Source organism: Saccostrea echinata, unplaced genomic scaffold (assembly GCF_033153115.1).
Source record: "Saccostrea echinata isolate AGI-Se365-2 ecotype Australia unplaced genomic scaffold, CSIRO_AGI_Sech_v1 ptg000054l, whole genome shotgun sequence".
NCBI classification, from domain to species: Eukaryota; Metazoa; Mollusca; class Bivalvia; order Ostreida; family Ostreidae; genus Saccostrea; species Saccostrea echinata.
This window is the reverse complement of record NW_026889803.1, coordinates 59,914,695-60,203,052: the sequence shown is the minus strand read 5'-3', so window position 1 is coordinate 60,203,052 and position 288,358 is coordinate 59,914,695. Positions and strand designations below refer to the sequence as shown.

Sequence of the window (288,358 nt, the reverse complement as noted above, 5' to 3'; positions counted from 1 at the left end):
AGCGAGCGCTCTACCGGCTGAGCTACCGTGAACGGTCTGAAGAATATAGAATAATGCTGTGTGGGAAGGTAAATTTCATTGTTGGGAATCAAATTTCAATTTAAAATGATTTTTCCCAGAATTTTTTTAAAATTGATATTTTTGATTTAAACAATGGGAGATTATTCCTGAAGGACAGGTCAAGGTGCAAAATTAGGACACATTCTATTCTTACATAATAATACATGCTGATAGTAATAAAAAGTGAGGTGTGAATGAAATTCAAAAAAGAAAAGTAACAAAAAGGTACTTAGTCCACAAATGCCTACGTAAGTCAGTTTGGCCCTCTTTTCTACATCATCAAATTTATTCCATATAAACTTTCATCTTAGGATCTGGGGCCATGACTTGAATTTTACACTACCTGAGAATGATATTGATACTACTCATCATGACTTTGCTGTTCTTGAGAAAAAGATTTTTCCTATTCACTTTGGTCCCCTTTCTCTTCATTATCCGATTGTTTTGGATATATAATCTGATTTTAAAACTCTGATCACCTTTTGTGGCCCAAACCTACCCTTGGGGCCATGACGTGAAAAAACTTGAATTTTCCACTACATGAGGATGCTTCCACATTAATACAACCAATCATTGCGTTGATGTTCTTTAGATTTGTTTCTATTAACTCATATGCCACCCACAATTGTGACATCCCCAACCCCACCTGGGAACATGCTTTGAAAAAATTTGAATCCACACTACCTGCAGATCCATATATATAATTATGACTATAAAGGTTGTGTAGTTTTAGGAAGAACATCTCTTGAAGATATCCCCCATACCTAATTTAAAATTATTTTGATCTCTTATTGTTCCTTCCCCACCCCACCCCCTTTTCCATCTCTTGGGCAATGATTCAGTCAAACTTGAATCTACAGTACCTGAGATTCTTCTGCAGTAATATGACTCATCATACATGTTTTGCAGTTTAACAGAAGATTTTAAAAAGTTATTAATATATATTGGCCGCCCATTGTAGTCCAACCCTCCGTCGGTCATGATTTGAACAAATTTGAATCAGCACATTGTCTGGAAGATTTTACTTATGACCAAGTGATTCTTGAAAAAAATTTAAGACACCCACCTTAATTTTTCCTTTTCTTGGTTATCTCCCCTTTTTAAAAGACACGGTCATTTCTTTTAATTTAATTAATTCAATACCCTAAATCCAAAAATGGTTTATGGTGAGTTTTATTAAAATTTGTCCAGCGGCTCTTAAATTAAGTCAAAATGTTCAAAATTAACAGATGGACAGATGCGAACAGGCAACAAGTGATCACTAAGGTTCAGGTGAGCTAAAGACCTGACTTACTCTTCAAGCATTTCTTCAAATTTCTCTTCTTGGGAGGCGCACTGTCCCTCACTTTAACATAATTAGATGCCCATCACATAGGGTGTTATTTGGTAAATTTGGCTGAAAATATATGTGTTTCCTGAGAAGCCAAAACAAGAGAAATTATCATGGATGAATTGCCTTTGCCATCACATGAGACTGGTCAAATTTTGACTTTAACTAAAGCTGTTAACTTTATGGCTCAGGTGAGCTAGCATTTCCATCCTGTTCAAAGCCAAGACAATTACCTTCATTTGTATTATTATCTTCTTAACATCTGAGCACACACAAAAACAGAAACTAACTGCCCAAGTTCCACAACTCTCACCTGAATCACCTTGACCTTTCTGTTCTATATCAAATTTTTGACAGATCAAAACAGTGAAACATGGGTACAGCATCAAGATCTCAATAAATTCTCCCTTACATTGTAGAAATTATCATTCTGTCAACTTAAAATGTTTTGCATGTTTGTTCATCCCTGGCACATAGCTGTAACTCTTTTACTAAAACAAGGATCCCCTCATGGCCCCATTCTACCTCCAGAGGCCATGATTTGAACATACTTGAATCTATACTCATCAGTCAGGGGCATGATGGAAACAAGTTATTTTTTAAATAATCTGTTTGTGTTATTAAATGTCATATTTTGGGTTATCTTTCCCTGATTTTGTTTTTCTTGGTAACTCTAGATCCGCGCATGTAAATATTTCTGATAAAGAGAGAATTTTTGAAAGATTTGTGTAAAAAAAAAAGGGTGGTTAATTTTCTACCCATAATTGGAACTTGTTGAATTTATTGTCAAAACAACAAATATTATTATTTTAGTGCATAGCTTTTAAGATGAACTTAAAAAAAATAGATGCCAACTTGTGCAAATTTTTATCAGTATTTGGGTAGGACTCGGAGAACCCCTTTTCAAATCTTGACCCAATCAACTTTGTCAAAAATCAACCCCGCCCACTATTCACCCGTTTTCCTGTCATATTTAGAATAGATAACACAAACTTATGAAAAAAAGTATGTAATTATAATATAAATTTTACAAATGTACACCTTTTTGGAAAATTTCTAGACTCGTTAGTGAAATTACGTCACACTGCGAGCACTACTTTTACCGTTATCATTATTGTTTTGCACATGGTGTATGTACATCATTATTACCACTGGGAATATTAATATTTAGTGTGTGTTTTAAATGGCTTTGTTATTCTATCAAGTTAACAGTACCTATAACAGGCGGTAAGTATATTATGAATATATTATTTTGAACGTTTAGTATAGAACAGGGTTTGTTGTTTAACGTCCTTCTCGAGAATTTTTCACTCATATGGAGATGCCACCACTTGCCGGTGGAGGGCTGCAAATTTTAACCTATTGTCGACACTTAGGGCCATTAAGCAGTGAGGGATCTTTTTTCGTGCCAACAACTACTGCCACACGGGACCTCGGTTTATACAGTCTCATCCAAAGAACTGGTTTCCATGTCCCGCAGTGGATTCGAACCCGCGACTTAAGGATCAACTCCTTACTCCATGACTCTAGAGCAGACGTTCTAACCACTGCGCCACACGGGCGACTAGAACGGGGTAAAATAATTGGAAATAAAAATGGTTAGGGGCCTATAATTGGAAAAGGGTCAAAGATCATTGGAATGCCACAATTATACAAATTATACAATGAGGCAAGTCCCTGGGGTCATTCCACTCGATCTTTGGAACCGGAAACAATAAAATAGCTTTCATTAAAGCAAAAGCCCCTAAGTCATCTTTGTATTATAACACACTAAATAGGATATACTGGGTCATGACCCCCCAGAGGTTACTCCAAACCCCTAAAACTTCAAATGATCATATACATTGTATCTTGAAAATGGTTGAAAACTCTCCCCTTAACCATATATAATATTGTCCCTCGAGTCATTATGCATTAAATGGTATAAAGGTTATGACCCCTTGAAGTCAATTCCTCATCCTGAAACTGGAAATGATCACAATATGACCTGCGTCAAAAGTGTGTTAGTGATAATCTGCTTGACATTTTATTCAGGACCCCCTAGGGTCAGTCCACCCTCCTAGAGTTAGAAAATGAAAATCATTCAGAGACCCGCCATTATACTTTGTGTACATGTACATTTTTGTATTATTCACAATTTATTTTATACCAAAACAAGTTATAAATAATTTGTATAAATAAATGAGCCTGGGGCTGGGAAGGGGGTCTGCATGGTCTTAAATGTTGAAAACTCCTAAAATTTGTGGTTATTAACCCGGCCGTTTCCCACTTGTCGTCATTATTTACTGATCTTCTCACAACATACATGTGTCTTTATTAAATCAATAGATCATGGACTTTTTTGGTCATATGCTTAGCTCTCCCTTGAATCAGGAATGGGGATATAAATATTTTAAGAATGATTAAGAATTAAAACAGGTCTTGCACAATCTCTTAAAATTGATTAAGCTCTGTAGTTGAATTAGCTATACTGGTATAGCTTGGTTTTGCTATTCAAAACACTTTGATTTAGCTATTTAATCATACTTTTTTTAAATGTACATTTTTATTAATGTAGATAAAAGTTGCACTATGTTGACATGGGTATAAATTTCAAATTTTCAGCTTTGAGTTTTCTGAAAACAATGCATGGAGGAAAATTGTCTCCTGAGAATTTGCTATCACAGATATATATATATTTTGCATGGGGCTATATACCTGGAGTAATCTCTCTCTCTCTCTCTCTAGCATCTACTTGAGTCAAAATTAAAGTGGAATTATAAGACAATTTTTTTTTATTCATGACTTTTTAGAATGTTACACTAATTCATACTGCAGCAAGAATGTTATCCCTCCCATAAAAAAAGTTTGCTCACTATCTTGTCTTTGATCTATATCTATAATTACAAAAGAACACAGTCAGAAGTCTTTTAACATGGTTTGTTACAAATTTCACTTGGAAATCCTATTAATTTGCTCAAGATCAGTATTTTCAGTAGGCAGAAATGAACTTCGTCATGACAATTATGCTTGAAAAGTACTCACTGTGAACAATCACCGGACTTGTTGAAGACAGGTGAACATACCCCTCAGGGTAATTATCATACAAAGGCCTGTACAAAATTGAAGTAATAATTAAATCATCATTATCTTAGTTAAGATAAGAAGAAACACACTAGAGGTGTGATGAAATATTTAGAAACACAAAGAGGTTTATTTCTCAAGGAAAATATTCTTTCTTGTGTAAAACATAACAATTGTTCAAATGAAGGGCCAAACCTTCTTTTAAGGGGAGATGAGAATGAGTGAAAATTTAATATTATTTCAAAAATATGAAGAAGAACCACTGGGCCAGAAAAGTTTAAAATTATGTGAAACTTCAATACTTGTGTAGATTCAACTTTGTCCAAATCATGACCTTCAGGGGTAGAGTGCGGCCACAACAGGGGATCAAGGTTTTGTAAACATGGGAATGTACAGTAAAACGCGCTCATAACAAAGTGCCTGAGATGGATGATTTTGCTTTAAGTGTATAAGTGTAATTGCTTATATCCATAAAGTTTACAATATATTTTAAAGTCATGGGGAATGAAAATTGCTTTGCTGTAAGTGTCAATTCATTATAGACTTGTTTCGCTATAAGTATGCTTTACTGTATAAGAAAAAAATTCCTTCTTAAGAACCACTAGGCAAGAAAAGTTGAATCTTATGTGAAAGTTTCATTATATAATGTAGAAACAAATTTGTTCTTTCAAAACTACTCCTCCTACAGGTTTGATGCAACAAGTAGACTATACTAGTCTACATATTGTTTTTGTCAGTTTTCTTCTTCAATCAAATTTTGTCCGAGCCTTAACTTGACAACCCTTTGACATTAAGACTTAAAACTTGAAACATGGAGAGGCGGTATGGAATTGGGGTTGAGGCCACCAAACTCTTTTTACCTTGACCTTTCGATAAGGTCAAGGTCAATCTTTACATAAAAATATAGTCCAGGCTATAACCTGAGAACCCTTTGACATTAGGATTTCAAATTTGTAACATAGAAAAAAGACATTTACAAAAGATGCACTGCACTAAAATGTTGACTTTGACTCCTTTCTTCATTCAAGGACAAATTGAGAAAAACACCTCCAAACCATAACTTAAGAACCTTTTGACATTAAAACTTCAATCTTGGAACATGGAGAGGTGGTATGGAGAAAGGGTGCATGCAAACAAAATTTTTTACCTTGTTTTTATATATGAATATGCCTGGTGCATATAGCGTTTGTCATGTCCGTCTTCCGTCCTTTCATCCTTCCTTCCTTCTGTCTGTCCTTCTGTCACGCTTTGGGTTTAGCTCTATTCAAAGCTCAGTTTAAAAGAAACTATCGAAGATATTTTTATCAAACTTCATATGCTGATAGATATTGATGAGAGCTATGTAATCATCAACATTTTTTGACCTTGACCTTTCCTTTGACCTTGACCTCACTTCTTAAATTAGTGTTAAGCTCAGTTTTAAAGATACCATTCAAGAAAGTGTAATTAAACTTCTTACGTTGATACATACTGATGTAAGCTATTCAACTGCATCAACATTTTTTGACCTTGACCTTTCCATTGACCTTGACCTCACTTTTCTTAAATTAGTGTTTAGCTCAGTTTTAATGAAATCATTCAAGATATTTTTATCAAACTTCATATGTTGATACATACTGATGAGAAACTATTCAACTGCATCAATATTTTTTTTTACCTTGACCTTTCCTCTGACCTTGACCCCACTTTTCTTAAATTTGTGTCAAACTTCATATGCTGATACATACTAATGTAAGCTATTCAACTGCATCAATATTTTTTGCCCTTGAACTTTCCTTTGACCTTTACTTCATTTATTTTGAATTAGTGTTTAGCTCAGTTTTAAATAAACCATTCAAAATATTTTTATCAAACTAAATATGCTGATACATATTTGTGAGAACTATTTAACTGCATCAAAAATGTTTGACTTTTAACTTTCCTGTGACCTTAACCTCACTTTTCTTAAATTTGCATTATGCTTAATTTTAAAGAAACCATTTTAGATTTATTTAGATATATTTATAAGCTTATGCACTTATACATAGTTTGGTGAGAGTTTATCATATTTTTTTAGATTTTAATTTCAATTTTAAAGAAACTGTTCAAGATATTCTCATCAAATTTCATACACTAATACAAATTTTCATGTTGCATTACTAATAAACCCTCAGCGGGGCATTCATGTCCTATGGACATATTTCTATTGCATAAAAAATGTCATTTTTGACCCCCCCAAGACCCCCAGGGTGAAAATGAAAATTCCGAAACCTTACTGCACATCTACAGGACACCACCAACCATCTCCCAAAAGGTGATTAGGCTACTGAGTAAAATGTAAGAGGAGTTCAGGGAACCAGGGGCTTTTTGCATTAAAAAATGTCATTTTTCGACCCCCATTTGACCTCTAGGGTGAAAATGAAAATTCTTAAACCTTACTGCACATCTACAGGACACGACCAACCATCTCCCAAAAGACGATTAGGCTACTGGGTAAAATGTAAGAGGAGTTCAAGGAACCAGGGGCTTTATGCATAAAAAACGTCATTTTTCGGCCCCCATTTGACCCCAGGGTGAAAATGAAAATTCCGAAACCTTACTGCACATCTGCATGACACCACCAACCATCTCCCAAAAGATGATTAGGCTACTGTGTAAAATGTAAGAGGACCCCATTTGAACCCCAGGGTAAAAATGAAAATTCCGAAACTTTATTGCACATCTACATGACACCACCAAACATCTCCCAAAAGATGATTAGGCTACTGTGTAAAATGTAAGAGGAGTTTGAGAAAGAAGAGTGTGACAGACGGACGGACGGATAGACCTAATCATGTCAATCAAGTTCAACCGAACGTACGACACTCTGGGATGCCAATCTCGATGATTCTTGCCTGTAAAATACATAAAACATTGAGCACTATTTATACAATTTAATTTAAAAAAAACAAAAAACAAAAGGGTCAAAATGAGCTGATTCTCTGATAAAAAAAAAAAAAAGGAAATAAATGAAGTCCATATGCCAATCTCTACATTTCGAATGTAAATGTGCTGAATACAGCATTTTCGGAATTTTTCTGATAAATATACAATAATGCAGTATTGTATGAATATCTAATAATTTCATAGCGTCACCATTCTTCAATTAAAATACAGATTACATTTATTTCAGGTATTTACGACTATATGTGGGTCTGATTATGCGAGCGCCGAATTGTCAGGCTACCGCTAGGTAATTCTATTTTTAGAGCGGCTCTGCATTATCAGCACTGGCGAGTTTTCACTGGTACACCGACCGCCTGTGGTAACAAAACTACAGAAGCGTATTAGGGCCGCAGAAGTATCTTTTATTAATTTGTTTTAACAAATTACTAATTTGTTATAACAAATTATTAATTTGTTATAACAAATTATTAATTTGTTATAACAAATTATCAATTTGGTAAAACAGATTACTAATTTGATATAACAAATTATTAATTTGATATAACAAATTAGTAATTTGATCTAACAAATTACTAATTTGTTATAACAAATTACTAATTTGTTATAACAAATTACTAATTTGTTATAACAAATTACTAATTTGTTATAACAGATTACTAATTTGCTATAACAAATTAATAATTTGATATAACAAATTATCAATTTGATATAACAAATTAGTAATTTGTTTTAACAAATTAGTAATTTGTTATAACAAATTATTAATTTGTTATAACAAATTACTAACAAATTACTAATTTGTTAAAACAGATTACTAATTTGATATAACAAATTAATAATTTGATATAACAAATTAATAATTTGATATAACAAATTAGTAATTTGATATAACAAATTACTATTTTTGACAAAATATGAAGGTGTATACAGATCTACGGAAGCCAGATCAGTTAATATGGATTTAAATCAATTAGCAAGTTAGATTAAAGCACTTTATATTGGTTTAATTGTTACCGAAATTGCAGGGTTTTTTTTTTTTGGTTTTTATGTTTTTTTGTTTTTTTTTTAATTTTTGTTATGTTTTGTTGTTGTTGTTGTTTCTTTTTTGAGTCGGTTTCTTGGAATAAATGTCTCTGTTAGACAATTAAAAGAATAGCTGCATCCCAGGGATTATGTAGAAGAAATATAGAATGTTGGATCCTTCATATTGAGAGAAATTCGAAGATCCGGACAATTTAATATGATTTCAATGTCGTCCATTCAAATTAACATTGGAATGGAATTTCTTTTTTCATAGTCAACACAGGGGTCAACAGGGGAGAAGATCTAATTTTTCCTTCTTTACACATGTGTAATATTTTGTGTGAATTGTTATAACAAAATTATATTGCTTACCGATTTCTTGTAAAATGTATGAGTAGTCCCATATGAGGCAACCAGGATACAAATTACAAATGAATTTGAAGAAACAACTCTCCAAGCTTTCAGCCAATAATAAGTTATGAAGGCTTTAGTGGGACTTTGAGGGCTTTTCCAAAAGGCGCTTATTTTGATTGTAAAAATTACATACATACATGAAAAGATAACACAAGGTATCTAAATCCAAATTTTACCAAGTACTACCCACTCAAGAATATTGTGTATTTTCGTTTTCAGAGAAGGTTGTTACAGAGTGTTTATCATTTTTTCTGTGATAATTTATCTACAAATTCATTTTTGTCAATGTTGCCTTTATTGCCCCCAGCGTAAATTGGGGCCAAGGAGGTTCACCAGAGGAGCAGATTCATGTTTTTGTATTAGGAACGGCGGTTTAGTTTAAAATATATTTTATTCATTATACATACACTGGATTGAACAGTAGGCATAAATGCCTATAATCACTCTCTCCATTTGTCTCGGTACACACATGCATAAAATTAATGGTACATTTAAAAATTGAAAAGCAGTATGAAAAGTAGATCATCATTTCGTATATAATGGGATGCTATGACCTGGTAGATGGGAGTCAAGGACGGAGCCTTGGAAGGGGGGGGGGGCAAGAAAGGACAAAATTCAATTGAAGGTCCTAAGAATAAGCAGTTATAGGAACCAAAGAATTTGATGCATTGTATCTTTATAACAATAATGTTTGACTGTGAAAAACTAAGTGCTAAAAGATGTAAATCCAGATTAACATATCAACATAACTGGTCAAAAGCTGTAGCTGCAGAACCTATATATTAATTGTTTTCACAAATCCAACTTTTGATAAGATTTCTGATCCGATCTGGCTTCCGTAGATCTGAATACACCTTCACTTTATTAAAAATAGTAATTTGTTATAACAAATTAGTAATCCGTTATAACAAATTAGTAATCCGTTATATCAAATTATTAATTTGTTATAACAAATTGATAATTTGTTATATCAAATTATTAATTTGTTATATCAAATTAATAATTTGTTATATCAAATTAATAATTTGATATATCAAATTAATAATTTGTTATATCAAATTATTAATTTGTTATAACAAATTAGTAATCTGTTATAACAAATTAGTAATCTGTTTTAACAAATTGATAATCTGTTATAACAAATTGATAATTTGTTATAACAAATTAATAATTTGTTATGACAAATTAGTAATTTGTTATAACAAATTAGTAATTTGTTAAAACAAATTAGTTATTTGTTAAAATAAATTAATAAAAGATACTGCTGCGGCCCTAATACGCTTCCGTACAAAACAAACATCTGTGATTAGCGTTTTAAATCCATTGTGGACAAACTGCGATTAATTGAAAATTATGTTTTAATTTATATCGAACCTTCCAGATAACTTCTTCTCTTCTCATCTTCAATTTAATTTTTATTCCTAGCCCTAATACGTAAACGTATTTATTTCTCGATCTCGTGTTATTGAGTTCTATTTCAATTGTAATTGAAAAGATGTGACGGCAAATAATTATTCCAATTAGTGTTGGAACTCTTAATACTTGTGTAAAAAAAAAATACATGTATACTTTTTATTATCACTTTCATGTTTATTTATCGAGATATTATTTTCCCAGTGATCTATTTACGTAAACAAATAGGGGTAAAGGGGAGGTGGCATTCGAGGTGACATACGTCAGCCTCTTTAGCTGCTGACCAGCTTCAATGGCGCCCCCCTCTGATCACTACGATTTGTAGTTTCCTATTTATCTTCACTCTTCGGGACAATTCACCACTCTTTATGTTAACACGTGATCCCTTAGAAAGCAAGGATCAAATCAGAGATAAGTTGCTAATATGTAAACAATAGCACATGCAAGATTGATTGGAAATATTAAAACGTTAATTTTTATCAGTTCACTAAGAAATATAGTCCTCTGTTTATACATGCATTGAAATCAGAATTTCGGTTACAAAACAAATTCGAAAATGTATTTAATGTGATTTCCAAGCAATAAGTAGGGTTTTGTTGGATTTACAAATACTAAATACAAATTTCTGATTTGGAATAAGATATGAAGTATCCCTACGCTCCGAGCGATTTTAGCGAGGGTAAAATGTAAACAAGTGCTATGACAGAGATCATCACCTACATGTATGTGTATTGAACGTCGATCGCAGGCAAGGGAAAGAACAAAATCGTGGAACAAACCCAGCTGAAAGAGGCGTTCTGCTTACTTTCAAATAAGCAGTTAAATGAATATGAGATCAACACAGGGGCGACTGAGGCGCAATAGTCACTATTGAGCTCAAAACTTTACCGTAAATTATCACAAAAGCGAAGTTTAACATTTTCACGCCCTCAGTTTTGTAAATCATTTTTAAGAAATCTGTTAAGAATACATGGTAATATTGTCACTATTTTATAAATCTGTTATCACTTTTGAAATACATGTAGGTGAATAACAGCAGGGCGCTTGCACCTATTTCGCTGCTAATGACCACTTCATCGAATACTCGATCGGAACTCCTCTAGAATTTACGCTTCTGTATATTAAAAAGTTCATTTTTACAAGTTATACACAACAAGACTCAGAACAGCTGGACCTCTATCGATGTCATGCCAAAGATGTTGGAGATGAAATTCGACTATTTTCATTGCCAAAAGATTAATTCGTGCTGTGAATACATATTTGTCGTATTTTAGAGCTACATGTATTAAATGTTGGCGATCATATGTGAAAACAAGGCTGACTGCATGATAAAGTCGCTCAGTCGGCATACAGTAGTAGTTTTCATAATATAGTAATTTATTCATTATTCTTTGTTTTCATATATTAATAAATACACATTCACAAAAAAGAAATAATAATGAGGAATTTGAAAATGAACTTTGAAGAGAAGCAAACAAATTTGCTACTTTGATAAGGCTCTGAAAATATGGAGAGATGAGAAGAAAAAATGTTTTAATCTTAAGTGTAAATATTATGTAAATAAACTATGCAAGAAATGAAATAACTTTGATAAACCTAAGTCTAGCAGTTAAAACTTTAGATCGACAATGTTCGTATAATTTTGTTTTCCGGGTGGACATTTATATGCCTTGCAATTGGAAATTTCAAATAATTATTATTATTATTTTTTTTTTTGAAACATACTTTTTTGTCTCTTTAAGCATTCTTAGGATATAAATTTATTTAAGGGATATATATTAACATGTATTTCATTTTTAAAAGTTTAAATAATGATCAATGTGCACTAAAAAGTCTCCGTAAAATTTTTCTCCCTAAATTTCTTCGAGGGCGAAGTGATGTCGTCCTAAATTTTGGGTCTAGGCAAGTAGGATGGTCCCTGAGTTCACATTTTTTTTCCCTGTATTTACCAGTTTAAGGAACTTGTTAATCATTTTTTAAAAATTTTTTTTTTAATACATGTATATTAATCTTCGGTCGCGGATGGGCTTGTGGCGGAATTTCTTTCCATTTCTTTCTTTATTTCCATAAAGGTGTTAAAAGTGAAATCTTCCTAAAAAGAGGATTAACACAATTTAAACAGAATGCTGCGTTTCAAATTTAGTCATCGGTATTTCCATAGTTTTTAAAATTGTTATTACATGTATATCATTTTTTGTCCCCTCGTTACATTTATGCAAAGTATTTTGATAGTTGTATCCATAATTTCCTTCGATCTTGAAACCTTACAGCTACATGTATAAATTTTGAATTGCTGTACTAAATTCATCATTAAAATCATGGATCCCCACTTTCTATTTGATAAGTTAGATTTTAGAATGCGGTACAATTGCCTTTCTTTAAACATGGTATTTTCCTTCACAGCTGCTTCGGACAGGTGTTAACTGACGGACTCATAAAGTGATGATTGAAGTGGTTATGAAGTACATGGATTCAGAGTAATTTAAGTGAAAGAATTAAAATCAGTTTGGAAATTCAATATTTGCTTTAAAAAAAAACTATTATGAATGAAAACAATGGTTTGAATTCTATTTTTGCACTTCATTGGTATTGCACATTTTCACAAGCACAATTAATGTATTTGGAGAAAATGACATTGGAAATAGTTTCAAGCAAATGCACAAAAGGGCTATTTACAATTATCGTGGGATTAATTTGGTTTTGAAAGCATGTACATGTAGTAAAGCGATATTTTAGGAAAAAGGTCTAGTTACATTTTGATATGACTGTCTTGAAATACGGAGAATTACTTCTAAATTTTGTACATTTTTGAGCTCAGAAAGAAATGCATGGACATTCAGTTATCTGACACCATTTTCGTCTAGTGTGCTACAGAACTGAAGGTATTTTGAGTGTACACTGCTTCATATGATTAAATAAAATTAATTATACCAATTTAGTTGAAAAAAAAATTCAAAATGAGCTTGCTTTTGGCCAAAAAAAAATCTAAGTGAGGTTTTTTTTTTATTGTATTAAATGCTAGCTGTATCAGTGACTAATGTGGCTCCGGGACCATTACACTTAGAAGAGCTCATTCTTATCCCAGTCTTACTTTTTACAAAAGGAATTTTTAGTGGAAAAGCGAGACTGTGGTCAAGAGTGGGCTCATCTAAGTCTTATGGCCCCGGGGCTTGGAATTTCACAGACACACGATACATGGTCTCCCCTTTTTTACACATTCATATGACAAAGATTCTTTTGTTAGTTTTTCGCATTTGTTTTAAAGTAACTAGTTCGGTTTTTTATTGATCAAATAAGTTACAAAATGCATTTGTTGTATTGCTCACTTTTTGCCTACCAATGGTTTTCATTGGGGGTTCTCTTGATGTAAGGTTTTGTATATGCCAGTTAACTTTGGGATAGATTTCACATTTTACTGGAAGACGTCCCCTCGATTCAGTACTTTGATTTACTAAACATGTTGAATGCGGACAGAATATATTTATTTATGTTCAAATATTCCTGTCATTTCGTCTATAAATCAGAATACCCTTAAGGTTTTACCATTTGTTTATGGGTTCACGCAAGCAAGTACATGTAGTTTTTTAAAGTACGACATACATGCCAAATGTGCCCCAAATATACACAAACACAAAGCGTTCAGAATACAGATAAATACCAAATTTCCAGTCCTTGTTTAGGTTATCTTAGAAAAAAAAATATCAGTTAAATTGATATCGCTTTTATTGATTCAAAATAAGAATTATGCAATTAATCCTGTCTACTTTCGGTAAACGAGTCTAAGAGGGAAACGATGTAAAATACCTTGAAGGCTTGCTCATATCACATAACTAAATTTCATAAAATGCTCTTTGTTTGAATAAGATTTTAAAAACAAATAGTGTTTTTCCCGATCAGTTTCGTTGAGTGTCGATAGTTTCCCCTATTCATGACCTGTCCAGTCCTTGACTTGTCCATTCTATGACTTGTCCTTTCTATAAGTCGTCGCATCGATGAACTTTTTCGATGAAGTGTCATAGACCCATTTCAATCAATGAGTTGAAACTAATTACAACTTTACAGGATAAGATGTTTTGACTTGATATATGGTCAGAATGGACATGGGTGAACTTGTCCGACAGGAAATCCACAGGAGGGAATTGCTCTTAACTAGTGTTGACACAAGGTCATTTGGACAAGTTCAAGGTCACCGGCAGGGAAACTGTAAAATACGTTAACAGTCTCTAGATCTACTGGTACCCGTGAAACATTGGAAGTTGATACCTCATACAAAGATCAATTGCTTATGACCTAAGAATGTGTCATGACCTTGTCTCAAAGTCACTATTTCCTGTCCGCAGCTCCAATGGAAGACCTATTCGTTGCTCCAGCAACAAGCTTTGCTCTAGTTTAGACCAATTATTATTTGTCGGTCAAATTTTTGAAGTGTGATTTGTACGTTTCCGTCTTATTTAAGTCAAAATTCAGAGATCAATCTATGCACGAGAATAGGTGGAATAAATATTTAAACACAGATGATAAATCATTATGGAAAAATGTATACATGTCCAAAATTCTAAATATGTATGAGAAAGAGATACATTGCAGAATATTAATTCAATTGCACATTTCTTAACGGCTTGTTAAAAAACTATGCAAGTGTTGGCAAATTGAACAAAGATGTGTAACAAATAAATGATTGATGAATTATTGTATAACGCACAGTCGCCAGTATTTCAGCCATATATCTGCGCTTCAATATAGTTCAAATGGCCTCTTGTTGAAAGTTTGTAGCGTTTCTAGCGGCCCTATGTGAGCGTCAGAGAAACGTAACAAAGGCGACTGTAAAGTAAATGGGTTCGATAATTGAAGCATTGATTTTCTCAAAACTTAATGATCATAAGTTAATTAAGCTGCACAAGATGCATTATTAAACACAAAGTACAAAATTCTTTACAACATTGTGAAATATCTTATGTCTATCAGGAAGCATTATCTAACTACAATACCTCAACTTATCTCTTGCCTTGGACCTTGTAGTTAACAGAATTCTTTCCATGTGTCAATGTGGTAATTGTGTGTGACAATCTTTGAAATGTGTCCAGAATTTCATTTACGGTTATTTTGATCATCAGCTTTCGCAAGTTTGAGATCTAACGTTTAATACTCAACATATAGCAAGAATAAAACTTTTTAAAACTAAATCAGTACATTTGAGCGTTTACTTTTTATACTCAAATGAATGGGCTTGTTTTGCTTCTCACTACAACATTTTTAGTAATTTTGAGACTGTTTAGAGGTTCTTTACATACCTCATCCATTACTTTTGGAAGAGGATATCCTGAAAGAAACTAACAGAGTTGACCCGTGGTCACCTACCTCTTCTGTGGGAATTTTGAGATTGAAAGGCGGAAGAGCAATTCATATATTCCATGTCCAAAACACCGTTTACGATAAATTGTATCTCACTGCAACTTTCCTTGACATTTGATATAAAAGTTATCAGACCGAGTGACATTTCACTGGATTTGACAAACGGTCCGATGAATTTTGTTGGGACAGTTGTAAAATTCTGTAGGTATTATAAACAAGATGTTTGAAAAAACTCAAAACTCCAGAGAGTTTTTTTTAAATGATAAACAGTCAGAAATAAAATGTTTTGATGGGGTTTTTAACAAAATTGCTACAAATAAATGCTAAAATGGATAGGCCTACTGTATACTAGGTTGAACAGTTTCCCGTTTACTTATGTTAAACATGCCTTGTATTAAAGATATACATGCTTTATAAACGCCGTTTTTTTTTTTTGGGAAACAAAATGGTTAAATTATTTGAGAAACATGATGTAATGAAAAAATAATACTTTCTACAAAGTTTTACTAAATAAGTCGTTGTAATTACAAAACAATTAAGCAAGATCTGCAATTAAGAATTCATGAATATTGATGAAGGAAGTGCGTAAACAGTATATAGACACGCATGTCCGCGGGATATCATACAGGACGAAGTACGATGGATTTTGACTACGACTATGAATAAAAGGTTAATATCTGTCAATACAGAATAGATAATTAATACTGGTTGCTTTATAAGATAAGTATCTTTAAGTGTTAGACGTTTGCCATCCATGTCAAAAGTTATTTACCAAACGGCCTACCTCGTTTTTTTGTTGACGCCATTTTTGTTTATCAATTTAAAGGTAGCGACGGTGCCACGTGATGCATTAATTAAAATAGAGGCATTACTTTCGTGACAGGAAAATAAATAATTATAATTTGACGTCTCTATAATGCGTTCATTTTCATTTGTGTAATTTACACTATTTTCAAACTTTAATTGGTAAACAAAATAAATAAATACATTTCCAACTTTATTTTTAACTGACGCAAGTTATATCGTGTATATCTTGAAACGTAAATGTACATGTATGTGTTACAAGCTATCGAAAAGATTTTCTACAACCTACAATGCATCGTGACGTCACGTTATTTGTTTTTTTGTTTTTTTAGTGACACGGAGTACACGAAGCAAAACAGGGACTGGGAAAGTCGGGTGTACGGAAATTTACACACGACTTTGTAATTAATCAAAGCTCGTGTTACAAGCAATCAAAACTCGTGTTACAAGCTACATAGGAAATAATGCCTTTGATACTGTAACGTATTTACGTAAAACACTGGGATCGTACCTGTCAATTCTAGGGTTTGGGGGTGTTCAACATTAAATGATCTGAAATAATTGGTTTGATTCTAGTGGACTGCCGAAATACACAAATACGTCCTAGTCTTATCTAAGTAAATGATAATCGAATAATAAATTACCAGAATAATCTGAGGCAAGCAACAATCCTGGTAGTTCTAACAACAGGCCTTTGGATCGCTTAAATCAGACTTTAAAAAATTGGGGTGTATAAAAAAAATAAAGATATGGAACCCCTTAAATAGGGTACCCACTTTCGCTAATAAAATACTTTTAAATCGAATGCTCTAAAGTTTCAATTTCTATTTATATCTATTGATATATATAATCAATTTACATTACTACCAAAGTTTATTCCGAAATTCCATGTACTTCCCGAGATATGTTTAAATCAGTTCCAAAATTGACCTACTTTTTTTTTACTCGACATTAGCTTGGGCCCTGGTTATTCACATGTATACTGACGGTGTTTGAACTGCAGCGAACAGCTGCATAGTATTTATACAATCTTTCAACATTTGAAAGTTGATTTTTTTACTCCAGATCGGAAGGGTCAGTAATAATTCCTTTCGCGAAAAAAAAAATTAGAAAACGTTTGCTTCAACAACTTCACAGCCATGTTGTTTATTAAAGTAAAAAGAACTATTTCAGCATATCTCGGCAAGTATACGGAATTTCGGAAAGAACTTTGAGAGTAACGTAGATTGTTCATATGTGAATAGTTATGAGTAGAAAGTAAAGTTTTAGATCATTTGATTTAAAAGTATTTTATTGGCGAATGTGGGTACCCTATGTAAGGAGTTCCATACCTTTATTTTTTTAACACCTTAATCTTTTAAGGTCCTGTGTTCTAACCTAACACAGAGTCCAGTCGCCCTCGGATTACCGCATATACTGTAGGATACTTTACTCAGGACGGACAGTATATGGACGGACAGTATATGTGGTAGCCCTTCAACCCCTATACTCACTGTAGGACTTAATCAGGACGGACACTGTAGGCCTTATTCAGGACGGACAGCGAGTATAGCAGCCTGGACGGACTGGTCAGCCAATACAGAAGAGAACTTACTATGGCTAGCCTCCATACTGGAGATCAACCTCGTTTCTGACAGGCCTTAACTGGTTTGGCCTTCCAAATTCTCTCTTTAACTGTAAAACTTGCGAGGAATATTAAACGTGAATACTTAATTCACTACACTCGTCTTTTAACCGTTGCTGCATCCGAAGAACAACTACAGACGATTGCGGAGTCTCAGTATTTATCGGTATATACAACTGATGTCACGTGATGTAAACAGTGACTACTTGAAAATTCTGCATAGTCGTACCCTAAAATTCCGGAATCATTACAAAACGTCTATCAGTCAATTCGGTCCTTTCAACGCAACCCCTCTGAAACGGCTGAACATAATTTCTTTAAACTTCTTAGTGAATAAGAACATACATTTAATGTGTAGAAGTGCATATCTGCAGGACATTGTTAATATTAATTTTTTTCTGGGAGTTATGCCCTATAGCAACCGCTAATGATAAAACGCCACTTAATGATAGAAATATCATTCAGCGTTACAATGCAACGCTTAATGTCATAAATTATTCTTTCATTAAGCGGCGATTTAGCATTAGCGATTGAGAATATCAACTGTTAATGCTTCATGTACATGGCCTTAAGCGTTGCAATGCCCCTTTTGAACTTATTAGTTTGTCAAAATTAAATATTTTTTACTCATCTTGGGAAAAAAAGTTTGTCAGCACAACTTCTCTTAAGAGATAGCCAGAAGCACTGAGCTACTGATAAGTTGTCAGTTTGACATCTTGTTCGACTTGCAAGTATCAAAAATCGAGTTAAGTTTGGGGCGGCAGAATTTCCACAGTTCATAATACCGCCTGTTTTTGCGTTTTCCTGGCATGTCAAATATCTTTTTATTTGTTTGTTGTCCCTCTCGAGAATTTTTTCACCAATATGGAGACGCCACCACTTGCCGGTGGAGGGCTGCAAATTTATACCTATACTCGGCACTCAAGGCCATTGCACAGTGAGAGATCGTTTTCGTGCCAACACCTACTGCGACATGGCACCTCGGTTGATATGGTTTCATCCGAAGGATCGGTCTCCACGTCCCGCAGTGGATTCGGCCTGTCAAATATTAAAATCGTGAAAAACGCCTGCATGGAAAACGTCAGATATTTTGAACTTGGTAAGATGTGTCTATATTCATACAAAATTTGAATATCAATTAATAATTTAGTACCTTTAAGCCTTTCAAAACTCACTAAGCAAATCATAACGGTTGGAAGGATCTTATGAATGATAGATACTTTGAGGACAGACGCTGATATTATACAGTTTATATTTAAATATCAATACTGAAAAATACTCATTGATTTTAAGTTATTTTATTTATGTATTTGATATAAGTTAATGGGAAAATGTTTAAGCTATAGTTATGGAGTTATTGAACTTATTTTGGTGAATAATGGCACTAGTTGGCGGTACAAATACACTTGCAAGTTCGTGCATTTGCACAGCCAACTCGTGCCAATGTTCACAAAAATAAGTTCAATAACCCTATTATATGAGTAAATTTTCTTATTCACAAAAATGGATAAAGGTTTAAAATTTAATGAAGAAAAAAATTAACCTCTCAAAAAAAGGAGAATGACAACACATAAAGTAAAACAATATACTCTGATCTTCGATATGGGGCATAAAACGACAAGGATATAAAAATTACTCTATCTGCAAGTTCTATCGAAAATAGAAATTCATAAACGTTCAAAATGTTATTTTCCAAAAAATGTTTAACATTTTCGTTCTATTCTTTTCTCTCAAAATTTTTAGACGCTGAAGATATGACTTCAAATCTAACTGACAAATTAAAATCTATTAGAAAATGAAGTTTTCCTTGATCCTGAGATTATTGATTGTGGTTAAACATCCCTTGCAAAATTATTTCACTTTTATGGAAAGTTATCAGATGCCAGTAAAGGGCAATTTAGACCATTACAAGGCATTCAGGGCTACTGAGCAGTCAAGGTTTGTCGCAGCCGGGCGCGAAGCCAACGATTTTCCGATCACGAGCGTGTACTCTACTGATCCAGCTACCATCGTGTGAATTCATTGAAACATATTAAGAGTTAACATACATTTTATAAGTGTATATTTAATATGATGTGCATGATTTTTAAGAGACAGCTATAATTTACTTTTTATGCTTCCGTAATCGAAGATTCGGGGGCATATATTTTTTGCTGTCCGTCCGTCTGTCTGTTGTCTGCAAAAACTTTAACCTTGCCCTTAACTTTTGATTGGTAGAAACTTTGGAGTTCATATGTGTATTCCTTGTAACAAGAATTATTTTTGGGACCAAAATTTTGACCTTGGAGTTTGACCCACTTTTGCAATATTTTACCAAACCTCAACCTTGGCCATAAATTTTGAACGATTGATGCTAGGGCTTTCTTATAATTGACATGTGTATTCCATGTGATAAGACCTTTCCTTGGGTACAGATATTTTTGACCTTGACTATTGACCCATTTTAAAAAATATTAACTCTGGTCATAAGTTTTGAATGGTTGATTCAAGGGCTTTTATATTTATACATGTGTGTTTCATGTGACAAGACCTTCTTAGGGTACCAACAATATTGACCTTAACCTTGGAGTTTGACCTACTTTTGAAAAACTTTAATAACATTGGCCATAACTTTTGAAAGGTTAATGCAACATGTAAGGCTCGCATATTTCACAGGTCTGTTCCTTGTGACAAGACCCTCCTTAGGGTACCAATGAATTTGCTTATGGCCCTGGAGTTTGACCTACTTTTGAAAAAATTTAACCTTGGCTTCAACGTTTTGAACGGTTAGTGTTAAGGCTTTCATATTTCACATGTACGTTATTTCACAAGACCTTCCATTGGATACCAACAATCTAGCCCCAAAAAGTTTGACTTATTTTTGAAAAAAAATAGCCTTGACCATAAATTTTGAACGGTAAGAGCTTAGGTTTTGATATGTTAAAGGTTTATTCTTTGTGAGAGACCTTCCCTTGGGTACCACAATTTTGATCTGTTGACCTTGACCTTTGACCTACTTGTGAACTCTTTAACCTTGGTCATAAATTTTGAAGGTTGGTGCTAGGGCTTTCATATTTCACAGGTGTTTTCCTTTTGACAAGGCCTTCTTTGGTTACCAACATTTTCGATCTCTTCACCTTGGAATTTGACTTGAATTTGAAAAATTTTTACACTCGCCATGAGCTTCTATAAGGGGGCATAGGGCATAAGTGTTTCACAAACACATTTTATTTACGTTATTATTAAAGATATGTATCGTTCCTGTACATGTACAAGATTGTTTAAGTCTCTGAAAGTGATTGAGCGACGTTCTCCATAATTCACCTATATAGTACACAGTCCTCAGTTCCCTTCGATCTCCAAAATTTAATAAAGATATAATACCTTAGTTTCGAAGATTTTTTCCCTTTTGAAATTTCTTCTGCTGAAATTTTTTTGTTAAAAATATCAATGCTAGAGTTCATCGTTCCCAGTTGTGTATGATATAAGCACGGTGGAAATAAAATTTATCATATATCTCATTAATCACACATGTATTCCTCAAGAACATGCACAAAGAAATAAATTCCTATTTAAAAAGATAGTTGATTTGTCATATAACATACTCTATAAATGATTGGCTTATGATACAGGTATCTAGCCTTCAGTATAATTATTTCTGGAAAGAAAACATAAGCAGTTATTTGGCCCAGAGTGACACAACACGACTTGTTAGATGGTCACTACCTTGGGAACTATAGAGGCGTTCCAATTGTTATCTTCTCTGAATCAATAAAAGCCTAATATAGATTTTTCAAACTATAATGAATCAGCCACTTGACGGAAATAACAGGTATATCAGAAACAAATGTTTTCCTATACATCAAATAAAACTAAGATAAAAACTCTTATGGTTTATGTTTATTATTTACGAGAAATTATTTGAATGTTCCTTTGTTATCTTCGTTGATCAAAGACACCGTCTCTTTACCTTCAGTTCCTGAGTGTTTGGCGCCCATACGTAATGCATATATAATCGTTCAGAAGAGCTAATGTGATCACCACTTCACATCAGAAGAGACAATGATTTAATGAAATCCGGGAGTTTGTAGACAGAATATGGCGAAACTAATTCCATCTGCATTTCATTAACTTCAACTGAGTGTTTCATACACACAATTTAATTAGTCCCCTACCAGTGAAACCGGAGGGGACTATAGGTTTCCTCTGAGTCTGTCCGTCCGTCTATCTGTCAGTCTGTCCCACTTGGTTTTCCGCACTTTTTTTTCTAAACGCTTGCGGATATTGAGCTGATTTTTGGTATGTGAGTGTATCTTGATGACTTTGCATTTCGTTCCGCTTCATTGATTTTTGACGGAATTATGGCATTTTCAATTTTTAACGGCAACCTGCCGGTAGGGGACTAGTATTGCTAATGCAATACTCTCAGAATGCTTGTTGTATGTTGTTTTACATCACGTTCGAGAATTTTTCACTCATATAGAGACGTCACCATATACCAGTGAAAGGCTTCAAATTAGACCTTAACTCGGCACTCAGGGTCATTGAGCATTGAGGGTTCTTTATCGTGCCAACGTCAACCGTGACACGAGGCCTCGGTTTTTAAGGTCTTCATCCGAAAGACCCGCAACTTTCACATCACATCGCTTGGCGAAGGAACAGTTGCTACCTATTTTTTATCGACGTGGGTTAGTCGCGGCCATGATTCGAACACACGACCTTTCGATCCATACAATTTAAAACGTACTTAATAGACATCGACTTTGTGAAAGTATCAGTTTTCATATCACTATATAAGAAATCAAAACTTGATATTATTCCTTACGCAAAGTTTAATGTGTGTGTGTTGGGGGGGGGGGGGGGCTGAGCTGGAATGCGTGATATTTAACATTCTCTGGCGAATCGTAGTCCAAGGGGAGTAAAGAGAGTGTTACAAAACTGCGTCCCTGAAAATATTTCTACAACCAATATAATATACAGAAATAGTTGTCCTTTCTTTACTTACATGTACCTGTAGTAGAAAACAAAATAAATTGTATGGATGCTCTTATAACACCGTAATTCATGTTTAGATCTACTGGTTGAGGAACAGAATAGTTTGGTCGATTGTCCGCCATGGTCCAATTTCAACATGTGTCACTTAGACATAATGTTTTAGCTGTTCTTTTATATTGATGAACGATGTTGCCACTTTTCCCTCAGTACCTTTAATATTTCAATAAAACTTGGTAAACAAGTAGACTATATATAGATCCATTTTATCCGATTTAATTTTTTCTGAGATATTATTTAGAACTGGTACAAAAGTAAACTATACTAAGATACATTTTTTTAAAATTCTAATAAAATGTTATGTTATGTTTGCTGCAGACAAAACTGTTCGCAGGAAGAAAACCTTCTTGTTCGCAGATGATTGCCTCTACATGTAGCTGCGATCCTGCGGCAAACATTGCAGTAATTAATGCAAGCTTGCAGCAACATACGGCAGGAAACATACATATTTTAAAATTTGTTGTATGCAGGCGCAGCAAATTCGCAAGAAACATTTAACAAATTGAATGTCTGCAGCAAGTTCGCAAGAACAGTAAATAGTCAAATCAGTCAATGAAACGCAGATTGTACTGATTAAGTCAACACAGAACTCACCATTTTGAAATGTTTGAATGAAGTTGTAGATATTTCACTATTTTATTAAGAATATATATCTATTTCACAAAATTCTGGAAGTTGGTGTACTTTACTCTTTTTTTTTTTTTTAATATATTTTAATACCGCATTTGTATGATTCGTTAATGTGTTAAGGTTCGAAATTATTTATAATAAATGTTTGTATGCTTTCCACATAATAAATACTTTACTTAATCAGGATATTCAATGTTTTGTAGATGAATATGGAATTTATTTCACGAGTGGGACAGGATTTTTTTTATATTTTCATGAGTGCGAAGCACAAGTGAAAATATCAGAAAATCCTGTCTCACGTATAACTATTAGTCTCTGTCAGGATGGTTCATTAACTCTGTCTTATAACAGGCCAGGAATTTTTTTTAAAAACACTCTTCATAAAGGGAAGGAATATCGTAAGTTTTGCCGCACTTCTGATATTCTCACACTGTGGAGTTTGATATCCTTTCTCACTGTGTCAGAATATCACTTTTATTCAGTAAATAAATTACAGTATTTCACTGTTGAACATGTAATATATATATATATATATATATATATATATATATATATATATATATATATATATATATATATATATATATATATATATATATTCAGGCATAACATATATACTTAACATATTCAACGAAGGAGAAAATTATAAGTCAAAAACAAACTCTTTCAAAAAATATTGTCTCAGGTAAAAACTGGAACACCCGACTTCCGGACAGCCATTAGGGGAAGATGTAGGCTTCCGAGCTCAGAGAGAATTAGTGGGCATGTATTGAAGATACCTGTGTGTGTGTAGTTTTTGGTAAGTATTTCATCGTCTAATATTCAGTAGACTTTGTAAAAGTAGTTTTGAAGTGTTAGCAATTAAAAACAAATTTAATAGTGATTATTGTCCGGTCCGGTCCAGTGAGCTCTATTCACAATTTACAAACTAATGTCGAATCCTAACTCTGCCAAAAACACCAAACGTAAAAGGTCTTCTGAGTTAAGTTTTACGGAGCACTCATCATCTCGAAGACGTATTACGTCTTCCTCATCCTTGCCAGATATTTTTAAACTGTCAGCTGAAATGGCCACTAATTCTGATCTCAGTCAACCACAAAACCCATCATCCTCACCTTTGACCCCATCATCTAAAGTCTTAAGTTCAGCTTCTCCTGACCCAGAAAATTCTGGTTCTTCTGTATCTATAGTTGATTCCAATGGAGAGATACAAACATCTACCATAAATGAACTTATTGTCAAGGCTATTAATAGCCAGGCATTCATTGAGGCATTTCCTCTTATGATTGCATCTGCTATCACTCCTCACATTCAACTAATAGTCCAAAGTTGTCTTCAACCTATACTAAGTTCTATAAAAGAACAACAAATGGACATTGAGGACCAAAATGAAGAAATTAAATGCCTAAAACAGAGTAACACTGAATTAAAACAAAGAATAGAGGATTTAAAATATGGGTTAGACAACCTGGAACAGTATGGTCGCAGACCATCACTGCGCTTCCATAATGTACCTCTACCAGACCCAGATGAGGATGAGGCAACAGATACAGACTCCACTGTTATCAAAATCTGCGAAGGTATGGGTGTTACCATCACATCTGATGACATAGACAGATCTCACCCCATTGGTCGTCCAAAACAAAATAAAATTCAGATCATTTGGATTTAAAAATTGGAAGATCAAAAACAAAGCTAAACACGCTAAAAACAATTGAAAACAATGCTAATAAAATTTTTGTGACAGAAGATTTGACCAAGTTTAGACAATCCATTGTATCTAAAATTATACAAGCAAAAAACGCAAAAATCATCCACAGTTTCTGGACTTAAGATGGGAGAATCTTCCTGAAGTTTGAACAAAATGTATGAACAAAACTTCATATAATTCACAATACGAGTAAAAAAATAAATTGTTAGAAGAAAATAATACATGTCAGAATAGCATGTTATTGGTATTTTGATATCAAAACACAGTTTTAGACCAAGAATGAGCTTCACTTTAGCATCTTAGAAGGACGAATTTCAAGTGGGCAGTGGGGAAACGGACTATCCATTAAACATCTCTACGAGGGGTTAAACTTAACAGCTGTTCGTTGCTGGAGTACGACTGAGTCAACCAATTTTTGTCACAAGTCATCTACATATTGACGTCATTTTCACATTGTGACGTCACAAACATTACAAACATGTGCTATTTATAGAAAATATGTATGACTATATGTTTGCCAAATTTCATTCTGATCTGAATTGTGGTTTTGTAAATATAGAGATACCGGTAGTTCGCGAACTTTTTGATCACTCCTCGTATTTTGGACAATCAACTATAATTTTATTATTAAATTTTGGTCAATTTTTTAATTATTATTATTATTATCATTTTATTTTTTTTTTTGGGGGGGGGGGGGGTCTAGATCAGTTCAGATTACTTTGAGTATTTATGACATGCCTTACTTCAAAATCAGTTTTCTAATGTACTGTATACTTTCAGTGCCAAGTGAAATTCTGGTTCAACTAATTACATTATTAGTGTTCAAACTGTAATGAATAAAACAACGGGAGCTGTAAATCAAGGCATGATTTTTTTTTTGGGGGGGGGGGGGTTACGGACTTTATTGCTTCATATTTTTTTCTTTTATTTGATTTTAATGTAATACATGTACCTTCATATAGTTATTCAAATGATGGATAATTTATCATGGCGTAATTCACAAAAAAGTTACAAAACATGATTGTAAAGTATCATCACCATTTGAAGTAAAAAAACAATGGTAAAATATTTGTCCATAAAGAATCAATGTAATATGTTTTTTTTAAATTAACAATTCAGTTACAAGTAGATTAATTGGGTGGCACTGTTATAAGAGTGAAGGTCTCGCTTTGCACAAGAGATGTTGCAAAGTAAGGAGTTGATCCTTGTGTTTTGGTATCTAATCCCACTATGGGATGTTAAGACTGGATTGAGAACTAATAAACCAAATCCCCATTTTGCAGCAGATGCAGACAGGAAAAAAACCCCTCAAACTTAACAGAAGAAACACAGTTATATGGTCAGTAAATTTGCCTTTATGTGTAGATTCTTTAGCCCTTTTGTTAGTAGGATTTGTGTGGCCAAATCTTCTTTTGAAAATGTCCCAACCCTAATTATTTTAATGGATTGATAGTATGTATCACAAGAAGGAAAATTTTATCATGTATTTAAGAATATTACGAGACTACAAACATTACAGGACGGAATACAGATTGAAGCAAGCCTTTAGTTGAAAAATATTAAATTTCAGACATTTTATCTTTAATTATAGTGGTATTTGTATTTAAAAACATTGCATTTGTTCAAATAAACGTATTATTGTATTGTAGTTATTGTATCAATAATGTATATGACTTTTTTCTGGAAGTTACTGGGCTACGGACTATACAGGGCTACGGACAACAATCATTCATCTTTAACTTCTTTAGGTGCTAGCACAAGAGCTATTCAAAACTTGTTTACTTAACTGGTAACAAAATATTGGACCAGTATGGGAAAAAAATTACAAAATGTGCACACAGTTTACAATATACATGTATCCACTGTATTTTTCTCTTAGTACCTTTTTCCTTAAGTAACATAAAAAAAATTTAACATATTTTCTCTTTTTTTTTGTTAGAAATTATGCATTTATTCCAACATTGATAAATTTTAAATTATATAGGTTAAGGTACCTCCGCACATATTTATTCGAAAATTCCACAATTTTTATCCTTTTTTCTGTAAAAAATAAACTTAACCTGAATGATTTTTCTATAATAATGTATATTTATATTGGAATTTTTCATTCAAAATGATTTTAACATTTTATTTGAAACGCTTCAAAAAATCATGAATCTTTGACCTTTATTCTGTCGCTTGTTTAGGTCACCTGAGTCAGTCAGGTGACCTACATTTGAATTGCAGTCTGTTTTCGTCCGTCGGCGTACGTCGTCCGTTGCTCGTCGGTCGGTCGTAAACTTTAGAAATTTTCAGCTTCTTCATTGGAACCGCTGAACCAATTTGAACAAATTTTGGTATAGAGCATCTTTGGGCAAAGGGTGACAAAAAATGTTAATTTCATGGTCCCTGTCCTCTTGGGGACTGAGGGGTGGGGCCAAAACCATAAAAATTAATGCAATTTTCAAAAATATTCTCTACTCCTAGACATCAAGCAGTGAAACATGAATTTCATTACCCTTGGTCATGAGTTCTGGTGTTAGCGTAGGGCTGTTTTGAATCTATAGTAAAAATGCATTATATCTTTGAAAATCTTCTCTGCTCCTGGGCATATCGGAGGCAAACAGAGTAAAAGTGTTAATAAGCAAGAGTATTTTTACCAGATTTTTGAACATATCTACCAATTTGTCAAGAGTTCTGGTCCTTTCCACGGCTCTGTTAATTTGTATTCTACTGAGAGAAATTATTCCCCTTTACCACTCACTTTTGATAATTAATTTGTAAGTAATATATTTGAAAGGTTAATAGAATAAAAGAAATATGCAAGAATTTTTATTGTATAATACGAAAAGTACCTCCATAGTTTTAATGATCAGGTAAACTTGTTAAAAATAGATAAATAAAAATAAGACAAAAATAACTTATTTTATTAAATGTTTTTCAAAGACCGAGAGGGTTTTAATATGGGGTTAAAAATAGTACAGAAGCACTAATAGTTTGTTGATAGTCTGCAAGGTGATATAGTGATCAATGGGGACAGATTAGAACTTATTTTAAGAGTTGTTACTGAATACTAGACTAATTATTTTATTGATCCTGATCATCCTATTTCTTTTGCATTTGGACAACAAAGCTTCATCTAACAGTTAATATTATATGGATCCTCTAAATTGTTGTATTATACTCAAGAGACGGTAAAGGCCCTTGCGCCTCTTGTTTAAAGATGCAGATACTATATATATATGATATTGTACACCAGTGGAAAGCTTTTCATTCTAATCTTCGCAATGCAACAAAAGACATTCAGATTATATGTAAGTGTAAAGATTTACTTCTAGATAACATTCAGCTGGAAATGGGCACCTGATCTTGGCCAAGTCGAATAGTTGGAAAAAAATATGTTCCAAAAAAATAATGTACTTTCAATTACATTTACCCAGTTTTGTCCCACCCTGCAGGCCTATTCACTACATTCAAATGTAAATAGTCAGGTTTATAGCTCAGAACATTCTTCCAAGTGGTTTGCCTGCTATGCCAAGGAATATGACCCCATCATAAGGCTGAACCTATCGTCCAGGTGTTACAGATTGTTAGATTTGCTACGGACTGCTGATTAAATTACAAATAGTTCGTTTGCCGGGAGCTCAGAAATGAGACAGATTTACCATCATCTCGCCATTTATGCACGCCCGAAGGTCTTAGGGGAAGTTGGGATGTTAATGAATTTCACAATTTTAAAGAGGAGCTTCTTGTTCTTTGTATTCATTTAGAAGCAAGACCTCGATAAATTGAGAAGAATATTTTCAAAGATAAAATGCATCTCTATTGCACGTACCTTGTAATAAATCTCACAATTTTGCTAGAAGGCTGTTTGCAGTTTGACCATGTACAACCTTGCATTTTTAAAAAAGAATTTGAAAAAAAATACACAGATACTTCTTCTGTTCTATTTGTGCAAGGCTTTGTCCCCTCACTATTGAAAGTTGGTGCTCGATACGAAAGTTTGCAGGTGACATCTACTGTCAGGCATCTAATACAGTGTCATTTAAAGGAGACCATCTACAAATGCCCCTGTTGCATTCTTTCTCTAGCCAGGTCACTTCGCTGAATAATTTATTGCTTGATATGTAAGATTTTTGAGAAGAAATATTTGACTGGATTCTGATACAAGGCCACGATTAATTTAAAAAGTTTATCATTTTATTTCTTTTCGAATTTGCACAATTGACCATTTGCTAACGATATAATACTTGAGTTCCAAATGACATACCTGTTTAATATATATGGGGTGCTTTAGACTACATTGTTAGATTTTTGTTTTGTTTTGTTTTGGTTTTTTTTTTTTTTTTTTTTTTTTTTTTTTTTTTTTTTTTTTTGCCAATTTCTAAGAAGTATTTCTCCTGGTCAATTAATTTTATGACAATCAATATCTTATCAATAGAAATTATACTTTGGCCAATGGACATGTTTATATGCCATGAATGTCATTTAATGTTAACTTGTTTATACATTATTTCTCCACCACGAAGATGGTTTCCATGTGACAAACAATATGATCGAACTAATCGTAAATGTCCCACCTAAGCATTATTTACGGTCGGACATTGCATATTTAAGCTGAGACTTTTTCAAAATCTCCGACATTTGCTTTGGAGCTTTCGTTGTGTGAAAGGCCTGCAAAGGAACCACCACCATGAACAAACTAATCACTCTATTAGGACTGGTAGTACTTATTCAGATATGCATAGCCGGTGAGTTCATATATGTTTAAGTTTTCTTCCTAAAGAGACATTACAGCTATTGTCAATGAGTTCTGCCATAATAGTAAAAATATTTAATGTGTTGGACACAGGTGTACAAGTACAGGTTAAACTAAATTGCAATCATTTCTTTTAAGATGAGGCCACTCAATGATATGTGACGCATATCATGTACCTAAAAATGTTATCTGAATTTTGAAGAATATATTTTTCTCTCATTGATCTCTTTTTAACCTTATAATTATTTATCTCTGCTGTATCGTATGTTATACACCTTTTATGTAACCAATACCAAACAATATTAATATAATTTCCATAATTAATACTGTCATATACAAATTAAAACTGAAAAATTACTCAATTTTTGTAGAGAACACATGTATGTACATCAAGGTATATAAAATATATACATAATAGCAAAGGTTGAACGTGCAATCAGTTTTGTTTTGCTTTTCATTTCATTCTTTTTTGTTTGTTTGTCAGGGTTTCTTTTTTTTCGGGGGGGGGGGGGTTATTTTGGTTTTTAGCTCTACTGGTCAGAGACCAGAAAAGCTCATGCGGTAGTAAGGTGTTCGTCGTCCGTTCGTCTGTCTGTTTGTCCCTCTGTAATCATTTTTTTTTCAAAATGCTACCCCTCCTATAGTTTTTGTCTACTCTAAGATACATAATTCGGTTTACCTGTGTTTGATTTCAATGAACGAAGTTGCCATGTTTACTTAAAATAGAAATTTCTGTGAAATACTTTCGAAACACTATTCCTACGACAGTTTTGGTCTGATTTCAATATTACTTGGCACAGAAGTAGACTACACTAAGATATATAATTCTCTTTATCCCTTTTTGATTTCGATGATCGGTTTTGCCATGGTTACTAGAAATTAAAAAAAATCCATGAAATACTTTCAAAACACTACTTTTCCTTCAGTTTCTTCTTGGCATGCAGGTAGACTACAATGAGATACATAATTGTCTTTATCGGTAATTTTGATGAATTGTGTAGCCATGGTTATTAAAAATGAAAAATTTCTGTAAAATTCTTTCAAAAAGGCTACTCCTCCTGTAGTTTTAGTCTGATTGCAATAAATTTTGCCACAAAAGAGACTAAGCCAAGGATACTATTCTATTTATTGCTGTTGCAAAGTTTTAAGTCCAAGTGCTACTTTTCTCTTCCTTTGTTACAAGTACAAACCAGTAAAGCTAAGTCTCTTGAGAGACTTCTGGTTTCCTATTGATCGTCAAAAATTAAAAAGAAAATAAATTATAACAAATAAAAAAAAACCAGTTGTTATTCTTAAACTTAAATGTACGTAAATAATCCAAAAAGTCCCTACAACAACAACAACAACAAAAAACAAAACAAACAAAAAACAAAACAAAACAAACAAAAAACAACAACAAAATCGTGGGCCTAACAAAGGAAGAGATCTGTTGAACATTGTATAGAGTCCATTTTGACATAGTCAACTCAAGTTAAATAAATAACATTAGGTCTGAATAAAATATAGTAAAAAAGTCATGAAAAATTTTTATTAATGTAAATTTATTTAAATAAATGAACATTAAAAAAGCATCTTCTGGGTCTGAAATTCATTTTTTTTTTAAACAAAAAGAGGTAGAATACTTTCAGAGAACATATGCTTTCATTTGCTAACTGACAAATTATGTGCTATAATGATCATATTTATGTATGTGGGAGAAGCATTTGTGTCAGTTACGGGCACCAGTTAATGAATATAACTGAATTGTCCTTATAAATTTCGATTGTCAGTTAATATACTTTTGATACTAAAAAAGTAGACGACGCTAATCCCCTTTATTGGGAGACGTGCTGACCCGTAATGGACACGCTGTCACACAATTTGTCTGGACAACAATAAAACACTTGTAGCGAAGAAGAATCTGTCTCATTTGTCAATCAATCTGATATGTGGGATATTTCTATTAACTCCGCGATGCAAGGAGAATGGTTTATATTTATTATAATTTCTTAGAAACCTGTGTGAATAAGTCTTTATTTTAATTTTAAAACCTTTCGCTGAAAAGACAATTTATTAATGTATTTGATATATTTTCTAAAGGTGTTAGTATTTATAAAAACTAAACCATTGCAACTTGTCTTGGGGAAAAAAAACATAAACAGACAATTTACAGAAAGTTTTCGCTTTACAGAAACCGACGTAGTCCTTGAAGTTTTTCGTTACAAATGTGACAGGACACATATTCTAGGTGTTTTGCACGATCCGCTTTGTGCTAATTGATTATTTCTAAATTTTAGTACTAAAAGCGTAATTTTTGACTGTTTAATAATCCCTAATCTTCGATTTGCCTAAAAAATTTGCCGTGAATTGCCTAAAATAAGAACACGCAAGTAATAAAAAGAAATTAGATATATAAGCAGAAGGAGTATTTTAACAGAATAATTTTGAAAAATTTTGCTCTACATACAAAAAAAAAATGCACTGCAAATTGTTGTTTTTGAAGCATGTGTCCCCTTAATTTTCAGAAAATCCGCGGTATGACCCTAGATACAAGCGGGAAGCTACTCCAGAAAGATACGCAGAAAATCCTCGTTATGAGCCAAGATACAAGCGGGAGGCTACCCCAGAAAGATACGCAGAAAATCCTCGTTATGACCCCCGATACAAGCGAGAGGCTACCCCAGAAAGATACGCAGAAAATCCTCGTTATGAGCCAAGATACAAGCGGGAGGCTACTCCTGATAGATATGCTGCAGAAACTCCATCAAAGAGATACAAGCGAAGTGCCATTCGACGAGGGCGGTTTGGTGCTGGACGTCGAGGTGTTAGAGTAAATGATAATGGGCGTGTCATTAGAAAGGGAAGGCGTGTTCAAACCCGTAAGTGTCGATAAGATTTATGTTTATCTTGTAGCTGCTTGCTACGTTCCTTCGTTTCTGAATAAAATATGAAGGAGAAAATCTTATATAGGATTAACATAGGTATACTAAATTGCCTTTGATACTACCTCAGAAAAGTATATACGTCTATACACCCAAATGATAAACTAATTTGAAAAAAATACTATCATGTTCTAATTTAAGAACCCCAAGAGCAGGAGGTGAACTTCCATTATCAGTACCTGTATGAGCCCTCCTACTATTTTGACACACCTATATATGGACCAGGACCCAGTGAACTGGACTGTTCCTGTAAAAACACAGATTGTGGACATGACGAGTTTGAGAGTGGTGACTGTCCCAATGACGAGAAGCGATGCTGCAAGTTTGACTAAAGTTTGTGTTTTAATTGTTAAATTCCGAGAAAATAAAACTTCTTGATTTTCGAGTTGTTTCGTTTAAATGTTTACTTTTCAGGTGTGCACTACGCTTTCGAATACAGTAATTTAAACATTAAATATACACATCTTTTCTGTGTGTGTGTGTTTTTTTTAATCAAGTGGTAACTGCTTTTATTTAAAATCTGGATTGAAAACTTCCGGTTTATTCCTAACAACAAAAAATTCAATAGTAAGCTGAGTAAGTCGACGTTATTACTGTTTCAGTTATCACTAAAGTGTCATAGTGATCACTTTAGTATCAAATTGATAACTTTAGTGTCAGAATGATCACTATACTCGTACATGTAGTAAATCAACGTGACAAAGTTATTACTTTGGTAAATCAAAGTTTTCAAAGTGATAATTATAGTAATTCAATTTGTTTTGTTTGTTTGTTTGTTTGATGTTTAACGTCATTCTATAGTAATTCAAAGTGTCAGAGTTTTCACTGTAGTAAATCAAATTGTCAACGTTATCATTATAGTAAATCAAAGCTATCAAAGCTATAACTATAGTAACTCGAAAGTTTCAAAAATATCCCTAAAGTTAATTAATTTTCTCTAATAGACGTCTCATATGTATGTAAATCATATACGATACCAATTTTGATGCATCAGATGCGCATTTCGACAAATTATGTCTTTTCAGTTATGCCGAAACGTTGGAAATTCGAAATATTTAAATTTAAAAAAAATTGAAGAGCTGAAAAAAAAAAACCATCTTTAAAATTGGGTAGGTAGGTAAGTTTTTTTTTAATTCACAAATACTTACGAACATGAAGTTAAAACATTTATAGGTATCAAAGTTATTAGTATAGTAAATAAAAGTCTCGAAGTCATCACTATAGTTACGATAGTTTCCATGTCAAAGTTAGCACTATAGTTAACTATAGTTATATTAATTGTTAGGATGTTGTCCTATGTATTGTTCATGATTTAATTAAGAAATGATAAAAGCTTCCATAATATGATACATTTTTTTTACCTGCATGGATGTTGGATTTCTCTCTCATGGATGGGAGTTTGTAAACGAAACAAAACAAAACTACTGGAATAAAAACCTATCAATTCACTTCATCACTTCATTTTATATTAAATCATGGTTAGAGACACAGTGTGAAGCTTATGGCAGGTGAACGTGCGAAAAGAGAAGTAACCTCATCTAGGTAGAGAGAAATTCGCGCAGTTATAAATTAAAAGTGCAAGTGAATGATGAATTTGAGATGTTTGTGCAAAAACAACATTTTTTTTGTCAGATTTTGTGTAATGTTATGTGAAGCCTTTTCCTTGAAAATTTTTCGAAAATGGGATACTTTTCCCTGCAAAATATTCAATATAATTTTAATTAGAAAAAAAAAATATAACCGTCTGACACTTGGAAAGTGATTGCATGTTTCAAATGTACATTTTGTATCTGGAGAGAAAAAATTCTATAATTTACAAATTAAAGTACTTTTCGAGATTTAAATTTTACAAGAAGTTATTGAGATTAGTTGAAAATTGCATATTTTATCAAACTGAACGTAAAGATGAATTCTAATTTAAACTTGTATATGATTTTTCTCAAAACTAATCTTGCAAAAGAATTATTTACACACAGAAAAATATACCAGAAATTGAGGGTGTGAGTGTTGTCGAGTTTTGATATAAAATTATAAATACTTAAATGGGTATAGACGAAATTCCTACTGTTGACGCTTTGATATTTTAAAGTCTTCAAATCTTTTTGCTGCTGCTTTTATTCAGTTATTTTGAAATTTTACCTTTCTTAGGAGGAAATTCTTCCTTTTAATTTTTGTTGTTGAATGAATTACAATTGTTAGAGTTTTTTTCTTTGATTTTTGTTCATTATTATTCAACAAAAATAATATCTTGGTCGTTTCCTGAATAAGAATGCTAACTTTCCTTTTCTAATTTTTTTCCTTCATTTTGTGAAGTTGTTTCTAGTGAAGCAAGCGCTATAGATGGCAGTTATATACCGCAACTAGACGTGAGACTACACTTCATGTAAAGTAGGAAATTAACCAGAAATTAATGGTAATGTAAAGAGAAAAGAACAAACATTATTTAAAGGGAAACAAGCAGAACAATCACTGACTGCAAAGTTTAAAAAATAATTAGTAAATAAAAAAACACTGAGCGAAGGTTGATCTTATTTTCGTGCACATTGTGATCGCTTTTTGCTTTATAACTTATAAGTATCTTGGCCTTCAAACTACTGCTCTACTAAATGTTTAGATTCGATCAGTAGATTTTTTTATCCAAACTTCCTGCTTGTACAGCTAGTATTCTGACAAGGCAGTAAATCTAAAATCTACACATAGCGGAATGGCCATCACTTTGGTAAAGAATTCATCATTATTCGGGGTTTTATTTGCTGACCATCAATAGTTTATTAAGCGTTTTTGGGCAAAACAGCCCATCAGTTTATAATAATAACATATAACTATAACATATTTTACAGCAATTAAGTCTCTCAAGGAGTTTAAAAAGGAGGGAGAGACCAATGATTAAGTGTTCATCGGTCCCGGAGTTCCACTCGTATACAATACTAATAGTATAATATAAAGTAGTTCAATACATAATTTAAAATAATATATTATTTGTTTTAAATATGTAACAATGTTGTTTTATAATATATAAACATCTGAAAATTAACCTTGTACAAATAGACATTGAGTCAACCTGACAGATCATGAGCATGATTGCTAAATTTTCTCAGGCCAACCAGGGTAGAAATGCAATGTAAACCCATTTACTGAAATAATTTTAAAGTACTTGGGGATTTATAATAAATATTCATTTATATATTTTTCTTTAAATTCAGATATCTATGGCATTGAAGAATGAAATGTAATTCGTCTTCGATTTGATCACTATCACAACCATCGCATAATCTTTTGCCTTGGATTTACAAAATTTACGGTAATTTGCAATGTGTATTTTTGATAATTGATGTCACTCGCACATTTCCATATAACGTATTATGAAAAACATTGCCGTTACCAATACATTAAAATAGTTAGAACCGGTGTTTTAAAACCATCAGTTTGAAATTTCTTAATATCTTTTAACGCGCAGATCAATAATACAATATTTTAAATAAGAATAAAGATATTAATATATATATAAATGTCTCTCTGTTTTCTGAATAACAGATAACAGTCGCAACCGCTTTAAGTAAACTATATGTTCACGCGTGTTTGTTTTTTTTCTTCTCTGCAATGTTGCAACCGTTGTCTTGTACTAACAACTAAACGTATTTTATTGTTTAATTGAATTCCATTGAGTCTACTGTCGTGTCAGTATACTAATTGAACTCTAGAATAGCTGAACTCGAGGGTTCCTTTAAACGCAGAATTTTTTTTTGAAAGGGGGGGGGGTGCTAGTGATGAGACTTGGTTTTAAAACCAAGGTATATTAAGAGGCAAAGAGCATTATATTCAATGAAATTTTTCAATGAAAATGTCTGAATTGCACATATTTTGCCAACAAATACAGTTTGCCTTGCGTTTAGCTTTGTTAAAGGAGGCCTTAATATCACACAAATTAGATTCGTCGCAAGACTTTACTCATGCAGGAGTCTTTTGAATTATCTGTTATAGAATTAGAATAAAACAACGGCAAAAAAGTCCACAAATATCACCTTTTGTTTATTTGAATGGGACGAGGAAATTTAAGGGTTAACAATAAAAATACAAATGATTTTTACTAACACAAAATTTGTTAACATCACATAATGGAAAGCATGCAAATAAGAGGCCCATGGGCCACAATGCTCACCTGAGTAACTTTGGGCCTGCTGTTCTTCACCAGATTTCCCCCCTTGTAATACCTATTGTGGTCCCATCTAACCACCGGGGGTCATGATTTGAACAATTTAGAATATACACTACATTTGTACCTCAGAAAGCTTCCACATAAGTTTCAGCTTTTCTGGCCCAGTGGTTCTTGAGAAAAAGATTTTTTTGTCTTTATATTTCAATGTAAAACTTGGATTCCTTAATGTGGCCCCACCATACCCACGGAGGTCATAATTTGAACAATTTAGAATTTACAGTATCCCAGGTAGCTGCAGAACTGTAGCGTTATGGTTTTATATTTTAGTCTTTGTTATGGTCAAAGAACTAAAATATAAAACCATGACGCTACAGTTCTGCAGCAATATTCCAGGATGCTTCCACCTAAGTTTCAGTTTTTCTGGCCCAATGGTTCTTGAGAAAAAGATTTTTTTTTCTGTATATTTCAATGTAAAACTTTGATTCCCTATTGTGAACCCACCCTACCCCCGGAGTCATGATTTGAACAATTTAGAATCTACACCACCCCTGGATGCTTTCATATAAGTTTCAGCTTTTCTGGCCAAGTGGTTCTTGAAAAGATTTTTTAATGACCCCACCCTAGTTTTGTCTTTACTTTATTACATGCATCTCCCCTTGTTAGAGGGCTGGGCCCTTCATTTTAACAATTTAAACTCCCCTCCATCCAAGGATGCTTTGTACCAACTTTGGTTAAAACTGACTCCGTGGTTCTTGAGAAGTTGAAAATGTGAAAATTTTAAAGACGGACGATGGACAACGGGTGATCAGAAAAGCTTACTTGAGCTTTCAGCTCAGGTGAACTAAAAACTATGTTTCGCCATCAACTTACAAGACGGGAATAAGACGTTACCCTGTGCGAATTGTCTATTTCACATTTGTATTTACAAGAGACAAGGATGCATTAAAACATAAAGGACTAGGAAGGCGAAGGAAATATAAATAGATAATGGGAATGTGATAAGATGCTATTCTTTTCTCATTTTCCAGGAAATTGCAAAATACTTAAACATAAATAACAATGGAGTCGGTCAAAGAGGAACTATTTAGACATTTTTCCCCTTAGCTTCTTATTTTAATATTAAAATGTGTGTTATTTATAGGAACAGGCTTAGGACAAGGGATTCTATCAATGTTGTAGTGACACTATATTTTTAATTGTATTATAAAAGATACTAAAACACTGCCAAGAACTTTCCGTCATGTAATTTTACTTTCACCACGAAAATAGTATAGGCGCTATGTTTCCATACTACTTTCTTATAACGCCTCTGCTACTATCGTAGACCTCATTATTCTCCACAACCACTGGTAAATCAATGAACCAAAATTTCAAATTAGGACAGCAGTTAATATGTTCAATGATTACTTTTTTGTAATGAATGCGAACTCGTTGAATTGGTCTCTTTTTCGTGACGAACGTTTTCACGGGTACTCTTTCTGTTTTGTAAATCGGCGCTTTCTTAATCATTGTTTTCTTGACAACTCCCATCACGGGGGGCTGCTTGACCACTTTCGTTACTTTCTTTACAACTGGTTCTGGAATAACCTCTTGTGGAATTGGCACTCCAACTATTGGCGGTAAATCTACATTTGGTGGAATGGGTTCTCCAATTACTGGTTGTGGTTCAGGGAGGATTGGCACTTTCGGGTTGTCGTATGTAGTTTCTGCGATGGTGAGAGGTGGTCGTAGCATTACCTCTTCGTATTTCTGCACAGGAACGTCAACTACCGCCTTTTTGTGTATCTCATTCCAAATTATTCTTTCCTCCCTGACAATTTCGTAATCGGTGTATGTTTCTGGAACCTCTATGACTCGTGTTTCCCCGGGACAGACGTTACGGGGTTGACGAAACCAAAATTTTGGACAGCCGATCTCCCTTCGAAAACATTTGCAATCCCCAAATATCCCTTCCGGGCCTACAGGTCTGTCAGTCAGTGATTGTTTTGCTATCACTAAAATAGAAAACGATAATAGAGTGTAGTTATAATCAAAACATACAAGTCATTAATACTAAACTCCAGAAAAAAGTATGACTTCAGAATGTTATATTTTCATCTAAAAGGGAAAAAAGACCTTCACATCTGTTTGTTCTGTGTCCCTTCTTCAAAGGAATCAATGCTTTTATGTGGATTTTGCACAGAAACTTAAGTGAAACGTAGTAATAGAACATATTTTTTAAATTTATTATGTTTATGATAAGTTTTCATTTATTTTAGAGCTCATGTGAGATCAGTATTGTTTCATTAATCCATATTCGATTTAGAGATTGTGAATTTGTTGGATGATGACAATAAAAAAAACTATGTGAGAACATCGATTGCAGTAACTGATTTATGCTCTCCCTGAAGTAGATGATTTATTAGGCTCCGTGATCAGGAGTCAGAGCAAGGCTTGTCATCACCAGGAAATACCTCTATCTGACAGATGACGGAGAATAGATAAAACAACTCAGATTCCAGTAGGAACTCTACGCAATCGTCCGTATAGATGCTGCATACCTACTGCTGATAATTCATAGTTACAACAAAACTACTTGTATATTTCATATTTTAACTATTCCGTTCAAATTAAATTTAATCTAAAAAAAGACTTTTAAGTAAATAAATAAATAAATAAATAAACGGGATGATTAGACTTTTGTTAATATTTAAGAAGAATTTACGGTACTTGTTATTGATAAAAAAACTCTTCACGTGATATCATTGTAAAAAGTGTCAATGAAATCCGAACAAGTATACTAAAAAAAAGAGTTGTCTTTCTTTTGCTTGTTTGGATTGCGAATTTATTTACAGCGATATAAAATATGTTGTTGATGTAAATGTATAATTTAGAAATAAGTGTTACTTGAAAATATATCATTTTGGAATACATGTTATTATTTGAAATAAGAGTATAATGAAAGTAAATAGTTTTGTTTTATTATTTGCGGTTTAAAACTGTCCCAATTAGTGTGTAGATTACACTTGTGTCCCACTCGGCAGCTCGCGGAGATATAAGGCACTTAAGGACCCTCTCTACACTGCACCCTATTTTCAGGGTACTTTTGTGTAATTAGACTGACCCACCATTTGACATATGGATAGAATAAATTGTAATCTGAACTGTATTGCATAATTTGAAATAAATCCAAGTATTCTAAACATTTTATTAGACCAAAATAGCGCATTTGAAAACTTTATTTACATGTATTTTATCCATTTGAGTAAGCAAAGGAAATTTTTCTTCATTATTACTTCATTGTCTTTGAAGTTTTTTTGTGAATAAAAAAGGCACGCTCCCTATATTAAAAATGGGTTAATTAATTTCAAAATAACCTCCTTTACGCTATATAATTTTCTCGAAGTCCAAAAAACATTTTTCATCGGTGTATAGAGGGTCCTTAAGTACCTTCATCAACTGTCATAGTCCCGGTAATGATGTATATATCAAAGACTGCCATGTCAAGTCAGCTCGTCTTTATGTTGTAGTTACTGATCTATTTCATTACAATCGTGCTATAAGATGTATGTTTTAGGCATAAATCAAAACGTTACGGAAGATCCTCATCTGGAATATCATAACTTTTATACATGAATTCAATTCTATAACTCCACAAAAAATATTACTTGACTTCACCTTACACACCAAAAAATAAGATGCCCAGGGGCCTTAACGGTCAACACTATATAAACACTGTAAAGGATCCATAGAGTGTATATTTTACGTCCCATTCGAGAATTTTTCACTCATGTAGACGTCACCATATACCGGTGAAGGGCTTCAAATTTTGACCTATACTCGGCAATTAGGGCCAATGAACAGTGAGTTTTTTTTTATCGTGCCAACGCCTATCGTGACAAGGGACCTCAGTTTTTAAGGTCTCATCCGAAAAACCCGTGACTTTCACTTCAAATACCGGGTGCTTGGCGAAGGAACAGTCACTGTCTTTGTTTACATATTAGGTCTTGACGCGGCGGGGCGAACGAGAATCGAACCCGGGCCTCCCTATCACGAAGCGAACGCCCTACCACTAGGCTACCGTGACCTGTAAGGATCCATAGAAGTATAAAATAAAAGAAAATGATAATTGAAGCTATGTTGCCCAAAAGCAAGACATGTAGGATGATCAGGGATCAACAAAATAATTAGTCTAGTGCTCACTAACAAATCTGAAAGTAGATTTAGTTTCTTGCCTGTACTTTCCGCCATTTCTCACTATACCATATAAACTAAACACAACGGTGCTTAAGCACTATTAGTAAACCCAACTCATTCTCTCTTACATTGCGTCTCTTAGTCTTAATGTACAACGATAAACTATTTTTGTTATTTACAATCTACCTGAGCATTAAAAACAGAGTGCTTTTTGTATTATATATCATCAAAATCTTTGTATAATTCTCTTATTCAATTGACTTTCAATTACATTACTTACAGTGATTAATTATCATAAGCGAATAGCAAAGGAAAAATTAAGCAACTTCTCTCAGAAGAATACAAATTAATTGAGCCCGTTCCAGCATCAGAGGTCAAGAATGTCCAAAATCTGGTAAAATGCCTTTGCTTATTACATTGTACCTTGCTTGTCCCCTAGATGCCCAGGTCATCAATAAAATATTTTTGTTTGATGTATTCCGACCCACGTTTTTCAAGGTGGGTATGTATATTTTTTAAGGGGGGGGGGGGCAGTATCTAACAAACTGATAATTGTCATAAAAATCACAAACTTTAAATTTTTCTGATGTTAAAATATTACACTGGACAGCAGGCGCATATAAATCTATTGTTTTCAATCGATATCAATGACAAATCCAGCTTAATTACAAAAATGCTGAAAAAATTAATTCGTAACGTGATTTCAATTACTATAGAAACATTAACTAGTTATAAGGTATAAGACTTTTGAGATATTTTCGTTTTTTATTCCAAACATCTAGAATCTGTAGCTCTGATTACGGCAATGTTTCGTGATCGGAAAATTATTTTTCAAGACCGCCATCCTTTACAAAACATATGAAGGCATACTTGCATAAATTAAATATTATGTTAAAAACGAAGAATAACAAAGTTATATAATATTAAATTTGTGAATCAAATAAGTTAATACATGTGATAAGATGACAAATCAAATTGTATTGTGATGGCGTGTTTCTTCGTCTTCGCCGCGTCTCCCTCGCTATCGTCCCTGCTATTTTTACAATGTTAACAGATTTTTCAGATGATATCTTGCTGACAATTCCAAAATATAAGGTTTGATATTAAATTTTATACCGATAAAATCAGTGATTTGGTCGTTCATAACGCAAAAAATTCAGGTTGTATCGCGTATATTTTAGTAAGATTAATGTGAAGAGCTGATCAGCCATTGTCGCTTTGACGTCACAGGGTCACGTGATCGCTATCTAATTAACTTTGATTTTTATTTCAGGGGTTTTCATTGGAGTCAGTAATTGGTTAATTACGGCAATTTATCCGCAGTAAAAACACAGAGTTTATAAACTGTGGTCATAAGGAACTTTTACACTTTTAATTTCAAATAATTTAGAAGCATGCGATAAGTCCTTTAACTCTTTAACTTTAAAAACGAGACGGTCTGCATTGCCCTTCATAACCCCCCCCCCCCCCACCAAAAAAAAAAAAAAATCAAAAAACAGAAGTTTCCTACCTGGGACAAATTTAAAAAAAAAGTCTTAGCAGAGGCCTAGGATAAAGTAGAAGTAATGTTGACTTGCATTTCCTTTTTCTGTTGGGGTTAAAGTACAAATTTAAAAAGGCATAAAAGATGTTTAATTCTTACGTCAAAGATGCAATAGGTATGTGTGCGTATAAGAAATAAACTTGATATTGTATACGACTCTGTTACACTAGAGACACGTGTTTTGATTGATTACGCCTAATTTTAAGATATGACACAGAACACTTATTTGTAAACGCAATAGTTTTTCTTCCTTTCAATACAACTAGGATCAACTATATTCATTGCAATATAAGAGTTATCATTTAATTTACACAAAACTTTTCGAGAGAACTTGAAATATAGAGATATGTACCATTGATTGCCAATGATCAACATTCATTTTTAAGAATACATAAATCTTTCTCGTGATTTAGGTTTACTATATATATATATATATATATATATATATTTTAGGAATGACTCTAATTCTTGGCCAAATTATTCGAGTATAACCTGGTTTGGGTCAGTTAACGCTTTATAATCCGCGAAGCGGATTATAAAACAGCGTAAACTGACCCAAACCAGGTTATACTCGAATAATTTGGCCAAGGATTAGAGTCATTCCTTATAATTTAATTTTAAAATCATTTAATAACTATGGGTGTAAAATTTCGTTACTTTTTATTAGTTCAAATTTGCCGCTCAATAATACAACCGTAGTAACGGAAGTAACGGAAGTGATGGGAATCGAGGGGAGGTAAAAACTGATACATAGGCCTAGCAGCCATGTTGTTTGGTTACATGTGGTAAGATCGAATTATTGTTTGAAATTAAAGGTACATTTATTAAATCTGGAATTTTCCATGAATCCCGAGGACTGGAAATGAGAGGATTGTATGGAAACAGACGATTCAGCTGGTTGTCAAGGGGGTGTGTCCCCATACCAAACCAGGTTATACAGAAATAATTTGTGTTCCTTTTTGGATATTAACCAATCAGAGGCTAGAATACAAACAAAATTAAATTATATATATATATATATAAGCCATCTGCATGAAACACAGATTTTCTACATGTTAAAAATGAAAATTACATTGCATGAAGACTGGTCTAGAATCTGTGTAGATTGTACTTAATGTTCTACGATTCGTAACAATGGTCTAACAAGTAGTACTAAACTAAAAGAAGAAGCGACTGTATAAGAGAAAAAATCCACACAAAGTAAACTTAATTGCAGCCCGGAGGACCGGGCTGATCTATACATATAAGTTTAAGTGTTTGTATATGGGGATTGAGGTGGGAGAAGTTATTCAGAATTAAAGGTTTTCTAAACATTAAAAAGATTGTTAATCAGAATGTTCTTTCCCTTTATAAATTACGAGATACACAATATATTTACTTCCATAAAGTGAATCTGTAAAAATATATATGTTTTTCATATTTAATATATAAAGTTGCTTATTATTTACTATCGAAAAAACGACAGGTCCCTTTTTTTTTAGAACATCGAATTTTACTTATCGCATAAAAACGTAAAAATGTACTTTACACAGTTCGTGTTTTATATTCTTAAAGTGAAAGACATTTTTGAAAATATGTGATGCATGTGTCTGGTTTCAAATTATATTTTATGCAGCCAACATTTACTTGAGGAATTGATAAAGTTTAAAAGGGTATCGTTTTTGTTCGATTTTCATCCGACTATAAGTTTTCAAAATATTCTCGACTATCGTCTCCATCATTTAGACGCATGCCTTTTTCACACATATCGAAGCGGTTTGATGATCAAGACTCATTTCCATTGTTTACTTTATTTATTTCCCGGGCGACAATTGATGATTACATCAATGTTTTCTTGTTTATATTGAATATATTTTAAAATAATACTCACTGCACATCCGCATTTCTGAAAGTAGAAAAAAAATATAAGTGTAATAGCTAGACTATTAAAATCCTCATTTATCATTATTTTCTATATCAATCAAGAGATGTTTATGTAACACTGATGCCCCCGCATGGCAGCTCATGGCGAACAAAGTTTCTCAAATGCAATTGCAAGTCATACTCTAAGTTTAAGAGATAAAAAATTTGGTAACCAAAGAAAGATCTTGTCACAAAGAATACGCCCGTGAAATGTGAAAGTCCTAGCACAAACTATTCAAAAGTTATGGTCAAGGTCAAAGTATTTCAAAAGTAAGCCAAATTCCAAGATTAAGGTCAAATTTGTTTGTCCCAAGGAAGATCATGTCACAAGGAATACACATTTCAAATATGAAAGCTATATATGAAAATATTAAAACTTGTGGCCAAGGTTAAAGTTGTTCAAAAATAGGTCAAACTCCAAAGTCAAAATTGTCTGTACCCAAAGAAAGTTCTTGTTACAAGGAAAACACATCTGAGATACAAAAGCCCCAGCACTAGCCATTAAAACGCAATAGCCAAGGCTATAGGTTTTCAAAAGTTTGTCAAACTCCAAGGTCAAAGTTGTTAGTACCTAATAAGGAAAGGTATTGTCACGAATATACTTGTGAAATATGAAAGTCAGCCGCAACCATTCAAAGCATATGGTTACTTTAAAGTTTTTCAAAAAAAGGGTCAAACTCCAAGAGCAAGGTAAAGAATATTAGACCCCAAGAAATGGTCTTATCACAAGGAGTACACAATTTGAAGTATGAAACCCCTAGCAGTTACGGTTCAAACGTTATGATTTTGTAAATTTTGCAAATGACGGTCAAACTCAAAGTGAAGATCAAGAGGTCAAATATGCTGTACCCCAAAAAAGATCTTGTCACAAGGAATATACATGTAAAGTACGAAAACCCTGACTCCAACCGATGAAAATTTATTTTCAAGGTTAAAGTTTTTGCGGACAAACAGATAGGTAGAGTAAAAACTGCCTCTATATTCGATTATGTAGGCATGCAAATGCATTGCTACATGTAAAAGATTAGATTGTTATTCATTATAAATACTTGTATGCTACAATGGCTGATACAGTGTTTCTTATAGAGTTTCAGTATAGATTTAAAACTTTGTTATAATTGAAGATGAGCAAGTAGTCGTGTAAGAAATTAGAAACTGTGATGTCTGATTATTCCAATGCTTAACCGAATATTTACTGAGGCTGATCGAGTTCAAATTTAACACCTATTTGTTCAAGAGAAGAGGAATTTGTACCAGTTAATGAATCGTGAAGGTTTTCGGAACTACCGTGCTGTTGTCTTTTATCACATGCTCAGTGACCCATTCATTATGAAGTGGTAGAAACTTAATTGAACCTATTTAACGTTTGTTTTTATTTAGAGATTTTCCGGGAAGATTCAATTACTTAGCAATCAATACCTAAATTCTTTACTCACTCTAAATAAAGGTATAAATACACCTGCACAAAAAAATATATCAATCGAGTTATTCAAGCGATACAAATAAAAAGTTAAATTAAAATTTCCAATGAATTCCCAACCCCCCAATAAAATAAAATAAAATAAAAATATTATAGACAACTATAATTTTCTACACTAAACTATTGTTAACTTTAGAAAATCAAATTATTAAAGTTTTTTTTACGATCGATAATCAAAGTTCCGTAGAATTCAGTACAGTTATTCCCAGCATCAAATTTTTACTCCGTAAGTCAAGTCCCATAATACTCCCATAGTACTTACGATAGTTAAACTAAGTTTGAACTTTAAAACTTAACTAAACAATAGATTCCCAACGTAAAATTAAATTCCACTATCATCAAATGTGGTTAATACAAAAAAAGAATCCATAGTAATTGTGCAGATAAATTAATATCTGTGTTCCATAGTATTCACTGTTGTACATCAACGTTTGTACACCGAGTTTGACACTGTATTATACAAATGTAGCTTTTTGATGATATATAGACCTTAGAAAAAGCATATCGATCGAGCAGGAAATGCAGGTCGATGTGCTTTTCTCTGAGATCAATATATCTAGGATTGTACCGAATCAAAAGGCTTCATGTACATTTGTTTTATTATTTTCCTATCAATTAATGAATGTCAACTTAAGAATCCATGTTTCTTATATACAGTAGTTTCTCATACAGGGCATTGTTATCATACTCCTATGACGTCACAGTTAGAAAAAGGAGCTGAAGTATCTTTGTTTAAAACAAGTTTATATTGACTATTGCGACCTCACCACTATTGTTGCTTCACAGAAAAATTGTTTCCAAATTTAGAAACATCAGATCTGTAACTTTTTAGAAGCTCAATGTGTAAAAAAAAAAATAGGAAAACGAACAGTGATCGATCTCATAAATCCAGTAAATAAAACGAATCGTGAACAGGACAAAAACACGGACCCACACACAGGTGGGATCAGCTGCCAAGGACGAGTAAACATCTCCGCTGTGAGCCCTATGTAATGATCAGGTAAACGGAGTATTCCGTAGTCAAATTAAATACAAAGGCAATGACCTAACAAATTAAACATGAAAGAAGTTAAACATGACTTCTTTCGATCCAACGATAAATTGGATTTACAAATAAGGTCATTAGAACGACCGTACAGTTTATGAAAAGCTGACTTTAAACGGGGTTGTTGAAATCTTGTAACATCAAATTATTTTTCAGTAGCTTACCTTGGTTTAAAAATTGAAAATTAAATTAAATTGAATTCAAACATTATAATATAATTATATATATATATATATATATAAAACATTCAGTCTGCTTGATGTAATCTAGTCTAAGTCAATCAGACAGCCAGGAACAATCGAAATAAAGTTAATTTTAGTTTGCTAATATAGTACTGTATTTCTTAATTAGAGTTTTCCCCCTCAAAATACAGCTGTACATTTGACTAATATACAGATAAAACAAAGGCATTTAATTATTCATGATTTTTTGTTGTTGTTGTTATTGCACTTAAACTCAGAACAACTGTATACTTGTTGATTTATTTACCATTTGCATAAAGACTTAAGACTTATTGTTAAAATTATTTTCATATGTAGAAGGATGGAATAATGATGCAAAAAAGATTAAAATCCAGGTGTTCGTTTTGGGCACAGTTGTGACGTCTGAAATATTTCATTGTCGTTTAGGTGCTGATTTTTATATTGATTGGACGTTAATGTGGGACGGGCTCAAGGGGATGAAGATTGACTGATTCCGGGAAATCCATCACCCACATCAGTCCCCCAAAATTTAAACATTATAAATTAGGAAGCTGCAGCGTGTCCCTCCTAGCTAATATTTTATTTAATTCTGTAGATTAGTTTAAACTGTGGACAATTTTGAAAGTATGTTACTCTAAACAGCATGGCAATGTACAATATCTTTACAATATTTCTAAAATTTTCATCTTTGTATATAACAGTATTCTAATGACTTATGGCATGTACATTTTAATAAAAATAGATAATAATATAAACATTTCAGTCTGCAGTGAAGCATTGTGAGTATTGACTGTAAATAGACCACAATTTTCTTTTTCACCTTTAAACTAGTCTTATTTCCCATTAAGATCTGTGCGACTGTTTATAGATATGATCTGTGGCAGATATAAAATATGTAGGCATAAGAATAAAGAGGATTTTTTTTATGTGAAAGAAACCTGACTTTAAAATCATTTATGAGATTTGCGGCATATGTAAAAAGTAGTATTATAAATCAACCAAGCACCAAACAATAACTGCCACTACTCTTTAAATTTAGCTGTCTCATTTTAATAAAGAGAGTTAATTATCTACAAATGAAGAACAAAAATAATTATTATTTCTTCGTTCTAATATCCAACCTAAAACAAATTCAAAAGAAATTTCTTTAAATAGATATGTTAAAAAATACTAGGGAATTTTTTCTTTTTATTTCTTAGTAAATTACGTAATAAAAAACTCTGAAACATCAAAGGTGCATTATGCAACTTTTATGCAGCGACCTGGAATTAATGTCTGGCTGCATAGAACTACGTTAAAACATTAGTTGAAAGACTAATGACCAATTAAATCAATATTTGTAAGCCGGTTCTAAGGTTCTTTAATTTTCAGAAACCTTCAAGCCTTGCACTGTAAACCAAACACGTACAAAGGTGAGTGCAGATTAAAAGTATTCTATATACAAATAAAACTAAGACAATGATGAATATTTGCGCAGGTGTTTTCTCAATTGATTAAGACAATAACTAAAGGTTGACGACAATAACAATACACTTTCAAATCAAGATGGTCTATTTTCAATTCCTAAAGACAGAAAACTAAAATTGGAAACTGGACTAACATATCATAAAACACTTTGTACATGTGTGTTAAGAATCAAAATTGCTATTCCGTAGAAATAAACAACAAAGAGAGGGACCGTTAAAAGATAGATGTCCCTTGTGTGGTCATGTAAGACAGCGAGGAACATCATGTTTGAAGGAGAACCTTCTCAACACTTCCGTCTCCCTGATATAAATAATATCACTACTAAGTTTTTACTGGTAATATTGGACACGATTGTGAATTTATGGTGATAATATATATATATATATATATATATATATATATATATATATATATATATATATATATATATATATATATATTTCAAAAAAGTAACTTCAATCTCTTTTTAACGTAAACTTATCTAAATTATATCTATCTATCTATCTAATTTAGATAAGTTTACGATAAAAAATTTGAAATTGCACACTCCCTTTTAAATATTTCATGATAAAAATGTGTATCCAAAAGGAAGGGTCAAAGTGGATACATGAAATGTTGTATACAGATGGGCATTTTAATCTCCATTTGCAATTATGATGAAAGGGCATCGTGATGTCACGCAGTCATAAGAAAATCACCATTAATCTTTAAAAGTTTGAATATAATGCAATGAAGGATTGAACACAACACTAATAATGGAACGTCAACAATATTGATAACTGAATAAATAATTGATTGGATCATTTCTGATTCCCAAAATATGTATTTAATATTTCATGTTATACTTTAATCATTGTAAAACCAAGATTCATCAAGATCAAATATTAAAGAAGAGTGGAAAAGCATGTCTAATCTTCTGTCATAAGCTTTAGTATAAAAAACTGAAATGAAAATCCAGGCACTAATGTGGACTTAATTACCTTTGATAATTAAGAAAAAAGAATAATTACATAATTTTATGAACATTGTAAAACGAGGAAATGTTTCGATCACGATGCTTACCGTACTGCATTGTCACAGCCTTGACGTAACAAATTAAAGTTACAAATCCATAAAAAAATAGAATGGTATTGACGACAAACATGTTTTCTCTCGGGCTGTCTGTGATTGCCTGTCGAGTCTCTTCATTAAGTTAACTTATATATAATCGTTGTCCTTACTACAAACTGTCATGACAGATTTAATGAGGCTTACACACAGGGTCCACATTGACAGACAATTGAATACTCTGCAACTTCCGTATTGTCAATTTATACAAAAATCTCGCGCGCAATTTCGTGATGCATGACGGGAGGTGTCGGCTGCTGCTTATACAGGCTCCTCAAGTTCTCTTTGTGGTTACCCGTATGACAATGATAAAACCTTTAAGACAGCGGTAGACAAATTAAATGGTCATTTCTTTGTTTATCTTTCGTTTTATGGAGATATCTTATTAATATCACATCTGATGAGAACTGATGTTTACATGTTGATATGGAACTTTTTCCCTCACTGACAAGATTACTCATGATCACACTCTCTGTAGGACACTAGGAAATGACACGGCCAAACTAACAGTCAGACATAACAAACCATGATTACCAGTAGATCATTAATTACACAGAAGGGATATAGTCGTACGTGTGTTTATAAACAGAATTAAAAATCCTAAACATTTACAGACGGATTTATATTTTTTTTCAATATGAAAGCAGGAATGATTTTTTTTCTTCAGTATTTTAAATTTATATAAACATTTAAATAACGTAAAACTTTAAAATATACAGGTGATCCCTAAAACATAGAAATATTGAACTCATTCAAAATATATAGTAAAAATCACCTTTACAAAACCAAAGACATCTGAGTACAAATTAATTCGCTTAAAATATATAGAGAAAATTACCTTTACCAAAACAAAGAAATCTTAGTATAAATTAGCAAAAATTTTTAGATTCCAAATGTTTGTTTGAGGGAAGAGATTGTACTTTTTATCCCATGTATAGTTTGTTATAGTTAAATTGCTTTACAAAATATCATTTAAACATATTGTTTAAACGTTATTCCTAAAAAGATTTTTCGAACATATTCCTGTGCAAAACTTTTGTTTTGCATGAACCTGTCGATGGTTAAATATTAAATTGGTGAATTAAAATTTTGTTTTACCTTAAAAAGTTTTTAGAATGTCATATCCTTTTATTTAAAAATTCTTGGGTGGTTTTTTTTTTTTTTTGCTCCCTTGCTAAGCGGCACAGATTTTCTGTAATTGCGAGTCCTTTCTTTGTATATGTTAGCAAATTAAGCTAAGCCTTGTTGTTGTTGTTCTTTTGAGATTTTGGTGCTTAAGGGGAAAGGCTTTTAGTGACTTTTGAACTTTCACTTAAATTAGTATTTCTCCTTATGAAAAGAAACAAAATACATGTATAATTTTATTCTTATCCTCTCTACTCCCAAATATACAATGTGCTATATTTAATATAAGTTGAAAAAGCATATCATTTATTTTATATAATTAAAAAAATAAATATATTTGACATGGACCCTGGACATGCAAACATTTCATGTTTTTCGTTCGCCTGTCGTATTGGCCAAGTCTTGGTGGTTTGGGTATTGTTTATAAATTATATTTTCATCGTATCTTTTCATAACGTTAACTGTTTGGATTGTATATAAAATGATCCCAGCTGAAAAACATTAATACGTATTTAAGACAGCAACACCCTTTTTATTATTTCTAAATAAATAAAAACCGCGATTACTGTACAGACACTTCCTTGATATTACGTTCTGTCAAAAGGGATCCACCAAAATAAACAATTTCCTTAACCCAAAATGAAAAATGTTGTCTGTATACATAATTTTAACGTATTTAAAACTTTTTCCGTCAATGTGACCACGTCAAATGTCAAATATGACATTTCTAAAGAAACAAAGTCTCTAAAAAAAATTTCCACATATTTCTACATATTTTCTTTACGTTTATTTTGCAATCGCAATATCAAAAACAAAAAGTTTTTGTGATGGAAATATTGAACAAAAATGCAATACATATAAAAGGTAAGGTAAACGAGGAGGGGGTCTTCTTTTTACTTCTGAGCATATAGTCCCTAGAAGCACGTGAAAGCAACGAAAAGATTTCTTCTGTTCTTAGTACTCACAACCCAAGAAATCACAGCATATTTAAACTTCCAATTTTTCCCTATTCTTCAACAATCAGAAACATTAAGGACCTTATTAAACCCAAGGATATGCTGCATAGCAGACGTCAACCACCTAATTTGAAAAAAAAATCTTACTACAGCCAAATTTACATCAAATCTTCAAAAACCGAAAGTTTTAAAGTGCGAGGATCCACGATGCGGAACATATCAAGTAATACAAACCGGCCAAATCCATGAGTTTTAAAAACGGAATGAAGTTCAAAGTAAAATCCTCTATGATGTATAAATCTAAAGCACGCTGTTGACAAACAAGTTGATGAAACAATAATCAACAATATCCTTTGAAGTCATCATTTCGCAAGTTTTATGGTCGATACAATGGCCTTGTCAGCACATACTGCCTATCATTGAGTCAAATGCTGAATGGCGTTTTTCAGACTAATTGTTAGGCCATTATTTATACACTGAACTGGTTTCGGATTTTTCCGTTTTTTCTCTGATCATGACAAGGAGCACAAGGCGGTGTGATCCCACCTCTAAATTTTGAGGTCCGTGTTTGCTCTGCTCGAATTTGTGTTGTTTCATTGGACTTTCGAGATTAAATACTGTTCGTTATCTTCATATTTCATACAGTACAAACAGAAACCAAATTAGCCGACCGTGTTTGCGTGCGTAAGCAAAGGATTAAGGACCCAACCATAGGAAAAACGCCATGTAGTGAAAACTTCGATTCCTGCGGCAAAGGCAATTTTTATATATTCCCTTTTTACAAAGTAAGAGAGGAAAATGAAAAAATCGGATAGCCAAAGAGCACGATCAAAAATCTGCTAAAAAATACCCTTGTTTATGAACATTTTTACTCTGTTTGCCTCCGACATGCCTAAGACCAAAGAAGATTTTTCAAAGGAATAATGAATTTACACTACAGATTCAACACAGCCCAACCCTGACACCAGAACCCATGACCCAGGGTAATGAAATTCATAAACGTGGAAAAGTTACCCTCATCATCATAACTATGCGCTTAGTTGAACATTTTCAAAGAGTTAACAAATTTTCACTATATTATCAAAGACCCCCCTTTCAGAAAAAAAACAAGAACCCCTGACCCCAGGACCACAAGATTTAAAAATTTTGTAAGAAGCACCCCTTTTCATCACAAGTATATATGCATTTTTTATCTGCTCAACACTAAGCAGAAGCCAGAATTATTCAATAGAATTAATGCACGTACACTATTCAATCAATAGAGCCAGGCCCAAATACCAGAATCCCTGACGCAGGGGTCATGAAATTCACAATTTCGGAAGAGGCACTCTTGCTCATCATACCTATACACTTAGTTCTTTGCTTGATAACCAGGAGCAGAAGAGAATATTTTCAAAGAAATACTTTTTCACTGTATAATCAATAGAGCCCCCCCCCCCATTTCAACAGATCTCCCAACCCTAGGGCCATAAATTTCATAATTTTGGAGGACAGACTTTCGTTTCATTACCATGCACTTAGTTTGTTTAAATAATACCCAGGAGCAGAGAAGATTTTCAAAGATTAATTACTGCATTTTCACTATATAATCCATAGATCTAGAGCCCTGCCCTAACACCATAACCCCGGACTTGGGGGCCATAAAATTCACAATTTCGGATAAGGCACCCTTGCTCATTATAACTATGTATTTAGTTAGTTGGTTTAATATCCAGGAGAAGAGAAGATTTTAAAAGAAATAATGCACTTTCACTATAAGATTTTCAAAGATTAATTACTGCATTTTCACTATATAATCCATAGATCTAGAGCCCTGCCCTAACACCATAACCCCGGACTCGGGGGCCATGAAATTCACAATTTTAGATGAGGCACCCTTGCTCATTATAACTATGTATTTAGTTAGTTGGTTTAATATCCAGGAGAAGAGAAGATTTTAAATGAAATAATGCACTTTCACTATATGATCTATATAGCCCCACCCCAAGCATCAGACCCCTGACCCGTTGGCCATGAATTTCACAATTTTAGGGCTCAATGCTTATCATAATCATGCCAACAGTCTTACTGCTTGGTGTGCAGGAGTAAAGATTGCATTAATTTTGGTGGTTTTAGTCCCACCTCTCAGGCCCCAGGTGGGCAAAGATCATGCAATTCACAATTTTTGTTTCTCTTTAACCATAGATGCTATAGGCCAAAATTGGTTCATCGGTTCCAGGGAAGTAGTTGATTGATTGTATGCTGTTTTATGTCCCGTTCGAGAATTTTCTCTCTTATACAGTTGTCACCATAAACCGATGAAGGGCTTCAAATTTAGACCTTTACTCGGCACTCGGGACCAATGAAGGTTCTTTATCGTGCCACACCTACCGGGCCTCGGTTTAAGGTCTTATCCGAAAGACCCGCATCTTTCACTTTAAAGTGCTGTGCTTGGCGAAGGAACAGCTGCTATTTATTTTTCATCGACTTAGGTTAGTCGCGGCGGTGATTCGAAATCACAACCTTCCACCCACGCTCTACCGACTGAGTTGCCGTGACGGTGAGAAGAAGTTGAAAATATTCAAATGTTAACGGACGACAGATAAAAAACTGTTAGCAGTAGGTCACCTGAGTGACTTGGGTGACCTAAAAAAACCAATTAACTTTCCAGATCCTGGAATTCGCCAGTTCCCGACCTTACAGCAACAAAAAGTTGAAGGGGGGGGGGACCAAGGTCTAAAGTAAAATTTACTATAGTAAAATATTACATTCATATATATATATATCTATATATATATATATATATATATATATATATATATATATATATATATATATATATATATATATATATATATAATTTAATTTTGTTTGTATTCTAGCCTCTGATTGGTTAATATCCAGAAAGGAACACAAATTATTTCTGTATAACCTGGTTTGGTATGGGGACACACCCCCCTGACAACCAGCTGAATCGTCAGTATCCATGCAATCCTCTCATTTCCAGTCCTCGGGATTCATGGAAAATTTTAACTTTAAACAGTAACTTGGATCTTACCACATGTAAACAAACAACATGGCTGCTAGGACTATGTATCAGTTTTTACCTCCCCTCGCTTCCCATCACTTCCGTTACTAGGGTTGTGTTATTGAGCGGCAAATTTGAACTAATAAAAAGCAACGAAATTTTACACCCACACTTGTTTAATGATTTTAGAATTAAATTATAAGGAATGACTCTAATATTCTTGGCCAAATTATTCGAGTATAACCTGGTTTGGGTCAGTTTACGCTGTTTTATAATCCGCTTCGCGGATTATAAAGCGTAAACTGACCCAAACCAGGTTATACTCGAATAATTTGGCCAAGAATTAGAGTCATTCCTAAAATATTAGAATTGAAGAGGTCCTTGGTATAGGTAGTAATACAGAAAAAATAATAAATATTTCGTAGAAGATGGCAGTTTAATCCATAGCGCTTTCGCCTCTGGGCCCTTCAGTTCAGTGGATTTTGAATATTGACAATAACAATAGCAACATGACATAATAACGTCGTTATTATGACGTCATAGTTAGTACAGCGTTAAAAGTTGGAACAAAAATGTCCGACGAAAGCGTCAAAATAAATAGACTTGACACTATAAATAATACATTATTACACAATAATAATCAATTATTAAAATATGAAAACAATATCAAAAGTCATAGATGCAGTCAGGATATTTATCTGTTAAGTTTAGGCTTAAATTTATCAATGAAATATTGTTCTTTGGCCCGCCGTAACTGTTCATTTTCCTCTGTAACTTTGTAGAATGGAAAGATACTAAAAAGCCCCTTGCCGCATTGGTCAAAGTGCTCGCTGCACGGAGTATTCCGAACGGATGGGTCCCTTATATGATGCTTATGTACTCTTACACGGTCAGATATTTTATTTCCTGTTTGACCAATGTAATGTTCTCCGCAACCACGGCAGGTCATGCAATATATGACGTTCTTTGATTTACAGTTCATGTTGTGTTGAACTTTAAAATCCATTCCATTTTTGAATGTGAATGATTTTTCGATTTGTAGGAAATCGCAAGTTCCACAGCGCGGATTCACATTTGGAAACCATAAATGTTTCTTTTGAAGAAGTGAATTTGGCTTTCGTGAGGATTTTCTTCAAATTTGGTGGCTGCCTTCTGCTGTAAATTAAATCCTTCTCCTTAATAAGGTCGTTCAGATTTTTTGATTTTTGAAGTTATGGGCAAACACTGTTTCGTTGTGTTGAAGATGTTGTGATTTTAGGGATTATGTTTGTTTGTATGTTGTTTAAGTCCCTCTCGAGAATTTTTCACTCATATGGAGACGCTTGGGATTATGAGTGATAACGAATGGGATTATGAGTGATAACAAATTGAATTTCGGTTTGTATATTTCTGGATTTATTCTTTCTGTTTACTTTCCGAAGTTCTGTGATTGGGATTGATTTGGCCTTCTTTATCGTTTCGGCTACAAGGTTGTGAGGATATTTTTGGCGGCGTAAGAAAATACTCAATTCTAATCGTTTCGTCCTACATACATCTTTTACCTTCTTTGGGCTCAAGTATACATACCATGCAGATATGTGTAGGTGAATTTGGTTCTTCTGAAGTGTATATATATATATATATATATATATATATATATATATATATATATTATATATATATATATACATATATATATATATATATATATATATATATATATATATATATATATATATATATATGGGATCAGGTGCCATGAAAGAGTGAGCATTCTCTGCCGACCGGTCACACCCGCCGTGTGCTCCTTGTCATGATCGGGGGAAAAAAACAGAAAAATCCGTAGACAGTTCAGTGTATATATAATGGCCTAACAATTAGTATGAAAAACGTCAGTCAGCATTTGACTCAATGATAGGTTGTATGTGCTGACAAGGTCATCGTTTCGACCATAAAACTTGCGAAATGGTGACTTCAAACGTGACTGTTGATATTCTTGTTTCATCAACTTGTTTGTCAATAGATTGCCTCGTTTTAGAAATTGTTCATACGTAGAGCATGCTCTTGCGTATCGAATCAACTGAGAGACATAAACCCCATATGTAGGTGATAAGGATATACTGCTACATAAGTAAGGGAAGTAAACGATCGAAAAGTTGAAGTCATCACGTTTATCATAAAGCTTTGTTGTTAAGTTACCATTAACGTCTTTTTGTAGTAAAATATCTAAATATGAAACAGATGTGGCAGACTCTGTGGTATCTTTAATTTCAAGCTCACTGGGATATATCGAGTCGACATATGAATGGAAGTAACTATTGTTAATTGATAATACGTCGTCGATTGAAGGCCACAACAAGTGTTTTCTTCTTCTCATGTAGAAGTTTTTAAATAATTTCTGCTTCATATGAATACAAAAATAGGTCTGCTAATAACGGAGCGCAATTGGTACCCATGGGAATTCCAACAGATTGTTGGAAGACCTGATCTCCAAAAACTACATAGATATTGTCAATCAGAAACTTAAGCATCTTTTTAATATCAACTTCAGAGTACTTGTTTATACGATCAGAATGCTTTTTAACAAAACAATTTTGCAAATGGCCAGTGACAAGGTAAGTATATTTACGAGTTCCATTTTTATTGAAAAAGCAGCGGTTTATAATATCAAAAAGTCTGGATTTAAATTTATCGTGGGGAATGGTTGTATAAAGTGTTGAAAAGTCGTACGTTTTGATGTTATTGATTTTAGTAAAATTTTGTGATTTTAAATTCTCTAAAAGTTCCTTGGAGTTTTTAAGAATCCACATCTGATTTAGATGTCTTCTCGAATATACTGTTGTACAGTACTCCTGAAGTTTCTCCTTCATTACAGTAAATATTTAAGTGGGGAGTAAAGAAAGAGGCTTGGTAAACATTAACTGGAGCCCTCTATGTATCTTTGTTTGTAAGGATTTTTATGAAGTTTAGGAATCCAGTAAAGGTATGGTAATTCAAATTCATTTTGATTGTTGGGAATATTAAAAATATCTAAAACGGACATATGATTTTGCAGAATTTCCTCCTTAGAAAGGGAGCTATGGGTTAAGTTGGATTTCCACCCGCAGAATTAAATCCTAGTTCCTCTAAAACACAATTCAAATAATGAGCCTTACAAACAAAGACTATGTTGTTACCAGCTTTGTCAGCTGGGACATGTACATACTGATCGTGTAATCTATCTAATTCCTTTTTCACTTCTGAATTATTAAGGACAAAATGATAAATAATTTCATACAGCCCCTCAATCGCTTAATGCGAGATTTCAACATCATTGCTCTTAATCCATTTTGACAAAGTGTCAAGGTATATGATGACTTCTATAAATGATTGAAAAATTCTAGAATGGGACTAAAAAACATACAATCAACCAATCTCCTAAATTATAAAAAATTAAAATCAGAGTAATATGCACATCTACATCTATGATAGACTGGTATGTACATTGGATCTGCAAAATAAAAAAAGTTCCTGAATTCAAAGCTTTAGGTGAATTTTCCAGACAAAGTATGTACACTTTTGGCAGTTTTCACCATTTCAAATTTTCTTATGAAAAATCGAACCGGTCACGGTAGCCTAATGGTAAGGCATTCGCTTCCTAATCGGGAGGCCTGGGTTCGATTCTCGTTCGCCGCGCTGTGTCAAAACCTAAGACGTAAACATAAGTAGTGACTGTTCCTTCGCCAAGCGCTCGGCATTAGAAGTGAAAGTCATGGGTCTTTCGAATGAGACCTTAAAAACCCAGGCCCCGTGTCACGGTAGGCGATGGTACGAGAAAGAACCCTCACTGCTCAATGGCCCCGAGTATAGGTTCAAATTTGAAGCCCTTCACCGGTATATAGTGATGTCTCTATATGAGTGAAAAATTCTCGATTGGGACTTAAAACATCATACAATCAATCATTTCTTTGTACTAGTATCGCCATATTCAGAGAATTTGAAACAAATACCAGTATGAAATAGAGAATGGTCATATTTTTGTACCTTTTTATGCTCATCTTAGCTGAAAGCTCAATTAGGTGAACTTTTCCGATCACATTTTTTCCGGTGTCCGTTTGTTGATCAGTCTTTAAACTAATTTAAAAAGTGAAAAATTATTGAATGCGATGTAAAACAATATACAATCAGTCAATCTTATGAAAAATCGAATGGAAAAAAGTCTTTGACGAGACTGAAACTCTACTGGTTTGCACTTGTTTATATAACTATAGTGTACTTATGCGCAAGTCATATTGAAATTGGACATAAACTGAAGGAGGAGTAGCAATTTAAAAGAATTTCAAATGAGAATACAGTATGTGCAAAAAATAATCGTACAAAATGGCGGCGTGTTTATTCAAACGTGAAACTGATTGATTGTATTTTGTTTTACGTCGTGTTCGAGAATTTTTCATTCCTATAGAAACGTCACCATATATCGGAGAAGAGCAACAAATTTAGAAGGCTCTCAGGGCCATTGAACAGTGAGGGATCTTTATCGTGACAACGCCCATCGTGAAACGGGACCTTTGATTTTAAGTTTTTTGAGAATTTAGACCTATACTCGGTACTCAGAGCCCTTGAGCAGTGAGGGTTCTTTATCGTGCCAACGCCAACCGTGACACAGGACCTCGGTTTTTAAGGTCTCATTCGAAAGACCCGTGACTTTCACTTCTAGTGCAGGGGGCTTGAAAAAGGAACAGTCACTACCTACGTCCTAGGTTTGACGCGGCGCACCGAACGAGAATCAAACCCGGGCCTCCCGATCACGAAGCGAACACCCTACCACTAGGCTACCGTGACCGGTTATAGATATGTGTCGTAATGTTGTCTACTCGTGTACGAAGTCTTATTAAATTAAGCCTAAAATTGTAGGAGGACAAGCATTTTAGCTACAAAAAAAGGCTAAAAAACTGTTTTCAGACAGACGGACGACGGACACCTTACTTTCGCATAAGCTGGTCTGGTCCTTGACCAGTGGAACTAAAAATCGGCATTTATTTTTGATAACAAAAAACTCAAAACTAAGCTTTTTGATAACATAAAAAACTGCTTCTTAACTGATAATTTTAAAATTTGTGATTTGATATTATAACAATCACTTTATTAAAAAAAACAGTCACTCTAATTCTACACACAATTACTCTGAGGTTGATATTAAAAGGATGCTCGAGTTTATTTTTGACAACATCTATGTAGTCATTAGAGACCAAATCTTTCACAAATCTTGTAGAGTTGCGTTGGCCAACGCAATTAGTTGACCACTTATTGTGCTCCTTTATTAACCGACCTGTTCTTATAAGGAGAATTGCGTTGGCCTTCAACGCGAATCCAGGTAAATCGACGAATACCTAATCTAATTCATATGTATCCAAGTGAACTCAAAAGACAGGCAATACAACCTATCATTTGATGGTATTTTGACTGACATATTTCATACCATTTGTTACATGTAGGTCTTTGTTTTTATACTACATTTGACTACAGAATATCCCGTCAACTAAGCAATACACGGCGAGTCCTAGGTACCTAATTCCACCTCCGAAGTTTCCAGGATTCTGTATTTAATGTTTTTAAGAATTTGACGATCGATAACTGTTAGTTATCTACACCTTTTTCATTTGGTGTTATGGGGCTTAAACAAATCTGTCCACTTGCATGCATAATAAGAATGAAAGATGTTCATTAGGAAGATTGTCCATAACTAAGAAATTTCTGATCTTGTGATTTTAAAATATATTTACACAGTAAAAGTGTTACTTTGAGGGCTACAAAATTTGACCTACACTCGGCATTCAGGGTCATTGAGCAGTGAGGGATCTTTCTCGTGCCAACACCTACTGCGACACGGGACCTCGGTTGATACGGTCTCATCCGAAGGACCGGTCTCCACGCCCTGCACTGGGATTCGAACCCGCGACGTAAGGATCAACTCCTTACTCTGCGACTCTAAAGCAGACGCTCTGACCACTGCGCCACGCGGGCGACATGTACCTTTTAGAAGAATTAAGGGGAGTGGGTTAAAGATATTATTTACCATGGCCTTATGTTGTGCACTGTCTAAAATTAAGGGGGGGGGGAATCTGGATATACAGACTTTATTTCAGAGAATCACATCTATACGTGCAGGTCCCTTTACCTTTTTTCCTTATAAACATGTGAGCTATACATTTTAGACCATTTTTTTTGGAAATCTTGAACTACGGATCCGTTGACCCTAAATACAGATAAATAAGAAAAAATAAATAAAATGCATTTTTATATTCCGCCGAGACATACAAAAATTTAAAAGATTGATTGACTGTATGTTGTTTAACGTCCCGTTCGAGAATAAATTGAAAAGAAAATACAATCTAAATATTACGAATGTAATTTTGTAAAACTTTGTATACAGTTGTCGGTAACTTTGCCACTGTACACCAATGTAACATGTTCTATTTTTTTTTTCTTTTGAAATGTTGCTGAAACACTGACAAAAAACGTACATTATACAGTGTCGTAGTACCGTATGTACATCTACCTACCATGAAGGGAAATTGGTTGAACTGTTTAAAAACAGGACAATACTGATTAACCTGTGTTCAAAGGGGCAGTTTTTACCAGTGTGAGTTATTTGTAGTTGTCTCTTTCATGTGGTATTTATTCATTGTTTGTTAAATTTGTCATCATTCAGCTGAAAGTGGGTTAATGGAAGCAAGATTTCGATTAAAATAATGTCACAAAACAAACGCAAAGTATTTAACTAAGGCGTGGAAAGGTCATTTGGTTAATTTAGATATTATTAAGATATAAATGAAAGAAATAACGAAACATCTTGATTTTTTTTAGATTTGCGTTACGAAGAGTGGTATTTGTTGTATATTGCATATTTAAAAAGTTTCAATAAAATTTAGCAAAGAATGGTTTGATTATCTTCAATGGTCATAATATTCCATAAAAATACCTTGTTTTGTAACTTGAAGCGTACACAAGCTCGGCAAGACAGATGAACATCTAGCAGACAATGAAACATAACGTGAAAGAATAACATTGCAAACATGAATCCGGTGGTGTTGTTCGTACAGGATATGCTTGCTGGATTGCGCGGAACAAGTGATTTTTTTCAGTGAAATATATTGCTTTATGTGGCAATGAAATAAATACAAATGTTTCACAACCAGTTCGACACCAATGTTTTCGGATGAAGCATGTTAATTGAATTTGTTAACATTCTCTGCGTCATCTTTAACACAATGAGTTGGAACACTATATAATTACATACTTAATTCTAATTACAGTTAAGGAGTATTTCTTTCATGCATTGATAACAGTTTCCTTTATATTTTCTAACATACCCTACACAAAACCAATAAAACGAGAATAGTTCAAGACTACAGACAAATACATGTTTGAAATTTATAATTATCCCTTTCTATAATGTACAAAGTTAACAAATCCAAGGGTAAAGGCGAGACAAGAGGAATAAATGTTTTATTTCTGTTTCTTTTTCAAAACAGCTTTTGATAAGAGTACAGGAGATTATGTCCAGAGTGAAGCATACCTCTTAAAATCCTTATGTACCCATGATGCTGTCCTGAAAAGCATTTATTCAATGATTTACTACCATCATTAGGTTTCCATGTGGAGTAAATTATCATCCGCGTACATTTTCTAGGCTAAGAAATCTGTAAGTTAGAAAAAAATAATGTAAATATCGGTGTTGGCGATGAAGTTCTGAATAAAGAAAAGTGAAAAATAGGGGTTTTTTTTATCCATTGTCACATCTGTATGTTGCAATTAAGGCTGTGTCTTATGTATCTTTCGTAAACAGACAAACTGATTATCATTTCAAGTATATGAGGCCGAAATCTCATCATATGAAAATAAATTATGACTTCAAAGTCTGGGCAAAAAAAGTCTCAAATAAGTAAAGGCGTAGGATTTTAATTATCATTAATATATCATTTTTTAAAAGTATATTTCAAATAGGGCGTAGGATTTCGATTATCAACAGAAGGAAATTTATCACTAATTTCTCGTTCTTTCTCCTAGTTAAATGAAATTAAAAACCACAATTTTCCACATAATGCTAATTTTGTCGTCACTGTATATAAATCAAATTAACTCGGTTACTCGCATCAAAGGAACAATTTTCGTCTTGTCAAATTGTCTCTTTAAATTTTATACGTGTTGAAAAGAATCCAATTCACTGTTACTTTCTTTCGAAATTAGCTTTAAAGAGGTCTCAATTGGGTGATGAACGCTTTAAACATTTCCATACTCGGTTTAAAAAAAAAGTCTGAAAAAGGTAAAGATAACAGAACAGTGATCGATTTCAAAAAATCTACAAGCAATATAGATCTATCTATTAACACGGCATTAAACACGGACCCCCGGAAATTCCAGAGGTGAGATCACGTGCAGAAGAGGAGTAAGCCCTGTCAACCGTTCACACCCGCTGTAAACCCATTAATTGATCAGGTAGACGAACGAAGGCCTAACAAGACACATAAGTTATATTTGCTAACAATGTCGGCCACGGAATTTGCGAAATTATAACTTTTATACGAGGTTTTTGATATTCCTTGTATGATCACCTTACAAAATGAATCTGTCAGTAGTCTACCTCGGCTTAAGAATTCATATTACTCATAACATGCTCTTGAGTATCCAATTAGTTGGGAGACTTTAAGCACCCTAACCAGGTGATAGCGGAATATTACAACTTACTACTCTAAAAATGATGAGTTGAAGGCCATAGCTAGTGTTTTCTTCTTTTCAAGCAGAAATTTATGAATAAATTCTGCTTCATAAAAAAAAACCCAGGTCGGCTAATAAAGGAGCACAACGAGTGCCCATTGGATTTCCAACAGATTGTTGGAAGACGTGGCCCCAAGACCATAAACTGAGAAAAGACCTAAGTCAAAATTTTGATTTTTAATATCTTAAGTTTTATTAACTGTATTTGCTTGAAAATTTGCAATTTTATATAACATTTAAATTCAATATATTTTGAAAATTTTGTTTCATAATCAAAATTATTTCAAAAGTTATATTGGTTTGAAATTTTGACTTAAGTCTATTCTCAGTTTATGGTCTTGGGGCCTGGTATCCAAAGACTACATAGCAGTCAACGAGAAACTCCAGCATCCTTTTAATACCAAATTCAGGGTACTTGTGTAAAGACCAGGGTGAGTTTGAACAAAGTAATTTTGATGATGACCAACACAAGATATGAAAATTTCCAGGTTCATTTTTATTGAAAATGCAGTAGCCTAGATATACCCCCGCTCCGAAGGAGAGGGGGGTATGCTGTTTTACCCTTGTGTGTGTGTCCGTGTGTCTGTCCGTAGCAAATTTTTGTCGCAGTTTTCACAGCAACTACTCATCACAGATGCTGGAAATTTTAGCACAATCTTTGTTTAGGCATGCCATGTGGTGGGATTCATTTTTGTTCGAATCCGATGTCAACTTCCTGTTTATCCGTGCGTCTGTCCATAACAAAATTTCGTCGCAGTTTTCTCAGCAACTACTCATCACAGATGCTGGAAATTTTAGCACAATCTTTGTTTAGGCATGCCATATGGTAAAAATTCATTTTTGTTCGAATCCGATGTCAACTTCCTGTTTATCCGTGCGTCTGTCCGTACCAAATTGCCGTCACAGTTTTCTCAGCGCAGATGCTTGAATTTTAGCACAATCTTTGTTTAAGCATGCCATATGGAGGGATTCATTTTTCAATGAATTCGATGTCAACATGAGAGTTTATTTTCACATCAGAGCGGGGGTATTACTAGTGAGCATTCGCTCACAGACTTCTTGTTTTTAATGTATTGCGAGGATAAATCTTTTGACATAATTATAGAGATATGGTTTAAATTTTGTTAATTTGCATATCCGCAATTCAATATGGCAGATTTCTGTTCAATGTATTTTTTGAGGAAAAATCGAGATTAAAAAATATTCGGAAAAATTTCTTCCTCATATACTTCCATCTTTTATTGTATTCTGGATCGAAATGCACCGTTTTGATTATAAAATAGCGAAAATCAAAAGTTGATGGTTCCTGTTGAGTTTGAAAATCTGAAGCGAAGCTTCATTACATACACAGATAGATAAAATTGTGGTAAAAGAGTTGGGAACGCTTTTATCAGCTAAATTTTCAAATATTTGCCATTTTCTGACCGAGTTATTCCTCATCCGACTTGAATGCATTTGTCTTACTTTCAGTTAAAAAAAATAAATCATTAGTTTAAAAAAGATAAGATGGATGAGAACTTGAAATTCACCTTACGACTAGAATTTAGACAAAGTCTCCGAGTGGGAAAATACGGTTCTTTATGGGCTGGGAAAATATTACATTTGACTGTTGACATAACATGATGAGAATATGATCAAGTTTACATAATTATTTTTAATTTGAAAAAAGAACATCGGTTATTAAATTTAAATTATTAAACTTTAAAGATTTTAGAAATATCACAATAATATTGAATTTTAATTAGTAACGGCCACATGATCTAAAAGATCTTTGGAGTTTTTGAGAATTCACATTGATTTACACCACTTCAATAATATGCTGGAGAATAGTATGTCTGAAGTTTCTCCTTTTCATAGGTCAAGATACATGTTGCAAGAAAAACCTTCGAGCAGCAACCGGGGTTAATAAAATCGTGGCATACATTTTCTCTCCGGGCCTCCATAATAAAAATACTTATCTTTTGTAATATGTGTATCAGCATGATGTGTTTTTTGTCAATATTACGTCTGAGAGTGTTTTCTTCCTTTCCGATTCTGGATTTTATTTCATAATGTCGCTTTAATAATTCAAAACACACAGTGCATATATTAAGTTCGTTGTGTACGGCAATAGGACATTTTCGTTTGTGTGAACTCGACTATAGATTAAAGTCTGGAAACCATGATGTGCAAAATTGAAATAAATAATACAAATAAAATTGATCTGAACTAATGTACATGTGAACAGAAGAAATTTGTAAAACGTTATCTTGATCTTCTGTAGGAATGCTGTATTAACGTTGAAAATCACCCTTGAAACGGGGTATCCTTTTAATTTATAAGATTTTGTTTCTTACTTTCAGTATTTTTATATGTTATATGCTGAAAGGAAAAAGAATCGCAAGGTAAACTTTTGAAGTGATTTAATGTTATAGTTTCGAACGTATTTCTTACATTTAAACTCAGCAACAAGTAACCAAACTTTCCTTTGATTTTGACCGGTAATTGATGATTTATTGTAACTCAAATGAGGGTACCCTACCGTCCAGTTTGTCCGACAGATGTTCGACTGGAGAAAAAAGATGGACTGCACGGACATCAGTCGAGTGGATTAATGTGAATGTTTGTGAGAAAGTCTTGACAAACTCTGGTACATTGGGTCAGGGTTTAACATGCTGAAAAATTAGGCATAATCACGGCTAGGAACACGTTAAGTTCCTTTACAGTACCGTTGTCAGAGACCTTTAAAGTTAAGCACTAAAATTGGTTCGTTGTCATGACCTCACAGGTGACCTCACAGGTGAGGTTAAGATGAAATCCGTCCGGTGTCATAACTTCAGAGAACCAATAATTAGTTTAATTTCATTTTCCAAGGGAGTTAATTGATTACAATCCCTCAAATTGCAATGGGGAACAGAACGGACAATATATTTGTTTGTGCATCAATAACGTCAGATATTAACAGGTTATATTACAGTAGTTTGCGTTGGCGATACACCGCCCTGCTTAAAACATATTTTGATTTGTTTAAATTTTCTTTGAAATGAACATATTTTCATGCCCCCGTATCAAAGATTCGGGGGTATAAAAAACTTTAACTTTGGCCATAACTTTTGAACAATTGGTGCTAGGGCTTTCATACTTCACATATGCAATCCTTGTGACAAGACCTTTCTTTAGATACCAACAACTTTGACCCTTTGACCTCGGTGTTTGACCTAATTTGTAAAACTTTAACCTTGGTCATAACTTTTGAATGATTGGTGCTTCGGCTTTCATATTTCACCTGTGTATTTCTTGGGACAAGGCCTTTCCTTGGGCACCATTTATTTTGACCTTGACCTTGATGTTAGACATACTTTTGAAAAAACTTTAACCTTTTCCATATCTATTCAATGGTTCCTGCTAGGGCTTCCATATTTCACAGGTTTAATCCTCGAGACAAGACCTTACTTGGGTACCAACATATTGGGTGTTGCTAAAACGCGGAACGGAAAACGGAACGGAAAGCGGAACGGACCGGAAAACGGAATGTATGATTCCAGGTTAAATCCCTTAAAATATAAAAATAATACCAGAAACAGTATATATCATATAATTTTTTTCATACTTTATCCTTAATTATCAAAATACGAGTTGATTTAGTCATGTTCATCATCTTATTTATGAAGATGTCTGAACATAGACAAAGCACAGGGTACGGAAAACGGAACAGAAAATATCTAATGCCGTACATATATACATGTAACATGTTTTGAGCGAACATTTGCATAATTTTCAATGCATATGTACCCATGCACCTTAGGTGTGAATAACGTACATCTCTGTAACCCCCCCCCCCCCACTAAAATATAAATAACAACTCTATATTTTCTCGAAAATATGTCATTTCCCCAAAAATATGTCATTTCCCCATCAATTTCATCTTGACGTTATTCTGTGGAATATTTTAGTTTGTGCTGTTTTGCACAATTTGGTCATATACATACATGTATGCTATCTTTCTTCAATCCCCGTTTCATGTCCCTGTGGATTGAATCAACACTCCTGTAGTTGTAATAAACTGTATTTTGTTTAATTGTTTCCATAATGTCAGTGATCGTTGCCTCTAACACAAATTTATATGTACTCTGTTTTTCACTTTCTTTCCGTCTGTTTCAAAACAACATTGCCCTTTTTATAATCAATAATGATGATTTTGTCTTTCACGAATAAGCCATTTTTTAAATTCAGATTTGGGTGAGTGATAAGTGCAGGCACGGATCCAGGAATTTTTTCCGGGGGGGGGGGGGTTCCACCCCAGTCAAAAAAAATTCCAACCTAGAAAACTCTTGACAAGCAAAAAAAAAAAAAAACAACAACAAAAAAACAAACAAACAAAAAACCCCGTAAAGTCCTTTCCCAAACGTGAAAAACCTATTTCGGGGGGGGGGGGGGTAGTCGTTGACTTCTAAAGCTCAATACTTATGACTTTTCGTACCGACTTTATACAGATCCGCGTTTTCGAGGGGAATCCGCGTTTTCGAGGGGGGGGGGTGTGGTCCAAGTTCACTTTTAGTTGGTTTCGTATATACATTTAATAACTCTGTGCAAATTTCGGAAGGGGGGGGGGGGTCCGCCCCCTCTAGATCCGCGCATGAAGTGAGACATTCTGATAGATAATGGGATGTGAGTCTAATTAATGTGTATTTTATTGACCATTGCATGTATATATGCCACGTGTTTTGAGGGAAAAAAATCATCAATAAATCACATTGTTACTATAACCTTTAATTAGATATGATTTACATGTATTAGATAAAGAATATTGCTTCCTAAGTCTGAATTATACCTGTGCTTAGTGAAAACTTGACATCAAATTTTCCGTTTTCCGTTCCGTTCCGCTTTCCGTTCCGTTTTCCGTTCCGCGTTTTAGCAACACCCCAACATATTTGATTTGCATATGAGAAAGTTTAACCTTTGCTATAAGTTGCCATACGGGGGCATCAGTGTTTCACAAGCACATCTTGTTTCTTTTATACAATAAACAATACCCAACACTAGGTAAGGTAATATTATGAGGTATTGTTAGCCCCTGAAATAAAATTCAAAGCAAAGTAAATCTGAAAATTTTTGCTATAATTCAAATCATGTCCGTTGTCATGACAAGTTACGAAAATTCAGTCCGTTGTCATCGGTCTGTTGTCAGAATTGTACAGTATACAACATTGGTAAACTACTGTTTAATGCATTTTATTTATCAATTATTATAATTGATAAATACCTGAAAATAGAGGGAAAAGATGTTGGAAAGGAAAACCGGTCATACATGTATCGCCGAACGAATATGTAATTTGTCCGTACAAATTTTTAATATGTCCGAACAAATATATAATTTGTCCGAATGAATATCTAATTTGTCCGAACAAATATCTTATTCGTCTGAACAAATAATTTTTTTTTATCTGACCCTCCAACGGCGCCGTAGGTTTCGAACAAGTGCTATTAATAGAGAATTTAAAAGCATGTTTCATCGATAATTCTATAATTGTTTCTCTGAGAAAACCTTAATAATTTAAATTAAATTCAAAGGACCAATCTCATTATAAAACAAAAATAATTGAATATATCAATGGGTGGACGATTTAATGACAAAGGAATTTAAGATATACTGAGCTTCAAAGTTAGACTTTTAAGGGTGAGCACCTTAGCAGCGCATGCAGTGGTTAGAGCATTTCACTCTAGTATGGAGGAGCAAGAGAATTGATTCTTACGTCGCTGGTTCGAATTTCAACGCGGACGTCGAGACCGGTGTAAGTCCCGTATCATAGCCAGATGTCGATACGAAATAAATCTTTTTTTTCTGTTCTATGTTCACAAGTGCCGAGTACAGATCTAAAGCATCCCTCAATAGGCAGTCAGTAGTGTTCAAGGGACATGAAGCAAGCAAGCAGCCAACCAACAGACTTTGGCATCGTGTATAGCTAAGAATATTTCACTTTATAACTCATAAAATTATCTTTACTTTTTACGAATAGTAAAATAAAAGGCATACTATTCAGTTCGTCTATTATGATTTTTTTTGGTACTGCTGATTTGCACACCAAAATACACGCATGTACCTAGTAGAATTGAAATTACTTTATTGCATTTTTCTTATTTCAAATTGTTGAACTTTGAGCTGCTTTTAGACAACCAAGTTTAAATTATTACTACAATCATCATGATATTTGCACAAATCTGTTATCTCTTCATGCATATAGCATCGCTTTTGAAAGATGGGAGAGGGGGTAGGACAGTAATTGGTAATTTACCTGAAATTTCTGTGACAAACTACATAGAGAGAAGAAAATCTTATTTAGTAGCTGGCTTAATTTCCAATTTCTTGGACGAGAGAATTCACTCTACTGAAACAAAAAGCGGGGGGAGGGGGTTGGGGCAATCGACCTTTCAAAGAATACTTTCATACTAATTAAATAAACGGTACAAGTTTAAGTTTGGGACCACCCCCTCTCCCGATATTATGTGCCTTAAGAATATAAAATAAATCTGATCATTTCCGCACCATTTCATAGACAGACTTACATGTTAAGACAAGTGACACCGGACCATATCAACTTAACATGTACTGACAACGGACAATTTGCTTATAAATGTCAAGTTCTCATGTATTATGTGTTCTGCAAAAGGCTGTAATATGTCCAATGAAATGAAAATAGAGTTACTTTTTCAAACTACGAAATTAAAGTGCTTTTAAATAAACTGACGACGAAAAATATATATATTTTCACCGCACATCCATGCTTTTACGGCATGGTATGTATTCGCCAATCAAAACTACTCGGAATATATATAGGATAATCGAGACAAGACTTTTTGTTATGAATACTGAATGCTGTATCTGTTTCTCAATACTTATGTGTATTCCTGGAATTGAACAAAAACATGATTTTTTTATGCCTTCAGTAAAAATTCTTGTATATTTTGAATGACACCGGACGGACATTATCTTAACCTCACCTGTGATGTCATGACAACGCACCAATTTTAGTGCTTAACTTTAAAGGTCTCTGACAACGGTACTGTAAAGGATCTAAACGTGTTCCTGGCCGTGATAAATGCGCACACGCGCGCGAGTGAGAGGAACACTGACGTACAGTTGACGAGCTCACAAACCAAAATTGCGCAATGGGTTTCTTTCAATTTTCGGGTGTTGAATGCCTACTGTATTTATAGTGGTTTCAGTAGTCGTAAGTGGAGATTACACAGATGGCAGGACGAAAAGCCCAATCTTAAAGGAACTTTATGTAAAGCTGACAAAAAGAACAAGGCCGGATGGTTAGGTATGTGGATTGGAAACATGGCCGTGAGGTGTTCGATTGGGAACAAGAGAGGAAGATGATCCCAAGAAAAAACTGGACAAGTTTGAAGTGTATGTAAGACCAAGAAAAAACAAGAGGACCGCGAGATTCATTGATTGTATGTTGTTTTTGTCCCATTCGAGAATTTTTCACTCATATAGAGATGTCACCATATACCGGTGAAGGGCTTCAAATTTAGACCTATACTCGGCACTCAGGGCCATTGAGCAGCGAGAGTTCTTTATTGTGCCAACGCCTGCTGTGACACGGACCTCGGTTTTTAAGGTCTCATCCGAAAGACCCGAGACTTTCCAGGCGCTTGGCGAAAAACAGACAGACACTACCTACATTTACGTCTTAGGTTTGACGCGGCAAACGAGAATCGAACCCCGGCCCCCCGATCACGAAGCCGCCAGATTCAGTCGAACAGTGCAAACAGCAAGAAGGCGAATCCTTTCATAATTTTGTCAAAAATCTATGTTTAATCCAGATAGACTGTGAGTATGCTGACACAGTGACATTTTAATTGATGCAATTATTGCAGGAATGGCATATCAGACAAGAGGCCCAAGGGCCTTAACGGTCGCCTGAGTACAATACAACAATTTAGAGGATCTATAAACTGATAAATGAAGATTTGTTGCCCAAAAGCAAGAAAAATAGTATGATTAGCATCAACAAAATAATTGGTCTAGTATCTGTCTGTCCCCTATTTATCACTATTACCATGCAGACTATTAACCAAATGTCTATTTTTAACCCCATATTATTACTTCTCACATTGGCCTCTCTTGGCTTTTGAAGTACATTTAAAAAGATAAGTTATTTTTGTCTTGTTTTTATTCATCTATTATTTCCAATTCTACCTGATCATTAAAACTATGAAAGTACTTTTTGTATTATACAAGAAATATTCTTGCATAATTCTCTTATTCTATTAACCTTTCAAATACATTGCTTACAGTGATTAATTATCAAAGGTGAATGGCAAAGGGGAATAACTTTGCTCAGCAGAATACAAGTTAATAGAGCCCTGGCCAGGACCAGAACACTTGACAAAATGGTCCAGGTGTTCAAAATTCTGGTAAAAATACCTTTGCATATTAAAACGTTTACTCTGTTTGCCTCGAATATGCCCAGAAGCATAGAAGATTTCCAAAAAAATAATGCATTTTCACTATATTATTAAATAAATAAGGCCCCACCCTTACACCAGAACATCTGACCCAGGGTCCATAAACTCATGATTCTGGAAGAAGCACCCTTGCTCACCATAACTATACACTTGTTTCTTTGCTTAATAACCAGTAGTAGAAAAAATATTTTGAAAGAAATTATGAATTTTCACTATATAATCAATATAGTCCCCCCCCCCCCTCTTCACCAGAACCCCTGACTCAGTGGCCATGAATTTCACAATTTTGGAAGAGGCATTCTTCCTTATCATTACAATGCACTTCCTTTGTTTGAATAATACCCAGGAGCAGAGAAGAAGATTTTGAAAGAATTTATTCATTTTCCCTATATAATCAATAGAGCCCTGCCCTAACACCAGGCCCCGGGGCCACAAACGTCTTGAGTCAAACTCAAGGGCTGTATTTTACTCAAATCTGAGATTTTTTCTCAAATCGCTGAGTTTAACTCAATAAAGTGTGCCACGAAACTTAAGTCTTACTCAATTAGAGTTTTTTCTTGAGTTTTTCTCTAAAATATCTGAGATTGCTAGGTAGCTGTCTCAGAAGTCAACTCAACACAAAAATGGCTGCCAGACGCATTATAATGCAAAACATTATTAGGCAAGAGAGGATACCACGTCGACTTCAGGATAGATCAAATCCACTAGAATCGTTAACAGAGGAAGAAATTTTTATGAGATACAGGTTTAGATCCGCCACTATTTTCTTCATATGTAGTCTCATTGAAAACCAACTAGAACATCTGACGAAGAGGAGTTCGGCTCTGCCACCATTGTTTCAGGTGTTACTAGCACTTCGTTTCTTTGCTACGGGTGCGTTTTACCAACTTATTGGGGACTCGCTGGCTATTTCCAAGTCGACTACAGGACGAGCTGTACGAGAAGTTACCTCCCTCCTCTGTTCGCTAGCCAGACAGTTCATTCGCTTCCCATCAATTCCTGAAACTGCAGAGATACGCACTAAATTCTACAGTTTAGCAGGTATACATATCCAAGATTTGATTATCTGTATTGACATGACAAGTCTAAAACAACTGCGTTCTTGGCAGTTACTTACCTCACGATGTACAGTGCCCGAACGCTAGGCCTAATGTTACGTCATAAAACATCCAATAAACACACTTTCAATGACTTTTAATAGTCTGTTCCGCAAAGCAGCCTCCACATTCTTTATATCATAAGAAAAAAGTATAATAAAAAAACCAAAACTATCTGAAATGTCGCACACAATTTTCATACTCCATGAACTTATTCCATTTTATAAGGGAGATAACTCAGAATCAGCTGCACAGAAGTATGATTCGCGAAATTACCCAGATTTCTATATTTTCGGAAGTTAATCCAAGCTGTGTTTCATGACATATTTCAATTTTAGCAATTAATTGTTATGGGAATGAATAGATTATTATATTACACTTCCTAAAATGAAAAAAAAATATAGCCTTATGAAAACAAAGATCTGCAATATATATACATTGGGGGAGGGGGGGGGGGGTTAAATATAAATATTTACATTTGCAAATGTTTTCCCTTATATAACACTATTGAAAGCAACGCGTATCTATATCCGTATAAACACGGGTTCCTCGAGTCATAAACGTTCGACGTAATTTCTCAGTGACGTCATAAAGGGTCGACGCGCAAACAATGGATCAAATACGTGCCGTTGAGTTTGAAAAATAAAACATTTCACGCGTTAAAGATTATAATCAGGAAAATATAAAATATGAATAAGTCATAAATGTAAATATAAGTAATAATGTATCATTTTTAAACATCTATCGGATATAAATACGGGTTGGTACGAGATCAAATTTACCATAAAGCCCTTCGGGCTTTATGGAATTTGATCTCGTGACCAAACCGTATTTATATCCCGATAGATGTTTAAAAATGATACATTGTTTCTTAAATATTATTTAAGTCAGGTGCTATATATCTTGTTTACTTGTGTTCATGTAGCTGACTCGTGATTTTTGCATGAATTATTGATAATTTCTTTCTTTCTAATGTCTTTTCCAATAATTTATGTAATTTTTCATTCTGGCCAAATATGGAATAAATATTTTAATTAATGATTAAAAGAAAAGACAAAAGGTCATTATCACCCCCCCCCCCCCAAAAAATCGAATTTAAAATATTTTGAAATATACTGATGATTAGTAAATATGTGAACACTGATACGTTTATTATTGGTTTTCTCGTTTTATTTAATTTTATAAAAGGTTTTCCTAATGTGGTATGCTGTGTCGACGGCACATTAATTCGAATTCGATGTCCTGCCCAGAACGAGGCCGAATATGTATGCAGAAAGGGTTATTATGCATTAAATGTGCAGGTGAATATAATCTATTGTAATTATATGTACATGTTTTTTTTCCCTAACTAATTCATTTTTCAATTGCTTTATATGTGCAGGTGAAAATAAAGTATCGTAATTAAGTCGTATTATATCGTTTTCATTGGTTGCCAAATTTCTCTTTTCCACTATTTTTATATGAAAACGACTCGTGTGATATCGCACATTAAGAGGTTTTGCAATACAATTACAAGTTTAAATATAATATTTTAACCATAGAACGTTTTTTGTTTGTTTGTTTGGCCACCAATACCTATAATAAATGATTTTTTGTTATGCTCATCTGTTTTTCTACTCAAGATGATATTCAAAGTCTTTAAGGATATTTGTTCAAGATCACATTTTCATAGAATATATACAATTGTTTCTTCTGATGATAGTCACGTGGTTTTAGTCTATGGCAAGATTGAGAGATAAGGATAAGGATCAATTTAAAGAATGACATGCTTTTCTCAGATTGTATGCATTTACATTGTCGCAAATTTGATGGTCAGACTGATTTTGAAAATATAACATATTATATGTAATAATCGAGGGAATATACTACATGTATAATTTTTTTTGTTTGTAAGATTTAGCAGAAACCTAACTTGTTTTTGTACTTGCAACCCAACCCAACCCCCCAACCCCCCAAAAAAAAAGAATAGTAAATTTACTTTCTTTCAGATGGCCTGTAATGCCTCGTTTAGATTTGTGAACTGCGTTGCAAAATGGCCGGGTAGTGTACATGATTCCCGTGTGTTTAGAGAATCGTCTCTTGCTAGACTCTTCGAAACTGGTAAGGCATAAATAAGAAAACGGAAATAGGTGATTTTTCTATGACATATAAATTATTATAATAATGATTAAAAAAATTATTAGCTTCAAAAGGGAGGAGAATATTCAGTCATACATTAACATATAAATTTTTGCGAGTAAACGGTATTTAAAAGGGCATTCTAAAGTGCTTTACTTTTGGAGTTAACTGCTGATATTTTTTTTGTTTTAATTTCCATTCAGAACATAGAATTTTTATGCTTACAGGAGCGCGAAATGGTATTATTTTGGGTGATTCAGGATATGCTCTCAAGAGGTACCTCATGGTTCCATATTTGACTCCCAGTAAAAGAGCACAGGAGAGGTTTAATACATCCTTATGTCGCACGAGAGTAGTAATAGAACAGGCGTTTGGTATCCTAAAAAGGAAGTTTCCTTGTCTACAGACAGGTTTACGGGTGGAGCCCGACAAAGCTTGCGCTATCATTGTGGCCTGCACAGTTCTCCACAATCTTGGGATTGAGAGACATGACATTGTAGATCCGATACCAACTGTTCAAGGTCAACTGATCGACGAGGTGGCTCTGCCTGCGGTAGGAGGGCAACACAAAGGAAAGCATGTTAGAGATCACATCGCCAATGTGTTTTTTGGGCATTGAATACGTAAATAGAATCGATATTTAAATAGATATATATACTAAAAAATAAAATTTCATTGATGATTTATTTGCATTTATAAAACTACGTTTTATTTAATTCTTTTTCAACTTCAATAACAATATCTCTTCTTTTAGCTTCTCTTTTTCTAGACTTAAAACTTCAACTTCTTCTAACATCTTCTTTTTCTTCAAATGCATCAGCTCCATTTCTAACTCTAACTTTCTCTTTTCTGTCTTGAGAAGATCTTTCTGTAGAATCAATAAACTCTGTTCCTTTTTGTTTTCTTTATTAGAGCGAGGTGGCACTGAGGTGTACGTGTCTGAAGATGAATCTTGACCCTCGCTGCATGTTGAGATGGATGCCACCTGACCCCTTTCCTTCTCTAATTCTGTTAAAACAGAATGATGTAACTATTCAATGATACATAAAATAAAAATATGAGTAACTTTGAGCAACCCGTAACACTTTTGTTTGTTTTGAACATATTTTTTGACAATCAAAAGGATCAGAAACAAGTTTTTATCAACTTACTAGTTCCTCTCCTTAATATAACACAACAATTATCATGCAAAATAATATATATATATATATATATATATATATATATATATATATATATATATATATACGATTTAACACTTTTATTTTGTGCTTTCGCGCAAGGATTTTGACCCCTCCCCCCCCCCCCAAAAAAAAATCAATTAATTAAAAAAAAAACGCACGATTTTAGCGCTTTTAAAGTGAAAAATCTGTTGAGGATTTTAATACATGTACGTATTCTTTGCGTATGTCTAGGAAATAAACATACATGCTTTTTTAGTCCCCTACCGGTGAAACCGGAGGGGACTATAGGTTTCCTCTGAGTCTGTCCGTCCGTCTGTCCGTCCGTCCGTCTGTCTGTCTGTCCCTCTGTCTGTCTGTCAGTCTGTCCCACTTGGTTTTCCGCACTTTTTTCCTAAACGCTTGCAGATATTGAGCTGATTTTTGGTATGTGAGTGTATCTTGATGAGTTACAGATCAAGTTTGCATTTCGTTCCGCTTCATTGATTCTTGACGGAATTACGGCCTTTTCAATTTTTTCGGGTTTTCCACAATTTTCTTCTAAACGCTTGTAGATATTGAGCTGATTTTAGGTATGTGGCTTTACCTTGATTAGTTACAGATCAAGTTTGCATTTCGTCCCGCTTCATTAATTTTTGACGGAATTATGGCATTTTCATTTCTTAACGGGAACGGAACCAGATTACACTTGCCGGTAGGGGACTAGTATTGCTAATGCAATACTCTCAGAATGCTTGTTTTCACTTGATTTACTAGGTAATTCGAACTGCGTATATCCAATATAGTAATATAAAATCTCACGAAATAGTATTAAGGTTATTACTAAAGGTGGTTACATGTATTTCATTTACATCAAGAAAGTATTCTTACCACCAGAATCAAAACCTGAGTCTAATCCCTGCAAGGACGGCCTTCCCTCCAAAGTATCCAACATGGCTTGCTCAACAGGGGTTGGTGATGGGGGCTTTGGACCTCCACCTGTGTTGGGTCTTATAATTTGGGACAGTTTGTACTTTGCTACGTTAAGAACAATAATGATAATAAAACTTATTTTAGCTTGTCAAACTCATTATTTCTTTTAGAGACTCCGTTGTAAATAAAAGAGTGTTACCCATGCGCGGATCTAGAGGGGGGTTGGGGGTTCCAGAATTTGCAAAGTTATTAAAAGTATACACTGAAGCAAGTAAAAACGAATTTGGACCCCCTCTAGAAAACGTGGACCCCACTACCACCACAATTTTTTTTTCACGTTGGGGAAATGGATTTTTAGATTGCTTTTGTTTTGTTTTGTTTGTTTGTTTGTTTTTGTTTGTTTTTTTTTGTTTTGTTTTTGCTTTGTTTTGTTTTGTTTTTGTTTTGTTTTTTGTTTCTTTTTTTGTTTTTTTTTGCTTGTCGAGACATTTCTAGGTTGGAAATTTTTTGATTGCGGATTGACCCACCCTGGAAAAAATTCCTGGATCCGCGTGTTACCGATACATGTACATATATATTACGAAACGATGCTATGAAGATAAAAGACAAGGTTTGATTTTTTAACTGAAATGTGCTTTGTATTCAGAATATAGCCAGAATAACAAAAAGTAAATGATTTTTAGATGTGTACCTCTGGCTTTCAAATTGGCATACTGCTTTGATGCCTCCTTCCCTGTCCGAAAGTAAATACCTAATCTGTAACAGAAATAAACCGGAAATAAGTTGTGAAAAGAAATATAGCTCAATACTTGCAACTCTTCAGTATGGAATGAATATGATAAGTTTTATGAAGACTTCCTAGATGGAAGGGGGAGGGGGGGGGTTGCATGTGCGCCCATCAAATCCACCTCCATGACACACATAAGTAATTTGCAAGTTTTTTCACACTTAAAAAATATCAATATGAAAAGTAAATTAAATTAACTGAAAAAATTCTTTGCACTTTAATCTTTGTTTCAGTGAAAATCTTTAAAAAGGGGAAGGGTAGCCCGGGTTACAAATAGTACGATCTTTTATGCTAAACTATTTGCTGTATGATATATTATCACCATGCTAAGTTTATATGGAAAATGGACCTGACATTTATTTTCTTCTTTTCTTTTCTGAGCACTTTCTATTTGTATATATAGTCTGTTCAAAGTCTTCCCAGATGACGTGTTATTAACTCAGTAAAAAGCTCATAAATTAAATAAATCTATAATTTAACTTTACAAGATACAAGCAAGAATAATTTAAAACTTTATAGAATTTTTTTTTATAGAATTTTTAAAATGTATTAAATAAATTATCAAGGTAAGAAAATAATAAATAATTCTTTGAAATAAACATACTCGTTTACAGCTCTTGCTACATCCTCCCAGGCAGCTTCTCTCTCTACTTTTCCCCTCCCCGGTCCTTTAAACTTTCCAAAAAGTTTCTGCTCATTTTTTGAAACAAATTCAATTAAAACACTCTGTTCTAAGTCGCTCCAGGAAGGTTTCCTTTTTGGAGTGGATGCTGCGAGGGGAGTTTCGACAGCCTCGAATATTGTTTCGTTAATTTTGGAAGGATTTTCAACTATGATATCATACAGTACATTCATTTCTCGCATAATCACCGGTGTGAGATTGACTTGTCCGGTGTGAGACAGCAGTGTGAGATTTTTCTGTCTTACACTGTGTATTACTACGCCGCGAACGATAACGTAAACATTCCGTCTTTATATAAAGAAATTGTAACAATGTTAAAAAATATTACATATACTTAAAATGTTGTCATTTGACTTATTAAGATAAACTTATTTTCATTCAAAATATTGTCGTATTTTCACTTTAATATGGCACTATTTTTAGATCGCGGAAGGGTCTTCTTGAATGAATGTGTACGCTTTCGGATAGATAAGTTTTTTTATTCCCAGTTTTTATCTATCTAATTAATTTACATGGACTGAAATTCATTTTATCAGTTTACACTGCGTGTAAACCATTTTCAGGTACGCTCTCTCTGATGGTGTATTTAGATTTTTAATTAGATGGAAAATTAAAAGAATATATTTTTAGCCCTATCATAGCGACGTCATTGACAGGCCGTTATTTTGGATAAAATAATGCGAGAAAAATAATCATTCATTACATACTCGTGTGGGAATAGTGAAATTCCACCTCGGGGCCAAGATTCACGGTCTAGGACTCGGCAAAGCCTCGTCCTAGACCGTGAATCTTGTCCCCTTGGTGGAATTTCACTATCCCACACTCGTTGTAATGAATGATTCTATTATTCTTCCATATTGGTGAGACAGCCGTTCCGTAGTATGCAACGTCATCAAAACCAAAAATATTACGTCACAATTATGTGAATTGGCATTATAGAGGTAGATTCAAAAGGAAAACAAAGAGATTACGTTTTTCATTATTTATTTTTCTTTTATTTACATTGCCAAGGCCACTTACATCATAAAAAATAATTTGCGTTTTGTTACTCAGCGGAGTTGAGTTGCTTTAACTTTCGTGGCACACTTTTTTGAGTCGTAACTCAGGTGAGTAAAAAACTTAAACTCAGATTTGAGTTGAGTAAAATAAAACGTTCGTGGCCCCGGGGCCAGAACCCCTGACCCTGGGGCCATGAAATTAACAATTCTGGAAGAGGCAACCATGCTCATCATAACTATGAACTTAGTTTTTTTAATACCCAGGAGCAGAAAAGAAGATTTTCAAAGAATTAATGCAATTTTACTATATAGTCAATAGAGTCCCGCCCTAACACCTGAAACCCTGACCCAGGGGCCACAAAATTCACAATTTCTCAAAAGGCAGTCATACTCATCGTAACTATGTTCTAAGTTAGTTTATTTAATACCCAGGAGCAGAGAAGAAGATTTTTAAAGAATTGATGCATTTTCACTATAGGGTGAATTCACCATGCATCGGACACCCTTGCACTTCAACAAGTTCTAGTGATATCGCTACCGACCGAATATTATCAAAATGGAACTTAACATGTAGTATGTGGTTAAAATATAAATTTTTGACACAATCGTGCCCTATTTATTGAGAAAATATCATTAAAAACCGATTTTTTCGAAATAAGTCAGAATTTACCAAGGATCGGACAATATTCACCATGCATCGGACATACGATATTTGAACCAGAAAAATATCATACCTTGATCTTGGTGCTTCAAAATTAGTGATATCGAAAGATTTTTATCTTTTATTTAAAAATTAACCTTCTAATTAAATTTGAATGACTATTTCGATCCTCAAATATGAAGAGTTTTTAGTTGCATCAAATCGCCTTAGAAAGGCTTTACAATGCTAGTATAATATGACAACTCGCGCCTTTGTCTCGTGGGTTATAATCATCTAGTTTAAACAAATAAATTGAGTCCACTTCTAGTCATCATATATCGATAATTTGTATTTTCACTGAAAATTTAGAGTTTCTATTTCCGTAAAAAACAGCTGTCATTTGGGTTTTACATGAAAATGGAAGTGATTACCCATGCATCGGAAAGTGTCCGATGCATGGTTAATTTGTGTCCGATGTACGGTGAAATAAACATACTAGTTAAAAACAACTCTAAAATATATAATACAAACATTGAAGTAAAATTTTTGAAAAATTTCTGTAATATTATCAATCATTGGCAAATTTTACCAAGGTCCGACCCATTCCGTTGACGTCTATTTAAAAGAACGACAACTCTAAAAATTGCAAAATCGTAAAATTCTGGTTACTCCCCTTTGATGATGCAAAATATGACGTAATTTCAAGGCCATTCTTGTGGTATTTTTATCACAACATGAAAATAAAAATCGACATCATTAGAAAGTTTAATTCTTCATCTTTAAGACAGAAACAAGTAAAAACATGGGGAGACTCAGGTTCAATGAAAGTTTATTGCTTGAAGTTGTCCGAAGCAAGGTATGTGTCCGATGCATGGTTAACTCACCCTATAGTCAATAGAGCCCCATCCTAACACCAGAATCCCCTACCCAGAGGCCATGAAATTTATAATTTTGGAAGAGGCACTCTTGCTCATCATAACTATGTACTTAGTTACTTTATCTAATACCCAGGGGCAGAGAAGATTTTCAATGAATTAATGCATTTTCACTATATAATCAATAGAGCCCCGCTCTAACACCAGAACCCCTGACCCTGGGGCCATGAAATTCACAATTTTGGAAGAGGCACTCTTGCTCATCATAACTATTTACTAAGTTACTTTAATACCCAGGAGCAGAGAAGATTTTCAAAGGAATAATGCGCTTTCACTGTATGATCTATATAGCCCCACCCTAGCACCAGAACCTCTGACCCTGGGGCCATGAATTTCACAATTTATTAGAGGGCTCAATGCTTTACAATCATGCTAACAGTTTGACTGCTTGATGTCCAGGAGTAAAGAAGATTTTTAAAGATTGCATTAATTTTGGTGGTTTTAGCTCCACTCCTCTGGCCTCTGAGGGGGGGGGGCATGAAATTCACAATTTTGTTCCCCCTTTACTCATAGATGCTATATGCCAAATTTGGTTGAAATTGGTTAAGCGGTTGCAGAGAAGAAGCTAAAATGTTCAAATGTTAATGCACGACGACGGACGAAAACGCATAGCAATAGGTCACCTGAGTGACTCAGGTGACCTAAAAATACAAGCACGGTTACTTGATCAAGGTCAAGGTCTGAATCTTGCCAAAACTCTTGAAATAGGGCGCCAGTATGAAAAGTCCCAGTCACAACTTAAATTAATCCGGGGATCTGAGGAAATATATATTTCCAAACCTTGAGTGAAGCAGAAAAAGTCTGAAACAGGAAAACAGGTCAGTACGATAAAGCAGAAGACTGAAAAAGTATATAAAAACCCCACTTGTACATGTTGTGGATTGAATGCCAACCATACCAAATGTCCAGTAGTCGGTACCACTTGCAATTATTGTAAGAAAGTAGACCATTGGCGATAAGCCTGTCTGAATCTGAAAGTGACTGTGACGAGGATGAAGATACCATGATAGACATTCTTTCTACCAGTGATAATAAATCAAACACTCGTAAGTCAGATAAATGGCTTACCATAATATGGGGTCAACCCCTTCTTTTTTTCCCACAAGGTACCTAATTCAATTTCAGGCACCCCCGCTTCAAGCTCGTAATTTGGTAATATATCAATCATTAACCTGCTTTAAAATGACATTTAAGCCACAAACCATTGGAAAGCTGAGAGAAATGGAGTCGGATGGTTATATTATTTCCGTTGAAGAACCCACCGAATGGGTAAGCTCAATGATTGTAAGCCTACGGAACTAAATTTGGAATCTGTATAGACCCTAAAGATCTTAATGAGGTCATTAAGAGAGAACACCACCCCATGAAGACTGCAGAGAAAGTGTCATCCTCTTTTCCTTGTGCAAAATTATTTTCAGTTCTTGATGCCAAATCTGGTTACACGCAGATTAAACTTGACAATGAATCATCATACATAACCACTTTTTTAACATCCCGATTGGTCGTTTCCGCTGGCTTAGACTCCCATTTGGCATAATGCCAGCCCCAGAGAATGGATCAAATGTTAAAAAGAATGGAGGGAGCATTTGTAATCATGGATGACATTTTGATCGTGGATCGTGATCGCGAGCACCACGACCATTTCCTTCAAGCTGTAATTAAGAGAGCAACCGACTACGTAGGACACATCATTAATGCTCAAGGCATCAGACCCGACCCGGAAAAGATTCGTACTGTTTGCAACTTGCCAGCACCAACCAATAAGGAAATAAGGAAGCTGTGCGGAGATTATTAGGATTAGTGCAGTACCTTTGTAAATTTATTCGGAACATGAGCAAAATGGATGCGCCTCTCAGACAATTCTTAAAGCTGACATTCCATTTCAATGGGATAAAACACACCAAAGAGTTTTAACAAACTCAGAACCGCTTGTACAACCGCTCAGTCCTTGGGCTCTTTCATATAAGCAAGCCAACAGAAATACAATATGATGCCTCAAAAGATTGTCTAGGGGCAAGCCTCATGCAAGAAGGCCGTGTCATTTCGTACTCATCTCGAGCTCTTACAGACAAGCAATACGCAAACATTGAAAAAGAGATGCTTTAAATTGTACATGGAGTATCCAAGTTTCATTGCTACATCTTCGATAAGCCAGTCACTGTCTTCATTGACCACAAACCACTAGAGTAGATTTTTAAAAAAACCAGTTCTATCCGTGCCTTTGAGACTTCAGAAGATGCTACTTAAGCTACAGTGGTATGATCTTACGTTTAGATTGATTGATTGATTGTATGTTGTTTAACGTCCCATTCGAGAATTTTTCACTCATATAGAGATGTCACCATATACTGGTGAAGGGCTTCAAATTTTGACCTTTACTCGGCAGTCAGGGCCATTGAGCAGTGAGGGATCTTTATCGTGCCAACGTCTGCCGCGACACGGGGCCTCAGTTTCTAAGGTCTCATCCGAAGGACCCGCAACTTTCACTTCAAAGTGCCGAGCGCATGGCGAAGGAACAGTTGCTACCCATTTTTCATCGACATAGGTCAGTCGCGGCCTCCCGACCTTCCGATCACGGAGCGAACGCTCTACCGACTGAGCTACCGTGAACTGTCTCTTACGTTTAGATATCGAAAAGGCAAGGATATGGCAGTAACTAAGGCATTGTCCCGAGCTTACTTACCGACCCTTGATGTGGCTGAAATGAAAGCTTTTGACTTATCTGTCAGCAGGGAGAGGCAAGAAGACAGGGAGCGCACCTTTACTGAACTAAGAGGACTATACACTGTAATCATTAATGGTTTGCTTGACACAAAGAATGAAACTCCAGTCAGTATACGGGATTACTGGACATCCCATGGTGAACTATCAGTAATGAATGGTGTTATATTTAAGGTATGCGCATTGTGATTCCACCTACTCTTCGATTACACATGCTCAGTATCATACATCAATCTCACCTTGGAATTGTAAAATGTCAGCAGCGTGCCCATGAGGTGATGTACTGGCCTGGAATGAACTCACAGCTTGTTAAAGTAGCTTAATTGCTTGTTAAAGACTGTGAGAAGTGTGCCGTATTCCAAAACAAACAACCACCAGAATCTTTAAAGCCAACAACAGTTCCAGACTTACCATATTCTGCGGTGGGGTGTGAAAAATTTATCTTTGAGTCGAAGAAATATCTTGTGGTAGTAGACTACTTTTCTGAGTGTATTGATTGTGTGGAGCTACAGTCCAAGTCATCAATCGCTACCATGGAAGCTTTGAAATGTATATTTGGAACTCATGGAATTTAGTTCGTGTGAATTCCGTAATTTCTGCAATGAATTGGACTTTAAACATATTGCTTCTAGTCCATACTTGCAGAGCTCATTTTATGCAGCGGAGCGTGCAGTCCAAACCTTTAAGCGTGTATGGAGAAAGACAGTAGATAAACAACTTGCTCTTCTCAATTATAGAACTACACCAGCAGAAAAAGTGAATTTATCTTATGGGAATGAGACCACGCGATACATTCTCTGCAGCATCCGATATTTTTCAACCAAAGGGTCAAAATCTTGATCATATAAAGCAGAGTCTACAGTCAGTCAAGGACAAGTAGAAAGCTAGTTTCGACAACAAATAAAGAAGCAATTTACCGCTATATCCCACAGACCAGTACGAATCATGCCGCAGCAGGGAGAGAAAAGTGGATCTCAGGAATGATCATACTATAATATTGTACAAGTCGGAAATCGCAAGTTGTATCGAATTCATTAACACCTGAGATCCTGGACTCGCAAGGCCAATGAAATGCTTGATGACCAACGAATGATGGAAAGATTTACGACGAAAGTTCACACGAAGGAAGTTCAGAAGAACCCACCAGTTTAACCCCGAATACCACTAACGAAACTGAAAATTCTCATGCCACTTAACAAGCCTCTACTTGTATTATTCCAACGGCAAAAACCACTAGATCCGGGAGACTTGTTATTCCACCTAAAAAGTTGGATTTGTGAAGTGAAGTGAATGAGCAGGGTCAATTTAAGTGAAAATCAGTGCCATTTTAATTTGTGATATCACATAAGTATCTGCCGTTGTTCTTTGTACCACTGTCATTTCATATGATTATGTTTTTTGCATACAGGTCAGCAGCCTTACTTTATGCATACAATTCTAATTTCAAAGGATATTGATAAGTTTAACTGTTTGGACAATACTTAGGTTCAGTTATATTAGTAGGGGTAACTGATACTTTTGTTCGATGTAATATGTTTACATACATAAACATTGTTTTGTTTTATAAGAGGGGGAAGAGGTATATATGTACATATTGAGATCGGTCTCGGTATACTGAAACAGGTGTGTATCAATAAAGTAGCCATCTTAGAACTGTCTTGCCATGTTCTGTGGACCAATATACACGATGTTTTTCAACATTTAAGGACAATTTGATTTTTTTGTGATCATGGTATGGCTGACAGAAGTTCCATGGGGTACGACTATTGCATTGCCTAAGTAAAGTAAAAGGCATGAACAGGTTGCTGTGCAGTTTGTTGTGAATTTTTACACCATGGAACTGTTATGTATTGGTCCACAAAACATGGCAAGACACTTCTAAGATGTGAGAATTTTCAGTTTCGTTAGTGGTATTTGGGGTTACTGGTGGGTTCTGGTGGGGGCAACCTCTAAAACTGAAAAAAGGAAAATTATATCAGATATTGTAATATAGGTATGAAAGTCTAAGAGTTCATACATGGCCGTAGGAACCGGGGGGCACGGGGGGGGGCCGTGCCCCCCCCCCCCAATAATTTTGCCGATATATAGATTACTATAGTAAACATAGATACTATAAGCATGTTCCCCCTCAATAAAGCCGACTGATGACCTTTTTTTTTTTTGCTTGTCAAGGAATATTTAGTAGTTGAAGACCTTTTTTTCTTTTCTTTTTTTTTTTTTTTTGCTTGTCAGAAAATTTTTGGTAGTGCCCCCTCAACTGTCAACTGAAAAATGTTTGGCTGTGCCCCCCCAAACTGAAATTGCTTCCTACGGGCCTGTCATATATATTTGATGTTATTAAGAATTCAGAAGTGTGCGGGGGGGATGTACCATACATTCGTCAGGTGCCTGTGGTCCTCTTCTGCACTGACGCTTAACAACGTTCATAAACTATGGAACTTGTTTTACAATGGAGGCAAATGCAACAAATTTGTCTTAATTAACATCTGTAATGGATACTATGGATTGAATTATTTTAAAATATATAAACTCAGAACAGAGTGCCAAGAACTGCTATTGTTATCTCCAAATATTTTATGTTTTGTAATTTTACAGAATATTGTTCAAAGATGTCTATCGTTTTCGCTAGAATTTTTCTCTGAATTCCTTTAATTCGGGTACATTAAATCATATTATTTTTTTTTATCTCCAGATACATACAAAACTGCAACTGCTCACCTCTCATAATGTCGGTATTTGATTGGGTCAGGATCGAAATTCACGCCCAGCAGTCAAGGAAAAAATGAAAAATTGTCAATGGGAATTTAAAGGGGGGGGGGGGCACCGCCTGTTCCTAAATTGTCAAATCCATGATTAATCATATGTTTCATTTCTTAAAAGAAATGAATTTTTAGATGAGGGGGTATAAATAAAAGCTTTATTTTTGTAAACTGACAAGGCACAGCTTCTTGGGCTGATTCTTAATGCTTTTTCCCATAGACCTTAGCCTATTAGTAGTCTTATTAGTTCTTATGATGAATGCAAAAACGTCATTTTAGAAGACTTCACTTTTTGCTCTACTTAACCTCTAGAATGTTGTCAAAATCTATGCAATAATTTTTACTAATGTTGTCCATAGGCAACGGAAGCAAATTGAAGGGGGGAGTAAACCAACAAAAACGTTTTGGGGGGCTAAGCCCCAGCTTTCAATGCCTATATCATGTCTACCTTAGCAAAAAAAAAGCGGGGGTTTAAGCCCCCGGTTTCGAAAGTGGAGGGGTATGCCCATCCCGGTTCCGACGCCTATTTTGTCAAATCGGACGATTTTCTAGTAGGCGGTTAAGGGCTTAATTTTTCGTTCGATTATCCGATTACTCGGTTGGTTTTTCATAATACCTCTTAACATCCTTGCTTGCGATAGATATTCAATTAATCAATACTCAATTCACTTTACTGATTTAAAAATCCAAGCCTTTGTTGTCTGGGATAGCATCTTGTTAAATCAGGTTATTAACAAGGTAATAATATATATTTAGGTTTTAAAACTTGTATATCCCTTGTCCATCGAAACAATTACTAGGTAATTAGATAAACCGCGAAAACAAATCAAAACAAATTGATTGTATTTGTGACAGTCTAGACAGAGACTAATGGTAATTGATAATATGTAAGTAAACATTTAAAAACAAAACTTTTTTCTACTTATTTAATCAGCAAAACTGTCTATATACACGAGTAACCTGGTAGCAGCTTTACTAACTGATACTCGCATCGTTTGACGGTAAACCGATTATAACTGGTTTTTCGTTGTAGCAATGTCACATGAAATTTTTTACCTTTACTGAAACATTTTTCTGTATGTTTTTTTTTTTTCATTGGTTGGTCAAATAAAACATATTACAGTTTATTTGAGATTAATAACTTCAAAAATGACAAAGTTATGGGTATGTGAACATTCGAAATATTTGTAACCAATTTTAGGCCTGATAAAGAAAAGGTAACTAAGGTATAAAACTTTTTTTATTTATCAATGTTTCCTCTTCAAATTTCAGGATTTGTACATTAGGTTTTGAATTCAAAGAAAAAAATGCTAAAATATGAATTTACAGTCAATAAATGACATAATTAAGATAATCATCTGATCCTTCTTCACGAAAACTACCACTTATATATTTTGTTTTCCCTAAACAAGTGACTGGGACCTGGATGTTCTCTCTACAATATTAATGAAACTTAATGTTAAACCCTTGGATCGGATTGGTTTTCTGCTGAATTTTTCAAGATGTTTTGGAAATATATTGGTTATTTTGTAGTTGGATCTATTAATTACGGATATAAGAATAACAGTCTGTCTATTACACAAAGACATGGTGTCATTACTTTGTTACCAAAAGGTGACAAGCCAAGACAATACTTAAAGAATTGGCGACCTATTACTTTGTTAAATACCGTCTATAAAATTGCATCTGGGTCTATTACTAACAGATTAAAATGTTATTTAGATAAAATAATTAATCAAGATCAAACAGGCTTCATTTCCAATAGATATATAGGAGAAAACACAAGGCTAATTTACGACAAAATGCAATACACTGAGGAAGAAAATATACCTGGACTATTACTACTTATTGACTTTGAAAAAGCCTTTGATACTTTATCATGGAGCTTTATACAAGGCGCACTTAACTTTTTTAACTTTGGTCCCTCAATTAAGAAGTGGGTATCGCTTTTTAATACAGACATTACATCAGCAATAAACCAAGGTGGTAATCTCTCTGATAGAATTAACATTCAGAGGGGTTGCAGACAGGGCGATCCTTTGTCACCATATATATTTATTATATGTGCTGAAATTTTAGCAATCCAAATTAGATTAAACAAAAATATTAAAGGTATTACTGTAAACAATATTGAAAAAAAGATTTCTCAGCTGATGATACATCAATCATTCTTGATGGTAGTAAAGAGTCCCTCACACAAACATTGGAAACATTAAAGGATTTTTCAGAAATGTCTGGATTACATATTAACTATGCCAAAACTCACATAGTGTGGATAGGTTCTAAAAAGTTTAGTGATGAAATTTTATTGCCAAATTACAAACTTAACTGGGGAACTACCAGATTTACTCTTCTAGGAATACATTTTGATGTAGAATTGGATAAGGTACAACAATTTAATTATGAACCAAAATTAGTACATATTAAATCAATACTTAAACAATGGGAGAAAAGGTATTTAACTCCCATAGGGAAAATTACAGTCATTAAAACATTAGTTTTACCTTTATTAAATCATATTTTAATGTCAATTCCAAATCCTTCTGAACTGTATTGTAAGGAATTGGAAAAAATCTTCTTCTCATTTATATGGAATAACTCAACTCATAGAGTAAAAAAAGAAGTAATTGTAGAAAAATATGAAGATGGAGGCTTGAAAATGTTAAATCTGATGTCTTTTATAGCTTCCATGAAATTATTTTGGATAAGGCATCTCATCTTTACAAATAGGGGGATTGAACACCTCATTCCAAAATTCAATTTGAACAAATTTTTAAGTTGTGGAATTGAATACACTACAACCTTCTTAAAAACACTGAAGAATAAATTTTGGACAGATGTTTTTAAGTCATGGATAATGTTACAAACCCTTGAAAAAAAGTTTGATGTTGCTGATGACTCACCATTATTTTACAATCCACATTTACATATCGGTGGAAAACCATTTTATAATAAACAAATGTTTGACAGTAACATTAGACAACTTAATGATATCATAAATGAGGATGGTTCACTCTTTACTTATGAGTGTTTCTGTAACACCTATCCTAATATAAAGATTAATTTTTAGAATACAATAGTATTATTCATGCTATAAAGGCTTGGATGAAAAATTCTGGTAAGGAAAAAACAATAAAAAAGCTCACTAACCCATTAATTATGTCAAATATCTACACAGTAATGAAATGTAAAAAATCTAAATGCTAGTATGAAATCCTTAATCAAAATTCTTCTGTTGCAGCAGGTAAAACACATTGGAGTGAGCTTCTAGAAATTGAAATTAAGGAATTGAAAAAAAATCACATAATACCCTTCAGAGTAACAAAAGACAGTAAACTCCAATGGTTCCAGTATAGGATTATAAACAAAATCTTAGCAACAAATTCATTCTTATTCAAAATAAAGAAAAAATGACTGTAAGTTCTGCAGTTTTTGCCACACCGAGGAGGAAACAATAGAACACCTTTTGTGGGAATGCAATAGTACACAAATTTTTCTAGAAGAATTTGTTCATTTACTTGAAGATAAGACTGGTCTAAAGATTAGAGTTACTAAGAAATAAAATAAAAACGCACTTCTGCTTCTGAAACTTGATGTATGTATATCATGTTATGTATGTTGTGTGAATAAAAAATAAATAAATAAAAAAAAACAAACAAAAACTTAATGTTAAACATTTTCCTTTCAATATACAACCTCAATTCATATAATTAAAAGTGCAACTCTAATTAATTTTCTGTAATTCTCAAAACAATTATAATAACAAACAAATACAAAATGATAATTAACAAATTTGAATTTAATAAGCTAAAAAAAATTTTTTTTTAATTTACTTACCAAGTCAAGGTAATTATGAAGAAAACCAGAATTTGTCTTCAATGGTGGAAAAATTATGGTACCTGCAAATAAAAAAAAATATTGTTATTACTTAAAACATTTTAGTTTAGAAGGAAATTTATATGGATCAAGATTCATTATATATGCAGTCAAAATATATTTGTTATTTTCCATATAGAATTTTAATTTTAAAGAAATTTGATATCTCATTATTGACATTACAACATATATTAGAATTTTAATTTAAAGACAGAATGTATAAAAATCTTATTATTGACATTATAATATATTAGCCATATAAAAGAGAAGAGGGAACATGAGACACTCTTGTGTTTGATGTAAATTTTCACAGTCCCTCCAGCAAATGCTCAGGAATCATTCGAGTTAACAATTCTTTTATAGCCCCGAAGAGAGTCTGTGAAAGTGGAAGACAATTGGGTCAAGCTTGTCATCTGCTTTTATATGTTTACTTAAAATTTTGTTGTTTTCATCCATAGGAGTTGGGAAAGGCATTGAGTTTCCATGGAGAAAGTCATTTGCAACATCTTCCCCTGTCGAAGCTGAATCCAGGTATTTAACAAGGGTCTAATAGTGGCCATTCATGTCCAAAATATGTCGTGGACTCTCTATCAGTCGCCATAATGGAGCGTTCATAAATTTTGACATCGAACCAAGTATTCTAGCAGCAAGGTACAGGGGTTTTTCGGAATCATACTTGACTGCTCTTAGTAAAATCATTCGCCGTACCATGTACATTACACAACAAGGTGGACATCTTCATAGTGGTAACGACGCGGATTGTCCAATCATTAAAACCATGTTGAATCGGTTATGTTTAAACCTTTGTAAGTTTTCTTTTCTTCTTTGGAATTTTAGTAACTATGTTTTCCATGGAAGAAAACACCATTTCTTTCATCTCCCCCCCCCCCCCCCCATACAGTAAAAGCTTTGCTGCTTGTTCTTAAGAGAAAAAGAGTGCCACTTTCTGCCTTGTGGTACCGTTGCAATTCTGGTTTTCCTGCAGACCCCATCAGATTTCCATCTAAATATTCTATTTCAAATTTCTTAGGACAGCTTCACATACATCAGCTATGCCCATAAGCAGTTGCAATCCACAGAAAAAATGTTAATTTGACTACACTATTGTTCATTGTCAGTGAGACTGTTGAAATTTAGCTGGGTTTCTGGGAAAATTTCATTATTGTATTGCAGCAACAATTTGTTAATTTTTTCTCTGTACTGACTCTCTGTAATGGCTCTATCTGACATTGTGTTGCTGGTGTTTGCTAACAGCTCCATTCCAACAGCAGATCTTACTTGTTCCTTTTGCTCCTCTTGCATTTTACAATAAGACTCTGTATCTCCCAATATATCTTTTAATGTGCCTAAAGTGCACTGACCACTCTTACTGACCATTTCCCTAAGACCTAGTAAATAAGAATTTCTGCCCATGTCAGTAATTAGATATGTTTGATAAGTATATATGCCCCTACTTGTGAGTTTCATCTGTATAAAGAGTAGTGGTGAATCTCGAGGCAGCCACTGCTCCCTAGTGCTTCTGGGATATTGCAAGTTTTCTATCATTAAAGTTATCTACAGCTGAACGTGAAGGTAGTTTATGAGGTATTTTCCCACATAAACCTGCAACTTCTCTGATGACTGGTCCAACATTTCTAGATGCAACTTTTAGTTTAGTAAAATTCATTGCACACTCAACCAGTTCTGGAGTATATAAGTTCTGTTCAGGATCAAAATGATACAAGTCTGCATCATTCTCTAAAAGTCCTTGTAAATAGTCAATTGATACCTCTAAATGATTGTTTTCGGCTATTGCAATCTCATATTTCTATTCTAAGTTGTTTACTGTGCTTTGCAGTTTCTCAACAGTACATTTCGTTGATTCTAGTTTCTTAGTAATGAATCTAACTTTTCTATTGGAATCTACCAGTGAAGTTAAATGTTTGTTTCTAATCTTTGCTTTCTCAGTTAATTTATTTTTTGAAACAAGTTGCTTCTCCATTTTGAAAACAGTTTTTTTTTACCTTGATCTTCCGTTGCTATCTTTGCTTTACTGACTTTCATTTGCTTCTATTTCCTTTTTAGTTTTTTTTTATCTGCTTGCTTTTTTCTGTTAATTCTATAACCATTGTGCATCTTTCTTTTAGTTTTTCTGTGCGGGAACTTAATTTAAAAGCCTCAGCCTTTTGTTAGCTTTCTTTAGATTGTTCATACTTTTCTGCAGACATCCTTATTGCATTGTCCATCCCCGATGTATACTGCTATGACAAATTCTTTTCTATACTGTTCTCGTAAATGACTCCTTTTCTTTCTTATCTACACTGACCACTCTTTGTATTTTGGATAGACAGGCTTTAAATTTACATTCTTTATTCCAGTCATGTTAACAAGGGTGCGCACAATTTTCATAGTCCATTTGTTTTGATTTTCCAAAATTAAATATTTCTATAACAGCTGCTTTGGTAATTTTATGAGGAAATTGGACACTAGGTTCCTAAAATATAGAAGAAAAGTCAAGTCCTAAATCAAGGAAATTCGCCTATATGTTCAGAATACATAATTAATTTTTGTTATGCTTTGTGTTTCTACAATAAAATTCTATAACATATCATACTTGTCTTTTCCTTGGCTTTGTCACAGGCTCTCTTTGGGAAGTTGTGGAGATTGAGTCTTGACTATAATCTGGTATTTTTTGAGTGGTTGGACACCGTGTGGCATCTAAATCAAGTGACCCCTGCAGAAAGCCAACACATTACTTAGAAATGTGACACTTGAAATAATTACACACATATCCTCATTATTCAATAAATCAAACTACGTCATGCTTTATTTTGTAGTATTAATAAATTATATATATATATATATATATTTGCCGATGTCTTTCCTTCTATCACAATACTAATTAAATTGAAATTCAATTTTCAATGACATGCAGTTGATCACATGATCAGACTTTCTTGCATATGGAAAGCAAACTGCACGAGCCATTTGGAAAGTTCAGATTCTGACGTCAAATGACGTCATAGATACGTTATGTTGCATTTTCATAACAAAGTCTAAATAGTGTCTATTTTTCCTTGTAACACAAATAAAAAAGGAAAATATAAATATAAGAAATAAAATATCATTTTTAGAGTTTCATTGGGATATGACATGAAGTCGGTACGTGATCAAATCTACTATAACGCCCTTCGGGCGTTGTAGAATTTGAACACGTGACCGACTTCATGTCATATCCCAATGAAACTCTAAAAATGATATCTTAATTCTTAAATGTATATATATATATATATATATATATATATATATATATATATATATATATATATATATATATATATATATATATATATATATCAGTATCAGACAATTAGACCGGAGTTTAATATCCTGAAGGAAATCAACAGATAGAACAGATATATCATTTTATTAATCTACCTGTTATTCAGTGTCACTATCTGGATCAGAAAATAGGAGTTGTGAATATTCGTTATAAGTAAGTTATTGACCAACAAGTTGATGAAACAAGAATATCAACAGTCTCGTTTAAAGTCATCATTTCGTAAGTTCTATGGTCGATACAATGGCCTTGTCAGCAAATACAATCTATCATTAAATCAAATGCTGACTGATTTTTTTCATACTATTTGTTAGGCCATTATTTACACACTGAATTGTCGACAGATTTTTTCGTTATTTCCCAATCATGACAAGGAGCACACGACGGGTGTGACCGGTTGGCAGGGGATGCTCACTCCTCCATGGCACCTGATCCCACCTCTGATATCTTAGAGGTCCGTGTTTGCAATGCTCCTATTTTGTAATGTTTAATGGACTTTTGAGCGGCTTTTTCTACCTGGCATCTACCGCTTCCTTAGAAGATCGGTAGTCGCTACATTTTGAATTGTTCACCAAACCGATGTCCAATATCCAGCAGTTTTTTTACCTCTTAGATCATTTTGCTAATTGTTTTGCATTAGCTGATATTACTTACATTCCCTTATTTTCCTAAATAACACCGGACTGGCAAACTGTGATGACACTGGAATGGCAAGGGACACTGTATCGTTGACTGAGGTACTTTATTCTGCATCCTTGAGAATATTTAGGACAACAGGTTTGAATAGTGCTTAACGCCGAGTTGGCAATATTTCAGCCACTGGAAGAACGTTATAGGGTCAAGTGATCGGAAGGCGGACGCGATCTGAAGTCGGACATTTTTCTGTCCGTTTTATTCCTTATTCCCAATTTATTTTCCTTTTAACCTTTATTTTAAATCATAAAAAAGTTTTCATTTGTCTAGAGTTATCGCTCTAAACTATTTGGTTTTCGGTCCTCACATGACCTACAGAATGTTACACTGTGGAAACATTTGAAGAATTATTTGGCTTGCAATTAAGTAACTTAAAAAAATCATTCAAGTAGAAAATCATTGAAGACAGTGATGTAAAAGGTGAGGATAACAAACAGTGATCAATCTCATTAATCCAGTAAAAAAAATTGGAAAAAGTGAAGATTAAAAACAGTGAACGATATCAAAAGCCTACAAACGATACAAATAAAGCACGAACCCTGGAAATTCCAGATCAGGTCGACAGGTGCTTTGGAGGAGTAAGCACACTCGCCGTGAGCCCTTTGCAGAAGGAATTGTTAATAGGTCTAAAACATGGACCCCTGGAAACACCAGAGGTGAGATGAGATGCTACGGAGGAGTAAGCATCCCCTGTTGACCAGTCACACCCGCCGTGAGCCCTTTGTATTGATCAGGTAGACGAAGTACTTCGTAGTGAAATTAGTATAAAAGCTATAACCTAATAATGGTAACAAACAACATGTCAGAAAAAATACGCCTAACGTTAGGTTTTATTTGTTTGTATGTTGTTTAACGTCCTTCTCGAGAATTTTTCACTCATATGGAGACGCCACTTGCCGGTGGAGAGCTGCAAATTTTGTCCTATACTCGGCACTTACGGCCATTGAGCAGTGAGGATCTTTTTCGTGCCAGAACCTACTGCGACACGGGACCTCGGTTTATACGGTCTCATCCGAAGGACCGGCTAACGCTAGGTTCGTTTACAAACGAGATTATTATAACGACCAAAGAATTTGCGAAAAGCTTACTTTAAACGGGGTTATTGAAATACTTGTAACATCAACTTGTTTGTCAGAAGCTTGCATCGGTTTAAAAATTGATTGTACTCAAACCATGCTCCTGCATATTAAATCAGTTGGGAGACATAAGCACCATATGCAGGTGATGTTGGAATATTACTACATAAATAAGGGATATTGACGATGCAAAAGTTATTGTTTGGCCATTATCATCTATAGTTAGTAAGACAACAAATATGATACAGATGTGCGAGTCTCTGTGGTATTTTTTTTCCGGGTTCAAATAAAACAGAGTACAAATACGTACGGCCAATGTTCCAAGACATTAAATAAAAGAAATTTATAGATTTTGAGAATTTTCTTCTAAACATTCCTCCACCACAAGAAATAGTCCCCATTAAATTTTATTCCCTGTCGAATTTTTGAGCAGTTCTTAATTAAATTGAATATTATCGAATTCAATCATTTATAAAAATTAAATTGTTATGTATAATTTTGATATGAGAGGTTCTTGATAAACTTTTTTTCAAAAGCTGACGAGTGACACACCATAATATATTTACCTTGTGACAGACTGACAGTTAATGTTGGGTAGTTATATTATTAAAAACCTTAAGTTTATATACACTTTTTAATTAATGCACATCGGACGGTGAAAGGTTAGTCTTAAATGTGGCATCGCATTGTTAGTCACATTTCAACTCAAACAAAGAAAACAAAGAAAAAATTAACATAAGGCTTTTATATGTTGTTTTAAAATATGCAGGTTTAAATCTTAGTCGCCTATTTGGTTTGTCCGCCATTATTATATTAATGAATTCGAGGAACTTTCACACAACAATATGCTTGACCAATGTGCATGCTCATGATTTCAGTTACAAATGCTTCAGATCTAGTACGTTAGTTGCGCTCACTTTCACTACTTTAATTGTTTGCATGATTATTATAAACAGATAGTCCTATGCAAGAATTTATATCCCCTGGGTCAAGATCGTGGGTTGGGCTAAGCAATCATTAGTGAATCTGTTATAAAATGTTCTCTTTCTTCTTCACCCCTAAGTTTCTAAGAGTCAAAATGCATAATTGATAATGATAACTGGGTCATCGTAATTAAAAATGTTGTCACTTGAGAGACAAACGTTCCATGCAGGTGTGGATTGAGTATCGGAATCTTGAGTACTCATTTAAAAAAAAACACAAGTGCGTTAGAGTAGAACCATTAAATTGGGGATGGGGGCAGATTTTGGAAATTAATAATCTGTCCTACACTCGGTAGAAATGATAATCTGACCCCTCTCCAGGGTTAGAGTTTTCGGGTTTGCACAGATTTTTCCTTTATCCTTTCTTCTTCTTTTTTTTTTTTTTTACTTTTCATCTTTTCTCGGGAAGGAAATAAATAACCTGTCTCTGTCATTCATGAAATAAGAATCTTCTGGTCGGCCTCTTACGAGTCTTGTTTTTATGCTTCTCTCTGTCCATATCATTGCTATTATTTGGTTTGTTAAAGTATATCTGAGTGTATTGATAATTCATTTGACATTAGTGCTTCGTAGCGTACATTTCAGAATAAACTTAGTCTGCGATCAAAGGAAAGAAACAATGATAGGCATTGAGGTTGATCTGTAACCTTTCTTAACTGTAATATTCATGTGGTGAATTAAAAACTTTAAATGACGATTGAGCTGAGAGGACATTGACATATATGTCGCTTCAGATTGTTAACATGATTAATTTATTACTCATTAACATGTTTTTTTTAAATTACCTTCAATTAATTCTTGGTGCAGTGCAAAAATGCAATTCAGTTGTTTTGTGTTTGACATAGCATGGGTGCTCTTGTTGATACAGTGAAAACAAATATGTAATTATACTTAAATCATTTTTTTATGGCGCGAGATCAAAGATCGAGGATATACAGTTACGTCCTGTCTGACAAACCTGTCATTCTATTCACAAACTAATTAACTTCCCTTATAACTTTTTAACAAAAAATTTTACATTTTATTTTTGGTATTATTGTAGAAATATATCACAAATTATATATTTTTACATCAATGTCTTAAGTTTAACTCTTTATGTGAACAAAAAACGTTACTCACATTTAAATGGATCATGTTCGATCAAGCACATATTTCGGAAGAACATTCTATAAATACTTAAGGGCAATTCAATGATAGAAATAGTAAATAATTTGAAATTACTTTCATGGTTTTAACCTTTATAATATTCCTGCTTTAAAAGTTGGGGGTATATATACATGAATCATCTTGTCCGCCTGTTCATGCAATGAATCGTGTCCGGGCTATAATTGTGTAGTAAGGAGATTCGAACCTGAGCTTTTGAACAGATTTTTATCTGGAACTCTATTTTTAAGGAAGAGCAGGACCTTGATTGATATGAATTTCAAAACTTTGAAATATTTTCATATAAGATGATAAAGCACAAGAAATTGTTCAAAAAGTATACAACTACTGGTGATTTTAATAATGTTTAAGCATCTTTATTAATAGGGATTATGACGTGGTCAATTGTGTCATGTGTCCTGTATCCCCTTTGAATTCTTCATCATATTTATTTCTTACAACAGAGTTAGTGTCTTCAATATTTCAATTAAACTACTTGCATTTTCTTTTTGAAGTATAATCGATACTGTTATACTGGATTCCTATTCCATACAGGGCTATTTTCTGCATTTTATTTTTGCTGGTCCCGGATTATGTTTTAAATAAATCATTATGAATTCTATGTTCACATTGTGACAAATAGCAAATATATTGTGAAAATCAAGAAAACCGTAGCGCCAATTGTAGCTTCAAATTAACACTTTTTTGGTAATTTCTACAAATTTACATCATAGACTCCCATATTTAAGTTTCTTTTCTGAATATATCAGATAGCTTAGACCATTCTGCTTAAATCTGTTAAATCTTGAGATTTTTGAAAAATATATATATATTGCTTGATAAATGAAATGACATTTTGAGAGTGCAGAAAAGTCAATTGATTGATTATGCAAAGTATTTTGAAATTTTTTATCTTTGTCACAATTTTATTGTGTCTATTATAAAGAGAATAACTGTATTTGGGTCCAGGATTTACTTCGATAAAAAAAAATGGAGGAAACACTTCGAAAAAAATTGATGTATAATAGCAATTGCAGTGTAAAAGGGCTATATCAAATGTATCGTAGCGCCTAAAGAAGACTTTTTGATATCATAGATAGCAGCTTCGATGAAAATGGAAATCGGAAATATTCCTATCTTGTGATTGGTCATCTACAAAATTACTTTGTTAAAAATTAATCTTATCCTACACACAAGTACTCTAAAGTTGATATAAAAAGGACACTAGAGTTCCTCATTGACAACATTTATGAAGTCTTCGGAGACCAGGTCTTCCAACAAACTTTTGGAATTGCGATGGGCACTAATTGCGCCGCAGGTAGGTTAAAGCTTCCCGTAGAATATCACAATGCACTCTGTGCCTTCACATCTCTGAACTACCAAAATATGACGTCATAATGGAAAATGACGTCAAGTCACTGCAAACTTGAGGTGTTTTGACGGGGAGAGTGTCATGAACTTTACACTTTATTTCAAAATGCATGTAAAATGCTAGTTAGCTATTGCAAAATTCACGGGTCGTTAAAGTTTTTTTCAGTCTTATATGTCCGAATATTTTAAAAATACACCGCTTACCTACCCTTTATTGAAATTCAGCATGTTCAAAATGTTTATGAAAAATATACTTTTGAAATGTACTCTGTTTTATACCCGTGGCTGGAGGTAGAATTTGTTTTGTGTGTATAAAAGAGTCTGGCGCAGGTGATTAATGAGGATTAATCTGAGAATTTTTGTGGAAATCTGTAAGAAGAGGTTGTTTTCTAACTGAATCTTGCTTGGGAAAAATGTGTGTTGGCTTTGTTTTAATACAGATTACGATATTGTGTGGAAAATATCCTCAAATTTTTAGGTAAGTTGAATTATTTTGTAACTAAGTAATACTATGACTTTTCCCAAGCACATTTCGGATACACAAGGATACGATGAGTTTATTTATATAACAAAATGTTAATAATTATTGTGTTAATCAGCTGCGCCGAAGAGATTTATATGACAAACTTCAAAAAATTATAAATGACCGTCACGTGATCAACAAAGTAATGTGATATCATAACAAATATGTTAATATATAGCAAGGAAACCCTCTATATAAAGTTGAATTACTAAAGTTCAGTGCTTATAAATTAAAACCAAAACCGACCTCGCAATGACATATTATGTTTTGAGCGCATTTTAAAGCTTTGGGAAGCCTTAACATAGCTGCGGCTCTTTTGTTAGCCGACATGGTTTTATATTCCTGTACAGAATTTATTCAAAAATCTTCTACATGAGAAGAAGAAAACACATGCTGTGGCCTTCAACTCCATTAAACAATAGTCAATGTTTTGTAGATGAATATGGAATTTATTTAACGAGTGGGACAGGATTTTTTGATATTTTCACGAGTGCGAAGCACGGGTGAAAATATCAATGTTATAATTAGTTCTATTCATATGGCAATTCGATATATCCCAGTGAACGTAAAATAAAAGACACCACAGAGTCTGTCAAATCTGTTTCATATTTGGTTGTTTTACTGACTAAAGACGACAAAGGTCAACAAACAACTAAATTAAATGACAAATGAGATGGCTTCAACTTTTCCATCGTCAACGTACCTTTTGAGTAGTAATATCCACTTATCGTCTGAGTATGGTGTTTACACCTCCCAACTTATTCGGTACTCAAAGTACTCCGAGTACGATCGATTTTTAAACCGAGGCAGGCTACTGACAGATAAGTTCATGTTACAGGGATTTCAACAGCCTCGTTTAAAGTCAGTATTTCGTAAATTTTATTGTCGGTATAATGACTTTGTTATCAAATATAACCTATCATTGGGTCCTTTTTTGACTGACTTGTTTCATATCAATTGTTAGGCCTTTGTTTTTATACTGAATTTGACTACGGAATGTTTAAACAAGCTCAAACATGACGTATTTTCTACCCGAGTGTAACTGAGAAAAATTCTTTTGATATGAGCATTTGTCACCAAATAATCACCTTAACTCACGTGGTATGACAAAATTGTTACGTAAAATTTGCATTAATACCTTATTCTGTGTCTTCTATAAAATCTTATCGTAAATTGTATTGAATGTCCAAACCTTCCTTGAGAAAAGGGGTTAAAAATGACGCCAAAAGGGGGGTTTGTCTTTTTTCAACATTCTATCAAGTTTCACCCCCTGGTGAAATGGGCATAGACCTAGAAAATGTTTAAATATGTTGAAGAGAAACAAAACTTATCCAGAGTATCTGTTATTTAATGCCAAAACAGATTCAGAGAGAGGAGAGACGCACATTTAATTAATGTCGATTTGTAGTCCATATAAGAAATGTCAGTCACATCAAAAAGTGACGTTGACCATGTGCATGTGGTAGACATTGAACTCCGAAAAGCAAGTTATGCTTGCATAATCAAGTGAAGATTTTTACTATGTATAGATCCATTTACAATAGTATATGCACTGAAATCAGCTGTTCATGACATTGTAAAGTCATATAAACAATACGGGTTTAAGTCTTCACTTAACTCTAGGGAATCTCATCAATATTAGTTTATTGAGGCAGAGGGAGCGGACATTGAGAAACAATGACGTTGTCGGACGACATGAAACAACTTTTCATACAAAGTTGTTTCCACACATTATTTCCACACTGAATTGTCTGCAGATTTTTCTATTTACCCGATCATGACAAGGTGCATACGGCGATTGTGACCGGTCCATAGCTGCAGAACTGTATCGTTATGGTTTCATATTTTAGTCTGTGACAAAGACTAATATAAAAACCATAACGCTACAATTCTGAGGCTAGGTCGACAGGGGATGCTTACTCTTCTATGGTACCTCATCCTACTCCTGGTGCTTTTAAAGATCCCTGTTTGCTCTGCTCCAAACATGTATTGCAAGCTTGATTTCTGTTCATTATCTTACTTGATGTTATGAAACATGACAGACAAATTACGACCCCATGATAGGTTGTATTTACAAACAAGGTCATTATAACAACCGTATAATTTTGCAAATACCCTACACTGAACGGGGTTGTTGGAATTCATTGTTACATCAACTTGTTTGTCAGAAGCTTGGTATGTTTAAATATTGAATGTATTCAGAGCATGGTCTTGAGTATCGAATAGGGAGGCTTAAACACCATATGCAGGTGGTGTTGAAAGATTGCTTTTTAAATAAGGAAAATTTGTCATACAGTTTAGTTATAATTTAGTCATCATGGTCTCTAGTTAGTAAAACATCCAAAATGAAACAGATGTGGCAGACTCTGTGGTGTCTTTTATTTCAAGTTCACTTGGAATAAATCGAGTCGCCATTAAATGAAATAACTATTGTTGATTGATAAAACTTCGTCGATGTACATAAATGTCGCGTCGAAGGCAACAAGTTTCCTTGTCATGAAAAAGTTTTTGAATAAATTCTGCTTCAAAGGAATATAAAAACAGGTCGGCTAATAAAGAGAATAATGAATGTCCATCAAAATTTCAACAGACCTGGTCTCCAAAGACTACATAGATATTGTCGATGATGAACTCCAGCATCTTTACTAAATAATGTTGTAGTTGACCGATCAAAAGATATGAAAATTTACGAGTTCCAGTCTTATAGAGGAAGCAGTTGCCTATGATATAAAAAAACCCTGCTCTTTATATTATCGTGAGGAAAGGTTGTATAAAGGATACAAAATTTATATGATTTGATGCTTATTTTAATCCGTATAAAATTGATGACAAGTTTTGAGATTTTAGATGTTCCAAAAGAGATTTTTAAAATCAATATTTGATTTACACCACTTCTTGAATGTTTTATATAACAATATGTCTGAGCTTTATCCTTCACATTAGTTAATATTTTTTTGCTTGATTGAACATTTATTTGACCCTGCAGTATATCTTTGTTTGTAAGGATTTTTTATGAAGTTAAGAAATTAAGAATAGATACATTATATCAAACTCACTTTCATTAACTGTAATGTTAATTGAATTTATATAAAACTAAAAGATATAATAATATTATCTAAAACATCACGTAAAATCAAGGCAATTCGGTCAGCCAATTTCCTTATAAATTAAATGATTTATCCAGTTTGTCTATAGTTTTGATCTGATTTCAGTTGTCTAAAAAGACTTGATACATAAATAGACTAAACTTAACTACATATTTTTATGTATCTTTTTTTTATTTTGATGAATTGTGTTGTCTTCGTTACTTAAAATAAAAATTTCTTTGAAATTCTTTCAAAACGCGAATTCTACTACAGTTTTCCCCTGATTTCTATCAGAGATACATAATGCTAATGACAGTAATGACCAGTTTCTGATAACGTCAACAATTTGCAAATTCTATGGTCGATACAATGACCTAGTCAGCAATTGCAATCTATCATTAAGTCGAATACTGAATGACTTTTTTCATACAAATTATTAGGTCATTATTTACACACTGAATTGTCTACGGATTTTTCCGTTTTTCCGATCATGACAAGAAGCACACGGCGGGTGTAGCCGGTCGACAGGTTATGTTTAATCCCCCATGACACCTGATCCCACCTCTGATAACTTAAGAGGTCAATGTTTGCGCTGCTCACAATTTGTATTGTTTCAGTGACTTTTGAGCTTGGTTTGTTTGTTTGTTTATTGTTTAACGTCCCTCTCGAGAATTTTTCAATCCTGGAGACGCCACCACTTGCCGGTGGAGAGCTACAAATTTTGACCTATACTCGGCACTCAGGGCCATTGAGCAGTGAGGGATCTTTTTTGTGCCAGCATCTACTGCGACACGGGACCTCAGTTTATACAGCCTCATCCGAAGGACCGGTCTCAACGTCCCACAGTGGGATTCCAATCCGTGACGTAAGGATCAACTCCTTACTCCGCGACTCTAGAGCGAACGCTCTAACCACTGCTGTTCGTTACCTCTATATTACATCAATGAATATTTGACACAATTATTTAAAATAATGAATAAAAATCATTTCAATTGTCGCTTTAATACAAAGACAAATTGAATGTAACTTCAAATCCTTTATATTTTTAAAATCATTTGTCAAACTTCCAATCGTACCATTCTCCAGCCATTTTGGCTTCTTTAGTACACCTTTCAACACACACCCCCTACTTATAGCAGCCAAGTGTACTCTGAATGCTGTACAGTAAAAATTTATCCTGATTAAGAAAGCCATACACGATGTAACCATTGTAAGTCAAACCCGCACTAAGATTCATCTTCGTTGAATTTGTTGATAGGGTTTTGATTCAGATATACAATTTTGCGATGTTCTCAAAATCATGATAGTATTTTTTCACAACGCTACTCCTCCTATATTTTAGACTGAATTCAGTCAAACCTGGTACACAAGTGAACTGAACCAAGAATCATTATTCTGAAAGTATCGGTATTGCCGATATTGGTATAGCTACTAGTAAGTTTCAAGTTCAGGTGCTGTATTTTAGCTCTACCGGTCAGAGATCAGAAGAGCTTATGCGATAGTAAGGTGTCTGTCTGTCATGTAAACAATTTTTCAAAATGCTACTCTTCATACAGTATTGGTCTGATTTCAATATAACTTGGCACACAAGTAGACTACACTAAGATACATAATTCTATATATCGGTTTTGATTTCGATGAACGGTGTTGCCATGGTTATTAAAAAATAAAAATTTCTGTGAAATACTTTCAAAACGCTACTCCTCCTACAGTTTTGGTTTGATTGCAATATAACTTGGCACACAAGTAGATTACACTGAGATACATAATTCTGTGTATCCATTTTTGATTTCGGTGAAGTGTTGCCATGGTTACAAAAAAATGAAATTTTTTTGATATAATTTCAAAACATTACTTCGCCTACAGTTTGGTCTGATTTTAATATAACGTGGCATGCAAGTAGACTACACTGAGTTACATAATTGTCTTTATTGTTTTTTGATTTTGATGAATGATGTTGCCATGGTAACTAAAATCGAAATTTCTCTAAAATTCTTTTAAAAGGCTACTCCTTCTACAGTTTTAGTCTGATTGCAATTCATCTTGCCACAAAGAGAGAGTAAAACAACGATTATTAGTCATTTATTGCTGTTGCAAAGTTTCAAGTCAAAGTGCTTCTTTTGTCTTCCTTTGTTATAAGTATAAACCAGTAGAGCTACAGTCTCGATAGAGACTTCTGGTTTCTTTCTTTATCAGTACTCACCATAGAGTTATTATAGTCTTGTGAGAGACGTCTGGTTTTCTCTTAACACTGTAAATATTTTTTAGCTCTTTAGATGCAACATGTGTTTTATCGGCCATTGAGTTTTTCATTTACGTAGTAACATTATAATTATATAAGAAGTGTACATGATTATCACACACAAGGGAAACATTATAAGGTTTTTCTAGTCCACTTCAAAATCATATTTCTCTAGGATGAACAGTGAAAAATAAAGCAGTTTTCAAAATCCTTTGAAATTGTTCACAGTTTTTAAATTCCTATGCCTGTCGGTGTTTGACATCTTAATGCACATTTTTACACCTTATTCTGATCAAAATGCATTGATGCATCCTTTTTTTGGCCAATAAAACGTCGATAATTATCAGAAACACCTGTTGATAAATACGCAGCATGCATTATTGCGTTTGTTACTCATAGACGCCATTCATCTTTGTTCAATCTTCTGAAATGCCCGAGGACATATATTCATATTAAATTATACATGTAACTTACAAATTAATGAAGATGTACACTTTTTATATATGTAACTTCCTTCATTAGCGATTGACAGCTGTGGAGGACATGACGGTATTCTATTCGATTTTTAATAACAAATGATCTTTCAATGCCTGCAAGGAAAGAATCTTAATATAAAATTATTCATAAATTTACAAGGGAAAACAAAGACGAAATCAGTACTTTTGATTAGTGGATGTAAAATTATATTAGATCTATGCTCTAACGTCAAAAAGCGCGTTTGATACATGCATAAAATAACTGATATGTGAATCAACAATTTATATAAAACCATATGTCAATTTTAAATATTTTGAATATTTCCAAAAACCAAAATGAATTAAAATTATCATACCTACACTGGATTCCTAAACTTCTTAAAATCGTTACAAACAAAGATACATAGCGGGTTCCGGTAAATGTTCTACCAAGCCTCTTACTTTATTCCTCACTAAAATATTTACAGCAATGAAGGAGACACTTCGGGAGTCCTGTACAACAATATATATCGAGAAGTGGTCTAAATCAGATGTGGATACTTAAAATCTCCAAGGAACTTTTAGAAAATTTGAAATCACAAAATCTTACCAAAAACAATAACTCTATATGCATCCATTTCCCACATTAATTAAAGTCCAGGCTTTTTGACAACATAACCAACTGCTTTTTCAATAAAAATGGAACTCGTAAATTTACTTGTCATTGGTCATTTGCAAAATAATCTTGTTAAAAACATTCTTATTTTACACACAGGTACTCTTGAGTAGATATTAAAAAGAATGCAGATTGACATTACTGTATGTATAAAATTTGTTGCATATTTATTATTTTATTTGAATGTATATGAAAAAATAGCCAATAAATATAGAAGATATTAAAAAGATGATTGAGTTTCTGACTGACAACATCGACGGATACCCATAGGTGATCTCGACTTTAACTTGTCACCCATGGGCAAACTCGCCAATATATCGTATGTAATTAATAGATTTGCTGCTGCGCAGAATCGCGATGGCATATCAACAAATCAAAGTTTACATTACGTATGTTCGGCAATAACAACGCTTTTCCGTAGTTAAATGTAAATAGCATAAAATAGGATTCAGATAGCCATATTAATCCCCCTTCAAAAGTTGAATTTTGCCAGAAATCTTGTGAAACACGCCTTTTCTCTAATTATATTGTACAGCTTATGAAAGCCGTTGAGGCACGTCAGCTAAATAAAACTACATCTGACACGTTTTTATCACGTTAATTATGTTGTAGAAAGTCATTAAACTTTTACTGTGTTTACTGCGCAAGACGCTAGTACATCGACATCTTGTATGGATAAAGTGTCATGATAAGTATTTGCTTAGCACTACACCTTTACTACATTTATCTTAGAGAACAAAGGACTGCTAATGAGGTTAGAGAAAAGTCTTGTTGGAAGCTTAACAATCTTAAACAAGAGGCCCAAAGGCCACCTGAGCACTGTGGCTAGGAAAAAAGCAAAAATCATTTCAGTATTGAACAGCTTAAATGCATATAAGGGGTCCCGACCTAACCCTAAAATTAAAATTGGGGGGGGGGGGGTCATGATTTGAACAAAATAGAATCTACACAAACTAAGGATGCTTACATATTTCTTTGATTAACTGTGATTTTTTCCTACAAATTTAAACTTTCATTGTGGCCCCAACCTACCCCCGGGTTCATGATTTGAAAAAACCTGAATCTACACTACCTGAGGATGCTTCCATATAAATAAGAGCAATCATGGCTTTTTTGTTCTTAAGAAGGAGATTTTTCCTATATATTCCTATGTAAAACTTTGATCGTCCATTGTGGCCCCCACCCTACCCCCGGGGGTCATGAATTGAACAAACTCGAATGTACACCACCTGATGATGCTTCCTTATAAATATGACCAATCATGGCGTTGCTGTTCTTGAAAAGAAGATTTTTCCTATATATTCCTATGTAAAACTTTGATCGTCCATTGTGGCCCCACGCTACCCCCGGGGGTCATGATTTTATCAAACTTGAAGCTACACCACCTGAGATTGCTTCCATATAAATAGGACCAATCATAGCTTTGTTGTTCTTGAGAAGAAGATTTTTAAAGATTTTTCCTATCTATTACTATTTACAATTTGATCGTTCATCGTGGCCCCACCCTACCCCTGGGGGTCATGATTTGAACAAACTTGAATGTACACCACATGAGGATGCTTCCATATAAATAGGACCAATCATAGCTTTGTTGTTCTTGAGAAGAAGATTTTTAAAGATTTTTCCTATCTATTACTATTTACAATTTGATCGTTCATCGTGGCCCCACCCTACCCCTGGGGGTCATGATTTGAACAAACTTGAATGTACACCACATGAGGATGCTTCCATATAAATATGACCAATCATGGCTTTGCTGTTCTTGAGAAGATTTTTAGAGATTTTTCCTATATAACTTTGATCGTCCATTGTGGCCCCACCCTACCCCAGGGGGTCATGATTTGAACAAACTTGAATGTACACTACCTGACGATGATTCCACATGAGTTTCATCTTTCCTGGCCCATCGGTTCTTGAGAAGAAGAATTTTAAAAGATGCCATTAATTTTTAACTATTTTGTAATTATCTCCCCTTGGAAGAGAGCATGGCCCTTCTTTTGTACAAACTTGAATCCCCTTCACCCAAGGATACTCTGTGCCAAGTTTGGATGAAATTGGCCCGGCGGTTCTGGAGAAGAAGATGAAATTGTGAAAAGTTAACGACAACGACGACAGAAAACGGACAAATTTTGATCAAAAAAGTTCACTTGAGCCTTCGGCACAGGTGAGTTACAAAGGAGCGCCGGGCAGAATTGGACCACTATGTGGATCTAAAGAAAACGCTTTACAATCATAAGTAAAACATGACAGTTAAAAAAAACGATAATATGAATATGCCATGCAAAACTCCCCAGTTAGATTTTTAATACGGTACATTTTAAGTGCTTCAACTCAAATTTTTTTCTCCGAATTTTGCTCTTCTTGGCTTCTTTTTTGACAACACACTCAAATTGATATAAAATTGATATAAACTGTGAATCATAATCTTTTTTCAGTTACACAATAATAATCACGATATGAACTAGACCTTTGAGTTATGACATTGAATCATAACTTGAAAAACCATTTGGTCATCAATAACGTACTTAATGTGGAATTGTTCTCGTGATATTGCCCAAAAATTACTTGAAAAGGTGAAAATAACGAGCAGCGACCAATTTTATAAGTCCGACACGAAAAAGAAAATAAAAACAAATAAAAACAAAACAAAGAAACACACACACACACACACACACACACACAGAGAGAGAGAGAGAGAGAGAGAGAAACCGTGAATAGGACGAGAAAAACGGACAACTTTAAGATGTATTCTGCCGAGATAATTTGCATTTAACTTTTCAATTTCCGTTCAATTCGACGTCTTCGATGAAACAAAGAAAGAGAAAAATATGAGTCAGTAAGCACGTTTTTGAGATATAAGGCATTAAAAATGTGGCGGAAAACAAGACGTTTTGGGTTTTTTTTCATTAAGGTCAGACGATACGTTCCTCAAAAATTTGTTTTGTATCTCTTTGTAATGTTAAAAAAAATATTCAAAATCATAATTACCTTGTGATTTCTAAACTGGTTTTTGATTGTTTTATAAACAACAAAACGCTAAAATTTTGATATTGGTAATTTTAGTTACATGTATTTCCAAAAGGATTATACAGGAAACACCGTCCTTTGGGATCTTGCACAAATGCCTGGTTAAGATACCTAAATTTTTTTTGTAAGGAAACATGTTAGAGTAACAAAACTCCAATGAAAAAATCCTGGGAAAAATTATATCGTGTGCCCTTAACAATGAATCAAAAATTTCTTTCTCTGAACACTTGTGGTCTGAAATTAAACTTTTCTTTATGTTTTTGAGAAGACATTCAGATCAACGAAGAATCTAAATGTTAATAGATAATAAGGGGTTAGTGGGTAAATATATAATTATTTTGATGTATAAAACAAGAGGGTTTCCGTAAAATGACGGATACCTAAGCATAATCAGCAAAATAAATCCTTAAAATACCAGATTTCGGATCATGTGCCTAGGAGCATCCCCTGTCGACCGGTCACGAAATTCCACCCAAAAGATTTATAACGTTTGTAAAGTTATAACAACTACAAAATGCGACTTAAGACGAGATTTGAAACCCCTGTAATATTAACACATTTTTGTAGCCTTCAACTTGTAATTTAGATATATCGACTATCAATTATCAATAGTTACTTTCATTCATATGACGACTCAACAAGTAAACTCGATGTTTTACTGACTATACAATCTAATGGCCAACTAATAACTAACCTTTATGACAAACGGAATAACTTCAGCCTTTCCATCGCCAACTTCCCTTATTTATGAAGGAGCATTCCAACAATACCTGTAAATGGTTTTTATGTCTTCCAACTAATTCAATGCGCAAGATCATGCTCTGAGAAAGACCAAGTTTTAAACCGAGGAAGGTTTGCTGACAAATAAGTTCATATTACAGGGATTTCATCAACCGTTGAAAATCAGCATTTCGTAAACTCTTTGGTTGTTTTAAGGAATGTTTTTAAGTTTTGTGTGAGTTATTGGTGTGTAAATCACACAGACTTGTCACGTAGGCATATTTCGTGAAGCGCGCTAGCGCTTCATGAAAAATATGCCTATGTGTAAGTCTGTGTGATTTACACACCAATAATTCACACTAAACTTAAAAACATTCCTTATATTTACATTTTACATGTTCAAAACACCAAAAATATACTCAATGTTTAAATTATTAGCTGCCCTATATCGTGACATTTTTATTTACGTCTCTGTAGCACATTGTGACGTCACTTTAGCGCGAGTTTCTCCGTGCATATTTCTACGCGTGAGTATACACGAAAATGACTTTCAAATCAATTTCACATTTAGCTTAGTAGAAAAACACAGCAAATGTAAATATATTATGATATTGCTTGCAAATACAACCTTTTATATTGTCCGAAATGTTTCATACAAATTATTAGGTTAATGTTTAATGCGTAATGTGACTACGGAGTACTTAGTCTATCTGATACATAGGGCTCATGGAGGGTTTGACCGGACGCCAGGGGATGTCTACTCATGCAAGGCACCGGACCCCATCTCTGTTGTTCTGATGGTACAAGGATTTCAACAACCGCGTATAAAGTCAGTTTTTCTTAATTTGTACGGTCGTTATAATGACTATATTTGTAAATTAATCCTATCGTTGGGTCGTAATTTGTCTTATATGGTTCATTTGTCAGGTTATAGCATTTATACTAAATTTGACTAAGGAATACTCTGTCTGCTGATCAATACATAGTGCTCAAGGCGGGTGTGCTTAGTCGACAGGGGATGCTTTCTCCTCCTAGGCACCTGAACACCTCTTGTGTTTCCAGGGTCCGTGTTTTATCCTGTTCATGATTTACGAGATTGATCACTGTTGATTATATTCCCCTTTTATTATGTCCAAGATACAATTTTATAACAGACATCCATTCCTAAATCAAATGTCTCTTCACTTCGTGGGAAATAGAATTTTAATCTTCTGCGTGATTTGATTCTTTCATTATCATTCATCATGTCAGTATTGTTTTTAAAATCAAGACTTGGAATTGATACTCTCGATTAATATCAATAATGTAATAGCTTAAACGCAGGAATGTGTATAACGCATGTTTAAACAGCTCTTTACTGTAGTGCAAGAGTATTAAACAAATAATTGCAGCAAATAAAAACTAAACCCTGACCACAAAATTGATACTGGGGTCTCAGGTCTGTAAGCAAGATCGCCTAAATATGTCATGTATTTTAAATTTGATATAACTTTTCTGAATTCTATATTTTGTGCGGTTAATATTTGCGGTTTAAGCAGAACACTATTATAGTTAATGTCACCATAAATAAGAAAGATCTATCTTCAAAACTGAGTTCTATTAATTTCTGTTTTCATTCTACAGATTTAAATGATGGATTGCATTTGTTTCTTCGAGAACGATGCTCATGTAGTCCGTTAAATCTGTCTTGTATAAAAATGAATATTTGACGTAAATATTATCTAAATGCCAATCAAACGGTAAGATACTCAGTTATATACTGTTGATTCTCCTATCTACGTACATGTACTTTGACAACACATCATCCTGGCATAAAAATATATTCATCTACAAAACTGCAAGCTGACTCTGAGAGATATTTTTGGTTATAGATAAGGATACCTTAGAGGCAGGAGATCACTTTTATATGCACATAAGCATCGACAGTTGACCGTTACGATAATAAATCAATGCAACTGTTAATTTTGCATAAACCACAGTGTGACTTATTTCATCCCGGAATTACTTTAATTCCGTGCTTTTGTAATATTGCTAAATAAAAATCTTAAGAAAAGCCAATTTTGCCCCCGAGACAAATCCAAAACAGCTTTAAGATTCACACAGATTCATTTCGTGAAATGAATATATTTTATTATAAATATTTTTTTTCAACTTTTCATATCTGTGAGACGGCAAATAATGCTGAATGGCAAGATGTTGCTTTTTTTAAAATAAGTCTCTGCTAAGACCATACATGTAGCTCTGATTGAATTGCACTTAACATTATAGAGTTCCACATTTAAAGAATTTACAGATATTTAGTTGTCTCAATGTTCAGAGTATGTTTACCAAAAATTATCTGATTATCTAATTCATACCAAAATTGCATAGGAGAAGACGATATTACAGATTACTTAGTTTTATTTACCGGCAGTACCAAGTGTATTCTATCAAAATTTTACAGACTATTATATTTTAATAATCATGACAATGTGGGTCATCGAAATAAAATTAGAATTAGGTATCGTAGGTCAATCTACATGTTCACCAGATTTCATTACAATTGTATCAAAACTGAAGAAATTCCACACATTTTTTTAAGAATTAGAAACCATTGCAATAGAGTTTCCCAAAATCAAAAAACGATACACATACAGCTGTAATAATAAATATGGAATATCTTACTTTTGTGTACCGGAAATTTTCTATACTAATTATGTGGATTATATAGTATATGGCCATTCGAATACAAATTAAGTTTAAGTTCTCATCTCTTCTGTGATGAGATGCTCTTATGTCGATACGATATATCCTGGTGAGCTTGAGATAAAAGATACCACAGAGTCTGACACATCTGTTTCATATTTGGATATTTTACTTGAAAAAGACGTTAATGGTAATCTAACAACCAAGCTTTATGATAAACGTGATGACTTTAACTTTTCAATCGCCAACTTCCCTTACTTGTGCAGCAATATACCTTCATCACCTACATACGGAGTATATATCTCTCAGTTGATTCCATACGCAAGAGCATGCTCTACGTATTACAATTTCTAAAACGAGGTAAATTATTGACAAACAAGAATATCAGCTGTCTCGTTTAAAGTCATCATTTCGTAAGTTCTATGGTCGATACAACGACCTTGTCAGCAAATACAATTTATCATTGAGTCAAATGCTGACTGACGTTTTTCATATAAATTGTTAGGCCATTATTTACACACTGAATTGTCGACGGATTTTTCCGTTATTTCCCGATCATTTGTTCTGTTTTATTTTTATTTGTGATGTTCATATCTTACACACTCCTATTTTGGGGAGTACCTATTGTACACCTTTTAAATAAAATCATGAATTAATATTAATTAAAATGGTGATAAATGAAAATAAAATTGAAACATAGGAATAACAGTCAAGACTTAGTTTATGGAAAGTTTTTAAAATATTTAACTCATAATTCCTGTTAATGTTATCATTAAGGAATTATTCTATCAAAGTACTACATAGTCTAATTTTCCCAAGTGTTCTCTCCAACACAATGCTTTTGTGATCGGTATCAGGTTGGGTTACTATTTATATCCTTAGCCTAAGAGCTCCTGTGATAGAAACACACGTAACATACTAATTACTGACCGTGAAATGACCTTGCTTGTTCGTTAATTTCAGTAAAAGTGTTTTCATAATCTTTAAAATATTGTAAGTAAAGAAAGAAATGGTGAAGTGAAGTAATTGTATCATGGTATTAAATGTTCAAGTTCTGTCGATTTTTATAAAAGTTTTTTTTTTTATGTTTTATAAATTCGAACAGTAAAAAACTTAACGGTGAAAAAAAAACCCCTAAAACATGCCTATAATACATTTTTCATTTTTTTAAACTCTCTTATTATATGATGACTAAATTTGTGAAGGTCTAGATTTGATACAATGATTCTTGACAACATGAGCATTTAATTTTTTGGAATAGTTGTAGCAAACAAACAAAAAATTGTATAGGTGTCGGATTGGACAGTTTTCACTGTAATAATATGTTAAGAACGTTAACATATATAAAAATAGCTCCACTGACAAATTACATTCCTTGTTTTTGCACTTAAGAAATTAAATAGATTTTGTATAGGTGATTTTGGCTTATAGATACATCACCATAACCTAAACAAACACAAAAAGTCAACGACCATCCTAAGTTGACGAAAAACAAGTTTTGACGTCTTTTATTTAAATTGGTGATTTGATGCCTTACACTGGACGATTTATTTCGATATTCGTTACCAATGGCATTCCCATTTCAATAACTGTAAGAAAGTATAATAACTGAAGTCTGTGTTGAGACTTTAGCTTGATTGGTTTATAATTATGATTTCGTCTTTGAATTATGCATGTTTGACTAGTCTTTCCGTCTACAAATTCTTGAAATCGGACCAAAAACTGTAGAAGGAGTAGGATTTGAAAATTGTTTGCAGACAAACAGATAGACGGACAACGTTAACTTTGCAAGGCATAGGCTCTGCTGGACTTTGACTATAAACAGTCAAACTCTTAGAGGCAATATCATAAGCACTATAAAATTATTCAGTATTTTCTAAAGACTACGATGAATAGATGAATAAATCTTGCTTTATACGTATTCTAAAAGAACTGTTTGTTTGTAATGGGAATTTATTTTTTTAAGTATTAATATCTGTAGAAAATTGATCTATAAATATGCTGACATACGAAAGCTGACGTCAAAAGAAAAAAAACCATTTAATTCTTGAACGCAAGAAACAGAATATGTCCTACTTTTCCAAGATTAATTTTTATAAAAATAATTTTAAAGGGTCCAATGAAATTTATCATACTCTGAAAGTAAAAAGGAGACAGCCTATTACTGCATAAAAATTGTCTATATGTAAGTCAAGTAAAGATATGAAAAAATCAGTTACACTTTCCAAGAATTACTTCACATCAAAGAAAATACAGTCAATCAAAATTGAAAAATTACGAAATATTTATCTACATTAAATAACATTTAGAATATTAATGTTTGATTATTGATTATTAATGTTTGATTTAGGAAAAATTACGCGTTTTATGAACATTTGTTTAATTGAAGTTTATTAATAATTTGTTTAATTGATGTTATGACCGACGTATTCTATATTATTAAGTATGATTGACGTTTTCATAGGTTTTCCCAGTACATCTCGTTATAAATCATAATATTATTAAAACCTGGCTGTGATATAAATAACAATGTCTAAATTAATCTAATGTTGAATGTTAACCATAATCAACATCTAATTTATAGTCAAAAGAAATTAACATTACAATATTAGTAATGAATTCCTTTAGGAAATCCTTAATATAAAATTCAAATACAAGTAGTTTTAATCCTTTAAATGTACAATGGGCTTGAATACTGTTCGTTATCTCCATATTTCGTTACAAGATTCTATGAAAGCTACATCTTTACCTTACAAGTATTTCGGACAATTGTTTTTGGTTTTTATCAAGGGGAATTTAAATTCATATAAAAACTAGATGTTAGCAAAAATCGTTTTCTTTTTTTCCCTTCGTTTTTAAAGTTTAAAAAAACTTATTCTTTTTTCTCCTTTTTTAAAGTTGGGTACAATTGCAAAATGGAAAAGATGAATGTTTTTTTTTTATTGTCAAGTAAATATTACACATTAAAAAGGTTTTTACATGTTGTCAAAATATTCATTGCTGATTGGATCACAGAATTTAATTAATAAGCAATTTTGTGAATTTATTATGCATTTCACTTTTTTTCATATTTTCCCTAAATATTCAAAACAAAATATTCTAACTAATAATATTTAAGTACCGATGGGATGAAAAAAAATTAGGTTTTTGACGCCAATCTCTGTCTATTCTACCAAATCTTTTTGTAAGTCGTCAGAATTATGAATAATAATAATGATATTTACAAATCGCATGAAGTCCTTTTGGTACAGTTAGGAGTTTTGACAAACTTGACGATCCTTATCAGCTTTGTGGTTAAAAAGGCATATTAATTAAACACAAACACTTTTAACATGATATAATGATGCACTTTTTTGTAAGATTTACTCGATCTGTAATTCGACATTATAATAGTACATGCAAATTTATTTGAAAAAAATTCTTGCTTAACTTTAAGTTCATTTATAAAAATTTATTCAATTATTTGTTTTTAATCAAATTCATTTTTCTTGAAGCACTGCGACCCCCCCCCCCCCTTAAAATACGAAGATACAAAGGGAGAACGAATGACTTCTAAAAGTGAGGGAAGTGGCTTATTTTCTTATGGGTTAAGAAAGTAAATAGAATTGTAAAACTTGGCAGAAAAAAAAATTGAAATTGGTTTGTTTCATGTTTAAAGAGCAATTATTTTATTGCAAAACATTCCAATATTTTGGATTGTTTGATTAGTTTTAAGATATAAACACAGACAAAGAAGCTTTACTCTTGTTCAATCCAGAATATTCTATAAAATCAACATACACGTCACTAGATGTGATGTCTATGCCGCACAAACAAGAATACACTGACGACTTTATACCTTTGGCTTGTCCCTGAACACAGAAATGATTGACAAAAAGTTTATCATTAGCAGTTATTATGTGGGTAATTAGTGTTTATGATGTCACAAAAATATGATTTTCTGCGTTTTCAGAAATTGAACATGATTAAATATTAGGCAGTTTTATTTGATACAAACATTGGTAGGAGGGAAAGTGTGAGTATTTGTCGAGGAACAGACATGAAATAAAAGAAGACAGCATTCATTTCCTCAAGGACAGGGAGGTATTATTATATCAATATTAATGAATAATATGCACAGTTAGTTAATTCCAATCACATAAAAATACATACAAATGATATCTGTATTCATACTACATGTACTTAAACTTAATATGATATTTGTAACTACAAACAGATAAATATTGGCACTTAGATTGTATTCCTTTTATGGGAGAGAATTTATGTCCTTAGTCATTTCTGTTAAGTCAGCAGAGGCAAAATCCCTCTCTAGGAATTGTATAAGTACGTATAAATATATATGTATTTGTAATTTAATATCTTTTCAATATTGTTTATTTCTTTTATCAGATTTATATAGATTTTCATCATTGGCGGATCCAGACATTTCAGAACGGGGTGGTACAGTTCAAGGATGGATCAAAACCAAATTTTTGACACCCCCTAACAAAAAATTGTTTGTGAAACACTGGTGCCCCCGTATGGTAGCTTTTAGTCAAGGCTAAAGGTTTAAAGTGTAGGTCAAACTCCAAAGTCAAAAGTTAAATATGTTGGTACCCCAAAAACGTTTTGTCACAAGGAATAATACACATGTGAAATATGGTACAGTAGCTTTATTGTCAACCATTCAGAAAATGGCCGGGATTACAGTTTTCAAAAGTATGTCATACTGCAAAGCTAATGTCATGAGGTAAAAAAAAAAATAATGGTACCAAAGGAAATGGATTGTCACAGGGAATATAAAAGTGAAATACAAAAACCTTAGGACTAAGCTTTCAAAAGTTATAGGCAAGATTAATTTTATTTCAAATGTAGGTCAAACTCAATGGTCAATGTCATGATATAAAAAAATGTTGATACCTAAAGATCTTGTCACAAGGAATGCATATGTGAAGAAAGTCCTCGCACCCAAAGTTCAAAAGGTATGGTCAAGGTTTAAGTTTTTTTCAAAACTAGGTCTGATTCAAAGATCAAGTTCAAAAAGTCGAAAATGTTGGTACCCAAAGAAAGGTCTGGGCAATGGAGTACAATATACAGTGTAAAATATAAAAGCCCTAGCTCCTATCTAATTTAAAAGTTATAACCAAGGTTAATATTTGGTAAATTGTTGCAAATGTAGGTCAGGATCCAAGGCCAAGAGGCAAATATATTGGTACCTAAAGAAAGAATGAATTTCTGTCCCAACAAATAGTGTCTAAATTGAGTGATGAAGTTTATCAAAGCAAGCAGATATTTTCTTGTGCTATAGAATGTATTATGTACATCTAATTTTTGTTGGAGGCATAGCTATAGGCCCTATCTGACGTGAAATATAGAGATAACGAACAGTAATCAAGCTCAAAAGCCAATTGAAACAATACAAATCTGGGGCAGAATAAACATGTACATCTAAAAACATCAGAGGTGAGATCGCTTCATGAATTTAGAGATTGATACTATTAGAGATTAAATTTTTATTCTATTACAAATAATAGACCTCTGTTATGTATTCAGTCTTTGAGACACGTTTTTCTTAGCTAAATCATAAAAAGATAATTCGATACCATATAACATACATGGGTATATCATATGAAATATAGGTCGTCTATAAAACGACACACAAAATCAATTTAATCTAATATAAAGTAATTTATCTAAACAAATGATAATTGGTGATAAATTTAAGTCATACTATGTGCATTTTCTAAAGATTTACATTTGAAATATGGAAAATGTGAATGCAACACAATTTACATCAATATTTTTTAAATTTCAACCTTAATTTGTATGGGTATTTTTCGCATTTCTTATTTTAATATATATATATATATATATATATATATATATATATATATATATATATATATATATATATATATATATATATAGTACCACATTTTAACCCATTGCATCCTGAAAAAAAATATAGAAACATATAAATCACGTGACTAGCCTAATCGATGTTGAAAAATAAGAACCAAAATCATATTACAGGGGAATTCAAATTAAATATTTACATTTGCTTTGTTTTTCTACTAAGCCAACTGTGAAATTGATTTGAAAACCATTTTTGTGTATACTCACGCGTAGAAATATACACGGAGAAACTCGCGCTAAAGTGACGTCACAATGAGGCTACAGAGACATTAATAAAAATATGACGATATAGGGCAGCGAGAAATTCAAACATTAAGTATATTTTTGGTGGATTTAAACATGTAAAATGTAAATATAAGGAATGTTTTAAAGTTTAGTGTGAATTATTGGTGTGTAAATCTTACAGACTTGCACGTAGGCATATTTTTCATGAAGCGCTTGCGCGCTTCATGAAATATGCCTACGTGACAAGTCTGTGTGATTTACACACCAATAACTCACATAAAACTTAAAAACATTCCTTAAATAAAAGCCTGTAGACCTGTTCACAAAAATTCTTACGATTTATTGTAAGATTTTGAGTTACGATTCTCTTAAGATAAATCTTACGTCAGTTTCACAAACGCACTCGTAAGTAAAAAAAAATATTCGTACGACAATTCTTTCGATTTTAGTCTACGTGCGAACTTACGATTTCACTTAGGACAAAAAGCTTCCCTGACAACCTACTTTCCTTTCTTTTGCACATGCGCGGTACATATTTCCGTGTTTACATCGGTGTCGTCTGTACCCCCCCCCCCCCCCAAATGGATAAATTGGCAAAGAGAAAACCGAACTGGACAAATGCAGAGATAGAGGTGCTGGTACAAGCTGTCACAGATAATATTAAGTTGGTAAAAGGAAAATTCACACCATCTATAACCAATGAAGTAAAAAATCGTTGCTGGGCCGAGATAACGTCACAGTGAGTACACAATAATACTAACTTATAAAACGGGTTGAATCACGTTGTTTTATAAAAAAAAAAAATATGATCATATACAAGAAAAAGGGCTAAAAATATCCAGTGCTACCGCCGAAGCGAATGTAAAAATTCCCTCCAATGCATATAAGTCCCGATAACGAGATTGTTTTCATACCATTTGGATACGAGTTAGGCTATATATATTCTCTTTAGAGAAATGAACAGGCTTTCGCCTACATCCACTTCTCTTCGCAAGCCTTCATGTTTTGATTCTAGAAAACGTGTAAATCTCGAACCGGTGACGGTCTACATTTCAACTGACATTTCGTCTAAAATACGTCTGAATGTACGTAATAGACGTGTTATATTAACAATTTTAACATAAATACACACAATTGTCACAAGAAAACTGACCTTTAAGTACTGTTAATCCATTTTCACAAGTTCTCCATCCCATGTTTACAATTTTACTTAATTGTAGATTGTTGGAACAATTTCAAAGTCCTCGCTGGAAGGGGTGCCAGGAGGGGTGGACACCTCAGCTCCATCACAAAGTCTGATTATGGAGAAGGGTAATGCATGAATTGATTACAAAATATCCTGCTTAAAGAAATTTTTCTATAGATATTGTTTATATAATTGCTATATATTTTTCCACAATTTTCGGTTTATAGAGGAAATTAATATAGAAGAAAATAATTTTTTGTTGTCTATGTATTCATAGTGTTACAGGTGGTGAAAATTTCAAATTTTAACCGGGACTCGAACCCAGGGGGCCGTTTTATAAAAAGAACTTACGACTAAGACCAAAAACTTAAGTTGATTGTAAAATTATGCAAAATTAATGGTTTTGTTTAAAATTGCTAGCCTAAAAAATATCTTTCTACATACCGGGTACTTTTTTAAAAGATTAAAACCATTTTCTAGTTAATATAATAATAAGAAAGTTAATAGCAGAATTAAATTTTGGTCTTCGTCGTAAGTTTTTTGTAAAAAAGGGCCCCAGGGTCTCTGGCGTACCAGTGCCAGTGTTCTAATCACTGAGTTATTGAGACCCGATATATTGACTGACTTTCATGCACCTGCTAACCCGGTGATATAGGAATAGTAATTTCCTTTTATATAATGTTTTAACAAACTTTTTGTAGAAACGTCATATGTGTATGAAGCATCCCCTGCCTCCATCACGCAAATGAAACACTCTATTCCAGGTAAACTTTTGCAACTGGGCTAATTTCAACAAAACTTGCCACAAATCATCTTGTGGATGAATGAATTTAAAAAAAATTGATAATGAAAATCAGCATGGACAAAGTGACTTAGGTGAATGTTGTTTTCTATGGATCTCTATTATTTCTATTCAGATCACCTGAGCCGAAGGCTCAAGTGAGCTTTTCTAATCCAAATTTGTCTGTTGTCTGTCGTTGTTGTCATAAACTTGTCACAATTTCATCTTCTTCTCCAGAACTACTGGGCCAATTTCAACCAAACTATGTAAAACTTTGATTGTCCATTGTGGCCCCGACCTACCCTGATTAATTACAGACATTTACATCACAAATATTTAAGTATAACAGATCGAAGCTTCTGTAGGAAAACAACGTCGCATCTTTACAACTCTTTCTCATTCAGTAAATTATCCCTGCATACTAGTAGATATAATTATATAACAGTGTTATTATTTGGATGTACTATGCCGAAATAGTAGTCAGGGTTTGACACATGGTGCACGAGCCGGAGGCGAGTGCACTATGTGTCAAACCCTGACTACTATTTCGGCATAGTACATCCAAATAATAACACTATTATAATTATTATGCTGACTGTTGTTTGTATACGACAATTTAATTAAATTCTCAATCCTAAACCTGTTTGCAGACGTTAAATCTAAATGAAAATTTTCTTGAACATTCTTTGATCAAGCGTTATATCAAAAAGCGTTTTATTGACTCCGAAGAACCAGTTCATGTTACGTTGCAATTTTGGTTACTGAAAAATTGGATTATTTGTTAGAGAATTTTTCTTTAAGATCCTTATCAATAATATCAGTCTTATAGAAATTATATTCATTTATTTCTTGTTTTGTGACAAATGTATAAAAACTACGTTTATATACTTGAAAATACATTCCCTAAAGTAGCGGTGTTTGTGGCGTAATCGTTAACGCGTTGGACTGACGTTCTCGAGATCGTGAGTTCGATCCCCAGCGTGGGTGCTAAATACATTTTCTCTAGAAAAGACAGCCGTGCACTATTTCGGCATAGTATGCTTACGCTATATAAATCCTTAGAACACTATGCGAAAATAGTTGGGTATTGATTATATAGAGACAAACTGACAGGAAGCATAATAATGAACAATAACTGTGACATGTACAACATGTATAATCCTTACTATTTCAGATTAGGGTCATCATACGTGTCATATGAAGAACACTCTATATGCTCCTCATTTCACTCTTAGCTGTACAGTGCACACTGTATAAGAACTCTCTTGATGCTAGCCTCTTATATATATGTACGTGAGGCTATACATCATTTTTCATAAGATACATACAGTCATAACATTTAAAATGTTTAAAAATATTTTATGTTCGTTGGTTTGTCAGTATGCTTTGACAGAAAATACTCGAAATATATTTTATCACAGGCCTCATAGTCAAAAGGAAAGAATATTTTAGAACTATTTTGAGTTAAGTCAAGGAGCAATAAATTCTATTTCATTCTTTTTTTTGAGGGGGCAGGGGGTCTTGCTTTCCAAACAAATTTATCAAAATGATTTTAGCTTTTACTTTCTTTTTTATTCTCTGTTCCTTGAATTCTCACAGTTAACTAAGCCTCACTTGACTATTCTTGATACTTTATCAACGTAACGTACCAACAATTTCAGAAAATTATCATTAAAGATTTAGGAAGCAATACGGTGATGAAAGTTTTTTTTCAGTGAAAATACTATGAAACCGGAATTTCGGAAGCTTTACTCGCCACAATAAAAATTAAGTAGTTCACAAGTTACATACATATAATAAATACTTCGGATTGCAAATAGAGCACTCTACTCGTGAAAACAGACTTAACTGCGATTCAGATTAAACTGATATCACTTTTCAACTAGTGATATTTTCACGTCTATAAGAATGCTCTGGTTATTCTTCGGCGTCCTCCTAACACTAATTTTTACTAAGGCACAACCTTTATATTCAAATTCAATGGATATCTATCACAGAGGATCATCAGCTGATGTGAACGAAATTGTTCACAATCTATTTTCTAAAGGATTTGTCGAACTTACAAAAACAATGAACTCTGAAATATACGATTTGAAATCGTGTTGGAATAAGGATTTCAAAAAAGTCAAATCGACGGTGGATGCCTTTGATGAACATCAAAAAATGCTGGCTGAAGCAGTTTCTGAAATCAAGACAAACATTACGATTACTTCAAAGGCAACACAATCTTTATTATACTTTGATAAAATGGCGTTCAAACGTCAGTTAGAAAATTTGTCCAGCTCTTATGGAGAGGAAAAAGAAAGAACTGACAAAGCTATAGAACAGCTTTCCCTGTTAGAGGAAAGAATGGTTAACCAGAGTGATCTTATCAGTAATGTAATGAGGGATCTTCTGGATCAGGTCAGAAATCAAGAAGACTTGTTCGACAATGTAACGACGATTTTTGTTAAAATTAAGGAAATGGGCACAATTCATTCAAACATGGAAACACAATTTACAAGGACGTTGAATCGATCTATCAATGAATTGAAAGATATGTCTGAGGAAATGATTAAAAACAAAACAAAGCAGATATTTAGAAGAATAAGTGATTTAACTTTCAATCTAACGTCCGCCCTGGCAAACACTTCAGAAGAAATGGAAACAACAAAAACATTAGTTCAGACCACAGAAGGTAAGATATATTCCCGTCAATTTATAATTAAATTTAGACGATGCACTTAATTTCCAACAAATTTTTGCTTAAATGTAAAATGTCGAAGTTTGTAAAACTTTCTCGTATTAGCCATTTTTATGAAAAAATTTATATAAGAGTTCTCGGGACTTTTCAAATGCCCCTCGTATTTGAACACGATAAATCGACAAAAGTGAATGCTTTAATCAGAACTACTAGTACTTTGATATATATATATATATATATATATATATATATATATATATATATATATATATATATATATATATATATATATACACACATATATATATATATATATATATATATAAAGCACACAGAAACTAACTTATATAGGATACCCACTTCCGCCCCAACCCGGGATTGAACTCTCGACCTACGGAATCTGTCTCCTCGCAGTACAGCTAGACCGCTCGGCCATCTAGGCAAGTCTAAACCCGATGGAATTCTCGCGGCGCCGCCCTACACTACACGATCATTGAGAATGGAAGTGAGATACAGTTATTTGGACATTAGGTTTAGTAGAGGATCGTTACCGATACGCATTGTAATGAAATTTTATTTTATATTTAAAGCACATTAATTTACAACAACTTATAAATTAATATAACTGCCCTAAAGGAAGAAATATAAATATAAAGCACAGAGAAATTCACTTTTATTAGGATACCCACCTTTACTGCTAGGAGACAGATTCCGTAGGTCGAGAGTTCAACCCCGGGTTGGGGGCGGAAGTGGGTATCCTAATAAAAGAGAATTTCTGTGTTTTATATATATATATATATATATATATATATATATATATATATATATATATATATATATATATATATATATATATATATAAAAGAAATAAGGTATCATTTTTAAACATCTATCGGGCTATAAATACGGGTTGGTTACGAGATCAAATTCCATAAAGCCCGAAGGTCACTGAGAAATTACGTCGAACGTTTATGACGCGAGGAACCCGTGTTTATACGGATATAGATACGCATTGCTTTCAATAGTGTTATATAAAAGAAAACATTTGCAAATGTATATATATATATATATATATATATATATATATATATATATATATATATATATATATATATATATATATATATATATATATATATATATGACGCGCCAAGAAAAAACCTCCCTTAACTCTATTACGACGTAACGTCAAAAGACGCGTCTAAAGTCAACAAGGTAAAAGCGCCTCCTCAAGAGAATTGAGTAATTCTGCAGAACAAGATTATGTTTTATTTATGCTCAGGAAGATTCTTTGGTGGGGGTTGATATAGTGCATTCTTTAAGAGGTTAGTACTAGTCTCCATCAAGTGTCTGCGTGATATTTCCTTTTCACAATAAAGTGTATATTTTTTAAGAAGTCTAATGGTGGTTAAATATTACCTGCAAGGCCATTTTTAAAACAATGTTTGTTTGCCCTCTCCTTATTCGGGTTTTAAAATTGCGTTAGGTAGGTCGAAATTTTTTTGTCAGAAATGATCAACATCAATGTTCAATTTTCAAAATCTATTAAAATTGAAGGCATTTCTGAAATTAAAATAGTTGTTGATGGGATGAGAAAATTCCGGAGTGAAAAAAAATGCCTTGGAGGTTTTAAAAAGATTTGACCTGAATTTTCCTGAATTGAAACAAAACATAATACAGTAAAACTCGGTTACAACGAAGTCACTGGGACCTGTGAAATTACTTCGCTATATCCGTAATTCGCTTTATCCGTATAAGAAATTCGTTAAATTTATATAGCTGAGGATCCAAATAAATTCGCAATATCCGTGAATTCGCTATATCCGTGTTCGTACTAAACGAGTTTTACTGTAAATCAAATGTTGCCTTTTAAATTAGTAAATTCCCTAAATTACTCAGTCAGAATAGGGAAAACACAATTATATTAAACAGTTAATTTATTTTGATATCTAGTCTCTATGTGTTAAAAAAGACGAGAGAGACCACTACACTTGTGGCTTGGTCAAATTATTTTTAAACTTTGTTTTGTCAATCTCTGTAAAAAATAATATAAGTATGAAACTTTGGGAAAAAAGTTCTATTACTTTACCCGCGTGGCAAAAAAAAAACAAACAAAAAACAAACAAACAAACAACCCCCCCCCCCCACAAACAACTACAAACAGTTATCTTTAAGCTGAACTTATACTAAAATATTTCACATAGGTCATTCTTTTCTTACTTATTTTGGCTGCAGACTACATGTACTCCGTTTATCTGATGCAGAGGTGTCAAGGCGGGTGTGACCGGTCGATAGAGGATGTCTACTACTCCAAGACACCTGACTTCACCTTGGGTGTTTCCAGGGGTCCATGTTTTTGCCCTGTTCTCAATCTATTTTTGTAGGATTTATGCGATTGATCATTGTTCGTTCTTCAATAATATTTTCATTCATACTTGTATTTGAATTGTATGTCGTATTAAACAAAATACTATTTTTCACCTCAATTAACAATAGAGATGGGAAAAGCTGTGTTTTAATGTCTTACATTGAGGTGTCATTTTAGGAATGACTCTAATTCTTGGCCAAATTATTCGAGTATAACCTGGTTTGGGTCAGTTTACGCTGTATAATCCGCAAACCAGGTTATACTCGAATAATTTGGCCAAGAATTAGAGTCATTCCTTATAATTTAATTTTAAAATCATTAAATAACTATGGGTGTAAAATTTCGTTGCTTTTTATTAGTTCAAATTTGCCGCTCAATAATACAACCGTAGTAACGGAAGTACCGGAAGTGATGGGAAGCAAGGGGAGGTAAACTGATACATAGGCCTAGCAGCCTTGTTGTTTGTTTACATGTGGTAAGATCGAATTATTGTTTGGTACATTTATTAAATCTGGAATTTTCCATGAATCCCGAGGACTGGAAATGAGAGGATTGTATGGATACAGATGATTCAGCTGGTTGTCAGGGGGGTGTGTCCCCATACCAAACCAGGTTATACAGAAATAATTTGTGTTCCTTTTTGGATATTAACCAATCAGAGGCTAGAATACGAACTAAAGTAAATTATTACAAAATATTTCGTATAGAAGTGTTCAATTGAAGTTTACTGCCAAATGACTATATAGTTATGAACAAATAATTTTTAGAAAGGTATATTGTAAAGGAAAACCATAAAAAATGTAATGATAATGAAACTATCATTTATATTTACATCATCACCGTAACATAATTATTGGAGAAAATGATTGTGGACTATAGAGATAATTCAATGAAACAATTCGGTAGGTCAATGGAGTAACATTTTATTCTTTTTTTTCATCTTTTTTGTCTATTTCGAACATACTTTAGGAATGACTCTAATTCTTGGCCAAACTATTCGAGTATAACCTGGTTTGGGTCAGTTTACGCTTTATAATCCGCGAAGCGGATTATAAAACAGCGTAAACTGACCCAAACCAGGTTATACTCGAATAATTTGGCCAAGAATTAGAGTCATTCCTTATAATTTAATTCTAAAATCATTAAACAACTGTGGGTGTAAAATTTCGTTGCTTTTTATTAGTTCAAATTTGCCGCTCAATAATACAACCCTAGTAACGGAAGTGATGGGAAGCAAGGGGAGGTAAAAACTGATACATAGTCCTAGCAGCCATGTTTTTTGTTTACATGTAGTAAGATCCGAGTTACTGTTTGAAGCTAAAGGTACATTTATTAAATCTGGAATTTTCCATGAATCCCGAGGACTGGAAATGAGAGGATTGCATGGATACAGACGATTCAGCTGGTTGTCAGGGGGGTGTGTCCCCATACCAAACCAGGTTATACAGAAATAATATGTGTTCCTTTTTGGATATTAACCAATCAGAGGCTAGAATACAAACAAAATTAAATTATTATTAAATATAGGAATATCTTATTCACAGCTTTTTGCATTATTTTTCTAGAGCAAGACAAAAAGCTTCTTGAATTAGTGGAAGGGATGCAAAATGAACTCGCAAAACTCAAGAACAGTATCAGTAATTTAACCAAAGGTAAAAGAAATTTCAGCTTCATTCCCTGGTTTTTAAACATAGATGGAATAATTGTGGGCAAATTTAGCATCAACATCCAAATCTTTCGGTAAAGATTTCATTGTCATAAATTATTTACATTGTATAACAAATGAAAATTGAACTTAAAATCAAAGGTCGGTTTTGACATTTCACAGAAATAAATACTAGTATCATGTTATCTATCCTCATAACAACACATAAAAGAACCTCTGTATGCAGATATACCTTCAAAATCGTGTCCATCAGATTGGTCGTCGTTTGGATCATCTTGTTATATGATCATTAAACAGAAAAAGTCGTGGGATGATGCAGCTGTAAGCATGTTTCTTTTCTTCTTTTGTGTGATGACTGATAACATTTAAGTACTCGGTAAAGTGTAAATTCTCCAAAAAAAAAAAAAAAGGCTATAAAGTTAACGTTCAATTTGCAGGTTAAATGCTTACGATATGGAGCTAAATTAGTCGAGATAGAGACAAAGGAAGAAAACGATTTTCTTAAGCAAACACTCATCAACACAAATGGTATATATAGAAATCTGATTTTCTTTAATTCAGAACAAAGTTTTTACCATTCGAATTACTGTAAATAAAACTATTTTCATGATTAGATATCTACTGGACCGGGGGAATAGATGAAGTTACTGAGGGAAGGTTTGTTTGGGCATCGACCGGAAATCCCCTGACTTTCAAGGACTGGAATGACGGGGAACCAAATGATTATAACAAGAGAGAAGACTGTCTTGACTTCTCCAAAGGATTTAACAGAAGAAAACTATGGAATGACAACAGATGCGAATCAAAGTTTTATTTCGTTTGTGAAAAAACTGTTTTATTCATCTAAATGTGAAACATTTCATTTGCATGAATTTTATTTTCTCTTTGTCATTAAATTAAGATTTTTGCTGATGTTTGTTAACTAAAACAAAAACTTAAAAGAAAAACCCGTTTCCTTTCAAGTATTAAGGGTGAAATTGATGTTCTCACAGCTTAAGAGACAAGTACATATGTAAATCACTTAATAATGTTGGGCGTTCTCAAGTGGTATATCCTTAATCACTGAAGGATTTCAACCTCAACATACATTTCGAGGTCAAGAAAAATATCAAGTTCAATATTTAAGATACATTACGTGCACAAATGCAATTCAGCTTCAACGGGAACACTGTCCCTTGTAAAAAAAACATTATGTCAAAGGATAACAATTTGTAAATAAAAGAAGTATATTAATTTCTTTCCTTAAATAGACAGATACAGTCGTATACTTTGGATTTCCAACGTTTCGGCAGGAGCATCACTGAAGAGACATAATTTGTCTAAATGCGCATCTGGTGCATCAAAATAGGTACCGTACAGGATTTACACACAGTTGTATTGTATAAAACTTATCCATTAAGCAAAAAAAAAAATCTTAAAGATTTAAGAAGGTATGCCGCCACACCAAAATTTTATTTACTGGCATTATAAACCGTCTTTTGAAATATGAATTCAGCATTGAAACACCACTAGAAGCTCTTAGGTATTTCGTATGCATTTTGTTCCCCACTGTCTGTCTGTCTGATCGTCTGTCTGTATTACTGTCTCTGTGATTGATTGTTGTTTTATGTCCCGTTCGAGAATTTTTCAATCATATAGGGACGTCTGTGTGTAACAATTTCGTTTCCAGATGATATCTCAAGAAGCCTTGGGCTTTTGCAATGAAATTTCATACCACAACTCCCTATAGCCTAAAGAAGATCCATTTTGGTTTTTAGGTCAAAAGATCAAGGTCATAAATTCATTAATTCTATTTGTGCGTAACACTTTCGTTTCCTGCCAATATATATCCTTAAAAGTCTTTGAGCTTTTGCAATGAAATTGTATATCACATATCATAACCCCTTATGGCCTAAAAAAGATCTTTTTATTTTTTAGGTTAAAGGTCAAGGTAAAAAAAATCTTACATTACAAAAAACATTTTACAGATGGTAACTTTAGTTTTCTTCGGGCTTTAGTCAATAAAATTTATTATCACAACTTCCTTTGACTTAAAAAAAAGCCCCCTATCGATTTTGAGGTCAGAGGGAAAGGTCATAAATCAAACATTCTGTCTGTGTAACACTTTTTTCAAATTAGATCTTAAAAATACTGTAAGATTTTGCAATTAATTTTTTTTTTCACAACTCCCCATGGCCTTACAAAACCAAAAGTCCAAAGGTCAATTTATATATATATATATATATATATATATATATATATATATATATATATATATATATATATATATATATATATATCGCATATATAGTTTTCCGATAGTAATTTTACTTTTTCTGTAAGTTTTCGCAATGAAACGTTTGGTCATGAATTTCTTCAACTTTAAAAAAAATTTCATTGACTACAAGACTAAAAGCTGAAAGGTTTCAAAAGACCTATTTTCTCTCCTCATCTGTATTTTTTTTCCCCAGATCTTCCGCTTTCTTTTTTCCTTAAGCGGGGGACAAAATTCTCTGAATTAGCTTGTTTTGCTTCGAAATTTAAAACTTGTTTTTGATTATTAAATACTTTCAAGATGACAATTTGTTGATAATAAATGCATAATAGAAATATTTAATAAAACATATCAAGAAGAATTAGATAGGCATTTTAATTTTTTGATTCATGAAAATACAGAACAGAACTGAATTTAATAATTTTTTTTTAAATTTATGAATAAAATTTTCAAGAAACAGTTTATGCATGGACAAGAAACATTAAACAATCATATTTAACGAAAAGTTGAAATGAAATTGTGAAATTAAGAAATAGGGCTAATTTTCAGATTTGAACCAATCCCGTAGTTTTTTATTTTGAAAGAAATCGCTGAAGATAAAAAAAACCCCTCTTAGTAACTACTTTATATGCCTGCGATTTTGCGCAATACCTGACGACCTATGACAGGTCACAAAAAAATTAATAGCTTTTTTTCTTTCTTGTTGTTTTTTAAGTACTTTTATGTTTATCAAAAGAAAAGTTTTAGTAAATCTTCTTGTCGGTCGCAATTCGTGACTTTAAATGACCCGCTTTCAAATTTTATAATGTGTATTTTAAAATATTGTCTAACGTAACATAACAAATAATTATTAATATTCTGATCAACAAAAAAGTTAAAAGAAGTGGTAGTCTTTACAGAAAAAAATAAAGGTTTTAAGTGTTCTGAGAAGTTATATCAAGTGAATAAAGTGATCATTGAAAGGAGTTGCTTCACCGCTTGAACCTCAACTTAACTTAAATATTCATATATTTTGCTTCTCCTTGAAGCAAAGGATTTCATCGGGTTTTGGCATTATATCCATGTAGAGGTTAACATTTTTTTTAACATGCGTGTATATTAACACCTAGAACACCAAAACAAAATAAACAGAAAGAAATCTTTAGACAGAGATAGTCCATGTCCACAAGGGGTGGTTGTGATGATAAGTCACGTGAATTTTAGGACGCCTATGTAGTAGTCTTTGTTTAATATGTACTATAAAATTCATACGAATATTCAAATATACACCGAGGATTACATTAAAATATCTGCATTAGATGAAAAGTGAGCCAATCCAGCGCCGTTTTCATTTGAGAGCGGAATCCTTGGTATATGTTAAAAAGCCATATTCTCAATCAAAGCGACGTTACATGAATGGTAAAAAGTAATAGGATTTTACATATGAATATATAGTTAAAATAGACGAATTTCACATTTACGAAAGTTATTTCCCTTTGCGGGGTCAATCTGGGGTCAACCGGCGTAAGACTCATTTGTCAAACCGGCGTACGCCGAATGCGCCGCTTGACCTTTGGTAACCCGGCTTGTTGCCTCATTTGACCGGGAAAGGTTCAACACCGGCGCAATTCGGCGTACGCCGATCTGTGACAAATGAAGTCGGCCCTACATTCCCTCTACATTACCAACTCTCAGGGGCAATGTCTTGCAAATTAAATCCGTTTGAATATATATGTTCACTATGTTTTTTATGTTGCCCCATTCTAAGACAATTCATGCAGGAACGGGTCAAAATTGCCCAATTCCGTTTGAAGATTGAAAATATTTAAAGGTAAGTTACAAAGGATATATGGTGACAAAAATGAGTGTTACGCCGACAACGGGAGATAAGTAAACTCTATAGAAAGTGAAAGAACCACGCACGCTAACTCTCGATTCCCGCCAACATTTTAAACCCATTTAATTCAATACTAATGGCAATTTGGCCGTAAAATCTTTGTTGAATGAAAAGAACAGTTCAATGGTAATTGACTTATAATTTTAATACCAGTGTTAAATAGTTAATTACCCCTAATTCCAGCTCTTTAAATAAGGGGGGTAGACATATTTTCCATTGAAATCGGGCTTTAAAGCATCACCACATTTTAAAATATTCTTGGATATGAATAAATGTTCCTTAAATCTTTTCTTATGTTCTACGCATATAAAATTAAGTATATATTATCAATAAAATACAATGTTTTAATTGTAAACCCCTTTGAAATTGGTGAAAAAATAAGCATTTATGTAGTTGTTAGTCTGTAGACATATGTCCCCCCCCCCCCCCCCCCCGTGAAACACAAAAAGCTTTGGTATGAATTTGTGAAATGACAGTCCATATAACCTGTAAAAAGGAATTTTTGTTTCGGGGGGGGGGGGGGGGAGAGGATGTTTTAAAAATATTTTCCGTTTTCCGTTGATTTCTATAGTGAAAAACACAAGTATTACCAAAATTATAGAGTTATCTCTCTTTGTTTTCCCCAAGAAGTAATGTTTTATGAAAATTCATATAAATATCTATATAATTATGAAAAATCATTCAAATGTGTTAACTATTGAAAATTGAGTTGGAGGTAGGCGGGAGAACAATACTATCGTTCGCAGTTCTTCGTCTATTCTCGCTGGTCTAAAAAAAAATTGGGATGGTCGTCCATCTGAATTTTTTCAGACAGCGAGCTACAGATCTGCAGCTACGACGGACACGGGATTTTCCAGTTACTCGTCCATGGTTTTTTTTGTCTGTCTTATTTTTAATGTCTGTGATAGGGATATAACGGATAGCATGCAACGTAGTTTACAAATACATTGCAGTACTTAATTGTTTTACATACAATGTAGTGTATGTCCGATAGTCAAAATAAATGATAGCTGCTCACACGAAGCTAGCCTGGCTTACAGCATATGTGTTAAATTATTTGAGATGTAGTCAGTCAAATATTGAGTTGAGATTATACTGGAAATTTTCATTCGTTTAGAGCTCTTCGGGTCATGACAGGTTGTAAATAAAGAAGGAAAAGATGTTATTTTTTCCTCTCTTTTTTCTTTTGTTGGGGCGATTACTCTAAGATGCTTGATTTATTTATGATGTTTAATCCACTGAAATCTCACCAATAAATACACTGATTGATCTGTCCCTGTCTAAAGATATAGTCAAATTAATGACTGAATATTATGTTTCTCCGTCTAAAGATATAGCCAAATTAATGATTGAATATTATGTTTCTCCGCCTAGCGATATAGCCAAGTTAATGATTGAATATTATTACAAAACAAAACAAAATATTACAATAAAAAAAACAAAACAAAACAAAAAACAAACAAACAAACAAAAACAAACAACAACAAAAACAACAACAAAAAACAAAAAATAGAACAAGGCCTTTTAAAAGGAAACAGATTAGTTGTAATGAGTGCAAATGATGGCTTTTGAATTTCCTTCCATCATATCCAGTCCCAACAAGAAGTAGTTTAATACCGGAAGTCCCACTCAATAAAAGTAATGAGCTTCTAGTTACCAGTATTTGTATTTTTTTACCGTAAAACATTCAAGATATTCATCTTGTCCTGTAATTTTTGAACGGCCTTTGTTGACCAGGAACCTGATTAAAACGAGAATGGAAATACCCCCCCCCCCCCCCAACTGTCACAGAGCTTTTCATTGTTGTTATTGATTTATTAAATCACAATATACAAAGTCATCAATAATTAAGTTTAAAAAAAAAGGCTATTCATTAAAATTCAATTCTCAACCTGTATGTCATTCAATGTATATTACTTTGAGAAGTTGAAAGTCTACAGTCTTAGTTTGTGATCTAAAAATCAGTGTAAAAAGCCATTTCATGCCAGTAATTAAACAAATCCAGTAAAACATTTTGTTAAACCAAACTGAAGACTCTTTTACTTTCCAGTTTGAAGCTATAACATCTCGGTTTCCCGGAAATACAATTTCCGTGGTCATTTCCTGATTACACCACCTCCTCTGAGATGTCACCCGGTGACAGAATTCCAGTCTTTGTTTATTGAAACTATCTTTTGTTTTTTGGTCTCCAAACAATACCAAATGGTTAATATTTACTCTCACCAAACCTTCTGGAGGCAAATCTACACCATTATATCCTTTGGATTGGTCAACACAGCGTTTGAAAATAAATGTTTCGGACTCCTCGTAATCGACAACTTTTATTACGTCTGGATCTATCTCCGGATCCTCAAGATGGACAGCGGGAAAGATAGTGTTTTTATACTCGTAATGCCAACAACTGATTGTAAATTTGATGACAGGTTCCTTGTATGTTAGGGTGGTTAGTGTTTCCAATACTGTTGGTTCGTTCGAAAACTTTTCCACAAAGTGTCTATCGTCGGACACAAAGTGTTCCAAGACCAAATGAAAAACCGAGTAAATTATTCCTGATATCGAAAACATCAGATTCAATATTCCAATTCCATAATAAATTCCATAGTCAGTAATTAACGTTGAAGAGGACGGGTTCGCTTGAGACACTAAATTTACTCCAGTTACGAAAACGTAAATCCAAATGAACAAAAATACGGTGCTATTGATGGATGTTATGGTAAATAACAGTCTTTTTGTCTCCCTTATCTCAGTAGCTGCCTTATTGTTTTCTAGTTCTTCACTTAAACCATTTGTTGACAGAGTATCGCGGTTTTCCTCGTCACTTTTTGTCTTCTTTATTTCATGCCTCTTCAATAAAAATTTGACAAAAGCATACGGAACTATAACTTGGATGCTAATAGCCATAGCTAGTCCAAAAAGTATAGAAATAAATGTCCCAACATTCATTTTAATTGATTTTTGAAAAAAGAATATAACGAACACCTCAAGTTATCAGAAAGCCTCTTGTACACGCAATGCCTGTGAGTGATATGGCGGTACTATTCAGTCATAAAGAAAAGGAGACGGACTGACATTCTGACGATAAAGAGACCTGTTAAATCTTCATTGAAATTTAAACATCTGTACATTTCTGATACAGGACCGTTCTGAATATGCGTCATACAGTCTTCTAGCTTTCTAACTTTATATATATATATATATATGCGTCTTTATTCGGGCAGGCATATTGATATACCACTGAAATACTGTACACCTCTTTTCTTTCGTCACATTTCAATTCATATTCAAATTACATCGTGACGGATTGAAAATACTATTTTAACTTATCATGATATGTAATTTTCATTTATAAAATTAAGTTTTGAAATTTCTCTCTTAAAAGAGACTTCACTGTGCTTTCGTAAACGTTTATCGTGATAAACAGTCTGTAGTGTGTAGAAGTTACGTCTTTTGATCGAGAAATGATTGTTTTGTAGACGCCCTTTCTCTTTTTATTATTCATTTTACTTCGCCATCAGATACAGGACTTTTAAACACCCTTCTGATCAAAACCTTAAAGATATGAACAAAAAACAAAGAATACAGAGAACCAGACAATAGTCGTTACTGCGGAGGGGTTGTGCAAGATTACAGGAAAGATAGCATTACTTTGTTTGCAATGCATAAAGACAAAACAATTAAACAACTAGCTGAAACCTAATTTAAAGGTTAATTTTTTTTCAATATTTAATGAAATAATTATAGTATACTCCAATCTAAGATTAAGAAAGCCGCTAAATACAATTAAATGTGGAAATGAAATGTACAGAATATAAACATGATCATTAACCTTTTACAAAATAGTATTGCTACAATGTTTCCTGAAGTCTGTTAAATGACATTTCACTTGCTAAGAATGTGTCTCCCTGCATTATCGGTCCATGCCAAGGATTCCACCAGGACACGTTCCCATACAATCCATTTAGGAACGCGAAGTCACACGCGGCAAACCACCAACCGCCGTGTAGCCGCGCGGTGCAGTTGTAATTGTCATTATACGGTGGATCCGGTGTGTAGAATATCTTACCACCGAGGTTAGCCTGTGGTAGACCTGTGTCCATCATCATATCGCCTATTTTAATTAGGAAAACAACAACATGATTCTAGTAACTGGAATGATAGTATTTTTGATCGTTCAAGCCCATACAAGCAAATATATGTGCACTTCATAAAGCAATACAAGATATCAGCTTCAGTCCAAGAATTTCCCGAGTACTCACTGACAGTATATAGTAGACACTAAATTAATGTGGTTCCTAATTTTTATAAATATTACATCTCTCAAGGAGAAAATGTCTGGAATAAGAGACAAAATCTGAATCAAACTGCTGGATAAATATTCAGGGACATCTTTAGGTTCAATTCCCATACCTGCAGTTCCATTAGCTTGACCACCTAGTGTAAGTCTATACCGAGTTGACTTGTCATCCACGGCAAATATATCGTAATCTTCATACCAGGAACGTCCATCCGTGGAGTTTATAATGATGTGGAGTCTAGTGTTGTTCCTCTCGGTCAAGGTATGTAAAATTTCGTTGCCTACAGTAAATCGATGATGATAAAATCTGTCAAATAATTTTAATTTGCTAGAAAGACATTCCTCTGCCCTTTCAGAAATGAGTGTATAAGAGTGAATAGAAAGTTTATCAAATTAAAGACTTTACAGGAGTGTCCAGCATACCTAGCCAGTATTCTGACCGTGCACTACCAAAACCGTTTTGATATTCCACCCATGTTCTGTTAAAAGACTCTGAGCCATCAAAACGTTTCTGAAACACCTGTGTATTAAAGTAATGAAAAATGTAGATGTCAACTGTGTATGTACAGGTTACATCATAAAATAAATTAAAAAATATATAAAGCATGCAAAATTAAAAACTCTCACAGTCCATCCCCCAGGAGGAATCTCCATGTTACAGAACACCTCCACAGGACGTGACATGTCTCTCCAGGGGAAGATAATGTACACACCCGAACTTGTCCAACCATTTTGGTAGACATCCCAACAATCAAACGGGACGGTTCCTGGAATGTGTCATGTTCAAGAACATATAGTAGTAAAAGATACTTTATAAATCAGGCATGCTGTAATTTGATGCTTACCTGTCGTGGAAGGAGGGGAGGTGATCGGAATGCCGTTTCCACCTGTTGATAACAAAGCCATTTTTTTTTACTTACTTTAAGAGATGGAGATTAAAATTAAATTTGACTTCTTTCGGTTGATTGTTACAAACTTCCTTTTGAAATTAATTGAGAAAAGGTCAACAAGTTAAAGAATCTAAATTCCCAAATTTAAATCATTTGAATACTTTTGTTTTAAACACATTGAATTAACAGCATTTTACGTCATGTGAACAATTCATGTTTTAAAGACATACAATTATTGTTACAGAGATCAGTTGAGCAGCAATGGCTACACACGCTTTTCTCGGCTCTCTTTCCAAAGATTGAACCACTTCCAATGCTACATTCCTTATAAAAATAAAACATATATTTAAAATGTTACCAGTGGTTAATAAACTCTATACATGGCCATGGAAATCGTTTGTAGATTAATTAAATGTTCATGATGCTTCATCTAGAAAAAGGGTACATGCTTTTATTAACTCTACATGTATATAGAAATAACAGATCATTATGATCACTTTAAAACAGTGTATGTTACTTACATGTTTATTTATACAGCTTGTTGTATAAAAAGTATCACCAAACTCGTTATTTTCTTGAATATGACAAACCTGTCAAAAAATGTTTCTTCGTCATGCAAAATTAATGTGTATCAATCATTTTTTCGATCAAAACAAGTCTAACCAGAACAATAAATGTTCTCTGTGGAACATATAGCATATGTTAAATCTTGAATCTACACTACCTGACGATGTTTCCATATGACTAATTATGGCCCTGTCAATCTTGTCTGAGAAGAAGACTTCAAAAAAAAAAATCTATGCATATTCATATGTATACCCCCAAGATGATTCTTTGAACAAACTTGAATCTACACTACCTGAGATAGATCCCATATGAATATGATATATCATGGCCCAGCTGTTATTTGGTTTTCATGTAAAACTATTGAGTCCCCAGACTATCCTTCGAGGATTTGATTGAACAAACTTGAATTTATACAACCTGAAAATGTTTCCATATCGATATGACTTATCATGGCCCTGCTGATCTTAAGAGTAAGAGTTTTTAAGATTTTCCTTTTTATTCCCATATAGAATTTTGATCCCCCTTCTGAGGTCCCACCCCAAACCAAAGGGCCATGGTTTGAACAAATTTGAATTTACAATATGTAAAGAAACCTTCATAAAAGTTTTATCTTTTTTGGCCCAGTGGTTTTTAAGAGGATTTTTCAAAGTTGCCAACAAATTTTGACAAATTCTGAATTTTCTCCCCTTGACATGAAAGAGGGCGGGGCTCTTATTTTGAACAAAAGTTAATTCCCTTCAACCAAGGCCAGTTTGGTTATAATTGACCTAGTGGTTCTGGAGAAGAAGTAAAAAATGTAAAAAGTTTACAGATGACACCCGACACCTTTCGATCAGAAAAGGTCACTTAATATTTTGGATCAGGTAAGCTAAAAACTTAATCTTTTGATGGAAAATCAGAAAAAAATCTAACTTGATCAGGAGCGCACACAGCTGCTCTGTGACACAGAGTAGGGTCGGCAATCTGTCCACAGTTAAAGCATAGGGGACCTCGCGTGGCTGGGTATTCTGGTGATATAGATTAACAAATACAATTATAAATCTTTATTAGGAATAAGATTATGAATACGTTTGAATTACATAAAATAAACAGCGACACCAAACCTTGTGATCCGCAACCATGGCTATTGCATGCATCCGTCTGGCAGCATTCAACACAATCTGAATTGTCTGTGACTGACAGAGGGTCACCGGCTGGTGTCGTGGTTATATTGCCTGGACACATCTACAGAGTGCACGCTTTAATGTCATTGTTTTTCTTTGAATATGGTCTAAATGAAAATTAATTGTTGTTTGTAAGATAAGTTATCAGAGAAGTATCTCTCTTGATCCCATACGTCAATCTGGATAAAATCAGAGACCACTTTAAAAGAACGAGATTTGATTGTATATTTAAGTATTGTGTAGGATCCATAGAGTTCAAATGACCAAATAGACTGCTTCTTTGTGCATTAATTTCTTATGTTTGGAATATTGATTCATGTGAAGAAATAAGACAGCTTAACTCCTTCACAAATATGAATTTTGATGGATGAATATGGATGGATCTAATCTACTCTTATTTTAAAATTATCTTTCCATTTTTAAACTTCACCTGGAGCCTGTTTTACAAAACAACTTACGACTAGGACAAATTTTTTTTACTTGATTGTAAAATTTTGCAAAGTTAATGATTCCACTTGATATTCTTAGCAAAAAAAAATCTTTCTGAATTCTGTTTAAAAAGGATTTAAATCATTTTCAAATTAATGTAAAAGAAAAAGTAATAAGCAGAATAAAATTTTGGTCTTAGTCGTAAGTTCTTTTGTTAAACGGGTCCCAGACTACTCACCGACAGATGGGTGCAACTGCTATCGTAAACAGTCACTCCGTTTATTGTGGTGTACTTTCGGGTGAAACATGTCTAAAACACAATTTCAAACAGCTGTATATTCGTCATAGAGAATATGAAAATCCTAACATTAATATAATGGAAATCTCACTTCTCCAACATCACACTTCTGAATCTGGTGACAATGTCTGGGAGATACGCTCTCCGTACAGGAAAGACAGTATAAGCTATCTAAAACGAAAATAAAATAGACAGAATAGTAATGCATCTTGTATAGATGTTCTCTGTTTTACTAAAGGCATCTAAGTCTATTTCAATCTAATATGGAGCACTTTAACTTCCTGTTTCACTCACCTACACCAGAAATAAGAAGAGTCCAGTATATAAAACCCACTATGCACAAATCTGAAACAAAGAGCATGCCATTTTCTTAAGTGCAGATATTTTACTTTTTGTACCTTTACTTGCGATTTTTACCCTACCTATAAACATGTCGATCTTCCGGCCTTATTAACCAAGATAAGACTCTTCTTGGATAATTCTGATATTACATTGTGACCTCTGATATTGTCATATCATTCACTTGAAATTCATTCGAAAATCGATTATGTATTGTCCTTACACGATGATAAAATAAGGTCGACTTCCAAACATCTAAGAAAACAAGCGTATCCCTCTTCAATTCTCCTTGAAATAAAAGATGCTGCAGTACAAATTGCACACAGATCAATCATCATCCGCAGTTCGATCAAGATTAAAAATTATAGCATTGGTGAAAATATCTGACAAAATAAAAGGGGCGTTATCGCCAAATTAGTGGGGGAAAATATACTTGAAAACAATATCTCAATATATTTCTGGTAACATTCGCAAGTTTAAAACGTTCTGTTGTCTGGAAAAGGAGAATGCGTGCTAGATATTAAAGCGTTGTAATCAAGATCGAAATATCAGTCCATTTCTCTTCAGCTATAAAGTTACGACTCCATTTGGTTCTCAGCAGTCATGTGACCTGATGGGTACATAAGCTGAGACAGTGGGGTTGATCAGTTATTAGTCCCCTACCGGTGAAACCGGAGGGACTATAGGTTTCCTGTGAGGCTGTCCGTCCGTCTGTCCCTCTGTCTGTCAGTCTGTCCCACTTGGTTTTCCGCACTTTTTTCCTAAACTCTTGCAGATATTGAGCTGATTTTTGGTATGTGAGTGTATCTTGATGAGTTACAGATCAAGTTTGCATTTTGTTCCGCTTCATTGATTTTTGACGGAATTACGACCTTTTCAATTTTACAGGGTTTTCCGCATTTTTTTTTCTAAACGCTTGCAGATATTGAGCTGATTTTTGGTATGTGACTTTACCTTGATTAGTTATAGATCAAGTTTGCATTTCAATCCGCTTCATTGATTTTTGACGGAATTATGGCATTTTCAATTCTTAACGGGAACCAGATTATACTTGCCGGTAGGGGACTAGTATTACTAATGCAATACTCTCAGAATGTTTGTTTAATTTGTTGTTGACAGCAGATGTGTGTACACTGAATAAAACAGAGATTTAAGGGCACCTGAAGGCTAACGTGCCTGAAGTAGGCTTTCCGGGCCTGGGTAGCACGGTGGAATTCAAAAAATGATCAAAGAAATAGATTCCTGGTTTATTTAAAAAAAAATTATTTATTATTGCTTCGTAAATTAGGAGCGGGATGGAAGAAATGTTCAATGGGGAGATCTCCTTTTTCGAAAAGAGCTGTACCTTGAAATAGAAAAGCGATCAACACTAAACCCATGCGCGATTCCGGCTTTGCAAGTACCAGTCTGGAGAAGAGATAGTGTAATTATCAAATGCAAAGCAAACCTAAACCCTCAGAAGGAAAATAGTGACACGCATGGTGTTACAGTAAAACGAAAAAAGGAGCAACGAAATTCTGCGTCTGGGCCGAATGTACCACTCTAAACTGCATGTTATACTGCGAGTCGTAACAGTATCAAGCGACTGCTCCATCGCCGTGCATTTTGTCAAAAGTGCATTCGCATTCAGCCGGACTAGTGCTTCATCACTTTTACTAGTCCGCACGCGATTTTATTAGACTAAGTGCGTCAAAAAAAAGAAAGAAACATCATTGTTTTTTAACATTAACTTAACGTGACAATTAATATATGTACATGTATTATTTTTTGAAATAAAGTATTTACGTGAAATATATTATTCCACGGATTCATTGAAATCTCGCAATCAGCAAGTACGATCGTATTCCCGATCTCGTTTTTTTCCTAGTGTTTCAGAATCGGACGGAAAACACTATCGATTATCGAATCGAATCGGAAACACCATTTCGATTCATAATCGAAAATAATCGGACATTTCAGATTTCTTATGTTTCTTTTTATTTACATAATTAAAAGTCCTGTATTATGTTTTATAGTTATAGGCACTAGTGTCTAAATATAACTGATAAGTAAAGATGTAGGCCTGTATTTAAGTTTTAATGAATCTGCTGATATTTTACTATATTTATTAAAGGAAAGAATTACACTTACTTAAATTTCAGTCCAATAAAAAGGAATTTTAGTTTTATATTATTATTTAACTGATAACTATGTAAACAAAGTGCTTCATTTGTTATGACATTAATCATGTTTATACTAAATTACTGATAAGATGATAAATTAATTTGTTTAAAAATTTTGATTTTTCAAAAGATAAATTTTCTTCTTTTTTTTTTTTAATTTATTCCTGTTTATATAAAGAACAGTTCAACAAATTGTCTACCTTCTTAATGTTAATCATATTTGAATCTATCAGTTTATTCAGAGAAATAATTTTTGTATACACAGCCAGGGACCTATATACTAGTATATAGGTCCCTGACACAGCATATGGGTATGCACAATAAAAATACCAATACTTCTTGTGCATTCGTTTTATAGAATAAAAAAAAACACTAGTTTTGTGTTTCACTTCTGACTGACCTATAATTGTTTAAACTGTAAAAAAAAAAAATAATACACAGAATGTGAGTGGAAAGTTGTAAATATCGTTTCAAGTGTGAGAGCAGAGGAAATTCAGGTTAAAAGACGATGTTTTTGAGTGTGGTGCTCTTGATAGCTTTATTTCGTCGTCAGTTCTTTCGTTGCATAAAATAATTATGATTTGCATTAATGGAAGGGAATTTTATTTAGATTTAGTCATTATTATATTTTTCAAAGCATTTTTACGAATCATTCACTGACTCAGTTTAATGCATTGTTTAATACAGGCGAACGGACACATTGTATGTGTGCACATGGAAGATACATAAAAATAATCAGTGTGACTTTTTTGTACAAAAGAAAAAAAAGGAAACACTACCTAAAAAGATAATATATATTAAGATTTAGCATTATGCTTAAAGTAGCTATATATATAGCGACTATCGATTTTGGTGCTATGCTATCGATTGTCGGCATCGCCAAGCTTTCAACGACGATTTTTCGATCGTCGGCGACTATCGCTGAATCACTATTTTTTTCCCCTTTACATTATATCCAAAACGTCCAACATCTTTCTTGAAAGTGTCATACTAAATCATGATCGCTAAAACCTTATACTTCATACCGATCAGTCGAAAAATTAAGCGCTGAATTGACCCGGTATTGTGTAACTACCCGCCAAAAGCTAGAAATCTAAAAATGCACGCGGGGTTTTCCAGTAAAAGTTGTCGAGAATTGGACATCGGTAACTTATTCAAATTGTTTTACAGAAATTTTTATTGGTCCGTTCGGACTAATTAGCCACATATTTTATTAGTCCGAATGAAAATGTATTAGTCTGAGACTATCGGACTAACGTTAGTGTCGAACCCTGCAGTGAGTATGTGAAATTCCTGTGATTGCTCCTCTCCAGTGTCCATTGGTATGCAATCCCAACTAACATCACAAACGCAATCTCAAATTCGACCTAATGAAAATGGTGAAGATGACGAATAGTAATTGATCTCCAAAAAAATCATCTACTAACAGGACATAAAACACGGACCCCCAGAAATTCCAGAGGACCAGATGCCTAAGAGGAATAACTGAGCATCCCCAGTCGACCGGCCATGTCCGTTGTGAGTCCTATGTATTGATCAGGTAGACATAATATCCCGTGGTCAAACTGAGCATGCTGAGTACAAAAACAAAGGGCTTACTGTTTGTATGAAATATGTCAATGAAAATACGACCCAGTGATAGATTATAATTGCTAACTTCGTAATTATAACGACCATAGAATTCACGACGTTAAACAAGGTTGTTGAAATCCCTATAACATCAACTTATCTGTCAGTATCTTGCCTTGGTTTAAAAAATTGATCGTTCTCAGAGCATGCTCTTGAGTATCAAATAAGTTGAGAGTTATAAAAACCATATGCAGGTGAAAACGGAACATTACTGCATCAATAAAGGAAGTTGATGATGCAAAAGCTGAAGTCATTTCGTTTGTCATACCATTTAGTTATTAGTCAGTCCTTATCGTCTAAAATCAGTATAGAACATCCAAATGTGAAACAGATGTGGTAGACTCTGTGGTGTCTTTTATTTCGAGTTCACTGAGATATATCGAGTCGACATATGAATGGAAGTAACTACTGTTATTGGGGAATCATTTGCTGAGGGTCAGGCACGCAATAAAAAAGTGTCCCTTTGAGAGATATAGACAGTCGTTCTTCGATGCAACGGCAAAGACTAGAGCCGAAAATGCGACATGTGTAACATACAGAGTGCAACATTTGACGGTAGTAATTAGAAGTCTTATATTAATGCTTGCGAATCAATTAATGGTCTAAAAGAGAAAGGCCTCTATTTAAGATGTGCTTATTACGAGGTGTTGTTCATGGAGTCTTAAGATTGTTCTTCAGAGAATGGTCAGCAGTACGATTTGTGGTTAAAGCACTTGAGAACTTCGCACCGCCTTATCAGAGATTTACCGTGCCCAATAACGTTAGATAGCATCAGAAACCTTGTCAGGATCAGGACATTATAAGAAGACTCACTTTTGTGGTTTATCCGTCAGTATCAGATGAGATAAGAGAAGTGCTTGGAAAAGCGTCTTTCATGAAGACCAAGTAGATTCAGACATGCGATCGAGTTCGCATATAGCAAAGAAGAGCTCAATATTGAAACGAAACCAATCGTTTAGCAATTGAGTTGGATGCATATTACAAAACTGAAAAGAGATGTGATAGTCACAGTGTGAATTTCATAAAACCTACAAATGTAGACAGATCGCATCCAAAAAATTTGAATTGATTCAAACACTTCAGATAAAGGTAGAATCATCAGAAAAGAGCGTTCAAGAAAAAAAAACAAACTAGTAAAAATGTTTATGATGAAAGACGAAGGTTTACCAATGGACGGAATAGTGAGAAGGGAAAGTGTTACCACTGCTCCGAGGAAGAAAACTTCCATAGATATTGTCCCAAATTGAAGAAAAGAAGCGATAATGCTAATAAGCACAAAGATCAATCCACAATGCGCGTCGAATTCGCAGTGGTTGGTACCGGCAGGTTGGCATGGAGACCGACAAGGATGATTTTATTTGTTACACGCAATGTGTTTTATCAGAATAAGGTTATGCCCTTTAGATTGTGTCGGGTACTTGCTACCTATGAGCGTCTCATGGAGACAGTACTTGCAGGTCTTCAATGGGACAAGTGCTTGGTAAATTTTGAAGATATAATTGTCGTTGGAAATTCGTTTAAAGACATGCCAGAAACCCTCAAAGAAGTGTTCAAGGACCAGGCAGATTTCGAGCTAAAGGCTAAAAAGCGCAACTTTTTTGTTAAAAATATTTCATACCTTGGGCACATAATATCAAAGGAGGGGTTTTTACTTACCCTGAAAAGTAAGTATAGTTGCTGAATGGCTTGTTCCCAGTAGAATCTCAGATGTTTATTCTTTCTCGGGACATTAATTTGCAGCTATACTACAGGCATTTTATCAGAGATTTTGCCTCGGTAAGCTTAACTCCTGCATACACTCACTGAAAAGGACAGAAAGTTACAATGGTTCAAAGAAATACAAGAAGCTTTAATTTGGGGATATTGGGCAAAAGTTTGATCAGTGCCCCAATACAAGCATTACCTGATGTAACGAAGCAGTTAAAACTTGACACTGATGCCAGTTGAACATCAGTAGCCCCTGTGCGATCACGGAAAAAAGTAATAGCCAGCAGAACTTTGTCTAAAACAGAAAAGCGATTTTGTACATGTATTACAAAGAAAGAGTTGTTGGCTATTATTCATTTCATGAAATACTGCCATCACCATCTCTATGGTAACTGTTTTCACGTCAGAACAGACCATAGATCAATGAAGTGGCTTTTACGATTTAAGAATCCAGAAGGTCCGATGGCTAGGTATAGTTAGAAGTGATCAGTAATAAAAATATTTCATACAGAATTCTGTGTGAACGTCTAGAAGTTTCTCACAAAATCGGTAGAAAGCATGTCGCTCCAGAAGGAATATTATGATGTGAAAGTTGCATGGTCTACTTTTGAACCCGGAGAAGGAGTCTGTGTGTATTTGCAGAGCAGAAAAGGTGGCTGTTCTCCAAAATTGACATTATTTTGGAGCGTTCCTTGCTTGGTTGAAAAAAAAAATTGTCCAATTTCCTTTACAAAGTTACATGGATTTCGAGGCAAGAGCAGCGTTATTCATTGTGGTCGAATTCGAAATTGTACATCTCAGATATTGAGAGGAGAAGAAAATGAGTTACCTCAGAGGATGAAAACGAAATAAAAGATGAAATGACATTTAACCTGTAGATGATGGTGATGAGTACCTGGCTTAAAATGATATAAAGAATTAATGCAAGCGGGTATTCAAATTGGCCCAACATGATGAGACGCTTACCTCCTTGGCATGACAATTTTGTGGTTAATGTACATAATGTAAACAGTTTATATTCTGCCTGATTCAGAGAGATTTTTTGTTTATAACAAATGATATAAACACGAAGCCCACAATCAGAAAAGAGACTCTTGAGTGCTGTAAGCAAAGTGACTGTGACTGATTGAATGTGGTTGAAAACGCCATCAGAAAAGGTTTGAGTGAAATCAGTGTGATTACGCTATAAACAAAAAAGAGTTTCGATGTGCAGAACCATGAGAGAACACTACATGAAGGAAGTTCTGGACTCGTAACAGAATACGATTCTGATCGTTAGTGGGGAACATTGGAGCTGGGGACTCTGTCTGATGTAGTAGCTGAACCTGACATCACGTTACAGGCCCGTAGGAAGCAACTTCAGAGGGGGGGGGGCACAGCCATACATTTTCAGTTGAGGGGGCACTATCAACAACTACCAAAAATTTCTTGACAAGCAAAAAAAAAAAAAAAAGTTTTTATTGAGGGGGCACAAGCATATAGTATCTATGTTTTCTATAGAATACTCTATAATATATCGGCAAAATTATGTGTCCCCCCCCCCCCCCGGTTCCTACGGCTATGAGTTAGACAGCTTCCAGTGTATACTACATGAACGAAGGGGAGGGTTATAGAGGATTCTGATACTGTAATCCCCCGTATTCCTAGGCACATTTGTCACTCTGATGATAACTCCACGTGAGCGAGTAGCTAAACATCCATCAACCATGCAATGCACACACATACATGTATCAAGTTGGCGGACAGTCGAAGTTCATGAGGTTGAGAAGTGATATTTAGATACCATATCAAGTGCAAAGACATTGCACCTTTTGTAGATATTAACATACACAACTGTGGTTTGTTTTCATTGGCAACTGCGCCTATTCCATGAATTTTGTTTTCTCAACCTGTGTCTATTTCATGAAGTTTGTTGTTAGTGATGTCAGAGGAATGTCATACGCTTGGGTAATGAAGCGATGAATTACCCCTCTGTTTCTCTGTAGATTCATTATGACTTCCTCTCTCTCTCTCTATACTCCTATGATCACAATCAGGAGTCTCTGACGAGACTGTAGCCTTACTGGTTTGTACTTATAACAAAGGAAGAGAAAAGTAACAACAGCTTTTAATCTCATCTGGTAAGCAACATTAAACATATGTACCCAACAACATACTGGTCTTGCGTTACGTATATTTAATTCCTAGCTAAAACTTCTTTTCGAATAAAAATTAAAATGTCAAAACTCTTACGAGTCTAATTGCAAGAAAATTGCAATTATATTTACAACAAAATCATATCCATAACAGACCAAAACTTCATTTCCTTCATTGAATATTAAATAATTCAAAGTTTCGCTGAAGCTGAAAATACAGAAGTGATTAAAATTGTTGTTAAGGTCTAATGTCCCTCTGATAAGAGAGATAACTGCAGAAGTAAATAAATCCAAAAAATTGTTCTATCAGGTGTTATTTACCCACTTACTAGATTAAATGCTGTTAATATTATCGTGTATTTTCTTTTGCTATTAAATTTGATTGTTATTTATAGTTTTTTAAATTAAAGATTTTGCACCTGGTTTATTTTCCTGTTATAAATTAAAATACATGCATTTCTATCGGGAGCATAGAAACGCGGACCTTCAAAACCATCAGAGGTGAGATCAGGTGCTCTGGAGGAGTGAGTATCCTCTAGATAAACAACCTGCTAAATATATACCTCATATATTTTTTAATGTTGTGGTATTAAATTAGTGCTCTTTCTATTTACTGTGTCAAATTTTCTTCATAATATGGTTAGACATAAATTTAATTTTCGAAAAAAGTAAGTATAGTCGCTTCACACCTCAAACCTTGATCCATTTGAATCTGATGCTTTTATTGTTGATGAAAATCAAAGTTGGGAATTTTTAATTTTTTATGAAATTTAGAACAGAGGGACATTAGGTCTTAACACTCAAGTTCTATTGGAATATTAAGGACTTGCTTATCAGTCCTAGCCTTCCTCTAAATCAATATTTTCAGTGATATTTTTCCATTTTACTTTTATGCTAAGAAAGAAGCAAATTCAGAAAATTGTGGTCCCCAATGCACTTGAACATCCTATCTTCTCTCATTCAAAAGTTACAATCTTTGTTAATTTTTTTTAAAAAGCTGATTAAACTTCAAGGTCATCTGGTCAAAAATCACAGTACATCTGGAAAAGTTTTTTTTTTTCTGGTAATGCAAATGTGAAATATGAAAGCCTCATCTTTTCTTACTCAGAAGTTATGACCAAGGATTAAGTTTTTGTGACAAAAATACTGATAGAGGAACAGACAGTCGGACAGACAAATGAGATTTAATGTCCCCACACTTTGTGCAAGAGGAGCAAATTCTCAGTTTCATGTAATTGTTTTAATCTGTTTTTCTATTATTTCAATTTACTGCTCTTTCACAAAAAGTACTATGGAATCTTTTTTTTATTTGTGGGGTCAATGTTCATGGGCAAGGAAAATTTTATTGGTTCATTGGGACATACTCTCATACAAAAGATTCAATGAACAAATATTTTGACAAAATAATTGTTTGTGGGGATGTTAATTTGTGGGCAAAGTTGACCCATGAAATCCAGGAACATTGGTCCACCATGAACAATGATGATTCCACAGTAGTTGAAAATACATGTTCTATAGTACATGTATATTGCAATAAGAGAATTTTTTTATTACAACATACATACGAGTCATCACTCAGCATTTAAATCTATATTCATAGGAAACAGAAAGTCATGCATGGCATATTTCCATGTCCATAACCTAGCCACTCTGTTGAATTGTTCTCTGTCTGTCTGGTAAACCTTTCCAATCACGGGCTCCATACACACAAAACAGTACGGATCTGTCAATAGTGACTGGATGCTTATCAGAACCTTAGATATTGTCAGAGCTAAGCTCCAGTTATGATGTATTGAGTCTAATCCCACATCCCCATGTCTACTTATATTGGGGTGAAATATTTTGGTGATGAATCTCACTTTTGGAGGCCTCATAGGATAACTGAAAATAAAATTTAAAAAATTGAAAAGTGGGAATTTAACAAAATATAATAGGATGAAATATTAATGTGTGCCTGAAAATAAAAAACTATGCTATCCAAAACACTTCACTCACTTGAGCTTCTGGTTCAGATCGTAAATAAAAATATCAATCAAATATCTTTTCATTTTTGGGGTCAAACATGGACTGAAAGATCAAATTTCTTAAGACACATTATACTTAGTCTAGTATACTATGCATTTAAGCATTGTAAGCATTTTTGTTTACCTTTGTGGTATTTGTAAATAAAGAAGAAATAACCCCCCTTCATAAGGACTGCCCTGAGGGCCGGTGATAGAGGCTTGCCAGTGACAACAGTGTCTATCCAGGGGTGTGGCCTTAATACCCTCTGGAGGGTCAGACTTCAGGGTCTTTAGTTCACTTCGTAATCTTCTGTGTCTCCATGAATTTTCCTCAATGGGTGGGGTGCTCTGTAAAAACATACAAGTTTTCAAGTTATTTACAATGTTCTTTATCTTGTCATTTATACAGGTAGATGGGGGAGGAGTGTTAAGAAATAATGTGTATAACAGGAAAATACTGTTATTTTTGAAATTCATTAACTTTGAAATTTAGTGGTCATGCTTTTATTTATGGTTTATTCTGTTTATTTTTATTTTGCACATGGGGAGATCTAGAAATTTTTCATATGTTCAGGGTCCAAGGTCAAAGTCTGAAATTCATTTCCCATGTAATGTGTAACTGGAGAGGGAGAGAAATGTGATGGAATATACCAGGATTCAGACCTAGAACCCCTGAATCGCTAGTCAGGTGCTCTAACAACTGAGCTAACTGGCCACTAGGGATCAAAACTTGTCTGATTACCACATCCCTCCCTCTGTAAAGGTCTTTGCCCACAAAGACACCAATCCAGGCTCTTCTCTGGCAGTTTTTTCACCTGACACTTCCAGGGCATAACACAAAATGTAATAAGAATGGGAGAAAATGTGATGGACCTGACCAGGATTCAAACCCGGAACCCCTGAATCATTATTCACCACCAAGTGGCCACTAGTGATTGAAACTGTCTGATTTCCAAAAGTGAAAAAGATGTTTGTAGTTAAGTATGTGATACAATGGCACCGACATTGTTAAGGTCACCTTACCAAAAAGATGGTGTGGAAGCTAGAATGACAACCCCTTAAAAATTTTGTCTTGCAACTATCAATTGAATCTGAAAACTACTTCATCCATGATTTTTATGTTTTGCATAACTGTATGTCAAACCTACAGTACTCATAGCTTCATGGCTAAGCTTTGTAATATTGCAACCAAAAATAGTCAAAAAAGAATATGTTGTTTAATAACAGAACAAGTGACCTATTGTCAGATATTCATGATTTCGTCACTTCCAAACAATGTAATTGTAAAAGCTGAAATAAGTTTTGTACATTTGTATTTTTGACAAAAAGCTAAAACGGTTGAAAATACATCAGAACCCTGCCATTCAGAAACACCCTCCAGAAATGACTGAAGATAAAAGTTCTTTACTTGACAGTCCTTAAGTCTGCATGTGGGTCCCTAAGAAGGTCCAAATAAGGGTCAGGGCGGGTAAGACATCTCATTTAGGTGGAAAAATAACAATATAACATTTTGTTAAACTTAACATTTTTTAAGTACCAATGCCCCCATCTCTCTCTCTCTCTCAAAAAAAAAAAAGGCCGACGTCTGTAGAAGAGTTTCTAAAACTCTGCATCTGCTACTGGTGTAAGAGCCTAGGATGTCTGTTAATGCAATTGAAAAAAATTAGATTACCTGTAGCATCATGCTTTCTAGACAGTACTTGCAAGGAGAACTTTCTAACCTGTAAAGGAAATTGTGCAACTGAACATGGATATACATGTATGTAGTAATGAAAATACAATAGCATATATTTTTCACAGTTTAAATATGAAATGATACCGAAACAATTAATACAATAAAATATAAAGACTCTTCACAGTTTAAAAATGAAATGATTTAGAACATTTGTTTTGGAACTTGTTACATAAAAAATACCAAAAGCAAATTTTGTGTAATTGAAGAAAATTTCTTTATTACCAGTACATACAATTTTGTATAAATTATTTTCCACTTTTTAACTCTGTACTGGGGATAAAACAAAGGCCATCTCAGTTTACAGAATTCCTTCCACTGTGCATCTGTTGTTTCCCCATCCAAGATTTGCCTCCATCTTGTACAGACTCTGCCTGCTGTCCATAGAGATATATCATCCAGGTATTTAAACACGACTAGTAAAACTACAACAAACAGAGATACAATACATCAATGAGAAAGAGGGAACAAAATAACATAACAAAAGGCACATGTATTAAACATGTAATAATGAAATGATATTTTATTTACACATAAAAATTTAAATGCTGAAATAAGCTTCCAATCAGAATGAATACAATATATCCATTCACAACATTTTAAGGTGTCAACTAATGTTTACCATGTACACATTTCAAGGAAATAACTATAAAATATGTCTCAATTAATCTGACTTATGTATTCTAAATTACTGTTAGGATGCTAAAAACAGTAATTAAAAGATCAGTTTCTGATACCCTCTGGAGGTATGGAGTCCACTAATCCCTCTGGAACATGATCTTGTTTAGTGCTAACTGTCAGGAGAGAAATTCTCTCTGCCAATTTGTCTTGTTTGTGGGGTATAGGCTTTACTCTTAGGGTTGGACGTTTGGCTTCAGGTGTGTAGAAATCACTTTCAACCCCGGGTTCTTCATTACCAGAGTCAGCATCTGAATCATCCTTCTGAAAAATGAGTGTGATTTTAAGGTCTCCATATTTAGATGTTAATAATGCTTCTTCATTTTAAAAAAAAAAAAAGTATATGGTAGAAATATATCACAGAAATATTCAGGACATATTATGCATATGGAATATAATTGATAGTTTCTTTGCCTTGACATTATATAAGCACATATATGCATTTATACTACATTCTTACAACCTTTTTTCACTTATATTATATTCACCACAGAAAATTGATAATTTTTCAGCTGTACTAATTGGAAAGATTGTAAATGAATGCTACTCACCACCTCAGCATACACCTCCTGTTGCCCATCCTCAATGTCAATGTCTGATGAGAATAGAAAAAGATGACATGTGCTACAGACAGGTTGTCCAAAATTGTGACTGTAGTACCCCTCACAAACCATACAACAGGAAAACTGCAAGAATGTGTACATGCTTAAACAAAACTGTGTCATAATTGCATCATATTTGTTTATTAGCAACATACCAACTTACTTTCATGGAAAATTAAACAATGGAATACTAGGGAATACCCCACATTAAACTAATTTTAGAGGAATAAGGATAAAGATGCGGGCAGATTTAAAAAAAAATCTCCTTTTTACTCATTTTCTTTATCTCCGTTGTTTGCAAACTGAGAAATAAAATCTACATAATCTATTATTTCTTGAAATGCTTTTACTTCCAAGTCCTACATATGAACAAAGGAATTAACCAATGCTTTTTTTTAAAATACGTGGTCTCTGACGCAACAATTAAGACGGATGTTAAGAACACTGACAGGAATATATTAAAATCAACATTTACAAATTACATTTGTGCTTCGAGTGCAAAGGGAGTTTACAAACGCGCTGTTCTTCTTCTTTCTATGCAGTGCAGGGTCTTGTGGGCATCTTCGCACTTGTTCACAATTTGAATTGAATTTGTCACAGATAAATAATCATAATAAACGAAGACTTTATACATACTACAAATAAGTGTAATACAACTACCAATTTGCTTACTTCTGTGTTCAGAAACTCCTTTAAGCCCTCAACAGTGCCAGAATTTTTATCAGTTTTGGATATAGCTTGATTGTTTTCACCCTGAACGGCCATATTTGTTTATACAAACTTCGAACCCGATTGGAAAACAACAGTATTATTCTACACCATGGACACAGACAAGGCAAGACTAAGTGAAGTTGACCATAATATATATTATGCTTCCGAGGTCCTTACTCGCAGACCTTTGCTGAAAGAAAATGGGAAGAAAAAAACTTCACAAAAAAGAACAACGGGACGGGATATGAGTTGGGGTGGGTGGTGGTTAAAATTTTAAACAGTTAAAATGCGTTGAAAATACCTTAATTATTTTTTCAAATTATAGCTTGGATTGCATTGAACATTTTGAAATCAAATTCAGTTGCATTTGAAATATATTTTTAAATTTTGTGTTTATCATGTATTAGCAAATGAATTCATTGGATAGTGCTGAATATTTAGTATTTTAATTTCTATCAGAAAAATCCTTTGGCAAAAATTATTTTTATTCGGTAAACAAAAAAAGGAGAGAGAGAGAGAGAGAGAGAGAGAGAGAGAGAGAGAGAGAGAGAGAGAGAGAGAGAGAGAGAATGGAGATATGCAAATGGTGTTTCTGAGGATTTAAATCTTCATATTTAACTTTGTCGGTAAATAAAAAAAAAAAATGAAAGATTTACAGGTACACAATACATGAACTTCAATACAGATATCACAGCCAGTGTCCATTGGTGTTGAATGAAAGGTTAATGATAGGTCAAAGAAAGATTCTTTTTGCTATGGTTAAGACTTCATTTTGCACTTTCTTAAATTCGTCCCACTATGGCCATTTTGTTTTTCAGCTTACCCCCTTTCCTTCTTTGTGGTTAAAATCAAAGACCACAATCATAATTAACACTTAAAAAAATAAAAGGTTATCCTCTTTCCATTGCATACTTAGGCTTAATTGACCCCCCACCCCCAACCCGAGAAAAAAATAAATCAAAAATAAATTTATTAATTAAATCAAATAATTAAAAGAAATACTAATAATTACAGTGTATTCATTTATAATATTTTTTTGTTTTATTCTTTGAAACTTTGAAACTTTTATTTTCACTAAAGCCCATTCGCTTTTTATACGAGGATATTTTTCCCATTTATATCATTGTCTACCCTTGAACTCTTACCTGTCCGCTAGGTGGCAATTCAGTTTCCGGCAAAACACTGGACATACAGGTGTGGTATTACTAAATAACACAGGTAAGAGATCTCCTTAGTATCTGTCCCCCATGTACATAAATAACTATCAAGGTTCCCATTTCTATATAAACTAGCTTATCAGAGGAGTCCATTATTGGTCGGAATAAAGAGAATCCCTGTCAACCTCAACATTATATACACAGTGTTAAAAATAGTGATCAAAATACAACAGCGTGATCCAGTCGGTTTATTTTTCAGATCAGGTTTATTTTTTTCTCTCTTATATTTACGAAACTCGGGCAATATTGTTTTCCTTCCAATTTTTATCTCGAGATTAATAAATGCATTTTAATCTTTCTGCAGCAAGCTTATTAATAAATGAATAATTTTTATTTGTAAATTGAACAACACTGAAGAAACAATCTGGTGAATATTTTTTTTATTTCATGCAGGGATAAAAATTTTAAACAAGAGGAAGAAAGGGCAATAACGCTCACCCGATTCACCTTAAATTTGCCCTGTTCTTCAGAAACAAATTAGATTTTAAACAACATTTTCCCACTTTATTCCCACGAAAAATTGTTACCCCATATTGTGGCCCACCCTAAACCCAAAGAGTTATGGAAGCCACACATGCTTCAGTATCATTATGTTAACACTGCCTTGCTGTTTTGGAGAAGATAAAAATACTTTATTTTTTTAATTTGATCCCCGATTTTTGCCCAACTCAACCCCAGAGTCCATACTTTAAATAAAAAAAACTTAAATCCACAGCTTAAGAATGTTGTTTAGTATAGTCGTACTACTCTTGAAAAGCTCATATAATCCCAAGTAAAACTCTATAGGTGTGGTCCCACAGCTAATAATACGAACAGCAACACTGAAACAACCTGAGGGTGTTTGCATATGAACTAATAATCAATGCCTTTCACTTTTCAGGCACGTAATATCTTTGTCAACTTACATGAAAAAAAAACTTTGATAAGCCAAAATTAAAAAAAGAAAAAGTTAAATTGCGCAAGCTCCCAAATCCTATATCGTGTGTGCGGGGGGGGGGGGGGGGGGGGGTTAGGTTCCATTTTTTTTTTCACAACCAAATTTTATTTATACATTATCACATTACCATTTCTAAACTGTACTGCAACAAAAAGTGGGGGAGGGGGCAGCCATGCATCCTTTCAATGAACATTTTTAACAGTAAAAATTTTGTTTAGAGAAAAGGTGCCCCCCCCCCCCCCGAATACAACGTGCCTTCTTTCCCTTCATTAAAAACATTTTTTAAAGATGGATTCCGGTGTAAATCTCTCATTCCCTATACTGTGACTCAGCACTATCCATGAGGGAACCAGGATTTAACGTTTCACAAAAGTTTATTTTTTTTTGGTTTAGTGGTTTTTGAGAAGACTGTTTTTATAGACAACCACTCTGTTTTGGCCTTTTCTTATATCTGCCCTTTCAAGAGGACGTGGATTTCATTTGTACAATATTGAATCCCCTTTACCCAAGAATACTTTGTAGCAAGTTTGGTTGATATCGGCCCGATTATTATGGAGAAAAAGTCGAAAATGTGTCTAGTTAACAGATGAACAGACACACACGTACATGTACGTGCTGCATGTTATCTAGTCTTCTTTCACTTTTATTCTTTTTTCTCCTTTTCAAATCTTTTCTACTGATTTGTACACGTTTGTATTACTTAACTAGGCATTAAATTAATATTTTTTCAAGTTAATTAATAAATGATTCAATTTTCCAACTCGTTAACCATAACAATATTTTCAATTTGTACATTTCGAAAATAAGATTCTTTCACAAATCATCCATTTAAAGCTAAGAATTAGTGCTCATATACTACATATTGAAATGGGGAGGTACTCAAGGCCACCTATTCCTAGAGAAAAACGTGTATGTCATTCTTGTAAACTTTTTTATTATTGAAAATGAAAAACATTTTGTACTTTATTGTCCTAGTTATGATCAATATAGATTACAATATTGTGATATACATGTATTTAATGCTCAATGTTATATGAAGGAAAACCCTATTATTGACATTATCAACCCTCCAAGTATTAAAATTGCTAGAAGAGTATGTAACTTTCTGAAAAAGCGCTTTGATATTAGAAATTTAAATAAAAACTTCAACATAACTGATATGTTTAATGGAATAATTTTTTTTTATTGATTTTATGTATGTTATTGTTTGTTGTATTCATGAATATATGCCAATGTATGATGGTGCTGTCAATAAATGAATTGAATTGAAATAGAAAAAGAGCTAATATCCAATTTATATGTGTTGTAAAACAACATAATATTATTACTTTGGGCCCAAGTAACAAAACTGACTAGACATTGAAATTAATTTACCAATCTCTTATAAAATGCTTTCATAGGCGTCGGAAACAAATTGAAAGTGGGGTGGCTAATTGAAAGTGGGGGGGGGGGGGCTAAACCAACGAAAAAAGGCAAGCCCCAATTTTCAATGCCTATATTATGTCTATCTTTGCAAAAAAAGTGGGGGGGGGGATAAGCCCCACCTAGCCCCCCCCCCCGGTTCCGACGCCTATGGCTTTTAACTCTTCCAAGAAACATTTGACTAATTTGTCATTCGCACGTTACATTCATCATCTTCATTTTATAAACTTTTTATTCAGAAAAGATGTCACACCAAACATTTTTTGCTTGTCAAGGATTTTTTGGTAGTTGATAGTGCCCACCCCCAACTGATATTCAAAGTGATATTGCTTCCTATGGGCCTGTCATCCTATGCTAGCATCAATTGGGGGTATTATTCTCGGACGAGAATTTCAAATATCATTGAGAGTTTATAGCGCGGACGGGGAAAACTACATGCAGGGAAGGTCTTTCGCGCTACTATTTGTATATATATATATACATATAATCATACAACTTTAATATATACATTATTCATGCCCGTAGGAAGCATACATGTATTTCAGTTGGGGGAAACATTTTCAGTTGGGGGGTACCAAGAAAAAAATCCTCGACAAGCCAAAACTGCATCAAATGTTATCATTAACGGGACACAAGAATAAATTAGCTGTTTTCTATAGTATACTTTATATCGACAATCCTGTTCTCCCGTAATTCACAGGGCCTTGTCATTTCAACTCTTAGATATACAACTTCATTGACTTAATTATAAACATACTATATATATGTGTGATCTATATTTGTCCCTAATTAATTTAAGATATCCGGTAAAACGTATTTTTTCCGATATGGTACGTACAGTTTATAAAAACATGACTGATTTTTTTTCCTAATAATTTTTTACCGTTTTCTTTTGTAATTAGAATTTGGAAAATTCGGGGGGGGGGGGGGGTGCTTGTAAAATTTCACATCTATTTCTAAAAATACCCTTTAAATTTACGCATCGATTAACTCTTCTCTCTCTTTAATAACACAAACATATGCATAAATGTTTTGCCTTTTATATTCTAGATTGCATATTATAAAAGTTGAAGAGATGAAATGGGACTACCACCAAATCTAACGAGGGACATGCAGAATATTACCAACCATTAGACATGCGAATTGAAAACACTTTAAAACTTCGGGTAAATATTTCTTCAGTGATATGGCAAATGACAATTCAGCAAATGATCCCAGCTCAACAACGACAGACACCCCTACAACTACCCTCAGTTCAAACGGGGGATACCCCCACCCTAAGGGTGACGAGGAGCGTTCCCCCACAAACACAGTGGCGGCAGTGACCGTGGCCATTCTTGCCGTGATTATAGTGATAACATTTGTAATGGTTGCTCGTGCAATTCGTAAAAGACGACTTGCAAGACGAGGAACGAGAATGGATCAGCCGATTCCCGCCATCTCTACAGGAGTGATGGGAACACGTACGTATTCGACACACTTTCCTTGTACATATGTATTTACAATTATGCATTATGTGACATGTATTAAGTAAGTGTTTTGTTATTTTCAGCTGCTGCAGCATACAGCAATATACACATCAGTCAGCCAACCATTTCCTCTTCCTCCTTCGTGAGCTGGGAACCAATAGAAACTCATCAGCATCAGGAACATACGTCACGTGATTCATTTCCCGCGGAAAATAACGAAACTCAAAATCCCTCCAGCAACGTCTCATCTACTCCATCACAAACATGAACCAGTGCACATTGTTACTGTGATACAATGTATTTTACAGTGTGAAATCTACAAATGTCAACCATATTGTACTTACCATACAATTTTTATTCAATAAGGGTATTGGAATAATGTGGTTCAGTCTGAATCTCTTTTGTCATTCAAGTTTTGTTTGCTTTTTTGTTTTATTTTGATGTGTAAAAAGAATATGTTAGTGTCCTTGAAGTGTTATTGATGTGTTGTGAGTCTCAGTATACATCTCCTGTATGAGGGGATTATAAATGCATGTTTCAACTGTGATATATACATATATGTACAAGAAGCTAAACTAACAACTTTAACAAATATTTGAGTTTCAACAGTGCACCATTTGAAACATCTAGCCATTTATTCATTAATAATTCTACCATTCAAACTTACAAATTTTATTATACTATTGTTAAATGCAAGTTACCAATGTTATCAATAAAAGATACGTTAAAAACAACATGTTTTTAGTTTCTGTTGAATTTTGGATGGTTACCACGTAAGAATCTGTCATATGTACCAATAAAATTACGCAGGTAATCGGAAAAGCCATAGAAAAAAACATTTACTATAATTATCCATTGTATGGACGTCATTGAATCTTAGGCTAAAAGAAGCACTCCACTACATCATCACGTGACATCTATAAATAGAAAAATTGCGAAAAAGTAAAAAGTTCAACACTTCTCTGGGGATAATTCATTTCTTTTTGTGAAAATTATTATGTAAAAACATCAGTGGGCCATGAAAAGTGCTGCTAGAATCCTACTCTACCAACACAGAAAAAATTATTCCAAAGTTTCCCATGAAACCTTACCAAAATTTTCACATTTTGTACATACGATCAAGGAATTGTCATAACTTCATGTTAACCACACAATTCTAGCAGCACTTTCCAAGCACTATAGAATACTAGATATCATTGCGATGGTGGCCATCTCAAAGGGTCCGGCTTTCGGCAATGAACATGGAAATGTAAGGTTGCTGAAAAGGGTGTATTTTGAAGAGGAACATTTGTGTACTATTAAGGGACGTGTTGTTTGAGTCCAAAGGGCTTCTATGTTATCCTCATTATAATAAAAAATGGCACGAAAATCAAGAGTGCTCAACACCTTCCATCAAAAAATGGCACAAAAATCACGAATGCTGCATATCCTCTATGAAAATTGTTGCATATCCTCTATCAGAAATATGGAAGGAAAATCTCAAATGATCCGTACCCTAGGTCAATTGGTAAGGTTTGAGGCTGACTGGATTTAAGGGAAAGAAATTATGCACCGAACAAAGATTTTAAACAGAGAGGCTATTTTTGAAATTGACCCTTGACCTAGAAACTTCGTTCAAAGTCACTGCACATCCACTGACAAGTGGCACTCTGTGAGTTAAGTATGAGCCACATTGGACCAAGGGGAGAGAAGTTATGCTCTGGACAAGGACTTTTCTTATAATTCTGCTATGACCTTAACCTTAGACCTAGAAACATGGTTCAAGGTCACTGCACACCCTTTACCCAAAGACACTCTGTGGGTGAAGTATGAGCCAGATTGGGTCAAGGAGAGAGAAAATATGCTTTGGACAAAAATTTAAACAGAGGGGCTTTTTTTGACCTTGACCCTTGATCTAAAAACTTTGTTCAAGGTCACTGCACATCCATTACCAGTGGCATTCTGTGAGTGAAGTATGAGCCACACTGGATCAAGAGGAGAGAAGATATGTTCCGCACAAATATTTTTCATATGATTCTGCTATGACCTTGACCTTAGACCTAGAAACATGGTTCAAGGTCACTGCACACCCTTTACCCAAAGACACTCTGTGGGTGAAGTATGAGCCAGCTTGGGCCAAGGAGAGAGAAGAAATGCTCCGGACAAAAGATCTCGGATGGGCAGACAGACGGACGTATGGACAGATGGACGGACAGACTGATCACTATAGGGCACCCGCAAAGCGAGGCCCTAACAAGCTTTTGATACAATCAAAAATTATGTTTCAAAGTATGCAGCGTAGTGTTGAACTTTTGCATCTTTGTTATTAGAGCGAAAGAAGAAAGGCTGATCGGGATTTCAAAACACTGCCTGTGTTCATAATAGGATTTCAAAACATGACAAGAATAAATCAGCGTACCTGATTCTTAATCTTTAATTCCTTATGAATCAAATAACATTCACGGTATGTGTTTAAAAACTCTCATTTCATATATTTGTTTACATGAATTCTCGTCACGTTTACTTTTCACTCAAAATTTGATCAATAGTTATGACGTCATGGGTTTGGTATTTAAACCCGTGATAAATCATTATGGTTTTTAGTATTTTCATCCAAATTTTTCATGGTCTAATCTTCGTAAGAGATACTATAACAACAAGATGTGTTTGTGAAACACTGATGCCCCCGTATGGCAGCTTATAGCGAAGGTTAAAGTTTCTTCAAATGCAAGTCAAAATCCAGGCCAAAAGATAAAAAATGTTGATACCCAAAGAAAGGTCTTGTCTCAAGGAATACACCTGTGAAATTTGAAAGACCTAGATACAACTGTTCAAAAGTTATGGCGAAGGTTAAAGTTTTTTAAATAAAAGTCAAACGTCAAGGTCAAAGTGGTTGGTATCCAAAGGAAGATCTTGTCACAAGGATTACATATGTGAAGTATGAAAGCCCTAGCACCAACCATTCAAAAGTTACGGCCAAGGTTAAAGTTTTTCAAAAGTAGGTCAAACTCCTAGGTCAAGGTCAAAGGGTCAAAGTGGTTGGTATCCAAAGGAAGGTCTTGTCACAAGGATTACATATGTGAATTATGAAAGTCCTAGCATCAACCATTCAAAAGTTATGGCCAAGGTTAAAGTTTTTCAAAAGTAGGTCAAACTCCTAGGTCAAGGTCAAAAGGTCAAAGTGGTGGTTGGAATCCAAAGGAAGGTCTTGTCACAAGGATTACATATGTGAAGTATGAAAGCCCTAGCTCCAACCATTCAAAAGTTATGGCCAAGGTTAAAGTTTTTCAAAAGTAGGTCAAGGTCAAAAGGTCAAAGTGGTTAATATCCAGAGGAAGGTCTTGACACAAAGAATACACATGTGAAGTTTGAAACCCTAAGCACCAACTGTTCAAAAGTTATGGCCAAGGTTAAAGTTTTTCAAAGGTAGGTCAACCTCCTAGGTCAAGGTCAAAGGGTCAAAGTGGTTGGTATCCAAAGGAAGGTCTTGTCACAAGGATTACATATGTGAATTATGAAAGCCCTAGCATCAACCATTCAAAAGTTATGGCCAAGGTTAAAGTTTTTCAAAAGTAGGTCAAACTCCTAGGTCAAGGTCAAAAGGTCAAAGTGGTGGTTGGTATCCAAAGGAAGGTCTTATCGCAAGGATTACATATGTGAAGTATGAAAGCCCTAGCTCCAACCATTCAAAAGTTGTGGCCAAGGTTAAAGTTTTTCAAAAGTAGGTCAAACTCCTATGTCAAGGTCAAAGGGTCAAAGTGGTTGATATCCAGAGGAAGGTCTTGTCACGAGGAATACACATGTGAAGTTTGAAACCCTAAGCACCAACTGTTCAAAAGTTATGGCCAAGGTTAAAATTTTTCAAAAGTAGGTCAAAGTCCAAGGTCAAAATGTAAAAGTTGTTGGTATGCAAAGGAAGGCCTTGTCACAAAGAATACACATGTGAAGCTTGAAACCCCAAGCACCAACTGTTCAGAAGTTATGGCCAAGGTTAAAGTCTCATAAAATTTTGCAAAAGTGGGTCAAACTACAAGGTCAAGGTCATAAGGTCAAATATGATGGTACCCAAAGAAAGGTCTTGTCACAAGGAATACACATGTGAAATATGAAAGTCATAGCTCCAACCAATCAAAAGTTATGGGCAAGGTTAAAGTTGACAACAGACAGAAAGACAAACAGACAAACAAACAGACAAACAGACAGACAGGACAAAAACAATATACCCCCGGGATCTTTCGATCCGGGGGCATAAAAATTGTATTTAATTGCTGAACACAAAGGGTATGCTCAGAATTCCACAGCCACTGTGATCTTTGAGGGAAATAAAAAGTCAACAAAACTTGTACATATAGCCAGATTTAATTTCCTGCAGACTGAAATATTGCAATACAGAGAGATACCTCACACCAAGGAATGGGTGCTGAGCTTTGAACACCTGACGTGCAATGATACCTATAATACATGGAATTACAAGAAACCATAAAACTTGTAAATTAAATCTTTACAGTCCATGTAATGAATAAATTTTGAACTGATTTGAAAAAGCTGGTACTAGTTTCTATAGAATTAAAATTCAGTTAAATGGCTGTGTGCAGTAATCTGTTCCTGATACACATAAAAGTAAGACAGTAAAGTTCTGTGTAAAATTACAAAAAAATATATAGGTAACTGAGACCACCAATAACCAAGAGAGAGAGAACACACACAACTAAGTACAACTTAGTCTTAAAGAGTCAACAGATGTACAAATGACTCAAATCTTTGGAAAACTTTGCACATTGTTTTCAATACACCAAAATGCATTGCACACATATAAGAATCCTTTTTAATAGTATTTATGTCAATCCCAAAGTACATGTACATACATGTAACAGTGCATCTGAAACAAACTGTTGCACCTGCCTCAACAATTCTTTCCTTCAATATTGGTGAACGATCAATGACTTTCTCTCAAGGAATATCCTGAATATTGCTTATTGAAAGTTTTCTCTCCACAACACAATGTATATCGCTTGGTGAGGGCAGCACTACAGATACTGCTTGGCGAGGGCTCGGAGGAACTTCCTCTTGCGCATCTGTACGGCTCTCTGAATGATGTCTTCTGGGTTACTACTATTCAGATCCAGTTGAGTTAGTGCTTTTAACTGAAGACAAAATAAGCAGATGTCTTATTGTTTTTAAACATTTTTTTTTTCAAATCTCTTATATTAAGTAATCATTTACCTATAAAGATCATATATCAATATGCTACTTCTCATAAATAAAAGTACAAAAATAAAACTTAAAAAATTGCATACATGTAGTTTATGTATTAATATCTCATTCTACTGAACTATTGATGCACAAAAGTTAGCAGATTTTTTTCCTATATTGAATCCTTGTACGTGTTTACTTACTGCTGCCTGTTTTTTCTCCATTTCTCCTCGTTTAGAATGTAAGTCTGATAAACAGCAGTTAAAGGAAACTTTCACAGTAATTTTTTTTTCATGATCAAAACATGATTGACAGTATATCAGATATCAATATACATTAGATAATTACAAATAAAATGGTGTATTTAGAAAATTTTTAACATTTCTTTTATAACATGACACATTATATGCTTAGATGAAGGATACGGACTAAATACTCTAGAATACTGATGTCCCATATACAGGAATAGTAAGTGTCCATGGCATCATAACAGTTCCGCTCCTGTAGGGCTTTAAAGCATGTAGCATAGTCAATCTCATCCGTAAACTGACATAAAACTGCCACCTAAAATTGATAAAGGCATTTAGTACCTTACTTTGAAGCATGAGCAGCATTAATCTTTCTTTTGTAAACCTATAGAAGCATTACTTTACCTGGTTCTCACCTGGCTCTACAATAACTTACCTGCGTATGACACTGTAGGTAGGAACAGCATTTGATCATTCTTTTGTAAACCTACACAAGTATTAAAAGGCAATTAACTTTATAGAAATGAAAACAAAATTGTCTTTTTTTTTAAACTGATACACATATAGAAGAGATCTAATTCTGAATTCAGTGCTTTATTATTATTACCTGGTCATCATATATACTCTTTGGGACAGCACTGGAGAAGAAATCAGATGCTACTACCCCTGCCTCCATGTAGAACTTAAGGGCGGGGGAATACTGGCCATTAGCTGTCAAACAGAATGACAGATAAGGTTCATGTATTTGTTAGAATTACATGTAAAAGGCAAAATCACAAATGATGTGAAGCAAATGTGTATCTATACATATACACATACAATTTCACAAAATAGACATTTTTTTTAAAAACAATGTATTATTGAACAACACTGACAACACAACTGAATAGCAGTCCAGTAAAACTTCCTTATAAAGAAGTCCTCAGACTCAAGTTTTTAATTTCTTATACATGTTATAACTGCAGTTCTATATATCTATATAAGAAAGTGTTATATGAGTTATGGGGAAAAGATATAACTTCCTCAAAACCATGATTTCCATACATCCGAGTTCCTTATTAGTGAATTTTACTGTAAATGCATATACTGGTACATTGATACATGTATCAGTCTTAAGAAAAATATCTTCTGTATTTGAATAGTGTATAATATCCTGAATGATACTCATTTTAAGTGCAAGAAAATGAAAATGTGCTGTGTTTGTACCAAAGTGGATGTCGGCCTGTGTCCTGAGCCACGAGGGCTGGGAGGGATTGACCTGTAGAACATGCTGCATCAGAAGTACCACTGCTTCCTCAATACCAGGTTTGTTCATGGCCTTAATACTGAAAATATACAACAGCCGATTTACTCTCTTAAGACATGACTTGTTTACATTTAGATGTACATGTATATTTTGATGTGAATTCTATTCTTTGTGTACATTTAGATGTTTATTTCCATATGAATTCTTTTTAGACTTAGTGTACATCTAGATGTATATTTTTCTGAATTCTATTTCGACAACTTGTGAATTCTATTTTGACTTCTTGTATATTTAAATGTATTTTTTGACTTGAATTCTATTTGATTTGTGTACATTTAGATATATATATTTTGATATGAATTCTATTTTGACTTTGGACAAGCAGCTTACTTGCTGACTGTTGTTGGCCACAATGGAAGGTAATCACTTGAAATTTCACAGCTAATTTCATCCTACAGTACAAAAATGACATATCTCAGAGGATATACATGTCCAGTTCAAATAAAATAAAATCAAACGTTCATAACAATCATAATTACACAGTTACCCTGATTATGTTGTAAAACTTGGACAGACAAGACACCAACACAGAGAGGACCATGGGCTCCTGAAATAACAAGCTTAGAATAAAACACTACAAGCTGAAAAACAGCAAGCTTAGAATAAACTACTACAAGCTAAGAATAAACCACAATAAGCTTAGAATAAACTACTACAAGCTAAGAATAAACCACAATAAGCTTAGAATAAAAGACTACAAGGTCAGAATAAAAACAAGAGGCCCATGGGCCACATCGCTCACCTGAGTAACTTTTGCCATGCTGTTCTTTACCAGATTTCTCCCCTTGTAATACCTATTGTGGCCCCGCCCTACCCCCGGGGATCATGATTTGAACAATTTAGAATCTACACTACCTCAGGATGCTTCCAAAAACTTTAAGCTTTATTGGTCCAGTGGTTCTTGAAAAGAAGATTTTTAAAGATTTTTCTTATAAAATTCAATGTAAAACTTGGATTCCCTATTGTGTCCCGCCCTACCCCCGGGGGTCATGATTTGAACAATGGATGCTTCCACTTAAGTTTCAGCTTTTCTGGCCCAGTGGTTCTTGAGAAGAAGATTTTTCAAGATTTTTCTTATATATTTCAATGTAAAACTTGGATTCCCTATTGTGACCCCACCCTACCCCCGGGGGTCATGATTTGAACAATTTAGAATCTACACTACCCCAGGATGCTTCCATATAAGTTTCAGCTTTTCTGGCCCAGTGGTTCTTGAGAAGAAGATTTTTCAAGATTTTTCTTATATATTTCAATGTAAAACTTGGATTCCCTATTGTAGCCCCGCCTGACCCCCGGGGGTCATGATTTGAACAATTTAGAATCTACACTACCCCAGGATGCTTCCACATAAGTTTCAGCTTTTCTGGCCAAGTGGTTCTTGAGAAGAAGATTTTTCAAGATTTTTCTTATATATTTCAATGTAAAACTTGGATTCCCTATTGTGGCCCCGCCCTACCCCGGGGGTCATGATTTGAACAATTTAGAATCTACACTACCCCAGGATGCTTCCATATAAGTTTCAGCTTTTCTGGCCCAGTGGTTCTTGAGAAGAAGATTTTTCAAGATTTTTCTTATATATTTCAATGTTAAACTTGGATTCCCAATTGTGGCCCCGCCCTACCCCCGGGGGTCATGATTTTAACAATTTAGAATCTACACTACCCCAGGATGCTTCAGCTTTTCTAGCCCAGTGGTTCTTGAGAAGAAGATTTGTATAGATTTTTCTTATATATTTCAATGTAAAACTTGGATTCCCTATTGTGGCCCCGCCCTACCCCCGGGGTCATGATTTGAACAATTTAGATTCTACACTACCCCAGGATGCTTCCATATAAGTTTCAGCTTTTCTGGCCCAGTGGTTCTTGAGAAGAAGATTTGTATACACTACACCAGGATGCTTCCATATAAGTTTCAGCTTTTCTGGCCAAGTGGTTCATAAGAAGAAGATTTGTAAATATTTTTCTTATATATTTCAATGTAAAACTTGGATTCCCTTTTGTAGCCCCGCCCTACCCCCGGGGGTCATGATTTGAACAATTTATAATCTACACTACCCCAGAATGCTTCCACATAAGTTTCAGCTTTTCTGGTCCAGTGGTTCTTGAGAAGAAGATTTTTCAAGATTTTTCTTATATATTTCAATGTAAAACTTGGATTCCCTATTGTGGCCTCGCCCTACCCCCGGGGGTCATGATTTTAACAATTTAGAATCTACACTATCCCAGGATGCTTCCACATAAGTTTCAGCTTTTCTACCCCAGTGGTTCTTGAGAAGAAGATTTTTTAATGACCCCACCCTATTTTTGTCTTTTCTTGATTATCTCCCCTTGTAAGGTGACATGGCCCTTTATTTTTATAATTTACACTCCCCTTCACCCAAGGATACTTTGTACCAAGTTTGGTTAAAATTGGCCCAGTGGTTCTTGAGAAGAAGTTGAAAATGTGAAAAGTTTACAGACGGACGGACAGACGGACGGAAGACGGACAACGGGTGATCAGAAAAGCTCACTTGAGCTTTCAGCTCAGGTGAGCTAAAAACTACAAGCTTAGAATAAACCACTGCAGTCAACACAAAACAAAATTTAAAAAAAATCATTAAATTCCTGTCTAGCTTTATTTTGGCATATAATCCTTGTAAAATTCAAAACTCTAAAACTCAACAAGATGTCCAGTGTAAGAAATACCTTATGCCAGACATACCTTGATTTTGGGCAGGAAGTCTATGAAGAGTTCTTTAGCCAGAATAGCCAGTGTGGAGTCTCGGACATGGGCACTGTCCATTCGTCCACTCATGCTCCTCTTGTGACTGGGGTTTATGGTGAAGATATTTTTAACTGAAACATGTAAAATTAGAAATTATAAATACATCTAACCCACCCATTATCTAGAAACATCACATGTATGGATGTACATGTATATTGACTTCTACTTGAAAATTATAAACTAGTAAATTGGCTGGTTTACTTCAACAGTTCTATTGTAATAACATATATCTACATGTACAAGAATATAAAAAAACCTCATTTCAAAATATTTGTGTGATCACATGTAAACTGTAGCGATACAGAAGGAGCTGAGTCATACCTGCCTCCCATAATGCCCTGGCTGGGATTCTGGCAGCTTTAATGGTGGGTAGCTCCTTACACATACAAGCTAAAAGTCTGCAGAGCTGTAAACAGATAAAGGTACAGTATACTATCATTGTCCCTGTTAGGGACTTATGGACCCTCTATACACTGATGAAAAATGTTTTTTTGGACTTTGAGAAAATTATGTAGTGCAAAGGAGGATATTTTGGAGCATGTTTTTTTTACCAAGGGAAAATCTTCAAAGACAATGAAGTAATGATAAAGAAAAAATCACTTTTGATTACTCAAATGGAGAAATTACATGCAAATAAATTTTTCAAGTACTCTATCTTTGACTAATATAATGTTTAGAATACTTGGGTTTATTTTAAATTATGACATGCAGTGCAGATTACAATTTCTTCCATTTTATGTCAAATGGTGGGTAAATCTAACTACACAAAAGTACCCAGAAATTAGGGTGTAATGTAGAGAGGGTCCTTAACCTCTATAGATGAAATGACAAACCTCTATGTGACCACTGCCACCATTCTAACCTCTATAAATGATATGAAAAACCTCTACACTGTATATGACCATTGCCACTATTCTAACCTCTACAGACCAGATGACAAACCTCTATATGACCATTGCCACTATTCTAACCTCTATAGATGAGGTGACAAACCTCTATATGACCTCTGCCACTATTCTATCCTCTATAGATGAGGTGACAAACCTCTATATGACATTGCCACTATTCTAACCTCTACAAATGATATGACAAACCTCTATATGACCACTGCCACTATTCTATCCTCTATAGATAACAAACCTCTATATGACCACTGCCACTATTCTAACCTCTACAGAGAAGATGACAAACCTCTATATGATCACTACCACTAATCTAACCTCTATAGATGAGGTGACAAACCTCTATATGACCACTGCCACTATTCTGACCTCTACCGACGAGATGACAAACCTCTATATGGCCACTGCCACTATTCTCCATGTTAGTTAGATACTGCCAATCTCTGATGTTCAGAAGAAAGGCAGCACAGTGCTCCAATATCACCATGGTTGGCTGAATATCTGTTAAATAAAAATATTTCAAATTTAGTCCAAAATTGTCCATTAGAAGTAATTGAAATTAGAATAAAACAGTTGTATAATATTTTTTTCTAGAATGTCTAATGGCTTTATCATATGTACACGTGTGAAAAGTTACTTGACTTTCTACAGTCTGTTTGTACCTTGATCCAGTCTGACTGAGGTAATACAAGTCTTGGTTTTCTTTATCAGGTCCTGTAGAGTCGTGTTCATTCCAAAGGATTTAGTTGTATAGAACTGGAGGAGATCAGCCAACAGGATGTACCATCGGACATGTTTGGACAGGATGTAAGATATCTCATAAACGTTTCTGTCAGCTACTAATAAGAGCTGGCGAGCTCGCTCAAAAATCTGTAATCCATTATTAGTGACAAAATATAAAAGTAATACTGGCTTTAAATATATTCTGTATCAAATCTGATGGTTTGTAATAAAATAAGAAAATATTTGCCCTTCTAAATGAGGACAAAATAACAAGGAAATTAAAGGGTGTCCTATTCTGCTTCATCAAGACTGTATTAGACTGTTCATTGACCTACATGTACATATATAACAGATTACAAAGAACTTAGTCTGCCTGATCTGATTACAGGTTAAGGTAAAGACTGAGTTATCTACCCTGATATTTATATAGTTGCATGCTCCACCAATCAGTATGTACACATAAGCCAGCTCTACATTCTGTATATACAAACATGTACCTACCTTAACAATAGTCAGAATAAAAACCAATGAATGATAGCTCTATGCCTTGCTTAAATGCTGTTACCTACCCTTATATCAACAGTCACCAATGTAACCTTTCAGGTAAACAGATTTACCAGCTATACAAGACAGAGTTATCTACCCTGACAACAATACAGTAAAAGACTTTACTTATCAGTAGGTGAAGATTTTCATATTAACAGAGTTACTTACCCTAACATCAATACAGTGACAGGCTTTCCCAATAAGAAGGTACACATAAGCTTGCTCTACACTGGGGGCCAGATTGTAAATGATCTGATGCATCTCCTTAGGAACTTTCCACTACAAAAAATAAACAAAATTTAGTAAAATAAAATACAATTCTGGGGCTGCTACTGCAAATCAAATTTCTTATCATTTGCTCAGTAGACTGATGTATTTCCCAGTCTCTCTGATCCAAAGCAGACAGTGGAACCTTTAGACTCATCATTTCAGAGTAAATATCTCAGAACGGACAGAAAAGTCATCATTGCAGAGATCTGTCTTGTTAAGAAGATACTGTCTGCTCAGAGAATGACATGACTCTTGATCACTGAACTTACTCCTCCAAGGAATCTAAAAACTCAACAGCTGTTAGCATAAGTCAGAGAGAACTCATCACAGCAAACATTGTGTTATTATTGACAAGTGGAACTCTACGTACATGTTAATACAGTGATAAATTTAGTAATACACATATTTATAACAATGTCTATGGACAGCTTAAGGTCATACACATTGACATGTGTATGTACTTTACAATGAATGTTTCCCACTGATAATTTTCCAAGATATTCTTAATTTAAAATCATAGTACCATCAGATGTTCTTAGTCCAAAAATCAACATACATTACCGGGAGTTTTAAACAGATATCAAATGATGAAAATCCTTGTGTTTTCAAAGAAAAATTAACAAAACTATAGTTGTAGCTGGTATTTCCCGAAAATTTGATTCAGAGCAGGTATACAGCATTACCAGGTATCATAAGACTGCACAAAGGTCCTTCAAAATCGGTTAGTGGAACTGTTAAATTATAAAGGGAATAAGAAAATAAAGTTCAAAACTATGTTGCATGTGTCCTTAATTCATATATGCAATTTGCTACATGCATTTTCAATTACAGGCAATTTCTTTGTTTTTCTTGGGAAATAAATTTGACTTCCTAACAATACTGTTCATATGAACATGACTTTAACCATACAGTCATGTACATTTTTATCATTTGTTAATATACAGCTTACACTGTAATTACCCTTGTAACATGCATAGCCTATTCTTTTATACATACCGTAACATTATGTTACTTACTATTTCCAAGAAACACACTTGAATTATTTTTCTATAAGATTACATTTTTTCTTATTTCTATGTTCTTGGAAATAAATCTAAATCCTCAGACATTTCCACACCTGACTATGATTATTTGTAGACTGCTTACAATGAAATCTTCAGATTTAACATTTCAGGGTGAAGTTCTATATAAAAACACAAGTAAAACATCATTTCAGATCACAATTTCTTTTATCTTTCTGCTTAAAAACAGTTGTCTTTGACCTTTAACCTTTTTCTGAAGTCTGAAGACTCAACATCCATTTTTATTTTCCCTTGGACTGAAATGTCACATTTTCATTGGTTTAAATATGACACATGACTGCAGGTTTATTTCTATGTTTGACAGGTGAGAATTTATATCATTATCATAATTATATAATTACAAATGTCTCTCATATAATGGTCCTCAAGAAAATTAATCACATATTAGATTTTTTAAATGACTGTCTACAAAATATTGTGTTGATCAGTTTCAAAGATGGATTGGCTTCGCCCTGCAGTCTATGAGATTCAGCATCCTGATATATTTTCCTAGACAGTCAGTAACAAACCTAATAAGTAATAATAGCCCTGAGAACAGACAGAAATATCATCACAGCAAATACTGTAAAACAGACAGTCAGGCAGGAAAAGATAACTCTTTTAAACAACTCAAGAAATTTCCTTTAAATTTCAGGCCTAAAAACTTTTCATGCTTTTATTTTTTTCTCATATGTTGGTATTATACATTTTGAACATTACAAACTATTGACAGGATAATATAAAGCTCTGAAACTATTCCCCACCCAAGAAAATTTGCTCAGTCTGACATGAAGACTTCATTGATCATTGAGGCATACAGACCGTGGAATCTTTTGACTCAACATTTCAGAGTAAAATTCTTAAAGAAACAGGAGTATAATCATCACTGCAGGTACATGTATTTAAAGATCCTATACATGTCTGCTCAAAAAACAATATTTAAGTTATCATAGAATTTTACTCCATCATGGAATCTGACTCAACACCAGACTGTAGCTCTAAGAACAGACAGCTTGTCATCACAGCAAATGTTTCAGATTACACACATACACATACGGAATGAGGATGAAAAATCTTTTATGTTTCAACTTGTCATATTTTTTTTCTTATCCAGATTCCTCATTTTAGTAGCAATGAAAATGTTGTGTCATTTAGTGCGACCAAACAAAATGGGTGTACCAGCCAACCAGGGAGGTTGTGTATACTTCCGATTATGTATCTTGTCAAATTAATTTGTTTGAGACTCAATTTATTTGTTTTGTTGATCATTTATTAAAAGGTTGAAATATAAACATAGTTTTATAAGCTCATTTTAGATTATATTATTGAAAGATTGGTGAGTGGTGAAAGCACATTTGTTAGAAAATGAAGCATCATTCTCATTCATTAAGGTATAGTACCGTACCGTTAAAAATACCATATTACTCTAAAAATACCAGTAAGGTATCGTACTGTTTTATCCTTAACAATATCCAACCCTACTTTTGTTAATATCAGCTTACTTACTTTTTCATTAAGAGCCATGACATAAGCTGGAGACCTGCCTAGTTTTAAAATGAGTTCTCTGGTAAGATTATTAATGGACTCTGGTTCATACATAAACATCAGCTGTTGTTCTACAGTCCCAGCACTCACAGAGGAATCTGTAATAGCAATCAGTGTATAATCAGCAGGAAATATTTCACAAAAACTGTTTTTCCAGTGGTACATGTATGCCTGTATATGTAAGAATTAATCAAACTGTGCACTCTATAAAAACAAACTCACAACCTCAAACAAAGAAGTTAAAAATCAAATCAAAATTCAAAACCCAAAAAAGTCACAAAGTGCTAAAGAAATGATGAAAAGAATGAAAGGGAAAACACAAGAAGAAAAAATTTAAAGTTTACTGGTAAAATAAACATTAACACATTAATGTAGACATTAACAAATGACAGTGTAAAATGTTGATTATAAACAATTACTAAAACTTGCTCAATAACAAATGACAGTATGAAAATAATAATGATTACCACATTAACTAAAACTTCAAAATAATTGCATTAACTATGACTTAATTTTCAATAAAGAAAGTTGAAAATATTTTTCTCATGCAGTTATTTTTAATAAGTATTTACCTAGCATATAATGTACAGTTACCACGGATACAATATCATAAAGAATTGAACCATATACACATCAAATAATCGCTAGTAGCTACATAGTTTATTTATCATCTAATTGATTAAAACCTTTTTAAAGCATAAATAGCGAAATAAAGATTTTACATTCTCACATTAGTTTGGACCTACATGTAGTAAGCTCACAAATACATGTACACATAATTAGTACATATAAAACGTGCACTATAAATAGCCTTCATGGGTGACCTACCTTCTCCTTCACTCATGACTGAACAAACTGAAATAAAATCACTCTGGTCGAAACAAAAAATCAAGACAAACTCAAACTTCTAACAAAATCAACAGCAAAATCATCTGTCTATTAAACAAGCTTCAGTTCTTATTGAAACCACTTCAAACCACTTCTAATACAGATAAATGAATCATTGTGCTAATATATATCAACTGCATGCTGCTACAAAAACTTAAGCTGGTCATTTGCCACTCACAAACTCAGATAAAAACCTAGAAGTAGTATATGGATTTCCTGACCTCGACTGTTAGGGTAGCTGGAGCACATGGTTGTTGCGTCGTCGTATATGTCACTGTATGTCAGGGTGGAACTCTCTTTTATGTATTGGTTCATTTCCTTGAGTTCTTCTTGTGTGAAGTAATTACGTAATTCTCCCGACACGACCATTGTGTTGAATCGTGATCCGACAGGTGACAAGTCCATCAGGTGCCTAAACAAAATTTACATGTATGTACCCCGTCAGAATCAACAAAATCAGTCAAACCTCATTATTTCCAACTTGATAGGACCATGAAAAAACTTTGAGATATTTAAGATTCCAGATATTGAGGTTAAAATACAAAGAAAAAAGATAATTGGGACTTCAAACTCCCTTCCACATATCCATAGTACTCCAGATATCAAAGTTTGAGATACCTAAGTTTAACTGTCTTATAAGATATATATACATATATTAAAAAATGCATTTATTTGATGAGAATATTAGCAAATACCTAATTTATGCTATAATATAATACATTAGTTACAATTTTCAGTTTGTAAAGCAAGCTATCAGTTTGTCAGTAAAAGACACTCTGAAATGTTACTTTTCAGACTCACCATATGAAACACTTCAAATTGGATTTCTGAGAGAATGACGATCCAGCCATGGCTTTGGTAAGAACCTGACAAAAATATTTAAAATACTGTTATTTGTTTTTCATAGAGTTTGAATTAAGTAAAATTATGGAGTTTTAAGTAGAAGAAGCCCATTACCATAATGAGAAAGTCTACAGTTGACTGATCAGCATCCTCCACAATGTCTGCCAGCAGCGAGACCAGGGCCTTACCCTCCATCACACTCCGTATAACGTTACAAACACTGACCTGCATGTAGATTTCACTGTACCTACAAAACAAATAACCCTGTAATACACAGAACAGACATACAATTATCTCCCACCGTTACCTCAGTGTGAGAGACATACAGTGTCTCAGTGTCCTTTAGATAGGGAAAACAATGAAATATGAAAAACTGACTACAGGGTTACTCAAGGAAAGATTTAGTAATTGCTGGGTGTCTAGATTTTAGTTTTAGTTTTTATTTTCATGGTAGAATCAAATATTGGGGAAAAAATAACAATCCAGACTTTGTTTTAAGTACAACAAAGCAAAACTAAGTAATTTAAAACTTCCTCATTCAATGATTTATGAGTCCTGTAGGCTGAGATACTTGTCATTCTTGTTGCTTACACCATCCTCTTAGTCATTTTTGTAGCTGAAACACTTTACTCACTTGTCACCCTCCTTACCCTCTAGATCACTCCTATAAAATGATAAACTTACTTTTCCTTGTTGCCTAACTCATCCTAAAGATCACTCCTGTAGGCTGATACACTTACTTTTCTTTGTTGCGTAACTCATCCTCTAGATCACTCATGTAGGCTAATAAACTTACTTTTCCTTGTTGCCTAACTCATCCTCTAGATCACTCCTGTAGGCTGATTAACTTAATTTTCTTTGTTGCCTAACTCATCCTCTAGATCACTCATGTAGGATTTGACACTTACTTATCATCAATGATACCAAACTCATTGTTTGGCCACTCCTGTAGGATAAGACACTTACTTGTCATCCTTGTTGCCTAACTCATCCTCTAGATCACTCCTGTAGGCTGATGTCAGTTCTTGCTTTAAGTTGTCCTCAATAAGCACATCTATCAGACCCTGTACATATATGGATATATAGAGAATATTCTATTATGGATTTTATTTCCCAAGTTGGATAGCATTTTATTTTTACATTTTCATATTAAGTACAAAGCACGAGTGAAAATATAAAAAATCTTGTCTCAACTGTGTCTGAATTTTCAAACAAATGACCAAAGTTTAGGAATACCTGATAATCATTCTGTCTGGCCTGCTCAGCTAGCTGGTAGAGATTTTCCTTTGCTTTTTCTTGAGGAGTCTGGACGGATCGTAAAGTCTGACATGCAGTATGGTAACCCTTTAATCTGGCCATGTCTATATCACTCAGCTGGGGGGAGGTCAACTTGAACATACAACAATAACATCTCTACATCACTCAGCTGAGGGATGATCATCTTAAACTTTAAACCTACATGTGACATCTCTGAACTGAGGGGATGTCACCTTAAACAAACACCCTTAACATGTGAACATTTTCTTTTCAAGTATTCATAGTTTTTCCTGCTTTAGTTCCCTTGCAATACATTGCATTTATGTAAATGTAAAACATACATATATTTATCAAAATATTTTACTACTGAGTAATTTCTTCTATGGACATAAGTTACTAGTTGTTACCTTGGAGATGGTGTCTAAACACTGAGTAAACATGTGAAGGGCTTCACTGTAGGCTTCTGTGTAGAAGTTAAAGGTTCCAAGGTCATACTGAATCTGTAATACAGACATCAGAGCATTAGAGACATCAGTACCAGGTCATACTAAATCTGTAATACAGACATCAGACATTAGAGACATCAGTACCAGGTCATACTGAATCTGTAATATCAGAGAATTAGAGACATCAGTACCAGGTCATACTGAATCTGTAATATCAGAGAATTAGAGACATCAGTACCAGGTCATACTGAATCTGTAATATCAGAGCATTAAAGACATCAGTACCAGGTCATACTGAATCTGTAACAACAGAGCATTAGAGACATCAGTGCCAGGTCATACTGAATCTGTAATACAGACATTAGAGACATCAGTACCAGGTCATACTGAATCTGTAATATCGAAACATTAGAGACATCAGTACCAGGTCATACTGAATCTGTAACAACAAAGCATTAGAGACATCAGTACCAGGTCATACTGAATCTGTAATATCAAAACATTAGAGACATCAGTACCAGGTCATACTGAATCTGTAATACAGCCATTAGAGACATCAGTACCAGGTCATACTGAATCTGTAATATCAGAGCATTAGAGACATCAGTACCAGATCAAACTGAATCTGTAATACAGACATCAGACATTAGAGACATCAGTACCAGGTCATACTGAATCTGTAATATCAGAGCATTAAAGACATCAGTACCAGGTCATACTGAATCTGTAACAACAGAGCATTAGAGACATCAGTACCAGATCATACTGAATCTGTAATACAGACATCAGACATTAGAGACATCAGTACCAGGTCATACTGAATCTGTAATATCAGAGCATTAAAGACATCAGTACCTGGTCATACTGAATCTGTAATACAGCCATTAGAGACATCAGTACCAGGTCATACTGAATCTGTAATATCAAAACATTAGAGACATCAGTACCAGGTCATACTGAATCTGTAACAACAGAGCATTAGAGACATCAGTACCAGGTCATACTGAATCTGTAATATCAGAGCATTAAAGACATCAGTACCAAGTCATACTGAATCTGTAATACAGCCATTAGAGACATCAGTACCAGGTCATACTGAATCTATAATATCAGAGCATTAAAGACATCAGTACCAAGTCATACTGAATCTGTAATACAAACATCAGACATTAGAGACATCAATACCAGGTCATACTGAATCTGTAATACATGTATCAGAGTATAAGAGACATCAGTACCAGGTCAAACTGAATCTGTAATACAGACATCAGAGAATTAGAGACATCAGTACCAGGTCATACTGAATCTGTAATACAAACATCAGAGCATTAGAGACATCAGTACCGGGTCATACTGAATCTGTAATACTGACATCAGAGTATTAGAGACATCAGTACCAGGTCATACTGAATCTGTAATATCAGAGCATTAGAGACATCAGTACCAGGTCATACTGAATCTGTAACAACAGAGCATTACAGACATCAGTACCGGGTCATACTGAATCTGTAATACAGACATCAGAGTATTAGAGACATCAGTACAAGGTCATACTGAATCTGTAACAACAGAGCATTACAGACATCAGTACCGGGTCATACTGAATCTGTAATACAGACATCAGAGTATTAGAGACATCAGTACAAGGTCATACTGAATCTGTAACAACAGAGCATTAGAGACATCAGTACCAGATCATACTGAATCTGTAATACAGACATCAGAAACATCAGTACCAGCTCATACACATATCAAAACAATATATTCATTTTGTTTTCAACTTTCTTGACATACACTTTTGTAAAAAACAGTGGTCAATAAGCCTTTACAGTCACCTGAATTTCTTGAGTCTTTTCTGGGTGAAATTCATGAGAAAATAAAGTCACATTGTGTACTCAAGCAGTATTAGGGTTTCTACACAGAATTCAAGTTTCCTAGGTGTGAAATTTGCCTACCAATGCATTTACATTCAGGCATGCAAATATGTCAACTAACATTCATGAAATATCTAAATAACATATCCAGTAAAGACAAATAGAGTTGCAATGTTTGTAATATCACTAGACAATTTTAAACCAGATTATAATTCCATATGTTTAAGAGCCTCATAATGTTTGTTTTCCTTTATCAGTAATTCTTATTCAAATGAACAACCTTGTTTGAGCTTGCAAAAGTAACGAAGTTAGTTTGTTCAATAATTTATATGCTTATCCAACCACTGAAATGGTTTTAATTAGGTTGATTATTTATTTCATGATCTTGCCATGCTAGACAAATTATTTACTTAATAAAAAAAAAGAATTGGGAATCACCTGACCCTACATGTGGTCATGTGATTGGATAAAATGGCCACTGTAGAAATGGGAAAATGATGATTCACATGATATTTGACGACCCCTAACCAAGTATGCACATTATATAGGATATTTCATAGGGAGGAAATAAAATGACCAAATGACAGGTGACTGCTTGATAAAGGTGATCAACTACAATTTGAGTTCTACACGTGTTACCTGAGACTGGTAATCATGGGGGTCAATGTCTACAGCTTTGTCCCAATGAAACAGAGAATCATCAGAATCTTCTGAGGGGATACCGATACACTGCATAGTGGGCATTCTGAGGACACGCCCACACTGAAGACATCTCTGTAAATACTCCACAGAAAGGGATGTCCTCTCCTTCAACTACCAATAAATAAATAATGTACTTACAGAAATGGACCACCATCACCTTGTCAAATATCAATATATCATACATGTACCTACATAACATCAAATACATCTGATTCATAATAAAACAGTTTTTGCAAAAGTTGGGTGTGTTGTGTGTAAAAACCTAAGAATTAAAAATTTACTTCCAAAAAAGAGAAAAAGAAATACTCAAAACTATTTTTAGATCTAACTAAAACATGAGAAACAGATGGCAAGCCAAAGTGGTCAACAGTCCAGTGTTCACCAAAGGCATTAGACCAATGTCTGACACCAGTAAAAAAAAACAGTTGGTATGGTAAATGTAGGTCAGCACTATAGCCCAATTGGACTGGTACAATTTTAAGTGATATTTATCCATTTCTATCTCAGTATTTTAAAAATTTATTGAAAACATTTTTGTCTGAAAAAGATGTATGAATAATTTCTAAAATGAGGTAAGTTATTGACAAACAAGTTGATGAAACAAGAATATCAGCAGTCTAGTTTAAAGTCATCATTTCGTAAGTTCTATGGTCAAAACAATGACTTTGTCAGCAAATACAATTTATCATTAAGTCAAATGCTGACTGACGTTTTTTATACTTATTGTTAGGCCATTATTTACACGCTGAATTGTGGACAAATTTTTCTGTTATTTCCCGATCATGACAAGGAGCAGACGGCAGGTGTGACCGGTCGGCAGGGGATGCTCTCTCCTCTGTGGCACCTGATTCCACCTCTGATGTTTTAGAGGTCTGTGTTTGCTCTGCTCCAAAATTTGTATTGTTTAAAGGACTTTTGAGCTTGAATAATGTTCTTTATCTCCATATATTTTAAAAATAAATTATCTTGATTGAATTTTTATGACTTTCTCAATCATTTTTTATCTTTCTGTCCATGCTTAGTTTCATTGTTATAATTTGTTGTTTCCTGTTGCTTTGTTTAACTACGTAAAGAATGTGAGGAAAAAGTTGAGACAGAGATTGTCACTGGCATAAAGAAACAGTAATGAATTCAAAATGAAACTTGGGAGTTTCACATGAATGGAGAAATGGAAGGACAAAGATTTGTAATGATGTCATTGTGTCATTTGACAATAAATTGACAGAACAGATGGTTTTAAATTAAAAAAAAAATTGACCCTTTGGCTTTCCATAAAAAATATTAATGATATACTGTTGTATGAGCAATCCTTTCCACAGTGAAATCTTTTCTTTTCTTTTTGTACTTTTCAGGCATTTACATGTATTTCACATCTAAAGACAACTCCCATTTATAACAAGAGGCCCATGGGCAACATCACTCACCTGAGTAACATTGGCCATGCTGTTCTTTACCAGATTTCCCCCTTGTAATGCCTATTGTGGCCCCACCCAACCCCCGGGGGTCATGATTTGAACAATTTAGAATCTACACTACCTCAGGATGTTTCCACATAAGTTTCAGCTTTTCTGGCCCAGTGGTTCTTGAGAAGAAGATTTTTAAAGATTTTTCCTATATATTTCAATGTCAAACTTGGATTCCCTATTGTGGCCCCGCCCTACCCCTGGGGGTCATGATTTGAACAATTTAGAATCTTTACTACCCCAGGATGCTTCCACATAAGATTCAGCTTTTCTGGCCCAGTGGTTCTTGAGTAGAGGATTTTTAAAGATTTTTCCTATATATTTCAATGTCAAACTTGGATTCCCTATTGTGGCCCTGCCCTACCCCCAGGGGTCATGATTTGAACAATTTAGAATCTACACTACCCCAGGATGCTTCCACATAAGTTTCAGCTTCTCTGGCCCAGTGGTTCTAGAAAAGAAGATATTTAAAGATTTTTCCTATATATTTCAATGTAAAACTTGGATTCCCTATTGTGGCTCGCCCTACCCCTGGGGGTCATGATTTGAACAATTTAGAATCTTTACTACCCCAGGATGCTTCCACATAAGATTCAGCTTTTCTGGCCCAGTGGTTCCTGAGAAGAAGATTTTTAAAGATTTTTCCTATATATTTCAATGTCAAACTTGGATTCCCTATTGTGGCCCTGCCCTACCCCTGGGGGTCATGATTTAAACAATTTAGAATCTACACTACCCCAGGATGCTTCCACATAAGTTTCAGCTTCTCTGGTCCAGTGGCTCTAGAAAAGACGATTTTTAAAGATTTTTCCTATATATTTCAATGTAAAACTTGGATTCCCTATTGTGGCCCTGCCCTACCCCTGGGGGTCATGATTTGAACAATTTAGAATCTTTACTACCCCAGGATGCTTCCACATAAGATTCAGCTTTTCTGGCCCAGTGGTTCCTGAGAAGAAGATTTTTAAAGATTTTTCCTATATATTTCAATGTTAAACTTGGATTCCCTATTGTGGCCCTGCCCTACCCCTGGGGGTCATGATTTGAACAATTTAGAATCTTTACTACCCCAGGATGCTTCCACATAAGATTCAGCTTTTCTGGCCCAGTGGTTCTTGAGAAGAAGATTTTTAAAGATTTTTCCTATATATTTCAATGTAAAACATGGATTCCCTATTGTGGCCCTGCCCTACCCCCGGGGGTCATGATTTGAATAATTTAGAATCTTTACTACCCCAGGATGCTTCCACATAAGTTTCAGCTTTTCTGGCCCAGTGGTTCTTGAGTAGAAGATTTTTAAAGATTTTTCTAATATAGTTCAATGTAAACTTGGATTCCCTATTGTGGCCCTGACCTACCCTCAGGGGTCATGATTTGAACAATTTAGAATCTACACTACCCCCAGGATGCTTCCACTTAAGTTTCAGCTTTTCTGGTCCAGTGGTTCTCGAGAAGAAGATTTTTAAAGATTTTCCTTATATATTTCAATGTAAAACTTGGATTCCCTATTGTGGCCCCGCCTTACCCCCGGGGTCATGATTTTAACAATTTAGAATCTACACTATCCCAGGATGCTTCCATATAAGTTTTAGCTTTTTTGGCCCAGTGGTTCTTTAGAAGAAGATTTTTTAATGACCCTATTTTTGTCTTTTCTTGATCATCTCCCCTTGTAGGGGGACTTGGCCCTTTATGTTAACAATTTAAACTCCCCTTCACCCAAGGATACTTTGTGCTAAGTTTGGTAAAAATTGGTCCAGTGGTTCTTGAGAAGAAGTTGAAAATGTGAAAAGTTTACAGACGGATGGATGGACAGACAGACAGACAGACGGACGGACGATGGACAATGGGTGATCAGAAAAGCTCACTTGAGCTTTCAGCTCAGGTGAGCTAAAAACACTGAAAACTGAAAATATAAATGGCATACACTGGTATACTATAACTTCATAAAACAGAGAACCTTTCCTCATTATCAATTATGTACAAAACACTGTTTTATCTAATTAAATCTTGAGAATGTGAATCATGAAGAACTCACATATCTGATGACAGCTTCATTAGCACTGGATACCATGGAATCAAACTGCCCCTGCCTGTCAAACATATCATTAAAAGGACTTAATTAAGGCTGGAATGACAGATAACTCAATATAAAAGGAAAACTCATTATGTCAGCAAAGTACAGGAAAATTAGGTCATGAAGTCAGCATCTTGTACTTTTACCATGTTTACAAGACTAGAATTTTATGAACAACTGAATCTCATTAAAGCATTATCTGCTTGCATATACAAATCCAAAGTTGCAGCAGCTTATGGTACATTGTATGTCATCTTTAGGGGTTTTTTCCTTAAGGAGGAGGGGGGGGGGTATTTTTCTTCAATGATTCTGTAAGATTGCACACTGGGTTTCTAAAGACTTATAAACTTACATTTGAGCAAACTGTTTGATGGGCCGGGTAGGAAAGCTGTCCCTAACTACCGACATCAGGCACCTGTAAAATAAAACATAGGTAATCAGAGATTACAGAGCTCACCTCAACGAATGTTGTCTTTAAGTAAGGTAAAGTCCCACACTAAACTAATAATCTAGGAGTGTGCATCCCTAGATGCAACATTTATGCAATTTTGGTCTGACAGGGCTTGCAGTTACTTGGGAATAGACTTATCTGAAAACTTAAAACTAGTCACTCATCCAGAAAATGTAAGTCAAATCCAGCATCCGAAGCAAGTTTTGAGATTGTTCGTCCCTTGATGCATCATCAATGCAAGTTTGGTTAGATAGGCCTTATAGTTACTTGGAAATGAGATCTGCTCCAAAAACCTTAACCTGGTCACTCATCCGGAAAATGTAACTCAGATCCAGCATCCAAAGCAAATCCAGTAGTGTGCATCCTTAGATGTATCATCCATGCAAGTTTGGTCAATATAGGGTATATAGTTACTTGGAAATGACATCTGCTCCAAAAACTTTAACCTGGTCACTCATCCATAAAATATAGGTCAGATTCAGCATCCGAAGCAAATCCAGTAGTGTACATCCTTAGATGTATCATCCATGCAAGTTTAGTCAATATAGGGCTTGCAGTTACTTGGAAATGAGATCTGCTCCAAAAACTTCAACCTGGTTACTCATCCGTAAAATATAGGTCAGATCCAGCATCCGAAGCAAGTCCAGTAGTGTACATCCTTAGATGTATCATCCATGCAAGTTTGGTCAATATAGGGTTTATAGATACTTGGAAATGACATCTGCTCCAAAAACTTTAATCTAGTCACTCATCCCGGAAATGTAGGTCAGATCCAGCATCCGAAGCAAGTTCAGTAGTGTGCATCCTTAGATGTATCATCCATGCAAGTTTGGTCAATATAGGCCTTATAGTTACTTGGAAATGAGATCTACTCCAAAAACTTTAACCTAGTCACTCATCCGGAAATTGTAGGTCAGATCCAGCATCCGAAGCAAGTCCAGTAGTGTACATCCTTAGATGTATAATCCATGCAAGTTTGGTCAATATAGGGTTTATAGATACTTGGAAATGACATCTGCTCTAAAAACTTTAACCTGGTCACTCATCCATAAAATATAGGTCAGATTCAGCATCCGAAGCAAGTCCAGTAGTGTGCATCCTTAGATGTATCATCCATGCAAGTTTGGTCAGTATAGGGCTTATAGTTACTTGGAAATGACATCTGCTCCAAAAACCTTAACCTGGTCACTCATCCAGAAAATATAGGTCAGATCCAGCATCCGAAGCAAGTCCAGTAGTGTGCATCCTTAGATGTATCATCCATGCAAGTTTGGTCAATATAGGGTTTATAGTTACTTGGAAATGAAATCTACTCCAAAAACTTTAACCTAGTCACTCATCCGGAAAATGTAGGTCAGATCCAGCATCTGAAGCAAGTTCAGTAGTGTGCATCCTTAGATGTATCATCCATGCAAGTTTGGTCAATATAGGGCTTATAGTTACTTGGAAATGAGACCTGCTCCAAAAACTTTAACCTGCTCCAAAAACTTTAACCTGCTCCAAAAACATTAACCTGGTCATTCTCTAGCTGAAATTGCAGCATCTGAAACCTTGACTGGTACAATAAAACACACTAGAAGCATCCTCCATGCATCTCTGACTAATATAGGCTATAGAAGTACTTGAAAAGAAAACTGCTCCAAAAACCTTAACCTGGGACGCCGACGGTATTACATAAGCTCCCCCAACTTCGTTGAGGTGAGCTAAAGATCATATCAAAATCACCATCACGAAAGAGCAGTTACTGAATCTTAATAATCTTCTTCATAGGTCAGTAAAAAGCAGAAGACCTAAAAGCATACTTTTACATATTGCTGATTTTTGAGATCAATATTTAAATTCATGCTGTTGTTTTTTTTTCCTCGTATACACCCTGTAGACTACCATAAACTCTAAGAACAAACATACACAAATGATATAAACATGCATTAAACATAAGCATCTGTGATGCATACACATGTATATAGACAGAAGTTGTAGACTGATCATTTGTGAAAGAGATGTAGACATTAGTCTTAGACTGACATTCCATGAGAGAGATGTAGATATTAATGTTCCACTGACCATCTGTGATAGAGAAAAAGATATAGCATTAGACAGACCATCTGTGATAGAGATGTAGACATAGTATTAGATTGACCATCTGTGATAGAAATGCGGACATAAGTATTAGACAGACCATTTGTGATAGAGATGTAGATATTAGTATTAGACAGACCATCTGTGATAGAGATGTAGACATAGTATTAGATTGACCATCTGTGATAAAAATGTGGACATAAGTATTAGACAGACCATTTGTGATAGAAATGTAGATATTAGTATTAGACAGACCATCTGTGATAGAGATGTAGATATAAGTATTAGACGAATCATCTGTGATAGAGGTGTAGACATAGTATGACAGACCATTTGTGACAGAGAATCAGATGAAAACAATAGTATTAGACTGATTATCTATGGATTGATAGAGGTAGACATTAATATTAGACTGATTATCTATGATAGAAGTAAACATTAATATTAAACTGATCATCTGTGATAGAGATGTAGACATAAGTATTAGACTGACCATCTGTGATAGAGATGTAGACATAAGTATTAGACTGACCATCTGTGATAGAGATGTAGATATTAATATTAGACCTACCATCTGTGATAGAGTTGTACATATTAGTGTAGACCTACCATCTGTGATAGAGATGGAGGGAGAACAGAGCCTCCTCGGTGACTGTATCCCCAGACAAGCGGTCCTCCACAGTGTTAAAGTCACATCCCAATGTAATCTTCAACAGTTCTGTGATGAGGGTCTGTACCATAACCAGAGGGACACTGAAATCAAACAAGATTTACAAACAATTCTCATTATTACAAGAGGCCCATGGGCCACATCGCTCACCTGAGCACAGTGGATAGGCAAAAGCACAAATCAGTTCAGTATTGAAAAGATTCCGGGGGGGGGGGGGGGCTTGAATTTTAAACTACCTGATGATGCTTCCATGTCAAAATAACAAATGGCTTTGTTGTACTTGAGAAGATTTTAAAAAAATTTTCTGATATATTCCTCTTGTGGCTCCTCCCTATCCCAGGGGTCATCATTTGAACAAACTGGAATCTACACTACCTGAAGATGCTTCCATATCAATATGACTAAACATAGCTTTTCTGTTCTTGAGAAGAAATATTTTTTCTATATGTTCTTATGTTACATTCGATCCTCCATTGTGGCCCCGTTCTACTCTCGGGGGTCATCATTTGAACAAACTTGAATCTACACTACCTGAAGATGCTTCCATATCAATATGACTAAACATAGCTTTTCTGTTCTTGAGAAGAAATATTTTTTCTATGTGTTCTTATGTAAAATTTTCTATCCCCCTATTGGGCCCCACCCTACCCTCGGGGGTCATCATTTGAACAAAATTGAATTTACACTACCTGATGATGCTTCCATATCAAAATGACTAATCATGGCTTTGCAGTTCTTCATCAGAAGAAATCTTCCTATATATTTCTATTTCTATTTCAGACTTTGATCCTCCATTGTGGCCCCACCCAACCCCAGGGGGGCAACATTTGAACAAACTTGAATCTACACTACCTGAGTATACTTCCACATAAATATGATCAATCAGGGCTTTGCTGTTCTTGAGAAGAAGATTTTTAAAGATTTTTCCTATATATCTCTATGTAAAACTTTTATCCTCCTTTGGGGCCCCACCCTACCCCCGGGGGTCATGATTTGGACATACTTAAATCTATACTACCTTAGGATGCTTCCATATCAATATGATCAATTAGGGCTTTGCTGTTCTTGAGAAGAAGATTTTTAAAGATTTTTCCTATATATTTCTATGTAAAACTTTGATCCTCCATTGTGGCCCCGTCCTACCCCTGGGGGTCATGATTTGAACAAACTTGAATCTACACTACCTGAGGATGCTTCCATATAAATATGACCAATAATGGCTTTGCTTTTCTTGAGAAGAAGATTTTTAAAGGTTTTTCCCATATATTTCTATGTAAAACTTTGATCCTCCTTTGGGGCCCCGCCCTACCCCCAGGGGTCATGATTTGAACAAACTTGAATCTACACTACCTGAGGATGCTTCCATATAAATATGACTCATCATGGCTTTGCTGTTCTTGAGGAGAAGATTTTTAAAGATTTTTCCCATATATTTCTATGTAAAACTTTGATCCTCCATTGTAGCCCCGCCCTACCCCCGGGGGTCATGATTTGAACAAACTTGAATTTACACTACCTGAGGATGCTTCCATATAAATATGACTCATCATGGGTTTGCTGTTCTTGAGGAGAAGATTTTTAAAGGTTTTTCCCATATATTTCTATGTAAAACGTTGATCCTCCATTGTGGCCCCGCCCTACTCCCGGGGGTCATGATTTGAACAAACTTGAATTTACACTACCTGAGGATGATTCGATTTAAATATGACTCATTATGGCTTTGCTGTTCTTGAGAAGAAGATTTTTAAAGGTTTTTCCCATATATTTCTATGTAAAACTTTGATCCTCCATTGTGGCCCTGCCCTACCCCCGGGGGTCATGATTTGAACAAACTTGAATCTACACTACCTGAGGATGCTTCCATATAAATATGACTCATCATGGGTTTGCTGTTCTTGAGAAGAAGATTTTTAAAGGTTTTTCCCCATATATTTCTATGTAAAACTTTGATCCTCCATTGTGGCCCCGCCCTACCCCCGGGGGTCATGATTTGAATAAACTTGAATCTACACTACCTGAGGATGCTTCCACATGAGTTTCATCTTCCCTGGCTTTGTGGTTCTTGAGAAGAAGATTTTTAAAAGATGCTATTAATTTTTCACTAATTCTTTATTATCTCCCCTTGAAAGAGGGCGTGGCCCTTCATTTGAACAAACTTGAATCCCCTTCACCCAAGGATACTTTGTGGCAAGTTTGGTTGAAATTGGCCCAGTGGTTCTTGAGAAGAAGTCGAAAATGTGAAAAGTTTACAGACAGACGGACGGACAGACGGACTACAGACAAAATGTGATCAGAAAAGCTCACTTGAGCCTTCGGCTCAGGTGAGCTAATAAAAGTATCGCCAAACAGTCAAAAAAAATAAATCTTATCCTTGATAACCTATAGAAAAGGTCATGCATTTCAAAGTGTAAAAATGCATTATACATATCAAAAGTAACAGTAATATAAAACACTCCATATGCTTAAATTGTAGGGTAGATATTTTCATAATTGTACTGCTACATGTATGTATGTTTCTTATGTCTAAGTTTTGAATGACCCAATATGTAGTATGTTTTAATAATCCTACCCTGTAAGTATAGTGTTGAGGTTCCATTTTAAATGTGCTGCAACCTTCAAAGCCAGCAATCTCAAAGCCTTCACTTTCTTGTTTTCCTTGATGAACACTTTGACTTCTGGAATTAATGAAAGTTTAACAAACATGTCAATCTAAAAGATCTAGCAATGCAGAACTAAATTTTAAAACATACACAAGATTAAAATTATATGCTGTATAAAAACACTTGATTCTATTAACATAAAGGTAAGAGTATTCCTATTAAACTACAACATGTACAAATAAAAAATAGTTTCCACTTAGTTACGAACAGAAACTACACGTAATACTTAGGACATTGATAGACTGGACTGAGGGTGTGGCTGACAATCAACTAGATGTACACCTAATCTATTTATAGTATAAAGCACGGTATGCTTTAACCCTGTGAAACTCCCCTCAATTATTCAATTGCTGCAGTATATATACACAAACTATACCCTGTGAAAGTCATCCAGTTTTTCAGGTGCTGCACCCTCCGTTGTTCTGAGGTGGAGGGCTATTTTTAAAACATTGTTTTAACATAAGTCATATGATCTGTAACTTTGCAATATTTTGATACAAAAAATACCTTGCATACAAACATATTTCTTTTTCTGAACCAAGATACAATGATTATTATACTCATGTAGGGTTGTCCATAAGAATTGAAACAGAAGGGGACATTTCAAAAGTAGAAAGGGTGTCTTGGGTTCCTCCTCTAGTGTGAGTTTAGGAGGAATACCAGAATAACCAGGGGATTATGTCATTTTAGGCGAAAAAAATTCCCTTGCCCCCAGGTCCTATGCATAACCCTGTCATTAAATTCAAAACCTAAGATATCATAAAAAGAGGAGAAAAACAAGTTTGGCAACATTGAGCTCCTCTAGCTATAGACATGAAAAACAGATCAAAGCATTTCTGCATAGACAGAACACTGCTTACAGAAACAAGAGGCCCAAGGGCCTTGAATCGCTCTTCTGATAAATTGTACAACCAATATCACTTCTATTTGAAGCCTCTAAGTATCCTGTATACATGTACATGTATTTAAATAAAGCTTGAAATTCCAAAAGTAGGTCATCATGACATTTTAGATAAAACACTCTGAGAACCCAAAATGATTCTAAGCCAATTAGTACCTGAGAGTAGGTCATGGTGACTTACTTATCACTTGTCATTCTCCGAGGACCCAAGATGCATCAATTAACTAAGTTTGATAATTCTAAGCCAAATAGTACCTGAAATATTTATATAAAGCCACAAAATTTCAAAAGTAGGTCATGTTGACCTAGCGCTACTTTACAGTTGAAATATTCCGAGGACCCAAGATGCAACAACTGACAAAGTTTGATGATTTTAAGCCAATTAGTAAATATTTAATTATAACCATAAAATTTCAAAAGTAGGTCACACACAGTGACCTACTTTTCAGTTGACATACTTTGAGGACCCAAGATGCATCAACTGACAAAATTTGATGATTCTAAGCCAATTAGTACCCGAAATATTTAATTATAGCCATATAAATTGAAAAGTACTACTTTTCAGTCAACTTATTCCGAGGACCCAAGATGCATTAACTGACAAAATTTGATGATTCTAAGCCAATTAGTACCCAAATATTAAATTATAGCCACATAAATTGAAAAGTAGGTCACGGTGACCTACTTTTCAGTAGATGCGCTCTGAGGACCCAGGATGCATCAACTGACAAAGTTTGATGATTCTAAGCCAATTAGTACCTGAAATATTTAATTAAGCCATAAATTTTAAAAAATTGGTCACGGTGACATACTTTTCAGTCGACTTACTCCTAGGACCAAAAATGCATCAACTGACAAAGTTTGATGATTCTAAGCCAATTAGTACCCAAAATATTTAATTATAGCCATATAAATTGAAAAGTAGGTCACAGTGACCTACTTTTAAGTCGACCTACTTTGAGTACCCAAGATACATCATCTGACAAAGTTTGATGATCTCAGCCAATTAGTACCCGAAATATTTAGATATAGCCATCAATTTCAAAAGTAGGTCACAATGACCTAGTTTTCAGTTGAAGTTTTTCGACGACCCAAGATGCAGCAACTTACAAAGTTTTATGATCATAGGCCTTAAAATGTCCAAAATATACCTCTAAAACGCTTTGAACTCGAATGCCTGCAAAGTTCAAAAAGTAGGTCACTGTGACCTACCGGTACTTTTTAATAAATATGTTTTATGGCCCCAAGATGCATCATCTTACAAGATTTAATGATTCTAAACCTCTCAGTATTCAAATTAATGACCTTAAATGTTTTGGAAAAGATTAGCCATAAAATTCAAAAAGTAGGTCAAGGTGATCTACTTTTTAGTTGACGTATGCCGAGAACCCAAGATGCATGAACTGACAAAATTTGATGATCATAGGCCTTAAATTGTTCAAAATATGCCTCTAAATCATTTTGAAGAAGAATGACTGCAAAATTTAAAAAGTAGGTCACTGTGACCTACTTTTGAGTCAACAGGATGTGAGGTCCTTAGATGCACCAACTGACAAGATTTGATGATCCTAGTCCTTATAATAAGCAAAATATCAACATTTTAATAAAATGTAATTTTTGGTCGACTTTGAAGTGACCTTGAGACCACGCCCTTTGCTCCAGGGTAATGCCTTCAACAATTTTTAATCTTCAACATATCTTCATCCTTTTGTGTAAGTTTGGTGATAATCTGCCCAGTGGTTCTTGAGCAGATTTTTTAGCAACCAGTACTTTTGGTTTTATTTACCTAATTATCTCCCCTTGTTTAAGGGTCACAACCCTAGTTTTAGTATAAACGGGAGCCCTTGTGCCAAGGAATTTGACAATAATTGGCCAAGGGGTTCTTGAGTTATGGCCCATATTCTAAAAAGTTTACAAACACCGAACACCACACAAATGGCCATAGCATTAGCTCTTTGAGTCTTTGGCTCAGAAGAATCAATAAAATCTGATATCAATAGAATTTAAAACAGGATTCATGCAACACAAAAGTGTGATCATTTAGCAAATTGCAACTATTGGTCAGAAAGATGTCACCTTTGTCATTGATTTTTTGCTACAAAACATTCATGAAATCTTTGTTTACAATAAGTATGTGTAATGCTACTACTAATGCATATCTGGAAATTAATGAGAATTTTCTAGGGAACTGTAATTTTTCACATATCAACCAAATTTTATTATTTTCAAAGTAAATCACAATATCAAAAATATGTTAAATTACAGCTATATCACTATAGGAAAGACAAATGAATGTCAAAAATTCTCTTACCCTGAGGTTCAATGCTGCCATTATCTCCAGTAGGAATGGGGGGCAGTGGTTCTTTGACAACATGAGCATCAGCTTGTTGTAAGAACTGAACAATTAACTGTACAGGTGATGGGTCTGAAAAAATACAGTTGAACTTTGGTGTCTCAACATGTCTCAAATACTTTTTTTCCTTTATGAATTTCAACCTCAATCTCAGAAGTTTTTCCTCGGTCCCCATCTACTTTGAGACTGAAGTAAATTAATCTTTGCCATGCTAACACACAAATATCATCTAGGAAATGAGTCTCAGTCTAAAGGGATACAGGTCTTCTATTGCTTTACAATTGATTTCATATTACTTTACACATCAAGCTTTGTTGATTGGAACACTTATCCTGAGAAATTTGACCAGATTAATGATCGAAGTGTTGAGATTGCTGAAAAATATGCCTATTAATGTAAATTCTGTTCCCCACAAGGAGGAAGGCTTTATTATGCCCTAAAGAATACATTGATGTGATAAACCATGAAAGAATTTGGCATGAAGGAGGATCTTTCTGGAAATATGACTTCATTTTAGAAATGCCAATCTTCAATATGCTACTTCTAATACATAATATATTTTCTTCTATTTTAGTGATTTAGAATACTTACAAGATCTGTCGTTTCAACTTCTTACTGTACAAGCTTAATTTGTCATCTGATATTTTTAAACAATATGTAACATGTCATTCAAATGCTTACTTTAATCATGATGTGTACTGGCAGTATTTAGTCTAGAAATGATTTCTTTGCTATGTAGAGTTTCTAATATTCAAATTTAATTTCAAATTGGTGTTTATAGAATCAAGTTGTTTACTTGATGACATATATACATACAGGTAATTGTATTGGTTTTTCCAAGAAGGCTGCAAAAAGCACTTTTGTTTTGATGTACAGAGACAATGGCTGATGGCATGCAATTTCAAGGACCAACCTAGGGGGCGACTGAGGCGAAATAGTCGCTTTTGAGCTCCAAACTTCGCCGTAATTTATCACGAAAGAGAAGTTTAAGTCGCCTTAACATTTGCAACCCCTTTATTGAAAATCATAAAAAATCTATTAAGAAACATGGTAGTATCGTCACTTTTTCATAAATCTGGTTTTATTACTGCTGATATAAGTGAAACAGCAGGGCACTTGCACCTGTTTTGCTACTTATGACCAGTGCATCGAATACTCTGTCGGAACTCCTCTAGATTTTACGCTTCCGTGTATGAAAAAGTCCATTGTTAAAAGTTATACACAGCAAGACGCAAAACAGCTGGACAGCTATCTATGTCATGCCAAAGATGTTGGAGATGATTTTAGATCTTTTTATTGTCAAATAATTAAAACATGCTGTGGAATACAGACATATTTTTACTGTTATATTGAGGAGTTACATGTATTAACTGTCTCAGAAATTACACATGTCTGATAAACGTAAGTAGTTCAAACGGCATGTACTGTATCAAAACTTTTTTAGAAAAAGAATTTAATATTGAAAACGAATTTTGAAGAGAAAATAACAAAATTATGACTATGCCAAGAGCCTGAAAATCTAACCCTGAGAGGAGAGAAAAACGTGTGAATCATATAAAAGTTAATTGTGCATACTACTCAAGAAATGAAAAAAAGTTTGATAAACAAGTTTATCAATTTTTTTATAGAAACTTTTACATTGTCATTGTTTTATATATTTTGCTAGATATTTATATACCTTGTAATTATAATTTTTTTTTAAAGAATCTTTTTTCTCTTTTTTAATTATTTTTACTAGGATGTTTAAATAATACAGAAGAAATTACTGAAATGTATTTAAGTGATAAATGATGGAATGTTTTTATTTTTAAAAAGCTTAATAATGATCAATGTGCGCCACGCGCGCCGAGAAGTCTCCCTAGAATTCAAAACTTCTCCCTACATTTCTCTGAGGGAGAAGTGAAGTCTCCCTAAATTTTGGGTCTAGGTTGGTCCTTGAATTTATAGATTTGTTTTTGCTGTTTACCTGTAAGTCCCTTTCTAATTACATTTTTTACAAAATTATAAAAGTTGTCACCATACAAACATGATTAAAAGGTTAAGAAACAAATAGTAACCTACTAGACTTCAGCTGCATTTACTTAAAAGATACATACATAATTAATCATTATACCAATACTTTCTTGGGAATTTAATTAAATGTATCAATACCACTAGGAAAAAAACAGAAACCTAATACGTTCTATTTCCACTATGGAAGAGTTATACGTCTTAGTGCGCTCTTTTGTGAAAAAGTCGGAAAATGTACAAATCTCGCGGGATTTCTGGGACAAACGTAACATAAACATGTAAACAATATGTTGAATGTCGATGAACAATTCCTAAGAAAACGCAAATGAAATATTTTATTGTTGTGGACTTTATAAACATCAAGAGTAGGAATGACAACGATATCAATTTATATCTTTTTGATCGTATATATCTACATGTATTTATCGTATGGTATATCTAAATACAATGCACATGCCTCGGAAATGTCGCATTTTTTATTAATGGATGAGAAATTTGAGGTTCTCGCTCTCTTACATATGTCTTTTAGTTCTTCTATTCTTTAATTGGAATGACAAATACATTAACATTTAAAATTGGATTGAGATTGGCATGTTTTGTACTATCCGCAACACCATGCTGTCCCAGTCAGACGACTAAACGCGCCTCTAATTTTGAAGAGTTCACTAATGGAAATAAAACGTATTGACATAGTCTACAGAGAGTTTTCTAACATTGGTCTATCATATATACCCATGTAGTTTTCACCTTTTCCTGTTTTATTCATGGGAGACCACAGGCCTTTGGATCGCTTAAATCTGACTTTAAAAATTTGGGGTGTAAAAAAAAGATAAAGGTATGGAACTCCTTACATAGGGTACCCACGTTCGCTAATAAAATATTTTTAAATCGAATGCTCTAAAGTTTTACTTTCTATTCATATCTATTCATATATAATCAATCTACATCACTACCAACGTTTATTTCCGAACTTCCACGTACTTACCGAGATATGGTGAGATCAATTCCAAAACTGACCTACTTTTTTTACTCAACATTAGCTTGGGCCCAGGTTATTCACATGTATACAGGCAGTGTTTGAACTGTAGTGAACAGCTGCATAGTATTTGCACAATCTTTCAACATTTTAAAGTTGATTTTTTACTCCAGATTGTAAGGTTAAGTCAGTAATAATTCCATTTGCGAAAAAAAATTTAGAAAACGTTTGCTTCAACAACTTCACAGCCATGTTGTTTATATAATATATGTAAAAAGAACTATGATTGAACAAAATTTTCCTGGAATGTATAACATACCTTTTGATTTTTTTAAAAGAATACCACTAAAATGTTGTGGTAACTTAGTAAGACCATATGATCAAATCAGATCAAATTTTGTAGAGACTGAGTGCTAATAAACAAATATTCAGAGAGTAGAATAAATTCCGGGAAGAATTCATACCGTCGTTCCCGCTTTACAATTTGTGTAACTATTCAAAGGCCCAGGCTAATATTGAGTAAAAAAATAAGATCAATTTTGGAATATGATTTTAGCTTATCTCGGGAATTATACAGAATTTCGGAAAGAACTTTGGTAGTAACGTATACTGTTTATAGATGTGAATAGTTATTAATAGAAAGTAACGTTTTAGATCATTTGATTTAAAAGTATTTTATTGGCGAATGTGGGTACCCTATGTAAGGAGTTCCCTATCTTTATTTTTTTTTAACATCTCAATTTTTTAAAGCGATCTAAGGGCCTGTGTGGAAGACCAATGACAACCTCTTGTTAAACTGTGTCTAAAACATGTCAATTAACATCCAATGCATTTTATTTGTCATTTGTCAACAACTCTCATTTTTTCGCATGTTCAGGTTTGTTTTCCCTAAAAGTTATAACAGCTAAATAACATACTAAGTGTTGAATTGTGTTCCATTTAATGAAAAGACTGATTCAACACTAACTTTAATCTGTTAATAATCAAAAAGTTTTTTTTTTGTTTCTGAATCATTTACGATATATATACTTAGAAAATTAATCCAAAAAAAAATTCAAAAGAGACTATCATATATGTATACACAATGTTCAACTTCCGAGGTTATCATAGTTACTAGTTTTTCTCATATAATCACCATGTCCATAATGTTCAGTTACATGAATATCTCTATTCTATTCTCTGCCAGAATAGATGGACATTTTTATTCTTGAGTAGCACTTGCTCACCCCCCCCCCCCCCCCCCTTCAAAAAAATATCATCTATCAATTGTGTATGTTTACATCAGGGAGGACTTGTCTTTAACTGAGATGTCCATTATGTAGCTCAAAGAATTTATACTATGCATTAATTTAAAAGTATACATTCAGAATCATAGCTGATAGTTCATAAATTTATGAAAATTTTGAGAGTTGTAAATAAGATGAACTAACACTCACAATCAATTTAGTAGTGGTATTAAGTAGCTCAAGATTAACAAGATACTTTTTAACCCAATGATTTTCCATATTTATCAAAACACAAATTACTAAGTAACAACAGTTCAAAAAGACACACAATTAAAGAAAATATCTTTATCATATATTATATGTACTACAAACAATAAACATATATACACTGTACTTGAAAAAAAATTACATTACGGGCGATAGGTATGGAGGCAGTTAACTTTTTTCAAGGTATTTTCAAAAGTTTCTTAAATTAAAATTTAAGCTTAAGTGTCAGTAGAATATATAAAGATGGTTTGTGTTTACATTGAGTGTTAACAATTACATGTATTTGCACTAATTATGCATGTTTGAGTTAGCTTCATGTAGTGTTCAATTACTAAGAGTCTGAAGTAATGAATGTACACAGTCAGTTAATTAATATATTTGAACACTTTCAATGATGACCCTGAACAGTTCTGTCATGTTTTGTTTCAAGTAAATTATATTTACATGTGCATATTTTTTTAAAATTATTCATTTTTTTTAACTATAAAAATAGCATCATTAAAAAGGGTATTTAAGTTGTTTTTTTTCTTTAATGCCTTTGCATTTGATACCAGTATGTGAGAAGGATATTTGTTAATCGATTCACATATCCAGATGATTTCATTTGGGACAAAGGTGTCCAGATTAACGAGGCGACTCTGATGTACATATCTGTTTTATTCCTCCTTTTTATGTCTTTTTCCTATCAATCATGCAACTCTTTCCCTCTTGTATATGTGTATATTGTATCACATTTATTATGTTTATATGAAAATACATAGGTGTTTACAATGTAACTTTCTTTTTGCCCCATGAGAGCCATTAATTGGTAAATAAACAATTTGAAATGAATTGAATACAACTGCATTATTCTCTTTAGAGTATAGGCAAAAGCCAGTCCACTTCTCTAAAGAAAATAATAATTGCATGAACATGATCATGGTAAAGAGAATTCGCGAAAGCAAAGTTTGTAACTTTTAACCTGGAACAAAGATATAATAAAAATGCATTGTAAATAGCAATTAACACATTAAAGGCATGTAATTCATTATTATCTGATCCTTTACATACCTGGATTTTCTTGATGCAAATGCTTCTCAAGGAGGTCCTCATTTAATAGAAATTCAAACCATGAAACGGCCGGGAGGGATGAAGGAATGGGACCGAAGTTCCCCCGTGGCAAATTTTCTGTCATGGCGAATTATAATCCAACCCAAAATACATTTCCTTAACACATGAAATTTTTCCTAATAAATAAAATGGGAATACTTTGATTAAAGGCCTGGAAATTTATTTGTGATTACCCTCGCGACACAAAGTCACAATATCCAGGAGGAGAGAATGCTCTTCGCAGGAAGTGTTTGATTACCGATCCCGATGTGAATACGAATTAGGTTAGCGGATCCAGCAGGGGATGGGGTTGGGTTTCAGAGAGGTAAATACATAGATGCATAGAAGCAGAGCAGAAGATTTTTAAAAGTAGAGATACATTTCACTATACATTCAACACAGCCCGTCCTAACATCAGAATCCCTGATCAAAGGTCATGAAATCAACAATTTTGGAAGAAGCCGCTTAAATTAGCACACATAACTATAATGCACTTATACCCAGGAGCAGAGAGGATTTTCAATTCTTTTATGCATTTTTCACATTATAATCAATAGAGACCCGCCTTGACACCAGATCCCCTGACCCCGGGGCCATGAAAATCACAATTATGGAAGACGCACCCTTGCTCATCATAGCCATGATCTTAATTCAGCTGATAAATATACAGGGTAGAGAATAATTTACGCATTTTCACAATATGGTCATTAAAGCCCCACCCTAACTCCAGAACAATTTATCTGCTAAATACATTGTATACAAGGGAGAGAAAAATTTATGAATTTTCACAATATGATCATATTAGAGCCCCACCCTAGCTAACTCTAGAACTTCTGACCCTGGGGACATTAGTTTCACTATTTGAGAGGGCTCGATGCTTATTACAATCATGACACGAGTTCAACTGTTTGATGTCCAGGAGTAAAAGAAGATTTTTAAAGATTGCATGAATTTTGATGGTTTTAGCCCCACCCCTCGGCCCCAGGAGGGCAGGGACCATGAAATTTACAATTTTTGTTTCCCTTTACTCATAGATGCTATATTCTAAAATTGGTTGAAATTTGTTCAGCGGCTCCAGAGGGGAAGTTGAAAATGTTCAAATGTTAGCGGACTACGCACAACGATCAACCGACGACGGACAAAAAAACCAGATCTATAGCAATAGGTCACCTGAGTGACTCAGGTGAACCAAGAATAATTACCCCCCCCCCCCGTATGATTTTAAACAATAATATTGTCAGCTGTACGTCCATTATAGTCGTGACTGGATTACAATATGCCAACATTTCAACTTACGCCAGATTAATTATCTGTTTGATTGAAAAAATAATTAAACCCATATTCATTTGATCTCTATGTTGTTAAATAACAACCAAAGAGATACTAATAAACTGGTAACTGGTTAATTAGTGAGGTCATTGGAAAGGTGTGACAAGTCGTTTCCTATTGTATGAGAGATACGGGGCTGGGTGCGGCTCGAGCTAGCGCTCTCGCCTTGAGCCCCACACTGTACATGTATCTCTCATACAATAGGAAACTCGTCCTATATTTATATTACAAAAATGGATGCTTAACTCCCCTACAAAAATTAAATTCATGTGCTCTGGTTACATGCCTCAGATTCATGGATTGAAAGTTCATATATTTTTGACAATCTTATTTAGACCCCTGCGCATGCAGGTTCTATAGGCTATATGAAGGCAATAACCTTTTGATGACCACTATTACGCCTTTTGAAAAAAGCGCTTTTACTTCTTTACATTTCGCATTATTACGCCTTTAGAAAAGTCGTAATAATACCCTTTTCAAAGGTATAATAACGCCTTAATAAATATCGCCTTTTGAAAATGCGTTTTTGAAAGGCGTCATAGCGCTTTTTTGAAAGAGTGGGGTTAGTGGAAAATGTTTTAACTACATCAAAAATATGTATATAGGAATTAAATCTATGATAAATCTGAATGGCACAATCACAGATTATTTTAACTGTAATGTTGGTGTTCGCCAAGGTGAAAATCTTTCGCCTTTTTTATTTTCCTTATATATTAATGACCTGGAAGAGTTCCTCTCGGACAGAAATATTATTGGTTTACAAAGCATAACTGACGCTATTGAAGAAGAATTATATGTGTATCTTAAGCTTTTCATTTTGTTATATGCAGACGATACTGTTATCTTGGCTGAAACAGATGTAGATCTGCAAAAGGCTTTGGATGGTTTTTATTTGTATTGTTCACAATGGAAACTTAATGTTAATGTTAGTAAGACAGAAATTCTAGTGTTTTCTAAAGGACCAATGTCAAAAAAGGTATTTAATTATAATAATAATGCAATTGAAAATGTAAAAGAATTCAAGTATCTTGGGATAATATTTTCACGCTCAGGTTCATTTTGTAAGGCCAAAAAACATTTATGTGAACAAGCACAGAAAGCAATGTATGGTGTTATAAGGAAGATAAGACAATTTAACTTATCAATTGAATGTCAGTTAGATCTTTTTGATAAAGTTGTTGTTCCAATTTTGACTTATGGCTGTGAAATTTGGGGTTATGAAAATCTCGACATCATTGAACGTGTACATTTAAAATTTTTAAAACATATTTTCCATTTAAAGAGTAGTACGCCCTCGTATATGGTGTATGGGGAGACTGAGCGATTCCCATTGTATATTAATATTTATACAAGGATGATCTCCTACTGGTTAAAATTACTTACCCCGAATTCTTTAGAAAACAAAATAGTTTGTGTTTTGTATAAATATCTATGTTTTCAATATTTTCAAGGAGGTCCAAAAAACCTATGGGTAGATTTCATTTATAAAATTTTAACCTCTTGTGGGTTCTCCAACATTTGGTATGAACAAAGTCCCATTGACAGGAATTGGGTACTTGCAGCAGTGAAGCAAAGATTAAGCGACCAATTTATTCAAAAATGGCATAGTGATATAAATAATTCATCAAAAGGTCAAATTTACAAAATTTTTAAGAGTGATTTTGGATTTGAAAAATATCTAAGTATTTTACCTAGTAAACTCCAAAAAATACTGATAAAATTTAGAACTTCAAACCACCACCTCCCAATTGAAACTGGTAGATGGTCAAATATTCCACTGGATGAAAGAGTTTGTAAATTGTGTAATACAGGGCAAATAGCAGACGAATTTCATTTCATTTTAGAATGTAAAACATTGAACAGCATCAGAAAGAATCTTCTACATCCCAGATTTTGTAAAACGCCAAATACACTTAAGTTTTCTGAAATTATGTCAACGACAAACTTAAAAACTCTAAAAAACCTTTGTATATTTATATCTAAAATAAACGACACCGTCTGTCCTCCATAATTTAAATGTTATCTTACCATTTTCTTTCTTCTTTTCTTCTTTCATTGTATGTTTTTTGCTATACTATGTACATATGTATATGCCCCTCATTTATGCTATTGTATCATAATTATATTTATTATTTTTGTCACAATTATGACGACTAATTTATTGTACCTCATGTACCACTGATGTTGGTGTGAGTGAATAAAATGAAATGAAATGAAATGAAAGGCGTAATAACATATTTTGAAAATCCGTTATACCGGTAACGCCGTTTTGAATAAGCGTTATAACGCCTTTTCAAAAGGTGTTATTACGCCTTTGTTGCGTTATTCCGCCTTTCTTGCGCTAACACGCACTCATGTCTATGAAATACATTTTTCAAAACTATTAATCCGTCACTTTCTTTTTTCAATAGCTTCTGTCCTAAACGGGAGTACTATCGTTGAGGTTCCTAAATCGGTGACATCTCCTTTAAATTGAGCCGAGAAATTTTTTATATTGGGAGATCTGACTTATCAACATATGAATAATGTTAGGTAACACAGTAGCTTGTAGTATGTGATATACGTATTATAAATTAACAATAGTTCCATCCATTTATATGTTGACTCGATATATCTATGCAGTGAAGTTGAAATGAAAGGATATTACAGAGTCTGACACACCTGTTTCATATTTGGATATTTTACTAGAAAAAGAGGTTAATGGTAACCCAACAACAAATCTTTATGATAAACGTGATGACTTCAACTTTTCTATCGTCAACTTTCCATTCTTATGTAGCAATATACCCTTATCACCTTCATATGGGGTTCATATCACCCAGCTGATTCGATACACAAGAGCATGCTCCAAACAATTTGTAAAACGATATCAACAGTCTTGTTTGAAGTCATCATGGTCGATACAAAGACTTTGTCAGCAAATACAATCTGTATTAAGTCGGATACTGACTAACGTTTTTCATACTAATTTAACCGTTTCGCGTTGCCCGATCATAACAATGAACATAAGACAGGTGTGTCCGGTTGACAGGGAATGCATACTACTCCATGGCACCTGATCCCATCTCTGATGTTTTTATAGGCCCGTGTTTGCTCTGCTCCCGATCTGTATTGTTACAATTGACTTGTGAGCTTGATTACTGTTCGTTATCTCCATATTTCATTCTTCATCTTACGTGAAGTGTTAAAAATAACATTATAAGAGTATTGCATAAGCAATACTAGATCCCTAAGGGCCCTTTCACAATTGCCGCACGAGCTAAGCGACAAAATATTCGTGTCACCGAAAAAAATTATTTGGATCGTAAACTGTTGCCGAAAGAATCACATATGAAAAAGTATTCGTACGAAATTCGCACGATCTAAAGCGAGTGTTGTACGATGCAAACGCATTAAATCTTGCGATATATCTTGCGTCTATATCTATATGCGACCGTAGAACAATGAAAGCGAGTGTTGTAAGATAATGTGATAGGATTGTGCGAGTGATCAGTGATCGGACGATTGAACGTGCGCCATTTCGACTGGACGTGCGGCGCTCGTGCGATCATGCGTTCCATGGTACGAATGCAGTTCAGAGGGGGTATATATACCGCCCGTTTCCGACGCTCTTCAGTTAAACGCGAGAGAAGATGCCGCCCAAGAAGATGACAAAAGCAACCGTCAAAGCCAAGCTGAACCGTAGAAAGAAGGCCCAGGAGAAGGAGGCCCAAGACCTGCCGCAGAAGCCGAACCCTGTTGATGATCCACCGGACCCTGCCGACGAGGGGGAAGAGCCGCCAGACCAGCCAGCTGAGCCTTCAGAGCCTAATCCAGTGAGGATGAGGATGAGGAGGGTCCTAGCAAACAGAAATCATTGGCCCTGACTCCAGAGCAGGAACAAGAGCTGGCAAACTTCTACCAAGAAAAACCCTGCTTCTATGATAGAAGTGGAGTGACTTTAAAAACTCCAAGAAGAAGGATCGCCTGATTCAGGAAAAGACAGCAGCTATGAATTTGACTGATGAGTAAATCAAAATAATTTTATTGAACATTTTAATTGCTTTATTTTGATATATTTTATTGTTGAATATTTTGAAGTGTTAATGTTAACTAATTATGGCATTTGTTTCTTTTCAATGGCAGACATCCGGCTCTGGTACAGATCCCAGCGGACCATCCTGGGCAAACTCCAGAAAAAGAAGAGTGGCCAGAAAAGATGTAACCTTACAGCCAGGCAAAAGTGGGTGGAAAGAAACTTAGGCTTCCTGAGAAGGCACATCGTGCACCGGTCACAGGGGTCCCAGCTCGGACAAGTACCAGCTGATGAAGAGGACGAGGATAGTGAGCCCCTCCCCCACAGGCACCCACCAGGAAGAAGCAGAGGAAGAACAAGGACTTGGATACAGCCATTATCGACTTGCTGGAGAAGACTGGCAGGCAGACATTCGACCTGACGGCAAAGGTGGACGCAGCAATGAGCCACGGCAGCGATGAGAAGCAGGCCTGGGTGGACTGGATGTTGCATGCTGTTGTAGTAGTGTTTCAGGTAGGTTCAGATTCTCTTGTCCTCCAGATTTGGCAAGTTACCTCTGCCAACTGCTTCCACATCTTGCAGAACTCGGTCGTTTCTCCATGCCCCGGGGATGTAGTTGCCAGCTTCATCTTCCTGATCCAGGTCGTTGTTCTGCAAGCCAGGATAGCGGAGTCTCATCAGGTTGTGCAGGCAAATGGCTGCCATGACGATGATCTTGCCCCGGTCTGGATCCTGCTGCATTGTGCCCAAAATACATCTCCAGCGGTGTGCAAAAATGCCGAAGGTGTTCTCTACCACACAACGAGCCCTAGACAGACGATAGTTAAAGATCCTTTCTTAGTCGGTCATGTTGCGGTTGGAGTAGGGCTTTATCATCCAGGACTTGAGGAGGAATGCGTCGTCTCCCACCAAGAAGTACGGGATGGGTCTGTCATCATTTGGCAGAGGGTCTGGATCTGACAGGCCAAGAGTGTCATTTTCATTTTCCAGTTGAAGATCTGGGCGTCTCATGAGGAGCCTCGAGTATCAACGTCGGCCCTGAGAAACTTGTAATTGGCGTCGACCAAGGCCAGGAGGAGGATGCTGAAGAACCCCTTGTAGTTGTAGTAGAGGGTACCAGACCGACTTGGGTTTCTTATGGCAACATTTTTTTCCGTCCAGGGCTCCGCATGTATGGTGGACATTCTATCTTTCACCATACTTCTGTGCCACTTCTCGCCACTCATCTGGGTTAGTTGGAAAGATGTAAATCATATACGGTACCAATTTTGATGCACCAGATGCGCATTTCGACAAATTATGTCTCTTCAGTGATGCTCAAGCCGAAAAGTTTGAAGTCCAAAATATTTTAATAAAAAAAAGACTTGGATGAGCTGAAAAAGGTGCCCAAAGAGTGGAGCCAAATACCTAGAAGGATCAGAGCTATGCATGAGGGAGATAATCCTTAATTTTGAAAACAATTTTTTAAAATTTACTACAACAATTAAATATATATCCGTATTTTCAAGCTAGCACCGAAGTACTAGGTTACTGGGCTGTAGAGACCCTCGGGGACTAACAGTCCACCAGCAAAGGCCTCGACCCAGGGATCATAATGTAAATCATATACGGTACCAATTTTGATGCACCAGATGCGCATTTCGACAAATTATGTCTCTTCAGTGATGCTCAAGCCGAAATGTTTGAAATCCAAATATTTTAATAAAAAAAGACTTGGATGAGCTGAAAAAGGTGCCCAAAGAGTGGAGCAAAATACTCGTACTCGCAGACGGCGAGGAGGTATTGGTGCAGAAGCATCCATGGTCAATTGTGGTCTGAAAAACAAGGTATATATACTAGTGGCAAAGCATGGCAAATTGATGCTGATAAATCGAGGAATGATAGTAAAACGTTGCAAGATTACATGAGACACGTTGAGCAACAGTCTCATGGTCGCAAAACACACGCATAGACAGCTGCAATTCATCTTACGACCTTAAAAATTGTGCATCACTCTTGCGAGTACACAAAACGACCACTAAAACGCATGCAACGAATACGAGACATCGTGCAGAGTATGCGAGAGCTCGTGCGAAGCTACAACTTTCCGATCGCAAAGTGTTGTAAAGTGCTCGTGCGCCAATTGTGAAAGGGTGTAATCTGGTTCCCCTTAAAAATTAAAAATCATTGAAGCGGGATGAAATGGAAATCGCAACTTCTCGGGCCTTTCCAACAAGCGGAAAAACAACCTAACGTAATCGTCCATTACAACCCTCTTTTTTCATAAACTTTAAAACAATGTAGGGAGAGCTCTTATCTGTAGAGTATGGAGTTATCACCTATAAATTATACTAAGAAGGGTCTTTCAACTTCGTCGATCCAATACTTTAATAAGTAGGAAACGACTCCTTTTTATATAAATTTTTAACATACCCTGATGCGAATACATTCAAGGTGTTTACAATATTCCGAGCTTGCCGGAGAGGCCCAAGAAGATACGACTGTAATCTGTCCTTCAATGGGAAGCTTACGAAAAAAAAGTAATCTGACCTGACTAGTGGTATGCAATCCACCCCCTCCCCCCTTACAAAATAGCGTTTTCAGTTTGGACAGATTTCTTCCTTTTTGCTTGTCAACTTTTTCAAGGGAAAAATTATCTGTCCCTGGTCATCTTAATAGCAAATAAATATTCTGTCCTGCAAGAGGTTGAAAATATATAATCTGACTCAAGAAAATTGCCCCCCCCCGATCTTCGCAAGGCAAGGGTTTTCGGTCAGCTGTTTGTGTGGAGCGAAGCGGACCGAAAACCCTTGGCTTGCGAAGATGCCCCCTTTAGAATCGAATGATTGTCCCATTAGTATATCATTTCATTTCAGGTAAGACCAAGTTCGGACCAAATGACATTTATTTTTAATTCTAATAGATACTTAATTAGAGCTGAGCTCAATTATGCAAATACGTGAAAGCAACAAATGGCGGGAAAATAGTTTATTTGGCAGCAAAATAAAGACTCTTCATCTACACAATGATAACATCATATATAACAACAGGAGGAACACAGATATATAAGCCATTTATAAATAGTCCTTACGCAAACGCAAACAATGATATGGGAAATTTCTAACGTTAACAGATGCACCGTTTCTACTTCACAGAGTCCTGCAACAATGAACACATGGTAGTTATTAAGCAGCTCATTATAACCACACAATAATACACAACTACAGATCTCAAAACTAAAATGAATATTAGGTAAAATATGTTAATCTATTTTAATAGCGGTGACTTTAAATAACTTCTTTTTCACTAGTCAGTGGTATTGGTGTCCCTATAAGAATGGACTCAATATTTAAATGACAGAACAACTACATGTCCACAGATTATAAGGTCCGAGACTCTCTTAGACTACAACCTTGTTTATCTGGAAGCTCGTTCACTGTTGGTCCTCTGTGTTTTCTTTATCTTCACTACACTGGCTAGTGGTATGGGTCCTAGCGGAGGACACCTGTCACAGAACAACCAAGAGGTGATAGTGAAAAAACATGAAAAATACACCTGATTTACCATCTTTTTCGCAAAACAAGGCTTTCCGGTGTAACGAAAAATTTTGACCCGGGGTTCAATATTGAAACGGGGGAGGCTTTTCAACGCTGAAGTTGAGACCTAAATTCGCGAAAGTTATACTCGTGGTCATTTTTCAACATCTTATTTCATGGTCAACTTTGACAAAAGCTATTTAAGATGAACTAGAAGAGTGACACGTAAAGAATCCCTTTATTAACTCTCCCACTCTTTTAGATGTCTTTTATGATATACAGCTTACTGTATTACCGGTGTCTAAGAAAGTTTTGCCCTTGTTTAGTTTAGCTGTGTGTATTTGATACCTTTATTATTATGTAATCAATTGACTGCGAAATAAATCTCTAAAACATCAGAATTCATAACAATGCGTAGCTTTGATTTACCTACACATAACAAGGACATCTAGTGAGCGATGTGCTATCTACTTCTGGAAATCCAATTTATACTACCAGTTCACTTTCTAAGGATGAAATTCTTCAAAATTACATTTCAGTCTTTAATGCTTTTAACATTCTAGTCAATAGTCGCCCGCGTGGCGTAGTGGTTAGAGCGTCTGCTCTAGAGCCGCGGAGTAAGGAGTTGATCCTTACGAATCCCACTGCGGGACGTGGAGACCGGTCCTTCGGATGAGACCGTATAAACCGAGGTCCCGTGTCGCAGTAGGTGCTGGCACGAAAAAGATCCCTTACTGCTCAATGGCCCTAAGCGCCGAGTATAGGTCAAAATTTGTAGCCCTCCACCAGCAAGTGGTGGCGTCTCCATATGAGTGAAAAATTCTCGAGAGGGACGTTAAACAACAAACAAAACAAAAACAAAAAATTCTAGTCAATAGAAGTGAATTCCATTTACCCTACCTAACTTGAATTCCTAGACTTTATAAAAGTCCTTAAAAAGATACATGCAGGTTCCAGCAAACGCTCTAACAAGCCCCTATTTTTAATCCTCACAAAAATATTAACTGCTGTGAAGGAGAAACTTCGGAGGTACTATGCTACAGCATATTCAAAAAGTGGTGTAATTCAAATATGGATTTTCAAAAACTCCTACGAACGAAATTGTTCAAATCGTGACTTTTGGGGTAAGGTTGGTCAACAGAAGATAAAAATTCTACAAGTGGAAAAATAAGGATAATAGAGCAGGGGAATGACTTGCAAACATACTTAGGTAGGGCACATTCAAAATCGTTCAAATCATGGGTCTTTGGGTAGAGTTGGACCATAAAAGGAAAACATGGGAATGAAGATTGATTTCAGAATAAGATATTTTCAAGAGGAACAGGGTCAAACTAAATCATGTTATAAAGAAAACATTTTTAAATTGTGTTGATTCAGTTTGCTTCTTTTTTTTGGGGGGGGGGGGTTAATTTTAACATGGACCCTGAAATAGAGTTGGGCCAAAATCAGGGGATCAAATTTTACATAATACATGCATGCAGGGGAAAAATCCTTAAAAATGAACTTATCAAGAACTTATCAAGAACACAATGCCATGTTTGTCGTATTAAAATTGAAGAATTCCGATGTTGTATGGATTCAAGTTCAGTTAAGTCATAACCCTCTGGGTCTAGGGTGGTACCACAATATTGGGTAAAACAATTTTCATGGGAGAAAAAATATGAAAAAAATCTTTTTTAAAATCTTCCACTGGAAATCAGCAGGGCCAAGTGAGGAAGGTGCATGAGCATTGTGGTCCAAAAGCCTCTTGCTCAGGGTACGTACGAACGTAGTGGACCGAAATGCCTTGGTTTGCGAAGATAGTTATTTGCTATACTTACTGGTTTGGGATGCTGTTTTGCAAAGATAGTTATCTGCTTTACTTAATTACTGGTTTGGGTATGTTTTGCAAAGATAGTTATTTGCGATACTTTTTAGTTTGGGCATGTTATACCGTAAATCTATTTTTTTTGCGTGTTGCAAATTTTGCGAAAAAAGGGTAGATTTGTACAGTTTTAATTTTGCTTAAGTTATTTTTTGCGATTTAAAAAAAAATAAAGAAAAGGTAACGTTTTTAGAATGGAGAGTTACGTCTCTAACTTTTGCGTGTTTTATTTTTAGCGAGTTAAAAATGATCGCAAAAAATGCGAAAAATAGAACATCGCGAACCCCCCCCCCCCCCCCCCCCCCCCGAATATACGGTACTTCAAAGGCTTTGGCTTGCTATATACATGTACTTACCGGTTCGGGCATGTTTTCAAGGATGGTTATTTGTCATATTTACTGGTTTGGGCATGTTATATTTCAAAGAATTGGGTTGGCTATACTTACTGGTTTGTGCTAGCTTTATTTACTGGTTTTGGTTTGCTGCACTTAATTACTGGTTTTGGTTTGCTATACTTACTGGTTTGGGTTTGCTGCACTTAATTACTGGTTTTGGTTTGCTGCACTTAATAACTGGTTTTGGTTTGCTATACTTACTGGTTTGTGCTAGCTTTATTTACTGGTTTGGGTTTGCTGCACTTAATTACTTGTTTTGGTTTGCTATACTTACTGGTTTTGGTTTGCTATACTTACTGGTTTTGGTTTGCTATACTTACTGGTTTGGGCTAGCTTTATTTACTGGTTTTGGTTTGCTATACTTACTGGTTTTGGTTTGCTATACTTACTGGTTTTGGTTTGCTATACTTACTGGTTTGGGCTAGCTTTACTTACTGGTTTGAGCTTGCTGCACTTAATTACTGGTTTTGGTTTGCTATACTTACTGGTTTGAGCTAGCTTTATTTACTGGTTTGAGCTTGCTGCACTTAATTACTGGTTTTGGTTTGCTATACTTACTGGTTTGGGTTTGGGTTCTAGGGTGGGATCCAGGATAATTTTTCCTATGTTTTTCCTATCCTGCATTTTCTGCATGGCCTCCCCAACCTTAAATGATAGGAAAAGGAAAAAATCATTTAATGGTCAATTTAGTATGGCATAAAATTTGATATGAATGTATTACCAATTCTGAGAATATCAGAGACGAAATAATTGTTTGGGCAATTTTCAGCAAGGAAAAATAAATCTTTGGACTTTTAGAATAAGATAATGATTTTACATGCAAATATAGAAAATACGTCCGATACATACGTCCTCAAATGCCCAAGCTGAATCAATGACAGGTCTGATCTTGCCGTCAGAGTATAGTTTGATAAGCTTGTTCATGATTTCTTTGACATACTGATGCTGGCCTTGTTTATGTAGTAGGTGCCTGAGCTGGAATCCAGCGATGGTTTTATTCTCGTCATACAGTTTGATGGGGCTTATCTTATCAACCTGCCACCACTTCAACAGCAAACAGAAAAAACAATTTACAGGGGTATAAATTATAGTCAAAAAGGACTGTTCACAGATTAAAACCCTAATTATATATTTAGGAATAGCATAGTTATGCTCTTTTTTTCCTCTGAATTTCACTGTCACTTATATAGTATTGTTCAGAGAAATTAACAAATGTAACAAAATGGGAATATTCTTCTGCATTTTAAAGATAAAGGGAGTAAGTTGTATAAATTAGTCCACAGACTTACGGATTTTGCAAAGCTGAAAAAGCTTTTAGTCTCCCCTGTCACAATGTTAGATGAACCTGGTAAGTAATATATATCAGTATTATACAAGTACGTTAATTTAAGGCTAATATATAGTTATCTGTAACAAAAAATGATTCTCCAGATTTTTATGTTATGCAGCTTTAAATTAGTTTAACTTACAATCGATCTTGTTTTGTTTTAAAATTCATAAAATATCATACAATGCAGATATATGTCATTTATTTTATTTTTTTCCCTTATGTCCTATCATTTATCCAGTTTTTTTTTTTTTAAATTTTCAAATACACTCTTTAAAATGGGGATGTTTATTAATCACTTATTGTATTTTTACCGTATAAAATGTATTTTCCCATGGGCTTCAGCAAGGAAATCCCTTTATTGGCATCTTCTCCACACAAACAGTCAAGGAATATGTCCACTCCTTCTGGTGACAGTCTAAAGAAACAAAAGTCAGGACGTGAAAATCATGATGAAATTTCCGCATTTTGTGTTCATACATTATTGAGGAGTAAGCAACATTCGAGTTTCCCAAAATCAGATCTAGGTGTGACCAAGGCCTGAAGGAGAACCTGAATCTTTTACTATCGCAGAAAATGATATACTTTAAATGTTTTATTAATATGATACAGGAGTTAAGTTTGGATAAAAAATCCACTATCAAATTAAGCCAATGATTGACAGTTGCATCTAGTGATTACAATTGATGTCCGTCAGATAAAACGAAAACTGAGGTCTGTCTACTAGTATGTTAGTCCCGCCCACTACGTTACCGATTGACCATTGTGGGTGTTAGTCAATGAAAATACATCCTTTTTTGTATTGTTGTATAGTAAATTGAAGGGAAATTTAGAGATTAAGACAGTATTATTTAATGAATTACCTAATTAGATGTATAATATGACAGATTGTTATTAAACTTTCTGTATAAAAGAAACAAACAATAATGGAGTGAAACATCATATTTTAAAACATGTGAAGACAGTTAAAATAACAAAAGGAAAATAAGTGCTATTGAAAATCGCTGTGAAAGAACAAGCAAAGATCCAAGAATTTTCTGAGAAGAAATTGAATTTTTGCTGAATAGTAAGTAAATATATTAGAGTGTGAATGTTTTAAATAGTTAAAGACATATGGTGTAACGTACGTAAGTGTGGAGAAAAAACTAAACAAAATGATATCTGACAATGAAAGAAATAAATTTACCTTCAGAATAATGCCTGATGTCTACGATATAGTACAAAAAAATTCAAACAACAAATAAAAAGGCGTTCTATACTATAAACAGGGATGGGAAATAGAGTAAACATTTCCATTTGTAATCTTTTATTCTTAAGTTTTCTAAGGCAAAACGGTCAATTACTTTCTGACTTCTTGTGGGTAGTCTACCACGTGATCAAACAAATGGTCCACATTGGCCTTCACCGATTCGTGCTTCTGGTAGGAAGCGGTCCCAAATAGTTTGACGTCCTCCATCATGTGACAAAGTTGGGTCACTGCGATTCCCTACCATATGAGAAATGTGTTAAATTCCTGATATATTTTCACTAGAGATGAAACATGTGAAACGAGAATAACAAACAATTATCTAGCTTTTAACAAGTTTAAATGATAAAACGTGAATTTTAATGAACATTTAGTAAATTTTACGTAATTCTACATATGAAAAGAGGAATTAGTAAATACTTTGAAGAATGACAATGCTCACTTTCAGCATGAATGAATAAACAATTTATTACATAATATCGTTTATGCATTTTGGGCTGTAATAATTTTATTAAATGTCCAAATATTGATGGAACCCTTAAAATCTAAATCACATTAACTGAATTTTAGGTAGGGAATACTCTAAACCAAGAAGGAGAAGTCTTGGAAAGAAACGCCTAGATAAGGCGAACCACTGACATACCACGCCCCCTCCGACAGAATGGGTAAACACAGATTGTCCTCGACGTAAATTGGCGATGTCAAACAGCAGTATGTAGGCGGTCAGATAGCTCATGGGGAGGGCAGCCCCGTCCTGATAACTCATGTTCTCCGGCATCTTATAAACGTACTGGGAGGGAACAGCCACTACCTCCGACCACGCCTTGTAATCACAGAAACCAATCACCCGGTCACCGACCTGTAATCATTGTGGAAAGATATACTCTAACAATCCAATAAATAGCAAATATTAAATCTTATCGAGTACAGAAAAGTTTAGAATAAGTTTCCTCGTAATATGATGAAATTGTAACCCCCCCCCCCCCAAAGGGGGTTATTACTTAACCGATTTAGCAGAAAATTGAATTTGCACTGCTTGAGGAGGATTGCGCATCAATATGACTAATCAAGGTTTTACTGTTCTTGAGAAGAAGATTTTTGAAGATTTTTCCCATAAATTTCCAGGTAAAACTTCGATACCTCATTATAACCCAATCCTACCCCCAGTGACCATGATTTGATTGTTAAGAAAACTTATTTTTAAAGATTTCTCGCTATATACTGGTTTTTCCATGTAGAACTTTGATCCTTAATTGTGGCCCTACCCTATCTTCAGGGGCCCTGATTTGAACAAATTTAAATTTCCGGATCCACTACCTGAAGATACTAAGATACATGTACATGTATTTCACCTGTAATACATGTATGACTAGTCATGGCCTCGCTGTTTGTGACAAGAAAACGTTCAAAGATGTACATGTATTTTATACATTACTACAATGTACATAAAAGTAAAACTTTGATCCCGTTTTGCTTTGTCTCATCCTATTCGCAGGGGGTTATAAACTAACAAACGTGAATCTACACCTAATAAAGAAGCAAATTTTATCTTCCCTGGCCAAGTGCTTCTTTAAAAGATTTTTTTCTGATGGCACCAAACTTTCTTTATTTCTCTTCCCTTGCTTGAGGATGTGGCTTTCCATTTAAACAGAGTAGACTCCCTTAACCTTAGGACACTTTGTGGCAACAGTAGAGGAGATTGACCCACTGCTTCTGGGGAAGAAGTTAAAAACCTGAAAAGTTTATAGCACAACAGACAGACAGTCGGACACCAGACACTCTTCAATCGGAAAAACCCACTTGCCTCACTGGCTCAGGTGAGCTACAAACTAAGTTTTCTATCTAAAAGCTGCATCTCTCACACAATAAAGATTTTACTGTGTTCTGAATAGAGACAAAATATATATCAATGTCATCGTAAAATTTGATTTGAGTGGTTTAACACTGGGGATTTTGTCTATGGCGATTACTCATTACTTGATCTGGGACTGAACAAATTAACCTTTTTTAAGAATACACTAATGAACTTAAAAACAGTATGATGCTTGGGAAAAACATCAATTTTCTGGTGAAAAAACAGGCAAGACTAGAGCCTTAATTCCTTCTAATGGCGGATTGTTGGCTGATTCAGTGTTTTTAAAATTTGCCAAAGAAGGTATAACGGGTACAAAGCTGAATTTTGTTCTTTAATCATTTAGCTCAGCAGCAATTGTTTACATTGTTACCAATACATAGATTTCAAGTGATTCTGTAGTATTAGAAAGTGAATGTTTTCTAAATTCAAAATCACTTGAAAGGTTTTTTTCTTCAACTTATTAAAATCAACATTGTGAATGTTAATATATATGTAATTCTTATAGTAGTATTCAAATTCAGTTTGAACACATGTATCTAATTGAAAGCACTTTCCTCTTGCGAAGATATAAGATAAAATAAAATATTGCAATATTATACTAACGTTGAATCCCGAGGAGTTCTCTCCAAGTGCCTCGACTTCGCCAGCGCATTCAAATCCCATCACTATCGGTGTTTTTGGACCGTGTTCAAGGACTCCTTGCCTCACCATTAAATCTTGGAAACTCATTCCACTACAAAGCAACGAGTTCCAAAGTTTGAGAGACAATTATATTGTTCATATGTGTAGGCGTAATACAAGGATAAGATTCCAATATCTTCGAGGTCTTGTATTATTTATTTGACGTAGAACAATAAAACTGTTGTATGAACTTGTGAAGCCTCAACATCATACACTAGTATGTATTTAACATATAAAGACAATCTAAGAAAACGGGTATAGAATATAATAAAACAGATAGGTATTCAAATGTAGTAAAATGTTATCTACACAGAACATTTTATTTTGTAATAATAAAACTAAAGTATCTCATTTATAATTTGTATTCTTTAATTTTCCCTGACATTTTTCATGCATAACTTTGAATTCTTTTTGTGGCTGGTGTGTCTTGAAAATGTGTACCCGAGTGTTTCTTAAGAAGCTGAATTTTTAAATATATTTGTCATACTATGGAACCTTTTATTCTTCCTATCTCTGGCATGGGGTCATGGTTTGAAAATGAATCTTCACTATAAAAAGAAGATTCTACATGTCTTACTATAAAGAGCCTGGTCCATTATTTGAAAAACGCAACTCCCCATCACGTGCATTTTGGAAAGTTTGGTAAAATTGGCGATGTCAAAAATGTGAACAATTAACAATTTGCGACGGACACCGAATGATGACTGTCAAACACACACACACACACACACACAATAGGCCTGTGTAACTCAAATTACCTTTGAATGTAAAAGGTGAAAATAACGAACAGTAATCAATATCACAAATACAGTAAATAATACCAGTGGAGAACAGGGTAAAATCACGGACTCCTGGAAACACCAGAGGTGGGATCAAGTGCCTAGGAGGAGTTAACATCCCCTGTCGACCGGTCACATCCGCCGTGAGCCCTCTGTTTTGATCAGGTAGACCGAGTAATCCGTACTCAAAATTATAATGTAAAAACAATGGCCTATAATAATTGGTATGAGACATGTAAGTAAAAAAAAACCCAACCCAACGGAAGGTTGTTTTGCAAAAAAGGTTATTATATCAACAATAAAATTTCCAAAATGCTGATTTTAAACGAGATTGTTGAAAGCCCTGAATTATCAACTTATTTTTCAGTAGCCCGCTTCGTTTTAAAAATTGATGGAACTGAAAACACGTTCTTGCGCATCGAATCAGTTGGGAGACATAATATTTATTATAAGGATATGAATTTCCATCAACATCAACTTCGGAGTACTTGTGTGTGAAGAATCAGAAGGATTTTTAACAAAGTAACTATGAAAATGACCAATCACAAGATATGGAAATTTCCTAATTCCACTTTTATTGAAGAAGCAGTTGTCTATGATGATGTCAAAAAGTTATTATGAGGAATGGTTGTAAAAAAAAAGTCATACGATTTAATGCCATCGAATCTTGAAGGTGAAAAAATATGGTTTTAAATTTTTTTTAAGTGTCTCATTCATTAAGTTGTCATCGTAGAGTAATATTAAGTTCGTTTCTGAGGATGTGTTGGGTCACTCCTTTATAACTAGTACAAAAGAATTTTTTTGATAAAATCTTCTCCAAAATAGAGTTTCAAATTGTGAATATATGTTTTAAATACATGTACATGTATATTGTAATGGTAATTCGAATTTCTATTGAGCATTGCAATCTTTACCAACGGAGATTTTGTGGCTTATCAAAATCTACCTGCAATTCTGTAGCTCACATAAAGTCTGAAAAAATTGGGATTGGCGACCATCGCATTTGTTTTTTTTTTTAGACCAGTAAGTTACAAACCTGCAGCTAAGCAAAAACTTGCATAGTGACACTGAGTTGATTGTTAAGATCCATTAACCTCTTGCTATTAACTTGAAACGCGTAAGAATAGATATAGTACTACACCGTTTGTATTTAAAATCAAAAAACAGAATGTACCCCTGAAAGTTGAACTTGGTTGGTTGGTTGTTTGCTTCACGTCCCTTCGAGACAATTTCACTCATGTTGGGACGCCAAATTGGAGATTGAAGTATCCAAATTTAAGCCTGTAGCCGGCACTTAAGGCAATTGAGCAGATAGGTTTCTTTTTCGTGCGAGTATCTACTGCGAAACGGGACATCAGCTTAATTAAGACGTCTCATCCGAAGGACCGACTCCACGTTTCTGAGCAAAATCATTGCGCAGTTTCTGTATGATGCGAGAATGATCGTAAGTCCAAATACCAATAACACAGCTCCTCAGAATAATGTAATGGTTTGAAATTTTCCTTAGAAATAATGGTTCAGCATCATGACCTCCAGTTCAAAGTGATTTGTTTAAACAATAAGGCAAACTTTCTCTTTAAAAAAAAAATGTCTCTTTGCCCTATCCCGATCACAAAACCTTGACATTGTGAAGATGTATCCCAACTGACTGACTATAAATGGTCCGAATTAAATTTTGTTTAAACCCACAGGAAACGATTATTCATTTTTTTATAAAAATTACGAAATTTTCTGATCCAGTCAATAACTCAGACAACTACTTCATTTTCATTAATACCTTTAATTTCAATAAATTTTGATAATGCAGCATTTGATCTTAAAATGTTTTGGATAAAATCCCTACCTATACCTACATGTACCTACCGACCCATTTTGTTCATCCTGAGTCAGTAGAGGGCAAAATGCTTTCTTTGTTTATACGGGGATAAACGGTTGCAACATTGCAGAAAAATACATTCCCGTGACATTTCTTAGTTTATATCTTTATTATGTGTTAGTTAGTTAGTTTGTTGTTTAAGGAGGCTGGGGGGTCAACAAATTAACCACAAATTAACCACCAGATTTAACTTAATTTTTTAGATATGATATCTTAAGCTGTCAACTATCATTTGGCAAAGAAAAATTTCAAAAATTTTAGTTTTAAAATTTGATCATTTTCTATATCTTCATATGCAGCTCTTCTTCTAAAGGAGATCAATATAGTCTAAAAATGGCCACAACCCTCCAGCCTCTTTAACGTCCCTCTTGAGAATTTTTCACTTACATGGAGACGCCACCACTTACCGGTGGAAGGCTACAAATTTATATATAAGCTCGGCACTTAGGGTCATTGAGCAGTGAGGGATCTTTTTCGTGTCAACACCTACTGCGACACGGGGCCTCGGTTTATACGGTCTCGTCCGAAGGACCGGTCTCCACGTCCCGCAGTGGATTCGAACCCGCGACGTAAGGATCAATTCCTTACTTCACGACTCTAGAGCAGACGCTCTAACCACTACCCCACGCAGGCGATTCTTACTGTGTGAATTGTTCATATAAATGGTGGAAATGCGTAAAATGTTGTACTATTGATGTGTAGGTGACACTGATGGAAGAGCCAATAAACAGTTGATTCTAGTAATCTTTCATGCAGTAGACTTTAAAAAGCGGATCTAACTAGTTAAGAGTGGACTGTGTTGATTGATTTAACATTAATTGGTTTTCATGAGAAGTCAAAGAAAACATTCCTTGGATTTCTATAAATAACAAGCTTAAGAGTTCAAATAATCAAACAATGAGTTATCCGTGATACCAGTTAGACAAGTGAATTACTATTATTGACATTAAATGTCTGAATCACGCTTTGTCCGATCCTTAAGAAATTTGATCTACTGGACGCAATGATAAATGTTTTAACTAATCCTTCTTACAAGTTGCTACAATTAAAAGCCAGAAGTCTCTGACAAGACAATAGCTCTATTGTTGTTTTTTTAACTTAACAATGGTAGAGAAAAGTAGCACGTGGACTATAACAATTACGGCAACAGCAATAAATAAAATACACATTGGTTTAGTCTTTTTGTGTCAAGTTAAATTGCAATTGGACAAAAACTGTATTAGAAGTAGCCTTTTAAAAGAATTTCCCATAAACTTCTTTTTTTAGTAACCTTAGCAACACCGTTCATTAAAATAAAAAACTAATACATAGACTTATGTATTTTAGTATTGTCTACTTGTGTACCCAGTTACATTGAAATCAAACTAAAACTACGAGAAGTAACGCTTTGAAAGTATTCCACAGAAATTTCTATTTTCAGTAACCATGGCAACAATTTCATCAAAATCAAAAACCTATACAGAGAGAGTTATGTATCTTACTGTATTCTACCTGTGTACCAAGTTATGTTCATACCGGGGGTATTGTACCAAAACTTTTCGAGGAGTAGCATTTTGAAAAATTGTTTACAATCATACAGACGGACGGATACCTTACTATCGCATATTAAGCTTTTCTGGTCTCTGACCAGTAGAGCTAAAATTAAATTCGTGATTTCTGGATTTATATACAGCCAGACTCATGTTTTCGGGATTTCTATATAGCCAGACCAATGTTTTCTGGATTTTTAAACTGTCGGATATGTGTCTTTTCGATTTTCTAAACTGTCAGACCCGTGTCTTTTCGATTTTCTAAACTGTCACACCCATATTTTCTAGGTTTCTACAGTTTGAATAAAGATGTCTTTTATGCAAGACATGTCCTTCTTAAAAAATAACCAAACATCACCTTTCAAAGTGCAATGGTTTAAAATGCACTTCATTTTGAACATATCAAACTGATTCTGATGTTATAGAAAGGAATGCTCTTACCCTTTTTAAAAATCATTTCTGATACCAGTATTTATTGTTAAGAAAGATAGACTTGTAACTTAAATATAACAGAATACAAGGGATTTCCCCTAAGCCAATTCAGGGAATTTATGTCCCCCGCTTAAGGACTGAATAAGTTTATGAGAGAAAGTTTGTGAATCTTACCTTTGATCCTTTTCATTAATATCAATAGGGGTTATGTTTTAATAATAAGACGTGAATCTGGAAACCAGATAGACATTCTAAAAGAAAACTTCCTCCGGTGACAAAACAATTTCACTTAGGTACAGATATTCATTAATCGCCCCCTCTCCTTAAGCTTCGCTACACAGATGTCACCATATACCAGTACTAGTGAAGGCCTATACATGTACTTGGTAGTTGTTACTCAGGACCATTGAATAGCGAGGTAACGTTATCGTGCCAACGCCTTACCGTTACACAAGATATCATTTTTAAAGTTCTTATCCGAAAGACCCTTTTCGGACACTTGGCGAAGGAACAGTCACTACCTACGTGAACGTCTTAGATTTGACGCGGCGCGGTGAACGAGAACCGAACCCGGGTCTCCCGATCACGAAGCGAACGCCCTACCACTAGTCTACTGATATCACTAGAAGACATCTATTTAGCTTTATCAATCTTATTCTATGTTGTCTTCACGACGATCGACCCCAATCATCTTCTATATTATGATAATTCATATAGATGTACATGTATTACATAAAATGGTTTAAGTTCTCTTGAGCTTTTTGCAATAAAGCTATATTATAATAAATGTTGACTCTCTCTGACGTAGAAAGATCCCTATTGAACTTTATGCCAAAAGTGAAAGATCAAGGTCACATATTCATGTATGGAATATAAATAATTTTGGATGATGTCTCTAAAAGTTCTTCAGCTTTTGCAAGAAAATTTTACAAGAAAACTTCCTAAAAAAGATCCCTAATGATTTCGAGGTCAAAAGCCAAGGTAAGATATTCATATATTTAAAAAAGTTTCCAAATGATTACTTTGGAACTCTTTCAGCTTTTGCAATGAAACTCGGCTCTCTAAATACAGTAGACCCTATTGACCTTGAGACCAAAGGGTGAAAAGCCAATGTCATAAATTCTTTCCAAGTGCACGACTTTTGCATAAAATTAAACTGATCTTTATTAACTTAAATTTTATGCTCTAGGTCGCATCTATTAATCAATCCATCCAGATATTGCCTCCCAAAATCAATAGAATTGTTGAAACTTGTCCATTATCAGAAATTGCTCCCAAAAGCTCGCGAGCGTTGCGCAATTATTGCATGAAAAAGATAATAAACCACTCGCATTTTCCGTGGAATGATAAACTCTGCTAATCACAACTGCCTGAATTTAGATTTCCTGCAGAACTGGTTTTAACCATGATGAACAGACCTCCATATCTAGTGTGAACGCTATACAACGTAACTTTAACCATCATTAAAAAAAACCCACCGAATCAAAAATTGAGAGAGAGAGAGAGGGCGAGAGAGAGAAACTTAAAACATGCAGTGACTTGGCTATGTACATATTTGAGGCGTAAATCTTCTAACCATTGACAGATCACAGGATGGACAATATAATTAATGTCATTTGTTGAATTGTTTATTCGGATAGAATGCTGTTACATTCAACCAACTGGATCGTTCCTTTACGGGACACCACTGGCATTTTAATTCCAATCAAATGATTCAGAATTTCAGATTTATCTTCTTCTTTTTTTTTTTTTTTTTTTTTTTTGCAAAAAAAAAAAAAAAAAAAAAAAAAAAAAACTCCCACTAAGTACATATAGATTTCATAGATACACGCTCAAATTCAGATGGCCTGTGTCACAAATTAATAAAAAGCAGTAAAATTATCGGACAATATGTTACAATATATATCTTCAAAGACATATCGATTCTTTAGAACATCACTTACCAGGCTTTGACACGGATCAAAACCTCCCCCTCCATGGCACTGGTCTGGGGCTTCTTCTGACAGCGAACCATCTTAGGCCCCCCAAAGCCTGTCAGCACGATGCATTTGACCTCTTTGGGGGCCGGGGCCGCTGCCTCTGGGGTCTCTTTCTTTTCCTCTGTTGACATGCTCCTGTAGATGCGTGAGAAATATGAGAATGTCGACAGAAGATGGAATCCTTTTTCCGTGTGGTTGGATCGATCGAGCACTGAGGTGACTGGGTTTCTCTCGCGGCTGTGGTCACCAATGTGGAGGATTCAAAACATCGATTTTTTACCGGGATTAATCAGATAACTAGAGAACATACAGGACACACATCTAGTCCTTGTATTCCTTCACATGTTTTGTTACATTTTTAGCACAGATTTCCATTCACAATTCAATTCCCAAAGTGGGCGGATCTTGTAAATTGATCGGGAAGAATTCCAATATTTTATTTTTTTTCTTGATTTGTTATTTTAATACACAGAACTTGATGACAAACGACGACAACAAAAAGTTGTTTATGTAAAAGGCCTTGAAAAAAAAAAAAAATTAGCATATGACTATCAGCGAAACTAACGCTAAATCTATTTATATTTCAGTTACATGTATCAATGTCATGAAACAGCTGTGTATCCGTGTTATAAACATGATTATAAAAAGTTAATAAATTTATGAAATACCATACCGATATACTGCATAGAGTACAAATGTGCAATATACCGTAGATTTTATCACCGTTCTAAAATATACATCGAATTAACAAATTATTTACAAGTAATAGGTACAAGCAAATCAACAATATGCCGCTGATGGGAATGTTTATTACTAATCTACAAAGTTCCTGCATGATGTGAACGTTTGTAAGTTATCAGTGAAAAAAAGTTTCCTAATAAAGTCTTGTTTCACTGATGTCTTACAAACGATCATACCATGCAGGAACTGATTCCGAACACATGACATTCCACTCCTGTTAAACTCGTGGACATAAACTTCGATGAATTCACAGGTGTCATAACACACCTTGTTTTTTTTTTTTAATTAAATTTTGCCCTTTTTTTTTTAAAATTACACAATAAAAACTTTCTCCATCCCTCCCTGAAAACTTGCGACTCCCCCCCCCCCCCCTTGAAATTTGATTTTGATAGTTTATTTTAAAATCATGGTCCTGGGCTACGATGGGGCCATAAAAGGGATAAAAATTTTACAGAAGATTGTATTGGTAGAACAGGCTACAATTAGTGAAGTTGATATGCAAGCATTCCCCGTATAAACATTTTTTTTTCATTTCACAGATCTTGAGATAAAATGTAAGCATGTAGTGAAGGATAAATGTTTGATCCACGGGGATATGATCACGAATGGGGCCACATAGGGACAAAAATTCACAAGGCCACAAGAATGTCTGTACAAGTGGTCCCTGCAATGTACAAATCCACAATAGGAGGAAAACAGGGTATCAAAGTTTAATGTACACTCGTATATTTTTACTTTATTTAATTGTTAAGTTTTTTTTTTCATATAATGGAGATTGAACTCTGTTCCAGTAATAGTCTCTGTTGTAATGGTTGGACCTATAGAGCGAGTACACAGATTTACACAGGAATATATGATATTAAGGAAAGCAAAAGGGTACAATTTCTGATATTAAGCATTTTCATGCTCTTAAAGCCAGTGTTGGATTACATTTACCTTAAAGTAGGACTTGGAAATATCTTAAAGATCCCCCTCTTATTCTACAGAAAAAAAACAACACATTAGTGGAATATTAATGTTATAATAACGGAACAAGGATCGTTCAACAGTTGAATGTTTGTATCTTTTTATTAAATGAAAAATTCTGACTATATCTTTTGGACAAGTCTTTGATAAAACGTAAGTTTTTTAAGAGGATGAAATAATGACCAAAAAAAACTACATGTACAAACATAAAATAATTTCATGAACTTGCACGTTTCCGACATTCGGTGCATTATGTACACAACATCATGTAACCTTTAAAGTTTACCATTGTTTAAACAGGCACATTCACTGACTTTCATAAGATGCATAACAATCAAGATGTTTAAATAAATAGAAGTAATTATCAGTAACAATAAAACCTTAAATACCTAAGTGAAAAACTTTAACAATAGACATAATTTACAGCAATACACAATAATAAATTCATACAAAAAGTTTAAAAAGTAAAAAGTGTTCAATACATGACATACATGTACACCTCCAAACATGAGAATTTAAAACATTCAAACAGATAATCATGGCTTTCTTGGTAAATTTAAACATAGATGTTTCTCAAAATGCTGGAGCTTATTGCCGCAAATTTCGATAAATTCTACAGGGTGCTTGAAAACATTTCAGTACACTTGAGTCCAGTTTATTAAACATTTTTTCTTACAATGTAGGTTCCACACCAAAACAATGTAAAACAATTTCATTTGAATTTTTCAATGTGTATGATAAGAAGTCGTCCCTTGACTGTTCAGTTGTATTTCTTGCACACTGCTTAGCTAATATATTACACACTATTTTTAAAAACAAAAATAAGTACATCATTATTTATATTTCCTGATTAAATGTCATGGAAAATTGCAGTTCTTACTCTTAGCATCTCCCCGGATTTCAATGTTCAACAAGGACAGAATAAATTGTGTATAAAAACATTACACAGAAAAAATACTTAAAATACCATCCACTCCTGATTTGGTGAGTTGGAGTAAAAAACGGGACTAAAAACCTGCTGAACATCAGTTAAGCTAACTCATACACATGCAGTTAATTAATGACCACAAATTTTACTCAAGTTTTTCACTTTTTATCTTAAATCTGATTTTACTGTGACCTTTTCTCAAAGGCTAAAATACATGTCCAATACACTGTGTTTGGGTAACCCTACATGTAGTCCCCTAAAACACACACAATTGCATATAAAAAATAGAGGCTTCATTCCAGAGTAAAGGGGGCCATAACATCCATAAAATCTTACTAACCTTGATCAGACAGTTTTTGCAGAAACAGTTGTATATTATAAAAGGTAAACATTTCATTCAGTGTTATCTATCATTCAGACTCATCCTTCATTTTGTTTTCACACCGCGTGTACAAACAAATACTTCATTTATGACTAGCACCAAAAGGTATTTTGAAGTTCTGACAAATTGATTCATTCATATACAAGATGGTGGTGATAAATATTCAGCAATTAATTGCGTTCCTTTATATAAATACTTCTTTACAGAAGAGATGATTTTTACAACAAATAGACTGGTAATGATCTAACACCAATGACATAAAAAAGAATAAATTATAACTAACAAATGGCAAAAAATTGTAAATCTAAAAATCTATTGTTAATCTTTTTTCTTTTTTTGAGTAGGTTTACCATCTTTTACATCATCCTCAAAGCTCATTCCAAACTCATTCACTCGAGATTTATCCACAGGGTATAGCCTAAAAAAAAGAAAACTTAATTTACAAAGACTTCATGGATAACAATTTTTACATGTAATATAAAAGCATGCCAATAACAAGAGGCCCATGGGCCACATCCCTCACCTGAGCACTTTGGGTTTAGAAGTCATGATTTGAACCAATTGAACTTGAATCTACATGTACTCAATCTAAGGATGCATTTGTATCAATATGTGCTTTTTAGTGCTTTCTGGCAAGGTTGGTTGAAAATGGTCCTGTGGTTCTTGAAAAAAAGTTCGAAAATGTGAAAAGTTTACAGAGACACACGGCACTGGACACCCTTCAATCAGAAAAGCTCACTTGAGCCTTTGGCTCAGTTGAGCTAAAAACAAGGGTGCCACAAAGCAGAGCATCCTCTTGCAAAAGAGCACATCAATCCGGATATAAATTTACTTGTTATGCACACACTCACCCCCATACACAAGCATGTTAATGTGATTTTATGGTTCTACATCATAACAAGAGGCCCATAGGCCACAACACTAACCTAAGTCAAATTGGCCTGCTGTTTGTCACAAAAAGTCTCACTCTCTATTCACATAAAAAATTCTGTTCCAGTATTGTGGCTCAACACTAGCCTGAAGAAGTCATGAACCGAATTTGAATTCAAACATCCTAAGGATGCTTGAATATCAATATGACTAACACGGCATGGCCTTGTTGTGCTGTATAAGAATATTTTTCCTGTATAGATGCATCAGGAAATTTTTAATCCCAAATTTTAGTCCTACCCTAACCCTAGAGTTAATAATTTGAAAAAATAAACTTGAATCCACACAACATGAGAAACTGTTTGCATATGAATAATGTAGCCCTGCTATTCTTCAAAATTTCCTATAGATTCTCATGAAAAACATTGATTCCCTATTGTGCCCCCTACCAATATGCCCATGATTTGATCAAATTTAAATCTGCATGCACAACATAAGAATGCTTGCATTTTAATATCACTAGATACGGCCTTGCCATTTCTAAAGGATTTTTTTTATTATACAGGTGTATATTCCAATGAAAAATGTTGATCCCCAATTGTGGCCCCAACCTACCCAAGGGAGCCATGATTTGAGCAAACTTGAGTCTGCACAACCTTAGAAAACTTACATGGTAAAACATGTATCACTAATCATGACTTGCTGATCTTGAGAGGATGATTTTTAAAACAAGATGAAACATTTTTAAAAATGTTTTTCTTATATTTTCCCATGTAAAATTTGATCCCCTATTATAGCCCATCCTACCCTTGGGGGATATGATTTGAACAAATTTGAATCTGCCATATCTGAGTATTTTTGCATTAAAATCACAAATCATGGCCTGCTGTATTTCAGAAGCAGTTATCCTATATACTAGTATTCCCATGTAAAAGTTTTATCTACTATTGCAGTCCCACCCCATGCCCTGGGGCCGATTTGATTAAACATAACCTGCAATACCTGAGAATGCTTGCATATAAATACTTACGTGTACATAAATTGGCGCATTCAAAATTTAGCGCAATCACTGGGTATGGAGTTGTTGGCGAAATCATAAATTAGCGCTATGCATTTCCGTGCTGTATGTTGTATTTATAAATGATTTCTTAGCGGTATTTATGAAATAGCGCATCGTTGTCTGCACCAAAGGTGCTAAAATATGAAGCCTGCTTTTTTAAGTACACATACAGTATTACAAATCATGGTTTTGATGTTCTTATGAAGAAGATTTTTAAACATTTTTGATTTGTTATCTTTCATATAAAACTTTGATCCCTTACTGTGCACCCACCCTACACTCAAGCACCATGACTTGAACAAAATATTGGTATACTTTTACACAAGTTTCATCTTTTCTGGCCAAGTGGTTCATGAGAAGAAGATTTATAAACAACCCAACCAAAATTTTACTATCTCTTAATTATCTTCCCTTGAAAGGGGGCTTTGGTCCTTCATTTGAGCAAAGTTGAATCCCACCCAGGGATGTTTTGTGGCAAGTTTGGTTGAATTTAGCCCAAAGATTCTAGAGAAGAAGTTAAGAACTTGAAAAGTTTAAAGATGTCAGACAGATGGACAGACAGACAGATGTCAGGAACACTTCAATCAGGGAAGTTCACTTGAGCCTTTGGCTCAGGTGAGCTAAAAGCGATTGTCAAATAAAATTTATAAACACAAGAATAGAACAATGTGTCATGAATACACTAAACCTGTTCTAAATGTTATCCCTGTGTACATACCATCTTTGATAAAGATAGAAAAAGAACACAACATCATCCCTAAAGCAGGCTAGTCTGTGAGCCGTTGGCATGGTGATAATAAATGCAAAGATGTCATCAATGAAGGTATTGAATGCCTAAAAAAATTAATACTAGTTAATACTTAAATTAAGAAATTAAGTTGTATCAAAATGCATTGATTTAAATATATTTTTTAAAAATTTTCAAATTCTAATAATTTCATAATACCTTGTATGTAAAGGCTCTCCATGGCAAATGAGCAACTGACTTGAGCTAAAATAACACAGATGTTAATATGAAAACCTGCATTTAAGACAACTCATTACTATAGAAACAAAATCCATACTGTCCATACTAATCATACACTGTAGTTCTTGTCCTGTGTAACTCTTATTACAATATCCATGATTAAGGTTGTAAACAGACAGACATTATACAAATAGTGCACGTTTTTGAGGGTAACAGTTGAAATTGAAACTCCTCCGAAATTCATTGTCAACCGACGCTTCAGCGGAGGTTGACAATGGTTTTCCGAGGGGTGTCAATTTCAACTGTTACCCTCAAAAACGTGCACTATTTATTTTATTATACTGAATGTCTTATTGATTTTGGATGTCATAAAAAAAATTCGGAGATCGTCGTTAAGTTCATGCTTAGAAAGCTTTCAAACTCCCCGATTCTATTTTTCTCAATAAGAAAGCTTCGGAAAAGATTTACCAACCTCTCTGTTGTTTGTTTGCTACTCAAAAAGTCCCTTATCATCTAAAGTTTGCACTCACAAGGATGTTTCGTCTGTCGTTTGATGTTTTCAAGTAAGCTACATTGGACGCAAGCTTTTATTGACGTTGTTTATTCGGCTTCTTTCAAACGCACAACCGACGTTTTGAGAATTCTAGGGTGAACCGTACGCGCATGATTTGAACGCATGTGATATTTTCGTAATGTTACCCGTTGTCAAGTGTGTTGTTAATGCTGAGGGTAACATTACGGATTGTTAAATGCCTCTAAACCAATCAGATTTTAGTATTTAACATGAAAGTATAATAAACAGTAAATAGGTGAACTGTGCAACAATATTAAAACAAAGGTTACTTTCTGTAGCAGTATTCACTGTTATAACAATACAGTTACTTTTAAGTTATCTTACCTTATAGTTTACAAACAGCTGGGGTAACATGAAGAGAAAACCAAATGCATATACACCTGTAATGATATTTAACATTGAAAGTTATCATGTACATACATGTCATGCTTGTAACTTATACAAAGACTTGATGGAATATTTAAGAACTTTTCAAAACAATGCTTCCTATTAATAAGAAACCCAAGTGCCTAGATTTCAGATGAAGGGCACCACCATTTAAACTCTAGCTTTTTAAATTGTAGTTCCTCTCATGTGTATAAAAGCAGGATAAATGTGTCAAAACAGTCTAACTGAACTTGAAAAATACTGGTTATGAACACTTGTTACTTACCATTGACTAGACTTTCTATACACCAAGAATACCAGCTGAAAATACAGGATTTATGTGTACATGTAGGTAATAATTCTGTAAAGATTTACCTGTATATAAGATACAAAATTAAAATGTCCACACCAGTAGGTAGAGCATCCCCTTGTGGCAGATAACCTCACTAACTCAAGACATATTCACGTTCAATGACTACATGTTCAAGTTTTATGTATGCTTGTTATATTAAATAATGTACCAAAAGAGCACTTCAATCAGAGCAATGTAAATGAACTTTAAGTCTTTCCAATTCACTCATTCATTAATTATATTCATTTGTATTGTTAAGCTCACAAATAAAATTTATGCTGTAATTACTTAATCTCCTGAGAAATAATTAACAAAAAACCTTAAAATGAAAAAAAGGTTTGATCTATTTAATACACATTAAGAAAAATTATGCAGTTTGATAAATAGAGAATATTACATAATAAAATCCATATCATATGTCACATCAGTGCGAGTGGCCCCATATCAGCCCAAGGGCCTTTGGCCCTCAGGGTGATATGGGGCCCAAGGGCTGATATATGTATGACATATGGTATGGATATTAGTATGTAGTATTTTTAAAATTTTAAATAATGTGAGTCTACCTAAGTCCTTTAAGAATATTTCGTGCCTTTTGACCTTTTTCTTTAAAATCTAATAGCTTCAATTTTTTGGTCCAAGTGAACAAATTTGAGAACAGTTATATAACATGTATATTTCAATAAAATAGAGTGAGTTAATTTTAAAAAGTTATTAAAAGGTTACTTCCGGTTTGATATAAAGATTTTTGCACACTGGTCTGATACAATATGGGTTTTTGGACTGGTCATCGATATTAGATGCAGTGACTTCATCTGTATTGCACAGTGCGATATTGGGGTATTTACTACTAAGTATATGATAATCCCAAGTACTAGGGTTCTCTTTCAATCTTGCCCACATACTAACACACCTACACACACATACACATATAATAATTAAAATATTACATTCACCACAATGTGATAATGGGGCTCATACTTGAAAAAAATAAGCTCATTCAGTCCTGTGTAAATGGCACATTGGGTATTCTGAATGAAAAGCTATCTGAAGTCAACAGATTCTTGCTTTTAACTGATATCAAGGAAAACTGGCAATGATAATGCATTTGAAACAGGGTAGAAGGGAGGGGCTGCATACCTTTTATGTGGTGTATACAGAAGATTGTAGACAGCTAATCCAATACATAGGGGTAACAAGGCATAGGACAAATACTTCATAGCCTGCAACATTTAAATTACCATGTGAAAAAAAATCATGCCAAATTCCTAACAACACTTGTCACATGCTGCAGCTTGTATATAAATAACATTATATGGTATAATGGAGAGAGGGAATTACTTGAGAATCAAACTCTTCTGTTTCTTTCTCTTTTTCTGAAGTTTGTCCAAACTGAAACAAAAAAATCTTTTTCATAATATTGGATGACAATGCTTAAACAACAAATATGCACTTTAAAATACTGCATACTTATTTTCTCTGCAATTTAATTCTACCTTTAAAAAGTAAAATATCAAATAGTTATGAAAAGTGGTATTAGGTTGTTATAACACTAAGAAACATTATTTCCATTATTTTTCATTTAATTGTCAGTGTTAATAAAAAAGTTTTTTCATACTTTAATAATGAAGAATTTTTTGTCCTTTAGTTGCATTAAAAGTATACTATTACCGTAAATTTTGGTTTCACTCCATCCCATGTAATAAACATCTTGTATGCTTTTTTCACTTTCCAAACCTTCAAAATGTATAACATGTTTAGAGTCAATACCAGGCAAAGCCAAACAGCAAAAATATTCAAAATTCCTTAAATCTATTATATATTTGTGATTACATGATTCTTTGAGTATACATTGTATATTAATTTTACAACTAAGGTTACATTTTCCCACTTTAATTTTAATAAAGTGTGTTAGGTTAAACTTGTTAAATCAAATCTGACTTGTTTGGTTTAGAACCTGCAGTCAGTAATTTAAATACATACATGTAACTTACCTCTATAAGGGCACCTATCCCTGCTGGTATTAGAACTAATAAACTTGTCTCCTGGTCCCAAAGATACAGGAAAACAATAATGGTGGATACACATCTCCACAGGACTGAAAATATAGGTCAAGGTCACAGGGTTAGCCAATCACCACAGGATATAATGTCACAGTCTACTACTACAACATTTACATGTACATGTATTTTAATGTTTAATATAAATGTGTTTTTAATCTGATTGATTTTTTATATACACTGTATGTATGGTCAGACTGACTGTTTATAATATTGCAATTTTAGGAATTAAGTTTGTTATCCAAAGCTTCAAAAAAAAAAAAAAAAAAAAAACCACCAGTCACCCATTAACGTAAAAAAAAAATAATTTTATGCAAAACACCACTATAATACTAGGAAAAATCATTAACACTGTAAAATACTGTTAGTTTTCTTTCAACAAACTGTTACATGTACTTTGATATTTGATTAAACTGAGAACAAAATTTATCTTTACATGTGTATCATTACTTATCTGATCTGTAATAATCATCAGACTGAATTCAGATTTTAAAAAACAGTCAATTAAACAGGTCTTTATTTATACCCCTGACTTTAAATTTCTTTGTTGTACTTTAAAACATTCAACATGACTGGAAAAGTACACTCACATGCAGTTGAATTTTGAAAGTATTTTTAAAAGTATTACTTTTCAGTCTACATGTCAATTCTAATTATCAATAGATATTGAAAGTTCCAGGTACTGATGCACTGTGATTATAAATATATATTTAATGATGAAGTATGGAGTTTTACCTGCTCTGGACGATAGACCAACCATATTCTTCCGGTTTTTCCAATAGCTGATGTCATTTTTGAATGCAAGGAAATCAAACAGCAGCTACCAAAACATAAAATTATAACATAATTATAATAAAAAGTCCAAACTTTATAATAATATCATTCAAACTATATACTTAGGATTACTTATTGACAAAAAACACAGAAAACCCAATAAAATGATGCAAATTGCTCCATTGTGCTTTGGTTGCATATGACTTATAAGTTCATGCATGTTTAGTGAACTATAAGGAATAACACTCTCTTTGGTTTATTGGCACAGAAACATGAAACTTACATGGAATGCAGCCACAGCAAATGTCAACATAAGGAAGTAAAAGTTTGTATCGGCAAATATTCCCTTCAGTTCATCCGTGTCCTTATCAGTAAAACCTACAATTGATATAAATTAATTTAAAAAAAAACAAAACAGAAAAGCTTTACAACGCCCAGCTGTCCACCATTACTTGGAGTCTACAGGGCACTCAGTGATGGGGGAACCAAAATATATTCATTGTATCCAATACAAAAAACATGTTATCTATGTGAGAGATTTTGTTAATTCATCATTCGGGTTAGATTAACCTATTCCATGAAGTAATCCACAACCTTTGATATGTCATGCTTAACTAAAGGAAAAATATTTAACTCTTTCTTTTATGGCTGTTACTTTACCTGTAATTTCATTCTCAACACCTGTGTTGGTGACAAAAATTAACAGATTTAATGAATATTCAACAGCTAGAAAATTCTAAGGATCTTATTGAGAGATGTATAGTTTGTACGAAGTGGACTAATCATTATAACAAAGCTAAGTGACAAATCTACTACATACCAAACTTGTGCAGGGTTTCAATGGAATGTAACATGTTGTTCCAGAAGCGGAGTTTCCCTACTGAGATAGGACTGTAGGTTATAGTTAAAGGCATCTCCTTACTGGTCTTATTGATTGGCTACAAATACCAAAATATAGAGCTGTTTACAATTCACAAGAAATACACATACCGGTACATTATTTTAAAAATAATATATCAACAAATCTTTGATTTTTTCTTGATGTTTATGCTATGTGATAAGTATCTTTGCAGAGGAAATTTCCATTGTTTACCAGCAGGTCTCTCACTCTGAAGCTCAGCTCATCTATAAATAGAACGGGCAGGTAGTCACCATCTGGGGAGGCCCTGAAAGGGAAAGTTAAACTGTTATACAAAAGTACCCCCCTTTTTAAAAAAAAAAAACAAAACAAAAAACCTTTGAATAAGGAAAAACAAGAATAAAGTTCAATCTTTTGTTTAAAATTTAACGAGGTTCGCTCCTGAGCTTTTGAGCAGATTTATATCTTAACCTATATTTCAAAAATTCTGCATAAAGTTTCAATTCTTACAATAATTTTGGATTCTACAATGCCAGTTAAACTATATTCAGTTAAAACTCCATGATTAGATTCCATACCAAAAGCATTAAGCGAGGAACTATATTTTATGGCGGAAGGTTTTTTAGAAGAAAATGATCATTTTTTCTCTCTCGAAGTATTTAAAGTATGTTAAGTTTGGATTCCTATTTTTACATGCAGTCTGCACACAGAGTTATTTTGTGCAGTGAACTGTTTTATTCTGGTCCTAAGTTATATATTAAATAAACTATCATGAATTCTATCATCATATTTGATAAATATAACGAATATACTGTAAAAATCAAGAAAAAAATATCCCTATTTTAAGCTTAAAATTAGCACTATTTTAGTAATATCTAAAAATTAACATCACAGACCCCCACTTTTTGTTTTCTTTTCTGAATATATAAGATACTTTTAACCATTCTTCTTAAATTCAGTAAAATGTCATTACTTTCAAATGATATTTTTGCTTGTTAAATTTTTAATGCCAGAAAAATGAATTTTTTTGAGTGCAAAAAGGTCAATAATTGAACATGCGGAGTAATTCGAAAAAAAATTTTTGTTGTCACAAATTTTAATGTGTCTATTCAAGATGAAATAAGACTGTGTTTGTTCCCATAATTTATTTGAATAAAAAATATTGGAGGAAAAACTTTAACAATTGATTTATGTGTAAGACGTATTTACAGTGCAAAAAGGTCAAACTGAATGCTCTGTAGCGCCAAAAGAAGCGCATTGACCCCCATTTTTTGTTTCGATTTTTAATTAAGCTATTTGTATAAATTCTAAAAATATACTTGATAAAAAATTCTCATTACTTTGGATGGCAGAATCCAACCTCCTTAAGCATTATATAAATTCTTTTATAGGGCAAAATGCATAGTATTTTACCAACAAACAGAGCAGATGTAAGAAAAGTAACTTTTCATGTGTACATGTACAATGTATCATAATGTTTCTTTTCCCATATTTTAATATACATCTAACATTTCTTATTCATTATTTTACAATTGAAAAATGTTCCTTTATTTATGTATCCCACTTATAGGTGGAAATATTCTATATATGCACTAGTATGAACACCAATGACTAAAAAATGCCAATTCATGCTTCACAAAAATAGAGAAAGCTAAGGAACTACTTTATAGTGTGCTCTTACTTGAAGTATCTATAGATATCTTGTGGTATAGCTGTTCTGTCTAGTGACAGGTGTTCATTCATTATATTTATAGTCACTTTTTGTCTCCAGTGGGAGAAGGGGATGCCAGGTTTGCTGCTCTCATTCTGGAAAAAAAAAGTAATTATCCAGATCTTAACTTCGATCAGCCTCAAGATAAAGCTTATTTTTCCTTACCATTTTCTTAAAAAGTTATTCATATATATTCTTGACATTCTGAAAAACCTTGTAGAAAGAAAAATTGAATGGAAAAAGTAACCTCCAAACTTTGTAGGTAGAGGTAATATTTGTAAGCTTGAGACAGAAGTGACAGACCTTCTGTGTGTCACCCATGAGACTGAATACTTCAGATTTAGGTAAGCTGTAGGTGGTGATGGGGGTATACTTGTGGACCGTATACTGACTGACAAATGGATCCTGACCAGGAGGCACCAAAAACACATGCACGTACATGGTACCATTGTTCCTGACCTTCAGTGGCAGAGTAACATTCACAGTGCTACAGAAAAAAAAAATATAAACCATACTTATATAAATCATCATCATGTTTAAAAGAAAAATTCAAGGAAAAAATCTAGATGAAAATGAAAATCAACCATTTTTTAAACCCTGTTTCATAGTATGAAACAGGGTTTAAAAAATGGTTGATTTTCATTTTCATCTAGATTTTTTCCTTGCATTTTTCTTTTAAACATGATGATGAATTCATACACTGTATGCTTAATCTATATAAATGCTTTACTGTAACAATTGTTTTATTTCTGTATATCATTGTAAGCCAGTCAAGTACTGCATCATATATTTATTAAAAGTAGATTAGCCATTACTTTTGCATACATGTACCTTTCTAAAACATCAGATACATCCAAGGAAGAATTTTTCCACACTAGCCTGAGGTCTTTTTCTTTAACATAAGAATACTTTGTTGATGTATACACAAGAATCTGGAAAACATACATTAAAGGTTTTCAGAAAGAAATAAATTTCCAACTACTTCATATTCCACACTTTGTTTTTTAATGTCTCATATGCAGGTAATTCAAATAAACTAACGACACATACTATATATACATACTGTTGCAAAATGACACTTTTATCTTCATATTGTTACACACTTTTTAGTGGCATAATATTGCTGTAATTAAGCAGTGAGGGCAACCAAGCGAAATATCAAAGAATTTCATGTTTTGTGTCTGGATACGTTTTTTTATCCATTTTTTTGGTGCATTTTCAATCCCCTCAACAAAGGCTTAGTGAAAGAAAAAAAAACATAATTTATCTGATAAAAATCAATAATTAAAATGCATAGAAGATCCAACTTATTCAATTTAGTTTGCATAAATTTCATGCACTTGGTCATGAATCAAATTAATACGCGGAGTCTGTTCATTTAAAAAATCTACACTAGAAAAAGGTATAAAACTATAAAGGTGTAAAACCAGAAGCAACAACCATGCATGATTGGTCAAGGTAATTAAAAGCTTAAATTGTCTTGGAAATAGATCTGCTTAAAAATTATCTGCATGATCGCTCATCCAGGAAATGTTTCTTAAGTGCAAAATCTTACAAGATGTGGCTTCTCGATATGCAAAAAGAAATTTTTTTCTAGCTATCCTTTAAAATGTAAGAGGACTTCTGATAAGAAGGCATAACAGATGGACAGACAGGGATAACAACTATATACAAATACATAATATTTCTCTATAAACTCCTTTAATAACCATGTGTGGCAGTCAGACGGGCTCGATCGCCAGTGGCCAGATAGCTCAGTTGGTAGATCACCTGACTGGAGATTCAGGGGGCCTGGGTTCAAATCCCAGTCTGGTCCATCACATTTGTTCCTCTCCTGTTACATATGTAATGCATGCTTATCTCCATATCTTACCTCTAGCTTAGGAGTTGGTTTTCGTGACAGGTAAGGGTAGATACATCTCCCTCCCATTTTACACTGTTCCGGGAAGAAGATTCCATAAATAACATACATGGAGTGTGCAATGTATGCAATAAATATTGCTGACAGTATTAATGTTAAAGATGGCTTCATCTTGCTTTAGTATGTCCTCTTCTCATAAGGCCAGGGACCTATCTGCTCAGGATAAAGCTGACAAAGCTATCTGTAAAGACATAACAAACAATTAATTAATCATAAACAATAAATGAAAAGTATAAATACTCAGAAATCAAACAGCATAGAGGAAGTGTATATGTCATGACAAGAATATATCATTATCTGATACAATATTTATAATCAATCACAATGTTGGCTGTTAATATGAAAAGAATGTTTTAATTAATTCACATCTTTACAAACCGCGTTTGCATCAACATCTTCAGTGATCTTTACATCTATGTCCCACGACATAGAGTCTTTTTTATTATGAAACAGATAACCCTGTAAGATAAATTATTTAATTGCAAGCATTATTTGTTAGTACAATAAATTCTACATCTTCATTGATAAGGGCTTATGTAGTACTAGGGCCTATCACCAATCACTCTGCGAACCTACTCCTTCCTCGTGGAAATTCGGGCCATCGTTGCGACACACGTTGGTCATTAAATTACCAACATATCACTGCTATGGATTCTTTCTGAGCTAGCTTCTTTTCATGTGTGATATATCAACATGTTTACTCATGGGGAATATAATTAAAACGAAAATAAGTAAACCCTCACTTACATCGCTGCAAGAAGATACGAAACTATGAGGTCCAAAATTATAATACTTACCAAATTGAAAACGATCGGATCCGGATAGATATATTTATCTCACAAAACTCGAATCATCATGCTGAACATTATTGTCTTGGGATAATGTATAGTATAAAATTACTTTATATTTGCTTTTAAATTTTATTTCCTTTTTTTTTTGGAATGGTGGGGTTGGGGTGGGGTGTAAAACCCGGTACATTTTCACAGTTCACATACGTTCTTTCAAGAAAGAGGGCGTACACGGCGAGTTCGATCTCCCGCTCTGAGACAATGTTTCTCAATTTTCAAAGTTCACGGAAAAGTATCATTTTTCTAAAATTATATTTTCAGTAACATGAGTAATGTCATCTTCAACACATTTAAATAATTTATTTTACTGAACGACTTATTGTTTTAAAAGCATATTTAGTGGAAAATGGGTTTATTAGAGTCATAAAAAAAAAGATTTTTGAATATGAATTAATGGGTCAAATTTCCATCATAGGCGTCGGAACCGGGCTTAACCCCCCCCCCTTTTTTGCAACGATAGACATAGGCATTGAAAATTGGGGCTTTTTTTTTTTGTTGGTTTAGCCCTCCCCCCCCACTTTCAATTTGCTTCCGACGCCTACATTGTATGTCCATTTTTCATTAACGTTTAAATGATGGAAAATAAAAGTAAAATCTATTTCATGTTTCAAAAAATGGAGTCTGAACCCATTCTATACTAAAAATCGAACTTTTCTGAATAAATGATATGCTTCAACAAACTCGGTTATTTAACTGTTGATAACAGTGGCGGAATCAGGGGGGGTTTGGGGGGGGGGTTCGGGAAAATAGTTGGAAGTTACAATGCAATTTTAAAAAAGCAAAAGATCTGCATTTTTCTTTAGAAAAGTCTCATTTTTCAAGTTAACATGGAAGTTAAAAATAATCCCCAAATATTTTTTTGTTCAATTTCTTGAAAATTTGGGTAAGTTGGTCTTGAAAAACATCTAGAAAAAAGTGGCCAAAACTAACTAATTCAATCTAAAATGCTGGAAAATGCACCATTTGGAGCCATTTTTAAAGAAAATTTCTCGGGGGAGGCCCCCTGAACCCCCCCACCTATGGGAGGGGGACACCCCCTCCCATGCCGCCTGAACAATATGTTCCCAAACTTCGCTTTGGGAACATAATTACTATCTATTTTGCTGCGTTTCTTTGTTAATTAATTCACTTTTCTCTATCAGTGCTAGTTCATGTTTGTGCTGTACCGTGCTTTATGAAGTCACACTGGTCAACACACGTCAAAGACATGTATAGACTTCGTAGCGTAGTGGTTAACACTCCCAGTCTTACGACTAACCGTGAGCTTTAGAGAGAGCTCGAATTACCTTCGAAGCTTTTTTTTTCTTTTCACACATATTAAAAACATAAGTGAAAAAAATAAATTACTTATCAATGATTTATTCAGAAAAATAAAGGAAGAAATATTGTAAAAGATGATATTGACAATACAATATTTGAAAAATATATTTTTTTCATGAACCTTTAGAATAGAGAAATTTCTTTTCTCAGTGCGGGGGATTGTCCTCACCTTGAACGCCTCCATTCTTGGTGAAAGTCGGTTAAAGCTCATGTTCATCTACTTGCCGACTATAAATAAAATTTACTTGACTTAATTGATTGGGTCCATGGCTATACCTTGGTTGGGGCCTAGGGGACAAAGCCCCCGGAAGCTCTAAGGTTTTAGGAGTTTAAAAGAACAGTTTTATGACAATTATTTTAGCTATACGTATAATTAATTCAATACTTAAGTTATCACAAAAAGTATGATTTATTAAATCTTAATTGTGTATATTTATTGTCATAAAAAGGGGGAGGGGGCTTCTCCCTTTAAATCCGCCAGTGGTAACAATGGTAAATTTGAGTTACGTAAAGGTTATACAGTCTAATATATGAGTTTTTAAATTATTTTCAGCTACATGCGATTTAACGTAGGTCGCGGGTTTGCTGACGTCGTTAAAACTGGGTACGCAATTTATATGATTTGGGCGACTTTCTTGTGCACAATTGATTATGACGTCACGATGAAAATGAAATCTGCGATGATTTTCGTTTTACTAAATTCTTCAGTATATCATTATTTAGCTATAACTTTTCTTGGAATTGGTAGTTTAGTGTTATATTATTTAAGCAACAACTTATCTCAAATAATGAAGGCTTTTTACGATTTGTATAGTCGATACAATACTTAGATAAAACTTTTGTTGGAATTGGTAATTTAGTGAAGAAGGTTTATTCGAATGATCGACATATTAAAAAAAGTTTAATTATTTGTTATCAATCGCATCTTCTCGGGCCTTTCCGGCAATCTTGGAAAAACAAGTGGTTGTTTTTCGGCTTGTCGGAAAGATCCGAGAAATTGAGTTTGATTTGTTTTCACTTGGTATCGCGAAACGATATGGACACAAGGTTCAACTGACCTTTTTTTCCTTTGATCGTATTTGAATTATCAGTTTGTTTTATTAAGAAAGAAGCCATTATCTAAAAAAAAAAAAAAAAATCACAAATACACCTGTTACATCAAAAGATTAAATTTTATTTTTAAACAGGTTATTTTTTAAAATATATAGATGTACTGCTAAGGTATGATGAAACATTAAGACAATTTTTTAGCGACACTGGCCTCCTGTTAGGGGACAACTATTTGAATCTGAGGGAGAGGTTGGTGGGGGGGGGGGGCAAATTTTACCGAGTCAGATTGTTTGTTTTCATGTCGGTGAAGGACAGATTATTTATTTCCAAAAAACAAGGACAGATTATTTATTTCTTCTTCACTGAAAAAAGTCTGTTAAGCAAAAAGAAAAAAAAGGAAAAGAAAAAGAAAAACAACAAAGTTGAAAACTCCCGGAGGGGGTGGGGTGGGGTGGGTCTAAAACTAGTCTTGGACAGATTATTTATTTTCTTGCCCAGTCGAGAACAGATTATTTATTTTCAACATTTTCGAGGACAGATTATTTATTTCCAAAATCTGTAAACCCCCCCCCCCCCGAAATGACCATCCCCTAAGCAACAGCTTGCAATGCTGTAACCTACAGATTTTATTCGCTACTTTGCTTTCCATGTCCAACAAGTAGAATTAATGTTCTTAAAAAAAACTGGCTGTTGATTATGTCAATAAAATTAATTTTTAAATCCTTGTCCCATTTACCCCACTGAAAATGTGGTATGTAAAAATAAATATTTTGTTTAAATATATACTGAAAATATATTGTATTTAGCCGGGACGATATTTGGCAGAAATTCGTAGATTTGAGCGCCTTGCTGAATGGTCAAAATAAAAACATTTTATATACTTGAATTACTTGAATTAAAGGATACCGTTTTCTGCCAGCACGCTTTAAAAGAAAAATACACAGCCAAATGTAAGGATACGTCTAATCAACGAAAAAAACAAAACAAACAGAAAACAACACATAAAGAAAGTAAATTGGAAGAAAGAAACTAAAGGATTGATTGTTGTTTTACGTCCCTTGCGAGAATTTTCACTAATATAAGACGTACAAAAACCCTAATCTGAAGAGAAACATGTCTAATAATCATTTCATTGATATAAAATTATTATGATACGATTCACGGGTCACTTGAAAGCAGACAGACGTGAATTTCTTTTTTATAAAAATTATTTTAGCGTATTTTTCTGCACCGAATACCGGATAGATATTCACGACGTCAAGCATGACGTCGCGATATTTTATGACGTCGTTCTTAAAAATGTTATATTTTGCGATATAAAAGCAATTATCCACATTTAAATTACGCGAAAACTAACCCGAAGACATATTAATTTTTTCACATTGATTTATTTCAAATCAATTCTTTGTTAAAATACCAAAGGGAAAACAATTTCGTCTGCACCATTTAAAAGTTATTGATATTTTTTTAAACAAAATCTTGCCTCAAAATGAGCCGAAAACGACATTTTTCTTATATAATTCAATAGAATAACGTCGAAAATGTAACGACAACAATGGCATGTTTGGGATTTAATTACACAAAAACGATGCAGACGAATTTTATAAAATTTTCAGAGAATATAAAACGAACGTAGAGGATTCATATAACTAATTTTCATGTTATGTTTTCGGACACTTTTAAATGGCCTGCAAACCCGCGACCTACGTTAATAACGACAAGTTAAATTAAGGCAGTTTTCTTACTCGATTATTATTTTCAGTCGTTTGCATATATCCGGTAAAAGGCCGACCCTCTCATATTTCACCGTATGCTTACAGTAAATCGCTTCCTTCTACCGCCGAGACAAGTATGCTTACAGTTAATCAGTATAAAACAGAAGTTTCCCCTTCTGAAACTCACACTTTTATCTTTGACTTTCTATGGTGCCCAATTCTCTGATTAGCTGTTTTCCTTCTTTCGTTCAAGTTTTTGATTTTGATTTTTGATTTAATATGGATCAATATATTAGTTCAGATTTCTGGATTTGCCATCTTTTGTTTGTTTGTTTTTTTTTAATACTGAAAAACTACCCATAGTTACTATATATGTTGATGTGAAGATGGTAAAATCAGAAATACAACTCACTGGAGTAATTTTAGTACTTTGATAATACTTTTCTGTCAAGTGAAAATGTATCACATAACTCAAGAATATAGCGAAGTGGAATTGTAGATCGCATTGAACAGTATATATACTGTGACTAGCTAGTTCAGGTAGCGGTTCAGTCTAACATATCATTGAACTAGTACACTTGTAGCAAGATATAGAAAAAACCATATGATTTTGATTTTTGAATAGCTCTTTCTGAAATTGCAGCCATGTTCAAATATTTTTTGTATTCATACAGACCCTCTAGCTAGATTATGTGGCTTTATAGAAAAACTTCAATATTTTGATATTTAAGAGATGAATTTAATTTTTGAGAATTCATGAGGACATGAACTACGACGCTTCACGCCTGCATATTTCATGAAGCGTGTTAGCGCTTCATGATAAATATCCAAGCGTGAAGGGTTGTAGTTCATGTACCTCATGAATTCTCAAAAATTAAATTCATATCGTATATTTAAATTTATTTTCTGATGACTTGCCACATATTTTTGTCATTTAACTATCATTTTTGAAAAAAAAAGTTTTCTTCTATTTTTTAACTTCAGTTACATCACAATGGAAACAGGCCCGTAGGAAGCAACTTCAGTTTGGGGTGGCACAGCTACATTTTCAGTTGAGGGGGCTCTATCAACTATCAAAAATTCCTCGACAAGCAAAAAAAAAAAAAAGGTCATCAGACGTTTTTTTTGAGGGGGCACAAGCAAATAACAGCTGTGTTTTCTATAGTAAACTATATATCGGCAAAATTATTGGGGGGGGGGGGGGCACGGCCCCCCGTGCCCCTCCGGTTCCTACGGCCATGTGGAAATATTCTTACTCACCCCATTGTAGTTCATGAGAACATGAACTTTTTATAATTTGCAAAGAATCTAATTAAGGAACAATATTTGGAAATGTAAATATAACAGTGTATAAGCAAACAAGATTTTATCAAAACTACAGTATATATTCCTAAAATATGAATATTTATTCATAGATAACATTCCTAGGCCCCATCATTTACAATTGTGTGTGTGAGAGAGAGAGAGAGAGAGAGCGAGAGAGAGCGAGCAATTAGCCTAAATACGTAACAATGATAATTGACTACCATATGACAGACATACTTGTGTATGAAGATTTGTCAAGTATGGATGCATTTACAAATACGGTATACGTATATATAAGCCAGTACTTAGTTAGCATCCCAGAGTGCCAATTATAAAGTTAAAGTTGATCTCTCTATTGCTGCCGCTAGTGTAAGAAGAGGTAGCTTCCTCCTTGGCGCTAAGACGGCGCACACAACTACGTGGGAATAATGTTCAAAATGAATTATTTATGTGTTATTGTTGTGATACTTGGATACAACGGTAAGTTTAAATTTAAAAAAATGATATTGAAATTAAAAAATATTTAAATATACAACTTATTATTAAACAAAATGCATTTAGAAAATCAGGTATCGCATGATTGTTGATGTAACTTAGGAAATAAATCGATTTGAAAAAGGGGAGGGGGGGGGGTCAAATTACAGGAAGTCAGATTTTATTTCGCTCTATGCTCAAAGCAGCTAGGGATTTATGCAGAATGTAAAGTTAGAGATTTTTCATTTATTGCAGTACGTTATTTGGTCACATCTTTGGAAATAAAAAATCTTGAAGTAACACATTACACATAATTCCAAAAGTTCTTTGCGTTTTTAACATAATTTAGATTTTTCTTTCCTCGCCATTCAGGTGTTCGTTCTGAGTGCCCACTTTCCTTTAGTTCACCTCCCAGTAGTGACAGTTGTTATTATTATGGATCCGCCACTAAGAGAACTTGGGAGGAGGCTCGCCAGCGATGCATTAGTATGGACGCAGATCTCCTCAAAATCAATGATGCTAAAGAACAGGTGAGAAAATCAAATGAATTAAAAAAAAATCTCTCAAAAATCCCACTCCAACAAGCAAAGAATAAGTCAAAGAGTGGGACAAGTTAGGGACAAGCAGAAGTTATTGTGAGTCGAATGAATTACTTACACTGACGTAATAATTGAGTTTTTGTCTACATCTTACGTCTGATTATCATAAAAATTAGACGTAGAATGAAAATATACTCTTGTCATTTGAAGGTCCATCCTCACAACGTCAGGCCTAGGGGTCACTATTGGACTCAGGACCCGTGACGTAGTAAATAATTGAGGATGATGTAGATATTTTATGATAACATTTCAGACAGTCATACTGGATATACTGAAGAAGAAGGATGCACAGCTCCCTGGTGTTCAGGAATGGTGGGTGGGAATGAAAAGAGAGAAAAACGACATCAATCAATGGACTTGGACCGACTCTTCATCAGCGAATCATTCCTACATGTAAGTTTTACCAGATTCCTCATAAGCGAATCACTCCCAAATGCAAGTTTTACCTGACCCTTCATCAGCGAATCACTCCTACAAGTACGTTCTACCAGACTACTTATCAGCGAATCACTCCCACATGTAAGTTTTAGCAGATTCCTCATAAGCGAATCACTCCCAAATGCAAGTTTTACCTGACCCTTCATCAGCGAATCACTCCTACAAGTACGTTCTACCAGACTTCTTATCAGCGAATCACTCCCACATGTAAGTTTTAGCAGATTCCTCATAAGCGAATCACTCCCAAATGCAAGTTTTACCTGACCCTTCATCAGCGAATCACTCCTACAAATACGTTCTACCAGACTTCTTATCAGCGAATCACTCCCACATGTAAGTTTTAGCAGACTCCTCATCGGCCAATCATTCCTACCACCGGTACATGTAAGTTCTACCAGACCCTTCATCAGCTAGTCATTCCTACATGTAAGTTCTACCAGACCCTTCATCAGCGTATCATTCCTACATGTAAGTTTTACCAGATTCCCCATCAGCAAATCATTTCCACATGCAAGATTTACCTGACCCTCCATCAGCGAATCACTCCTACATGTAAGTTTTACCAGATTCCTCATCAGCGAATCATTCCTATAAAAGATACCACAGATTCTGACACATCTGTTTCATATTTAGATATTTTACTAGAAAATGACGTTAATGGTAACCTAACAACTAAGCTTTATGATAAACGTGATGATTTCAACTTTTCAATCGTCAACTTCCCCTACTTATGTAGCAATATACCCTTTTCACCTGCATATGGGGTTTATGTCTCTCCGTTGATTCGATACACAAGAGCATGCTCTACGTATGAACAATTTCTAAAACGAGGCAAGCTATTGACAAACAAATTGACGAAACAAGGATTTCAACAGTCTCGTTTGAAGTCATCTCTTCGCAAGTTTTTCGGTCGATACAATGACCTTGTCAGCACATACAACCTGTGATTGAGTCAAATGCTGACAGACGTTTTTCATACTGATTGTTAGGCCATTATTATACACTGAACTGTCTACGGATTTTTCCGGTTTTTGTTTCCCGATCATGACAAGGAGCACACGGCGGGTGTGACCGGTCGGCAGGGGATGCTCACTCCTCCATGGTACCTGATCCCACCTCTGAATTTTGAGGTCTTTGTTTGCTCTGCTCCAAATTTGTATCGTTTTATTGGACTTTCGAGATTGAATACTGTTCATTATCTTCATATTTCCTACATGTAAGTTTTACCAGATTCCTCATCAGCGAATCACGTTTTAACAGACTCTTTAACAGCGAATCGTTCCCACAGGAAAGATTTACCAGACCCTTCATCAGCTATTCACTCCTACATGTAAGTATTGCCAGATTCCTCATCAGCGAATCACTCCTACATGTAAGTTTTACCAGACCCTTCACCAGCGAATCATTCCTACATGTAGGCCAATATGTAGATATGAAAGGTTTTAAATCATAATTTTATCCTCAGGTGTTCCAAGACCTAGAATCGAAGGGCTTGGTCTTTAATCCAAGCATGTTCTTTGAGGTAACATCAACTTCTTAGGCAATGATAATTAGTCATGCTGGTATGAAATCATTACTGTTTTTGAATGATGATTTCTTGGCATTTTAATTGTACATTTAGGGTGTTTAAATTAATTTTCAAAATTGTATGTACAATATATATATGTGCGTTTTAAATGTTACATATCACCAAAACATGCCATTTAAAAAATATTAGAGAAACATACTTAATTTGCTTTTCAATATGTAGGTCGTTCAATATTGACCTATAATCTATTCTGGTATTCTTTATGTAACATCCTTTGAATCAGCATTACTCTTAGTAATTGTAATTACTTGTTCTACAATTTCTATAAATTTTATGAAATCATTACGGATGCATTCTGTCATTGATGCTTTAGATATACCATGATACCTAGTACATTTCTGTCTATATAAGAGGAAGAGTTTGGGATGATGTTAACTCCTAAGCTTGCCAAAGTTATACATTAACTAAACGAAGCATGGTTACAAAATGCATCTTTAGAAATATCATCTTTGCAAATTTGGCCAGTGATGAAACTTTGAAATAGCCTCCTCTTAAACTTTAACTTAGTTATACCTTGACCCAGTTTGCTGTTTGCTGAACGTCCCTTCGAGAATTTAGCATTCATATTGAGACGCCACCAATTGCCGGTGGAGGCCTGCAAATTTGGACATGTACTCGATCTTTTTCGTGCCACCACCTCCTGCGACACGGGACCTTGGTTTATACGGTCTCATCCAAAGGACCGGTCTTCGCGTCACACAGGGATTCGAACCCGGGATCAACTACTTACTCCGCGGCTCTAAAGCAAACACTCTAACCACTTCGTCACGAGGGCGATCGTACCAGTTTGATAATAAATGGTATGATATAGAATATCCTGACCCAGTCTAAACATAGATGGCATGGAATATCTTGATCCAGTTTGATCATATTCCTACCGAATGTTTCGAACGTACACGGTCTAAAATGATATCACTAGAGAGTCAGAATAGGAACGTGCAAACAAAAGTGGCATTGCTGGTAGCTGCATCAAGTTAAGTCTTGTCAAACACACTGTAAATACTACACAGAATATTTAACTTCCTCTGCACAAACCCAGTACCTGTCAATATATGTTTTGCTGACTCTTAAGAAACAGTCGATTCATGTATAAGATATTCAATGAACAATTAACCCTAGCAAAACAGATAAACCGTTTTTTGAATGGACATGCAGGATAATTAAAATTAAGAAAAGAAAACCAATACATGTATATGGTCACCATAACTTTAGATATTTAAAGGACAGACTCTTTCGTGATAATACCGGTTACATTAGACACGGTTATAAAAACAGTATTTGTCAGTATTATTTCAGAATCTGTTCTATGTTATCTGTACAGTACTTAGTCTCAGTGATGGTTGAGATATTTGTTTCTTCACTCAGACGCTGGGGCATAGACGAACCAAACAATTACAACCAGAATGAACACTGCGGAGAGATTTGGGAAAGCACATTCAATGATAAAAACTGTGACAGCAAGTTAAACTTTGTCTGTGAGAGACCAAAAGGTATACTCTATAGCTAGTGTGTTTTGATATCTATTGTGAATTCACTGTTTTTCGTGGGGGATTAATTTTCGTTGTTTTCAAGGTATGAAGAGATCAACGAATTCATGTCCTCCACGAAATGTTAATTTTCATATTCACAACTACTACACAGTTCTTCATCCACGAAATCAAATCCCCACAAACCATATTTTTTCCTAAGCATGTCTTGATAATATTACTCTTAAAAAATCCCACATATATGAAAAGAAGATAAATCTGTAATGATATTAAACATTGAGATGAACATACAGTCCCTGAAACGTTCTACTTTCCCATTTTTCCGTTCGCTCACCGTTCGTTCAGCGTGCGTTCACCGTTCGTTCACCGTGCGTTCACCGTTCGCTCTCCGTTCACAGTTTTGCGTTCACCGTTCACCGTGCGCTCGCGTTCACCGTTCACAAAGCGTTCAGCGTTCGCTCTTCGTTCCGTTCACTTTGCGTTCACCTTGCGTTCAGCGTTCACCTATCGTTCAGTTTTCATTGCCATTCGGAACTCCCAAGTGAAAGGACTTATCTTTTTGTAGGTAAGGAGTTACAGATTTTTTAATTTAATAACTAACATATCGTGTTTGAAGAATCATTATTTCATGGGGGAAAATATCCAAGATATATATTTTTATTATTCTAACTTAGCTATTAGGTTATTTATTAAATTACTCTGGAAAATAAATTTGTTATAAGCACATTCTGTACCTATGTAGAACGATGCTGAAATATTAAATTTAACTAAGGGCAATTTTGTTGTTTTGTTAAAGACGACAAATCGTTAATGGAGATATAATTATCCAAGTCAAATAATTACGCAGCAAAATTACGAAAATATTTATTTCTAACGCGTTTTTTTTAATTCAGTTACTACAGAAAATTGATAGAACTAGTTCTGAGAGTTATACATAGTACTGCGGATATCCTGTTAATTTATTATCTTTGGAGCGAATTAAATTGAAAGTGTATTTAAAGGAAATATTTATTTAAAATGTAATGCACTACAGAATTTTCGCTACTATAATACATGTATGTAAAGTCTATAGTTATAGAGAAAAAAATTCTTTCTTCACCGTAACTTCATATGTTTGCCATTCGATATGATTAACCCCCCCCCCTTTTCCCCTAAATCGGTTACTTAGTCAGTACTGTATTTCCAGAAAATTTTAATTAACCTGTTAAAAAAAAGTTAAGGTCTTTTTTAGAACAAAAATTTCAGTCTCAAAACAAACATGCATCTAAAAAAGTCACAAAACAATAGTAGTTCACAATATACACGTGTCGGCGGTGGTATTTGAAATTGGCAGAGAGTATGTTTCAAATTCAAGTGTTAATGCCCAATATATTTTATTCATTTATTATTCAAATGTTGGTATCAAATCTAGAAATGATAAAAATAAATGTTATAACTTGTTGGAAATACTCGCACTTCGTCTTCGATGTGACGAAACTTTCACACCTGCACAGGGTCGAATGATTTTGATTGACAGGACAAGCACGTGGACTTCGTGTGAACTTGAAGCAGGAAAATAAAAACGAGTAATACTGTCAAACAGATGGATATGATTTGTTGATTTAAAAAAAAAAGTTACTTTCATTGTCTAATATATTTAGAAAAAAATTTCAGAGTTATTGTTTGATATAGGTACAAACATTTAGTGAAACCTGAAAGGAAAGGGGGGGCTAAAACGGAATCTCTCTCTCTCTCTCTCATTTGTCTGTTTAATAAAAATTATAACAGCATATTACTTAAATATCAAGTTCTGAAAATTGAATTTATAACAAATATAATGAATATGTATCTTTGTATTTTCTTGTCCGAGTTTAATCACGGCCATCTACAGATACATGTAGAAGTCTGCTCAATAAATCATCATGAAAAATAGAAATGACACATAATATATTATTGTATTAAAAATTTAAAATACGAGTGTATAAATGCAAAACGTCCACTGACCTTTGTAATTAATTTTTTTCATTACTTTACATGAAATCGCCTTGACACGGAGATATATGAATGGATGTTACAATCGCTTTAATTCATTCTATAAGTCAGAAGTTTTCTCTGATTTGTTATCAAATAAGAATAAACATTTTTATTTTCCAACTAAAAAAATATCTTTTATACTTCAGCGTTCGGCAACAATTGCAATGTTTTAATGCGTTAAAAATCGTATGATTAAAAACTAAATGTGCACGAATCGTCTTTCTGAGGACAATTTTGGAGAATTTATTTTATTTACTTATTTATTCATTCATTTATTGGTTTACTTATTTATTTATTTATTATTTTTTTTTTTGGCACCTGACATTATAATACAATAAAATAGTCAATGCAAGGAAAAGATCAGAGGCATTCCGAATATATCGTTCATCTTGCGTTCACCGTTCGTTCACCGTTCACTTTGCGTTCGCGTTTGCGCTCCGTTCGCGTTCTGCGTTCGCTCACCGTTCACACATCGTTCACCAAGTTGCGTTCAGCGTTCACACATCGTTCACTCACCGTTCGCTCTGCGTTCGTTCAGCGTTCGTTCAGCGTTCGCTCACCGTTCAAGTGGGAAAGTAGAACGTTTCAGGGACTGTAGCATACCGGTATTTGAAAAAAAAGCAAACTTTTCAACCAATAATGAAGAGAAATGAAATGTTGAATTGCAACAGTCAAAAATTGCTTAATGTTTCACTGATTATACAGAGCGGATTTCCTAATTATTATGGCAATATGCGTTTGTCATATAGTTTGAAAGACATGTTGGGAATGTTCACTAGCGAATGTTTAAAATATAAGAAACATGTTTCCTTTTAAGAAATCACAAAATCTTCCTCATCATGTAATATATGATTATATTTCAGACCAACCCGTGCGATGTTCTGTAGAAGATGGATACAGCTACCATAACAAGAAATGCTATAAGTTTTACAACAATCAACTTAAGAGAAGCGAGGCATTGTAAGTTGATAGTTTTACAGGTAACTCCACTTGACGTTTTATCAATTATCATTCATACATTGATTTGATATATCCCATTGAACTCAAGATGAAAGACACCACAGAGTCTGACACATTTGCTTTACGTTTAGATATCGACACTGATGGCAACCTATGGAAAAAGTGAATTCGACTTTTCTATCGTCATCTTTATTTATATAGCAAAATATCATCACCGGCATACTAGTATGTCTCCCAGTTGAAACGATAAGAAAGAGCATGTTCTATGTACGAACAATTTTTAAAAGATTCTACTGAAAAATAAGTTAATGATGAAAGGATATCATCAATCTCGCTGATTGTCAATATTTCGCTAATTCTATGGTCGATATAATGACCTTGTTTGCAAGTACAATCTGTCCTTAGATCGAATATTGACTGACGTTTTTTATACAAATTATTAGGCCATTATTTTCACATCAAATTCGACTACAGATTTCTTCATACACCTGATCATGAAGGAGCTACGGCGGGTGTGACCGATCGATAGGGATGCTGACCCCACCTCTGATGTTTTCAGAGGCCTGTGTTTGCACTGCTTAAAATTTTTATTCTCAAGTAGGACTTTTGAGCATGAATACCGTTCTTTTTTAACTTTTACTTTTCACTGACACTAGTACATGGATGGCTGACTGCCAATCCTTATCCCAGTGGTACTAAAGTCACGTGTGAATAAACCTCAGATGTTGAACACATAGCAAAATTTAATATCGAGAAATATAATTAATTATGGTATTTTATTTCTAATTGTCATGTGTTATGTCGCATGAATTATAAATACACTTGATTATTATATTTTATCTCTGGGTGTAACTTTAGACTTTGCCAAGCGTACTTTACAGTATTACTCAATTTGTATCATAGGCCACTTAAATTTGAATTAAAACCCATTGAAGAGAAGGACAAAATCTAAGTCCAATTAATCTAAAATAATAACTTTTAAATCCTAGTGAATGTGGTTACATAAAACTAATTTCAGATCAACCATTATACGACTTGCATACTTTCCCTTTTTAGAAAAAGAAGAGTTACATTGATTTAGAATTTGGTGTTTTACTTTCTTTATGCAATGCATAGAACATAAGCTAATAAAATTATGAATGAAATGAAATATATGGAGATAACGAACAAGATTCAAACTCGAAAGTCCATTCAAACAATAAAATCAGGAGCAGAGCAAACACGGACCTCTAAAACATCAGAGGTGGGATCAGGTGCCATGGAGGAGTAAGCATCCCCTGCCGACCGGTCTTTGTCATGATCGGGAAATAACAGAAAAATCCGTAGACAATTCAATGTGTAAATGATGGTCTAACAATTAGTATGATTGATTGATTGATTGTATATTGTTTTACGTCCCATTCGAGAATTTTTCACTCATATAGAGACGTCACCATATACCGGTGACGGGCTTCAAATTTTGACCTTTTCTCGGCACTTAGGGCCATTGAGCAGTGTGGGATCTTTGTCGTGCCCACGCCTGCCGTGGCACAGGGCCTCGGTTTTTAAGGTCTCATCCAAAGGACCCGTAACTTTCACTTCAAAGTGCCGAGCGCATGGCGAAGGAACAGTTGCTACCCATTTTTTATCGACTTAGGTCAGTCGCGGCCGAGATTCGAACTCACGACCTCCCGATCACGAAGCGAGCGCTCTACCGACTGAACTACCGTGAACGGTAACAATTAGTATGAAAAACGTCAGTCAGCATGGTTAGGAGAAGGGTTAATGATAGATTGTATTTGCTGACAAGGTCATTGTATCGACCATGGAACTTACGAAATGATAACTTCAAACGAGACTGTTGATATCCTTGTTTCATCGACTTGTTAATAAATTACCTCGTTTTGGAAATTGTTAATACGTAGAGCATGCTCTTGTGTATTGAATCAATTGAGAGATATAAACCCCATATGCAGGTGATAAGGGTATATTGTTGCATAAGTAAGAGAAGTTGACAATTGAAAAGTTAAAGTCATCACGTTCATCATTAAGCTTTGTTGTTAGGTTACCATTAACGTCTTTTTCTAGTAAAATATCCAAGTATGAAACAGGTGTGCCGGACTCTGTGGTATGTTTAATTTCAAGCTCACTGGGATATATCGTACCAACATATGAATGGAAATAACTATTGTTAATTGATAATACATGGTCGATATATCTAAATGTCGAGTTGAACGCAACAAGTGTTTTCTTCTTCTCATGTATAAGATTTTGAACAAGTTCTGCATCATATGAATACAAAAAAGGTCTACTAACAGCGGGGCGCAATTGGTACCCATGGGAATTCCAACAGATTGTTTGAAGACCTGGTCTCCAAAAACCACCTAGACACAAATGATACGTAAATCAAAGTTTCTTTTGTAATTAAAATATACAATATACTCTCTGACTTTGTCACCATTGCAGGTCAGCATGTGCCGGTGAGTTTGCACAGCTGGTAACCATAGAAACAGAAGAAGACCAACATGCTGTGACTGAGCTAGCTTATAGTTACCAGTCCAATGTCTGGCTTGGCATCAAGTTTATGAATGTAAGAACTAATAATTAAGTAGAACTGTAAACATTTCTACACTGGCAATTATGATCAATTGCTTTGTTTGGAATTAAAATTACCTTTATTATAAAACAATCTAAATTTTTTGTTGAAACTAATCTCCCGTTTCCATTGGTTCTTGCCATACATTACTAGTATGTCATTCCATTAATAATCATCGACGATATCTATGATGTCTGTGAAGACTAGGTCCCGAGATAACAGACTTAAAACAAAAATTCAAAATTTCAATCATCTATAAAATATTTGATTACTTGTCAACTGAAATTCTTAATTTGCATACGACAGCATGGAGTTTATTGATGCAAAACTTAATAGCATTTTTATTTTGGACTGCCTGATTTCGAAATGATATCAATGCAATATACTTTTTTTGACTGAAGCTTAAACACCCAATCTTATGTTAACGCCCCCAAAATCTACCTAATTCAAGATCAATAGTATACCGCCTGTCAATCATTAAAAAACAATAGCTTCTGATTTGATTGACGGGCAAGCTACTTGGGCTACCTGATAATCTGAATTTGCATGTTTTGAAAACAATTACCTGGTCACGCGTCAAACTCTTTCATGTACCGCGTGAATGGTCGCTTTGTATACACTCTGGTTAAAAAAAATCATGTCGCTGTTATATTGGTTGATAATTTTATTTTTAAAAAATAATTGAGAGTAGATAATTAAACAGTGACTTCGTGATTTTATTTTTCAATCTCCACTGCTGTTTATACTTGTTAGCGATATGACGTCCAAGATAACTGTAGAACTCTTCGAAGAAAAATTACCGGATATTCAAACCTTCTCTTCCTTCAATAACTGAGATCCGGAGAGAGGAGAAGTTTCTGCAGCAGCACAGACCGAAAATTCTTCCGAGCTCCTTATTCAACCTGTGCCTTGATTTTAAGAATGTCCCTTGTCGGCCTTGCACTTGGGTACACAGAAAGTCAATTCGTCATAATTGGAAACAATCGACCCCCTCCCCCACCATTTGAAAATCATAATAAAAAATGCAATGGGTTAAATAAGAAAAGATATTTATACTAATATAAATAAAGTATCTTGTATCTAACGCCATGAAGTACGAAAGATTCTTTTGATATCCAAATCTGTAAACAGGGCATAAGAACAAGGACCCTCGGAAATAGCGAATACTTGGACTCCATTGTTCACCTTTTTCTTTTCTTTTCTTTTTTTTTTTTTTTAATTTTACGATTTTTAAAAAAGAGATGTCTTTTTTAAAAAATTTTTTTTTTCTTCAAAAGATATCGACGAAAACGCTAAGTCTACGAATTTTATATTTCAGTACATAATTTATTTTAAATATTTTCACTCAAAATTATGCACAAAACGCGTAATGTTGACCTTGATTACCAAAAGCCAGACATCCTGTGTAATGCACCGTGTATAGGGATTTTTGACATCTTGAGTATTGGGGGTCTCCAGGTAAATAACACCAGTACTACCAAGACCACTACCCCTCCTCAGGTAACCGTACGGTAAAAAAAATGGGTCTCATGATCCTGAGACCATGGCCAAGACCATATCCTGAGAACAGACTTACATCAAAAGTTTTATTTTTAAAATCTTGAGTGTCATTTTCAAAATTATTTTAATAGTTATACCAATTTAAAATTTTGACTGAAGTCTTTTCTCAGTCTATGGTCGTTTGGCCGTGACTGTTTGAATATACAAGGGCTCTAATTGTGCTCATTTATTAGCTTACACTTTATTTTATTCTTATGAAACAAAATTTATTAAAAATCTTCTACATGAGAAGCTGAAATATAATTCGATATGCCGATAATGTTTTATCAATAAAAAATATTTCGTTTTAGTGATATTTTTGACACGATATAGGCCCAGTGAACTCGAAATAAAATATGTCACAGAATCTATCACATCTGTTTTATATATATATATATATATATATATATATATATATATATATATATATATATATATATATATATATATATATATATATATATATGTTTTATTGAATAAAGACGTTAATGGCAAACTGACAACTAAAGTATTTGATAAACAGGAATTCGACTTTTCCTAATTTTCAATGGTCAACTTCCCATATTAACGTAGCAATATTCTTTTTTTTTCACCTGCATATGATTTCTATGTCTTCCACCTGACTCGTTACGAAAGAGCATGTTCAGCGTGTGATTAGTTTTTTTTAAATAGAGGCATGCTACTGACCATTAAGTAGATGTTATATGGGCTTCAGTTGTCTCGTTTTAAAGTCAGCGTTTTACAAATTCTATGGTCATTATACTGACAATCAATGTTTGCAAATGCAGGCTATCGTTGGGTCGAATGTTAACTAACATAATAAATAACAGTTGTTTGGCCCTACATTTCATACTAATTTTGACTATAGTTTACTTCGTTTACTTGATCAGTACAGAGGTGATCGTGTGAAAGGGAATGCTTGCATTTCGTTTGCACCAGTTCCTACCTCTGGTGTTTTCAGGGGGTTTTGTATTGCCCTGTTCTTTATTCTTAATATTTGAAGGGTTTAACAAGATTGACAACTATTTTTAATCTTCAATTTTTCTTTATGGAATTCACATTCTAAAAGAATGAAGCGGAAAATATAATCATAAATGGAACAAATTTGAAAGTTTCTAACTGGGACTGATTCCTTTTATAGTACCCAGAAGTTGAGAATATCAATCACTGCTGCACTAGTTTCTATGTGCGTTTAGTGGTCATGATCATTTATATACATTAGTGTACGTTTGTGTATTAGAAAGGGAAATATATAAGAAGTAATATCTAAACATTATACATGTAGGATATAGCATATACTGTAGGAATAAATGAAAGAAGAACTATATTTGAACTCTATAGAGACATAAACTTTGAATTATCAATCACAATAAAAGCTTTGAGCTATGCATTCAGTATTTTTAGATACTCTTTATTTCAGAAAGTCTCTCAATGGCTGGTAATTAATAGTCCTAACTGGGAACAGCCAGCTAATATGTTTTTTTGGCAGACCGATGATAATTTTAACAAGTATGTGAAAAAATTGAAAAATGATTCTTCTTAGTATATGACAATGCTTGTTGTCTTGTAAAAAATCAATTTAATTATAACAGCTTGTTATTATGTGTAATACATAAATTCTGTTGCATGATTTTAAACCGATACATGCCATCAAAGTGCATTAAAAATGTTTCTTGTTTATTTAAGAAATCTACAACATAGAAATGAAAACTTACCAATTTATTTTTTTCTAGTTCTATTGAAAACTGCGCTGCACTTAATGTATCTGCTAAAGACAACGTGAATAATTGGTACATTGAAAACTGCACCTTAACAAATGCCTTTATTTGTCAAAAGCCAGCAGGTACTAAGCAAAATAATATCACTTACTGTACATTACATATATACTTCAGATATATTGTAGATGTGTGTTCATATTATACCTTGGCCTTATAATAAAATTTATATATCTTCTAGGTGTGTGTTCAAGAGGTTTTGAACAATACGAGGAGAAATGCTTCCTTTTCAAAGAGAACATGAAGCAGTCGTGGAACCAGGCTAAGCACTATTGTGAGGGGTTTGAGAGCAATTTGTTGGAGATTGAATCGTAAGGATTTTACAAGACACTCTTACAAATAATACTCTGCTATTACATGAAATAATTCTTTAAAAACAAAAGATGTTCCTTTAAGGAGAACATATGGAATCACGCTGAGCATGTTTTACGTATGAACAATTTCTAAATCGAGGCAAGCTATTGACAAATAAGTTGATGATTCAAGGATATCAACATGCTTGTTTAAGGCAAAATTTCGCAAATTCTTTGGTCAGTAAAATGAAATTGTAAGCAAATACAATCTAAGTCAAGTGTTGACTGACGTTTTCCATACAAATTGTCTATTTTCGTACTGAATTGTCTACGAATTTTTCCGTTTGCCCGATCATGACAGGAGCACATGGCACATGTGACCGGTCCACAGGGGATGTTTACTCCTCCACTGCACCTGATCACACCCCTGGTGTTTTTTAGAGGTCCGTGTTTGCTCTGTTCCCAATTCGTATTGTTCCAATGGACTTTTGAGCTTGAATGCTGTTCGTTATCAACATATTTCTCTGCATGCTTTTCAGATTATGAAGTTGAAATTTTTTATTATTTTGCAGTGACGGAGAACAAAATTATATAAGTACAAAGTTACAAAAGAGAAGAGTTATTCCCCGGCTTTGGATTGGAATCAAGAGCAAACATACTGGAATGACAAGTAAGAACATCATTTCTGAAGCTACTGTAATGTAAGACAAGAATAAAATTACTTAGATTAGATTGTAAAATTTAGATGGCAGTTTAAGCATGGATAAGGCCAACTATTACTGGGAAATGTCCAAAGGAACAAGGACTCCGGCCTACCTTAATGTCAGGGCTACTGGTACTGCCAGCGCTTGTGGATATATTGATCCAGGTTTGTCACATTTCATATCATTTTCTTTTCTGATAAAATTATATATTTCTCAGTATATGCTAACGTTTCATTAAGAATTGTTATGTTTTTGATAATCTCCCTAGATTTGTTTTATTTACAAATTTTTTTTTATACTACTAATATTTTAGTCAATTTTCATTCCATTTTAAAGTTTTAACCACAGTTATCAGCTGGGGTAATTTAATAATTTAGGCAGGTCAGGTGGATGGTACTTTGACTTGCCGTGCAACACGCCCCTACCCTTTATATGTTACAGTGATGTGATGAACGGGAATGTCCAACCGCGCCAATTTACAAGTAAGATATTCTAAAGCTATGTAAAATTGGAAAACCTGTATAAGCCATCATTGTTTTTCAATAGCCAAAGTTTATTATCATATGCTAATTGAAATTAGACATTTTAATTTGGAAAATTTAGTAGAAGACACCAAAGGTGGTAAACACAACCAAACAAATAATCAAAACAAAACAAGAGCATAGTATATTTACCAGTGGTTAAAGCAAATAACTATTTATGTCTGAACCTATGTTTCAAATTTGTTAGCCTTCACAACACCTACGACAACAACAACTATTCAGACAACACACAGAGCATTAATTCCCGTCATACCTGTAACAAAGAAGACAAGTGTTATAGTCCAGCCTACCTCAACAGTGACCAAGCAGATTGTCACCACAACAGGTAAGTTAAAAATAATCTGCAGATTAACTTTTATTCATTTAAACTAGTAGATATTTCAAGGCTAAGGAGCTACTGACTTTAATATATACCTTATAGAGTCCCTAATTTTGTATCTTTTCATTAGTCTGGGCAGTTTCAAAATTAAACTTACTTTCAAAAGTGATTCAGTATTAAAAACAATTTTACAGTATTAAAACAACTCTACTAAAGAAATTTCAATTTCCCCACTTTAACTCAAAAAAGATAAATGAATGAATTATAGAATGATGACAAATTAAAAAAAAATAAAATCTGTGAAAATTTCTTTATTTTAAATACATGTACTAGTAATTATTAATATCAAGATAAAAGTTGGGAGCAAAATATTTGATTCTGTGTACATAGGATTGGCACCATTTAATGTGTAAATGCGATAATTATTACACTGCATTATTTCTTATTTTGATACGAAATTGGCATCATAAGTTTAGATAAAAAGCAGACAAACCAATTATCCTCTAGTTGATGAGGTATAAATATATCTTTCCGTGTTTTTTTTTATAGATAAGTTAGATTATTGCCATTGAAGGGCACATAATTATTATTAATACCCACAACTCTCTTTTAATTGGCTGTAAATTATATATTGAAATTATGTTGAAGCCCCCTTGGTTGAAAAATTGTACAAATCTTGTTAACAATGTAGTTCCCATTTTATACTGATATTGTTCATATAATGTTTTCCTTTGTTATAACTTCTTCTGACAGACAACGAGCGACCTAATCCTACCTCTGGTGTGTTTTTTTTAACGCGTGCACGCTTTGTATTGATCACAAAATTTACGATACTAGTCACTGTTTCTTATCTTAACCTTTTCAACAAGTAATTTTTAGATATGAAATACACTTTTTTGTAAGGTTACAATGCACAACCTGTATATGTGCTAAGTTCACATAACGTGCAAAAAGTCAGAGATATGTTGAATATAATCATCTTTCAAATTATAACACGTGAACACAACAATAAAAATACAACTATTCATCAAGAACATTACCAAGATGAACGTGTCTTTGAATCTTTTTTAAGACATTACATAATACTTGGTTTTAGAAATTGAAAAAAATACTTTATAAGAAAGCAATGGTCAGTGCAGTTCTCACACATTTTATCTCTGTAAATTACATCTTTTAGCCATATTTGATCCAATGTTACTACATAGTTACTGTAAATTTGGCCGGTTGTGTTGCGTGACCATAGCTAATTATTTATAGTTTGTTGATTAACCCATTGTGTTGGCTATATAGTTTTTGAAAATCTTTGACGCACTGAGTAGCCTGCATGTTGTCGTTAAATATTGTTGTAAGGCAAGAACTGTTCTGTATAAATGTGTTCTGTGATTAAAGTAATTTTTTAAACAGTGTTGTGTTTTTATTAAAGTACTGTACTATTTGAAAAGTGTCTTGAAGTAATAGATGTGCTTTGTCTAAAGTTAATTTCATCTGCAGTTAGTATAAATCAGTGTTTGCCTAAAAAATATGTGCTTAAATATAATGATGTTTGATCCAGTCTATTGCTACAACATTTTACTTTGATTGTACTCGTGTGATTGAGATAATACGATAATAATAAATAATCGTATCTTTGTTTATGGCTTTGTTGCTGTGTTTGACACTTGTATGTACATGTATCTTACTGCTAATGTCACTTATACAGGCGTTTATTCCATATGTCCCTCTGTACGTAGAATATATATTTTTTGACAAATCATGCTTTTCCTCAAAATGGACGAAATGTATCCATCTCATATACGAGATTCCTATTCATTTTAATTGTAGCGGTGTATGATCCTGTATGTGGCTCTAACTGGGAGCTAGAACAGAGATCTCAAGTGTGTTACATGTTTTACCTTCACCCATCCACCTGGTCATCTGCGAGAAGTTTCTGCCGGTCACTTGGAGGAGAATTACTCAGTATAAACAACTTGAAGGAATATTACTATATATTAGGTAGATATTGATACATATAGTTTGTAGTACTGCTGTATTGACAATATTCGGGAAACTTTCTTTTTTCACTATTAAGCAGAGCTTATGATTAATGGCACTTTCTCATTCTTCAGTAAAGTAAGTTCATAGGGAAATTGGAAATCTTATGCATGAAAAATTATTTATAGAGTTTTTTAAATGACCATGCTAAATTGGGTAAAATGTGTAAAAGAACGAACCAAAACTTACTATCTTATTTAACTATTTAAATAATATTATTATTGGGAAAATATATTTGAGTTTCATTCATTAAGTAAACAATGCACCCGTTGTGTGAATATTAAATAGGAGGAAAAGTAAGTTTGACACTATTTTGCCCCATGTGTGTGCTCTGTATACCATCTATTATGTAAACAGGTAGACTGTCGGGAATGAAGAATTCTGGGAGCTTTTGGATTGGAGGATATGATGAGAGTGACGAGGGAGGATGGGCGTGGTCAGATGACTCTCCGTTTAGTTTCTTCAACTTTAAACGAGGTGTGTTCAGTGTTTGTTTTTTTTATTTTCAGAAAAATGCAGGTTTAGAATAGTTTAAGAAGTACTTTATTCACGATATACATAGAAGTATATGCAAAGAATATGGATTGAACAGCAAGCAACAGTGGCCTATATTAGTTTTCTCCATTAGAGATCAAGGTATACAAATCATGAAATGTTACAATGGTATATATCTCAAATTTTAAAAAACATGTATTTTAAACTAATTTTTAAGAAGGATACAGAGTACAAAATTGAAAAAAGGGGGAAATGAACAATAAAATGGAAAAATGAAATCCCTGGCGGAGGGAAAGGGGAAAAAGGCTCAGAACCATATCTGTATATGTACTTTCAGTGTACATGCTGCGCATTAATACTTATTACATTTTCATATTCTAAAATCTTTTTGTGTTTTTTTTTAGATAGACAATTATAACCAGATAATACAATATTGACATCTCTTGGTATGTCATGGTGAATCATATATGTAATCGAAAAGTTCCTTGCAAGATCATGACATGGGCATTGAAAGAAAAAAATGTACAGAATCTTCAAAGAAAAAAAAAATAACCACATATTAAGCATTTAGGTGAACCAACTAAAAAAGGTTTAGAATTCAAGAATCCTGAAAAAAAAAGTTGATATTGAATTACTTACATGTATATAATTCTATACAAGAAATATATTTCTTTCAAAGAAGAGAAACAATTTTTTTATAGTAAACTTTATCGCATTGACATTTTAGTATTATGCGATATCAGTATCTATAATAAATATATTAAAATAATTAAAAATAGTTATTTTCATTCATATTTCGAATCCATATATCAGTGAACTTGATATAAAAGACACCACATTGCATGACTATTTCATATTTGGATGTTTTACTGACTATTGACATTAATTGTCAACTATCAACTAAACTCACCTTTCTCATCGCCAGCTTTCACCTATTTATGTAGTTATGTTCCACTATCACCTGTATGTGATGTTTATATTCCCAACTGATTCGGTATTCAAAAGCATTTAAAAAACCAGGCAAGGTATACTGAGAAGTTGATGATACAGGGCTTTCAATTTCGTTAGACGTAAGCATTTTGCAAATTTAATGGTCGTAATATTAACTTTGTTAACTTTGCAAACACAACTTATCTTAAATACAATGTGCATATTTTCTATGAAAAAAAGTGCCAGGATTTTTGTTAATTTATATCCAATTTGCCAAAGATTGTTTTAATTATTTGGAGATGCATTTGCTATGGCCACTTTAAAAACACAGGAAAGTACGTCCTCTGGAGTTACAAATGTTTATCTTTGAAAAGAAAAGTGATACGATTTCTGCTATTTGTTATTCTAAGTTCCATGACATTGCACAAAAACAATGATCCAGAATTCTCTGACATATAAATCTAAGATGTAAGCATAGTCTAAGATTCATAATTGTAAATCAACTTCCTGTTATCAATTATTTAATCTTTGAATTGTTATTTTTGAGACAATGGTAAGATTCCAGTAATTTTCAGAAAATCTCAGTGGATGATTTAAGATGTGAATGTTAAGCGACTTTAAATAGGAACATTGCTCTTTGCAAATTAACAAACCATTGAAGAATTATTATATACTGTGGAAGATAATAAATCGCCTTGAAATTTTGAACAAATAAATCTCATACAAAATTTATCATTCAAGGAGAACCAAATGGAAAAAGTGGTGGTCAGGAGAACTGCATCGCCATGTTTTCTCCAGGAGCCAAGTGGTTTGATGATTTATGTTCCAATACACGCAGTTCTATATGCAAGAAAAGAGGTAAAACTTTTCCATATTACTTTTTTTTTCACTTTCATGCATAAAAAGCGGATTCGATTTCTTTTTTTGCACTCTTTAGTCATATGGTATTATTTTTCCTCATGTATTACATTCTTTTTTAAATTTTTAAAGCAAGTTCTTTACAAAGCAGAGTGAAGTAAAATATATATTTGTTGTAAAAAAAAATATATTTCCTTGTTCTTTTACAGTCAGAAATGACACAAGTAACCTTCCGCCGACATCTCCTCCATTTCCTTCTGGTAGGAAAACCTAACATGAAAATACACTCTCCACCTTTATATTGGCAATTAAATCATTATAAAATATAAATAAGACTGTCTTACCCAAATTATTAATTGTTTAGTTGGATTTAAGTATTTTGTTGATAGATTACAGTGAAAAAGGGCAAAGATTAAATTATATTATGATGTAAACTTAAAGTGAAGACAGTAACTAGTTAGTGATGAAAATTAATAAGTAGTATTTGAATATTTTGATCTACAGAAACTCAACTGAAAATAAAAACATTTTTAAGTGAATTTGAAATAGCTTTCACATGATTTAAATTTCACAGACAACTTTCAAGGCAACTACTTCATTTTATTGTTGTTAGGCAATAAAGTGTATGGCTGTCCTGGAGAAGAATGGTCCGACTATCGATTATCATGCTATTTTGTTGCAAGGAACAAAACGTCTTGGACAGAGGCTCAGACCTATTGTAGGTCTGCAGGGGGAGAATTGGCGTCCATTCATGATGAGGGGGAGCAGGCTTTTGTGTACAGCCTATTGCCAAAGTGTAAGATTACTGAAACTTTTAGTATGCATAGTAGGTGACCAAACAATCGCCAGCGTCTTGTTTGGATGGTCTGTGATATTTTTGGCATCCCAGTTCTATACAGCAGTTCATTGTTATACCGGGTAGATGGTGTTAGGCCATCAGAACTGAAGAATGTGGCCATGGGATTTGGTTTAGAAGGCTTCGAGTTTTGTTTCAATTGCACAAAAGGTCTTCCAGTATTCTAATCCATACGGGAGGACATTGCTATTGAAGATCCTGACCTTTGTGTGGATGTAAAATCCTGTATGTGGGTTTCAATATTGCAAAATCTTGGTTTGTCTCTTGGTGTTGATCACTCTGTACATTATCGCTGTCGCTCGTTATGGTGACTTTACATCCCAGGGACGTCAACTCCTCAACGTCCTACAGGGCTTAATATTGATCATTACTGTGTTGCTGTTTTTATTGGTACTCGTAAGACTGTGCCTTTTTCAGGTTGACATTCAATACGAGTGTGCTATGGCACTGAGATGCCCCCTGTCTTTTGCTCTTTCCTGGATATTTAAGTATCAGTAAGATAGAAGGCCAAGGTCATCAGTATCATCCAGTTCTTCTAGGATTGAGGCCAGTATCCACTCAAATCCCTGTCTTTTGCCTTGTGTGACGTTCCTCATGACCTAGTCGATTGCGTGGGAGAAGACTCGGGCGAAAGGATAATCCCTTGCTTCACTCCGGTTTTCACTTCAAGGGCTCAGTGAGCTTGTTGTTATGAATCATTCGTCCTTCAAAGTTCTCATAGAGGGACTGGATGATACGAACCCAGTTTTGGGGGATTCTTTGGTAACAAGATCCTTCAGAGAGACTCTGAGAGTCAAAGATCTTCTCAAAATCAAGAAATACAGCAAGTGTGCTTTTCCACTCGCATAACTACTCCATGATCTGCCTTAGTACAAATATGTGGTCGAGACAGAATACGCGAGAAAAAAAATGAATTATTTGCACTTAAATTGTGAAACAATACATGAAACAATTTAAAATCCTTTACAAAAATTAGCATACATAGCAATAATTATATTTATTATTGGAATACATTCCCAAAGGGGAAGTGTTGAAAATACATAGAAATTATATACATGCATGTTCCGGTATTCCATCTATAAGAGAATTACGAAGTCATTTCCTTTTACAGCTCACTGCTACAATCTTCACAGCTCTGAAAACAACTGTGACTTCTGGGCCAAAAATGGCGAGTGTGACAAGAATCCATTGTGGATGGCCAACAACTGCCAGCGTTCCTGTCAGCGATGTATGGCGGATTGCCGGGATACTTATGGAACAACAGAGTGTCAGCATTGGGCAAAGTCCGGGGAATGTATCAAAAACTACAAATGGATGCTCCAGAACTGTGCTCTCTCATGTGGCATCTGCGATTCAGGTACGTTTTCTACTTACTATTATATGTAAATGGATGAAGGGTATTTCTACCAAATAACAAATAACAAATAACTATACGTTAATTAAGTTGTCCCTGGTCTTGATCTGGGCACTGATTGATCATAAACGTACATGTAAAATAAAAAAAAATATATTCTGCTTATACATGTTCATTTAGTTTATTTGCTCTACTAATTATTCAAGTTCAAACGTTTCCCATGGGCTATTTATGAATTAAACTGTTACATATTGTATATGCTCAATATTTTAAAGGTACTCATTCAAAATACGCTTTTTGTTTTGTTAGATGATTTCCATTATCATATTGCTATTGTTAGGCAACCTTTCAAAAAATGTGATTTGTTAATGCAGACAGTCAGTAAAAATAGTACATTTTTATGATTGTTCCCTCTTTATTAAACTCAATTGATTTTTGTGACCACTTGTTACTTTTCCCCTTTTTTAAATGAAATGCATATTATTACAAGATGTATAAATCATATTTTTTTTATGTAATCCCGTTATATGATTATTTTTCACATCTATGATTCAACAGTAGAAATACTAGTATTTCACCGTGCGTCTTAACTATCGAAATTATTCAGATAATGATACATGATAACAGGGCTTTTCTCGTCAAAAGATGATTCCCCCCCCAAAAAAAAACCGTTTTGCCATTCACATCATGGTACAAATTAGTAGATTTAAATGAAAAAAAAATCTTTAGGTGTATTTCATCACATACTCATGTACAAGTATTTCATCAATATACAGTACTTTCAAAATAAAAACCGTACGTTTTACATTCATATCATGCTACCATTTAGTAAATTAAAATGAAAAAAAATCTTTAGGTGTATTTCATCACATACTCATGTACAAATATTTCATCAATATACAGTACTTTCAAAAGAAAAATCGTACGTTTTACATTCATATCATGCTACCATTTAGTAAATTAAAATGAAAAAAATCTTCAGCATTTTCAGGTGTATTTCATCATTAAGTGTTAGTTCGGAAATCAACGTAACTATTACAGAAATATATTGATACAGCTTTGATACACAATTTCAGCGATATATGGTGGTTTTTGGATTGGATTTCATGACAAAAAGGAAGAGATGTCGTTTGAGTGGTCTGATAGAATGAAAGTGACTTATACAACATGGGCTGACAAAGAACCAAACAACATGGGGCGGAGTGGTCAGGACTGTGTCATGATGAAGCTAGTGGTAAGGTATACCTTCATCATACTACGGATCTCACACTAATGTTTGATGCTAGTATTAAAATCTACCGGAATATTAAATTTTCACCATAGGATGGTAGATGGGTTGATTTTGATTGCAATGAAAAGATGCCTGGCTTTGTGTGTAAGACTGCCAAGAAGTTGGTTCCTAAAGCAACTGTGTCACCGCTTTCCATTGGTTGTTCAAATGTAAGATTTTTACGTTGTAGATGTAGTATACATTTATTTGAATATTTTTATGAACGTTGACTAAGTTCCAACTACATGCTATTACACACAATATGTAAAGTTCTTCAGTTCTGATTATTCGAACCATATTTTAAAGTAAATTAAATGTACATTTGGGTTACTGTATCTCATTTTATCAAAGTGATCGTGTAGGTTATTCACGCAACCTACTTCAATTCTTAGGGAAGTGTTGGGTACAACGCATTTTGCTATGGATTTTATGAAACTAACATGACGTGGAATGAGGCAGAACTATTTTGTGGGAATAGGAGTGGACACTTGGCAACTGTAAACGACAGGTACCCTATAAAAATGATGTAGCACCCATAGTCTTTAAAGACTTACCTTAACTACTTGCATCTCTATTTAACAGCATTCTCAGTCTAAAGACCTGCAGAATTTATTTAGATTTATAAAACATCATTGCATGTGGCTTTTATCAAAATATATTCTTATGAAGCATAATTTATTCAAAAAACCTTCTACATGAGAAGAAGAAATCACTTTATGTGGCTTTTATTGCGAAATTTTGATATATAGAAGACGTATTATCAATTAATAATAGTTATTTGCATTCACAATGCCAGTGAACTAGAAATAAAACACACCGTCTGTTTTGCTGTTGGATATTTTACTGACTTTAGACGTTAATAGCCACTTTACAACTAAACAATATGACAAATGGGATGACTTCAACTTTTTAAATTGTCTTCTTTATGCAGTTATTTTCCACAACCACCTTTATGTATGATGTTTATATCTCCTAACTTATTCGATACTCAAGAGCATGTTCCGAGTACGATCAATTTTTAGGTTGCTCAAAAATAATGTTACAGGGTTTCAACTATCTCCTTAAAAAAAGTTGAAAAAGCAGCATTTCACAAATTCTATGGTCGTTTAAATGACCTACTTTGCAAATAAAAACCTATCGTTCGGTCATATTTTGTTTGACATGTTCTCACAAATTGTTAGGTCATTTTTTTTAAATACCAATTTGACTACGGGTTATTTTGTTTACATGATCACTACAGAGGGCTCAGGGCGGGTGTGGACTGGTCAAAAGGGGGTGTTTGCTCCTCCTCCTAGGCACCTGATCCCACCTCTGGAGTTTCCAGAGATCCGCGTTTTTTCCGTTCACAATTGAAATTATTTACTGGATTTGTGAGTTTGATTGCAGTTATTTTTATCCTTTCCATTCTAAATATACCCCTTTTTTGTTTTAGATACATTCAATCCTTTGTTGCCAGTCATATAGTAGGAAGAAAAGGAAATTTTTGGGTTGGACTTACACAGAGTTACGACACTGGCATAGTTGAGTCCTGGACAAGTGGTCAGAGTGTCGGATTTACATACTGGGCAAACCAACACACAGGTTAGTAATACATGGTTTCCATACTGGGCAAAGCAACACACAAGTTACTCATACAGGGTTTACATACTGAGCAAACTAACACATAGGTAAGTAATACAGGATTTGCATACTGGGCAGACAAGCACACAGGTTAATGATGTAGAGTTTACCAGCATAAGAGTTAGAAATACAAGGTTTTCATTCTGGGCAAACCAGCAAATATATAAGCAATACAGGGTTTACATACCGGATAAACCAGCAAACGGGTTAGTAATACAACATACTCCATACAGTGTCACTTTCCCTGTGCATTTTATATGGAGTTGTAGCGTAACGTAATACTGAGCTGTCTGGAGCTTGGTAATACAAGGTATACATTCTGAGCAAACCTGAAAACAGGTTAGCAATACAGAGCTTACATACTGGACATATGGCATTTTGAGAACAAAACAAACGTAATATTTGAAAAGATAAAAGAAGAAAGTGTCATGGATCACAAACGTTTGTTTTATTGAACTTTGTGCTTATGTAAATATGAAGATAACGAACAGTTATCAAGCTCAAAAGTCCATTGGAACAATAGAAATTTGGAGCAGTACAAATATAGGCCTCCAAAACATCAGCGGTGGTATTAGGTGGCATGGAGGAGTAAGCATCCCATGTCCACTCGCCACACCCGCCGTGTGCTACTTGTTATGATCGGGCAAACGGAAAAATCTGTAGAAAATTCAGTGTGGAAATACGGCCTACCAGTTTGTATGTCCGTCAGTAAACGTTCGACTTGACGATAGATTGTATTTGCTAATAAAGTCTTTGTATCGACCAAAGAATTTTCGAAATGTCTTTAAACAAGAATGTTGATATCCTTATATCAACGATTTATTCGTCAATAATTTTAAAAATTGTTCGTATTTTGAGCATGTTCTTGCTTATCGAATCATCAGGGATCGAGACATGAACTCCTCATGCAAATGATAATGGTATAAAGCTACAATAATAAAGAAAGTTGAAGTCATCACGTTTATTATGAATTTTTATTGATAGTTTACAATTCTTTCTCTTGTACATGTAACATATCCAAGTATAAAACAGATATGTAAGACTCTGTTTCTGATTTGAACTTGTTGATCCTGTTAAAAAAAATGTATTTCAGCTGAATCGAAATGTCCCAAAATAAAGGATAAAAAAAGGAGATCTGTAGGAAAGAGACTTACCTCTTATGTTAATAGAAACGTAAATTTCAAGCACAATCTTTATACAGAAATTTCATCTTCTCTAAAATCTTTACTTTAATATTTTTTGAAAGTGTATATTGTCTAAACGTTTGGAGAATTGTTTGATAAAAGGATATTGTTATATTACATGCAATGTAAGTGATAAGAACCACAACTATAAATGACATTATTTTAAGGTAAAATAGAGGAAGATGGGTTCTGTGTTTCTATGTCGGCTGAGCATCCTGTTGGCTTATGGTATACTTTTAATTGTTCTAACCGTAATCCGTTTATTTGCGAATTCCCAAGAGAGGGTTTCACAACCCCTACTACATCCCAACCTACCACCACCATGACCAAACCTTGTGAAACGGGATGGAGTGAATATGAGGGAAACTGCTACAAGGTATTTAAGTTACTGATTGCAACATGCCATCTGAAACAAATATTATACTCTAGTGACAGACATTTTTTTCATATATTTTTTCCTAGTGTATATTTATTGCCCCGAAAAGGGTTCCAAAAAATGTCATTTCTGTTATCGATCGTTGTTGATTATACATACATATACAGAATTTCCCAAAAGAGAACTGGATGAATGCCAGAGACTCCTGTAGAAGGATGGGGGCTGAATTGACAAGCATTCATTCCTATGAAGAGAACCAGTTTCTTTTTTACAAATTTATTGAGTAAGTCATTAGAGAAATATTTAAATTGCAGTAGGTACTGACAATGATAAGTAAATAACCTTTTTAATGATACTTGTATAAAGATTGTGTTAGTTGTGCATATATATATAGTTTATTTGTTCGATTTTTAAGGTATATCGATCCCAGCTGGATAGGGTTAAATGACAGGGACTCGGAGAGAGGTATACGTTTCTTTAGAGTAACTGATTCAGGTGTTTCAACTTAAGATTTGTGTGTAAAAACAATTCTTTTTTTCTTGTTAATTTAGAAATATTTACTTAAATATTTTTTAGCTTGTGAGGGGTTTAACTTATTTTAACAAAGTAAAATTTTCCATAGATACATACAAACTTTTAAAAATTCAAGCCTGCTTATACAGATATCTGTGTCTTTAAAACGCATTTTTCATAAATTCAGAACATTTTGAAGTTGTCAGTAGTATATCCAAAAATTTGTCTAATTAACAGTTCACCCTTCCTTTCTATATGCAATGAACATGCTATATCACTTAAATCAAATTTGTTATAGGTTTTTCATGGGTAGATGGGAGTCCTGTAGATTTTACCAGCTGGGGAGATTCTGAGCCTAATGACTTCTATAACAACGAAGATTGTGTAGCTTTTTATAACACGTGGACAGCAGATTGGAATGATTGGAACTGCCAAACCATGTACAACTACATCTGTAAAATTCCAAAAGGTGCATGTATAACTACATCTGAAAATTCCAAATGTAGAACTACATTTGTAAAATCCTAAAAGGTGCATGTACAACTACATCTGTAAAATCCCAAAAGATGCATGCATAACTACACCTGAAAATTCCAAATGTATAACTACATTTGTAAATCCCAAAGAGGTGCAACTACATCCATAAAATTTCAAAAGGTACTTGTATAACTCCATCAGTAAAATCCCAAAAGGTGCATGCATAAAATCTATAAAATTCAAAAGGTTCTTGAATAACTACATCTGTAAAATCTTAAAAGGTGACTATATAACGACATCTGTAAAATCCCAAAAGGTGTCATTTAGTTTGTTACAATTAATTGTATATTATGTATTATAATGATAACGAACATTGATCAATGTCATAAATCCAGATAAGAGCACGATTGTGCTACCAGAGGTGGGATCGGGTGCATAGGAGGAGCAAGAATCCCCTGTTGACCGATCACATCCATTATGAGCCCTATCTATTGATCATTTGGAGTAATCCGTAGTGAAATTTAGTATCAAAAATAACCTGACAACTGGTATGAAATGTGTCAGACAAAATACTATCCAATAATAAGTCGTATTTGCAAACAATTAAGCCATTATATCGACTTTATAATTTGCGAAATGTGACTTTAAAAGAGGTTAAAATCACTGTTACTTCATCTTATTTCTCAGTAGGCTGCCTAGTTTAAAACTACATCTCTGTTATACTGTTGGAATTATACTAGCAGTGATCCTAGAAAATATTGCGAAATGTTTGTATTAAATGTCTCTAAAATATTGCATTAATGAAATAGAACGTAGTTTATTGTTACCCTCTATCTATTGACAGTATCCCTGCAGTTTTGATGGATACTCTTCCTTTTATTCTCTATGCTTCCTGTTGTTCGCTGTTGTTCAAAATAAGTGCTTTTGAGAACAGAAAGCACATGCGTTAATTATCAAGGTATTGTAAAACCTGGTGAAATTTTTTTAACACTGAGTATTTAAATATCTATTGTGTGAAACAAATATTAAAGATTCAAATAAGAATTCAGCTTAGAACGAGTTTGTAGGCCAGGGAAACTAATATTTACTGATCGAAGAAGGCTTAGATAGCTGCTCACCACCGAGTGTAGAAAAATGGGGTTAGTTTTCTAACTCTGCCAGCTCTATCCTTCTGCTGAATTCCTCTCCTTATTTCAGTATTTTGTCCCACGTGAAACAAAAATAGAAAGTAGAATGCTTAGTGTTTCAGACATGTCAAAAGTTTAAGAATCCTTTAACAATCTTTTGAAAATACACATTTATGATAAGCTTTCTGTTTTCAAAAGCACTCATTAGGTCACCTAAGTTTACTCAGGTGACCTATTGCTATCCGTTTTCGTCCGTTGGCGTGCGTCGTGCATTAAAATTTGAACATTTTCAGCTTCTTCTCTGAAACCGCTCAACCATTTCGACCAATTTTGGCATATAGCGTCTATGGGTGAAGGGGGACAAAATTTTTGAATTTCATGGTCCCTGTCCCCCCCCCCCCCCCCTACGGGACCTGAGGGTTTGGGCCAAAACCACTACAATTAATGCAATCTTTACAAATCTTCTTCTTAACTCCTTGACATCAAGCAGTCAAACTGTTGGCATGATTGTAATAAGCATTTAGCCCTCTACCAAAATTGTGAAATTCATGACCCCAGGGTCAGTGGTTCTGGCGCTAGGGCGGGGCTCTAATGATTATATAGTGAAAGTGCATTATTTCTTTAAAAATCTTCTTCTCTGCTCCTAGGTATTTAGGAGATAAACCAAGTATATAGTTATGATGAGCAAGGACAACTCTTTCAAAATTATGATATCGTGGTCCCTGGGTCAGCGGTTCTGGTGTTAGGGCGGGGCTCTATTGAATATATAGTGAAATGGCATTAATTCTTTGAAAACCTTCATTGCTCCTGGGTATATAGCAGATAAACTAGGTGCATGATATGGTGATTAAGGATGCCTCTACCAAAATTGTGAAATTTGTGTCCCCAGGGGTTCATGTTGGGGAGGGGATCTATTAAATGTATAGTGTAATGCATTTTTTTGTTGAAAATTTTCTCTGCCCCGGGATATTTAACAGAAAGAACTAATTGCATGGTTATGACGAGCAAGGAAATCCTTTCAAAAAAGTTAAAATTCATAACCCAGAGGTCAGGGATTTTGGTGTTAGGGTGAGGCTCTTTTGAATATATAGTAGAAATGCATTATTTCTTTGAAAATCTTCGTCTTTGCCCATTGTTATTACTAAGAACGTGGTTATGATGAGCAAGAGTGCCTCTTGCAAAATTGTGAATATCTTGGCTCCTGGGTCAGGGGCATTGGTATTAGGGTGGGGCTATATTAAATCTATACTGAAAATCTATTATTTCCTTGAAAATCTTCTCTGCTCCTGGGCATGTAGGAGGCAAATAGAGTAACTGAGTATAAAAAGTTGTAATAAGCAGGGAAGTTTTTATCAAATTTTGAAATTCTGTATCCTTTGGTCAATTTATTTATTTCTACCGAAAGAAGTTATTCCCCTTTGCTATTCACCTATAATACTTAATCACTGTAAAAAACGTAACTTAAAAGGTCAATTGAATAACAGAATTATGCAAAAATTTTTATAATATTTAATACAAAAGTACTTTCATAGTTTTTAATGGTCAGATAAACTTTTAAATAATAGATAAACGAAAATGGGACAAAATTACCATATCTTTGTACAATAAATAAATTCTTTAAAGATCAAGAGAGGCCAATGTGAGAGGGGGTGAATTGTGTTAACTAATAGTGCTCTAGAACTATTGCTTTGTTTAGTCCGCATGAGGATAGTGACAAATGGGGAAGTACAGGCAAATAAATAGATCTTCTTTAAGATTTGTTATTGAGTACTACATGAAATATATGGAGATAACGAACAGTATTCAAGCTCAAAAGTCCATTAATCAATACAAAATAGGAGCAGAGCAAACACGGACCTCCAAACATCAGAGGTGGGATCAGGTGCCATGGAGGAGTGAGCATCCCCTGCTGACCGGTCACACCCGCCGTGTGCTCCTTGTCATGATCGGGAAATAACGGAAAAATCCGTCGACAATTCAGTGTGTAAATAATGGCCTAACAATTAGTATGAAAAACGTCAGTCAGCATTTGACTCAATGATAAATTGTATTTGCTGACAAGGTCATTGTATCGACCATAGAACTTACGAAATCATGACTTTAAACGAGACAGCTGATATTCTTGTTTCATCAACTTATTTGTCAATAATTTACCTCGTTTTAGAAATTGTACATACGTAGAGCATGCTCTTGCGTATCGAATCAACTGAGAGATATATACCCCGTATGCAGGTGATGAAGGTATATTGCTGCATAAGTAAGGGAAGTTGACGATTGAAAAGTTAAAGTCATCACGTTTATCATAAAGCTTGGTTGTTAGATTACCATTAACGTCTTTTTCAAGTAAAATATCCAAATATGAAACAGATGCGTCAGACTCTGTGGTATCTTTTATCTCAAGTTCACAAGGATATATCGTATCGACATAAGAATGGAAATAGCCATTGTTAATTGACAATACGTCATCGATATATCTAAATGTCGAGTTGAAGGCCACAGCAAGTGTTTTCTTCTTTTCACATACAAGATTTTGGACAAATTCTGCTTCATATGAATACAAAAAAAAGGTCTGCTGATAACGGGGCGCAATTGGTACCCATGGGAATTCCAATAGATTGTTGGAAGACCTGGTCCCCAAAAACCACATAGATATTGTCAATCAGAAACTCAAGCATCTTTTTAATGTCAACTTCAGAGTACTTGTGTGAACAATCAGAATGTTTTTTTTACATGTAAATTAATAATTTGCTGATCCCCGATCATCCTATACTTCTTGCATTTGGGCAACAATTAAAGCTTTATTTATCAGCTTATTTTGTTTTAATCTCTGGATCATTACATTATATTCAGGTGACCGTTAAAGCCCTTGGGCCTCTTGTTTTAGTAGTTGTAATTGAAGGAATTATGCAAAGTAAAAGGTAAGTAATTCATGAAAACTGCAAATAAAAAAAGGAAGCAGAAAGTATTGTCCTTTGATAAAAATTTTACATCAAACTAAGAATATTTTATTTTTACAATATTTAAAAAATTAGCAAAAGGCTCAATGATGTCTTTCAAAAGCTGTTGTAGTTTTTCTTTTCAAAAAACAAAACAAAATAAAAGACCAAATGGATATTTATGATCAAAATTTTTCTCATGTGCACAGAAGGGTTTATATACGTAATGTATAATCTAACCTATAAAACGAACGCTAATTTTGACTTTTTGTTACGATAATGTGGCGTGAAAAATGTTGCAGTATTATAAGAACAGGAAATCGTGTGTTATATTTGATAAAACTTGTGATTTTTATTCAAAATCTTCTTATTCATATTCGTAAACTTGTGATTCAAATTCTAAAATCTTGTGATTTATATAAGTAAATTGTTTTTTTCATATTCTTAAACTTGTGATTACTTAAGACGTACTTTTTTCTGCGCGGGATAATTAACGCTATGTACACTATCACTTATTTTCCGCGGAATTTTTTCTTAATTTTTTCTTAAGTAAAGCGCATTACAAAGAAATACAATGACAGTCAAGAAATCCGCTTGATTTTCTACTTGCGGATTGAACAGAAATTGTGATTCCGCGGAATTATAACGTACATTTACAGTATACTGGTATGCAATATAAATCACAAGATCAAAATCAAATATAGATAAAAATTTCTGAGTATAAATAAGTTTTCGAATATGAATATCAACTTTTCTCATATAAATCACAAGATTATCAAGTATGAAACCTAAGTTTCTGTATATAAATAATAAGTTTTCGAATATGAACATCAGCTTTTCGAATATAAATCTAAAGATTTCGCTTATAAATCAGAAGATGGTTTTTATAAATCATAAAAATTATCAAAAATAAATTACAATATTCAGAATATGAATCACAAGATTATGAATATTTATAAATATTTACTTGGAAGAACTGAATCTGACATGAATACGCAAAACTTTTCCAGATGATTCGAAACTTGTTTTAAAATCAATTGATAACCAAACTCTTTCTGTGAGGAGTGTTTTAGGAAGTATATCACCTAGTGTAGAGACACAATCCTTTGCATTGTGTATATAGATATTTTTATAAATTCTTTTGTTGCTATTCATTTGCATTTATGTAAAGGTTTCTCTATACACTCTCAGATTTCTATGTAAATAGTATAAGCTATATTTATGTTTAATAGTTTATGTTTTTCATAGCGTTATTCGAAAAGGTACATCAAATACATGTACCTTTTATTTTTTTTTCAAATACATAACATTATGATGTTTCATGTTGAAGTTATTTCCCTATTTGTATGAATTTTATTAATTTGTTTTATATATATATATTTTAATTAAATTAAATTAAATGATGTTGTTTTTTTTTAGGCATGCCTGTTTTAAATGTAGACAATTATACTATACCAGAGCCAGGTAAGATATCTAGAAAATTTGATTATTCAGCTGATCAAACAATGTTAAAATTTCACAAATGATAAATAGTGGATAAATGTTATTCTATTCACAGAAACAGTAATTATAGATATTGACATTAAATCGTCTCTGTTTTAAATATAATCAGTTAACATTATATATCATTCGACATTACTATTGCGTATAATGATAAAGAGCCTTGTGTTGGCAGTGCATTCGATGTTGGTGGTATATGATGCATCTATTGTAATGTATTCCTCATTACAGCCTTGTGTTGACAGTAGATTTGTGTATATCGATTTTGTTGGTCTATGATGTTTCTTTCGAAATATATTTTGTAATATGTTTCTCATTACAGAGCCTTGCGTTGACAGTAGATTTGTGTATATCGACGGATTATGTTACTTCTTTGATACTTCAAAAATGTAAGTTGATATATGATTTTAGCCGGAGAAAGCGTTGTTGGAAATGAGAACAACTTATGTTGCAACGCGAAATGAAATAACAACGCAAAATGTAATAAGCCAGGATTATTTCATTTTGCGTTATATTACATTTTGCGTCGAAATCAACGAAATAATGCAAGTTCCATTTCAAGGGGTCAAATATAATGTGACGATTTCCTGGCTTTCAGACATGGCAATTTTTATTTAAAATTTTTATTTTTATTTTTTTTGAAATGCAGAAGGACATGCCCATATTTTGTGTTTATGTATATTTGAGTAACTAGTATTTGATTCGTCAATTACATCATTGATTAAATTCCACCGATTTTAAATCTTTGTATTCAGTGGATATACAATTTTTATAATAGGAACGTATAATGCAAAAATTTACTAGGAAACAAAAACTCAAAATTTTATAAGACAGCTTTATTTATGCATAAACAAAGGAAAATTATATAGAAGACCTTAACAACATTTCATTCTCTTAATCGACTCATCCACTTTGGCACAATACCTAATATCGTTTTTGTATTGTGTTCAACATCATGAAACTGATTTAAACATAGCTTTAATATTACAAAATGTGAACAGGTTCCGTGTCGTTATATTTTTATTTTATTACATTTTGTGTTGCCCTCAACGTAAAAATTAAATAACGCAAAATGTAATAATAAAAAACGTACATCATTGTATTCTGCCTTAATATCGACGCAAAATGTAATTACGCAAAATGTTATAATCCTAAAAAGTCTGTAATTACATTTTTCGTTGATTTCGACGCAAAATGTAATAACGAAAAATGTAATAATCCATGTTTATTACATTTTATGTTGTTATTACATTTTGCTTTGTTACAAACCTATTTATGGTTTTGCTTTTCTTACAGTAAGAGGACGTGGTACGAATCCGAGGAAGTTTGTAACAATATGAACGCCAGTTTGGCCACAATCACCTCTGAATATCAACATGATGTACTCTTTTATTATGTGAGAATTTATTGATTTAACACCTTTAAGATTCTTTTGTATTGGTTATGGTTTTCCTTACTGTATTTTCTTCCTTCTGTATTTTCTTTTTCAAACTTTTTCCATGTGGTGTGAATTCTCAAGAATACTAATTGCGCCCCGTTATTAGCAGACCTATTTCTGTATTCACATGAAGCAGAATTTATGCAAAAGTTTTACCTTAAATGTCAGCAAATATAATCTGTCATTAAATCGAATGCTGACTGACGTTTTTCAGACAAATTGTCCGGCCATTATTTTTACACTGAATTGTCTACGGATTTCTCCGTATGCCTAATCATAAGAAGGAGCACACGTCGAGTGTGACCCATTGACAGGGGATGCTTACTCCTCCATGGCACACGATACCATCTCTGATATTTTTAGAGGTCCATGTGTGCTCTTCTCCAAATAAGTATTGTTTCTTTGGAGTTTTGAGCTTGATTACTGCTCGTTATTTATATATATTTCATTCATGAATTACATGTGTATATTCACTACTAATATTAATGTTCCAACGTTCTTAAATACATTTTAAAAAATTATTATTAATTTTCAAAGTGAAATATTGCTTTACTGCTCAGCTAAAGAATGGTTTCAATTTTCTATATGCCGTTTAAACAGTCTTATATATATAATAGCTACAGAAAAAGGAGCAAGATGACTCTTTTTGGATAGGATTAAACAATATTGATCATGAGGGGTGGAGGTAAGAAAATGTACTTGTATTTGACTCCTTAGAGTGTGCTATTTTGAGCCCTGTAAATGAATAAAAATAAGGCTTTGTCGGTATCGTTCTTTTCGTTATGTCAGAGGTGGAAGCTTTTGTTGTTAAATTTTCCATAAAGTTGTCTTTTTAAAAATTTTTTAAGTAAAAATATTAAATTTTAGTTATATTTGATTTCTTTTTTCTTGTATCCCGATTTTCATGGGTAATTTTTATTCAATTAACAGACAACCTTGCTCTTTTAATTTATAAACAGATTAATTTTTGTACCATGTGGAAAAACAAAATATTTATTCAAAATATATTCTCCCTCTCTCTCTCTCTAGATGGTCTGATGGTACAAAAGTAATCAGCTTTGTTGGTTGGGCTACAAGTGAACCAGTCGAAATCCCTACTAAGCGATGTGTCTATGAATGGCCAGATTCAAGTAGGTCAAAGTATAAATAAATGCTAAATGTCACAACTCCAGCAATGTTAGGCTTATTTATGAACTACATAAATATTTAGGTCCTTCTGTAAACAAGTTTTGTGTTAAGTAGAAGAAGGACCTTGAACTAAACCCCCCCCCCCCCAACTTTTCTTTCATTTTTAAAAAATACTTTGTATATTATTTAGTCCCAAAAATCTTCAAGCGGTTCTTTCATCAGGTTTCTTACCTCATTTTAAAGACAAATACGTGTACATGTATTACAGTGTCTATATGGAGTTCTGATTTTTCATGTTTACGGACTCATTTTTTTCTGTTCATAATGGGAATTTTTACTCACAGATTAAAATATATGTGGACAAGTATCTTTCATATCTTTCAGAGTATGAATAGATTTTAAATTAAATGCATTGTTTTCAGGATAACTTTAACAACAAAAACAAGAACAACAAATACATGCTTGCAAAAATTCTATCACTCATTATTTAAAAATTTACATTGAAACTTGAATCCTTCTTTTATTGATTAATTGTAAAATGTCGAAAGGTGAAGCTTACCTCAGTAGTACACAGGACAACGTTTTTGAACAAGCATGATAAAAACGCTTCATGTTAACATTTCTCAAACTATGACGTCACACGTAAGCTAAGTAACCGAAATAAGAAATAACCGCACAGAATTTCGGCTACCAACCACGCAAAAATAATTTTTTAACAAAATACCTCACCATGTGCTGATTATGACCTGTTTTTACAAATTCTTACAAAGTGTTACAAATTTACACAAGTACTTATGATTGAAATAATGTTTGCTTCTACATTATCAGAGAAAATTGAGTCATGTGACTATATGTACTTCTAATATATAATGAACATCAGATTTATTTCATGAGACAAATTTTGTTGTAGGTCGCTGGTATACAAGTAATTGCAATGTGAAATTGAGTGGTTTAGTTTGTATGAAGAAGAATGCCTCCTACGAGGTTGTCACCACACCAACCACACCCATGCAACCCTGGGGTTGTCCATCAGGCTTTATAGAATCTCAGATAAGTAAGTAGATACGAAATTTCCTTTACATGGTCATTGATATGTTTTCACACAGACACACACAAATGTATATATGTTTATTACAGATAACAAATGTTACAAAATAGTTCAGTACTCAACATTAAGCTTTAATGAAGCGAAGCAGGCGTGTAGCAAACTAGGAAAGGACTTTTTCCTTGTTTCAATTCATTCAGCGATTGAAAATGGTAAGTCGAAATTTCAACTAAATCTTGAATACATTTTGAAGAGAATAATTTGACCCGTTAAGATTAATATCATTGTAATACTGTTGTCATATTAGTATGACTTTAAGAATATCACTTTATTTATTCTTTTAACATATTTGCATAAATTTATAGATAGGTTCAGTTTGTGTATTTTAGATTTTGTAATTCCTATGTAAAGGTCCTAAAACAGATATTGTTCTTTTTAAGGAGGCTGGGGGGTCAACAAATTAACCACAAATTAACCACCAGATTTAACTTAATTTTTTAGATATGATATTTTAAGCTGTCAACTATCATTTGGCAAAGAAAAATTTCAAAAATTTTAGTTTTAAAATTTGATCATTTTCTATATCTTCATATGAAACTCTTCTTCTAAAGGAGATCAATATAGTCTAAAAATGGCCACAACCCCCCAGCCTCTTTAATATTATTTTGTAGCACTAAATTTATTAAAAGTATGATGACTTATAGAATCAACTATCATTCGTATATTTTGTTTATCACTCTGAAGGAAATTCAATTTGATAAATTTTGTAGCTGACATATTAGCAAGTCATGTACAAGAAAAATAAGCTTTGATAATTTTTGACAGCTTTCATAGCGCTTCAGCTCGATACCACGAAATCAACAAATCTGTGGATTGGTCTTAGCGATGAAACCTTTGAATCCCAGTTTATTTGGCTGGACAATTCTCGGGTAGACTTCACCAACTGGGATGAAGGGGAACCAAACTCATATACTGTAAGATTTACCCTCTTTGAATCTCAGATATGTTTTTCCTCACAATAAAAGGAATTTAGCCAATAAATATACGCCTACATATAAAGAAGATTGTGCATAGCACTAACGTCGATTTCCATGATTTCAAATGCGCTTCTTTTCAATATTTATTGCTTACAGGAATTAAATGATTTTAATTTTTTATTAACTTCCGATTTTAATTTGATATTTTAGAATTTCTGTTTCATTTAATAATAGACAATAATAGACAAAAAACGTGCAACTGGATCAGGCAAAATTTATGTTTCTATACACATAAATGTGTTTCTAATGAAAATTTTGACATTCTCTGATCACATTTTTTTTGTCTGAACAATTACGGCAGTTTAACAAAAATAGATACACATGGAATTTCTTAGTACCTCATTCTTACGAGCTTAGATATGAAGCTTCCTCTCAGGTTCCTATTCAGCACTTAAATTATTAATAGCATATTTCCAGTAACTCAAAGAAAAGTGTAGGTACAGAAGTATGAAATAAGAATATAACAAACTCTAATCAAGCTGAAAAGTCCATTGAGACAAGAAAAATTTGGAGCACAGCAAATACGGACCTCTAAAAACATCAGGGGTGGGATCAGATGCCATGGAGGAGTATAGACGTTTTATTTTTTAGGAAAACTGTGCGGAGATGATTGCTTACGGTGACGGTGTTGGGAGGTGGAACGATGTGCCCTGTTCTGTAAGAAGGAGCTACATCTGTCAGACAAACAAAGGTACATCTCTTAAGAAAATGATCATTACAGGAGCACTTCTATCAGTCGTTTATATCTAGATAGGTTGTATCATGGTGGGGGAATGGAATTGCACATAAAATGATGTCAGAACAAATTTCTAAAGGTCAGATGACACATTCCTCAATAGTATATAACTTTTCCCAAGAATTTGTCATTGAAGTACTGCTACTTTTACAAGTTCCTTACAACAAATTGAGGTACCTTACCAGGCATTTGTGCAAGATATAAGAGAATGCTATTTACTATATAGTCCTATTGGAAATCACTAGCATTGCAAATATTACAAGTTTTTGGTGCTTTTTTCTACTTAGACATTTTGAAAACAGTTTAAAAATCACAAGACAATGATAATTCTGATTAATTTGTTGTATATTACGAAGATATAAAAAAGAGATATTCAAGCAACGTGTCGTCAGACCTTAAAATATAAACATAGTTTTCGGTATTTCAACAAAACCTAACATAAACCAGCATATATATGACAACATAACAAATTCATAAAAAGATCTCCCCGACCCTATAAAGATGCAGAATTTGAGTATTGTCTTCTCTTTTTCTTTATCTTTAGCTTTGAGATATCCAACTCAAGCTACACTAGTGTCAGGGTGTCCAAGTGATTACACCAGCAGTGCTGGCAGCTGTTTCCGCGTGATTGAATCTGCCATGGACTTTGATGCGGCTCAGGCTACCTGCCAGGTAGATGGTGCAAACCTGGCTTCTATAAACTCTGCATATGAACAAATGTCAATTGAAATAATTAGCAAAAATATTGCTGGAGCCTTATGGATTGGATTGAGGCATCGGGTAAGTAAAGTATTGAACTGAAAAGTTACTATAATAAATATCTGTACTTAAACTAGAATTGCTTTGACGCACGCTTTACTGCGTCATGGATATATGAACCAATTAATTATAAGCAATCGAATCCTTATATTTATTTATAATATGCGACTTAATCTCGAACAGTGATATACTGTGTATCTAACATATGTAATGAATAGTTAAAGAATAAATTTCATTCTATTTAATGACACACGATAACGGAATCAAGCTTCTTGTGCCAATAGAACAAGGTAATCTTAATCATTTTGTATTCCAATATCACAGAAGGGCATCATTTTATTTTTGTAAACGTTTGGATTACATGTAATCAGCATACAATGCAGATTATAAAAAATCCTAAATCATTAACAATTTTCAGGATAATCCTAAATCTTTAATAATTTTCAGGACGATGTACATTTTTGGTTAGATGGCTGGCCATACACTTACTCCAAATGGGCAGCTAATGAACCAAGTTTAAAACCAGGCGAGAATTGTACCGTGTTACTAAATACGGAGTGGAAGGACACACAGTGTGATCTTAAGTATCCTGCCATCTGCAAATACACATCAGGTACCCGTATACATTCTTATGATTGCAGTCACAGTAAACAAACTGAATAAAGTATTTATATCTGTGATCCTCTAAGCAGCACATTGTTATTAAATACAGCATAGAGTTTCTCTAACTTACTCTAACTTAGTTAAAACTATAAGATAAACAAAACAATATCATTTCTACAAAATAGGTTGAAAAGGGGGTTTTCTTTTTAACACTACACACAAAAGCATTCTAAATCTGGTATTCAATGCAGTGAGATTTATCTGCCCAAAGATTTGAAATAAAATCAATTGAAATTATCAAAGGATATATATTTTATTTAATTGTAATCAATTTAAGAATTCTCGAAAGCCAGAATGCATTAAGTGAACACTTTATAAGCAGATATTCCCCCTATTTAAGTAAGGAAGTAAGGAGCATTGGTTTCTGTTCATGGATATCTTAATGTCTTTTAATTTTTTTTTTCCTACGGGTAAATGGCTGGTACCAATATATATATATATATATATATATATATATATATATATATATATATATATATATATATATAGTCTCACTTTGTATTCATATTCAGCATTAGTAGGTAACATTTGTTTTCTACAGAGAAGCCCCCTACCACCCCTCTTCCGGGTAAATGTCCCATCGACAGCTCCAAATTTCAGAGAAACTGTTACTTTGTGGAACCTAAGGGAAGAAAAACACGACCCGAAGCCAAAGCCTCATGTATTGCTCGAAACATGACTCTAGTGACATTTAGAAACATACAGGAGGTGGAACATGTTCGCCAGCTTTCCAATTCTAAAGGAGGCAACAGCAAGACCCGCTTGTGGATAGGCTTATCCAGGAGCAGTTCAAGTGGGGGAGAGGATGAGGATTATTATTATGATTTCTCATATGGACGAGGTTCGGATGCAGGTGGGCCATATTTAGAATATCCCTATAATGTTGCTTAACTGTTTCCGATAAATAGAAAGATAAATTCAAATACTATTAGTTTAAGGTCAGAGTTTGCTTTGGTTTATTCCTCACAATGACAAATGTAATATACTATGAATATTTATAGCTCACCACGTACTGTCAAATCAAGTATTGCACTCTGGCTTCAAAATAAGATTTGGTATAGTCCTCAGAAAGATACGAGAAAGTCTAACCATACAAAATAAATTTATTTCACTTGTGAACCCAGAGAAGGATAATAGTATGGGGTTAAAATGTACACAACATGTGTGTGAATATACATTTAAAATCTCCCAAAGAGAAAAAAAAAAAGAATTTTGATAAATAGATATGCAAATATTTCAATCTAATAGAGATTGGAGTTTGGTCAAATCAATGTCAATATTAATATTTTAGATAATATATTGAGAGGAACTTATTTATAACCATTTCCATTCATTGTTCCTCCCTTATTTTTCTCTCTTTTGTGGAGTGTGTGCAAGAAGATGACCTTATTTCTATCTTTGACAGAGTTTTTGTAAAAAGATGCTCTTCTTTCATATATCAATCTTTTATGGAGTTTTTGTGGGAAGATGACCTTATCTCTATCTTTTATAAAGTTTGTGTAAGAAAATGACCCTATTTCCTATTTTATTTTATAGAGTTTGTGTGGGACCTTATTTCTATTTGCAAGAAGATAACTTATATTTCCTTTTTTTATTTTATGGAGTTTTTGTGGGAAGATGACCTTATTTCTTTCTTTGTCCCTTCTTTTATATAGTTTGTGTATAATGATGACCTTATTTCCTTCTTTTATAGAGTTTGTATGTAATGATGACCTTATTTCCTTCTTTCATAGAGTTTTTATAAGAAGATGACCTCATTTCTTACTTTTATAGAGTTTGTGTTGGATGACTTTTGTAGAGTTTGTGTGTAATGACGACCTTTTTTTCCTTCTTTTATAGAGTTTGTGTGGGATGATGACTTTATTTTCTTCTTTTATAGAGTTTGTGTGGGATGATGACCTTTTTTCCTTCTTTTATAGAGTTTGTGTGTGAAGATGACCTTTTATCCTTCTTTTATAGAGTTTGTGTGTGAAGATGACCTTATTTCCTTCTTTTATAGAGTTTGTGTGGGATGATGACCCTTCAAATACATTTGAGAACTGGAACAGAGATGAACCGTCTGGGTCCTGGGGACATGAATCCGAAACATGCGTAGAAATGTTAGATACAGGAAAGTTCAACGATATCAATTGTGATAATTATTACAAGGGATATGCCTGTTATGGTCCTGAACGTAAGTATTAGCTGATATACGAAATGTGTTTTACATTATATGCGACTAAGTCATCGTCATTTTGAAGTTTCAAGTGATTTTGAAAAGATTATACAACATTATACAAACCGTTTGAAAGATTGTCATATTTTTATTTAAATACACGAGTCTATAAAAAAAATAAGACAAACTTTTAGATTCCAGAAATATTGTCTAGAGTTCAATCCTTTCTTTAAGTAAGCGGTATGCCGTAGTATATTGTAATTATGTTGGAATAAGCTAATTATCTAAGTAACTTTTTCAATGATAATCCATATATACTGAGAAAAAAACTGAATAAATTTCAGTCAAAATGTAGAAGAAAGGCCTGAATAAGTTGTATGTTGATGATGTCATAAGCAAAGGGAAAAGGACTCCCCTTGTATTTTCTACAATATGTATGAGTAAGTGTTAAATTTTCAGAGTTTGGAACAACTTTACCCATGACAAAGTCTTCTACTCTCTCTTCTTCTCCACTATATACAACTCAATCTCAGCACAGTTCGGCAGGTAAATCATCTTATGATGTCAAAAAGTTGTCACCACAGCCATCAGTATCAACTTCCGCTGTGTCAGATAACACAATCAGCACTAGTACAGATCAGCCAGTGAAATCACCTAGTAAAACAGGCAAATTACCAAGTAGAAAGATAAAATTAGGTAAGTAAGTCTATCTATTATACGCAAGAATTAAGATCAAGAAAATACCATCCTAATTGATAAGAATAATAATATGGTAGGGAATCATTCCGTATTTTTTAATATATAGCCAAAAACTTATGATTCATCACATTTATTAGAACTTTAATTTTTTGAAAGCTTTGCATTCACTGATACCGAGAGAGTGATGAAATCCTTACATCTTAATGTATTTATTTACTAAAAAAGATATGATTAGAGATGTCTCACTCCAGAGTGTACCTGTCCTATGATTAATATCGATGCATAAAGTAACTTTCATTTCAAATTTGACACTTTTAATTTACTCAACAGCTAATTAAAAAAATCAAATAAAAGAAGACCATCTAGGTTTTATTATTAGCTCACCTGAGCTGAAAGCTCAAGTGAGCTTTTCTGATCACCCGTTGTCCGTCGTCCGTCCGTCTGTCCGTCTGTCCGTCCGTCCGTCCGTCTGTAAACTTTTCACATTTTCAACTTCCTCTCAAGAACCACTGGGCCAATTTTAACCAAACTTGGTACAAAGTATCCTTGGGTGAAGGGGAGTGTAAATTGTTAAAATAAAGGGCCAAGTCCCTTTACAAGGGGAGATAATCAAGAAAAGACAAAAATAGGGTGGGTTCATTAAAAAATCTTCTTCTCAAGAACCACTGGGCCAGAAAAGCTGAAACTTATGTGGAAGCATCCTGGGATAGTGTAGATTCTAAATTGTTAAAATCATGACCCCCGGGGGTAGGGCGGGGCCACAATAGGGAATCCAAGTTTTACATTGAAATACATAAGAAAAATCTTTAAAAATCTTCTTCTCAAGAACCACAGGGGCAGAAAAGCTTAAACTTATATGGAAGCATCCTGGGGTAGTGTAGAATCTAAATTGTTCAAATCATGACCCCCGGGGGTAGGGCGGGGCCACAATAGGGAATCCAAGTTTTACATTGAAATATATAGGAAAAATCTTAAAAAATCTTCTTCTCAAGAACCACTGGGCCAGAAATACTGAAACTTATATGGAAGCATGCTGGGGTAGTGTAGAATCTAAATTGTTCAAATCATGACCCCCGGGGGTAGGGCGGGGCCACAATAGGAAATCCAAGTTTTACATTGAAATATATAGGAAAAATCTTTAAAAATCTTCTTTTCAAGAACCACTGGGCCAGAAAAGCTGAAACTTATGTGGAAGCATCCTGGGGTAGTGTAGATTATAAACTATTCAAATCATGACCCCTGGGGGTAGGGCGGGGCCACAATAGGGAATCCAAGTTTTACATTGAAATATATAGGAAAAATCTTAAAAAATCTTCTTCTCAAGAACCACTGGACCAGAAAAGCTGAAACTTATTTGGAAGCATCCTGGGGTAGTGTAGATTGTTAACTATTCAAATCATGACCCCCTGGGGTAGGGCAGGGCCACAGTAGGGAATCCAAGTTTTACATTGAAATACATAAGAAAAATCTTTACAAATCTCTTTCTCAAGAACCACTGGGCCAGAAAAGCTGAAACTTATGTGGAAGCATCCTGGGGTAGTGTAGATTCTATATTGTTTAAATCATGACCCCCGGGGGTAGGGCGGGGCCACAATAGGGAATCCAAGTTTTACATTGAAATACATAAGAAAAATCTTAAAAAATCTTCTTCTCAAGAACCACTGGGCCAGAAAAGCTGAAACTTATATTGAAGCATCCTGTAGATTATAAATTGTTCAAATCTTGACCCCTGGGGGTAGGGCGGGACACAATAGGGAATCCAAGTTTTACATTGAAATATATAAGAAAAATATTTAAAAATCTTCTTTTCAAGAACCACTCGACCAATAAAGCTGAGACATATTTAGAAGCATCCTGAGGTAGTGTAGATTCTAAATTGTTCAAATTTTGACCCCCGGGGGTTGGGCGGGGCCACAATAGGTATATTAAAAGGGGGGAAATCTGGTAAAGAACAGCATGGCCAAAGTTACTCAGGTGAGCGATGTGGCCCATGGGCCTCTTGTATATATTTATTTTATTATTATTATTATATTTTTGCCAATTTATATAATTATATACCCCCAAGAAGGTAAATACTAGATACAAATGTTCTTGTTTTTATCTTGAGGCACAGTAATACATTTGGGGACATCGGAAATAACGGCTAACGTGTAATGAAGCATGGAGAACCTGCCATGTTAAACAATCAATAAAGGGTATAATTCTTAGATTGTAGCTACGGTCGGTGACACGATCGGAAAATGTAATGTGTAATATAAATCACTTATCATGTTAAGCAAAAGGTTTAAGGTATATTATTGTATTTGAGTGTGAAAAGACTTCACCAAGGCTGGGACAAAAGTGTGAGGAAAGGGAGAGCTCTGTTGTACGAGTTTTCTCTCGTCGAACATGTGTTAATGGTGTGTTGCGATTTTTTCCCATTACATGAATTACCTAAGATTATTCGCTGTCAAATGCTAGATCATATGCGCTTAAATTCATGGCATGTAGCATTCAGACGTTGTATGAGCTAGGGAGTGTTGCTCTTGACTATAAATATTTTTCAACCAATTAATTATTTTTCATGCAATTAAATAACATGTACATTGAAAGTTAAATAAATATTTATCAAAACTTACATGTAAGGTAAAGATCTCTAAGAAAAGTTCAACTAAGGACATTTTGCTAATGTGCTCATTTGTGTTGATTTTTGTTTCCAGAACGCAGTGCCTCTGATGGACTGACAGCGGGACAAATTATAGGCATATTGATTGGAACGGTTACATTACTGATCATTATTATTGTGATATTATTGGTTAGCAGACATTATCTGCGGACAGGAAAATATGGTGCCAGTGATGATCATGGATTTACTAACGCCATGTATCTAAAGACTGTGGAATCGGTCTCTGTATCAGGTGAAGGGGCTCTGAAGAATAATTCTTAACTCCATAAAAGGAACAATGGCTCTTGTCGTCAATCATTTACATCTAATCATGTGGATGTATTAGTCTTAGTGAAAATTGATGAACATTTGTACGAAAATCAATAATGTTATTTACTTTTTCACTTGCCTAAATCATTTTGTAAAGAAAGGTTTCCTTTCCATCAACATCGTCAAAGGAAGCTCCGCTAACACAAATTTCTGACATATCTGTACATACTAGTATTTTATTCTGAACACAAATTTCTGATTTATCTGTACATAAGTAATAGTATTGTATTCTGGTCATATTTGCGAGTTATAATTAAAAATAGAAATTAATGTGTGAAAAGAGGATTCTTATATATATTTTCTGTTTTCTTAATATGTCATTTTAAACACTTATCTAATAATTTCATAATCCTCATTTTTATCGTTTTTTTTTTAAATCTTTGAGTTCCTTAATAAATGTTTATTTTTACAATTGAATTGTTTTTCATCACCCGAGTGTAAAAAAGACTTTAAAATGTAAAAAAAAAAAATCCTTTTCATTAAATTACAACTCGCACTAACGCAAATTAATTATATATCTGTACATGTATTGTATTCTGAACATGCTTGCGAATCATAATTAAAATGAATATTATTGTGTGAAAATCAGCATTCGTATTTAGTTTTCCATTTTCTTAACGTTATTTAAATCAATTATTTCCAATCCACATTTTATATCGTTTTTAGCCCATCTAAGCCGAAGACTCAAGTGAGCTGTTCTGTCTGTCGTTGTCGGCGTCGTTGTCGTTAACTTTTCACAATTTCATCTTCTTCTCCAGAACTTATTGGCCAATTTCAACCAAACTTGGCACATAGTATTCTTGGGTAAAGAAGACAATTTTTTTTAAATTAAGGGCCACGCCTTCTTCCAAGGGGAGATAATAAATTAACGGCATCTTTTTAAAAAATTCTTCTCAGGAACCACTTGGTTAGCAAAATATGAAACTTATATGGAATCATCCACAGAAAGTGTAAGTTCAAGTTTGTTTAAATCATGACCCCGTAGATAGAGTGGGGCCACAATAGGTGTTCAAGGTTTTACATAGGAATACATAGAAAAAATCTTTAAAAATCTTCTTCTCAAGAACAGCTAAGCCATGATTGATCATATTGATATGGAAGCATCCTAAGGTAGTGTAGAATCAAGTCTGTTCAAATCATGACCCCTCAGGAGTTAAGAGGGTCCCCAACAGGGATTATAGTTATAAAAAGGAATATAATGGATAAATTAATAAAAAAAATCTTCTCAATAATAGCAAGGCCATGATTAGTCATATTAATTCAAAAGCATCTTTAGTTAGTGTAGATTCAAGTGTGTTCAAATTTTATCCCCGGGTTAAGTGCAAGGCCACAATAGAAGAAAAATACTTGAAAAATCTACTTAAGCCATGATAAGTCAAAGAAATATGAAAGTTTCCTCAGGTAGTGTAGATTCAAGTTTGTTCAAATGTTCCCCCGACCACTTTAATATTTAAACTTTTCAATACTGAACTGATTTCCTAGCGAAAGCGTTCAGGTGAGCGATGTTGCCCATGGGCCTCTTGTTTGTCTTTGAATTCCTGATTTAATGTAAATCTTTATTATTATTATTATTATTTTTTTTTACAAATGAATTATATGTATCTCTTGTATGTAAGAAAAAGATAAAAATTAAGAAGAATATTGAAAGATATTATAATCTGTAATTTGTATATTAAGAGAAAAAAGAATATTCAAATATTAACTGATGGTAACTTTAATTGACTTCTATCCATAAAAGCGAAATTCAATGACCTAACCGAATTGAATTGCCGTTACCCATACTGTAATTTAATGATTTTTTATTAAAAAATTAAAATAAGAATACGACTATGTAGTCATGTTTTTATTTTTATTTTCAAATAAAACGTAAACGGTGAAGATAACGAACAGTGATAGATCTCATAAATCCAGTAAAATAAAACGAATCGTGAACAGGACGAAAATACAGGGCCCCTGGAAACACCAGAGGTGGGATCAGATACCCAAGAGGAATAAACATCCCTACTCGACCCCCCCCCCCCCCCCCTTAAGCAATATGCACTGAAAACGTAGAGGGAGTACTCCGTAGTCAAATTTAGTATAAAAGCAATGACCTATGTTGGTATGAAACATGTTAGAC

General features: G+C 34.1%; 15 protein-coding genes and 1 pseudogene across 18 annotated transcripts; 9 read left to right on the top strand and 7 right to left on the bottom strand.

Moving 5' to 3' along the window:
• Window positions 1–24,600: 24,600 nt before the first annotated feature.
• LOC133205071 (uncharacterized) lies at window positions 24,601–25,541 on the top strand (annotated as a pseudogene).
• Window positions 25,542–30,052: 4,511 nt separating this feature from the next.
• LOC133205069 (uncharacterized) lies at window positions 30,053–33,371 on the top strand. The gene is made up of 3 exons (XM_061340811.1): window positions 30,053–30,110; window positions 32,623–32,976; window positions 33,181–33,371. The coding sequence occupies exons 1-3, from the start codon at window positions 30,053–30,055 to the stop codon at window positions 33,369–33,371; spliced, it is 603 nt and encodes a 200-aa protein (XP_061196795.1).
• Window positions 33,372–37,047: 3,676 nt separating this feature from the next.
• On the bottom strand, window positions 37,048–50,309 carry LOC133205483 (uncharacterized shell protein 2-like). The gene is made up of 3 exons (XM_061341309.1): window positions 50,074–50,309; window positions 44,785–44,799; window positions 37,048–39,189 (listed from the first exon to the last, which is right to left on the bottom strand). Exons 1-3 carry the CDS (start codon window positions 50,153–50,155, stop codon window positions 38,486–38,488), a joined length of 801 nt encoding a protein of 266 aa, XP_061197293.1. The 5' UTR covers window positions 50,156–50,309; the 3' UTR covers window positions 37,048–38,485.
• A 22,710-nt stretch (window positions 50,310–73,019) lies between these two features.
• LOC133205068 (uncharacterized) lies at window positions 73,020–73,541 on the top strand. The gene has a single exon (XM_061340810.1). It carries the CDS (start codon window positions 73,020–73,022, stop codon window positions 73,539–73,541), a length of 522 nt encoding a protein of 173 aa, XP_061196794.1.
• Window positions 73,542–75,481: 1,940 nt separating this feature from the next.
• Window positions 75,482–76,230, top strand: LOC133172017 (putative nuclease HARBI1). Its single transcript, XM_061306820.1, has 2 exons — window positions 75,482–75,593; window positions 75,839–76,230. The coding sequence occupies exons 1-2, from the start codon at window positions 75,482–75,484 to the stop codon at window positions 76,228–76,230; spliced, it is 504 nt and encodes a 167-aa protein (XP_061162804.1).
• Window positions 76,231–76,323: 93 nt separating this feature from the next.
• LOC133205067 (uncharacterized) lies at window positions 76,324–79,355 on the bottom strand. The gene is made up of 4 exons (XM_061340809.1): window positions 79,096–79,355; window positions 78,396–78,460; window positions 77,663–77,809; window positions 76,324–76,619 (listed from the first exon to the last, which is right to left on the bottom strand). Exons 1-4 carry the CDS (start codon window positions 79,353–79,355, stop codon window positions 76,324–76,326), a joined length of 768 nt encoding a protein of 255 aa, XP_061196793.1.
• A 5,037-nt stretch (window positions 79,356–84,392) lies between these two features.
• On the top strand, window positions 84,393–121,350 carry LOC133205066 (uncharacterized). The gene is made up of 6 exons (XM_061340808.1): window positions 84,393–84,641; window positions 119,671–119,960; window positions 120,064–120,082; window positions 120,442–120,532; window positions 121,109–121,171; window positions 121,325–121,350. The coding sequence occupies exons 1-6, from the start codon at window positions 84,393–84,395 to the stop codon at window positions 121,348–121,350; spliced, it is 738 nt and encodes a 245-aa protein (XP_061196792.1).
• Window positions 121,351–123,027: 1,677 nt separating this feature from the next.
• LOC133205804 (C-type lectin domain family 4 member M-like) lies at window positions 123,028–128,812 on the top strand. Its single transcript, XM_061341687.1, has 5 exons — window positions 123,028–123,865; window positions 127,805–127,891; window positions 128,132–128,226; window positions 128,343–128,433; window positions 128,520–128,812. The coding sequence occupies exons 1-5, from the start codon at window positions 123,097–123,099 to the stop codon at window positions 128,750–128,752; spliced, it is 1,275 nt and encodes a 424-aa protein (XP_061197671.1). The 5' UTR covers window positions 123,028–123,096; the 3' UTR covers window positions 128,753–128,812.
• Window positions 128,813–135,810: 6,998 nt separating this feature from the next.
• On the bottom strand, window positions 135,811–139,856 carry LOC133206207 (ficolin-1-like). Its single transcript, XM_061342150.1, has 11 exons — window positions 139,768–139,856; window positions 139,617–139,688; window positions 138,890–139,010; window positions 138,699–138,793; window positions 137,741–137,809; window positions 137,450–137,543; window positions 137,175–137,216; window positions 136,957–137,096; window positions 136,753–136,849; window positions 136,443–136,610; window positions 135,811–136,143 (listed from the first exon to the last, which is right to left on the bottom strand). The coding sequence occupies exons 3-11, from the start codon at window positions 139,008–139,010 to the stop codon at window positions 135,881–135,883; spliced, it is 1,089 nt and encodes a 362-aa protein (XP_061198134.1). The 5' UTR covers window positions 139,617–139,688; window positions 139,768–139,856; the 3' UTR covers window positions 135,811–135,880.
• A 7,747-nt stretch (window positions 139,857–147,603) lies between these two features.
• LOC133172601 (uncharacterized) lies at window positions 147,604–153,429 on the bottom strand. The gene is made up of 7 exons (XM_061307529.1): window positions 153,336–153,429; window positions 152,613–152,747; window positions 152,121–152,325; window positions 151,619–151,808; window positions 151,324–151,372; window positions 149,797–149,999; window positions 147,604–149,529 (listed from the first exon to the last, which is right to left on the bottom strand). Exons 1-7 carry the CDS (start codon window positions 153,426–153,428, stop codon window positions 149,220–149,222), a joined length of 1,185 nt encoding a protein of 394 aa, XP_061163513.1. The 5' UTR covers window position 153,429; the 3' UTR covers window positions 147,604–149,219.
• A 4,575-nt stretch (window positions 153,430–158,004) lies between these two features.
• LOC133206026 (uncharacterized) lies at window positions 158,005–159,153 on the top strand. Its single transcript, XM_061341930.1, has 2 exons — window positions 158,005–158,413; window positions 158,503–159,153. The coding sequence occupies exons 1-2, from the start codon at window positions 158,137–158,139 to the stop codon at window positions 158,685–158,687; spliced, it is 462 nt and encodes a 153-aa protein (XP_061197914.1). The 5' UTR covers window positions 158,005–158,136; the 3' UTR covers window positions 158,688–159,153.
• A 3,581-nt stretch (window positions 159,154–162,734) lies between these two features.
• Window positions 162,735–197,403, bottom strand: LOC133171751 (integrator complex subunit 8-like). 2 transcript variants are annotated; one of them, XM_061306542.1, is made up of 28 exons: window positions 197,146–197,403; window positions 191,575–191,688; window positions 188,272–188,377; window positions 185,642–185,785; window positions 182,855–182,917; window positions 182,464–182,518; window positions 178,903–179,076; window positions 176,351–176,443; window positions 175,923–176,075; window positions 175,653–175,750; window positions 174,801–174,933; window positions 174,645–174,709; window positions 174,065–174,255; window positions 173,784–173,810; window positions 172,917–173,053; window positions 170,248–170,358; window positions 169,473–169,680; window positions 169,202–169,311; window positions 168,230–168,314; window positions 167,846–167,979; window positions 165,633–165,692; window positions 165,476–165,537; window positions 165,046–165,164; window positions 164,447–164,550; window positions 164,276–164,326; window positions 164,017–164,155; window positions 163,795–163,838; window positions 162,735–163,542 (listed from the first exon to the last, which is right to left on the bottom strand). In XM_061306542.1, exons 1-28 carry the CDS (start codon window positions 197,267–197,269, stop codon window positions 163,426–163,428), a joined length of 3,021 nt encoding a protein of 1,006 aa, XP_061162526.1. In that variant the 5' UTR covers window positions 197,270–197,403; the 3' UTR covers window positions 162,735–163,425. The 2 variants fall into 2 exon arrangements, with proteins under 2 accessions (XP_061162526.1, XP_061162527.1); XM_061306543.1 differs by lacking the exon at window positions 173,784–173,810.
• Window positions 169,449–220,446, bottom strand: LOC133171752 (synaptic vesicle membrane protein VAT-1 homolog-like). 3 transcript variants are annotated; one of them, XM_061306546.1, is made up of 10 exons: window positions 219,971–220,446; window positions 213,334–213,463; window positions 211,519–211,734; window positions 210,973–211,115; window positions 209,944–210,047; window positions 209,592–209,647; window positions 209,152–209,346; window positions 208,861–208,947; window positions 205,920–206,012; window positions 169,449–169,462 (listed from the first exon to the last, which is right to left on the bottom strand). In XM_061306546.1, exons 1-9 carry the CDS (start codon window positions 220,135–220,137, stop codon window positions 205,941–205,943), a joined length of 1,170 nt encoding a protein of 389 aa, XP_061162530.1. In that variant the 5' UTR covers window positions 220,138–220,446; the 3' UTR covers window positions 169,449–169,462; window positions 205,920–205,940. The 3 variants fall into 3 exon arrangements, with proteins under 3 accessions (XP_061162530.1, XP_061162529.1, XP_061162528.1); XM_061306545.1 differs by lacking the exon at window positions 169,449–169,462 and adding an exon at window positions 205,481–205,666; XM_061306544.1 differs by lacking the exon at window positions 169,449–169,462 and having other exon boundaries at window positions 205,481–206,012.
• Window positions 220,447–221,796: 1,350 nt separating this feature from the next.
• LOC133205742 (lipid scramblase CLPTM1L-like) lies at window positions 221,797–234,694 on the bottom strand. The gene is made up of 17 exons (XM_061341610.1): window positions 234,487–234,694; window positions 233,445–233,545; window positions 232,917–233,100; window positions 232,584–232,708; window positions 231,137–231,209; window positions 230,864–230,981; window positions 230,327–230,421; window positions 230,005–230,089; window positions 229,204–229,307; window positions 228,881–228,946; window positions 228,551–228,601; window positions 228,350–228,432; window positions 227,147–227,181; window positions 226,819–226,874; window positions 225,900–225,944; window positions 225,672–225,787; window positions 221,797–223,441 (listed from the first exon to the last, which is right to left on the bottom strand). Exons 1-17 carry the CDS (start codon window positions 234,643–234,645, stop codon window positions 223,342–223,344), a joined length of 1,596 nt encoding a protein of 531 aa, XP_061197594.1. The 5' UTR covers window positions 234,646–234,694; the 3' UTR covers window positions 221,797–223,341.
• A 6,929-nt stretch (window positions 234,695–241,623) lies between these two features.
• On the top strand, window positions 241,624–256,650 carry LOC133205065 (macrophage mannose receptor 1-like). The gene is made up of 13 exons (XM_061340807.1): window positions 241,624–241,776; window positions 242,099–242,238; window positions 245,237–245,361; window positions 248,235–248,331; window positions 250,777–250,900; window positions 253,866–253,954; window positions 254,179–254,288; window positions 254,402–254,531; window positions 255,086–255,183; window positions 255,259–255,381; window positions 255,595–255,699; window positions 255,947–256,084; window positions 256,628–256,650. Exons 1-13 carry the CDS (start codon window positions 241,735–241,737, stop codon window positions 256,648–256,650), a joined length of 1,344 nt encoding a protein of 447 aa, XP_061196791.1. The 5' UTR covers window positions 241,624–241,734.
• Window positions 256,651–257,903: 1,253 nt separating this feature from the next.
• LOC133172321 (macrophage mannose receptor 1-like) lies at window positions 257,904–288,066 on the top strand. Its single transcript, XM_061307182.1, has 29 exons — window positions 257,904–258,070; window positions 258,467–258,586; window positions 260,276–260,392; window positions 260,602–260,652; window positions 261,006–261,188; window positions 262,360–262,605; window positions 263,679–263,836; window positions 263,926–264,042; window positions 264,265–264,380; window positions 265,305–265,453; window positions 266,844–267,052; window positions 267,220–267,335; window positions 267,468–267,517; window positions 267,864–268,034; window positions 273,525–273,569; window positions 273,928–273,994; window positions 274,902–275,001; window positions 275,661–275,728; window positions 276,073–276,173; window positions 277,082–277,225; window positions 277,309–277,428; window positions 278,042–278,190; window positions 278,845–278,944; window positions 279,534–279,769; window positions 280,196–280,361; window positions 280,953–281,264; window positions 282,411–282,584; window positions 283,026–283,262; window positions 285,965–288,066. The coding sequence occupies exons 1-29, from the start codon at window positions 257,962–257,964 to the stop codon at window positions 286,189–286,191; spliced, it is 4,158 nt and encodes a 1,385-aa protein (XP_061163166.1). The 5' UTR covers window positions 257,904–257,961; the 3' UTR covers window positions 286,192–288,066.
• Window positions 288,067–288,358: the final 292 nt, after the last annotated feature.

Bases quoted from the DNA above. Each gene is read 5' to 3' on its own strand.
- LOC133171751 (XM_061306542.1), bottom strand. From the start codon at position 197,269: ATGACAGAAAATTTGCCACGGGGGAACTTCGGTCCCATTCCTTCATCC. The intron at 182,918-185,641 runs GTAGGTCTACAC...TTTATTTTACAG, and splicing joins CTCCATCTCTATCACAGATG to GTGCCTGATGTCGGTAGTTA. The intron at 174,256-174,644 runs GTGAGTCTGAAA...AATTTTGTTTAG, and splicing joins AATTTGAAGTGTTTCATATG to GCACCTGATGGACTTGTCAC.
- LOC133205804 (XM_061341687.1), top strand. From the start codon at position 123,097: ATGCTCTGGTTATTCTTCGGCGTCCTCCTAACACTAATTTTTACTAAG. The intron at 123,866-127,804 runs GTAAGATATATT...TTATTTTTCTAG, and splicing joins ATTAGTTCAGACCACAGAAG to AGCAAGACAAAAAGCTTCTT. The intron at 128,227-128,342 runs GTAAGCATGTTT...TTCAATTTGCAG, and splicing joins AGTCGTGGGATGATGCAGCT to GTTAAATGCTTACGATATGG.
- LOC133205069 (XM_061340811.1), top strand. From the start codon at position 30,053: ATGAACAAACTAATCACTCTATTAGGACTGGTAGTACTTATTCAGATA. The intron at 30,111-32,622 runs GTGAGTTCATAT...CTTAATTTTCAG, and splicing joins TATTCAGATATGCATAGCCG to AAAATCCGCGGTATGACCCT. The intron at 32,977-33,180 runs GTAAGTGTCGAT...TTCTAATTTAAG, and splicing joins GGGAAGGCGTGTTCAAACCC to AACCCCAAGAGCAGGAGGTG.
- LOC133172017 (XM_061306820.1), top strand. From the start codon at position 75,482: ATGGCCTGTAATGCCTCGTTTAGATTTGTGAACTGCGTTGCAAAATGG. The intron at 75,594-75,838 runs GTAAGGCATAAA...TTATGCTTACAG, and splicing joins TGCTAGACTCTTCGAAACTG to GAGCGCGAAATGGTATTATT.
- LOC133171752 (XM_061306546.1), bottom strand. From the start codon at position 220,137: ATGTCAACAGAGGAAAAGAAAGAGACCCCAGAGGCAGCGGCCCCGGCC. The intron at 213,464-219,970 runs GTAAGTGATGTT...GTTGCTTTGTAG, and splicing joins TTGATCCGTGTCAAAGCCTG to TGGAATGAGTTTCCAAGATT. The intron at 211,735-213,333 runs GTTAGTATAATA...CAATGATTACAG, and splicing joins AGAACTCCTCGGGATTCAAC to GTCGGTGACCGGGTGATTGG.
- LOC133206026 (XM_061341930.1), top strand. From the start codon at position 158,137: ATGGCAAATGACAATTCAGCAAATGATCCCAGCTCAACAACGACAGAC. The intron at 158,414-158,502 runs GTACGTATTCGA...TGTTATTTTCAG, and splicing joins TACAGGAGTGATGGGAACAC to CTGCTGCAGCATACAGCAAT.
- LOC133205067 (XM_061340809.1), bottom strand. From the start codon at position 79,355: ATGCGAGAAATGAATGTACTGTATGATATCATAGTTGAAAATCCTTCC. The intron at 77,810-78,395 runs GTACACATCTAA...TTCTTAACGTAG, and splicing joins TGCCAATTTGAAAGCCAGAG to CAAAGTACAAACTGTCCCAA. The intron at 76,620-77,662 runs GTAAGAATACTT...CTGTTTTAACAG, and splicing joins CTCAGGTTTTGATTCTGGTG to AATTAGAGAAGGAAAGGGGT.
- LOC133205065 (XM_061340807.1), top strand. From the start codon at position 241,735: ATGGACGCAGATCTCCTCAAAATCAATGATGCTAAAGAACAG. The intron at 241,777-242,098 runs GTGAGAAAATCA...ATAACATTTCAG, and splicing joins TCAATGATGCTAAAGAACAG to ACAGTCATACTGGATATACT. The intron at 255,700-255,946 runs GTAAGATATTCT...CAAATTTGTTAG, and splicing joins CCAACCGCGCCAATTTACAA to CCTTCACAACACCTACGACA.
- LOC133205742 (XM_061341610.1), bottom strand. From the start codon at position 234,645: ATGAAGCCATCTTTAACATTAATACTGTCAGCAATATTTATTGCATAC. The intron at 230,982-231,136 runs GTAAACAATGGA...TGGTATTTGTAG, and splicing joins TCAGAGTGAGAGACCTGCTG to CCAATCAATAAGACCAGTAA. The intron at 230,090-230,326 runs GTAAGTTTCATG...ATGTTTTGGTAG, and splicing joins TTGCTGTGGCTGCATTCCAT to CTGCTGTTTGATTTCCTTGC.
- LOC133206207 (XM_061342150.1), bottom strand. From the start codon at position 139,010: ATGTGTCCAGGCAATATAACCACGACACCAGCCGGTGACCCTCTGTCA. The intron at 137,544-137,740 runs GTAAGTAACATA...TATTTTTATAAG, and splicing joins CAAGCTGTATAAATAAACAT to GAATGTAGCATTGGAAGTGG. The intron at 136,611-136,752 runs GTATGCTGGACA...GATTTACTGTAG, and splicing joins ACGGTCAGAATACTGGCTAG to GCAACGAAATTTTACATACC.
- LOC133172601 (XM_061307529.1), bottom strand. From the start codon at position 153,428: ATGGCCGTTCAGGGTGAAAACAATCAAGCTATATCCAAAACTGATAAA. The intron at 152,326-152,612 runs GTGAGTAGCATT...CTCATTTTTCAG, and splicing joins AGGAGGTGTATGCTGAGGTG to AAGGATGATTCAGATGCTGA. The intron at 149,530-149,796 runs GTAAACAAAAAT...TTTTATTTTCAG, and splicing joins TATTTACAAATACCACAAAG to TTATCCTATGAGGCCTCCAA.
- LOC133205483 (XM_061341309.1), bottom strand. From the start codon at position 50,155: ATGTTTGTCGTCAATACCATTCTATTTTTTTATGGATTTGTAACTTTA.
- LOC133205068 (XM_061340810.1), top strand. From the start codon at position 73,020: ATGGCTGCCAGACGCATTATAATGCAAAACATTATTAGGCAAGAGAGG.
- LOC133205066 (XM_061340808.1), top strand. From the start codon at position 84,393: ATGGCAGTAACTAAGGCATTGTCCCGAGCTTACTTACCGACCCTTGAT. The intron at 84,642-119,670 runs GTATGCGCATTG...TTTCGATTTTAG, and splicing joins TGAATGGTGTTATATTTAAG to TCTACGTGCGAACTTACGAT. The intron at 121,172-121,324 runs GTAAACTTTTGC...ATTTCTATTCAG, and splicing joins AATGAAACACTCTATTCCAG to ATCACCTGAGCCGAAGGCTC.
- LOC133172321 (XM_061307182.1), top strand. From the start codon at position 257,962: ATGTTTTACCTTCACCCATCCACCTGGTCATCTGCGAGAAGTTTCTGC. The intron at 263,837-263,925 runs GTAAGGTATACC...TTTTCACCATAG, and splicing joins GTGTCATGATGAAGCTAGTG to GATGGTAGATGGGTTGATTT. The intron at 275,002-275,660 runs GTGAGAATTTAT...TATATATAATAG, and splicing joins ATGATGTACTCTTTTATTAT to CTACAGAAAAAGGAGCAAGA.